The sequence below is a fragment of the Tenrec ecaudatus genome, chromosome 1 (genome assembly GCF_050624435.1).
Source record: "Tenrec ecaudatus isolate mTenEca1 chromosome 1, mTenEca1.hap1, whole genome shotgun sequence".
Classification (NCBI taxonomy): Eukaryota; Metazoa; Chordata; class Mammalia; order Afrosoricida; family Tenrecidae; genus Tenrec; species Tenrec ecaudatus.
In genome coordinates this window covers 104,860,623-105,148,980 of record NC_134530.1, presented here as the reverse complement: position 1 = coordinate 105,148,980, position 288,358 = coordinate 104,860,623, and the positions used below count along the sequence as shown (strand labels likewise).

Sequence of the window (288,358 nt, the reverse complement as noted above, 5' to 3'; positions counted from 1 at the left end):
CACAATCTTCATATGCCAATGGGAGTTCCACTTTCTCCAAAGAACTTAATAATTAAAAAAATAGAAATTTATTAGGATGGTGTGGATAGTCACTGTGTTAGTCTGGGTAGACTAGAGAAACAAATCCACAGAAACTCATGTATAAAGAATTATGTACAGGTGCCAGGTTGGCAAGGGGTGGATTGAGGTAGTTTATTGTGCCAACCTGGCCGATAAACACATGTGGGGTTAATTGAAGGGCAGAGAGATAAAAGACTCAGTGGACCTTGCCTTTCTAGTTCTGGGTTCTCTTGTTCTCTGATGGTCAGGCCAGGGTGCAGCTGCCTTAGCCAGCTTTAGCTGGCAAGACTCACTTCCTGCAAGACATCTGTGTTAGACAGGGTTATCTAGAGAGACAAAACCAGATTGCTAGTAATTATGTATATATATGTATATATATTTATAAAGATAGATATATAATGCAAGAAATGAACTGTTAAATTATAGATAGATAGATAATACAAGAAATGAACAATTAAATTATAAAGCAGTGCAAATGGCTCAGTGCAACTCACTCCCCTGAGAGAGTTGTGAGACACTGGCAGTCCTTTTAGTCTTGAGAGCCGCCAGTTAGTCCTCTGTAGAGAGAGCTAGGCTATATAAGTATAGGCAGCAAAAAGCAAGGCAGGTCACCAACTGTCAGCCAGGTCACCAACTGTCAGGCCCCAGCTCCAAAGATGTACATTCCAATCATGTGATCTTAAAGGGACCTCAAATTACAGCAACACAGTCCATAGGCTAGGCATCCCACAGGTAGTGAAGTTTGCAAATTGAGCCACAGAACAAGCAAGACAGCCGCACACTGAACCGATAATCAAAGAGTGAGCAACAAGAAAGGAGAGGCTCACTGAGCCATTTATCTCTCCCCCCTTCAATTAATCCCACTTGTGTTTATCAGCCAGGCTGGCACAATAAACTAACCATCTCAACATCCCTGAGGAGAAGCCACACAGACCTACCCTGATGCAGTCCTGGGTGCTGGAGCACCCGTGTGGAGACCCCTGACAGCACTGAGATGTTTACACATTCACTGACTCGGCTTTCCTCCTTCAGTCGGCATGTCTGTGTCTGTTTTGTGCGATGGTGGAGGACTTTGTAGATTGGTGTCAGACATATGGGTTAATGTTGGACTTGTGGACTTGGGCAGCACTGGGTTGGTATGTTTTCTTGATGCACACTTAACCTTTATATAAAACTCTCTCTTATACAGGAGTTTCTGTGGATTTGTTTCTCTAAAGTACCCAAACTAACACAATGATGTACTAACAACAACAATAAAAAGTTTTAGCTCTATTGTCTAAACTTCTATTGCTAAAATAAAAATTACTTAAAAGATTATTCAAGGGGTGAAAATGAAAATAAAAGGGGGAACCAATCACAAGGATCTACATATAACCCCCTCCCAAAGGGACAGACAACAGAAAAGTGGGTGAAGGGAAACATTGGGCAGTGTAAGACATGACAAAATAATAATAATTTATAAATTATCAAGGATTCGTGAGGCAGGGGGACTCTGGGAGGTAGGGGAAAAATGAGCTGATACCAAGGGCTCAAGTAGAAAGAAAACATTTTGAGAATGATGATGGGAACAAATGTACAAATGTACTTGACACAATGGATAGATGGTGGATTGTGATAAGAGTTGTAGGAGCTCCCAATAAAATGATTTTTTTAAAGAAAAGAATGACTCAAAATTGAGGATTAAGTAAATATAATTAGACATATGGAGAGCATTGAAATAAAAAATGTTCACATCATGTAAATGGTTGTTGAAAATTTCAGGATAGAGTATCAAAATGAAAAAGTAATGCTTTTGAGAAGGTGCATAAAATGTACCTTTTGATATGACATGGATAACTTAAAGGAGCCTTGGTGACACTGTCAGGTAAGTGGTGCACTGCTAGGAAGTTGGTTGGTCCAAATCCACCACCGAGAAATAGGAGGCTGCCTGATTCCATGAAGATTTCCAGCATCAGAAATCTTGGATCCCAATCAACTCAATAGGAGTAGTTTAATATAAGTAACATGAATATGAATCTAACGTAGTATTTTATATGACCAAAGAAGGACAGGAAGTGAGCAGACTTTTCTTTCTATATTGACCAGTAGGGAACCTAACACATTACAAAATGCAAAGACAGTGAATCGTAGTCTCAGGTAAGTGTGCAACGCATGCCTTAACTTATAAAACAATTATTCATTCAAAAATTCCAACCACTTAGAAATACCATTATAAAACAATATAGTTTGATTGTTAGGAACTTACTCATATAAATACTAATGATTCAAAGAAGAAAGTCACATCGTTGAGCTTTTTCTGGAGTAGACACACATTCTCTGGCTCAGAATAACAAAAGAGTTCCTCAGTGAAGGAAAGGTACATCACAGGAGAGCTACAGTTAGCTAGACCTATTGTAGAACTCCACCTACCTAGCCCTCCACCCGGACCTCTAATGACAAGAGTTAGAAATTATTAACTTCAAATATCTGCCTGATACTGAGCAAACTCTATGATTTAAAGGAATCTGATCTTTTGTATTATAGCAGACTTTAGATTAAAATTTTATTCCAAGATGGCCTCCTATCCATTTGGTTAAGTGGCGAATGTTCTGAGTCAAATTAAAAATGAATCGTATCAATGAAATCAGAGGAACTTGGAAGAATAGATTTAGACCCAAGGAAACTGGCTGAATACATTACCAGCACGGTCGAGACCTGTTCAGCTGATCAACATACAACAGGGGAAATCCCTCTGAGCGCCAACCAGTCATTAATATTCTCGTGTTTCTGAAAGGTAGCATATTAGGAACAGACTCACTCTGAGAGCCAAGCATTCACAAACAATCTCTGCCAAGTACCAACGCCTCTCCAGGGTGTACCAGCTCACTTGTCCTTCTGAAAGCCCATTCACCCCTGAGTTCCATGCTTCCCAAAAGCCCTTTACAAAATAAGAAGTCTGACCGATTCGGAGTGACTGTGCCTAGCCAGCATAGCTCTCTCTTGCTACAGTAAACAAGCAAGTCAGCTTCTTTTTATTCATACATTTTAGTCAGCCACTGACCAAGAGAACTTTATACTACTGTGAACTACTATGAGTAGATGCAGGCTGAATTTACTCAGCTACTAAGACAGCCCACTTCTACAGAAAAGGAAGAATTACTCCAAAGTCAGGAAGGAGAACGGACAGCGGCTCCAAGAGCTGGCAACATAGGCTCGGCTGAATTTAAGAATTACTGTGGGGCCAGTCACTTCTGTGTGCCTTCTCTTCCCCCTTTAGCTATGAATGATTGTGAAATGACTTTTCAGTGGCTGGAGGGGGGTGGTGATAACCAGTCCCTTTAATTTACAAGTGTCCAGATGGCATTTAACTGTACACAAGGAACGTTTAAAGGCTATTCCTCTGTCCTTGGACCTGATTAGGTGACAGGATCCATGATTTCAAACTGATCTGGTAATGAGAGGATACTTGGGGGAAATCTAGGGATGGGGAGACTGCTCATAATCATTCACATCAGTTTAAAGGTGGATTTCTCACTCTCACTTCTCCCTGTCTTCGTCTCCTCCAGTCGAAAGCTGGTACGTGGTGTTTAGAAGCCTGTGGATTTGTTCCGTATGAGTCTCTTCTATATAAGGGAGGAATGCGGAGTGTTGTGACTACAAAGGGGCAGAGGGGGGACCCCATGTTTCTCAGGTAAGCAAATGTGAGTTGAGAGCAAATTGTTTATCTTAATTTATCAGTTGTGTTAGGAAAAATGCATGTGTTTATGCCCAGTGTTGTAATAGAACTATTTGAAATTGATTAGCATTAAATTAGAGCGAACAAAGGGCTTATTCAGGGGCAGGATTCACCCCTTGTGAAATGTGATGGCTAGTTCCTGCCTCATGGCAGCAAGAACTTGAGCACGGCAATGCTCACAGTACTCAGGTTCAAGGCCTCTCTGTAGAAAATGTGGGCTACATGGTGCTAAAGGAGTTTTCCTGAAACCTGTTTTTTTAATATTCCAGCTTATCTGCTTGATGAAAATTTTAAAATATGTATTCATTTCACTAATTAAGCTATAATCAAATAAAGTAATTGTTCTTCAGGAGTTTAACAGATATTAAATAATATTCATAATGTGTTCATTTGACTGGTTTAATATTCAGTTTACATAAAGACCGAGCTCCCTCCCTGCCATCTACTTGATTCTGACTTAGAGCGATCCTGGATAGCGTTTCTAAGACTGTATTCCCAGGGGCAGTCAACCTTACCTTTCACCTTATCTGTTTACAGACTACAATAAGATCAAAAAGTATATTTTAAAATATAAACATTTAAAATGACAAAAAGTAATTTAAAATATAAAAATGTGTTTTGTATCTCAAGACCATTGCTGATGGCTGTGAAAGAGATCACAATAGGAGGCCCTGGAGAGAGTGGGAGAACATGTGAAACAAAATTCAAAAGAATAAAAAAGACAAGGCTAACTGGTCTGATAGCGACTAGTGGACTCCCCAGAGCTGTGGCCCTTCATCCCCCATAGGCGTGGAACTGAACTCGCCCGGGTGACTCCACTCTCAGCTAAAGGACCGTCGGGTCTATGAGGTGAGTAATAGCACTGAGGAGATAGGCATTCCTTGGGACAAGCCACCAAATGACACCCAAAGGGCAGCATTTGCCCAAGGATAGGACCCTGAGGGCAGGAAGGGATAGGAAGGAGGGCTTGAAGGATCTGGTAAACACAGGGAGAAGTGGACAGCGTCCTGGAACACTAAGCTTTGCCATCAGTGCCGCAATACAAACTGCTGAGCAGAAAACAACACGTGCTCTGTAAACTTCCACCCAAATCACCGTAAAATATTAAACGAAAACAGTCATTAAAAGAAAATTCTGCTAGAGAATATTGTCAATTCCCTTTTTATGAAATATTGAGTTAGTTTCTATATTCATTTTTTAGGGTTGCCATTAGAGTGTATACAGTAAACTATGCGGGTGAAAATAACAGGGTGTAGCCTTTCACAGTTCTCGAGGCTAGAAGTTCAAAGCCAGTGTTCAGGTCTCTAGAGACTGTGAGGGAAGATCTTCCCTTGTTTCCCACAGGTTCTGGTAGCCCAGGTGTTCCTGGATTTGTGGTCGCATCATCCCAGCCTTCCGGCTCATCTTCACAAGGTTCTTTGCCATGGTTGCCTCTGTCTGTTTCTTCTCTTTTTATAAGACACCAATCATATTGGAATAGAATCCATCATGCTCTAATATGGACTCTTGTAAACTGACAACATTTCAATGGTCACATCCAGAGATACCAGGGATTAGGTCTTAAATATATCAATAAAAGTCATGGCTCTTTGAAAAGCAGATGCCAAGACAGGACTAAGTGTAGAAGGATTTTATTAAGAAAAATGTGGTGAAGAAAGCTGAGGGTGTCCAGCTATCAAAATATACAGTGTCTGGGGTCTTAAAATCTTGAAGGTAAATAAGCGGCCTTCTAGCTTTGAAGCAACAAAACCCACATGCAAGAAGCACACCAGCCTGTGTGTTCCAGAGTTGTCGAAAGAATCAGGTATCAGGCATCACCAGAACAAAAACTCATATCACTGTGAAGGAGGGGGAGTGCGGAGTGGGGTTCGAAGACCCATCTGTAGGCAACTGGAAACCCCCTTACAGAAGGGTCACGGGGAGAAGATGAGACAGTCAGGGTGCAGTACAGCACTGATGAAACATACAGCTTTCCTCTAGTTCCTAAATGCTTCCTCCCCCACTATCATGATCCCAATTCTACCTTACAAATCCGGCTAGACCAGAGGGTGTACAGATAGGAACTGGTACAGATAGGAACTGGAAACATAGGGAATCCAGGACAGATTATCCCTTCAGGACCAGTGCTGAGAGTGGCAACACCGGGAGGGTGAAGGTAAGGTGGGGTAGAAAGGAGGAGCAGATTAAAAGGATCTACATATACCCTCCTCCCTGGGGGATGGACAACCGAAGGATGGGTGAAGGGAGACTTCAGACAGTGTAAGATATGACAAAATAATAATAACTTATAAATTATCTAGGGTTCATGAGGGAGGGGAAAGCAAGGAATGAGGGGGGAAAATGAGTTGCTGATACCAAGGGCTCAAGCAGAAAGCAAATGTGTTGAGAATGATGATGGCAACAAATGTACAAATTTTCTTGACACAATGGATGGATGGATTGTGTAAGAGTTGTATGAGCCCCCAATAAAATGATTTTTTTTAAAAAGAAAACATCTGTGAGAGGAAATATGGCAAGATCTGGAGAAGGCTGGGAGAGCCATCAGCCTTCACTGGAGAAAAGACAGGAAGGAAGGTTGGTGAGATGCATCCCAGGCTGTAACTGGAGGGCTAGAAGGCACATTCTCACAACCACCCCAAGTGTGTAAATGTTTTAACTCAAATAGTTCAACAAGCATTCTCTTTTTGGTATCATGTAGACTACTTTGCTTCAATCACATAAGTTTCTATGATTTTTCTCAATATTTCACGCCATTTAGAAATCTACAAAGCCTTCTAAATATAACTCATTTTAAAAGTTCCTTCAAGCTGAGGTTTTTTTAAGTGGAATTAGAGAATTTGAAAATCAAAGCCCAAACCCGACCTGACCTAATTTAATTTGTTCCGTACTGTCCTTGCATGTGAAGATAGAGCTCAACATATTCCGTAGTGCAGGCTTTGTTTTCAATAATTGAATTTTTTTAAGCTTCAAAGGCTGGAGGTTTTGGGCACTACATTCATTGAATAGTCTCATTAAAGATTTCAAATTGATTTGGAATAAACAGACCCAAAATTTGAATACCATAAATGGTTCATATAGGTTAATTTACAAAATATTTCCTCATTCCTAAAGTCTGTTTGGTGATGAATAACAGAAAGAAAGTGCTTACTGAAGATGTTTGTGATTCAACATGAGCTTTATCACAAGCATTTGCAAGTCAATCACCCAATGTATATATGCAGGTCTATGTTTTTATCACTGCACGTGCTATTGAGAGTAGTAGAACACTAGCACTTTGTTTAGATACAATTACACATCGTGTGTGTTCTACAACCAATTCCAACTACATTTCTGCTCTATACATATCTTAATTTAGTAAAAACATTGCTGTTACCTCAAGACTGTGCTTCATAATAAAATCTGCTTTTGCATTATAATCATGAAATCCAATAATGTTCTGTTCAATGGACGATTTTATCATGGAACTTTTAATAACATTCACGGTATCAGGTATTTTACCTTTGACTTAATAAGTTTTCAAAACCTATATTTTAATTTTACCTTGGAATTAATCTAACTGATTTTAATTTGAAGCATCTGGTGGGAACAATGTAAAACTTGCCACATATAACTCTTTACCGAGTTCTGTGAGTAGAGCCAACAAATTCTTTCATAGTTTCTTAAATTTATATCTGTGATCCCAGCTCACTAATAAACTATCGTTTCACTCTCTGGATCTGCACAATAAATCTTGGAATTAAAAAAAGAACAATAAATAACTTTAGAAGAATTTTTTTCTGAAGGAGAATATCATGTTTTCCACGTGATATATGAATGCTAATTCTGAAGCATGTGTGCTAAATCACCATCTTTGGACACAGTTTTTTTTTCAAATAACTACTAATTTTTTTAAGAAATGTTGCTGATTCTTCAGCATATTTGTGTCTTCCAGTTTGCAAGTAACTGGGCCTGGCCCCATTTGAGTTGTAAGATCCACAAAATTTGTGCAGAATGTATGCTGCTTAGCATGTATTTCTTTAAGCAATAGAATTTCCTTATTTGACTACTAGATAAAGCATGCACTTTGTTGAAATCATGGATAGGAAGAACGCATTGGAAAATATAACACTATTAATTAAATAAAAGATTTCACAGTAGAATAAATGACAAAAGAGTTATAACAGAAGCATACAATATATTATACATGCTCTAGCAGAGGTCTGATCAGCTTCTATTTTCTACACACACAAGTTACTTTCTCATATCTCCTACAGACTCTTCAGAGTAGTGGTATGGCTGCTTTGAGTTTCTTTTTTTTTAATTTAATAAATCTTTTTATTGGGGCTCATACAACAATCCATACATACATCAATTGAGTAAAGCACCCTTACACATTCGTTGACCTCGTCATTCTCAAAGTTCGCCTTCCACTTGGGTTCCTGGAATCAGCTCATTTTCCTTTTTTTTCCCTCCTCCTCCCTCCCCGCTACCCCCTTCCCCCTGCACCCTTAGTAGTTTATAAATAATTATTTTATCTTATCTTACACGTAAGCTGCATACTAAATGGCTGGAACTCCTAGACAGGGGAGAGATTGGCAAAGGCCTCGTAAGTGAATACTTGTTCTATTATCACCTGACACCAGAATGAGATCTTGATTCTAGACTACTAAGCATGTGTTATAATTAGAATGCTATTCACTGTATCTGTACATGCATCTTTATTTTACCACTACGCATAATTTTGCTGTCTTTGAAAGAGAGAGATTCCTGTGCTGTAACCAGAAAAGGCCAAGATGCAGATTCAGGTTATTTCCAGACAGCCCTCCGTTTTAACAGCATAGGGTAAAGCAAGAAACTGGTTAACCACATTTTATCTCATATACTGTGAGACCATAGCAGTTTTGGAAGGTGAACATCTACTGCCTCCTGTCAGATTCCTATGAAGTATACTTGGAGATGGAGATTAATGCACAGTAAATATATACAAGAATATTCTTGGGATCAAAGCACATGGTAGGGGTCAAAGAAGCAGGATTGGACAGAAAGAGGAGCAAAACAGCAATAGAGTCACAACAAGAACCTCACTTGATCCTGTGGGGAGTTCCGCAGCTGTGGTGGCTTTTCAGAGAGGAGAGTGGGGACCGGGCCTCTTGATTTTGATGTCTATCAGTGACTGGATAGGGCATGCAATATGACGTCACAGGTGCCTGTCATGGATATGCCAAGGCAGATCCCTTTATCTGAGGACAGATTTCAGATTTACGTAAGTTCGCTGTTTTTATTTTTTATATTTTAAGCATTTGAAGAAGGCTTCATCTGAGAGCTGGCTGTCAACTATCAACCATCCCCAGCAGCCGGAGAAAGGCGTACTTCAGTACGTAGATGCGTACTACTGCATCTACCAAACACAGCCAGCTTACTTTAATGCAACTATGAGATAATTTATCATTTTAAAAAAGAAAAATGTGGGACAATTCTAAATATTACAAGAATGGAGTTTTAAAAGATGAAATGATGGGAGAGGTGGCCAGCAAAGGGCAGTTAGGAGTGTAGAGATTATCAATTGATCTCCCTTTGGCCCACTTTAAAGCTTTCAGTTTTAAAAGGGTGGGGGGGAAACACATGGACTATGCCCCTGGTGAGTCCCTCTGTCCATGGACAGGGAATGTGCATAGCCTTGCTAATATGCAGAATGCATTAAAAAGTTTATTGTTGCAGATGCAGTTAGGCTAAAATGTAGCACCCTATCATTTGATCCCCTTTTTAATTCATTGAAGTTTATTCTAATTTTTAATATTTTCTGCTGTCTTTTCCATTGATATTTCTATCTGTTTTACTTTGTTATTCTTGTTAGTTTTTCTGTTGGTTTGTTTTTTAATGTTCTCTCTCTATGAAATTCAGGACAGGTAAATCTATAGTAATTGGATCAAGGGTTCCTTGGGGGTGTGACAGGGGAAGTTGTGGGGAACTGTGGGGCTAATAACAGTGAGTACAGGAATGACGGAAATGTTCTAAAACCGATGGTGGTCATGATTATACAACTCTTCTTGATGCGCTTAAACTATTGAATTGTATAAGATGTGAGTTATTTGCCAATGAAACCATTGAGAAATAAAGTGAAATATGAAATATTTTTAAAGGACAGAAAAATTTATCTAAAAAGCTCTGATGGTGTGTACAAACATTTTCAAGGGAATGAAAATCAGATTTCATTTTGGAAAATCAGACTAATAACAATATTGATAATGATGTGGATTGGATAAGCTGCAGAAACTGAAGAGAAAATAGGCATAATTAGGAAGACACTTTCAAGAGGTATAATGCAATGGAACAAATTAATATGAAGTGAAGGAAATAAAGGAATCAGATGACTCTGAGGTTTCACATATAGTTGATTGATTGGGTCGGAGCAGCACGCTCCAAATCAAACTTCCTGTCATCGAGTCGAGTCTGAGGCAGACTAGATGTTTTACTCCCATAAAGACTCAGCATTCTGGAAACTCACAGGGTCAGTTCTGCCCGATCCTCTTGGTCACTACAAAAGAAAATAATACAAAATTTCAGGAGGAAGAACTGATGGATTCACTATTTAACTAGTTGTGTTCTCAGTATTGTGAGATATCAAGAGTGATGTACAACACGGAGTTGCACACATAAAGTTAGAGCTCATAAAAGCAGCTTAGGCTGAAGACATACATTCTGGAGGGTCGGTACTATGTAGGTGATGGTGGGAGACATGTGAGGGATGAGGCTAACCAGGGAAAACATTCAGAGTTTGGGGAGAAAGACAAATTAATCATAGGTATCACTGAGGGAGGGAGGGAGGAAATAGGGAGGGAGGGGAAAAATGAGGAGCTGATGCCAGGGGCTTAGGTGGAGAGCAAATGTTTTGAGAATGATGAGGGCAATGAATGTACAAATGTGCTTTACACAATTGATGTATGTATGGATTGTGATGAGTTGTATGAGGCCCTAATAAAATGATTAAAATATGTAAAGTGAGTAAAGAAAGCAATGCCACCTAAGAAGGCTACTCATCCAGAGGTTTAAGACAACCCTGGGAAATGAATGTCATGGAAATTAAGGGGGGATTAGGTTGAAGATGTTTGGAGAATTAAAAAAAAATTCCAGTGAGGTATTTGATCATATGGGGTTAGGGGTCAAAAGTTGGTAGAAAATGGAATTAAACTATAATGGACATTTTCTATGAACATCTTGAAGCGCCCTCAGATAAGAGAAAAAGAAATAAGAGTCCATTAATTTGGCAACGAAGAGTATGATGAAATTTGACAAGGGAAATTTCAGTCATGGAGCAGGAAAAAGAGTGCATTTGATTGAGAAGTGGGTTGAAGAGGAAGTAGTGTAAACACAAATATAAAATACACATTTAGGGATGAAGAAAGAAGAAGGCATAGGAATATTTTTTTAATATTAGGTGGGGAGTATAGGGTTGAGGTATGTGGTAGTTACATAATCTGTTGTCAATTTGAGACTTAAAAGTGAAGGGTGGAGTTTAGCCTGTTATTCAGGTGGCAGCTTGATGACCTCATTTGGAAGCGCTAAGGAGATAAGTAGCTCACTGGAGGCAGGACACACGTTCCTCCCTGTGAGACATTCCTGCGGACAAGACACATGGATCTACGCTAGAGTCCTGGAGCTGAAAGAACCGCGTGGAGACCCCTGCCGGTACTGAAATGCGTACACCACTGGATCCACAAGACTTTCCACCCACTGGCCTGTGATCTTCCTGCAATTGGTGTCATGGCATGTGTTTTGTCAATCTGAAGAGGAATTTATGGATTGGTATCAGACATATGGGCTAATATCAGATTTATGGACTTGATCTGGACAGGGCTGGGGTGTTTTCTCAATATTCAATTGCTCTTTGGATGTAAAACTCTTTCTTATACACATGAGTGTCTATGTTATATGCTAAGGAGAAACAGCCAGAAAGAGAGATAATTCAAAGACAAGATTTTTTTTAAAGTGCTTGAAACAAGGTTACTTCAAAAAAATAAAGGGGCAAACGACATAAATAGCCTTAAATAGGAAGGTAGGAAATGGGTTTAAGTGAAAGAAAAAAAAAGGCACTGGGGAATACCAAACTAGTCAGGGGATCGCGACAAACTGACAACTTCTTCCTAACTGACTGTACTTCTCCTATGAACATCTGTGTGATAAAGAGCAGCAGGAGAGATGATTCTATAGAGGCTACCAAAAGGCACGGATTAGAAGGGAGGTCTAGAAATGTGTAGCTTCAACGATCATGTACATCTTCTCCCAAACCAATATCTCAAATATAAACCCATCTCTCAGATTTCTTTTCTGAATGCCAGGCATATCTAAATAAGGATGACCAATAGTTCACATTCTTTTTTTCCTGTCATGAAGTATTATGAAATATGCATGTAACACATTTCCATGTAAGTTTCCAAGTTTGGGTTCCATTTCCAATGAATTGACTCTTTCTTTTCTGCTCAGGAAAGTATAACATCTTCGGGATAAGAACATGCACTAACTGATTTTTTTAATCTAAAGTAAATTACCCTTTAATATTAGAAAGTCCCAAGGGATAGTGGTAGGAGAATGTGGAATAGAATTCAAAATTATAGACGAGACCAGGCTTAATGGTTGGACAGAGTCTGGGCGGACCCCCAAGACGATGGCCCTTCTTAGACAGCCTCAGGTCTGGGACAGAACCCATTACTAGGGTACACTAATCACCCCTTTAAGGTCAAAAGCATTTACTGAAAGAGAGAAGGGTAAGAAAGAAGGAGGAATAGAAACAGGAAACTTTGGGAGGAAGTAGGATTCAGGTGATTGAAATAAAATTATATAAATTATAAAACTAAGATTTGGCCTGAAGAAGGCACTGGAGTCCTGAGTGGGAGAGAACTCCAATAATCTAAGAACAAAAGTACAAAGAAAATAATACAAAGTAGAAAATAAAACCACCTGGTGGGTGAGGATTTTGATAGTGTCACCTTATGTTCACGCGTGGCAGGTCCAGAAGTGGGGCAGTCGAGGAAGAGGGCATTGGAGAGCAAAGCCAGTGAGGGGGAAGGAGGGGAAAGGGCAAGTTAAACAGGGCTACCGACTAGGGCTGCCCAAGGTGCCCCTGCAGAGGCCAACGAAGAAAGGGAAGGCTGGATGGGTTGCCTCGGGGCCAGGAAAAATCAGCTGTGCTGGGGAGGAGCTAAGAAAATGATTTAAAAATGTAGGTCTCCTATCCTTTTTTAAAAAATTTATTTTATTGGGGGCTTGTACAACTCTTTCTCTTTTTCTTTAATAATGAAATCATTTTATTGGGGGCTTGTACAACTCTTTATCTTTATGCTGACTTTTTCCCCTGCCTGGCAGAGCAGGAGATCCCTCCTGGCGGACCTTCTCTCAGGAGATTTCCCGCTCATTTCCGGGCAGCTACCTTCCAGTCGGGCACTCCCAGACTAGCTGAGATGTCCATCTGCACAGCTACCAACTGCGTGAGACTAAGCCTTAAGTCAAGTCACTTTCTTGAGTTCAAACCTTGTCCTGTATCTTGCTTGAATACTTCCTGGCAAGTGTGACAAGAACTGGGACGCCTCCAGTCCCTCCAGTCACTGTGTGAAACAACCCTTCGCTAAAGAGCATGCACACTTGGCTGAGATGGGGTAGGAGACACATTTGGTCTGCAGGATCACTTCAACCACGATGCTGACAGAATGACTGCTTGATACTGAGCCACTGGCCTCACTTCCTAAACACTTGGGTCCCAAACCAGGAAGCAATGTATTTTGGGTGTCAATTAACTAGCACTTCTCAGCACTGAACCAAAACCAAAAAGCCAAGCCCACTGCCATTGAGTAGACGCTGTATAGGGATTTCTGAGATTGTAAATATCTTCAGGAACAGACAGCCTCATTTTTCCCCCTCAGAGCGGCTGGTGGTGGGTTCCTGTCACCACCCTTGAGGTTAGCGCCTCGGCCTAACCCATGATGTGGCAGAGCGAAATTTCTTAATATGGATCTTCTACCCAAGTCCCTCAGGAGCCCTGATGGCGTAGTGGTTATGCCTTGGGGTACGATGGGATTGCTATGAGTCTTCATCCACATGATGGTGGTAAATTTGGGGGGAGGGTTGCTGGGGGGCGACCCAAGTCTGTAACTCCCACCGAGTGGGACTATGTAGACAGGGCATGTGTAACACTAACAGAGGGGACTGGTCGGCTTTTGTTACCACTCCCCTCTCTATGAGGATGAGCCATCTTGGAAGCAGCAGCAGAGGGAACACCCCCAGACACATTGGGTGAGCGCAGTCAAGATCTCCGTGAGAAGGGGCGGAGGCCAGCGAGATCAGATGCTTCACAGGCCTGGGCAGAGACACCCAGGGCCGCGGCATCGCCCAGGCTCTGGGGTACCTTTGTTAGGTAGCTCAGCCTAGGGAATTGGGAAGTCCATTTACGCATGCCCAGGAGAGCCAGCAAAGGACAAAAGCTGGATTTTCCCACAGGTGGGCCCAGATGGGCGTTACACCTGGAGCAGCCCACCTGGGCCGGGTGATTGCAATTCAGCCAATGGGATCGACCTGGGGTGGTTCACCACACCTCCCCCGGGAACCCTTGAAAAGGCAGGGACCAGAAGAGAGAGGGGCTCTTGGTCTCTTGGTCTAGTCTTTCTTGGGTGGTCTGGTCGTCTTCGTGGGAGGGGAGAGATCCTTGCCTGTCCCGGAGCAGTCTCTGCCAGGCTGCATGGTCAAAGGAATCCTATGGGTGCCGCGTAAAACCTGAAGCTTCTTTGAACCTTCATTAAATTCACTTGGTTCACGAGCCGGGCTTCGGCGTGAAATCTTTCTCGCACGGAGCCAAGGACCGAGGCTGAGATTTAGGCCGGAGAGAGAAATCTAACACTATGGAACTGTGGGACAAAGCGACAGGCAGGCTGCCTTCTTGGCCAAGGTTAAGGACTGCAAAAAGACGTGGCTACATGTGGCTGAGAGGCTGGGAACTGGAGAGAGACCTGGCTATTGGCTGAGACCAAAGACTGTGTCCTTACTACTTGCTGATCCTGACTGGTGGTAACTATTGGTTTCCCTAAGCAACCCCCTTAATTGCGAGTACTGTCTGAGAGTTCGGTGTGGCCCTTGCAGGAAATTATTGAACCGAGTATAGAAGCAGAGTGGCGTGGAAGTAACAGTTATTATCTGAACAGGTAACAAAAGATTGTTGTCGGAATGTAGGTCCTTGTGTTAGGTAGCTTAGCCTAGGGAATTGGGAAGTCCATTTACGCATGCCCAGGAGAGCCAGCAAAGGACAAAAGCTGGATTTTCCCACAGGTGGGCCCAGATGGGCGTTACACCTGGAGCAGCCCACCTGGGCCGGGTGATTGCAATTCAGCCAATGGAATCAACCTGGGGTCGTTCACCACACCTCCCCTGGGAACCCTTAAAAGGCAGGGACCAGAAGGGAGAGGCTCGCTCTTGGTCTTTTGTCTTGTCTTGCTTGGGCGGTCTGGTGGTCTTCGTGGGAGGGGAGAGATCCTTGCCTGTCCCGGAGCAGTCTCTGCCAGGCCGCATGGTCAAAGGAATCCTATGGGTGCCGCGTAAAACCTGATGCTTCTTTGAACTTTCATTAAATTCACTTGGATCACGAGCCCGGCTTCGGCGTGAAATCTTTCTTGCGTGGAGCAAAGGACCGAGGCTGAGATTTAGGCCGGAGAGAGAAACCTAACACTTGTCTTACCAAGAGAAAGATTGACTTTTGGAAGACATGGCATATTATAAGATAATTTTATTAATAAACTCCTAGAAGGAAGGAAACCTTCCCAGTCCAGCATGGCTGGTCTCGGTATTTCTTGTCTCTCCAGTGCATATCCAGAGTCTGAGGTTCTCAGGGACTTCCACTGAGGGGAGGTGGGGTAGCAAGGGGTCCCGGGAAACGTAGTCCCAAAATATTGTCATAGATAGCCTCTGTCTGAATAGCTCCCTTCGCTCCCTTGCCTTGTCTCGGGATGGAGGGTGGGGGCATATCTAACTCTTGTCTCTTGGCAATAGAGAAGTCAGAGGAGATCAGATACGGTCCACCTCCACTGCTGGTATTTATTGCCGTCCATGGCACAGAGCACAGGAAAGCACCTTTCTCAGGACTGATAGTGCTTGAAAGTATGTGCTGGCAAAGTTAAACTCTGCCTTAAAACCTTCTTGATTTCCATTGTAAATGATTTCATTCCATGGCTTTCATCTCTGCTGCGATGATGATGAGATATTCAAATCTCAATTCAAATGAATGTTTCACTCTGGCTTTTCTTTACTATCTTTTAGTGAAACACTCCTTGTTCTCTTTAAATGATTTGCAATGTAAATGAAAGAATCAGAGAAGTCACAAGTTGGACTTTGACCTTTTCAATTAACTTCATTTAAAGAGCTCCAACTACAGGGAAGAGCAGACCTGGCTTCTGGGGTGAAAGGAATCACAATCTGAAATGTCCGTTGCCTGAGGCTGCACATCACACTGAGTTGCATTTTAAGAGAGCTTAAAGCTAGCTTCACGCGGAATAATAAGGAAACTCAGTGAAGTCATCACTTTCCGTCTACATTAGAAAAGGGAAAATAATTTTAGTATTGCTTAACAGGAAAATTGATTCACACATATAAGAGTATAGTAGGTTTAACTTTATCAAATAACATTTTTTTTCCTTTGAAAAAATCTAAAAGCCTATAACATTATCTCGCCAGGGACATAATATGGTGTTTCAGTGTGCCTATAAACTAATATGATGAAAAATGGGCATACAAAATAATTAGTATGGACTAATTGAGTGGCAACAAAAATTTATATTTCATGATCTTCTACGGAGGCCCATAGGGTCATTAGGAGTCAGGAAGACAAGACAAAAGTTTTTTTAAGTATAGAAATAAAAAACCTGTAAAATCTTATCAAAATATTTTTCAAAAAGAGAATGTCCTCTCATTGGTGGATCCACTTTACATTTTCAAGTTAAAGCAGTAATATTTTCTCACCATAAATTCTTTATAACACATATATTACCTTTCCGTACTGGCTATGTGGGGTCCTGGTTTACAACTGCCAGCACCAGCACCATGACAGGCTGTATAAAACCAAAGTCTGGGGCAGGCTTAAGCTCTAATTTCAGATTCCTGGACACTGAGATAATTCTGTCAGAGAGGGCATCACCTGTCCCAGACTGACCAGTAGGAAGCAGCGACCACCCCCCCCCCCCCAATTGACCAATCAAGGGAATACGCACAAAACTACTAACCAACCACCACTGGACCACGCTGATGCCAGAAGTTTTCTCCAATAAATTTAAAGAACAGCAACACTGGACTCCCCGCGCCCCACCGCCCCCCCCCCAATCCCTGGACCCATAAAAACCCAGGGAACAAAGAACTCGGGGCTGATTCCCTTTTGGACGCTGGGTCCCGCTGCGCTGGGCAGTGCAAGGAAAAAAGCCCTAGCTCGAGCTAGCAAATAAACTCCTTTTGCCGTGTTTGCATCTCAACTGGTCGTAATTCTTCTGTGTGCCCAAGGTGAGCTCGTGTTCCCTTCCCCAATCTAACAGCTAAATAGTGTAAATTAAAAAATAAAGACTCTACATGCTGTTTAGAAAACCGCCAGTACATGTCAAATGTAAAATCATGAACATGTCAAATGTAGTCTCGGGGAAAGTTAATGGAAAGTATCTGTAACCTTTAAGTAGTTTTTATAATTAAACTGAACTAAAAGAATAACAAAGAAAAGAAAAATTATCGGTCAGCAGCCTCCTTAAAAAACAAGGAAACTAAGTAAATGCAGAAATCAAAAGATTAGTTAAAAAAAGTAGAATTTATGCTGCCTGGTGCAGCTGCTGCTTCTGATCCTGTGCCGCCAGCGCCCCCTGAAGCCAGAAGCCTGCAAACTCCAATGGCCAGGCTGGCAGGGGCCAGGCTGCAGCAGACTTAGAGGAAGGAGCTGGGCAGAGATGCACTGCAAAGGCGGAGGCTGGCTTCTTGGCTGCTGGGCAGGTGAATGAAGCCAGGAGCGGAAAGAGGAGGCCCAGGAGGAACAGGTGTGAGGGTTGGGATGCACCAGGGAAAACCGGAATCATCTAGTCATTAACCTAATAAGTCCAGCCTACTGCTATGGAGTAGATTCCGATCCAGAACAACCCATCGAGGCTTTGCAAGTCTGTAAATGTTTTTGAGACTAGATAGCCTCAACCTCCTCCCACAGAGGAACAGTTGTTTTCCTTAAAAACCAAGAGAAGCAACAACAAAAACAACCACCTTTTGGGACTGCAGACATTTGAGATGTGGTTCCACATTAAGCAATGTATCTCTTGAATATGAAAATGCTTGTGTTTATCTCTGGATGGTAGGAATACATGTAATTTACTGTTCCACTGTACTTTGATATGAGTGACTACTTTTATAATCAAAGGTTATAAATGCACAAAAATAAGCAATTATTTACATGCCTGCTTACCAAAAAGAGGCTGTGTTCATAAATACAAGTTTCAGTTAATATACAGGATAAAATAGCTTCAGGGTGTAATATAATACTATTTTCTCTATAATAAACAAGCTTAGACTTGCTATTAACTGGAGACTTGTTTACATCATCTCTGGTTTGTAAGTAGAAGGCTCCTTTGCTGTTTGCCTAGCCCCATCTACTGCCCTTTCATTTAATTTCCAATTTTTAGAACCTGGTAATCATGAAAGCTACCGGAGAACAGTTAATCACCGTGTTTGTTAAATCAACTAGCCTTAACATTATGTAAATATTAAATTAGCTATTTGAAAGTACATAGGCTTTGTAAGTTGACAGGGATTTTTGTTTCTTTGTGACTTCTTAATAATCAAAGGCTTTTTTAGTAATTGTTCTGGCTTTATGTCTATGGTCTAAAGAGATAAGACCATCACCACTTCAATAAGAAAAGTTCTTTTCTTTTCTTTTTGGAGAAGGGGGATTTTAATGAATTGTAAAAGCCAAATCGTAAACTTAATCAAAAGAAGATTGAAAATGGATTAAAAATTTTTAATCGTGACAAAATGGATTCTCAATCACCTCTTTATGATGTAATGCTCAAACTGAAGATTCATATATTACAATGGGACAGAGTGATAAAATGATGATTCAAATGGAGGTGTATAATGCTTTTAAAAGACATTTTAACACTCAAAATCAATTGTGTTGTTGACCCAGCAGCATAGAGGCTATAAAAACCTAATAATGGTCTGAGTCCCAAAGTATCTCTTGCCAACTGCCAATATCTCCAAGTTATTCAGTTTCATTGCAAAATATATACAATAGGGCTTCAAAAATGTTGTGGAGCATTTAATAAAAGAAAAATTTCTTTCAAAAAAAAAATTTCTGTGAATTTTTTGAAGCCCTTTCAAATTACCTTGGGAAATGTTTTCTCTGCTGGGTATAGGAATGCCCCCAAATGAATTACTAATAAATACCAAATCCTTTTCCTATAGGGAATATTGAATCAGAGTAATATAAAAATATATTTAAGATGGCTAGGTTTTATATAAAACTCTAGTTAAGAGCTTTGATTTGTACATTTAAGAAGAGTAAACTATTTTTTAAAACATTTTATTAGGGGCTCATACAAAAAGAGTAAACTTTTATGAGTAAATTATATCTCAATTGAAAAAATATTTTAACCACTTTGCCTATTATACTGTTCAGTGTTGACTATTAAAATGACTCAGAAACTTTGACTCCTGATAACCTTAGACTGTAGAAATGAAGTTACAATAACCTAGAGAATTATGTTCCCCTCCCTATTATATCCGCTTCTAACTGATCATTGGTTCGGTGTTAGATCCCAATCAATTCAACCTGGAAATCCCTAACATACTGGTGCCCATGCTACTGAATAAAGAAAAAAATATGTTTGGTATAAACATGGAAGTAAGGGAGGTTACCTTGTATTTGAATAGGAAAAATGATCAATGTTACTTGTATTCTTACATGAATATTATATTCTTACATAGATCCATATATGAATCCAGCACAAATAAATTCTGGTATCTTCTATGGCACAGATGAACCTTGGAAGCACTATGCTGCATGAAAGAAGTCAAATACACAAATACTGTGTGATCACACTTAGACTAAATACATAGACTAGGCAGATGCATAGATGCAAATGTTATGAGTGGCTATGGGATGAGGCAGAGTAGGAAGAAATAGTAGTACTTAGCTTCTGTTTGGGATGACAAAAAACTTGGAAATATACAGTGCTGGAGTGCACAATATGGCAAATTTAATTAATGTCACCGAATTGCATACCTATATATCGTTAAAATGACAAATATATATATACACCATAATAATTTTAAAGCATTTATATTTGGAAACTTCTAAACATAAATTGAAGAGATTAAGCATTAGTTTTTGGTCTAATGACCTTTCATGTATGAGTATATGCCTAAGTAATCTTAATGTTACTGTTATGAATTAAATTGTGTTTTCCTAAAAAGATCTGTTGAAGCCTTACTCCCTGTATCTGTGAATGTAACTGTGGGACAAAGGAGTTGATTTGGCCTTTTAGCTCTGGTTTCTTTATAGAATCAAATTGACAGGTCTTTCTCCTGCGAGGCAGTGGGTGGGTCCAATCAACTGAACACTTCCCCAGTGCACCACCAGAGCTGATTGGGTAATGTTTCAATGTGGGCTACATAGCAATCCTAGAGACTAACCTCAGAACGGGTAAGGGAAGGGGAAGGACACAATCAGCCATTCACTGATTTGATCAGTTATGCATATTCATTGTGACTAGAGACTCTGAACACAGAAGCAGTGAACATCCTGAATTGGCAAGAATACCTCATGCATGTGAACATGGGAAGTTTCATCCCAGGTCCTCTACCACATTACACCTGATGCTTCTCTTTGTCTGTGTCCTTTATGGTGATAGTAAATGGATATTTGTAAGTAGAAGTAGGTATAAGTAGAGGCCTTGGTGGGATTGTGGCTTATATGTTGGTCTACTAAATGCAAAGACAGCAGTTCAAACCCCCAAGCTGCTCCAAGGAAGAAAAATGAGGCTTTCTATTCCCATAAAGAGTTTTAATCTCAGAAACTCACAGCGTCAGTTCTGTCCTGTCCTTTAGGTCTTGATGAGTCATAACGAATTCATTGGCAGTGAATTTTTGAATGTGTTAAATATAAGTAGTCACTATGAGATCTGTCAGTCATTCTACCAAATTGCCAAACCTACCAGCAGCCATGTGAGCCAGTGGAAAGGCTGGCATTTGCCTGTTTGATATTTTAAAGGACAGAGCCCTCACCAGCTCTGGTGGCTAGTGGTCAGAGAAAAGCTGCAAGGGCAATAGATCTAAGAGAACAGTCGTGTTCTATCTCTGTGTGGCCCAGGTCCAAGAGATGTGTCACATAGTGACTGATGTCAGGATAATGAATAAGTGGGAAAGAGGGATTGAGTGTTTTTGCATGTGGGGATTCCTACTTATATCAGTTCCTATTAATGCAGTGGCCTTGTTTAGAAATAGGGCTTCTCCAAAAAGTCATATTATTGTGAATGAGGGGGAGTGCAGAGTGGAGACCTGAAGCCCATCGGTAGACAATTGGGCATCCCCTTATAGAAGGGTCACACAGAAGAGACAATCAGGGTATAGCATTGATTAAAAATACAACTTTCCTCTAGTTCTTTAATGCTCACCCCCACCCGCCACTATCGTGACCCCCATTCTACTTTACAAATCCGGCTAGCCAGAGCATGTACATGGATACAGATAAGAGCTGGAAACACAAGGACTCCAGGACAGAAAAAACCCTCATGACCAATAATCAGAGTAGTGATACCAGGAGGGTAAGGGGAAGGTGGAGGGTGGGGGAGAAAGGGGGAACCAATCACAATGATCTACATATAACCCCCCCATGGGGATGGACAAAAGAAAAGTGGGTGAAGGGAGACATTGGTCAGTGTAAGACATGAAAAATAATAATAATTTATATATTATCAAAGGTTCACAAGATAAGGAAGGTAGGGAATGGGAGGAAAAATAAATAAGGAGTTGATAACAAGGGCTCAAGTAGAAAGACAATGTTTTGAGAATGATGAGGGCAACACGTGTACAAATGTGCTTGACACAATGGATGGATGGATGGATTGTGATAAGAGTTGTATGAGCCCCCAATAAAATAATTTAAAAACAAAGAAATAGGGATTCTCTTTTAAGATATTAACAGTTAATTGAATAAGGTCTTATCAGAGTAGGGTGATTTCTGATTACTTTTGAATAGTTTTATGAAAGGAGATAATAGACACCACTGTAACAATGCATCTAAAGACCAAAGAAAGCCAAGAAATGCTTGGGGAGTTCAGAAGCTGGAAGAGACCAGGGACTCTCTCCCTCTAGAGCAGTCAGACAGAACATAGTCTGGTTGGCACCCTGACTCAGACTTCCAGGTTTGAGTAATGTGAAACAATAAATTTTTGTTCTTTAAATCCATCAATTTTTGTTCTTTAAATCCATTAATTGCCATCAATGAGCTCATTTCATACCGCAATGGCATAATTAGATATTTTGTGGTATCTGTCTCCCCTAGTTTCAGCTGTCTAGCCAGAGGGGTAGACACAATCCCAAGGACAACTCACATATACATTTATTTTCCTGGAACCTATGACTTCAACAAATAGCCTTGATTAAAATGTCGACTTAGGCCATTCACATTCCTCTTTCAAGAACAGGGACTTTGGAGAGTGAGGCTTAAAAAGTCAGGGACAGAGGAAGAAGGGATGCCGACGTAGATGCAGATTTGAGACGGAGGCAAGGCTGACAAGCCAAAATCTTGAGGAAGCAAAAATTATAAGCCTATTCCCTGAGGGTCACTTCATTAAGAGAACAGTAAAAATTCCGCATAGCCTCTTTCCAAAAGGACACTTTAAAGTGGATACAGAACGGATACATTCAAGAAATCCTGTAATCCTTATAGTCCTGACCAGGGAGAACGGTGAGACGTGGTCTCACATGCTTTGGCTCTGTTATCAGGAGAGAGCAGCCTCTGGGAAAGGACATCGTTCTTGGTAAAGGAGAGGGCCAGTGAAGAATAGGAAGGCTCTCAACCAGAATGACAGACATAGGAGCTGCACCAGCGGGACCCAACAGAACACGGTAAGGCTGGCGCAAGGCCTGGCAGTGTGTCTGTCCATTGTACGCAGGGGCTATGATTTGTAACCCACTGGATAGCACTGAGGAGCACGACTCCCCGCCAGGAGAAGCATCCTGTTCTGTGATTTCTTGCTCAGGCAGCAAGGCCACTCCCAGAAGAAACAGTTTGTTCAGTAATTTCCCACCCACCTGCGGTGACCCTGATTCCCAGAATGAGCCAAATCACACATCCCACCCACAAATGCACTGGAAGACTCCCCGCACTTGACTAGTCCCATAAAATCCCGCTGGTCTGTACAGAGAGAGTCTTTGACTTGGGTCAGAGGTCCGTCTCAGGTTTCCTCCAATAATCTCGTCTCCCGCCATTAAGTCTGTCTGTCTTTCCTACTACATCTAATCTAACAACACGTCAACAACAATGTACATGTCCTTCCCACTCCACTTTTGGAAATACACATAGCTCCTCCCTATACATAAAAAAGTAAAACTAATTCCTCTTCTTTTGATTCTGTCCTTACTCTTTATCTTTTTAACAGATAAATCAATACTACAATAGGGCAGTTTTTTGAATGTTAAAGGCTATGGGAAGGATGAATACAAACTTCACAGACTAGGCAGAACTTTTACAAATTTTTACACACACACACGAATTATTATTGACCCTATCCAAAGGTTGTTCCTTTTTTTCACTTTTTTGTTTCCTTTGGTGCTCTATTTTATTGTTTTAATTTAATTGTACAAATATTAATGACTCAAAAATAATTCCGCGTGCTTTTAAGGAAACAACTTACACGGAACACAGTACACAAACCTTTAGTGATTGGCACATGCATTTGATATACTTGAGTAACCAACACTCCGATTGCACTGTCAGTATACCAGGGGGGGGTTTAATTAGTACATCATTTTATTGGGGGCTTTTACAAGTCTTATAACAATGCATACATCAATCGTATCAAACACATTGCCATCATCATTTCCAAAACATTTTCATTCTGCTTGAGCACTTGGTGTCAGCTCCTCGTTTTTCCTGCCCTCCCACCCTTGTGAACCCCTGATAAACTATAAAGTATTATGTTATTCTTATTAACATTTGTCTTTACCATGTGCTGATGTGGACGCATACAAACACATGACTCGCTAGGACTGACCTATAGGACTGATCTCAGGCCAAGTTTGTCTTTGGTACCACCCTTTAGTCACTTCTCTTTGATCCCATGCTATTTTGTCACACCCTTCCCATTTCTTAATCCTGAAGCCTTTGTTGTAGGGCAGCAGTTCTCAACCTGTGGGTTGTGACCCCTTTGGAGTTGAGTGACGCTTTCACAGGGGTCTCCTGATTCATAACAGTAGCAAAATGACAGTTATGACGTAGCAATAGAAATGATGTTACGGTTGGGGGATCACCACAACCTGAGGAGCTGTAATAAAGGGTCACGGCATTAGGAAGGTTGAAAACCACTGGTCTAGGGCTTTTGGGATATGCTGTGTCCTTATCAAAATGTAGATGCTTTCTGAGCTAGGACTAAATATAGGATTAAGCATCTAGCCCAAATTAATTCACTTTAAGAATTAAGGACAATGGTTTAAAGTATACTCTTTCTGATAACATTTAGGCCTTCAATGCTATAACCTAAAGGAACAACTGAGAAGGAATCTCAGGCAGCAAGTCAACATAGAGAGAGGGTCTTTGGGACCTAACCAACTCTGGCTGAACCTTGGTGGAGCAGTGGCTAAACCCTGGATAGCTCATGAAATGATTGGCTGTTCAAACCCAATAGAGCCTCCAAGGGAGATAAGACCATGAGATCTCTTCCCATTTCCATAAAGATGAAACCAACTCAATTCTGATCTATAGTAACCCTAAAGGATAGAATATAACTGCCCCATAGGGTTTCCGAGGCTATAATCTTCATGGAAGCAGGTTGCCACAACGTTTACCACAGAGCTGTTTCTGGATTCAAGCTGCCAACCTCTCGGTTAGCAGCCAAGCACATAACCACGGTGACTATAAAGCTCCTCTTACAAACATTAGAGTTTAGGAAACCCTATGGGTAGCTCTACTTTGTCCTACAGGATTACGATCATTAGAATCCACTCAGATGACACACAACAACAACATAGACTTGGCCACTGTGGTAATTACGTAATCTGTTGTCAATGTGAGGCTTAAGAGTGCAGGGGTGGAGTTTAGCCTGTCATTCAGATGACAGCTTGATGACTCATTTGGAGGCACTAAGGAGACAAATAGCTCATTGGAGGCAGGACGCAGGCTCACCCCTGAGAGACTCTCCACTGACAAGACACATGGAGCAATGCTGCAGGTAGTGAGAGCCCTGGACCTAAAAAAGCCACGTGGAGACCCACACCAGCGCTCAGATACTTCCACCATCACTGGATCCACAAGATTATCCACCCACTGGCCTGTGATCTTCCTTCACTTGATGTCATTGCATGTGTTTTGTGAGTCTGAAGAGGACTTTATCAATTGGTATCGGACATATGGGCTAATATCAGACTTGTGGACTTGATCTGGACTTGTCTGGGATGTTTTCTTAATGTACAATTATTCTTTATATAAAGCTCTTTCTTTTTTTTTTTAATTTTATTTTAACAATTTATTGGGGCTCATACAATTCTTTTCACAGTTCATACATATACATACATCAATAGTATAAAGCACATCTGTACAGTCTTTGCCCTAATCATTTTTTCTCTTTTCTTCATAAAGCTCTTTCTTATACACGTATGAATGTCTATGAATTTGTTTCTCTAGTCTACCCAGACTAACACAGTTACTCACAGTACATAAAGGCCAATCTATGTGTAGATTGTTTAATATAAAGGGATGAATGATGTCTCAAAGGCCTTGGAGGGTAATGAAAGCTCAAATTCTATTTGCAAAGCTTCCACATGGACTAAGCCCCCATCAAATCTCCCCACCAATGTCCAGGAGCTGGACAGTCTGGTCCTCAGACAGAGCGCATTTGAAAGTAGATCACTTATTTCTATATTATAGTTGAGGAGACTGGGCTTTAACATAATTGGTTTTGTTTCTCTAGACAACCCAGCCTAACACAAGGGTTATTAGATTTACGGAGATTTTCTCATGAAAAGGAGATATCTAAAGTATACTTTGTGGTATAAAAGGTAAAATTATACCAAATCTGGAGGCTGTGGAGCTAGGGCAAACGACCTAGACTGTGGACTCAGCTTTGGTTTAAATCATGGCTACTTATTAGTCCTATTACCTCTGGCAAGTGACTTCCTCTCTCTAAACCTTGGGTTCCTCAGCGATAAAATAAAGATAATACTAGAGAATTAAAAGGGTCAAATAAGAAAGTACATATAACACATGCGCCTAGTGCTGTCTTCATGTCCAAGAGCTCAGTGAATGTTTGCAATTACTCCTAAGTCAATCAGTGCATTGTCTATTAAATTTGCTAGTTTTGTTAAAAAATATATAAATTTTTCAAGGCACGATTTGCATCAGAAGCCTATTTCTTGAAGAAATAAAATTAGATGGTGTTCATTTTAAAAAAATCATTTTATTGGGGGCTCATACAACTCTTATCATAATCCATACATACATCAATTATATAAAGCACATTTGTGTATTCATTACTCTCATCATTCTCAAAATATTTGCTCTCCATGTAAGCCCCTGGCATCAGCTACTCATTCCCCCCCCTCGCTCCCCACTCCCTCATGAACCCTTGATAATTCATAAATTATTATTCTGTCCTATGTCTCCCTTGGGGCTCAATTGTTCAATCTGAAAAGTTTTTATTTGATTTTTACGTTTTACATTTATGGACTAAATGTAATTTTTATGTCTAGCTATAATTAAAAACAAAACAAAAAACTTCTAACAACTAATGTGACACCGATATTCTGGTTATTACAGTCAAAGTGAAAATGGTTTTGAATAATCTTTTAAAAATGCATGCTGACCAATACACAAGGAGGACCATATGGTTGGCCCCACTATGAAACATGACATCCCTCACTAACCCATAGTCCTATGGGAGACAACACTGGAGACACAGTGGGGGAATTGTGTCCAATCTGACCCCACCACATTGAGGCAAAACATTAAGGGCGTGCAACAGAATAGCAAGGGGAGCACAGCAAGGAAATCCGGAGGGAGTAACAAAAATAGATTTTGGGGCCAGAGCGTGGCACCCCATCAGATTCAACTGGAAAACACTCCTAAAGGGCAACAAATAGACCTTGAACTATTTACAGGCATTTCTTTTTGTTGTCATTGGTTTGCTATTGTTTTGTTTTCTTTTACTCTGTTTTGTTTTTGTGCATATTATTATCCCTGCAGGTCTATCTAGATAAGATAGGAGGGATAAACAATCTGGAGAAAATAATAGGACGGACAGTTCCAGGAGGACATGGGAAAGGGGAAGGCGGGGAAAGGAAGTGGGTGTTAACAAACCCAGGGACAAGGGAACAACAAGTGATACCAAATTGATAGCAAGGAGAATGTAGGAGCCTGGGGCTTGATCAAAGGCAATGTAACCGAGAGGAATTACTGAAACTCAAATGAAGGCTGAGCATGATAGTGAGACAGAGAAAAGAAATAGAGGAAAGAACTAGGAGGCAAAGGGCATTTATAGAGGTCTAAATAAAGGAATGTACTTATGTAAATATATTTATATATGAGTATGGGGCAATAGATCTATGTGCGTATCTTTATAGGTTTAATATTAAGGTAGCAGATGGACATTGGACCTCCACTCAAGTACTCCCTCAATGCAAGAACACTTTGTTCTATTAAACTGGCATTCCATGATGCTCACTTTCCCGACACAATCGCTGTAGACAAAGCGGGTGCATAAGCAAATGTGGTGAAGAAAGCTGATGCTGCCCGGCTATCAAAATATATAGCACCTGGGGTCTTAAAAGCTTGAAGGTAAACAAGTGTCTATCTAGCTCAGAAGCAACAAAGCCCACATAGAAGAAGCACACCAGCCTGTGTGATCAGGAGGGTCAAGGGATGAGGTCTCAGGTATCAGGCATTAAAGAACAAAAAATCATATCATTGTGAATGAGGGGGAGTGAAAATTGGGGACCCAAAACCATCTGTAGGCAACTAGTTATCCCTTTATAGAAAGGTCGCGAGGAGGAGATAAGCCAGTCAGGGTGCAGCATAGCAACGATGAAACATACAACTTTCCTCTGGTTTTTAAATGCTTTCTCCCCTCCCCCCTTCCCCTTGGCCCCAGCCACCGCACTACTATTACGATTCCAATTCTACATTAAAAATCTGGCTAGACCAGAAGATGTACTCTGGTCTACAGATAGGAACTGGAAACACAAGGAATCCAGGACAGATGATACCTTCAGGACCAGTGGTGAGAGTGGCGATACCAGGAGGGTGAAGGGAAGGTGAGGTAGAAAGGGAGAACTGATTATAAGCATTTACATATAGCCTCCTCCCTGGGGAACAGACAACAGAAAAGTGGGTGAAAGGAGACACCAGACAGTGTAAGATATGACGAAATAATAATTTGTAAATTATCAAGGATTCATGTGGGGGGGAGTGGAGAGAGAGGAGGGAAAATGAGGAGGTGATGTCAGGGGCTTAAGTAGAGAGCAAATGTTTTGAGAATGATGAGGGCAATGAATGTACAAATGTGCTTTACACAATTGATGTATATATGAATTGTGAAAAGAGTTGTATGATCCCCTAATAAAATAATTTTTAAAAGATATGACAAAATGATAATTTATAAATTATTAAGGGTTCATGAGGGAGGGGCAGGGAGGGAGGGGGGAAATGAGGAGCTGATACCAAGGGCTCAAGTGGAAAGCAAATGTCTTGAGAATGATGATGGCCACAAATGTACAAATGTGCTTGACACAATGGATGGATTATGGTAAGAGTTGCACGAGCCCCCAATAAAATGATTTTTAAAAAACCTTGCTGAAGAAGATCAAGGATTGTACCCTTCAGTATAGATTATGACTCAATGTAAAAATGACTAAAATCTTCACACCTGAACATCATGGTAAATGGAGAAGTTTGATGTTGTCAAGGATTTTTCTTGCTTGGATCCACAATTAATGGCTTATGGAAGTAGCCGTTAGAGATCAAAAGAAGCATTGCACTGGGTAAGTGTGCTGAACAAGACCTCTTTAGAGTGTTGAAAAGCAAGGATGCTACTTTGAGAACTGAGATGCACCTCACCCAAGCTGTGGTATTTTCTTTCACCTCATTTGCACGTGAACGTTGGACATTGAACAATGAAGATTGAAGAAGAATCAATGCATTTGAATCATTGATGATGCAACACATCGAAAGTACCCTGAACTGTTAAAAGGACAAACTATTCTATTTTGGAAGAAGTATGACCAGAAGTGCTCTTTACAGTCAAGAATGGTGACACTGTGTCTTACATAATTTGAACATATTCTCAGGAAAAAGAGTCCCTGGCATAGGACATCCTGATTGGCCAAGTAGAGGCTCAGCAAAACGAGGAAGACTGTCAGCAGATGGATTGACACAGTGGCAGCAACAGTGGGCTCAAGCACAGGGACAATCGTCAGGGGTCGGATATGACTTCACTGTACTTAACGGCAATCCCAGCCTAACTCCAGCCCCAATCTAAGAACAATGCGTTCTTAGGACAAGGCTTTGTTCGATGCTTGCCCTCATGAAGAGACCACTAAAGACAGCATAAGGTGCCAAAGAAATGAAGTGATGCCTGGCTGTCAAAAGGAATGATGTCTGGGACCTTAAAGGCTTATCTTAAAACAATCAGCTCTCTAACTGATGTATCAAGTACGTCTACACGGCAGAAGCACAGCAGCCTGTCAGCCAGGAATTGTAAATAATAAGATTCAAATCTGAAGCAGGGAATGGTTTCAAAGCTTAAATTGTGAACATCTGTTTTGCAGACAGTATGGACAACAACAGAAGACCAAACTCCATGTGCCGGTTCCGCAGACGGATTGAGCCTTTGGTGAATCCCTTCTGATCTTTGTCCAGGGAGGTGAATAGCCATGTTATCGGACAGAGAACATTGTGAAGTCAATTATGGCAGATGTGGTTAGGTGAAAATGTAATATTTCAACAGTTGACCTCCCTTTGACTCATTTTAATGCTGTTTCAGTCTTAAAAAATTAAAGAAGGAATACATGTGGATTAAGTCTCTGGTGAAGTCTCTCTGACCTTGGGCCAAGGATGTGAGCAGCTTTGCTATCATGCAGAGGGCCCTGGGAAGTGGATTATTGCAGATGTCCTTGGATTAAAACTTAACACCTTATCACTTGATCTCCCTTTTAACCCATTATGAATTGCTTCTGGTTTTTAATGTTTTCTGTTTTCTCTTCGAGTGAGGTTTTTCTCTGTTTTACTTTATTATTTTTGTTGCTGTTGTTTTTGTATGTTTTCTGTATATGAAATCCAGGATAGCTAAATCTATAGAGACAGTCACTGGATTAATAGTTTCTTGAGGGTATGACAGGAAGATTCGGAAGAAATGACGATCCAGTAACAATTAATACAAGAGGAAAGATACTGATATAAAATGGATCAAAAGGGAGAACAAATAATGTGTTAACTTTTATAGCAACCACATTGGTATTAATTCACTCTTCAATGCACATACCTTGCAAATGGATATTTGACTTTAACTCCAATCCATAGCTTTCCATGTCAGAAATCAGCTCTAATACAGTTCCCTTTTCCAATCTTTGGATCACACAGGCTGACATGCTTCTTCCATGCAGACTTAACTGACAATTTAGATGGCCGCTTGTTTTAATACAAACCTTTAAAAGCCCAGATGCCATTCTTTCTGATAGCCAGGCACCATCTGATTTTTGCAACTCTTTGCTAAAGAAGCTTGGGACGAATTCTTGAATAGTTCAAAGTATTATATCTTAGCCCTCCCCCTGCCATTTCTGTCCAATGTGCTTCTCTCAAATGTCTCCAGTTACATATAATAATAACACAAGTTTCTGACCTATAGTGATGACAGTATCCATTGTGATGTCATCCAGTACTTCATGAATTTTTCTGGCTACAGCTTAAAGGCACTTCAGGTTTGTGGAGTTAAGCCTACTGCACTATCAAAATATGTGACCAAAGGATTACAGTCTGACTTCCTGTTACTTTCTGTCTATATCACTGCCTTAAGTAGCAATGAGTAAGCCTTCTAAAGTGTGCTGTAAGGTTTCTTGTCCAAGAAGCAATATATTCTGCAATCTCATTGACAAAATTGTTCAAAGACCCTCCTTGCAGTTTCTGGGCCAGTGGGGGTATCACTGCTACGAACCTCGGGTTTACAGAACGCTGGCGAACATCCTGAGGGACGTCGACTTGGACGGGTTCGACATACTCCTCACAGATTATATTGCATTTGTGGAAAGGTCGGGATACCGTTTCGAACTAAATTTTAATCTTGAATTTACTGAAATATGTGTGAATACAATTCTGTACTGGGTTTTTGCCAGAAAAGGTAATCCTGAATTTGTTGAATTGCTTCTGAAGAAGACAAAGGACTATGTTCAAGACAGAAGTTGTAACCTGGCATTAATATGGAGGTAATAATTTCATATCATGTTCTTCACCAAAAAAGAAAATTTTCTCTTTAGGAAATTATACTACTATTATTTTCTAAAATGAATATGCATAGTAGCTAGGAATCAACTTATTTATTCCTTCCTTTGTTGATGCTTTTATTCATTCATTTATTCCAGTGTTAATGGTTCTAGTCTATACAGTTCATATATTAATGTGAGACAACTGAAATTCTCTAACTAGACAAAATATTACTTTATGTAATACTGATCTCTTTTTCAGAATACTTATTGAATATCTATAGTATTTGTATAAATTGACTTTTGCAATGTAATTGAAAAGTACCCCTTTAAAAATGGAAAAGTCTGTAATAAAATTATTCAACAGAAAATTTCTCTAAGTAGTCAGATCTATTAAACTTAAATCTTCTCTATTTACATGCTAAATATTGAGAATTTCAGCTACAAATTCTTCAGAATTTATCAAAATAAAAGCCAAGTGCCACATTCTATATGGTATAAAGTAAAGTTTTCACATAGTCTGAACATGTCAATGTAGCTAATGAGTACTGCTGGCCGTCTAATGAAAATAAATCTCCAGTAGGGCCTCTTTGCTAAGTCCATAATTAAGATTCTAAAGTTACTTAATGTGTGCTCATTCCAATATACTCTGTTATAGGTGTCAGTCTAATTTGCACAGATTTGCATGGGTTCATTCAACAAAAGGCTTTCTGACCTCTTACCACGTGCCAGGCACTGTATTGGGCACAATAATAGACTCTAGTTGATGGAAAAGAAGACAGGAAAAATAAGCTAACGATGAAACCACTGTAAATGCTGCCTGAAGCCACGCTGTTCTCTCGGGCGAGTGGCTTTCCTCAGCGGTCACCACATACATGCACTGTTTCCGGTAATGGCCACAAGTGAAACCCCAAACAGTGCTTCTTTGGATGTTTTTAAATACCACTGTACACCTGTGTTTACTATAGCAGAAATCATCCATTTTGAACTCTGAGTATTCCTAGCTCAACTGAGTAACACCATAAAGTCACCCTGGCAGATAAAAGTAGAGCTAAACAGAGAAGAAAAAATAAAAAGAATTTAAAAGGAAGGATTGAGAAAAGTAAAGAAAGTCAACAAAAGAGAACTGCACTGTCCCAGCATATAGAGTGCCACCAACCGTCTTAGGCGGCATGCCATGCGGCACATTACACTTCCCTATCCCTGAAAGGAAGAGCTGTGTGCACTGAAGTTAGCAAGTGTTCATTCAGACGCATGTAGGAAGTGAAACTCATTATAAGTCAGTTCTACTTCCCACAACATTTTTTTTGGAACTTTCAAATCATAGTAAGTATTTCACTGTCGTGGAGATACAACAACACAACAATGGCCGGAAATCCTTAGATTTCTCTCTGAAAGCGAATCTCATATTAATTAGCATTCTCCTAGAAACACTGTGTTCCAGCCACAAAGACCGCCCTGCTTCTTGAACATCTCATCTCCAAGCTCCTTCCTGCCTTAGACGTTTTATAAGAACCATTCTCTGCCTGAGGAGTCTCTTGATTTGGATCGCTTGTGCCTCTCAACTGGATCACAGTGTCAATGTCACTTCTTCAGAGAGGCCGCCTCTAGCCACCCAGGCTAAAAAAGCTACATAATCATCACAGTATCTGTGTTAATCTTTGCACAGCACTGATCACAATTTGTTTCTTTGATGTTCACTAACTCCATTAGAAAATAATCTCTGAGACAGAAAAAAAAGTCTTGATTATTTGTTCACCATTAGATCCTTAGTGCCTAGAATTACATCGTATGTGCTCAATCTATATTTTATTAAGTGAAGAAGCAAATTCTATATAACTTTGTTAGATAGTAAGGGCTTCCAAAAGCTTGTGAAATTTCGTTATCTTTTCTGTCTTTTTTTCCACAAGCTTTCAGGAGCCCCCCTCATACTTTTTCTCATAGGGAGCTGCAATCTGTGTCCAATTCTCCAGCTCTGTCCCTTTAAGCTGTGGAGAACAATGTCTGCTTGTTGTCTGTTCTACACGTGCTACTAACATGGACTCCTGCAGTAAACACTTGGCTTCATCTTGTTCTCTATTTTTATGGCATCATCCTTTGATTACTCTCACCACACACAATCCAGTTTGATTATTTGTGCTTTTATTAGTTGTCAGCCCCACCTCATAGGCACCCCATGCACAGGGGGATCCGATTTCTATGATCCATTGGGTTTTTCTTGCCAGCCTTTCTTCCTAGTCTATTTTAGTCTGGAAGTTCTGCTGACACCTGTCCAGCCTCAAAGCAACACAGAAGCCTCGACTGACCACCGGTGGTGACTGCACATAAAGTGCAGTGGCTTGGAATCGAACCTATGATCAAGGGTAGGGAACATCGTCAACACTGTAGAAAGACGTCAGGGAGTATGGCAGGTCCAGAATTTTTTACTGCAAGTGGAAAGATGATGAAAAGAGTTGTTTGAAGCTGAATCTGCCGAGCAAGCATACTGGTTTTCAACATCTCCTCTCTAAAGCCACACCGCCACTACCCCTTTTCAATCTCTAGCCTCAGACTTCTTCAGCAGCTTCCCCCAGTCTATCAAACAAAGTCTAACCTTCTCAACTTGCATTCAAAAGCCCTTAACAATTTGATTCCTTCCCATCTTCCCTCTCATGTATCTTACACTTGTGGTAGGGTGACTTTATAGAAAGTGAAGAACTAGATTCAGACACGTCTTTATTTCACTGCTTATATTGCTTTGACAAATTATTTACAAATCTTTCTGAGGCTTAAAGTCCTCATTTTTATAATAAAAAGCAAATAAATTGCAGGGTTTTCATCAAAATTGAACAAGATAATGTGTGTTAATGACCAGCTGGGGCTATTGTTAATTTCTGTCAAGTCAGTTCCGACTCATAACAACTCTTATAGTCGTACACCAAAACAAAATACTACCAGGTCCTGGACTAGCCTCACAACTGTTGCTATGTTTCACTCCTTTGTTCCAGCCACTGTGTCATTGCATCTCACTGAGGCATGTGCCCAGGAGGCTGTAAAAATTTCCTTCTAAATAATCTAAATTTAATTATATGTAGTTCTTGAAATTACATTGTCCTGGGTCTAACTTCTATAGCCATCTTTAAAGAAACACTGCTATAACTTCTAGATAGTTATTCCATTTTCCCAGACTCTCACAATGTTGTTATCCACTAAACATTTGTATCATTATCTTGCTTCACTTTTCAAAACAAGTTACTCTTTTTTTGTCTTTCATTACATTTGGTAGTGAAAATGGGAGTACTTTATTTTCAGTGACTCTGCAATTCATTATTGACTTTCTATAAAACAGTAAAGTAAGTTAAAAAAAGTGACATTGGTACTGAACACAGAGGTGCTATGTGAGAACTGCAAGGCAAGTTTACTTAAAATTTCAAGAAAATTATTTATTGACAGAGCCTTGTCATTTTCTTCTGAGAATTGCAAACAAAACCAACCCACTAAAGTCTATAAGAATTCAGAATGCATGCATGGATTTGATTTATGGCAGGTCCGATCCCATGGGCCTCTCACAGTGTCCCAGGCCAAAGCAAACTGTAACCCCGAACCATTGCCTGGCTTTACCCCATGGGCTTCAGCACTGAAGCGGGTTGCACAGTGGAGAAAAAAAAATCAGAATGCTAAAATATCTAAAGTGCTTCGCAGCATCAGACTCATAGTGAACAATGCATTTTGTAGCTATATTTTTCATCTTCATTGCTATTGCTGTTGTTGGAAGTCAGGGAGCTGTTCCCAACTCATGGTGTCTTTCTTTCTAGCAGGACAAAGCACGGCCTGGTCCTGTGCCCTCCTCACAGTCATTGTTTTAATGATGCCCATTGGGGAAACCACTGTCTCAACCCATCTTTGGGGGCACTCTTCCTAATGACTAATCCTATACTTTATTAAGCATAATATCCTTCTCCAGAAACTGGTCCCTTCATATAACATAGCCAATGCACTAAAGCATCTTCAAAAAAGTTCATGGAAATGTGCATGGAGTTCAAAAAGCATTTGTATCAAAACAAATTTGCACTAAGTTGCTACAACATGTCTGAACAGGCTCTAATTTGACGCACTAAGAGAGATAGGGCAACAGTTCCAAAGGGGTCCCTATCAGAGCAACATCAATTGTGACAAAATTGAGGCAAGAACGACCATCAAATTTATGGTAAAACTTGGGTGTAAAAATGTTGAAATCATTGATGCTTTCTACACAGTTTATGGGGACCATACTCCTAAGAAATCAGAAGTTCATAAATGGATAACTTACGTTAAGGAGAGAAGAGACGATGTTGAAGAGAACCCATTGTAGCAGATTATCTATATCCATTTCTGAAGAAAGGATTAATCTTGGTCTTGCCCTAATTGAAGAGGACCCATGGTTAACAGAAGAACACTATCCAACACAATAGCAATCTCAACTGCTCAGCTTACACCATTCTGACTGAAAAATTAAAGTTGAGAGCAAAGTTGAACTTTCTGCTCGATGGGTGCCACACGTGTTACTCCCAGATTAGCTGCACAAAGAATACAGATTTCAGTGAAAAATGTAAACATGTGGGCCCAAGATCCTAAATAATTTCTCCAGAGATTGTAACAGATGAAATATGACTTTACCAAAATGGTCCTGAAGACGAAGCACTATCAAAGCTATGACTATCGAGAGGTGGAAGTGGTCCAGTCAAAGCAAACATAACAGATCAAGAACGAAAGTCATGTTGAAGACATTGTGCTTGCTGACTTGCTAGAGAGCCAAAGAAAAACAACATCTGCTTACTATGAAAGTGTTTTGAGAAAGTCAGTCATAGTGTTAGCAGAAAAATGCTAGAAAAGTCCTTCTCTACCACAATAATGCTCTTTCTCATTCCTCCCCTCAGACAAGGGCAATTTGGCTAGCGTTTGGTTGGAAAATTATTAGGCATCATCTTACAGTCTTGATTTGGCTCCTAGGACATCTTTTTGTTTCCTAATATTTAAAAATATATTGAAAGGGCATTCATTTTTCTACAGTTAAATTTTCTTCACATAAATATTGCACTGATAGGGTTAAGTTCCTAGGATTTGGTTCTTTAGGAATGGACTAAATGGTTGGTGCAGTTGCTTACAAAAGTACCTAGACCTTGATGGAGAAATAATCTATCAATCTATCTTTCCATAACCTTTTTGAAGTCCCCTTTCACGAGAATTGAAATCTTGCCATTCTCACTTCTAAGCATTCTAGCTGTACTTCTTCCGAGGCAGATTCATTCATTACTCTGTCAATCACACTATACTCTTCTTCACACTAAAGTTGTTTTCACTGTAGGTCCTGTCAAATTAATTGACTAACAGGTAATCTAGGCTTTTTAAACTAACAATTATCAAACATCTACTAAATGCCAAGTACCACTAAAATTCTAAGGGAGTGACAATAAAATACCCCTTAGAGATTACTTTCATACCATCAACTCTAAATTTAGGAGTTGGGATTGGCCTCAAGTCCTCTCACTTTGCAAAATTTTGTCCCTCTTAGGCAATCATCTATCTATTCCTAAGAATTTAATCTTCCTCTAAGAAGATTAGCACATATCATTGCCTGCTTGGTTTTCCACATCGCTGTAGCACAGACACTTTTGATTAGATCTGCCCCTTCCTAGACTGATAATGACTCAATGTCTCAGCTGCTCTACTCTCCTCCAGGTATTATGACCTTCAGCACTACCTGCATTGCTGATTATTCTTTCTTTCTTTTTAAAAAAAATCTGCCTACAGATCTCTTTTCCAAAGAACAGATTTATACATCTGACTACCAAGTTGATGACCTCACTCGAATGTAATCAGAGAAATCTCACGCTCAACATGAATTCCTTTGCCTCCTCCTGAAGCCTACACTACCTACCACCCCTTTCCCTGTCCCTAACACTTTGTACATGGAAAACCCATTTGTCTAGTTCTCGGGAAAATGCTTTGGTATCATTCTCGAAGTCTCTTCTCTTACATGGCACAATCAACTTATCAGGAAGTCTGTTGGTTCTTCCTTCAAACTATATGCTAAATCTAATCACTTGTACTACTACCTCTGGTTGAAGCTAAGTGGTTACCTTCCTTCTATCTTGCAACAAATTCTAAACATAGCAGCAAAAATTATTTTTAAGAGTTATATTATGTCACACTTCTCAAAATCTGTCATTGTTTCTCTACTCTATTTAGAGTAAAGGGCAACATTCCTGCACAGGATTTACAAGGCTTAATGCGATGTGTGTGTTATGCTGGGTTCCCAGGTAAGTTGACGCAAACCTTCCTATTACTTATGCCCACTCTGTCAGTCATACAAACACCTTAACTCTTCTTCATCACTTCCTGTTGCCTTACTGTTGTTGTTTGCCATCATTTTGATTGTGCCTCAGTGAACCTGTCTGTCCATAGCAGAACTGCTTCATTGTGGGATTTCAAGGCTGGAAGTTTTGGATGCAGATTACCTCTTCAGTAAGGTTCTCGTCTATCGTCCTGTTTAGAATTGGAAAACGCCCCATCCTCAACATTACTATGCCTTTTATATGGCTCTACATTTTTTAAACAGTACAGCTAATTTGCCAACACATTGTAAAATTTGCTTAGTTTCTTTGTTGATCGTGTGTTGTTTGTCATTCTTCACAATATGAACAAGATAGTACAAGAATATAAACAAGATATCAGTGCTCTCGTTTGGTTGACTGATGCACCTAAAATGGTGCATGACATACAGTACACATTCTAAAAAATATTTGTTGAATTATTGGATGAACAGTAGTTGAAGTCCAGGAAGTCAATTGTAGTGACAGCCTGGAGAAGAAAAATAATATGGAGAAGCATCTATGGAAATTAACAGCTAGAAATCAAACAGAAAAGAACAAGCATTTTCTAAATAATCATTATAGCTTCAAAACCGACTCATTGTCTGCATGTCTATATGGAAATATTATGCCCTGTTTCCATAAGCATATAAAACAGGTTCTCAGATACAGATGCTCAGTTCATTAACCTCACATTTAAAAAGTGATTCTTGCCTCACTCCATCCATATAAGTACTGTTATAATTAACTGTCAGTATAGATAAAGCAAATTTTGGTTTACAGTTACATGCTCTTTAAACATGAGGATTAATCATGTCATTTGAGTACAGATTAGACTTTCAAATCTTATTTTAAACCTATTTTAGTGTTAGTTATGTTCTGAGCATCATTTTACAAAATAGCTTTTAAAGTATTGCCAGTCTTAATATTGTAATCAACTGATTTTTCAAGGTCTTAACAATGATCACTTTTTTGTTTGTTCATTTTTATTTTTTTAACAATGACCACTTGTGGAGTATTTCATCCTATTGCTCCCCTAAATTCTGAGTCTTGTAGGACTGTTAGGCCAAATATCTTCTTAAGAGATAGTATGATGAATAAATCATTATATTTTGAAATTTTTAAATGATTTCACAAAACTGAAAATCTTCTTATGTCTGGAAATCACAGAATAAATGTCAAGTTATATCAGCACATTATTGTCAATTTAAAATGATTGAAAAAACCTGAATGAAGGAAATATTTTAATTTTCACTAAGTGGAAAGAACTTGAGGATAGAGTAGTGAACTAAACAGATAAAAATCCCTGCCTTTGTAGGATGAAAGAGGAAAAAATAAAAAATTAGTAATGTTAAGTCAATTTTCCTGAATGATAGGGTGTGAGGTTTATAACGTGTCATGAGAACAAGGGTCCAGAGTCAATGAAACATTACACAAGAGTAAAGGATCATGCAAGTTAAAGAGCACCTGATCGTAAGTGAGAAAACTTGCCCCAGAATTGGAAAGGAAAGAGAAGAAAACATTACAAGTGAAGAAATATTAAATATTCGGATGCAGTGGGATTTTGGAAATTAAATACTAATAAACAGGCAAGAAGATCAAGAAGTAATAGTTTAAAAATTCAATTTTGGATGTGTAAAAGGATTTGTGACAAACCTGAGCGTTCTGGGTACTATTGTTCTGGAAATGTCTCCGTTAAAGAGGCATACCAATATGCTCTCAGTGGCAGTTATGCATATTTTCAAATGATAGCTTTATCTAATGCGTTACTCTGCACTACAACATACCCTTTTAAAAATCACCATGCTAAGGAATGCCAAGGCTCAGTGAAGCCTCACAAATGAATTAGGTGTCCCGTCATTTGAAACTGTTCGGGGAGAACTGCTGAAAAGGAACCCGTGGCAAGTAGGTCGTTAAAAACGTGCAATCCACTTCAGAGAGGTCCTGTCTCAGCCTTTCCAAAGCCCACAAGCAGCTCTTCAAACACAGCATCTCCGCTGTACATGGCTAGTTCATCCCATTTATCTGTCAGTTTGTCACACTGTGGTGGCTTCCATGTTCTTATGATGTTAAACGCTATTCCACCAGTATTTCAAATAACAGCAAGGGCACCCATAGTGAACAGGTTTCAGCAGACTTAGATATTAAAAATAGACTCTGGAGGAAGAATAGGCAATCCGCTTCTGAGGGGTAAGTGCAGGGAACTCATCAATAGCAACAGATCCCTGTCTGATAGAGCACTGGAAGATGAGCCAGTCAGGATAAAAGCACCCAAAACATGACTGCAAAGGACAGCCTTTTTTGTTTGTTTCCAAAGTTGTGACCTTTTAGTCTTTCTTTCTTTTTTAAGCATTTTATTGGGGCTCGTACAACTCGTATCACAATCCATACATGCATCCATTGTATGTCAAGCACATTTGTACATTTGTTGCCCTCATCATTCTCAAAACATTTGCTTTCTACTTGAGCCCTTGGTGTCAGCTCCTCATTTTCCCCCTCCCTCCCTGCTCTCTTCTCCCTAATGAACCCTTGATAATTTATAAATTATTACTATTTTCTCATATCTTACACTGTCTGATGTCTCCCTTCACTCACTCTTCTGTTGTCCATCCCTCAGGGAGGGGGTTATAGGTAGATCCTTATAACCGGTTCCCCCTTTCGACCACCTTCCTGGTATCGCCACTCTTACCACTGGCCCTGAAGGGATCATCTGTCCTGGATTCCCCAGGTTTCCAGTCCCTCTCTGTACCATTGTAGATCCTCTGTTCTAGCTGGATTTGTAAGGTAGAATTGGCATCATGATAGTAGCGGGGGGCGGGGCTTTAAGAAAGAACAGCCTTTTTAAAGTAGAGTCAACCTCAATGTTGTGGATGAAACAAAGCTTTCAGGACCTACATTTATTGATGGAGCACAACTCAACATGAGAAGAAACAGCTGCAAACACCCACTAATAATCAGCATGAAATGTATGTAGTATGAGTCTAGGACAATTAGAAGTCATCAAAACTGAAATGGAACACATAAATATCAGTATCTGAGGATTTAGTGAACGGAAATGGACTGGAGATTCTTACTGTTTGCTATGCTGGCAATGACCAATTCAAAAGTTATTATTCGTCGTCTGAAGAACATTTTCAGTTCTATCTCTTGTCAAGTGTTGATCAAACATTCTATCTAGATGTATTGATAATTACTAGTGATTGACATTGAGAGTTAAAAAAACTGGCACTTGGGAAATGTGACCCTGGTGATGGAAATGAAGCTGGATATTACATGACAAAAATTTTCAGGTCCAACAAGGAGCCATTTAACTAAGCCATGTCAACTAAGTCCACATGAAAGAAGCACACCAACATCAGTCACTGAAGGATTGTAAATGAGATAATCTAAAGTCAAAGGAGAGAATAATATCAGAGCCTAAATTATGAGAATCTAGTTTGCAGAAGGCTATGGTTGACAGTGGCAGCCCAAGATACACTTGTGGGAACTACATAGGAAATAAGCCTATGGTAATTTCCCTCTATCCACAATAGAAGGATGGGGGAAGTGGTTACCATATAGAGAGCACTGGAGAGATGACAATAGAAGGTCAAAATGATAAGGTTAAAACCTTATCAGCTGATCCTGCCTCTGATGCACATTAGACCTGATCTGTTTTTCAACATTTTCTATACTTTTTTTGGTTTTTGTTAGTTCGTATTGGGGTTTATCAAATATGTGTTATGTCATTGGGGGTCACCCTCTTGAATTTTTGCTATGTATTTTTCAGTATGTGAATCCCAGGATTGATGAACAAATAGGGACACCAAGTAGAATAAGGGTTTCTGGGGGACACAGTGGTGGTGGTGGGGCGGTTGCATAAAAGGGAGCTGATGTCAAGGAGTTCAAGAAGGAAGAAAATGTTTTGAAACTGATTGTGGTAGCAGTGGTACAATACTGACTGATGTGACTGAACTATAGAATGATATGATATCTGTATTAACTCCCAATAAAATAATTTTGAAAAAGCATTTTTTCAAGACCAATGACTTCTTTATTGCAAATACTATTTGTCAACAGTATCAGTGGGAACTATATACATGATCCCCACCAGATAGAATACACAGCATTCGGAAGAAATTTGATGCATTGAACACTTATACCTGAAGACCAGACAAGTGGAGAGCTGACGTGCTGGGAATTACACATTAACAGTGATGAAAGCAAAAAGTCATTTAAAAGGCAGGAAAAAGAGGAACGAAACGGATGTCAGAAGAGACAGAGACTTAACTTGAATGTAGGGTAGCTAAATCAAATGGAAGGAATAACTCGGTATACAAGCCTAACAGAGCATTTCAAAGGGCATATTGAGAAGACAAAGTTAAGCAGTATCGGGAGCGGTGCAAAGACTGTGAAGGGTTGTTGTTGGTAGGGGCTATCAAATCAGCTCTGACCCATAGCAGCCCCACTCACAATAGCACGAAACACTGCAGAGTCCTGTGCCGTCCTCACAGTCGTTCCTATGTTTGAGTCCATTGATACAGCCGCTGTGTCAATTCATGTCATTGAGGGTCTTCTTCCTTTTCTCACGATTTCCACTCTCCCAACATGATGTCCTTCTCCAGGTCTGGTCTCTCCTGATAATATATACAAAGCATGTAAGATAAAATCTAGCCATCCTGCCTCTACAAAGCACTTCTTGCCTGACTTCTTCCAACACAGATCAGTTGTCCTTTCAGCAATCCATGGTATCTTCAATATTCTTCTCCAGCACCACAATTCAAATGCATCAATTCTTCTTCACGGTCCCACTTGAACATGCACATGCATATGATGCAGTCAGGAATATTATGGTTTGGGTCAGGTGCATCTTAGTCCTTAATTTAATATCTTTGCTGTCCAATACTCTGAAGAGGTCCTGTGCACCAGATTCTTTTTTTAAATAATTTTATTAGGAGCTCATACAACTCTTATCACAATCCATACATGCATCAATTGTGCAAAGCACATTTGTACATTCATTGCCTTCATCATTCTCATAAAATTTGCTCTCCACGTAGGCCCTGGGCAATGAATATTTCTACTTGGGTGAAAATCTGTTCTTGACTTTTATAATAATAGCTCTTAAAATATTTGACATTTCCCACTCAGCATAGAGTGAGGTTGGAATCAAGGTTGAAATTGTAGCATATCTACAGGTTACTTTGGTTGTATTGACATTTTCACAATCTTAAATCTTACTTTCTATGACCATGGTGTATTCTGTTTATGTAAGCCTCTTGGTTTCTTTTTTTTAAAATCAGTTTATTGGTGGCCCGTACAATTCTTATCACAATCCATACATACATCCATTGTGTCAAGAACATATGTACATTTGTTGCCATCATCATTCTCAAAACATTTGCCTTCTACTTGAGCCCTTAATATCTGCTGCTCATTTTCTCCCTCCCTCCCCACTCCCCCCACCCTGTGAACCCTTCCATAATTCATGTATTATTATTTTGTCATATATTACACTGTCTGACGTCTCCCCCTGCCATCTTCTCTGCTGTCCCTCCCCCTGGAAGGAGGCTATATGCAGATTCCTGTAATCAGTTTCCCCTTTCTACCCCACATTCTCTCCACCCTCCAGGCATCGCCACTCTCATCACTTGTTCTGGAGGAGTCATCTGTCCTGGATTCCCTGTGTTTCCAGTTGCTATCTGTACCAATGTACATCCTCTGGTCTAGCCAGATTTGCAAGGTAGAATTGGGATCATGATCGTGGGGGCGAGGAAGTTTTTAAGAACAAAAGGAAAATTATATGTTTCATCGTTGCTACCCTGCACCCTGCCTGGTTCATCTCCTCCCCCACAACCTCTCAGCAAGGGGTGTCCGGTTGGCTACCATTGGGCTTTGAGTCTCCACTCTGCACTCACCCACATTTTCAATGATATGATTTTTTGTTCCTTGATGCTTCATACCTGATCCCTTCGACAGCTCGTGGTCACACGAGCTGGTGTGTTTCTTCCATGTGGGCTTTGTTGCTTCTGAGCTATTTGGCCACTTGTTTATCTTTGAGCCTTTAAGACCCCAGACGCTGTATCTTCCCCCACCCCCACCCCCTCTGGTGTTTCTGCTCCTTCCACTACTTCTGGCAGGTTCTGCTACGCCTTTCACTGGGAGCTCATTTTTCTTTTTTTACTTTTTCTTTTTTATTTATTTATTTTTTAATCATTTTATTGGGGCTCATCAAAGTCTTATCACAATCCATACATACATCAATTGTGTAAAGCACATTTGTACATTCATTGGCCTCATCATTCTCAAAACATTTGCTCTCCACTTAAGCCCCTGGCATCAGGTCCTCATTTTTTCCCCTCCCTCCCTGCTTCCCCTCCCTCATGAGCCCTTGATAATTTGTAAATTATTATTTTGTCATATCTTGTACCGTCCGATGTCTCCCCTCACCCACTTTTTTGTTGTCCGTCCCCCAGGGAGGAGGTTATATGAAGATCCATGTAATCGGTTCCCCCTTTCCACCCCACCTTTGCTCCACCCTCCCGGTATTGCCACTCTCATCACTGGTCCTGAAGGGATCATCTGCCCTGGATTCCCTGTGTTCCAGTTCCTATCTGTACCAGTGTACATCTCTGGTCTAGCCAGATTTGTTTGGTTTTTTGGGCATTGGGGGAGAATCTGTCCCATTTCTTTTTTATTTTTAATTTTTTAAAACATTTTATTAGGGGCTCATACAACTCTTATCACAATCCATACATATACACACATCAATTGTATAAAGCACATCTGTACATTCTTTGTCCTAATCATTTTCAAAGCATTTGCTCTCCACTTAAGCCCTTTGCATCAGGTCCTCTTAACGCCCCCCCTCCCTATTACTCCCTCCCTCATGAACCCTTGATAATTTATAGATTGTTATTTTGTCATATCTTGCCCCATCCGGAGTCTCCCTTCACCCCCTTCTTTGCTGTTCATCTCCCAGGGAGGAGGTCACATGTAGATCCTTGTAATCGGTTCCCCCTTTCCAACCCACTCACCCTCTACTCTCCCAGTATCGCCCCTCACACCCCTGGTCCTGAAGGTATCAGCCACCCTAGATTCCCTGTGCTTCCAGCTCCTATATGCACCAGTGTACAACCTCTGCCCTATCCAGTCCTGCAAGGTAGAATTCGGATCATGGAAGTTGGGGGGAGGAAGCATCCAGGATTTGGGGGATAGCTATATTCTTCATCGGTACTACATAGCAACCTGACTGATTCATCTCCTTCCCTAAACCCCTCTGCAAGGGGATCTCCAGTGGCCGATGAATGGGCTTTGGGTATCCACTCTGCACTTCCCCCTTCATTCACTATGGTATATATATATATATATTGGATGATGCCTTATACCTGGTCCCTTTGGCACCTCGTGATCACCCAGGCTGGTGTGCTTCTTCTATGTGGGCTCTGTTGATTCTGAGTTAGATGGCCGCTGTATCTTTTGATAGCTGGGCACCATCTGCTTTCTTCACCACATTTGCTTATCACACGTTTGGCTTCATTGATCATATCAGGGAGGTGGGCACCCATTGATATGGTTTTTAGCTCTTTGATGTCTGATAACTGCTCCCTTCTGCACCTTGTGGTCAGACAGGCTCATTTGCTTCTTCCATGTGGGCTTTGAAGCTTCTCAGCTAGATGGCCACTTGTTTATATTTCAGCTTTTAAGACCCTAGGCACTATATCTTTTGATAGCCAGGCACCGTCAGCTTTCTTCACCACATTTGCTTATGCACACATTTTTCTTCAGTAATCATGTTGGGAAGGTGTGCATCCTGGCATGCCAATTTAATAGAACAACGTGTTCTTGCATTGAGTAAGTGCTTGAGTGGAGACCCAATGTCCATCTGCTGCGTTAATACTAAACCTCTAAATATATACGCATATATCTGTTTCCCCACACATATATATTTACATATGTACATTCCAGTCTTTGGACCTCTATAAATACCCTTTGTCACCTAGTTCTTTCCTCCATTTCCTTTTACTTTCCTCTTGTCCCACTATCATGCTCAGCCTTCATTTGGGTTTCAGTAATTTCTCTCCCATTTATCTTACCCTTGCTGACTCCCTACCAGGACACTCACACCTTCCTTGCTACTGATTTTGGATCACTTATTGCTTCCCTGTCCCTTGGTTGGTCAGCACCACCTCCCTGCCCCCTCATCCCCAGTCCCATGACTGCTCTTTTGACTGCTGCTTCCATCCTTGACAACTTTAAACATTTCTCCACTCATCGTAATGATACCTATTGGTCCCATTGTGAGGATGTTGGTCTTCCTTACATTGAATTATAATCCTCATTGAAGGCTACACTCCTTGATCTTCATCAGCAAGAACTTCAATTTCTTCTCACTTTCAGCAAGCAAGGTTGTGTTATCTCCATATCGCAGGTTGTTAATGAGCCTTCCTCCAATTCTGATGCCACACTCTTCATATAATCCAACTTCTCTAATGATCTGCTCAGCATAGAGATTCAACAAATATGGTGAGAATACATAGGTCTGAGTCACATCGTTCCTGATTTTAAGCCATGCCCTTGTTTGCACAACTGCCTCTTGATCCATGTCCAAAGTCCCAATGAGTATAATGAAGTGTTCTAGAACTCTCATTCTTCTCGAGGTTATCCACTGTTTATTATGGCCCACACAGTCCAACGTCTTTGCATAGTTAATGAAACACTAGTAACATCTTGCATAGTTAATGAAACACAAGTAGCATCTTTCTGGCATTCTCTGTCAAGATTCATCTGACATTATCAATGATATCCCTTGGTCCACATCCTCTTCTGAATTCTGCCTGAACTTCTGGCAGCTCCCACCACCTGTCTGTTAGTTTGTCATACTGTGATGGCTAGTGTGTTGCTATGATGCTGGAAGCTACGTCACTAGTATTTCAATTGCCAAATCGGTCACCAACAGTGAACAGTTTTCAGGTGAGCTTCCCGACTAAGAACAGACAAAAAATGACTCAGCTCCCCACTTTGGAGGAAGAAGCCCCACAAAACCTTATGCATACACTTGAAGCATTTTCAAATGTGTATATTCATCTTTTGTGTTAAAAAAAGTGTTGTCTATGAACAAGTCCTTGGTTTCGCACAATTATATCATGCCATCTACTGCTTTGTTTCTATCACTAAATCTGTATTTGCCAACTACTACTCTTTCCTCTGTGTTTCCAACTTACATTCCAATCATCAGCACCTATCAATGCATCTTGATGGCATGTTCAATCAACTTCTGACTAAAGCCTTGGTAGAATTCTTCAATCTCTTTATCACTAACTTTTGTGGTTGTTGCATGAATTTCTTCCTCAGACAATATTATTCTGTGGCTATTGAATAATAGTTGACTGATTGGATTTCCTTAAAGGTGGATTATTCCTGTACTTCATGATGGATTTAGCAGATCCTTTCTGACAATGAATGCCACACTCTTAATCTTGATTTTGTTATTCCAGGCACAGTAAACCATATGATTTTCTAATTCAAAATGGTCAATACCAGTCCATTTCAACTCCCTAATGCCTATGATATCAACCTTTATGCCTGCCGTTCCATTTTTTACCACTTCCAATTTTCTTAAATTCATACTTTGCACATTCCAAGTTACAATCAGTAGGAGATTTTTACAGCTGTTTCTCCTTAAGTTGAGTGACACCCCATCAGCAAACGAAGAGCTTGAGAGCTTCACTCCCATAGCTTTTACATGATGCCTGTCATCATGGTTAAGTGCATTCCAATAAACCAGCTCTACTTCAGTCACATTTCAAGTGCAATCTAGGGCCTGGAGGGTGGGGAGGCCCATCTTTGTTTAGGCTTTCAGTGTTTGGCAATGTTTCAAAACTATGCATAATGGATTCAGGGGCTTCTTTCTCCGAAGTGGAGAGCCTAGTCCTTCTTTGTCTCTTCTTACTCTGGAAGCTCTGCTGAATCCTGTTCACTCTGAGTGACCCTACTGGTATTTGAAATACCAGTGAAGTAGCTTCCAGCATCAAAACAGCACACGAGCCACCACAGTCTGACCAACTGACAGACCAGTGGTGGGGACTAGGAGTTAGAAAGCCAAAAACATAGATCAACATATCACCAACTGAAAAAAACTTGTTTCCAGTTGTGATATTGAAGGAATCTATGGGCAAAATATTGATCAATGAAGGAAGTAGCAAAAGAATATAGAGTCACTGTACCAAAAAGAATTTGTCAACAATCAATCATTCCAGGAGATACCTGAGGTCAAGAACCTCATGGCTGTACACTTCTGAGGAGTTAGCCAATGAAAATCTTATGAATTGCAGCAGAGTAATATTGTCTGAGGAGGAAGTCAAAGCAACACTGAAAGCATTAGTGGAAAACAAAGCTCCCAGAATTGATAAAATCACAATTTAAATGTTTCAACATACTGATGTAGCACTAGGAGCACTCACTCGTCTATAATAAGATATTCAGATATTTAGAAGACAGCTACCAAGCCACTTAACTTGAAGAGATTCATATTTGTGTTCATTTCATAGATGACCAAATGGAATGCAGAAATTATTGAACTATGTAACTATATAGAACTATATTAACTATGCAAAACACTAGACTATGAATTATAACAAACTACCAATAACATTGAGAATAGGAACTCCAAAACATTTAATTTTTCTCATGCAATTGCTGTGCATAAATTAAGAGACAGTCTATTGAACAGAACAAGAGGATACTATAGTTAATAAACAGGACAGGGTGTGTCAGGGTTGTATAATTTCACCATACTTATTCAATCTCCATGAAGACTGCAGCCTTTTGTACTGATTACAACTTTATGTAAAGAAAAAATACATAACCTCACAATTCGACCAAGGAATTCATTTTACCTGGCTCCATAATCAACACTCATGGAGCAGCAGATAAGAACTCAAAAGATGTATTTCATTAGGCACCTCTGCTGCACAGTACTTTTAAAAAAAGTATATATATATATATATGGAATAATATGTCCCTGATCCAAGTCATGGTATTTTCAATTCCATTATATGCATATTAATATTGAACTAGTAAGGAAGACTGGATGATTCATGCTTATGTCTAAAACCTTATTTTCAATCTTATTTTTGGAAAATAAGTCCAAATTTTAGATCCATGATAATCTACAGAAAATGACTGTTTAAGAAACTTAAGTGACCTTTCAGTGCTTCTATAGTAACCCAAGTACTACTAGCACAGTATATTTAACACCTTGTATTTACTGAATTATTTTATCTACTTTCCTAAATATTCTGTATGTACCTTGAAACCAAAGACTGTATCTTTTATCACTGTATATAAAATACACCAACCATTTGTCTGTCAATTTGTCATACTATAATGGCTTTTATGCTGCTGTGTTGCTGGCACTTGTGTCACCAGTATGTGAAATATTATCATGTGCACTTAAAGTGAACGTGTTTCAGCAGTGCTTTCAGGTAAGAACAGACTATGAAGAAAGAATATCTAGTTCCCTATGGAAGCAGCAGTCAAGAGATGAAAGGACATTTACATTGAGCAAATCTGCTGCACGAGACTTCTTTAAAGGGTTAAAGAGCAAGGACGTCACTTTGAGGACTAAAGCATGGCCGACCCAAGCCATCATATTCCTCTTTGCTTCATATGCATGTAAAAGTGGACAACGAACGAGGAAGACCTAAGAAGTGATATATTTTAATTATGATGTTGGTGAAGAATATTGGAAGTACCATGGATTGCCAGATGGACAAACAAATCTGTCTTAGAAAAAGTAGAGTCAGAGTGTTCCTTAGAAGTGAGGATGGTGAACTTTTCATCTTATGTATTTCCAATATGTTATCAGGAGACACCAGTCCTTGGAGAAGGCTATCATGCTTGGTAAAGCGGAGGGTCAGTAAAGGAGAGGAAGAATCTCAAGTAGGTAGATTGACACAGTGGCTGCAACAATGAGCTGAGGTATAGGAACAGTTGTGAGGATGGCATAGGATCAGACAGTGTTGGGTCTGTTGTACAGAGGGTCACTCTACGTCAGAACCTTTCAGCACATAACAACAACAACCACCACGTATGTAGGGAGCACTAAATAAGTCACTGAAGGAATGAGCAAATGATAACTATCTGAGAAAATTGTGCACTGGAGAGGTCAGCTTGCCCTAGATTACACAACTAGCTTGTTGTTCTTAGGTACCATCGAGGTGTTTTTGACTCACAGTGACTCCGCGTGACAGAGCACTACTCCTGAGGATTTTCTTGGCTGTTGGGTGGCTTTGATCCACTGATCTTTTGGTTAGAAAGCATTTAACTATTTGCACCAGCAACTTTTTCCTCAAAGCTAATACCAAGAACCAAAACTTTTGTCCTCTAATATCCATTAAAATATGCCTTTCCAGCTCCCTATCTTTATTGAAATTGGGTACCCAGTAGTGGCTGGTGTTTTCCAACTGCTGACCATAATTCGCCCATAGAATCCCTCAATATTTCATATCAAGACCTGGTTTTTCTTTGATTCTTTCAGCTTGAGATGTGCTGAGTATGTACTTTTCTTTTGGCTTTTAACTCCAGGCCTTTTTACATTTTCTTTATAATACTTTTTGTCCTTGACCTTCCCTTTGAAATGTTCTGTTCAACGTTTACTTCTTCATTTCTACCATTTGCTTGAACTAATCTATTATATTCAAGAGCAAGTTTCAGAGTCTCTTCTGGCATCCACTTGGATAAAGTGGTATTTTTCTTCTTCCTTGTCTTTTGAATGACCGTTTGCTTGCTTCCTGTGTAATCTCCTTGATTTCATTCCACAGCCCATCAGGTTTTCAGTCATTACTGTTCAGTGTGTCAAATCTGTTCTTGAGATGTTCCCGAAATTCAGGTGAGATAGATTCAAGTCATATTTTAGTTCTCATGGACTTGTTTTAATTTTCTTCAACTTTAACCTGAACTTAAATATGAGCAACTAGTGGTCTGTTTCACAGTTTGTTCTTGGCCTTGTTTCAGCTGCTGATATTAACTTTTCTATCATCTCTTCCCTGAGATATAGTAGTTTTATTTCTGTGTACTCTTGTGAGATCCAAATGTACAGTCACATTTATTTTGGTGGAAAAAGGTATTTGCTTTGAAGAAGTTGTTGGTCTTGCAAATTTTTATCATCTGATCTCCAGCTTTGTTACTATCACCAAGGCCACATTTTCCCTATCGCCCCTTGCTCTTTATAGTTTCACATTTCAATCATCAATGTTTATCAATGCATCCTGATTGCATGTTTGGTAAATTTCAGACTGAAGATGTTGGCAGAATTATTCAATTATTATAACACTAGCTTTAGTGACTGATGCATAAATTTGAATTTTTATATTTACTTCACTTCTTTGTAGGCATGTAGATATTATCCTATCACAGACATCACTGTACTTCCAGATAGGCCTTGAAATACTATTTCTTACAATTCTTGGGATAACATTACTCTTAAATTTGTAATCCCCTGCATAGTAAACCACATGGATGTCTGATTCCAAATGGTGAGTGTCAGCCCATTGCATCTCACTAATGCCTAGAATATCAACCTTATTTGTTCCATTTCCATTTTGATGACTTCAAATCTTCCTAGATTCATGTTTTATACATGTTTCAATAATTAATAGATATTTTCAGTTATTTCTTTTAATTTTGAGTCAAGCCCCATCAGCAAATGAAGATCTTTAAAGCTTTACTCCATCCACCTCATACTTTAAGAAGACTGCTCTTCTCCAACCTGCTTTCCAACCTGACACATCTTGCTACTATTCATTAGGCTTTCAGTGTCAAATTCCTCAGAATCTGACCTCTCTTGCCCTTCTGTATAGTTCTTTCATAGTCTAGGAACTCTGCTGCACACTTTGCCTTAGGTGCTCCTGCTAGTATTCAAATCCCGGAGACGTAGCTTCCAGCCTCATGGCAACACACAGTCGACACAGTTCAACAAACTGACAGATAAGTAGTGGCCATCTTAGCCAAACATGTGCAATCTTGAAGTTCTCTTTCTTGGATATGCCTTGCCTTGTCTCGTATAATTGTCCAATGCTAAAACTTATATTTTTGCTGTTCTACAAACTATTTTAGTATTTTCATAGGTCAAGAGTATTCCAGGGACAAGGATCATGAAAAAAAAGATGCATAGATTATTAGCCTGAATCAAAGGTTACTACTATTATAAAATCACATGCTCTATTTATGGACCCCAATTCAACAGCAAATGAGTGTCTATTGAGTAAAACAAATACAAGTATTCCATACAATTTAAAAAGTAAGACATTTATTTCTCTTGTCTGCAAGTTAGTCATGCATGTTGCATTTGATATTGTCCTCATGATATTTTATACTTTTTAATCCCACGAATACCAATTCCCTTCTACAAAAAAAATGAAATGCACCTATTCCTTTCATATTTCATATCCTAACTCAAAGGTCATGTTTAATATATGACAGCAAAAAAGAAAAATATCCTTCTATTTCATTTAAACATTTTCAGTTTCCATAGTTTTATAACTATGGTCCTAATTAGTATGGTTCCTCAAATTATAAAAGCAGAATTATTATTAAAACACTTTTCATACACAACTATTTTGTTTTTGAGGTAAGGCGTGTTTAGATGTATAGTAAGCATTTTCCAAACTCTTGTTCTTCAAGTTGATCTAGATTTATAGAATGGAAAAATCTATGTAAGATAAAGGTAAAACTTCACGGAAAATTATTTAAGCCACTGAATATTTAACAAAATAGTATTATTTTTATATTAGTGTTACTACAAAATGTTTACCATGTCTTTTAATCCTAATTTCAGTGACTCTGTATTTTGTTGACTCACAGAACCTTCACACCAGTGTACTGCCCAAGCCCACTAAGCGGCATCACACCTCTGCTTTATGTAGCTCAGACCAGACAATCCAACATCTTAAAAATACTCCTGCAATATGGGATCTTAGAGAGAGAAAAAAACCCTATCAACATTGTGCTAACACTACTGCTCTATCCTTCGAGAGTGAGAATAATGGTTGATCATGAATTGGTAGACATCCGGGAAGATGCCAAAACATGCTTAGTGCTATGTTCTAGAGTGCTCTCTGTCATTTCAGTCAGAGAAATAGAGGTAAGCAAAATATTTTTTGTGGGGATTTGGCTGGAATATTGATTAATTTTATGATGCAACTCTGAAGTCAAGAATGAAGTTTAATAATATCAATGAATTACATCCTAAGACAATCATGGACTGTATACGGGTATTTCAGATTTCTGAATGTTTGCCTTATGTCATTTCACTTTTACAAAAGTTCCACATTAGTACTACTTTCGGAAACTTAAAGAAGGTTTTTTTAATGTAAAAAAGTGAAAATTGAAACAAGCTTACAGCATCTGTTTTGCAGTGAGCCATTAAAGAGGCAGCACACCTGTCACACTTCAAGGAGAAAGAGTTGCATCACACAGTTCCTTCCCCAAACCAAACGTGCTTCTATTGAGTTGTTCCGACTCAGAGGCACCCTATGGAACACAGGGTCTCTGAGACTGTACATCGTGAGCGAGCAGTTTCATCTTTCTCTCACAACGCAATGTGTGGTCATGAATGGCGTATCTTGAAGTCAGCAGCCCAATGCATGTCACTGTGCCACCAGCGATCCGTGATATAGACTATGCATTTATTGTATCATTTTTGCTATGTCTTAGTGTTATTTTAGGTTTTATACATTATTTGGCATAGTTTAGTGGGTTGTGTTTTCCCACATAAATTAATAATTGCTCTTTGATTTACACCATTTTGGCTTATGAAAGGGTCATAGGAATGTTTTCCTTATAAATTGAAGCTAAAACCAGCATTTATGAATTAAAATAACAAATGATGTAAAATATTAGTTTTTAATTTTATAATTTTAGCTATTTCTAAATATGAAACATAGAAAATAAATTTATATTTTCCTTTAGGACTTATTAAATATGTGTATGCTGTTATTGCATTCAAATAACATAATCTGTGCTTAAGACTTTTAATGTCTCTTAAAAACAAAAACAAAATTTTAAATTGAACAAACTGGAATATTTAACAAAATTTATTATTTCGGAATCCGGATTCAATTTCTCATCATAAATACATACCAAGAAAAAAAATGCTTTTCTCCTTACAAATACCCATATAATTTAAGCAAATATGAAAGCCTAAATTAGGGTTTAAAATATTTGTTCAATTAAGATTTTCTCTCCATCTAAGATTTGGAGTACTTCTCCTTAATAACATTTTTAGAATAAATCAAGTTTCGTGGGTGGGGGGAAAACCCCAAATCAGACCACAATGTAGAACATGTTCTTCCTGTCAAATGTATCATGCCCAGTAGTAGCAAGAAGTAGGTCTGCTTAATTAAAACTACACACATACATAGGAATCTAAACCAAACTGGAGATTTCCAGTAAGATGGCAAACTAGGCAGACACACTACACAGACCCTCTACACTCAAGGCACCAGACACCAAAGCAAACAGATGTGGATAATAATCCAGGGACTCTGAGCTTCAGAGGAAAGGATAGCGATGTGCATTGAACACTAAATGGGCCTAAATAGGAGAAGAAGCTGAATAAGAGTGGTCAGAGAGGACACCAAAGGGCAAATTGTCAGCTAGCCTGATGCTGAGACTACTTTGAACTTTTATAAGCAGCGTTCTATCCAAACATCAGCTGGCATACCTGTGGCTGGTCACAGGATCCTTCATTGTCCCCACACCCACCGGTGACCAGAAACCATCACTCACCCAGAAGCAAGTGACACCACATTCCATGCTGCTTCTATTCTGCCTGAAGTCAGAGCCCTCTAATTATGGATCAGATCCTGGGTGCACCCCCATCCCCACGAACTACCCCTTATCAGACCAGCAGAACACACAAGGTCAGGAGCCTCACAGCTCCTGGGTGAGTGGGATGTCAGTCCATAATCAGCCACTCTGCACCCAGTTACCTTCTAGGCACAAAATAATTCCTCCTGAACAAACATCGTGACCTCAGTCACCACTGAGCCAACAAGAACTACTTCTGGAATTGGTGCCCAGACAATAGATAGGGCAACAGAAATTCCATCGAAGGGCAGTGTTCCATCCTGGTAGCTCCTTAGCTGGCAAAGAGAGTTCTAAGGCATATCAGGTGTCCTGCCACTATTTTCCTTTCCTTGTCTTATTATTATTTCTTTTCCTCCCTTTCCTTTGATTTTTACCCCATTCTGCTTTTGCTTTAGCAAAGTGTGGTGAAGAAACCAGATGGTTCTGGGTTATCAGAAAGAATAACAGCTGAGGTATTAAAGGCTTATCTTAAAACAAACAGCCATCTAAGTGAGGAGTCAGCTAAATCCACATGGAAGAAACACACAAGCCTGTGTGATCCAAGGATTGTAAATAATAAAATCCAAAACCAGAGCAAAAAGAGAGGCAAAATAAACTGGTTGTCACCAGAAGAAATAAATATTAGAGTAAAAATAACTGAAACAGAAAACAAAAACAATAGAAAATTTAAAAGGCAAGAAGTTGGTTCTTTGAAAGCACTAATAAAATTGGAAAACCTCCATAAGGGGAAGGTGTGGGGGGAGACGGGGAACCGATCACAATGATCTACACATAAACCCCTCCCAGGGGACAGACAACAGAGAAGTGGGGGAAGGGAGGCATCGGTCAGTGTAAGGCATGAAAAAATAATCATTTATAAGTTATCAAGAATTCATGGGGTGATGGGGAGGGAGGGGGAGGGAAAAATGAGCTGATACCAAGGGCTCAAATAGAAATAAAATGTTTTGAAGATGATGATGGCAACATATGTACAAATGTGTTTGACACAATGGATGGATGAATTGTGATAAGAGCTGTAAGAGCCCCCAATAAAATGGTTTTTTTTTAAAAAAGGCAAGCCTCCAGCAGGCAAATTGAATGAACACAGGAAAAGAAGATGCAAATCACATGAATAATAAATGAAATGGGTGATGTTGCAATTGAACCAACTTAAATAAAAAAAGGTTAATAGAAAACTACTGTTATACTACAACAAATTTGAAAATCTAGAAGAAAATGAAGATTTTTTTAGAAGTACACTACCTACCTAAACTAGCAGACCAAAGTAGAAAGAAAACAAAACCAAATCCTCTACCACTGAGAGGTCTCTAATTTATAGTAACCTTTTATAGGGTTTCTAAGGTTTTGTAAACCCTCAGAGGATTCTGGTGGATACAAACCACCAGTTTTGTGGCTATCAGTCCAAGGCTTACCTGACAGCTCTACCAGGACTCCGTAGGCACTGTGCTAAATCAAACCACCACCTTCACTGCTATCGAGTCGACTCTGACTCATGGTGAACCTATAGGGCAGGGTAGAACTGACCCTGTGGGTTCCTGAGACTCTACAGCTTGATGGCAGTAGAAAGCCACAGCTTCCTCCCAGAGTGACAGGTGATTTCAAACTTCTGACCTTGTGCTTAGCAACCCAAAGCATAGCCCACTACACCACTGCATTTATTATTTACTCTTCAAAAAAATCAAAAGATACATGCACAATTACTACAGAACCCATGAATTCTCCACTGATTCCATGAATGCTCTTCATAGGTACATCCATAATAAAAAAAGTATTAACATTAAATGAATTCACCACAATAATTGTCTGAGTAGCAATGAATTTATAGTTGGGTTCCATTTGATGCCAGTTTAATAAGCTAGAGTAAAATAACTTTGCACAAGAATGAGGACGGCCAAAACACTGGCTTCAAGAACACTGAAGTTGCTCCACTTCAGAGTTCCAGCAGTTTCTCCCATCATAGAACACATATATGAAAAGACTTCAAAGGGTCAAGGAAAAATGCAATGAAAAGATTAAGGAATTTTTCCATGAATTCTTTGAAACTTTCATTTGTGTGTAGATGTTTTCACCTGTATGTTTTGTTGGCACAGAGACTGAATTTTGTATACCTAAGTATTCTAAGCACCTAACACAGTGCTGAATAAATAGTAGAGATATTTCAATATATATATCATTTAGAACAAAAGTATGCATCCAGTAAAGATGTATACAGAAAAATACTTCTGTAATCCCCTAATTCTTTTCACCCCTCAACCATCGTAATCACATTTAGCATATAGAGTTAAATCTTTTAGTAAGTACCTTTAAAAAAATACTACCATTGACTCTAAGCCAACTCTTCTTGACCCTACAGGGTAGGGCAGAACTGCTCCTGAGGGGTTCAGAGACCCTCACTCTTTCTGGGGTAGGAAGCCCCATCTTTCTCCCAGGAGCAACTGGTGGTGCTGGCCTTACATTTAGCAGCCCAACGTGTGAGCACTCACCCCTTCAGGCTCCTTAACAGGACTTTAACACACTTAAAACGACATCTTTCACTAGGGGAGGCCTTCTAGTATGTCTCTTTGTGACTTCACTGTATGATGTTCTACTTTACAATAGTTGGGGAAATTTTAGGACTTAAGTTGCCATCCCATCTCCAGCCCCATGACAGTGAATGGGAATCTCTAGAATAGAACCTGGATATTGTTATTTTTAAAAAACATTTTATTGGGGGCACATACAACTCTTATCACAATCCATACATACATCCATTGTGTCAAGCACATTTGTACATTTGCTGCCATCATCATTCTCAAAATAGTTGCTTTCTACTTGAGCCCTTGGTATCAGCTCATTTCCCCCTCCCTCTCCATACACCATCCCCCCACCATGAACCCTTGATAACATAAATTACTATTTTGTCATGTCTTACACTGTCTGACGTCTCCCTTCACCCACTTTTCTGTTGTCTGTCCCTCAGGGAGGGGGTTATATGTAGATCGTTGTAATAAGTTCCCCCCTTTTACCCCTCCTTCCCTCCACCCTCCTGGTATTGCCACTCTCACCACTGGTCCTGATGGGTTCATCTGTCCTGGATTCCAGACATTGCTATTTTAAAAGTCCACTAGATAACGCTAAAATAGTCATAGCTGATAACTACTAAAGAGAATATGATAAAACCTAACTGCATAAGCCATAGAAAAATGTAAATTTACCCAGATTATAGTTATAAGAAATATTTGCTTTGCATCCTTTATGTATTTTTGTATCCTTTATGTATTATGTGTCACTGTAATATCTGGTGAAAAAGTTATAAATGTTAAACAAATTTAAGATCGATTTTCTGTATTTAAGTAAAATATGAATGTTAATTCTGACTCACTGATTAATATTATAAAAATATTTATCTTTTCTTCAGACACAGCTGAGTTTAGGAAGACGTCCAATTATTTCTAATTGGTTGGATTACATTCCTTCAACAAGATACAAAGATCCATGTGAACTAGTACATCTTTGTAGACTGACCATCAGAGCTCAACTATTAACCAACAATATGCTCCCAAATGGAATATTTTCTCTTTTAATTCCAACTTGTCTTCAGAATTATCTGAACTTAGAAAGTTAATACGTGTGTTTATGCTGAGTTCTTTAAGCCTATTTACCATTGTATGGCTTAATAATAAAGCATTACCTTTGTGAAAATTTTTATTATTGAACATTTTACTAGAAAATATATTTCCCATGGCATCCCAAATGAATAGATTTTTTTGTTTTGTTTTTTACTTTTTGTGAATTGGATGAAGATCATCACAGAATTAGAGAGCAGACCATCAATTTTACATTCAGATTTATACACATTGTCTCAGTTCATTCAATGTTTCATCATTTTATTTCGCTTCCTCTCTCTGCTTCCTGTTTCTGTTCCTTTTCTTCCTAACCCTTCTGAACCATGCCTTCCTGATCCCAAAAGGCTAATTATTCTAAGGTGTTCTTCACAAGCTCCCCCTGTCAACCAGCCCACCACTTAGCCAAAATTTGAGCCATGGGGTTGAGCTCAATTTCAGACCTGTGTTAAGCTGGGTTTTCTAGAGAAACAAAACCAGTGACAGCTGTATGTGTGTGTACATAGAAAGAGATTTATATCAAGAAATGGCTTCACAGTAAGTCCTGCGCAGTTCTAGTTCCTAGGTCAGATGTGAGCTCGAGACTTCTCTTGTGCAGTTGAAGGGGCTGATGAACAGGAAGCAGGTAGACCACAGGCTGGATGCAGAGCTGAATGAATCTGAGTTTGGCAGTCTGCTGATAGCTCCTGGGATCAGTAGAGGAAACAACATGAAAAACCAGATGCTGGATCTGGATCCTGCAGTTGGTAAAAAAGCAAGAGAAAGCTTGGTTCTGCTCATGTTCTCCTTTATAGAAAGCCACACTCCCAAGGAGATGTCAATGGGCTGCAATCTGAGTGATAGGTTGGGCTCCACTCTTGCCTTCACCTGGATGTGTCCAGTTGACATAAAATCTAAGCACAAGATCTGAAGGGTTGGGGGGAAGGGGTACAGCGGTAGAGGTGGGATAAAAGGGTGATGATGTCAAGGGTCCATTTAGAAAGGGCCTTTTTGGAAACATTGTGGTAGCAACTGTACATTCTCCTAGATGTGATTGAAATTTTGAATGATATATGCATTAAATATCAACTAATAATTTTTTAAAGCGTACCAAAAAATAAATAAATAAAAGGTCTGAACGGTGACTACGGGCCATAGTCTCAGAGGTTTCACACGTCTTTATCTGACCAGTAAGTTTGGTCTCCTTTATGATTTTGAGTTGTGCTCCCTTTTCCTTTGACTCTATCTGGAACCTTCTAATGTGATCCTTTTCGGAGCCGTTAGTAGTGACAGCCAAACACCATCTAGTTCTTCTTGTCTCAAGGTTGCAGAAACTGATATTTGCATGTAGTTACTTCCATGTGTCTCAGATTGTAATCACTTTTCTTTCCTCCAGACAGGATGAGATCCATAGTTGCACCTCAGATGGCTACTTGGGTGCTGCTAGTACTCCAGTGGTTACTCCCCGAAGGAAGATGGTGAACCGTGTCATTTTGGATGATGTTATGCTAGTTCACCTTGGTCTCCCCCAAAGACTAAGATCCTGAGGCCCCCGAGGCCTTGAAACTCTAAATGAATAAACCGTTTAATAAATAACTTTAATCAATAATGACTCTACCCATCACCTTTCTATATGTGGAACAAATTGCAATCATCTTGATACAGGAACTAAACGAAATATTTTATCCAAAATGACATGAAATTTAAAATGTTACCAGTTAAGCCTACATATTCTTTGGCTACAAAGAAATAAACTTAAAAAAAAGTTTTCAAGGCATTTTTTGTTTTCCTTTTGATTATCTAGAGTACAAGCTCCTTCTCTCCATAATGATGCATAATTATGCAACACAACTGTTTTAACACCGAGATGAGCATTGAGAGAATTCTCCATTGGTCTCACACATTTCCACACATCTATGAGTGGAGGCACCAGCTGCCTTTTATTGCGGACTAGCTATCCAAGTGTGCTTATCTGGTAAACAGACGGGAGATAACAGTGTCTCCTAGAACAGAGCACAGGTTTGCTTACAGTCTGTCTATCTGGGACAGAGACGCCATCTGGGACAAAGGTGAAAGCAGCATTTCTTTATTTGTTTGTTCTCTTTTTTGTTGTTGTTATAAATCATCTTACTGGGGGCTCTTACACCTCTTATAACAATCCATACATCAATTGTATCAAGCACATACGTTGCCATCATTAATTTCAAAATACTTTTTCTGTTTAAGCCCTTAGTATCAGCTATTTTTCTCCCTCCCTTCCCCACCCTCACACCCTCATGGATAAATTATAATTACTATTTTCATATCTTATACCGCCCGCTGTCTCCTTTTGTCTTTGTTACTGTTATTTGTCCCCGTGGGGAGGGAGGGGAGTTATATGTCATTGTGGTCAGTAAGGTAGAACTGGGGTCATGATAGTGGGAAGGGAGGGAGGGAGGAAGCATTAAGAAACTAGAGGAATGTTGTGTGTTCCATTGGTGGTTTGCTGCACCCTGGATGTCTCAGTCTTTTCTTGAGACCCTTCTGAGAGGGAATGTCCAATTATCTACAAATGGGCTTTGGGTCTCTACCCCTACCCCATCATTAATATAGATTATATTTGTGAAAGCAGTTTGCTTAAAGCTCATTCACTATAAAAGATTAAAGCTCACAAAACCCAGGTTCTTCTGCTGTGACACAAGTCTCTGGGCAACTACCTGGGCCACTGCATGTCACCCCTTTGAGAGTTGAGGTTGACACAAACAGTATTGACATAAGTCCTGACCCAAGAATCCCTTGTCTTGAACAGAAAACTGTGGCAAGCCACCACACTAATTTGGAACTTTGTGGGCATAAGTCTATCTCCCACACCCAGCAAAGATTTAAGGTCCATCTTAGTAGATTGTGGCACATGGTAGCCATTTCCACCATCCACTTGCCATCTGGAGGCTATCCGAATTTTGCCAATTCACAGTGTCCATTTGCTTCCCTAGAAACAGACTCAACAAAGCCCTCTCAGACACACACTGTGAACTTTCACATATCTGTGCTTATGCATAAGCAGCTCATTCTCTATAAAATGCTTTTTCCTTCCTGAACACCTGACACATTTTACCCTTCAAACTCTCAAATTATTTGACCCACAAAGAATTGAACATTTTCTCTCACTATCTTTCTTAACATTCCTCTGTCGTGCACATCCCATATAATATATGTCATCTTTTCTTTCTGCTACCCCTGCAGTCCTCAAAATCAAATATCTTTTCTTTTGTACTCCAGCTAGTGTGTTGCTGGATTATAGTAGAGGAATTCAGTAAATATTTATTGAATTACATTTGCTTTGTAGCAAAAGTTAAAAAATGTATTCTAAAATGTTGACTAGAGGGTTTATTTTTAAATGTACTATCAGAGAAAGTAGGTTAAAGAAGCTAAAAATAATTTAGGAAAACAGATAAATAAAACATTACTACTTGGTAAAATACTATCAGAGCAGTTTTTTTTAACTGCGTTACTCACTTTATACCCACTTCAGTGGCTTTAAAAAATGACAATACCAAATGCTAACAAAGATGTGATATAATCTGAATTCTCAAACACGGAGGGTATGAATGCAAAATGGCACAGCAACTTTGGGAAAACATTTGGAAGATTTCTTAAAAATGTAAAATATATACTTAACAAATTGCTTAGTTATGTCATTTCTATTTAATGTGCATAAATGAAAACATATTCACACAAAAATATGTATCAAAATGTTCACAGTAGTTTGCAGTAGTTCAATGCTGTAAAAAAATCACCTAAAAGCCTAAATATTCTTCAATGATGTAGTTGATAGATAAACCGTGCTACATTGTAACAATGGAATACAAGTGATCATTAAAAAGACTCAAATATTGAGTGAAAGAAGTCAATCTCAGAAGGTTATACATTATATGATTTCATTTATTTGACATTCTCAAAAAATAAAATGATAGGAAACGAAAACAGGTGCTAACTGCATTCTAAGGGATGTGGGGGAGTTTTGACTAAAAAAGTTACTGTATGTAAACTTCATAATAAACGTATCACTCATCCTTACACCCCTTGCCTGGACCCGAAGAAAAATATTGCCTGAGGTAGGATGTTATCCTAAGAGGAACTAAGTCATAGAGCACATCTTAACCAATATCAGAGTAAGTCAGTGTTGCTAGTAGGTGCTAGTTCATGCATGCTTGGGTTTCTTGAAGTGCTTAACCATGTCTCTGGGATCAGTGGCTGACTGCAAACAAATTCTCTCCATAGCACACGTGTCTGAAGTATTATTATTAAAGTGCAATTGAAATGATGGCTTGTGAAGGAATCTACTGGAGCAGTTCAAGGAAGCGAGGTCAGCTAAGAAACTTACGGACACTTTATTATTCTTCCCAGGTGATGATAATAAGGACCCAGGACCATCAGAGAGACTTTAGGAAGAAGTTTACAGAAAACTGACACTATATTGATGCGAAAACGACCAGGAAAGTTATGTCAAGGGATTCCACGTCCCCCCCCCCACCCCACACCACCACACCGGCCCCGCCATCACAATGCACCTGCTTATGATTCCAGGCTGTCCTACCTTACCTCATCCACTGTGATCTAGCCCCTCAGGCTTCTTTCCACCTCCAATCAAATGACATTTACAAGGAGCACGATTGGAGTCACTCCTGAGCGGCAAAGCTGATGTTGTGCTGGGCTGTAAAAGGAAGGGCACAGAATTCTTCAGGAGAGTGTTAGCGAGAAGGCGCTGCCGCCTACAAGAGTGTGGACACAGACGAGGATCCGTCAAGAAACGATGGCTGCTGCGTATTTTGTGGTTGGAGCCCTGGTGGTGAAGTGGGTTATGCTTTGTGGCGCTAACCACAAGATCGATTTAAATTCTCGTCACTCCTCACCGGAAAGATGGGGCTTTCTACTCACATGAAGACTGCCGGCTTTGGAAACCCACAGGGGAGTTGGTCAGCTATGAGACAGAACTGACTTAATGGCAATGAGTTTGTTTGTTTGTGTTTAGTTTAGTTTAATAAGCTTTTCTATGATCTTACAACCTCATCTTCACTTCTGTTCTTCTGTACCATGAGAGATGTTATATCTTGATTTCACTTGCTTTTTCATATTTTCATGTTTCTACTATGTGTAGCTTTATTTAAGAAAAGGTAATTCAATTTTGAGTAGATACAAGCATATCTTTATTTCAGTATTTCAATTGTATATTAAAAAGTAGTGGTACTCCGTTAGCTTGAATTTTTGTATCAAACATTCTAACGAAAAAACTCTTAAAATTTTTATAGAATCTAACATTGGGGCTAAAAAGAAGTTATTTTTTAAGGAAGTAATGCTAAATGTATTTAATCCTTCGCACCTATCTCTTCTTGCTTGCGTTTCTCCCAGTCTGCCCACTTCTCCTTGTTATTGCTTCCTACATCTTCTTTCCTGCCTTCCTACACAATTTTCCAGAGCCTTTTCCTCCTTGGAGCTTTCTAGAAATTTGCCACAAGTCTTAAGTTATCGGCCAAACATTTACACACATAATACACATTTATGTGTGTTTTGTATAGAAGACCACCCCTTGAATTAATTTCATTAAGTATTCTATACCAATATTATTTACATGTTGATGGCTTTGAACTTTTCTTTTTTTCTATACAATATATTTAATATTAAGACTTCATCTTGTTGGGTCCCAGTAATAGGTGTTCACTAGCCTACCTTTGAGTCCCTTAGGCAGGCAGCCCCTGTCCCAGCAGGAGTCCTTCCCTGCCAGCAAACCCCTTTCTCCAGTGCAGAAAGTAACCTCTTTCTCCAAAGTGATTGCTTGTTCATGGTAGAAATGGCCCTCCTGAAGGCCGGTCTCAGCCTAGGAGCTGTATGGGTTTACACACCCCAGGTCAAAGAGCTTATTCAGACAGGCAAGAATAAGACGCTGCAGCTGGGGAGGTGGGGGATGGGAGCCTGGTGCTTGGTCTTGAATCTCTGGCTGATACAGACTCAAATTGGGTGACCCCTAGCAAGAGGTGTCTCCAACCCTTGCTCAGAAGGAACTTATGTGTCCAGCCGCGGCTGCCTGGCAGAGCTGGGGCACTTCATCTCACCCACACCATCCCGTTGCCAGGCTTCACAGGACACACATGATGCCTTAACTGGGCTGCTGTGCTCAGGCTGTGGCAGCCTGCATAGAGCCCTGCTACCCATCCACTGCCTCTGTGACATAAAGTACAGATCTGCTGCAAGCCCCCACGCTGGCGAACTGCTCCGGAACACTCACGTATTCCCAGTGTGATTTTCCATCACACGCAACAACCAAACCAGATGCAGGACTTCTTGACCATGTTTTACACATTTATAATTACAATCAAAAGTAACATTTGGAGACTACAGAATGAGGGTGAATGGGGCCAAAATTCACTTTTTAAAATATCACGAAACATGCATGCTGTTTTGTGATTTCTGCCTGCTATATATGTGTGTGTGTGTGTGTGTGTGTGTGTGTGTGTGTGGTAATGTTGTGGGCATGCTAATTGCAAAAAAAATGGTAATTGTTTTTAGGAATGCAAATGAGCACATATTACCTATACTCTGCCTTGTTACCCATCTATTAAAGCCACCCAAAATATAATTCATTTCAAAGACGGAACCAAAAATGGTTAACGATTCAAATGTTTTTGACATTCTCTAAACTTAATAGGAAATATAAATTGTCTTATATTTAATATATACCAACTATAAACACCAAATTAAAATTGTACAAAGATGGATATGTCATTAAAGTTAAAACTTCAAAATATACCCAGCTAGTAATATTAACTTCAAATGCTGATGAATTTAATGAAATAAAAAATAGTAATTTTAAATGTTTTAAAGCATAATATGCAAAGATCAACAAAAATACAGTATTAAGCAGTCAAAAAATAAAAAGTTGGTCCAATTATATTAAAAACTGAAGCTTACTTAATAACATTTAGTTGCCCAAGGAAAGAATAATTTCCCTATCCTTGGCTTTTGGGCTGAGCTTATATGACTAAATCATCTACTGTGATGGAATTGTAAAAGAAATGTGTTTGAGAAGAAGCTACGCTTTCCAGTTGCTGAACAACTGATGGTCTTCCATTTTCTGTTGCCCATTTACAAAACAAGTATGACCTTTGGGTAAACTCTGAAATTGAGTTATAAGTGACATGACTGTGGAAAAACATTTCTCTAAAATGGTCCTTTGTGAACCAACAACTGAGGCAAATAAACAAATCAATATTACCTTCACACTGCCTTGGTTACCCACCTAATAAAGCCACCCCAAACTGAAAAGTGGGAGAAAGGAGGAGGTCAGTGAGTAGAAAATGGAACTCCTACATATTTAGAATCTTGAGAGTGCTTTTGATGATGACTCCTTGTTCTCTGTATTACAAACAGCCTGTGTGTCTATTTTGGAAGTATCTCATTAATGGAACCCTGGCAGTGCAGTGAGTTATACACCGGGATGCTAACATCAAGGTCAGCAATTCCACGCCACCGCACCATGGGGAAAGGCGAGGCTTTCTACTTCCATAGACTGAATCTCAGAAACACACAGGGCCGCTCTACTCTGTCCTGCAGGGGCGCTGTGAGTAGTCATCAACTCAATTACAGAGAGTGAATAATTAAGAAATGACTGAGTCATAGAGTAGTAGTACTTGAAAATAAAATATAAAGAAACCAAGATTTTTAAAAAGCCTCTTTTAATCTAAGGAATTTACAATAACATTCTAAACCATTATTCATAAATATAAACAATTTAAGATTTAATGTAAATGTTCACATATGAAAAACAAGTAGTAATATACTTTTCTAAAATGAAAAAAATATTTTTCATATATTTCTCATTTGTTGTGATAGTATTTTCTCAAGAATCATATATTTATATTTAGGGCATATGCAATGCAATTTCCAATTACAATATAAAATTTAGAAAATACCATTATTTTATTTTTCTTTTAGGGAAGAATTATTTCTAGGTTTCTCCTGCTAAGGTAAATTATTTCATTAATACAAGATGAAATTAAAAAAAATACAAGATGAAATTATTATTATTCAGTCTTTTCTGGAACTGGCTCAGTCCTGGACAAATCTGCTTCGTACTTCTTCTTGAGATTACATAAATACGTTCGTAAGCTGTCTGGATCCAATTGAGAATTTCGAGCAGTTTGAACAAGCCTAGTGGCTAGATGGTACACAGCCCTCTGTCTTTCCATCTCAGGAGTACTCTTTTGGTTTTGCTGTTATTAAAAAATAGGTTAAAATTAAAATATGAATATTAATGTTTATGTAAATCTTATTTTGGTGATGTTTAATCCTGCCCATAAAATTATAGAACTCAAAAGTTAACTAACTCATTTGGATAAATCAATCTCATCTATGAATATATCAAAAGAAATAAAACATACCAGACATCTTCAAAAATTCATGGAAAATCTCATTTTTTCCGTTCCATTTTTTTAATGCCCCTTATATCATTTTGGAGAATGAAATTCCTCATGTGTATTTACTACTTTGTGACAGGTCTTTGTATCCTTAAAAATTAACTTTTTTTCAGTAAAAAATTTCTCTGGTAAAATTCTCAGCATAATACCAAAGAGTAATAGAAAACCCATCAGAGATATGTACTATAAACTCTTTCTCATTAAAAGGGTATGAGAAAACAGAACTGATCGAATTGCTACATAGGTCATATTTTCAAATATCACCAAGAAGTGATACTCTGCTATCTCCTATTTTAGTTCCCCAATAGATAAAAAAGTGGTGGGCAGAATGGGTCATCAATAAACTGCTCCCTGAAGAGTCCAGATGTAGAAACTGCTGAGGCTCCAGTGGAAAGTACTGCTTGAGGAGTAAAGTACATTTTAAAATAAACACCAATGGGAAAGAAAATAACACAAAACTTGTTGCTATCAAGTTGATTTCAACCCATAGCTATTTGAAATTGTGCCTTAATTCTTAACAAGTTATACTTAAGGATACTCAATAAATCTTTAAAATCACAGTCTCCTAATAGTTTGAAAGGCCCTCAGACAATTAGACCTTCTGGGCCAGAAGTAATTGGAAAATTCTGGACTTACCTCTTAAACTGAGCTATCTAGCAGAATCACAGCATTTTCTATCCTATGTTTATGGAAAGTCTTTGTGAGTTTCCCAGAAATATAGTCCTTTTAACTCTTTCTGAATAGGAAGAAATACCTCTATCTTTCTACTTTTACTATTGGAAACATTAGTACAGTTCTATGAGGCAGAGTGCATGTATCATGTATTCACCCATCAAAGTTATTGAATATGCACTATAATTAATATTCCAAGCCTCTTAGCACATATGTATTTATTTATTTATGGGTGAAGAAAATGTCTAACTGACAAGATAGCAAAACTTAAGATGCTTAAAGATTTAGAGTAGAAAAGGCATGTAACAAAAAGAAACTAATTTTGGTAATTATGAAAAAGTATCATAAGAAAGATACAAAATTGGGATCATGACAGTGGGTAGGGAGGAGGAAGCATTAGAGAACTAGAGGAAAGTAGTATGTTTCATCGGTGATCCCAATGCTCCCTTACAAATCCGGCTAGACCAGAGGATATATACTGGTGCAGATAAGAGCTGGAAACACAGGGAAACCAGGACAGATAAACTCCTCAGTAGCGATACCAGGAGGGTAAGAGGAAGGTGGGGGAGAAAGAGGAACCGATCACGATGATCTACATATAACCCCCTCTCTGGGTGAATGGAGACATCGGACGGTGTAAGACATGACAAAATAATAAGTTGTAAATTATCAAGGGTTCAGGAGGGAGGGAGGGTGGGGGAAGGAGGGGAAAAAATGAGAAGTTGATATCAAAGGCTCAAGTAGAAAGAAAATGTTTTGAGAATGATGATGGCAATAAACGTATAAATGTGCTTGACACAGTGGATGTATATGTATGGATGGTGATAAGAGTTGTATGAGCCCCCAATAAAATGATAAAAAATAAATACATGTCATTAAAAATGAGATACAAAATGTAAAATCAATTCCAGCTCTGATCAAGAAAGGCTGGCTGCAGCATTTTAATGAAATCTTAATGGATAAAAGAGTCAAAGAAAGAGTATTCTGGTTGCAGCCAAAAATTTCGCAAGGCACGTGAGAAAACATGGAACACATTCGTGTCATAATGAAGAAATTATAATCGGTGTGGCAGAAATGTACGCTATGTGAAGTTGAGTAGTGTGATGTAAGGTTGAGACAGTCAACAAAGAAGATCATAGATCGCAGGAAGGAGACGAGCCAGTCAGGGTGCAGTGTAGCAACAATGAAACATACAGCTTTCCTCTAGTTCCTAAATGCTTCCTCCTCCACCATCATGAACTTAAGTCTATGCTTCCTCCCTACCACCATGAACCTAATTCTACCTTAAAAATCTGGCTAGACCCGAGGATGTACACTGGTACAGATAGGGACTGGAAACACAGGGAATCCAGGGCAGATGATCCCTTCAGAACCAGGGGTTAGAGTGAAGGTACCAGCAGGGTGGAGGGAGAGTAGGTTGGAAGGGGGAACCTATCTATTACAAGGATCTACATATCGCCTCCTCCCTGGGGGACAGACAACAGAAAAGTGGGTGAAGGAAGATATCAGACAGTGCAAGATATGACAAAATAATAACTTATAAATTATCAACGGTCCATGAGAGAGGGAGAAGATGGGAGGGGGGGGGAATGAGGAGCTGATGCCAGAGGCTTAATGTGGAGAGAAAATGTTTTGAGAATGATGAGGGCAATGAAGGTATAAATGTGCTTTACACAATTGATGTATGTATGGTTTGTGATAAGAGTTGTATGAGCCACTAATAAAATTATTTTAAAAAACAAACAAACAAAAAAAGAAGACCATAGAATGACAGTTAACAAACTCTAGTGTGTACAAAATTTATATTAAAGAGGAGATGAGCCAGTCAGGGTGCAGAGTAGCAATGATGAAACATATAACTTTCCTCTAGTTCTTAAATGCTTCCTCCCTACCATCATGATCCCAATTCTACCTTACAAACCCGGCTAGACCAGAGGATGTACCCTGGTACAGACAGGAACTGGAAACACAGGGAATCCAGGACAGATGATCCCTTCAGGACCAGTGCCGAGTGGCGATACCAGGATGGTGGAGGGAGGGTGGGTTGGAAAGGGAGAACCGATTATAAGGATCAACATATCACCTCCTCCCTGGGTGGTAGACAGCAGAGAAGAGGGCGGGGGGAGACATCGGACAGTGTAACATATGACAAAATAATAACAATTTATGAATTATGAAGGGTTCATGAGGGTGAGGGGAGTGGGGAGGGAGGGAGAAGAATGAGAAACCAATATTAAGGGCTCAAGTAGAAGGCAAATGTTTTCAGTATAATGATGGCAACAAACATACATATGTGCTTGACACAGTGGATGTATACGTATGGATTGTGATAAGAATTGTATGAGCCCCCAAATGATTTTTTTTTTTAAAAAGAAGACTTCTGAGCCATACAAGACTGTTGGAAAGCTGAGGTGGTATCTATTATTTTTAATTAAAGCTGAGGTGGTATCTATTATTTTTAATTAAAGCTGAGGTGGTATCTATTATTTTTAATTTTTAAAAAATCTATAAAAGAACAATGCCACAGCAGCTAAAATAAGAGAAAGGAAAGAAGAATTGTATCAAGTGGCACAGAGAGGCCAGTGAAAATGAAAACGAAAATGAAAACCACCGGATTTTGTTCATTTGGTATATTAGAAACTTGTTTCAAGAGCACATTAAGCTCCAGTTTACAAGTGAGAAACAGATGAGGCAAGTATCAGAGTAAGTGGAAAAAATATTGCTGCAAGGTTATAGAAACTTTTATTTAACAAAAATATTAAAATGTGAAGCTATTATTTCTCAACATATTCTCCATCTAAATCAAAACACTTCTGAAGGCAGTGCTTTTACCTAATACTAATACTTTCCTGGAGAATTCTACATTTTCTATTTATATCTCTTCAAAATAGCATTTTGGCATCAGGGAAGAATTCAAACTGTTTTCCTCTAAAATGTTCTTTGAATTTGAAGAATAAAAGGAAACCTGAAGTAGAACTCTCAAAGTAAATGAGTAAGAGCGCCCAACGATATTCTCTTGGTATAGCCGTTGCTACGCTCAAAAAATGAGCAGGTGCATTGGCATGGTAGGAGTGGGGAGGGATTCCTTGGCATTACGTTCCTAGCCTTTTCCTCACCAAATCAGTTCTCAATTTTCTTAAAGCTTCTTCATAAGAAGCCTCCATGACTTCCCTGTGTCCTTTAAGAAAATCTATCAAGATTATCCCTCTGTAGCTCAGAAGCAACAAATCCCACATGGAAGAAGCACACCAGCCTGTGTGATCATGAGGAGTCGATGGGATTGAGTAACAGCATCTAGACCCAGAATAAAATCATATCCAATGTAAATGGGTGGGGGACGGGCATGGAGTGGAGACCCAATGCCCATCTGTAGATAGGTTTACTGTGCTGACATGACCAGTGAGCACATGTGGGATTAACTGAAGGACAGAAAGAGAAAAATGGCTCAGTAAGCCTCGTCTTTCTTGTCTCTTGCTCTTTGATAATCGGACCAGTGTGCAGCTGTCTTGCTTGTTCTGTGCCTCAATTTGCAAGCTACACTACCTGTGGGACACCTAACCTGTGGACTGTGTCGCTGTAATTTGAGGTTCCATCAAGACTTGCTTCGCCACACTATTGGAATTTACATCTCTTGAGCTGGGGACTGTCGGACCCTGTCATCTTGCTGACTGTTGGTGACCTGCCTTGCTGTTTGCTGCCTCTGGCCAGATAGTCTGATTTACTCTACAGAGGACGACCGGGCAACCCTCAAGACTTGAAGGACTACCAGTGTATTAGCTGTCTCATGGAAGTGAGTTGCACTGAGCCATTTGTACTGTTTTATAGATTAACTTTTTATTTCTTATGTTATCTATCTATATAAATATATATAAAATTATTAGTGTCCTGGTTTTGTTTCTCTAGAGAACCCTAACAGAGCAGACAATTGGACATCCCCTCACAGAGGGGACACAGGGAAGAGATGAGCCAGTCAGGGTACAGTATAGCACCAATGAAACATACAACTTTCCTCTAGTTCTTTGGTGTTTCCTTCACCACACTATCATGACCTCATTTCTACCTTACAAATCAGGCTAGACCAGAGCATACACACTGCTCCAGATAGGAGCCCACAGCATAGGGAATTCAGGATAGATAAACCCCTCAGGGCCAACAATGATAGTATAGAGATGCCAGGAGATGGGGATGGTGGCGGGTAAAAAGGGGAAATCGATTACAAGGATCAATCTAGAACCCCTTCCCAGGGGGACGAATAACAGAAAAGTGGGTGAGGGGTGACAGAGGGCAACGTAAGATATAGAAATAATAATCTATAACTTATCAAGGTTACGTGGGTGGAGTGGGGAGGGGAAGAAATGGGTAGCTGATATCAGGGGCTCAAGTGGGAAGAGAATGCTTTGAAAATGATGATGGCACCGTATGTGCAAATGTGCTTGACCCACTGGATGAATGTATGGATCGTGATAAGAGATTTAAGAGCCTCCAATTCAAGCATTTTAAAAGAAAAAAAGATTATTCCTCTGAACTCCATCCCCCTCCCACTTGGATTATTCTCACCTTTCAACTATTGTGAATAGTGCTGTAATACACATCGGGGTATAGGCTTATTTGAAATTTTTCTTGAAAAGCAAAAGAAAAACAACTGATTGAAAATTTTCAAAATAAGTAAATAAAATTAAGTTTCTTACCAAAATCTGTCTGGTAATCTGAGTTGTGATTTCCCTGGCATCCAAGACAATTGATGGTGGGAGTGATGATACCTCCGCAGCTTTTAATCCTACAATTATTTTTAAATTAAGTTTCAATATAACTACTGCTGGTAATGTTTTTTTAGACAGTGCTAATATTTTCTTCATAGATTTAAAATGTCTTTCTATAGGCATTTCTGAATTACTCAAGTTAAAAAATGGCTCAATGCTCATTTCTGAATTACTCAATTACGATTCCCAAAGCTTTGGGTGACAACTTGCCAATTATTAGATTTAACAACTTCTCCAAGACATTTAAGGAAAATTAGAATGTGAATTACCACCTCTGAAGTAGCAAGAAAACATGACAGGAAAAGAGGCAATTATAGTAACGTTGAACATGTAACAAGAAATGTAGTTGGCTAATAGAAAGTCGAAAAGGAAGAGACTGTCTAGTGTCAGAGAATACCCCATAGCTGAATGTTCCTCTGTCTCGTAGCCAGATAGCAGAGGAACTCCTCATTCAAGACGCTGGGAGCCAACTACTTCTCATCCACATTCAAAAACAGCTATTACCCTGTCTCCACAGCATTTTATTAGACAAGCAGCTTATAAGCTTTTATTGTGTGTCAAAATTTTTGTATTTAGTGCTTTAGAGACAGAAGACCAAGGTGAGAGGTTACTAATTGTAAAGTATTATGTCAGGCATTTCATATTTGATTATTTAATCTTCACAAACCCACATAAATGGAAAATTACCCCCCATTTCATAGATACAGAAATTGAGGCTTATAAAATAGCTGTTGAAAATGTTATCCAATCGATTTGCCATGTCAAATTGCAAATCAAAGTGGGTTTTTGTTCTCACAAAGACCAACCACATCAATAAAAAGAATTTCGGAAATTTTAGATATACAGCATTGGAAATTTCCTGAATCCATGACATTTTACACATCTCATATAATGCTTGAAATAGAACATATCTAATTGAGTTTAAGAACATTATATGGTTTAGCAATACAATTCCTTAAGAATTTAAATGTAATTATTATCAAGTATACCTAACCTCAAGAAAAGATAGAGAACCCTGTAAGAGTATGTAGGAACTATATAATCTTTAATAGATAACATAAATATAGACTAAATTATGTTTTTAGGGATAAGACTTTCTAGGGCTTTTATATGCCATCATAATTCTGATAGTTAATCACTCATAACAATATAAAATTAAGGTTACTATGTAAAAATTGAGTTCAAAATATCATGAAAAACAAGCTTAGAGCATAGAAGCACCCCAAAGAATGACAGGAAAGATGCTTAGGCTGACACCTAAGTGGAGAAGAAAGTTTGTCTTAGCAGAAGATGTAGTGTCCAAAAGTATAAATATAATTTCTATATCTAATACCATAATTTTTTTCTTCAGTGATTCCCTTAGAAAGTTTATAGGTGTACAAGATTGCATCTTTATTTCTTGAGGTATTCTTCACATGCTGAACTTCAAAATGCATGTTTTCCACGTTAGGATACAGAATACCCATATGGCATAGTTCCAGAAAATGTGTAGCAAACAGTGTAAATGCCTGCAACATACAATAAACACTGAATATGAACATTTAAAAACTAACTCGAAAATTCCATTTTATTTCTTTAAAAATTGAACCTTGGCTTGATTTTCTAAGTCACTTGACAGAGATAGCATAATATAACTCATAACTTGGAAGCTAAATGATCAATTTATTTTTAAATATTTTGAAAATTTACACTCAAAGAAAATGTTGGCTAAGTTTTAATAAACACATGTATGCTACATTACTGAAAAATCCAAAAATCTAATATAATCTTAAAATATACATCTAAAGATATAGGAAGATTAAGCTTACCAGAAATAAAGCTATTTACTGAGGTAACTTCATTAGAAAGGCAGTCCACAAGCATGACCATATTTCTCTCGTTTTAAAAACTTTTCTTTAAAGGTAGCTTTCCCACCTTACCAAAAACCCTGTTGACCTTTGGGTTAGGCATTGGGCTATTCACAAGGTCAGCAGTTGAAACCCACCCAGCACTTGTTGGAGTGGGACAATGATGAGACTGGATGTGCTGGTAAAGATTTACATTGGGAAATTCTAAAGAAAGTCTCTCTGAGTCAGAGTCGACTTGGTGGCAGCAGATTTTAAGGTTTATTAGCAGTGGAATAAATGGGTCATCTAGATCTTAGTTTTTGGAACTGCAAAGGTCTTTATTTTCATTTATTTATTTATTTTAGAGTTTAAGATTTGTATTTAGTTTTTATATTTTTGGTCCCTGTTCTAGAGTTCCTATATCTTCATCATCATGAGATTTTTTAAAGACCATCTAATTCTTTGCCTGGCTCATACTTAGGTATCATAAATGTTAGTTTCCTTTTTTCATCCTTATATTCCACCCCGCCCCCCCACCCCCCGCCTAAAGTATTTCAAGGGAGAGCAGAGCACAAGGTGCCAGAAATCCCATACAAAAGGTAAACACTGGAGATGAACTCTATGAGCTTATGTATAATTTCTTACTTCTTCCCAGTGTGCTATTGACTCTATTGGTTTAGATTTTCACTACGTACTCTTTTTTGGGGGGCGGGGGCAACGATGAGTAATTTTTATTATCTTCCTCATAGGTATCTGCATTTGCCAATGTTCCAAAATGAGCCCGTCTCCCTATTATGGTTGGGAATAAAAATTAAAATCTGCATGTGACCTCCTCCCTGGGGGACGGACAACAGAAAAGGGGGTGAAGGGAGAAGCCGGATAGGGCAAGATATGATGAAATTTTAATTTATAAATTATCAAGGGATCATGAGGGAGGGGGGAACGGGGAGGGAGGGGAAAAAAGAGGACCTGATGCAAAGGGCTTAAGTGGAGAGCAAATGTTTCGAAATGATTAGGGCAAAGAATGTACAGATGTGCTTTATACAAATGATGTATGTATATGTATGGATTGTGATAAGAGTTGTATGAGCCCCTAATTAAAATTAATAAATAAATAATTTTTTTAAAAAATGAGATACAAGCAAAACTAACAAAAAAACCCGATGCTGGGTCGAAGTTCACCGAATGGCAAGTTACATTACTGATTGCAACCGTACTCCTTTTTATTAAAGTATAAAACTAACTTTTGTCCAAACATACACATTGGGAAGTAAAATGTGTTTTTCACGAGTAGTTGCTTTTGGGGAGTACAAATAAACAAATATTTTCTATACTGAGTTCTTGGTCCTTAACCTCCTTAGCTCTTTCAGTCAAACTACCAAATACAGGCTATTATATACATAGTCAGAACTTATGGAAACATTACAAAGGCGTTGAAGAGACGGTACAGTGCAAAGAACACCAGAGCTGCTAAGCTGGTATCAAAATGCGATCAAAATGATGCGTTTAGCCCACCAGGGGGGAGAGCATTCGCGTCAGGCTTCATCAAAGGCACTTAGAGAGTGGTGATAACATCGCTCTTGGAGTTGGGTTGCAGTCCCACTGCATTTTGTATTTTTCTCATTCCTCTCTTCACATTCCGCCCCACACGGCGGCAGTCCTGGGGGGAGCTTTTCAGGGGGCAAACGAGTGATTATGGCACATACAGGCTAAACATACGCCAACAGAATGAAGGCTGCTTTGGGTCCACAGAAACGGGTAACAGCATCCGACTGCAGTGTTTCTTTTCACTTGGAGCAAAAGGACAAACTCCCCGCCAATGGAGCCTTCAGTTCTTGGTTGGCAGCACCGACTGTGCCCTGGGTGCCCTGTGACAGGCCACGATCTCAGGCCCCCCGTCACAACGCCACAGAGCACTGGAAGTGGAAAAGCAAGACCCCCTGCAACTCGTGGCCCCATGACTCAGCCAGACAGCTGCCCAGCTGTGGGGGCCAGCACACAGTCCATTCCCGGGCGGCTACAGCTCTGTGTCTCGGTATCGGGCCGCCTGGCCGCACTACATACTCTTTTAAGAATCTTTGTGCTTTGACTCCCTTCATATCTGATTTTTCTCATCCATTTAAACTTAAAATTGCTTCAACTTTTTACCTAACTACTACTCTTTTTTTTAACACTTTATTAGGGCCTCATACAACTCATCACAATCCATACATAAACATACATCAATTGTATAAAGCACATCTGTACATTCTTTGCCCTAATCATTTTCAAAGCATTTGCTCTCCACTTAAGCCCTTTGCATCAGGTCCTCTTTTTTCCCCCCTACCTCCCCGTTCCTCACTCCCTCATGAGCCCTTGATAACTTATAGATTGTTATTTTGTCATATCTTGCCCTATCCGGAGTCTCCCTTCCCCTCTTCTCTGCCGTCCGTCTCCCAGGGAGGAAGTCACATGTAGATCCTTGTAATCAGTTCCCCCTTTCCAACCCACTCACCTGCCACTCTCCCAGCATCGCCCCTCACACCCCTGTGGTTCTGAAGGTATCGTCCACCCTGGATTCCCTGTGCCTCCAGCTCCCATATGCACCAGTGTACAACCTCTGCCCTATCCAGTCCTACAAGGTAGAATTCGGATCATGGTAGTTGGGGGGGGGGGGGGTGGAAGCTTCCAGGATCTGGGGGAAAGCTAGAGGAAAGAGCTAGGAGTTAAGGGGCATTTATGGAGGTCTAGACAAAGACATGTACATGCAAATATATATATGAGGATGAGGAAATAGATCTATGTGTCTATATTTATAGGTTTAGTATTAAGGTGGCGGAAGGACCTTGGGCCTCTACTCAAGCACTCCCTCAATGCATGAATACTTTCTTTTATTAAATTGGCACTCTACGATGCTCACCCTCCTGACACAACTGCTGAAGCCAAAGCAGGTGAACAAGTAAATGTGGTGAAGAAAGCTGATGGTGCCCAGCTATCAAAAGAGATAGTGTCTGGGGTCTTAAGGCTTGAAGATAAACAAGCGGCCATCTAGCTCAGAAGCAACAAAGCCCACATGAAAGAACACACCAGCCTGTGTGATCGAGTGGTCCTGAAGGGATCAGTTATCATGCATCAAAGAACAAAAAATCATATCATTGGCTGCACACCTCCATGATACGATCGCCGAAGACAAATGGGTGCATAAGCAAATGTGGTGAAGAAAGCTGATGGTGTCCGGCTATCGAATAAGATAGTGTCTGGGGTCTTAAAGGCTTGAAGGTGAACAAGCGGCCATCTAGCTCAGAAGCAATAAAGCCCACATGGAAGAAGCACACCAGCCTATACGATCATGAGGTGCCAAAAGCCAGGTATAAGGCATCATGTAATATGTGTGTGTGTGTGTGTGTGTATATACCATAGTGAATGAATGGGTAAGTGCAGAGTGAAGACCCAAGGCCCATTTGTCAGCCACTGGAGATCCCCTCATAGAGGGGTTTAGGGGAGTAGATGGGTCAGTCAGGGTGCGATGTAGTACCTAACTACTACTCTTACTCTCTTGTCTACCCCTTATTCCACAATGTCACCTTCCATAAGACATTGAATTTGGGTCCTGCAATATCTACTCTTCTATTGTTACTTAACATTGAGCCTGCTCTTACTCATAGCAGCATGGTGTGCAACAGAAGGGAACGCTGCCGGGCCTTCCAGCAGTCCCTTAATTATTGTTATGCTTATGTACATAGTTGCAGTTATTGTGTCAATCCATTTTATTGAAGTCTTCCTCATATTTGATGATCCCTTACTCTGCCAAGCATAATCTCCTTCTCCAGAGATCAATCTCTTCTGTAACATGTTCAAAGGATGGGAGATGCAGTCCATCCATCCTTGTTTCTAAGGAGCATTCTGGCTGTATTTTCTCCAAGAAAGATTTGTTTGTTCTTCTAGCAGACCATGGCACTTTCAACATTGTTAACTAAAACCAGAATTCACATGCATCAATTTGGTTTTCCTTATTATTTAGCTTTCATTATCTATTAGGCAATTGAAATACCATGGCGTGGGTCAGGTGCACCTTAGTTCTCGTGACATTTTTCCTCTTTAACACAGAAGTCTTTCTTGTGTAGCAGTTTTACCTAATGCAATATGCTATTTGATTTTTTGTTTTGTTTTTTATTTATGTTTAATTGTGAATTAGGTGAGGCTTTGAATTTCAGATAATCAATGTTGCATTCAATTTTATTTATAAACTGCCCCCCAAGAGTTTGCATGGAACACCCCTGCCGCATTGTTCTTCTCTCTCTTTTGGAATATTTTCTTAGCCTTCACCCAAGTTAATACCTGTGTACCCTTTAGCCTATTTCTCCCCCTTCTGTCTTTTGCCTTTGTTATGTATAACCTTTCCCTCTCTATAACAATGGTCTCATACAATATTTGTCCTGTTGTGATTAACTAAGTCCACTCAACATAATATTCTTTAAATCCATCCATACAGTGAGGTACTTTGTGCTTTCACCTTTATTCTTTAGTGACGCAAAATATTGCTTTTTGTATCTGTTCCAAAGTTTATTTCTTCATTATTCCACCGATGGGCATTTGTTTCCATCTTCTTGATACTGTGAACAGCGCAGTGATGAAAATGGATGTGCACTTATCTGTATTTGATTCCTCTTACTTCTTTAAGGTATAGACCCAGCAAAGGATCGCTGGACATATGAAATTTCTACTCCCAGTTCGTTAATATAGCACCATATCAGTTTCCTAAGTGGTTACAAATGCTCGCAGTCCAACCAGCAATGCACGAGGGTTCCAGTCTCTCCCCATCCTCTCCAACATTTGTTATTTTCCGGGTTCATGTTCATTTGTTTAATTTTGTCAGCACTGGTATACGGTGGTATGTCATATCTTGATTTGCATCCCTAAGATAGCTAGTAATCTGGAATGTTTCTTCATATGTTTGCTGGCTGCCTGGATGTCTTCTTGAGTGAAATATTCATTCATGTCCTTTGCCCATGTTTTAGTTAGATTACTTGTCTTTTTCTTGTTGAGATGTTACAGTTTTCTATAGATTTTAGAGATTAGTTCTTTGTTTTGTGCATCACTGCAAAAACCTTTCTCCCAGTCTATGGTTCTCTTTTTACTCTTTTGATGAAGTATATTGATGCAAATAAGTGTCTTAATTTTAGAAGGTTCCAGCCATCTATTTTGTCTTCTGCTGTATGCGCCTTTTTCATGGTGTTTGATAGTGTGCTTATGCCATATATTAGGACCCATAAGCTTTTCCCTATTTCTAACTGATGATTTTTTATAGTTCTAGGGTTTATATTTAGGTCTTTAGTCCATCTTGAGAACTTTTTTGTAAATGAGTGAGGTGTAGGCCTGAGTCATTCTTCTGCAAATGAAAACAAAATTGTGCCAAGACCATTTGTTGAGAAACGATCTCTTCCCTATTTAATACTTCTATCCTTTGTAAAAATTCGTTTCTGCAGCTTCTGTAAACTTACAACCTTATCGGCGGACATACCTGGAATTATGTAGGCATGTATGTCATGTATTGTTGTTTGTTTGTTTTTGCTAGTTATTATTTTTCCTATTTTTATTCAATCTTTGGTTTTCTTTTCGTTTTCTCTCCATTATCGTTGGTTTGCCCACCTATATAAGACAGGCGTGGGAAACAAGCCCAAGGAGAAAGCAACAGAACTAACAGTTCTTCAGGGGCTTGGGGGGAGGAGGTGAGGGAAAAGAACAGTGAGCAAAGAACGCCATAGGCAGGGGAACAACTAGGGAACCGAAAGCACCTACCAGGAGGACATAGAGATCCGCTGGCGTTGGAGCAACAGCAATCTAGCTGAAAGGAATTACTAAGAAGCAAAAGAAGGGTGAGAGTGATGGTGAGGAAGGTAAAAGTTGTGGATAAAAATATAAACATAGGTGTGCACTTATGTAAATGTATTAATTCATAAAAATACAGGCATTGGCCTATGTACATACATTTATATGGCAACACATGGAGGAAGTGGACAGACTTTGGGGACTCTGCTCAAGCCCTCCCTCAATGCAAGAACATTTCGTTCCAACAACCTGGCATTCTGTGATGCTCACCCTTCCTACACAATCACTGAATACAAAATGGGTGCATAAGCAAATGTGATGAAGAAAGCTGATGGTGCCTGGCTATCAAAAGATATTGCATCTGGAGTTTTAATTACTCAAAGGTAAACAAGCAGCCATCTAGCAGAGAAGCAACAGGCCCACATGGAAGAAGCACACCAGCCTGTGTGATCATGAGGTGATGATGGGATCAGGTATCAGGCATCTAAGACCCAGAACAAAACCATACCCAAGATGACTGTGGCAGGGGGGAGGGCATGGAGTGGAGACCCAATGCCCATCTGTAGACAATTGGACATCCCCTCACAGAAAGGTCTCAGGGAAGGGATGAGTCAACCAGGGTGCTGTACAGCACCAATGAAATACACAATTGCCTCTGGTTCTTTGAGGCTTCCTCACCACCACCACCACCCACTATCATAACCCCAGTCCTGCCTTTCAACTCTGGCTAGACCAGAGCATGTACACTGGTACAGTTAAGAGCTCACGACACACGGAATCCAGGTCAGATAAACCCCTCAGGCACATAAGTGGGAGTAGCAATATCAGGAGGGTAGGGGTAAGGTAGGAGAGGAAAGGAGAGGAGAAAGGGGAAACCGATCTCAATGATAGATACAAAACCAACCCCACCCCCATCAGGGAGACAATCAAATACAAAACCAACTCCACCCCCATCAGGGAGACAATCAAATGAAACGTGGGTAAGGGAGACAATGGTAAGTGTAAGATATGAAAATAATAATAATTTATAATGTATCAAAGGGTAACAAGTGGGGGAAGGAGGGAAAAGGAGGAGCTGATATGAAGGGCTCAAACAGAAAGTAAATGTTTAGAAAATGATGATGGCAACATATGTACACATTTGTTTGATACAATTGATGTTAAGCTGTAAGAGCCCCCAATAAAATTATTATTTTTTAAAATTTCCAGCCTTAGAAATCTTTGGGGTATATTCTGTCCTATAGTCACTATGATTCAGGATCAACTTAAAGACAATAGATAAATGGCAATATAAAAGGAAAAGATGAGTATGGGTGGAAAGAAAATTTTAGAAGGTCCCAGTCATATATTTTGCTTTCTGTTGTATATGTATTTTTTGTTATGTTTGGTTGTAGGATTATGCCCTGTATAAAAACCCTTAAGTTTGTCCTATTTTCTAGGGTTTACATTTAAGTCTTCAATCTGTCTTGAGTGTGTTTTCACGTACGAGTGAAGTACAGGTCCTGTTTTATTCTTCTGCAAATGGAGATCCAATTTGGCCAACATCATTTGTGGAAGACACTGTTTCCCATTTAATATATTTCAGTTGGTCTTTGGTTTTGAGATTTTCATTTGTTAAGGTCCTTGTTGGGAGGAGGGGGATTGAGAATACTGCTTAAGACAATGAGTCTCAAATATTTGTAATTCCCTGGCAAGTTGCAAATTCTTGGTGCTGATCCTCCAATATTCTCAGTAGGTATTCTAACATGAGGTCTCAAGCACCTTCATTTTCCATAAGTTCTTCATGTAATTGTTATGCAAATTATCCAAGTGATTTATGATCAACACAGATGTTACTAAACAGAAATTTGACTAATTGGTTATTTTTTAAGGCTGGGGCATCAAACTGGTATACCGCAGGCCACATGAGGCCCCCTGAGGTAATTTTTAAAAAATCATTTTATTAGGGACTCATACAACCCTTATCACAATCCATACATACATCAATTGTGTAAAGCACATTTGTACCTTCATTGCCCTCATCACCCTCAAAACATTTGCTCTCCACAATAAGCCCCTCACATCAGCTCCTCATTTTGACCCTCCCTCCCTCTCTGCTCCCCACTCCCTCATGAACTGTTCATAATTTATAAGTTATTATTTTGTCATATCTTGCACTGTCCAATGTCTCCCTTCACCTACTTCTCTGTTGTCCATCCCCCAGGGAGGAGGTGATATGTAGATCCTTGTAATAGGTTCCCCCTTTCTAACCCACCCACCTTGCCGATACCTCCACTCTCACCCCTGGTCCTGAAGGGATCATCTGTATTGGATTCCCTGTGTTTCCAGTTCCTATCTGTACCAGTGTACATCCCCCGAGGTAATATTTTGTGGCCTACAATGCTCTGAAATAAAATGTAACAAGGAAATTGTGAGTACAATATTGCCTCAATCTCCCCTAAGCGCTGCTTTCTTCATAACAATTTTTTCTATTTTCATTTTATTTCAGAGCATCATGGGCCACAAAATATTACCTCGGGGGGGGTGGTGGTCAGCATGTGGCCCGTGGGCCATGGGTTTGATACCCCTGTTTTAAGGCATATCTAGTGAGAAATGAAGTATATGTTCAGTAGAAACCTAAAAAGTAAAAATTTGACTGGCAAAATGGTTACCAACCACAAAGAGCATGTGGAAAGGGAAGGCAAGAGCTATATATATGCATACATCCCTGGGGTGAGGTCCAGGAACTATGGCAGGGACCAAACTCAATCCAGGGATACACACGGCAGCCAACTAAATAATAAGAGGGGGAAAGAAAAATAAGACATGGATAGTTGGGGAGCAGGGCACTAACCCACATAAGGGGAGGGTATTGTTTATATCTCCACAGAAGAGGGAGAGAGAGACCAGGCTTCAACCCCAATGCGCCAAGAAGTGAATACAGCACATGGGCACGTACCAGAGAACCAATAGAGAGGTCTGAGCGACTGGCCCCAAACCCAGCTATATGGATACCCCCCACCCCCTCAGAATAATGCACTTTGGAGGACAGCATTAGGGCTACAGCTTGGGGAAAGGGGTGCATCGGATTAGAGCACATGGAAGAAATGAAAAGGGATAGAAAGGTTAGGAGAGGGCATCCTGGTCCACCAAACCCCAAGGACGATGTTCCTGCTCGGAGCAGATAATGCACAGGAAGGACTATACAGCCGGCCACACCATGGGACACGGTGTCCCTCACTGAACGATGATGCTGTGTGGGACAGCACTGGAGGCACAGTGTGATAATGGTGCACAGTCTGGCCACATCACACTGCGGCAAGGCACTGTGGGCATGCAGCAGAGCAGCAGGGGAGCAGAGTGATGAAGCCCCCCAGGGAATACCAAAACTAGACTTTGGAGACAGAGTGTGGCACCTCATCAGACTCGACTGGAAAACACTCATAAAGGCCAAAAAACAGACCTTGAACTATTTACAGGCTTTTCCATGTTTGTCCATGGCTTTCTTTTTGCAATTGTTATTTTGTTTTGGGTTGTTATTGTTTTGTTGGTTTTGATTGCCTTTGCCAGGCTTTTGCACTTATTAATGTATTTGCATCTCTACCTAGATAAGACAGGCGGGCGGGATAAACAATTCTGAGATGAAAAGAATGGGGCCAATTATTCCAGGGGGATATGGGAGAAGGGGAGGTGGGAGAAAGGAAGTGGTGGGGGCACCAACATGGGACAAGGGGAACAGCAAGTGAACTATAATCAATGGAAGGAAGATCGTAGGATACCTAGTGGGGCTTAATCAAGGGCAATGAGCAGCAAGGAATTACTAAACCCGAGAGAAGGCTGAACATGATGGTAGAACTAGAGGAAAGTAAAAGAAAATAGAGGGAAAAAACAGGAGGCAAAGGACATTTATAGAGGCCTAAACACAGGCATGTACATATGTAAATACATATATAGCGAGAGGGGAATAGAACTATGTACTCATATCTGTATGTTAAGAATTAAGGTTGCTCACGAAGGAAGGGGGAGTGGGGACGGAGGGGAAAATGAGGAGCTGATGCCAGGGGTTTGAGAGGAGAGCAGATGTTTTGAGAATGATGAGGGCAATGAATGTACAAATGTGCTTTACACAATTGATGTATGTATAGATTGTGATAAGAGTTGTATGAGCCCCTAATGAAATGATTAAAAAAAAAGAAGGTTGCAGATGGATATTGGGCCTCAACTTAAGTACTCCTTTAACACAAGAACACTTTGTTCTAACAATCTGGCATTCTTTTATGCTCACCGTCCCAACACAATTGCTGAAGACAAAATGGGTGCTTAAGCAAATGTGGTGAAGAATAAACAAGCAGCCATCTAGCTGAGAAGCAACAAAGCCTACTTGGAAGAAGCACACCAGCCTGTGTGATCATGAGGTGATGATGGGATCAGGTATCAGGCATCTAAGACCCAGAACAAAACCATACCCAAGGTGAAGGGGAGGGGCATGGGGTAGAGACCCAATGCCCATCTGTAGACAATTGGACATCCCCTCACAGAGGGGTCAGGGAAAGAGATAAGCCAGTCAGGGTGCAGTATAGCACCGATGAAACAAATAACTTTCCTTTAGTTCTTTAGTGCTTTCGTCACCCCACTATCATAACCTCATCTCTACCTTACAAATCAGATTAGAGCAGAGCATGCACACTGCTACAGATAAGAGCCCAGGGAATTCAGGATATATAAACCCTTCAGATCCAACAAGGAGAGTAAAGATACCAAGAGGATTAGGGGATGGTGGGGGGGAGAAAGGAGAAATAGATCACAAGGATCAACCTAGAACCCCCTCCCCCAGGGGGAGGAATAACAGAAAAGTGGCGAGGGGCAAGAGAAGACAACATAAGATATGGCAATAATAATCTATAACTTATCAAGGGTTCATGAGGGAGGGAGGGGAAAGAAATGGGTAGCTGATATCAGGAGCTCAAGTGGGAAGAGAATGCTTTGAAAATGATGATGGCACCATATGTGCAAATGTGCTTGACCCACTGGATGAATGTATGGATTGTGATAAGAGATGTAAGAGCCCCCAATAAAAGTATTTAAAAAATAAAAATTTAAAGACCTACGTATGAAAGAAAAATGAAGAATTTCAACTCCCTACTCCACAACTCAAAAAGGGTATAAAAATTAACCAAACTTTAAAATTGACAAGAAAATATTTAGAAATCTAACAAATTATTTTTAAATCAAAGACTGTGCTCAATTTGTGAACTCCACTTCAACTCAATTCAGTCTAATAAGTAATTTTTTGGGTCTTATTTATTGCAGTACTTGCACTAGAATATTGGGCTATAAAAATAACAATTAACTGAAGGACCTTGGGCCTCTACTCAAACACTCCCTCAATGCATGAATACCTTCTTTTATTAAATTGGAACTCTATGATGCTCACTCTCCCGACACAACGGCTGGAGCCAAAGTGGGTGAACAAGTAAATGTGGTGAAGAAAGCTGATGGTGCCCAGCTATCAAAAGAGATAGTGACTGGGGTCTTAAAGGCTTGAAGATAAACAAGTGGCCATCTAGCTCAGAAGCAACAAAGTCCACATGGAAGAACACACCAGCCTGTGTGATCGAGTGGTCCCAAGGGATCAGTTACCAGGCATCAAAGAACAAAAAATCATATCATTGACTGCACACCTCCATGATAGGATCGCTGAAGACAAATGGGTGCATAAGCAAATGTGGTGAAGAAAGCTGATGATGCCCGGCTATCAAAAGAGATAGTGTCTGGGGTCTTAAAGGCTTGAAGGTGAACAAGTGGCCATCTAGCTCAGAAGCAAATAAGCCCACATGGAAGAAGCACACCGGCCAGTGCGATCACGAGGTGCCAAGGGACCAGGTATAAGGCATCATGCAAAAAAAAAAAGATATAAGTGTGTGTATGTATGTGTATATATGTGTATATGTATATATGTATATGTATACATGTATATATATACCATATTAAATGAAGGGGGAAGTGCAGAGTGGAGACCCAAGGCCCAAGTGTCGGCCAATGGAGATCCCCTCATAGAGGGGTTTAGGAGAGGAGATGGGTTAATTAGGGTGTGAGGTAGTATCGATGAAGAACACAGCTTTCCCCCAGATCCTGGATGCTTCCTCCCCCCAACTACCATGATCCGAATTCTACCTTGCAGGGCTGGATAGGACAGAGGCTGTACACTGGTACATATGAGGGCTGGAGGTACAGGGAATCCAGGGTGGATGATACCTTCAGGACCAAGGGTGTGAGGGACGATGCTGGGAGAGTGGAGGGTGAATGGGTTGGAAAGGGGGAACTGATTACAAGGATCCACATGTGACCTCTTCCCTGGGAGAGGGACAGCAGAGAAGGGGGGAAGGGAGACTCCGGATAGGGCAAGATATGACAAAATAACGATGTATAAATTACCAAGGGCATATGGAGGAGGGGGAAATGGGGAGGGAGGGGAAAAAAAAAAGAGGACCTGATGCAAGGGGCTTGAGTGGAGAGCAAATGCCTTGAGAATGATTGGGGCAGGGAATGTATGGATGTGCTTTATACAATTGATGTATGTATATGTATGGATGGTGGTAAGAGTTGTATGAGTCCCTAATAAAATGTAAAAGAAGAAAAGAGAAAAAAATGATTAGGGCAAGGACTGTGCAGATGTGCTTTATACAATTGATGTATGTATATGTATGAACTGTGAAAAGAATTGTATGAGCCCCAATAAATTTTTAAAATTTTAAAAAATGTAAAAAAATAAATAAATAACAATTAACTTTAATTTTCTTAAAGGAAATGGAAAATATTTTTATTATATTATCATATTCTAGAAGTCTATTAAAATATTACTGAAATTATTTGCTGTTATTATGGAATACCGAAGAAATAGATACTAAGTTTTATCTGTAACAATAATACATGCATCTTATTTATAAGAGACACTCTGATTGACTTACATAGATTCAGAATCACAGAGTAATGCTATCCATTAGTGATCCAGAAATCGACAGAATACCAACTGAAATGTTTCAACATGCTGATGGAGCACTGGAAGCACTATGCGGGGAAATTTGGAAGACAGCTACTTGGCCAACTGAGTGGAAGAGTTTCATATCTGCACCCAGTCCAAAGAAAGGTGATCCAACAGAATGCTCAAATTATAGAACAATATCACTGACATCACATATAAGTAAAATTCTTCTGAAGATAATCCAACAATGGTTGCAGCAGTACATTGACAAGGAGTTGTCAGATACGCAGGTTGGATTCAGAAGAAAATGTGGAACAAGGGATATCATTGCTGATGTCAGATAGTCTTGGCTCAAAGGAGAGAATACCAGGACAATGGTTACATGTGGACTCTGCAAAGGTATTCGACTTTGTGGATCATAATAAACTATTGATATCCTTGAGAAGAATGGGAATTCCAGGGTACTACATTGAGCTTCTTAGGAACTTGCGCAAGGATCAAGAGTCAGTTGTGCAATCAGACAAATGCATACTGCATGGTTTAAAATCAAGAAGATACACGTCAGGGTTGTGTGCACTCACCGTACTTATTCCATCTGTATACTGAAGAAACAATCAGAGATTTGGCTTATACAAAGAACTCAGGATCAGGACTGGAGGGAATCAGGTTGTGATATGCGGATGACACAAACTTGGTTGCTGAAATGTGAGAAGGGCTTGAAGCACTTGCTGATGAACATCAAGAATTGTAGCCTTACACCAGGCCCAGAGGATGACGTCTCCGCGGGGAGCTAATGGGACACAGAGCAGACTGGGCTTCCAACAGCTCGTGTCACATTGTCCTCTTACTGGAGGAGACTGCTACAGTCATATTGGGTCACATGGTGGGGACGTAGTGTGATCTGAACCCCCCACAGCAGAGTAAACTGAGAAGGGAGCATACAAGACCAGCAGCTAAAGCAAGGCAGAGCTACAAAGCCCCTGAGGAGACCCTAAAGGTGGGGGAAGGGATCAAAGCCATGAAGGGCAGTTCCTGGATAGTGACGAAGGTCAGTGAACAGACCCAGGATTTTTTGTATATTTTCTTCTCTCTTTTTTTCCCCTTTTTTTTCTTCTTGTTTCTTCTCCTTGTATCTTTTCAATCTTTCTTTTTTTTTTTAAATCAATTTGGGCTATGCCATAATCTGTGTGTCTACCTTTATAGGATAGATATGGGAGACATGCCCAAGGAGAGAGCAGAGGGACCAAAGATCCTAGGGAGACCTGGGGGTGAAAGGGTTGAGGAAAGAGGGAGGAGAGCAGGCAGCACCATGGACAAGGGAACAACTGGGGTGTTGGGGTCAACAACAAGGAGAGATAGGGATCCGGGGGTTGGGGATGCCAGAGCAACAGCAAACTAGCTAAGAGGAGGTACCAAGAGTTGGAAATAAGGGGAAAGTGATGGTGGGGCAGGAGGAAGATGAAAGGAAACAGAGGAAGAACCTAGGAAGCACAGCTATGGATAGATGTATAAAAGTAGCAGTGTGCATATGTAAATACCTCAATCCACAAAAATAGAGGTATTGCCTATGGCAATATACTGAGGAACGGGATGGACTTAGAGCCTCTGCTCATACCCTCCCTCAATACAAGAACACTTTGTTCTAACACAGTAGTTCTCAACCTTCCTAATGCTGCAACTCTTTAATACAGTTCCTCAAATTGTAGTGATTCCCAATCATAAAATTATTTTCATTGCTACTTCATAACTATAATTTTGCTACTGTTATGAATAGGACGACCCCTGTGAAAGGGTCATTCAACCCCTCAAAGGGGTCGTGACCCACAGGTTGAGAACCGCTGTTCTAACAAATTGGCAGTCTGAGATGTTCACCCTCCCAACACAATCGATGAAGACAAAACAGGTACATAAGCAAATGTGGTGAAGAAGGCAGATCGTGCTATTAAAAGACAAAGCATCTGGGGTCTTAAAGATCTGAAGTTACACAAGCCACCATAGCAGAGAAGCAACAAGTGCACATGGAGGAAACACACTGCTGGTGCAATCATGAGAAGTCATAGGGCCTGGGTAATAGGCATCAGCAGACACATAACAAACAGAGAAAAACATTTTTGAGAATGAGGGGGGCTGTAGCAGAGATCCAAAGCCCATCTGTAGACAATGGAATAATCTCACAGAGGGGCCACAGAGAAGGGAAGAGTCAACCAGGATGCAGTAAAGCATCAATGAAACACACTATATTCCTCTGGTTCCTTGAGGCTTCCTCACGCCCCCCCCCCCCCCGACTACCATGACCCCAGTGCTGCTTCTCAATTCAGACTAGACCGGAACATGTACACAGGTATAGATAACAGATGGGAGATCACGACATACAGAATCCAGGAACAGGGGTGGGAATAGTGATACCAGAAGGGTAGAGGGAAGAGGGGGAGAGGAAGGGAGAAAGGGGAACTGATTATAATGATAGACACATAACCATACACCCCTCTCCAGGGGGAAGAACAACAGAAATCATGGGAGAAGAGACACAGCGGTCGGTGTGAGATATGAAAATAGTAACAATGTACAATCTATCAAGCAGTTATGGGGGAGGGGGAAATGGGGGGGAGGAGCTGATACCAAAGGCTCAATAGAAAGTAAATGTCTAGGAAAAAATGAAGACAACATATGTACAAATTCACCTGATGCAAGCAATGTATGAATTGTGACAAGAGTTGTTTAAGAGTCCCCAATAAAATGAAAAAATAAATAAACAGATTCTGAGGAGGGGGGGAAGAAAGAATTGTAGCCTTCTATGTAAAATGCAAGTCAGTGTAGAAAAAAACAAAAATCCTCACAACTGGATCACTAGGTAACATAATGATAAATGGAGAAGAGATGGAAGGGATCAAAGATATTTTATGATTCATCACGTAACATTTAAAGATAGTATTTTTCTTATTGAAATAATAAATCATTATGTACTCTCACTTATGATCAAAAACTTATTAGTCATTTAAATGTTCTTTAAATATAAAAAATATTTTTAAGTTTCTTATTGGTAGATAAACTGAGTGATCATCTACTATATACATTTAACAAAATATCTGAACAGAACAAAATTTCATTTCTTTCTAGTGAAAATACAGTTAATTTGTGGGGAAAATGTCTTATTTAAAAGGACGTGATTTTAGTTAGATCATTTTGCATAAAATAATTCAAGATTCCTGGTGCTTTATTTTATGTTATGACATCATAATCAATGTTATTACACATGGAGCCTATTATTTAAATAGCTATATTGTTTGCTATTTAACTGAGCAAACTAAAGTCAACTGAACACTTTTAGATAATCTAGAATTCTGGATTTCCTCCTTTCTGTATCTACATCATGGCTATCATACGAATCATTTTTGTTTCTATCAAAAATAAAGTAACAAAATATAAAGGCTATCACATTTTTAATTCCTAAAGTCATTGAAAAAGCTAGTTGCTCTTGAGTTGCTAACCGCAGGATTGAGCAGTTTGAGACCAACTGCTCTGCGTGAGAAAGAGGAGGCTTTCTACTCTGGTAGAGGGGCAGTCCTCTATAAGGCCATATATGATATAAGGCCATATATGATAGAATTGACTTGATGGCAGTAGGTTTCTTAATTATATCAAAAAAGAGGCCTAAAAATCATACAATTAAAGAATATAGGAAATACTACCTTTAAGGTCAGCAGATATTCACAGACAGCATAACAAATTCCAATTCCTTCTTCTGTACTAGTACCTCTACCAAGTTCATCAATTAATATGAGTGATTTGTCATTAGCATTATGTAGAATATATGCTATCTGAAAAATATAATTTTAATATTATTCATTGAAATCAAACAGCTATTAGCACAGAAAATAAAATTAGGAGAAATCTAGTTAATATGAAATACATTTTATATAGAAATTCTGATGAGCAGAATATTGCATCTCTTTCTAAAAATATCATGACTCATAATGTGAATAAGCAATATAAATGAAATTAATAATATGCATGCATGTGAAAAACCACAAAGTACGTAAGTATAGCCTCTCTCACTTATTGGCATGGTAAGTAAGTTTCCAAAAACCAGGTCTCTATGTGAAAATTTGTGTGAATATCAGTATTATGTGAAAATGCAGGGTGACCACATCAGATTAGTCACATAAAAGGTAAAACAACTATGAAACTCACTGTGCGGCATAATGTAATTTTCAAAAACATTTTATTAGGGGCTCATACAACTCTTATCACAATCCATACATATACATACATCAATTGTATAAAGCACATCCGCACATTCCCTGCCCCAATCATTCTCAAAGCATTTGTTCTCCACTTAGGCCCTTTGCATCAGGTCCTCTTTTTTTCCCCCTCCCTCCCTGCTCCCCCCTCCCTCATGTGGCCTTGGTAATTTATACATTGTTATTTTGTCATATCTTGCCCTATCCGGAGTCTCCCTTCCCCTCCTTCTCAGTGATCCATCTCCCAGGGAGGAGGTCACATGTGGATCCTTGTAATCAGTTCTCCCTTTCCAACCCACTCACCCTACACTCTCCCAGCATTGCCCCTCACACTCTTGGTCCTGAAGGTATCGTCCACCCTGGATTCCCTGTGCCTCCAGCCCCCATATGCACCAGTGTACAACCTCTGCCCTATCCAGTCCTGCAAGGTAGAATTCAGATCATGGTAGTTGTGGGGAGGAAGCATCCAGGATCTGGGGGAAAGCTGTGTTCTTCATTGGTAATGTAATTTTTATGTCATGATAGAATCTTAATTCTTCAGACAGAGATCAGTGCTCTTCAGGTAAAGTAGCATTTCTGACAATGGAAATTTTAGCCTTTGTTTATCATAGATTGAAAATTTGTTTATTTAACCAAGATCGATGGACTTGGGTGCTATTTCCTGAATTTTAAAAAAATCTTTACTAGATATTGCTTTTGTTGATCAATGCAATCTAGTTGGCTCATTTCTGGATATAGAGAGATATTAAAATAAATATAAGATCAGCCAAAAATGAACAAAGAAGTTGAAAAGATATATTGGCACATGAACTAAGGCTAAACATCATTATGTTTCATCATGTTGAACATTCATTATTCTAAAACCAAATTCATGGTGTTGAGCCAATCCAACCCATGGCAACCCAACACAACTGAGTAGAACTGTTTCATAGCACTTCCAAGGGTGTATATCTTCACATCTTTCTTCTTTTGAGTGACTTATATAGCTGACCTTTTGGTTAGCAGTCCAAGGGTTAACTGACCTCCCTTGTGGGGCTCCTTTACATTAGAGACTCGGGAAATGCAAATAAAAACCCTAATGAGATATCATTCCACACCTACTAAGATAGTTAGGAGCCCTAGTGACATCATGTTATGCAGGGCTGCTATCTACAAGGTCAGCAATTCAAATCCACCAGCTATTCTGCCCGAGAAAGGCCAGGCTTTCTACTTCTGTAAAGAGTTACAGTCTCAGAAACCTAAAAGGTCAGTTCTGTCCTGCCCTATAGGGTCTTATGATTCAGGGTCAACTTGATATCAATGAGTTTGGTTTGGTTTCTCATCTAGGTGCTGCTTCTCTCTCATTGGGCACCTCCTGACAACTCCCATTGGGCAACCTCACTAGGTGGCTATTATCAGAAATAAACAAAAAATAACAAGTGTTAGAGAGGATATGGATAAACTGTAACCCTCATTTTGTAAAATACAAAGTTATGGAACTTCTGTAAAAAAAACTGTCAGGGAGTTCTTCAAAAGGTAAAAACAGAATTACTGCATATACAGTATTTTCTAGCTAAAGATAGACTTAAAACTATATTTGATTTCTTAAGTTCTTCAATCATAGTTTAAGTCTGATTAGATGGGAAATAAGTGATGATAAAAAATCTGTTGTTCGAAGAAAGAAAAATTCTATAGGGGTAAAGAAGACAATGTTCTTAAAAGCATTATATATAATCGCTTCTCGGCCTTTTGGCTAAGATCAAGTGTAAAAGCATTATATATTTTTTGAGATCTTTTCATTTAAAGTCATGCCTACTGGGAACAAAATACTCTGCAAAAGGGTATCGAAAAGGATAGTATTTCTGAAAATAAATATCTCATATATTCCATATAAGAGTATGAAAGTGTATTTTTATCATTCGATAATATTAGCTTTTTAAAACCATGCTTTTCGACAAAACATTTATATTCATTTCCACAGGAGACAGATATTGGAAAGCTGTCTTTGACTGCCCTCTGTCTGTTCAAGAGAGGTACAAGCACAGCTCCATGTTTTAGAATAGAATACTTTCTTACATGACACTTGATCATCAGTGGATGAATTTAGTAAGTTTATCAACGTAAGGAAAATATCATTCAGATACCTCTTTCATTTCCTTCATAAATGTTGATGAGTTTGTTTCAATATCATCATCAGTACTAATTCTTGTAAAAATTTGTTCAGCAATCCTAAAGGAAGAATATTCTGCTGGGACATAGGATCCTGAAAAATAAAAAAGTAAATTGGTTGTTTTTTTTTATTTTAAAAGCTTTTATTGTGGGGGTTTGCAGAGCAAACCATCAGGTTTATATTCAATAATTCACACAAATTTGCTTCAACTAAATTATTACAATACCTTCAATGTACCATCAATTATCCCACTTTCTCACTGTGTTTCTTCAACCAAACATTTACAGAAGAGCTAATACCAAGTTACTCAGATTATTTCAGAGTAGATAAAGAGAAGAGAAATTCCTGAATTCATTTATAAAGCAAGCATAACTCTACCAAACCAGGCAAAGGCATTACAAAAAATAAATTACAGACTGATATCCCTCTTATGAACATACCAAACGCTCAAACTCACTGCCATCGAGTTAATTCTGACTCAAGCAATGCTTTATAACAGAGTAGAACTGACCCTGCCCTGTGGGTTTCCAAGACAGTAAGTAACTCTTTACAGGTATAGAAATCATTGGCTTTCTCTGGAGAGTGGTTGGTGGTTTTGACTGGCTGACCTTGTGGTCAGCAGGCCAATGTGTAATCACTATGCAAACAGTGCTTACTCTCATGAACATAGATGCAAAAATTCTCAACAAAATACTTGCTAATTGAATACAATAATGTATCAAAAAGGAATCATGACCAACTGGGAGTCATACAAGGGTTCATATGCAAAAGCGTATGAAAACATTAGAAATATAAAATCCAATCACATAATAAACAAAGAACTAGATTATTGTATTAATTGATGGAGAAAAGGTATTTGGGAAATCCAAAACCCATTCCTGATTTTAAAAAAAAACACTCACGAAAATATGAATACAGGAAAATTCCTCAAATGTAATCTCAGTGAAGATCATTTTTTAATTGTTTCATTGGAAACTCTTTTTTGTAATCATTTTATTGGGGACTCTTACAACTCTTATCACAATCCACACATTCATCCATGTGTCAAGCACATTTGTACATTTGTTGCCATCAATATTTTCAAAACATTTTCTTTCTACTTGAGCCCTTGGTGTCAGCTTCTCATTTTCCTCTCCTTCCCTCCCTCCCTCCCTCATGAACCCTTGATAATTTATAAGTTATTATTATTTTCTCCTGGCTTACACTAATTGGTCTCCTTCACCCACTTTTCTGTTGTCTGTCCCCCTGAATGTGATCAGTTCCCCCTTTCTCCCCACACCTTCCCCTTCCCCTTTTGGTATGGCTACTCTCGTTGGTCCTACAGGGTTGTTTATCTCTCCTGGATTCTGTGTTTCCAGCTCTTATCTGTACCCGTGTGTACATGCTCTGGTTCGGATTTGTAAGGTAGAATTCGGGTCTTGGCAGTGGGGGCGGGGGGAGGGGAGGAAGCATTAAAGAACTAGAGGAAAGTTGTATGTTTCATTAGTGTTATACTGCACCCTGACAGGCTTGTCTCCTCCCCACCACCCTTCTGTAAAGGGATGTCCAGTTGCCTACAGATGGGCTTAGGGTCTCCACTTAACCCTCCCCCTCATTCACAATGATATGATTTTTTTGTTCTGGGTCTTTGATACCTAATACCTGATCCCTTTGACACCTCGTGATCACACAGGCTGGTGTGCTTCTTCCCTGTGGGCTTTGTTGCTTCTCAGCTAAATGGCCGCTTCTTTATCTTCAAGCCATTAAGACCCCAGAAGCTATATCTTTTGATAGCTGGGCACCATCAGCTTTCTTCACAACATTTGCTTACGCACCCTCTTTGTCTTCAGTGATTGGGTCAGGGGAAGGTGAGCAACATGGAATGCCAGTTTAATAGAACAACGTGTTCTTGAATTGAGGGAGTACTTGAGTAGAAACCCAATGTCCATCTGCTACCTTTATACTAAACCTATAAATATATACACATAGTTCTATTTACCCATCATCATATATAAATATATTTACAATGTACATGCCTGTTAGACCTCTATAAATGCCCTTTGCCTCCTAGTTCTTTCCTCTATTTCTTTTACTTTCCTCTTGTCCTACTATCATGTTCAACTTTCATTTGGGTTTCAGTTATTCCTCTCGGTTTCATTGTCCTTGATCAAGCCCAACTAGGCCTCCTACTCACCTTAGTTTTAAAAGGTAGTAGTTTGCTCTACTTATTTCTCTTTTTCTTACAACATAGCTTTGTTTCTGAATCTGAAATGATTACATAACTCAATACTAATAATTTATTCAGCATTAATATTTATAAGCATGTTTTTACTTCTATTATATGCTACATAATTGTTAGTACAGTGTGATTCAAACTGAATAGTACTTAATAAATAGCAAATAAGAAAAGTTATAACATAATAGGCATACTATTATGCTTTTACATAATATAATCTACTGCTACATGTTCTTAAAATTACATACCTAGACCTATAAAATCAGGCACAAAACAGTTTGAATTGAGAACAGTGAAGCTATAACTTACCAATTTGGGCCATAATCTGACAAAGAGCGATCTGTTTTAGATATGTAGATTTCCCGCTCATATTTGGTCCAGTTATGATCAAAAAATTACTCCCTTCTGTGATATAGGTATTGTTGGCAACAGGTTTTTCCATACTTATTTTTTCAAGAATGGGATGCCACCCCTGCTTGATTGCCAAAGTATCAGTAAATTCTGGCCGAACTAAACAATAAAATAGCAAGAGTTTTGAAATATTAATATATTTAGCTATAAAGAATTTTTGTTTTGTATGTACAATGTTTACCCTAATAGTGAGGCTAATTTCAAACAGAGAAACTATTCTTTCATTCCATTCACAATGGTACTGTTACATATCATCAATTCCAACTTATGGCTATTCTTACATTATAACTGATATATGCTCCTCACCATCATTTTTTCTTTAATTCCTGGAAGCTCTAAGATTTAGCTCCCTGATGCTTTTCTGAGTTACAAAATAGTTCATAAAATTTTCAGATTTGTGTAGGTTAAAAAAATACTAGCCACTGATAATTGATTTTAAAACTGATTACTAGGACTATAAAACTGCATATTTTATACTTAATCCTCAGCTTCAGTATTACTTCAAATTTGGCATACTTGGCTTTCAAAATGAGGTATGAATATAGAGTAAAACAAAATACAAGTATAACCTAGTGCTCAAGCCCTTGAAATATCTCAATAGAAATCTCAAAGGGTAGAGAAAAATCAGACACAAAGATACCATCAATTTATAGAACCAAACAATCATCAAGTCTCTCACTAATTTCTCAGTAGAGGGAGAAGGAAGAGCGCGTGGGAGGACAAGTGAAAACTATCTTGCCAAATGCTTCTGAAATAATAGCAACAAAGCACACGAGAAAATTATTTTAACTATTTCAAAATCATTTGAACATAAAATCATTATTGATAGGTTTGGGTTGTACGATAGTTCTTTCCAAATGAAAAAAAGTGAGGAACATCAAAAATTTTTAAATTATTTTATTGGGGGCTCTTACAACTCTTATCACAATCCAAAACTACATTCCTTGTGTCGAACACATTTGTACATAAGAGCATCAAATCTTTTAATAGTTAATGAAACTACTATAGATTAGTTGATCCCTAAGCTAAATTTCAGCTAATCTATATTAATCATGAAAAATGGAGAAAAGTGTGAAATTGTCAAGGATTTTTGTCTTGTTTGGATCCACAGGCAATGCTCATGGAAACAGCAGTTAAGAGATTAAAAGAAGAGTTGTATTTAGTAAATCTGCTGCATAAGACCTCTTCAGAGTATCAAAATGCAAGGATGTTATTTTGAGGACTAAGGTGCATCTCACCCAAAGTCATGGCATTTTCAATAGCTTCATTTGCATGTGAAAGTTGGATAAAGAATAAAGAAGACTGAAAGGTGCATTGAACTGGTGCATTTTAATTATGGTGCTGTTGAAGAATACTGAAAGTAACATGGAGTGGCAAAAGGTGGAAGAAATTTGTCTGGGAAGAATATGGCCAGAGTGCTCCTTAGAGGCAAGAATGGGGAGATTTTGTCTCATGTACTTTGGACATGTTGTAAGGAGAGACCAGTCCCTGAAGAGGACATCTTAGTTGCAAAGTAGATAGGGCAGAGAAAAATAGGAAAGTCCCCAAGGAGATGACACAATTGCGACAACAAAAATAGGCACAATTGTGAGTATGATGCAGGACCTTGCAGCTTTTCAGTCTGTTGTGTTCTGAATGAATATTCCTACTCATTCCCAAAAGTACCAATTGACATCACGGCACTTAGTGACAATAAGCTACAATCTTGACCCCACGTAGATCTAAATGGTTGTAAAAGCTTGGGCCCAACTTCTGTGCTCCAATGTTCATTGCGGCACAGTTCACAATTGCAAGGAGTTGGAAGGAACCCAAATTTCCATCAACTGATGATTGAATTAGAAAACTGTGGAATATACATACAATGGAGTACTACGCATCACTAAAAAGCAGTGATGAACGTATGAGGCACATAGCGGCATGGGAAGAACTGGAGGAAATCATGCTAAGCAAAGTAAGTCAGGCAAAAAAAGGACAAGTACAACATGAGCCCGCTGAGGTAAGAACTAAAAAAAAAATGCAAAAGGGGCATAGGGAAAAAGTTACTGTATACAAACATCTTTGGAGTGAGGGCTGTGTAGTATGGCAGAGACCAGATCAAATCCAGGGATGCACATGGTAGACAACTGGGAAGGAGGTGGGGAAGGAAAAAAAAAGATGAATATAAGGAAGAAAAGGGGAGCGGGGGCATGGGGCGCTAACCCACCCAAGGGGAGGGTATTGTTTATATCTCCACAGGGAAAGTGGGACCAGACTTCAACCCAGTGCCTGAAGGTGTGAATGCAACCCTCCAGCATGGAGTAGGGAACCAATGGAGAGGTCTGGGAGGCTGGCCCCAGAACCAAATATTAAGTGGATGCCTGCCCCACCCCGAAGAATTTGTTTCAAAAGACGACACTGAATCTGAAGCTCCGGGAGAGGGACATATCTGATCAGACCACACGGGAGTAATAAAGGGGGAGTTGGAGAGAATGGAGCACATCCTGGCCCACCAGGCTTTGAGGATGATGACCCCAATTATAGCAGCCAGTCCACAGAGAGGACCACATGGCTAGCCCTACTAAGAGATATGACGTCCCTCATTGAGCCATGGCCCTGCAGGGGACAGCACTGGAGACACAGTGTGGGAATTGCACCCGACCTGATCCCACCACACCGAGGCAAAGCATTGGGGGAGTGCAGCGGAACAGCAAGGGAATGGAGCAGAAAGGTCCCCCAGGGAATGCTGAAAGTGGACTTTGGGGCCAGGGCGTGGTGCCCCAACAGACTGGACTGGAAAACACTCCTAAAGGCCAACAAATGAACCTTGAACTAACCACAAACTTTTCTTTCTTGATGTGTTTTGTTTTGTTGTCAGTGATTTGTTGTTGCTGTTTTGTAGTATACTGTTGCTTTGTTTTGCTCCGTCTTGGTTTTGTGCATGTTATTATCTCCATAGGTCTGTCTAAATAAGATAGGCTGGATGAACTCTCTGGAGGAAAAACAATGGGACCAACAGTTGAGGGGGGTCATGGGATAGGGGGAGGTGGGGGGTAAAGAAGTGGTGTTAACAAACCCAGGGACAAGGAAACAACATGGGACCCAAATTGGTGGTGAGGTGGGTGTGGCAAGCCTGGTAGGGAATGATCAAGAGTAAGATAATGAAGTATAGCTATAATCCAGGTGGGAACGGAGTATGACAGTGGGACAGGAGTAAAGTAAAGGGAAATAGAGAAAAGAGCTAGGAGACAAAGGGTTTAGACAAAGACATGTACATAAGCAAATATATATGAGGATGGGAAAATAGATCTATGTGCCTATATTTATAGGTTTAGTATTAAGGTGGCGAAAGGACCTTGGGCCTCTACTCAAGCACTCCCTCAATGCATGAATACTTTCTTTTATTAAATTGGCATTCTATGATGCTCACCATCCCCACACAACCGCTGAAGACAAAGCAGGTGAACTAGCAAATGTGGTGAAGAAAGCTGATGGTGCCCGGCTATCAAAAGATATAACATCTCAGGTCTTAAAGGCCTAAAGATAAAAAGCAGCCATCTAGCTCAGAAGCAACAAAGCCCACATGAAAGAACACACCAGCCTGTGTGATCACATCAGGCATCAAAGAACAAAAAGTCCTATCATTGGGTGCACACCTCCATGATATGATCGCTGAGGACAAATGGGTGCATAAGCAAATGTGGTGAAGAAAGCTGATGGTGCCTAGCTATCAAAAGAGATAGTGTCTGGGGTCTTAAAGGCTTGAATGTAAACAAGCGGCCACCTAGCTCAGAAGCAACAAAGCCCACATGGAAGAAGCACACCAGCCTGTGCGATCACGAGGTGTCGAAGGGATCAGGTATAAGAAATCATCATCAGAAAAAAAAAAATCTTACCAGAGTGAATGAAGGGGGAAGTGCAGAGTGGAGACCCAAAGCCCATTTGTTGGCCACTGGAGATGCCCTCACAGAGGGGTCTAGGGGAGGAGATGAGTCAGTCAGGGTGCGATGTAGCGCAGATGAAGATTACAGCTTTCCTCCAGTTCCTAAATGCTGCCTCCGCCCCCCCCCCCACCCCAACTATCATGATCCGAATTCTACCTTGCAAGTCTGGATAGAAAAGAGGATGTACACTGGTGCAGATAGGAGCTGGAGGCACAGGGAATTCAGGGTGGATGACACCTTCAGGACCAGGGGTGTGAGGAGCGATACTGGGAGGGTAGAGGGTGAGTGGGTTGGAAAGAGGGAACCGATTACAAGGATCCACATGTGACCCCCTCCCTCGGGGACGGACAACAGAAACAGGGGTGAAGGTGACGTCGGACAGAGAAAGATATGACAAAACAATAATTTATAAATTATCAAGGGCTCATGAGGGAGGGGGGAGCAGGGAAGGAGGGGAAAAAAGAGGATCTGATGCAAAGGGCTTAAGTGGAGAGCAAATGCTTTGAAAATGATGATGGTAAAGAATGTACAGATGTGCTTTACACAATTGATGTATGTATGGATTGTGATAAGAGTTGTATGAGTCCCTAATAAAATGTTTTTTTAAAAAAAGACTTGGGCCCATAAAATAACAATTGAAAAATTTTAACATATCCATGAGACATGAAAAATACCCATCCTTGCAAGGTACTTAATGATTATAAATAATAAGGTAACAATATATTTTAGAAATGCTATTGCAGATGTTAGCTGAAAATTATAGCAAGTGCAAAATTATCCAACCATAATTATCATATACTAGTACTATAAATTTGTATCCTGGGATATTTTTATCACTGGGATATTTTTATAGTTGAAAAAGAAATTTCAGGAAGTTAACAAAGTATTCAATATTAAAAAATTATTTAATGCTAACATTCAACGTCTCTATATGGACTTCAAATTCAAAAAATCAATGACTGAATTCATGATTTTGGAATGTTTAAATCTTAGAATCTTGTTAGTCTAGAAAATGCTCACATTTAAAACTCATTTTTCTATTAACTTTAGTCCCACCATTCATCTGTCAATTTGTCACACTGTAGTGGTTTTTATGTTCCTATAACGCTGGAACTTATGCCATTGTTATTTCAAATATCAGAAAGGTCACCCATGGTGGACAAGTATCACAGGAGCTTCCAGATTAAGACAGACTAGGAAGAGGACCTGATGATCTACTTCTAAAAAAATTGGGCACACTTCTAATCGTCTTTAGATTTGAACTTACAAGTTTGGAGCATTGTTATTTTCATTAAAATGAAAGCTTTGAGAGTTTTTCTTTCACATTTCTTGCATGGAATTTTTTTCTTTCTGATTTTCCAATTTCTCGAGTAATTGTCTGGTTTTTAAAATGCATTTAAGGATAATTTTACTTTTTCTGTGGTTAGCCTAGGACCATAAGCAGGAGACTTACGTCGACTAAACAGTCTAAAACATTTATAATTGTTATATAAGAGTGCCCAAAGGAATACAGATTTCAGCACGCAATATGATTATTCTAGAGAAGATAACTTACCATAGTCAGAAAGAGTGCAGGCATGAGCAAATGACAGAAGCATATCCAGCATCGACACAGTGTCAGATAGCTTATATAAGCAATGAATATGCTCATAAATTTCACTAAGCAGTTTGCACACTATCCTGAAAGTACATGTTTGATATATATATGTAACAATGCATTTTTAAAAGGACACACAATTGTAATTGTAAGACAATATTAAGTTATCTAAGGTAAAATACATATACAACTCAGTTGTATGTCATAGCCTACTAAGGTTCTATTACCTAGTTTAAATAGGAAGAAACCAAAGTCCGTGTTTAAGGTGCCAGCTACATACCATGTTAACATCAAGCTTTTTAAATAACTCTTATATTCAATAAAAACGTTTTGCATAGTTAAAATCAAGCCATTGCTAGACTTAGACATACCCTGTTTGTGAATAACTTTGTTTTTGAAAATGTTAAGCTCCAAAAAAGGTATTAGTATTTTCTCTTTCTAATTTTTCCCCATCCCCACCCAACCCCCACAAAACAGCCTAACTACTAAAGCTTTTATGCACTAGTTACAATACTGTAATGTAACACAGAAAAAAATATCCCTATAAGAATATAAGTATGTGCTCAAAACATGGATCGATGTTCTAAATAGTTTTAAAACCAATCTTTCTCTTTGACATCATAGCCCGTCAGATCTTAATGTTCTATTTCTTCTTTCTAGCTGTATTTCTGCTTTTCGTGAACAGTATAACAACTGGCATTATTATGATCCTGCTATAGAATTATCCAGGTAGAAAAGATGCAGGCTTAGAGATCACAGAAAAAGAAGAAGTTGAATGAAGTCCAAGATAAGCCTATGATGCATGTGCCAAGTTCTTTTTCGTGGTGGAATACATACAACAAAAGTAACAATTATGGTGGCATTCCTGCAATTAAATTTGCCCTGAAATTTCTGTGAGAGTGAGTGACTCTAGTTACAATGATAGACTTTAAAATCTTGAACTGTTTCAAGGAAAGAAATATTCTTTTTCTGCTAACATTCTTAATTCTACAATTGTGTGAAATTGGGCAAAAAGTCCATGAATGAAATTTATCAAATTAAACTAATTTCATTAAATATTCAAATACTTCAAATGCTCTTACATATAAGTCATATGATAGATTTCTCTTAAAGACTCTTGGCATCTTTCATTCATCTTAATTAAATCTGCTGATGTAAAGCTGTAAGAATTTTTCATTTTAGAAATCTGTTAGGAAATTTAAGAAACAAATGTCAAAATAAGTGCATAGTCCTATAGGTATCTAGGTATTTATATTAACCACTTTAATTTCTGAGATACAATATCATAAAAACAAATTTGAATAAGTGACTGTGAAAGACAAAAGGAAGTTCACATCCAGGTATAATATACCCACTTACTGCTATCAATTCGATTCTAAGCCATAGCAACCCTTAAATTGGTTTCCAGGACTGTACATCTTTACAAGAACAGACAGCCTAGTCTTTCTCCCCTGGAGTGGATGCTGGGTTTGAATTACCAACTTTGCAGTTAGCAGTCTAGTGCCTGGCCCACATTTCCACCAGATCTCCTATCCAGGGGTAAAGTCTATCTCATATGTCATGACTATTTTGGCACACTTTAAATCTGTCATGTTAAAATACTGTATCTTTGAACAATACCATATTGTATTACCAATATGCATAATTGGGCTCATGATCCTTACTCTATCTCTGACCCTTACCCCAGAGGCTTGTCCATTCCTGAAGCCCATTCAATCTCTAACCTCATTACTGAGTCCCAACACATTCCTTATCATTTAATTAAAAATTGTACGCAGCAAACTCATTGCTATCAAGTTGATTGTGACTTATAGCAACCCAATGAGACAGGGTAGAACTGACCGTGTGGATTTATGAGATGAGACTGTAACATTTTATGGGAAGAGAAAGTCTCATTTTTCTCACTTGGATTGGCTGGTGGTTTTGAACTGCTGACTTTGTGGTTAGCAAACCAAGATATAACCACTATGACACCAGGACTCATACTCTACCCTTTAGTATTTGGTAATACAATAAAAAACGTTTTTAATCCAATGACTTCGTGGTTCTGTTCGAATCAAAACATATCCCCTAGTAGATTCAATTTAATAAGCCAGCTGTTTTCCAGCTAATTCTGACTCGAGTTGGTCCCATTGATTTCAGAATAGATTTATGACCTTTTAGAAAACCAAGAAACCTGTCCTCCAAGGTGTCTATGGGTGAAATCTTTTGTTCAGTAGACTAGTGCTTTGCATTTGCACAGCCAAAGAATTTAGTTGTAGTAAGACTTTTCCAAATGGATAGACATTGTGGAAGCATTCATATGTGTGTATCGCAAGTATTTCCATGGCCCAAGGGGTTAGAAATATTGTATTTTTAGGCATAGTTCCTTACTTTGAAACATTTAAAACTCTGTTGGGCAAACATGCCCTTCAAGCTGCAAAAAACAAGAGACAGTGCAGTATTTTCCATATTTCTTTTGGATTTTCCTTCTTCCTTTTCTTTTTATCCCCTATATCAAGTTCTCAAAATATTATATTTGCTATTTTTCATTAAGAGTTTCTAAGGTATTCCTAATTTAATGTAACTGTTAAGTGAATGGGTGGGAGTAAAAGGAAAAGTAACTTGCAAAATGTTCAAATATTTAAACGTAAAATATTGTTTTAAAAATATAAATCTACTATAAAATTATAAACAATAATTTTCTAATCACTCTACAGTGTACCTTAATAAATTCTGAAGGAAGCTGGTCACTGGGTCGGTTTGTACAATCTGTACTCATCTGGATGAAAAATCCTCTAGCGGAGCTGAAACTTGTCCTTAAAGGAAGATTGTATTTTTCTGCAAGTTGAGTGATCATTCCTAGTGACCAGACACAAGAAAAAGAAAATAATTAAGGATAAATTTATTCTTTATTTTAAAAATACATGACACGATTTTCTGTTACTCACATAAATAGGAAAATTTTATTATAGTTTTAAAATCTAGATGATTATTAATGCCTAAAAATACAGTAAACACTTTTTAAAATTAGCATTCTAGTGTAAAACAGTCATTCTGAGAAATATTTTGGAGAGAAAATAAACTACAAAATTGTCAACAAAATAAAATAAAATTAAGACCATTTTAATATTTTGTATTTTTGTACTCCACTTTAAAAATATAATCTGAGAGAACAACATGGCTGGCCCCACTATGAGAAATGATGCCAATCAGTGACTAAGGGCGATACAGGGGACAGCACCGGAGACACAGTGTGGGAATTGCACCTGACCTGATCCCACCACACCGAGGCAAATCACTGGGGGAGTGCAGCGGAACAGCAAGGGAATGGAGTGGCAAGGTCCCCAGGGAATGCTGAAAGTGGACTTTGGGGCCAGGGCATGGTGCCCCAACAGACTGGACTGGAAAATGCTCCTAAGGGCCAGCAAACAATCCCTGAACTAACTACAAGCTTTTCTCTTGTGAACTGTTTTGTTCTGTTCTTTGTCAGTGGTTTGTTTTTGTTGTTTTGTTGTCTGGTTGCATACTGTTGCTTTGTTTTCCTCTGTCTTGTTTTCCTGCATGTTAGTGTCTCCACAGGTCTGTCTGAATAGGACAGGCTGGATGAACTATCTGGAGGAAAAACAACGGAACCGACAGTTCCGGGGAGACTTGGGGTGGGGGGGTAGGGGGGTAAGGAAGTGGTGTTAAACCCAGGGACAAGGGAAAAACATGGGACCCCAAATGGTAGAGAAGGGCGAGTGGCAGGCCTGGTGTGAAATGATCAAGGGTAAGGTTGCTTAGAGAAGAGGTATACTCTAGCCCAGGTGGCGACGAAGCATGGTAGTAGGGCAGGAGGAAAGTCAAGGGAGATGGAGGAAAGAGCTAGGAGTCAAAGGGCATTCATGGAGGTCTAGACAAAGACATGTACATGCAAATACATATAGGAGGATGGGGAAATAGATCTATGTGTCTATATTTATAGGTCAAGTATTAAGGTGGCGGAAGGACCTTGGGCCTCTACTCAAACACTCCCTCAATGCATGAATACCTTCTTTTATTAAATTGGAACTCTATGATGCTCACTCTCCCGACACAACGGCTGGAGCCAAAGTGGATGAACAAGTAAATGTGGTGAAGAAAGCTGATGGTGCCCGGCTATCAAAAGAGATAGTGACGGGTCTTAAAGGCTTGAAGATAAGCAAGCGGCCATCTAGCTCAGAAGCAATAAAGTCCACATGGAAGAACACACCAGCCTGTGTGATCGAGTGGTCCCAAAGGGATCAGTTACCAGGCATCAAAGAACAAAAAATCATATCATTGACTGCACACCTCCATGATAGGATCACTGAAGACAAATGCGTGCATAAGCAAATGTGGTGAAGAAAGCTGATGATGCCCGGCTATCAAAAGAGATAGTGTCTGGGGTCTTAAAGGCTTGAAGGTGAACAAGTGGCCATCTAGCTCAGAAGCAAATAAGCCCACATGGAAGAAGCACACCGGCCAGTGCGATCACGAGGTGCCAAGGGACCAGGTATAAGGCATCATGCAAAAAAAAAAGATATAAGTGTGTGTATGTATGTGTATATATGTGTATATGTATATATGTATATGTATACATGTATATATATACCATATTAAATGAAGGGGGAAGTGCAGAGTGGAGACCCAAGGCCCAAATGTCGGCCAATGGAGATCCCCTCATAGAGGGGTTTAGGAGAGGAGATGGGTTAATTAGGGTGTGAGGTAGTATCGATGAAGAACACAGCTTTCCCCCAGATCCTGGATGCTTCCTCCCCCCAACTACCATGATCCGAATTCTACCTTGCAGGGCTGGATAGGACAGAGGCTGTACACTGGTACATATGAGGGCTGGAGGTACAGGGAATCCAGGGTGGATGATACCTTCAGGACCAAGAGTGTGAGGGACGATGGTGGGAGAGTGGAGGGTGAGTGGGTTGGAAAGGGGGAAATGATTACAAGGATCCACATGTGACCTCATCCCTGGGAGATGGACAGCAGAGAAAGGGGGGAAGGGAGACTCCGGATAGGGCAAGATATGACAAAATAACAATGTATAAATTACCAAGGGTACATGAGGGAGGGGGGAAAGGGGAGGGAGGGGGAAAAAAAGAGGACCTGATGCAAGGGGCTTAAGTGGGGAGCAAATGCCATGAGAATGATTGGGGCAGGGAATGTATGGATGTGCTTTATACAATTGATGTATGTATATGTATGGATGGTGATAAGAGTTGTATGAGTCCCTAATAAAATGTAAAAAAAGAAAAGAGGAGAAAAAAATGAATAGGGCAAAGACTGTACAAATGAGCTTTATACAATTGATGTATGTATATGTATGAACTGTGATAAGAATTGTATGAGCCCCAATGAATTGTTAAAAAAAATTAAAAATAAAAAAATATATAATCTATTGAGTTATTATAATTAATTCATAATAAGAAACCCCCTCTACATATATATTTTAAAAAATGATATATTTTAAAAGGATAAGTCATTCACCAAATGAAATTCTTATTTTTTAAATTTTTTTTCAAATGAAATTCTTAAATTCAAATATCTATTGTCAACTTCACATTCATTTCAGAGTTCTTGATAAACCATCCAAAGTTTAAACATTATCTGAAAAAAAGGTAAACATCTTCATGCCTTAAAATAGTCTGTCCACCTGATTTTTCTGCTTTTCTTGATGGTATCATCATTTTCAGGTTAGAAATATCAATTAGCACTAAAGTTACATTTCCTTTTACCTCCATCACCTATATTTAATTATTAACTCCTAATATCTCTTCCTTCTGTTCTTGAAATCCCCTTTTCTCCCATCACTTTCATGCTAAATAATGCTTTTTCAACATTCAATCATTTAGTCTTTCTGCCTCCACACATCCACTTAAATTCATTCAGCACACCAGATTACACCACTTGATCAATTTCATTCAATGAGAAAAAAGGGGGAGAGCGATTATGGGGTCTCTTCGTCCTCTGTGGGAAAAGATACAAAGAATAAATTCTGATGTTCAATGCACCTTTTGCATCTTATCTCTCACTAATCCTGAAGTGAGAGAAAATTGAAGCCTTGAGTTGCATCCTAAAAGATTCTATAGGCAAAATACTGAATGATACAGGAAAAGTCAAAAGAAGATGGGAAGAATATGGTCTCTGTACCAGAAAGAACCAGCTGACATTCTACAGTTTCAGGAAGTAGCATATGAGCAAGGATCAGTGGTGCTGAAGGAAGGAGTTCAAAGTATACTGAGGAATAGCCAAAAACAAAACGTTCAGAATGATCGATTGGAAGGTTTCAACAAGTTGATGAGCACTGGAAGCACATACTCCTTTACACCAGGAAATTTGGAAAATAGCTGCTTGGCCAACTGACTGGAAGAGATCCGTATATCTGTACCATTCCAAAGAAAGGTGATCCAGCAGCATGTTTAAAGTATAGGAAAACATCATTAATATCACGTGCAAGTAAAATTTTCCTGAATATCACCCAGCAATAGTTGCAGCAGTACACTGACAGGAGCTGTAGAGGTACAGATTGGATTCAGAAGAGGACCGAGTACAAGGGATATCATTGTTGATAGTAGATGGATTTGGGCTCAAAGCAAGAATGATGTTTATTTGTGCATTCATTAATTATGCCAAGGCATTTGACTGTGCAGACCATAACAAACTATGAATAATACTGAGAATGGGAATCCCAGAACCCTTCCTTGTCCTCATGTGGAACCTGGACACAGATCAAGAGGCAGTTGGGCAATATGAACAAGAAAATACTGCATGCTTTAAAATCAGGAAAGGTGTGCATCATGGTCATATCCTCTCACCATACTTATTCAATCTGTATATTGAGCAAATAAATCAGAGAAGCTGGATTCTATGAAGAAGATTGTGGCATCAGGATTGGGGGATGTCTTATTTACAAGCTGCAATATGTAGATGACATAATCTTGCTTGCTTACTGATGAAGATCAATGATTGCAGTCTTCAGTAGAGATTACAACTCAATGTCAAGAAAACAAAATTACATGGGAGAGGGGGATGTTGTAGAAATTAAGTGGAGTTAACAAACCCAGGGACAAGGGAAAAAGAAGTGATCAGTGTCGAGGAGGGTGTAAGAGACTTCGTAGGGCTTGATCAAGGACAATGTAACAGAGAGGAATTACTGAAACACAAGTGAAGGCTGAGCATGATAGTGGGACAAGAGGAAAAGAAAAAGGAAATAGAGGAAATAACAAGTAGACAAAGGGCATTTATAGAGGTCTAAATATAGGCATATACATATGTAAATGTATTTATATATGACAATGGGGAAATAGATCTATGTGCATATATATCTAGGTTTAGTATTAAGGTAGCAGATGGATATTGGGCCTCCACTCAAGTACTTCCTCAATGCAAAAACTTTTTCTATTAAACTGACATTCCATGATGCTCACCTTCCCCCGACATGATCACTAAAGCCAAATGGATGCATAAGCAATTGTAATGAAGAAAGCTGATGCTGTCCAGCTATCAAAAGATATAGCATCTAGGGTCTTACAGTCTTGAAGATAAACAAGCAGCCATCTAGCTCAGAAGCAACAAAGCCCACATGGAAGAAGCATACCAGCCTGTGTGATCATGAGGTATCTCTGGGATCAGGTATCAGGCATCAAAGAACAAAAAATCTTATCACTGTGAATGAGGGGGAGTGCGGAGTAGGGACCCAAAGCACATCTGTAGGCAACTGGAAAACCCCTTACACAGAAGGATCGTGGGGAGGAGAAAGTCAGGGTGCAGTGTAGCAATGATGAAACATACAACTTTCATCTAGTTTTAAATGCTTCCTTCCCCCCCCCACTATCATGATCCCAATTCTACCTTACAAATCTAGCTAGACCAAAGGATGTACACTGGTACAGTTAGGAACTGGAAACACAGGGAATCCAGGACAGATGAACCCCTCAGGACAAATGATGAGAGTGGTGATACCAGGAGGGTGGAGGGAAAGAGGGGAAGAAAGGGGGAACCAATTACAAGGATCTACATATAACCCCTTCACTGGGGGGCGGACAACAGAAAAGTGGGCGAAGGGAGACATTGGACAGTGTAAAACATGACAAAATAATAATAATTTATAAATTATCAAGGGTTAATGAGGGAGGGGGCAGGTAGGGAGGGGTAAAATGAGGAGCTGATACCAAGGGCTCAAGTAAAAAGCAAATTTTTAAAATCATTTTATTGGGGGCTTGTACAACTCTTATCACAATCCATACAAACATCCATTGTGTCAAACACCTTTGTACATTTGTTGCCCTCATCATTCTCAAATCATTTGCTTTCTACTTGAGCCCTTGGTATTAGTTCATTCCCCGCCCCCCCCCATGAACCCTTGATAATTTATCAATTGTTTTGTCATATCTTACATTGTCTGACGTCTCCTTTAACCCACTTCTCTGTTGTTCACCCCCCAAGGAGGAGGTTATATGTAGATCCTTGTAATTGGTTCCCCCTTTCTACCACACCCTCCCTCCACCCTTCCAGTATCACCACTTTCACCACTGGTCCTGAAGGGATCATCTGTCCTGGATTCTGTGTTTCCAGTTCCTATCTGTACTAGTGTACATCCTCTTGTCTACCTGGATTTGTAAGGTAGAATTGGGATCATAATAGTGGGGGTGAGGGAGAAGAACCATTTAAGAACTAGAGGACAGTTGTATGAGAAAGCAAATGTTCTGAGAACGATGATGGCAACAAATGTACTATTACTTGATACAATTGATGTATGGATTGTTATAAGAGTTTTAAAAGCCCCCAGTAAAAGGATCTTTTAATTTAAAAAAAGAAGACTAAAATTCTCACAACTGGAACAATGAGTAACATCATGATAAACAGAAAAGATTGTAGTTGTCAAGGATTTAGTCTTGCTTGGATCCACAATCAATGCTCACGAATGCAGCCATCAAGAGATCAAAGGGCACATTACATTAGGTAAATCTGCTGCACAAGACCTCTTTAGAGTATTGAAAAGCAAGAATGACACTCTGAGGATTAAGGTGCACCTGACTCAAATCATGGAATTTTCCTATGTCTTACATGCATGTGAGAATGGGACATTGAATAAAGAAGATTAAAGAAAAATCAATGCGTTTGAATTGTGCTGGAGAATACTGGAAGTACTATGGACTGCTAAAAAGACAAACTGATGTGTTTTAGGAGAAGTATAGCCAGAGGGCTCCTTAGAGTCAAGGAAGGCAAAACTTGGTCTTATATACTTTTGGATATGTCAGGAGAGACCAGTCCGTGGAGGACATCATGTTTGCTAAAGTGGGAGCAAAGAGAGGGAGCCCCCAAGGAGAAGTGACCCCGTGGCTGCAACAATGAGCTGCAGCAGAGGACCCACTGTGAGGGTGGTGCAGGACCGGGCAGTGTTTCATTTTGTTGTGTATGAGGTTGCTTCGTGCTGAAACCGACTTGATGGCACCTAACAGCTCTGTAGGGGATTCTCTATCCCATCCTAACAGGTTTCCTCACAAATCGTTGGATGATTCCTTGTGGCTCTGTACTCCATCTTATGTCATTTCCGGTGTGCTGGATCCCTTTCTAAAGTTACTCCACGCAATAAAACCTTCCATCCCGTACATAAGCTTCACATCCAGTCTATGAACTTCTGCCCTGCTCTCTTTTCTTCATATATTTTATATCCATGTAAATTATACTACAAATATTTCCTTTTTGTCTACCTCCCCTACTGTAACTTGCTTTCCACGCAGACAGGGACTTTGTCTTGCTCACTTACATATTCTCAATATCGAGAGCAGTGCCGACGTTTAGAAGGAGTTCAACAAAGAAATTATTGGATCAGCTAAATTATTACCTCTTCTAGATAAAACAATACCTACACTGAAACCTTTTATTACTGATAGCCTTACGTTTTCATATAACTCATTCGTTTTACAAAGTTAACTCTATTTATGTTTGGAAAATAGACACATTATAAATCTTCAGACATTTAAATTTTTTCCTTAGGTGGTAATATTTGAAGCGGCTTCCAAAAGTTTACAGAAAATACCATTTTCTTTTCATTCATTTTTCCCTGTAGATTTAGAAACTTCCTCATATATTAATAGGGTCTGTTTTCAGATAATCAAATACCTGCAATGTCATCTACAATTTCTGTATATGTTCTTCTAGCTATGTCGAGAAATTCATTTATGTTAGACCTCACTGCATAGCACTTCTGCGTCCTCATATTCAGACAGCCTTTCATGTATCTTGCATCATCATTAATTACTGTTTTAATCTTTTCAAGTATAATTCCAAACCTAAAAAAGAACATTAGAGATAGAAAGCCAAACAGCTATTTTTACTTAGAATTTTAGAGTCATAGTTAGTGACCGAAAATAGCACATTTTATCAGTTGGTACTAATCTAAAATAGCTTCTGACTACCACAAGAAATTCTATATCTGCTAATACAAGGATTCATCAAAAACAAAATACATTCATGAAGAATTGTTTTGAAAATTCTGATTTCACGGTCACCATTCAAAAATCATGTACTAACAACTTATCATGTGCCAAACACAGGGGTGGGTGCTTAGACTCAAAGAAGAATAATATATGGTCCCTGACCTTTGTAGGGGAAAGGATACTAAATTTATAATTACCATAGTTTCTACACTTAACCTCAATTTATTGCTTAACATAATAAAATAGTTCTTGTTCCCCCAAAATCTTTTTGTCATGAACATGGTGCCATTGCTGAAAACAGTATTATAATTAATCTGTTCTACATTTAGAGTATATTTAGTAAACATATACACTATTTTCTTGGTTATATCAACACTTTTATGATAAAAGAGAGAAATCTCTTTTATACTTGCAAATCTTTCCAGGAGAATAACTTCAAAAAGTATTTTAATTGTGCATGGATTTCAATTTTCTATACTATCCTAATTTTCCACTAACAAAACTAATTAATACTAATTAAATTAAAATTTATTAAAATTAAAAACTAACCAATAAATTATAAAATGAAACATAAATATGATTTTATGAAGTTTAAAGCTTATAGTAACCAAAGTAAAGTAATTTTCCATAGAATAAAACAATTGTGATAAGAGTTGTACAGTCCCCAATTAAACAAAAAAGAATAAGAACAATTAGAATTCTGAAAATCAGTTACCAGAAAGAAAAGTATAAGCTTATATTTTATTAATGTTTGAGTGATAAATACCGCTTGTCTTCCAAGGAACCATAGTAAGCTCTTAATAAAGGTGTACTACAGTTCTTCAGTGCAATCTATTACAGAATAAAATAAAAATAATTAGGATAATAAATTATGACAATCTAAGTGTAGTATTTTATACTTGTTTTACTTTATAATTTGTCAAGTGTTTTTTGCCTATATTTTTTCATTTAAAAACTCAGAAGAAATAGTTTTAGTATATAGGTGAGGAAAAATAATTTCTCTATTGCATGACAGATAAAGAGAACATTGGTAATAACTATTTCACTATTATCTTTAATTTCCTTCAGAATAATTGTTAATATGTACTGAATTAAAAGAAGTGGGTTCTTAAAATGCTTACAGTATGGTTCATATAACTCCAAATTTTGGGTTTTATAGAGAATATAATAAAATAGTAATTTGTGTATTTATTACTAGAGCAATTTCTCCTATCTTGAATAGCAGAAATTGGGATTTCATGTGGAAATTACAAGTGATTATTTTTGTTAGGGACTTTCAGGTTGGTTCCAACTCAGAGATGCCCTATACATGCACAACAGAACCAAACACCGCCCAGTCCTGTGCCAGCTTCACAATTGTTTTTATACCTGAGGCCATTGTTGCAGCCATTGTGTCAATCCACCTCCTTGCTGGTGTTCTTTTTCTTTGCCCCTCCACTTTACCTAGCACGTTGCCCTTGTCCAGGGACTGGTATTTCCAGATAACATGTCCAAAGTAAATGAAAGTCTAGCCATCCTTGTCTCTGAAGAATACTCTGGCCATACTTTTTCCAAGATAGATTTATTTGTCCTTTTAGCAGTCCATAATACTTAAAATATTCTTCATCAAGACCACAGTTCAAATATATCAATCTATCTTCAGTCTTCTTTATTAAATGTTCAGCTTTCCCATGTTTATGAGGTCATTGAAAAGACCAGGGTTTCTAAGGTGTAACTGAGTCTTCAAAGTAACATTTTGTCATCTCAACACTAAAAATGTCTTGTGCACCAGATCTACTCAACACAATGTGTCCTCTGATCTCTTGTCTGCTGCTACCATGAACACTGTGTGTCCAAACAAGACTAACTGCTTGACAACTTCAATCTTTCCTCTGTTTATCTTGATGTTACTCTATCAGCCCATTTTTAAGGAAGCCGTTTTTCTCTATATTGAGTTATAATCTACACTGATCTTTATCAGCAAGTACTTGGTGTCCTCCTCACTTTGTGTGTGTGTCATCTGCATATCGCAGTTTGTAATAAGAGTGACTCCATTCCTGATGCCACGCTCTTCTTCATAGAATCCAGCTTCTCTGATTATCTGCTCAACACACATATTGAGTGAGTATGGTGACAGGATGCAACCATGATGCACACCTTTACTGCTTTTGAAACATGCAGTTTTCCCTTGTTGTTCTTCTAACTGTCTTTTGATTCATGTACAAGTTCCAAAGGAGCACAATGAAGTGTTCTGGGATTCCCATTCTTCTTACAGCTATCCATAGCTTGTTAAGATACACACAGTCAGATGCTTTGGCATGGTCAATAAAACACGAGTAAACATCTTTCTAGAACTGTCTTCTTTCAGCCAAGATCCATCTAATATTAGCAATGACATCCCTTGTTCCATGTCCTCTTCTGAATTCGTCTTGAACCTCGGGCAGCTCCCCATCAACATACTGCTGTATCTATTGTTGGATGATCTTCATCAAAATTTGCTTGCATGTGATATTAATGATATTGTTAAACAATTTAAGCATTCTGCTGGCTCGCCTTTCTTTGGAATGGGTAAAATAACAAATCTCTTCCAATCAGTTGGCCAAGTAGCTGTCTTCCAATTTTCTTGTCATAAAAGAATGAGCGCCTCCAATTCCTCATTAACGTTTTGAAACATTTCTATTGGTATCCCATAGGGCTTTCTATGCCAAAATCTTTGCAAGAAGGAGTTAAGTGCTCAGTATCTAACTAAAAGCTGGTTGGTTCAAAGTCATTGACCACACAGTGGAAGAAAGACTTATTAGTCTGCTTCAGTACACATTACAACCTTGGTAACCCAATGAGACAGTTTTACTCTGTTCTTTAGGGTCGTAGTGAGTAGAAATCTATTCAACAGCAAGGAGTTTTGATTAGTGTTTATGAAAGCACGTCAACAAGTCTTTCTCCTGAGGTGCCAAGGGGGGGTACAAGTGACCCTCCTTTGGGTTAGCAGCTGAGCACTTCGCCATTGTACCAGCAAGGTTCCTTGAAAATGTCTGACAAGGAATAGAATCTTTACAGGCTTAAGGCATCTTACCATGGATATTTTTTATTACAAAATAAAATAGAGTGATTTTACAGCAAAGAAACTGACAAAATTAAAATTACCAACAATGAAGGAATAATTTCATGTCCCTCTTGATAAGATGTACTGAGAAGAATATATAGTGATATTCATAGAGTATTACTGTCAAAAATACATATAAGTAAATCTAATCATGAGAAAGAAATTCCACAAACACAAACTGAGGAATGTCCTTTAAAACAATTGACGCTGATTTTTAATGTGTCAATATCAGAGAAGACAAAGAATAGATGAGAAATGTTTCCAGTTTCATGGTATCTAAGGAAACATGGCATTAAGTGTACTGTGTGGTACTACACTGGAACCTGGATCATATGAAATAAAATGTTCTAAAAAATATTATTAGGGGGGGGGGAAAGAGGACTTGATGCAAGGGGCTTAAGTGGAGAGCAAATGCCTTGAGAATGATTGGGGCAGGGAATGTATGGATGTGCTTTATACAATTGATGTATGTATATGTATGGATTGTGGTAAGAGTTGTTTGAGTCCTTAATAAAATGTAAAAGAAGAAAAGAGAAAAAAATGATTAGGGCAAAGACTGTACAGATGTGCTTTATACAATTGATGTATGTATATGTATGAACTGTGAAAAAAATTGTATCAGCCCCAATAAATTATTAAAATAAAAAAAATTTTAAAAAAAAGAAAAAAAATATTATTAGGATAATTCGAATATTTGAACATAGGCTATACCACATGTAACAGTATTTGACCAATGTTCTAAACCCTGAATATGATCATTATACTATAATTATATAAAATAAATCCTTGTTCTTAGGAGATATATACTTCAGCATTTAGGTAATGCAACTTAATCTCAACTGATTGAGTAATAGTAATAATGATAACAATATGTGATATATGTGTGTTTTCTGAATAGAGAAAGAAGAGAGCAATGTAGCAAAATGTTAGAAATTAGTTAATCTTAGTGAAGATTATGGGGATTTATTTTACTATTCTTATCACTTTTCTGTAGATTTCAAATGTTTGTTTTTAAAAAGTACTAATGCTACACATATTTTGTATAACATATATGCATTTACCTTTAAAGGCTCCACAAGTTCCAATGTATGTTTCAGATATATTAAATTTGTTATCTTTGATTCAGCTGCATTAACCTGTAAAGAAAAAAATTCAACTGTGGATACCAAAAACATTGAATACAAGAATGCTTTTTGAACGTTCTATATTTATCATAAGAAAAAAATTCAAAAGTTCTTTGAAAGAGAAATTAAAAGATGATGGAAACTTTTCTAGAATGTTTTAGAGCTCACTTATATTCTACATATTTTTTAAGTATCAACATAGCCAAGCCTAAAGAATGATTAGAAATTACTGGTCTACCATATAAGGATAAGTAAAAAGGTACTGCTGAACAATCATAGAAATCTGTAATAATTAAAAATATCAAAAGCAATGCTGCTCGCAATATGGGGCAGCACCGAAGACAGAGTGCAGAAATTGTGCCTGGTCAACACAAACCCTCCAACCCCGCAAACCCCCCGCCCTGGCCCTCACCACCCCCTGACCACGCACACACACACCAGGAGTAACATGAAGGGATTGCAACAGAGCAGTAAAAGAAGCAACGCTACAAAATCCCTGAGGAATTCCGAAAAGACTTCGGACTTCCTCTAGTTCTTTAATGATTCCTCCTCCCCCTTATCATGACCCCAGTTCTATCTTACAAATCTGGCTAGACCAGAGCATGTACACTGGTACAGATAAGAGCTGGAAACACAGGGAATTGAGGAAACATAAACCCCTCAGAACCAATAATGAGAGTAGCGATACCATGAGAGTAGGGGGAAGGTGGAGGGAGAAAGGAGGAACCGGTCACAATGATCAATGTACAACCCCTGCCCCCTCTCCAGGGGATGAACAACAGAAACATGGAAGAAGTGAGACAGCAGATGGTGTAAAGTATGAAAATTAAAATTATTTCTAAATTATCAAGGGTTCACAAAGGTGAGAGCATGGGGGGGGGGAAGAGCAGCTGATACCAAGGGCTTAAGTAGAAAGAAAGTGTTTTGGAAATGATGATGGCAACATATGTACAAATGTGCTTGATATAACTGATGCATGGATTGTTATAAAAGGTTAAGAGGCTCCAATAAAATGCTTACTAAAAAAAAAGAGAGAGACACTGTTGTTTCTCCATATAGCCCCCATGTAGGACTGTACAATTCTAAAGGTAATATTTCTTCCACAGACATCATATCAAATCATCAGTTTTAGCTTCCCTGAGAGGCTCAAATTGTATTCCTTTTAAATGTTTCTTAGGTTTGGGAAACAAAGAGAAGTCTGAAAAGGAAAAATCAGAATTGTAAAGTGATATGGTAAGGATTCCCAATAAAATTCTCATAGAAAGCCCTCGGATAAGGAATTAAAAACAACCCAAATTTCCATCAACTGATGAGTGGATTAAAAGGCTGTGGTACAATGGAGTACTACGCATCCCTAAAAAGCGGTGATGAACGTATGAAGCACAATGCTGCAAGGGAAGAACTGGAGGAAATCATGGGAAGCCAAGTAAGCCAAACATAAAAGGGCAAGTACATGAGTCTGCTGAGGTGACCTTAAAAAAATGCAAAAGGGGCATAAGGAGAAAGCTACTGTATACAAACATTCCTGGGGTGAGGACCAGGTATTATGGCAGGGACCAGACCAAATAAGGCATACATATGGTAGCCAACTAAAAAGGAGGTGGGGAATGGAATGATAATAATATAAAGCAATGGGTAGCAGGGGCACAGGGCACTAACATACCCAAGGGAAGGGTAGTGTTTCTATCTCCACAGGGAAAGAGGGACCAGACTTCAACCCAGTGCTCCAAGATGTGAATGCCATGTGCCGGCATGGAGTAGGGAACCAGTGGAACGGTCTGACATGGGAGCCCAATCCCAACTTCGTGGACACCTGCCCCCCCTCAGAAGAATTTATTTCAGAGGACAGATCTGAATCTGCAGCTCCTGGAGAGGGACATGTCTGATCAGAGCACATGGGAGCAAATGAAGGGGGAGGAAGAGAGAGTGGAGCACATCCTGGCCCTCCAAGCCTTCAGGACGATATTCCTGCTCAGAGCAGCGAATCCATAGAGACCACCACATGGCCGGCCCACTTTAAGACATGGCATCCCTCACTGATCCATAGCCCTACAGGGAGACACAGTGTGGGAATTCGCCCTATCTGATCCCACCACACCGAGGCAAAACACTGACAGGGTACAACAGAACAGCTAGGGGAACAGAGCAACGAAGTCCTCAGAGAATACCAAAAATCAACTTTGAGGCCAGGGTTTGGTGTCCCAACGACTCTACTGTAAAACACTCATAAAGGCCAACAAACAGTCCTTCAACTAACTACAAGCTTTTATATCTTGTTGTGTTTTTTTTGTCATTAGTTTGTTGGTATTGTTTTGTATTATTTTGTTGCTTGGTTTTGCTCTGTCTTGTTTCTGTATATGTTATTGTCTCCACGGGTATGTCTAAATAAGATAGGCTGGATGAACAATCTGGAGGAGAAAACAATTGACCGGCAGTTTGGGGGGAACATGGGAGAGGGGGAGATAAGGAAAGGTAATGGTGTTAACAAACCCAGGGACGAGGGAACAACAAGTGATCCAAATCGGTGGTGAGGAGGGTGTAGGAGGCCTGGTAGGGACTGATCAAGGATAATATAACCAAGAGGAATTACTGAAATCCAAATGAAGACTGAGCATGACAGTGGGACAAGAGGAAAGTCAAAGGAAATAGAGGAAAGAGCTAGGAGGAAAGGGGCATTTATAGAGATCTAAATAAAGGCATGTACATATGTAAATACATTTATATATGACAATGGGGAAATAGATCTATGTGCAAATATTTGTAGGTTTAGTATTAAGGTAGCAGATGGATATTGGGCCTCTACTCAAGCACTCCCGCAAAAAGAAAACACTTTGTTTTATTAAACTGGCATTCTATGATGTTCACCTTCCTGACACAATCGCTAAGACAAAGCAGGTGAATAAGCAAATGTGGTGAAGAAAGCTCATGATGCCAGGCTATCAAAAGATATAGCATCTGGGGTCTTAAAGGCTCAAAGATAAACAAACAACCAACTAGCTCAGAAGCAACAAAGCCCTCATGGAAGCACACCAGCCTGCGTGATCACGAGGTCCCGAAGGGATCAGTTATCAGGCATCAAGAACAAAAAATCCTATCATTGTGTGCTCTCTGACCACTGTGCCATAGACTGGAAATCAACAAAAGGAAGACAAAGAAAATAAGGGCAAATTATTGGAGGATGAATAACTCTCTACTGCAAAAGGAGTGCAAACTGGTGCAGATCAGAGATGAAATCAGGAAATTTCTAGGAACCAACGAAAATGAGCACACGACGTACCAAAACGTATGGGACACAGCAAAGGCAGCCATCAGAGGAAGGTTCATAGCAATGCAAGCACACCTAAGAAAGGAAGAGAGACTCATGATGGATACGCTGCATGTCAGTGTCTCCACAGGTCTGTCTGAATAGGACAGGTTGGATGAACTATCTGGAGGAAAAACAATGGGACCGACAGTTCGGGGGGAATTGGGGTGGGGGGGATGTAGGGGGGTTAGGAAGTGTTGTTAACAAACACAGGGACAAGGGAACAACATGGGACCCAAAATGGTAGTGAGTGGGGAGTGGCAGGCCTGGTGGGGAATGATCAAGGGTAAGGTTGCGTAGAGAAGAGGTATAGCTGTAGCCCAGGTGGGGACGGAGCATGGTAGTAGGGCACGAGGAAAGTCAAGGGAGAGGGAGGAAAGAGCTAGGAGTCAAGGGGCATTTATGGAGGTCTGGACAAAGGCATATACATGCAAATATATATGAGGATGGGGAAATAGATCTATGTGTCTATATTTATAACTTTAGTATTAAGGTGGTGGAGGGACCTTGGGCCTCTACTCAAGCACTCCCTCAATGCATGAATACTTTCTTTTATTAAATTTGCACTCTACAATGCTCACCCTACCGACACAACTGCTGAAGCCAAAGTGGGTGAACAAGTAAATGTGGTGAAGAAAGCTAATGGTGCCCAGCTATCAAAAGAGATAGTGAATGGGATCTTAAAAGGCTTGAAGGTGAACAAGCGGCCATCTAGCTCAGAAGCAATAAAGCCCACATGGAAGAACGCACCAGCCTGTGTGATTGCGTGGTCCTGAAGGGATCAGTTATCAGGCATCAAAGAACAAAAAAATCATATCAATGGCTGCACACCTCCATGATATGATCACCGAAGACAAACGGGTGCATAAGCAAATGTGGTGAAGAAAGCTGAAGGTGCCCGGCTATCGAAAGAGATAGTGTCTGGGGTCTTAAAGGCTTGAAGGTGAACAAGCGGCCATCTAGCTCAGAAGCAATAAAGCCCACATGGAAGAAGCACACCAGCCTGTGCAATCACGAGGAGCCAAGGAGACCAGGTATAAGGCATCATGCAAAAAAAAAAAAAAGTATATATACACACACACACCATAGTGATTAAAGGGGGAAGTGCAGAGTGGAGACCCAAGTCCCATGTGTTGGCCACTGGAGATCCCCTCACAGAGGGGTTTAGGAGAGGAGATGGGTCAGCCAGGGTGTGATGTAGTATCAATGAAGAACACAGCTTTCCTCCAGATCCTGGATGTTTCTCCCCCCAACTACCATGATCCGAATTCTACCTTGCAGGACTAGATAGGGCAGAGGTTGTACACAGGTGCATATGGGAGCTGGAGGCACAGGGAATCCAGAGTGGACGATACCTTCAGGACCAGGGGTGTGAGGGGGGATGCTGGAACAGTGGAGGGTGAGTGGGTTGGAAAGGGGGAACTGATTACAAGGATCCACATGTGACCTCATCCCTGGGAGATGGACAGCAGAGAAAGGGGGGAAGGGAGGCTCCGGATAGGGCAAGATATGACAAAATAACAATCTATAAGTTATCAAGGGCTCATGAGGGAGTGAGGAACGGGGAGGCAAGGGGAAAAAAAAGAGGACCTGATGCAAAGGGTTTAAGTGGAGAGCAAATGCTTTGAAAATGATTAGGGCAAAGAATGTACATATGTGCTTTATAAAATTGATGTATGTATAGATTGTGATAACAGTTGTATGAGCCCCTAATAAAATGTAAAAAAAAGAAATTGCTGCAGTGAAAAAAAAGATACAGCGTGTGGGGTCTTAAAGGCTAAAAGGCAAAAAAGTAGCCATCTAACTCAGAAGCAACAAAGCCCACATGGAAGAAGCACACCAGTCTGCCTGATCAAATGTAAAAAAAAAAAAAAGAAATTGCTGCAGTGGAAAAAAAAAGATACAGCGTGTGGGGTCTTAAAGGCACAAAGGTAGCCATCTAACTCAGAAGCAACAAAGCCCACATGGAAGAAGCACACCAGTCTGCGTGATCACGAGGTGTCAAAGTGATCAGGTATCAGGCATCATTACAACAAAAAATCATATCGTTGTGAATAAGGCAGGGGAGTGTGTGGTGGCGACCCAAAGCCAATTTGTAGGCCACTGGACATCCCCTGACAGAAGCGTCTCAGGGAGGACACAAGCCAGTGTGGGTGCGATGTAGCAATGATGAAACATACAACTTTCCTCTAGTTCCTAAATGCTTCCTCCCCCACCCCACTATCATGATCCCAATTCTACCTTACAAATCTGGCTAGGCCAGAGGATGTACACTGGTACAGATAGGAACTGGAAGCACAGGGAATCCAGGGCAGATAAACCCTTCAGGACCATTGCTGAGAGTGACAATACCGGGAGCGTGGAGGGAGGGTGGGTTGGAAAGGGGGAACCGATTACATGCATGTACATATAATCTCCTCCCTGGGTGATGGACAACAGAAAAAACCGTGAAGGGAGACATTGGACAGTGCAAGATATCAAAAAATAATTTGGGGGGGGGGGGAGAAAAAAGAAAATGAGCTGATTCCAGGAACCCAAGTGGAAGGCGAATTTTGAGAATGATGAGTGCAATGGATGTATAAGGGTGCTTTACTCAATTGATATGTGTATTGCATGGATTGTGATAAGAGTCTTATAAGCCCCAATAAAATAATTTATAAAAAAAGAAAAAAATGATAATTTTTAAATTATCAGGGGTTCATGGGGGAGGAGCTGAGAGGGAGGGGAAAAAATGAGGAGCTGATGCCAGGGCTTAAGTGGAGAGCAAATATTTTGAGAATGATGAGGGCAATGAATGTACAAATGTGCTGTACACAATTGATGTATGTAGGGATTGTGATAAGAGTTGTATGAGCCCCTAATAACATGATTAATAAATAAATAAATAATGACACAAAGTCTCACTACAGCTTGTTTTTTCAAAGCAAGTAAGGAGAAGACTGTGGAGAACTGGTTCATTGTTTTTAGCAATTTTTTTACATATCTTATGAACAGAACAGAAACACTGTTCTTATTCTGAACAATTTTTCACAACAATTTGAAAAGATAAAGTATCTCCTCCCAAAGTAAGTGGTAAATTTGCTGACAGTGTTAGAAGATAGAGATGCTCTCTCCCTGCTGAATAGTGGAAAGGCATGCTTTGGGGTGAGGTGTCTTCAAGTCATTTCTGCTGTAGAGCCTCTACCATGCTACAATCATTGTTAAGTTTGAATCCATTGTAGTCACTATGTCAGTCCATCTCATTGAGGGTATGCCTCTTTTTTTTGCTTTCTACTTTACCAACTATGGTGTCCCTCTCCAGACACTGTCTTTCCTGAAAACATATTCAAAGACTAAAGAGCCTTGCTTCTATGAAAATGTGTTCATTCTTCTTGCAGTCCATGTTGTATTTAGCATTTTTTGACAAAAAACAAAATTCAAATACACCAATTTTTCTGCAGTCTTCTTCATTCATTTTCCAGCTCTTATATGTGTATTAGGTGACTGAAAATAACCTTTTGGGGGTCAGGTGCAACTTGGTCCTCAAAGTATTATCTTTGTTTTTTAATACTTAAAAAAAAAACCTCTTTAATGGTAAATGCCCAGTGCAATGCTTCATTTGATTTCCATGACCATTCATTGTACCTCCAAGTAATATGAAACCTTGAAAACTTCAATTTTTTTCTCTGTTTATTGTGATGCTGCTTATTGGTACTGTTGTAAGAATTTGTTTTCATTATGCTGAGATGTAATCCATACTGAAGGCCTTGATCTTCGGTAGTCTTCTATCTTCACAGTACATGCTGAAAAGTCTCTTCCCTTAGAGCAGTGGTTCTCAACCTTCTTAATGCCACGACTCTTTAACACAGTTCCTCATGCTGTGGTGACCCCTCCAACCATAAAATTATTTCCATTGCTACTTCATACCTGTAATTTTGCTACTGTTATGAATTGTAATATAAATATCTGATATGCAGGATATATTTTCATTGTTTTAAATTGAACATCATTAAAGCATAGTGATGAATCAAAAAACAATACATAATTGTATATTGTGAAATATTTATTTCTAATGACAAAAAATAAATTTTGCCTTGAAGCATGGTGTAGCAGGGGTAACAGTCTTCACACCAGCTACTTGTATGTGGGCGTATCTACATGTGGGCGGACCCACCTGGAGACAGATAGAGGAGCGGTGTCTTGATTCCTAAGACCATCATAAATGTGTTTTCCAATGGTCTGAGGCGACCCCAGTGAAAGGGTTGTTCAACCCCCAAAGGGGTTGCGAGCCACAGGTTGAGAACCGCTGCCTTAGAGTAAGTAAGGTTGTGCTATTTTCATACCTACATGAAGGATGTAAATGAATCTTCCTCCAGTATTAGTGCCATGTGCTTCTTCGTCATACAGTCCAGCTTCAGGATGATCTGTTTACCATACAGACTGACGAAGTAGTGAAAGGTTACAACCTTGACGCAAACATTACCTGATTTTCATATCTTCCAGTGTTAAAACCTGGCTCTTGGTCTATGTATAGGGTCTACATTAATACAATTAAGTGTTCTGGAATTCTCACTCTTCTTAATGTTATCCACACTTTTTATGATGCACATAGTGGAATGTCTTTGCATAGTCAATAGAACGCAGGTAATCATCTTTCTGGTATCGTTTTCGTATGCTTAGCAGCCATTATAAAAGAGTTTGGTTCTTTGAGTTGACATTCTTCTCCTGGATCTTGTAATATAACTGCACTTGTCACCTGGCCCTCTTTATACTGTCCTATGGGAAACGGAGGCTGTGAAAACAATGGTGATACGGTTACTGCTACTGCTATAAGTAATAAAGATCTTTGTCCCTGACCCAAGAACATCACTCATTCTACCAACATCCATGAAACTGTGGCATACTAGTTTTGTTACCTTGCAAGTTAGGCAAAATCTAGACCCCTCACAGTTATTGGGAATACTATGCGATCATTCCTATCCCCTTATCCAAATTTCACACTGCATTATAAATTTGAGGGGATCAGAAATTCATATCATATTATCACCTAACACTCACTGTTGTAGCTGCTAGTTGTTGTCAAACCCATTTCAACTAACAGCAGCCTTATGTGATCAAAGTAGAACTTTTCCATAAGGTTTTCAAGGCTATAACTTTTTGAAATATTAATGGTTGATAAATCAATCACTTGTTTAATGAGTGAAAGGAGGAGTCATGTATTGTATGAATTTTTATGGTAGTCTAAGATCAATTCAAAAATAATCAAAAGTTATCCAATGTGAAGAAAAAACGGTTGAAACTAGAAAAAAATGTTTAGTATCAAAAGTTCTTAAATGTTAGTAAAAGCACTTAAGACATTTATAATGGAAAGCACATTGTTAGTGCAATACCTTAAATGTTAAGTTTACAAGCATTAGCTAGAGTGAAAAACATTTGTAGGCTGATTAAAGCACAAAATCCAATTTTTATTCTCAGAGAATACTTATAATCAGTAAAGTCAAATTTTTAAAATAAAATCTTCATTTCTAAAGTCAATGATCTCAAGAGAAAATATAAGAATTCACATCCCCCAACCAAAAGTTTCATTATTAGAAACTTAAAGGGAATATTTAGAGGTCTAAGCTAATAATATAACTGTCAACATAACATGTATGCAATCCATTCATAAATTTTAGCAAATCTTGAAATGTAACCAGCACAAGCGTAACTAATTTAGTGAGTAATGTGTTTGATTAGTGAGTAATGTGCTTTCATTACAAGAAAAAAAGTCAAATTTAAAATGTATCTCTAGACAATTATTAAGAAAACAGCAACTGGCCCCCCACTATCAGGATACCAATTCTACCTTAAAAATTCGGCTAGTCCAGCCAACAATCCCGGAGGGACATGAGAGTGTGGGAGGTAGGGGGAGGAGGGGTTGGCCAACCCAGGGACAAGGGAAAAATGAGTGGCTCAAAACCAGTGGAGGGAGGAGATGGGAGGACTGGTAGGGAGTGACCAAGGGCAAGGTAACTGAGAGGAATTACTGTAACCATAATGAAGGCTGAACATGGTACTGGGACAAGAGGAAAACATAAGGAAATAGAGGAACGGAGTAGGATGCAAAGGGCATATATAGAAGCCTAAATACAAACATGTACATATGTAAATATATTTATGATTATGGGGGAAATAAACCTATGTGCATATATATATAGATTCAGTAGTAGGGTAGCAGGTGGACATTGGTCCTCCTTGCATGCATTCCCTTAATACAAGAGCACCTTGCTCAGCTAAATGGCCACTTCATGATACCCACCTTCCCGACATGATTGCTGAAGACAGACATGTGCATAAGCAAACATGGTGAAGAAAGCTGATGGTGCCCAGCTATCAAAAGATACAGCATCTGGGGTCTTAAAGGCTTGAAGGCAAACAAGCGGCCATCTAGCTCAGAAGCAACAAAGCCCACAGAGAAGAAGCACACAAGCCTAAGTGGACACATGGTATTGAGGGACCAGGTAGCAGACACCAAAGAACAAAAACCATCATTGTGTGATTACCTTCCCCACACAAACGCTGAAGACAAATGTGTGCATAAGTAAGTGTGGTGAAAAAGGCTGATGGTGCCCGGTTATTGAGAGATATAGCGTCTGGGGACTCAAAGACTTGAAAGTAAACAAGCGGCCATCTAGCTCAGAAGCAACAAAGCCCACATGGAAGCAGCACATCAACATGTGTGATCATGAAGGGCCGAGGGGACCAGGTTTCAAACAACAAAGGTGGGGGGGGGATCATATCACTGTGCGTGAGGGGAGTGTGTGATGGGGGCCCAATGCCCATCTATAGACCTATAGACAGCTGGACATCCCTTGCAGAGGGGTAGTGGGGAGGAGATGTGTCACTCAGAGTTCAGTGTAGCAACAATGAAACTCAAAACCATCCTCTAGTTCTTGAACACTTCCTCCCCTCCCAATTATCATGATCCCAATTCTACCTTGCGGACCTGGTTAGGCCAGAGGATGCACAGCGGTGCAGTAGGGATCTGGAAACACAGGGAATCTAGGACGGATAAACCCCTCAGGACCAGCAGTAAAAGTGGCGACACTGGGAGGGAAGGGGGTGTAGAAAGGGGGAACCGATCTCAGGGATCTACATGCAACCTCCTCTCTGGGGGATGGGCAACAGGAAAGTGGGTGAGGGGAGACGCCAGGCAGTGTAAGATAGGATAGAGTAATAATTTATAAGCTATTAAGGATTCATGGGGGAGGGGGGAACGGGGAGGGAGGGGAAGGGGAAAAAAGGAAAATGAGCTGATTCCAGAAACCCAAGTTGAAGGCAAATTTTGAGAATGAAGAGGGCAACGAATGTATAAGGGTGCTTTACTCAATTGATGTATGTATGGATTGTGATAAGAGTTGTATGAACCCCAATAAAATGATTTATTAAAAAAAGAATTTTAAAATAACTTTAAAAGTCATGATAAAGGCTCACTGAAATTGCATGATTCTTGCCATGAAAACTTAAGACAGATGGAAATGAAATAATTAATTTTATACAATATTCCTGAGAGATATGTCTGTATCCATAAATGAATTCATATTTAGAAATTTTAAAAATTAGCTATTCCAGAGCATATACATGGGTACAGATAAAATCTGGATACAAAGGGAATCCAGGACAAATAAACCCCTCAGCACCAACAATAAGAGTAGCAATACCAGGAGGGGAAGGGGAAGGTGAGAGGAGAAAGGGGACCAGATCACAATAATCTACATATAATCCCCTCCCTGGAGGATGGGCAACAGAAAAGTGGGTTAAGGGAGACATTGGTCAGTATAAGACATGAAAAAATAATAACAATTTATAAATTATCAAGGATTCATGAGGGAAGGAGGAGAAGGGAAGGGAGGAAGGGAAAAAATGAGGAGCCCAAAGGTTCAAGTAGAAAGAAAATGTTTTGAAAATTATGATTGCAACAAATGTACAAATTGTACACAATGGATGTATGTATTGTGATAAGCGCTATGAGCCCCCAATAAAATGATTTTTTTTAAAAAAGGAAACACAATTGAGAAACGGTTGAATGTGATAAGGAAACTCAATAAGGGATACTGAAAGTCATGAATGATGTATGAAATTCAATATATGTTTAAGGTCCCTTAGAGGTCATTATATCTCATCTAAAAAATACAAGCAACCAAAAATAAATAAATAAATAAATAAAGTGCAAGCAACAATCTCTATAAAAGACAATTGCTGGTTAGGAAAATATGTACAATGATGATCTATTCCTCCCAAATCAAGCAGAATGGAAAGTAACACTAACTATTAAAAACTTTATGTAGCTAATTGAAAATTACCTTTGCTGGGTACACACACACACACACACAAACCCAGATTCTTAGTTTACAGAAATTCTATAATCCTAGCTGAGAAGATTTCTCTAAAATGTGATCGTCAAAATCATTACAGACACTGACTTACAAGTATTTCTCAAGAGAGCTAGTTGACCAACATATTCCTTTTTTAATTTAACCAGAATGGTATAATGCAAAATATACACTACTGTCAACTCATAAAAATTGAGATGCTTAAACCCTGAAATAGTATAACCTTATGACATTTAATATCTTTATGCAATTAATGCACAGATGTTATAGTTGTTTGGGGGTGGGGAGTTTGGGCAAGCCACATAACCCTCTTTGTGTGTTAGTTTCCTACGGTGTGTGCACATTATATATTCATGGATACATTAGTTACTAAAATTATGGTACACATTATCTAGGCTGATAGAGATAGACAATTTACTCTTTCTAATAGTAAAATAGAAGCAAAGCCTTTTCTTACATACTAATTATTAGTATGAAGTGTCATTTCCTATTCAACAATATTGCATTGCATTTTTCTGTGTAACACATATGACCCATATGTAAAACCCATATTTAATAACTGTAGTTATGTAAGACATTTCCCATTTGAAAATATTATTCAAAGCAAAAGGTCATAAAGCCTAATTTCAGTGCTTCTTGTATTTATATTCATTTCTAAGGCTTTTAAAATAGTAAAGCATTTACTGGCTCTAAAATACTATTAAACAAATGTAAATTTTAAAAGGTAATGATGTAGGCTAGCAACAGTATATCCAGAAATAAACTGAAGAATTCTTCATATATATTCATGAAGCCCACCAAGCCACGATTAAACTTCGAAACTGTATTAAAGCTTAGTTTCTGAGCACTAGGTTTACGGGAGCCTACAGCTTACAGTGGGAGGCTTAAGTCTGTTTGGAGTCTCCACAGAGACTCCGCCTCCTCTCAGTTCTTTCTGACCTAGCAATGTGAAAGTTTTGCCCCCAGACAGAGAATATTTGAAAGTAGATGCTTACCACTTCCCTAGCCAGCCCTCACGGATTTACCTCAGTGTGCCTGTGATGGGAATTGGGGCACTAGGATCCCACAGTCATGAGTCCTTACCCTTACTACCTTAGTCTAAAGGTCCCGAACCAATGTTGACAAATTTTCTAATCTGTAATAGTTTTTGTATCCCAATCATGATCCCTTTTCATTTTTCACAGTCCTGCCTGCAATTGTGATCAACTGATCTGATGCTAATCATTCTTTAATGAGTTTTGTTTGTCCCCCATGCCATACCTAAAACTCAAAAACCCCAAACTCACTGCAATCACTATTCAACGCAACCCTATAGGGCAGGGTAGAACTACATCTGTGAGTTTCTGAGACTGTAACTGTTTGTGAGAGAAGAAAGCCCACTCTGAGGAGTGGCTGGTGGTTTCGAACTGCTGACCTTGCAGATCACAGTCCAACAGTTGTGAATCTTTGGACTCCACATGGCCTCATGCAGATGGCCTTCCTTATCTGAAAGGTTCGTTTGTGTCTTTGTTCCTTCTAAGACTTAATAAATGGGTATCTAGAAATTTTATGTCAATCTGGTGTCTCCTATTCACCTAAAACAAAACAACTGCGGGGAAAACAGAGGTCTTCTCACTCCCTCTAAATCATTTTGTTGACTTCCTACTGTCCAGGTTATTTTATAGAGAAATAACTCTTAGGACTGGCCTGAGCTAGGTTCATTTAGTTCTGCCTGCCAAACCTATATAGTCAGAGAAAGCTAAGGATGCCATTTTTTAATACAGAATACATGACTTCTGCATAGCATAAACACCCTAATTACACAAAAACACATAAACCCGAGTTTGCTGAATAAATGTGTAAAGTTATATAACATCTCTTGTACTCCACATATAAAAACTTAAAACTCAGCTACTGAAGGATTCAGATCTGAGGAACTGTCGTGCTGGCTCTTGCTCAGCACTTCACAATAAAGTTACTTTCTTTTTCTGCAAAGACTAATATTCAGAGACTGGATTTTTGTGTGTACCTGGTAGGGATCCTTTTGGTTCATTTAGATTCAGTAATCATTTCATTTGGAGGACAACACTGAATTAATATTGGAATATTTAATACTATATTGATTTTTCCACAGGACTTTTGTATATACATATCTACTCAGCGAGATAAAGAATATAAACAAATATGCTTATGTAAACATATAAAATCTCCAAACTATACTTCTACCCCTTAGAGCTGGAACACAGTAATTCATGAAACTTGAAATAGAATTCTAAGAAGAGACTCACTTTAATAATGGATTAGCACTAAACAAAAGGCTAATTTATTCCTGCTTAACTAAACTTCAAATGTCTGTGGGATCAAACTATTTAAGTAACTTAACTGCATCCTAAAGGAAAGCTAACAAATATTAAAAATATTACAAGAATATTCTGCATCCAAAAGAAAAATGAGTAACAAAAACAAACAAACCCACTGTCTAGTTGATTACAATACACAGTGACCATGTAGAACAGAGAACTGTATCATAGGATTCGTAAGGCTGCAGATCTTTACAGAAGCAATCTGCCACAAATTTCCTCCATAGAGTGGCTATAGGTTTTTTGTTTGCTTAGTTTTGGCGAAAAGGTTTAAACCACCAACCTGTCTGTTAACAGCCAAGCTTTTAACCACTGCACCAACAGAGCTCTACCCTATCCACCATTCAATAGGATAATATTTACAATAGCTGACATATAACACAGGAGTTCTGGAGGGTCTGTGAATTAGGCACTGGACTGCTAACCATAAGGCCAACAATTCAAAGTCACCAGCTGCTCCACAGGAGAAAAATAAGGTTATCTGGTCCCATAAAAATTTGGCCTCATAAGGCATCATGCAAAAAAAAAAGAATATGTGTGTGTGTGTGTGTATATACACACACACACACACATATATATGTATACCACATTGAATGAAGGGGGAAGTGCAGAGTGGAGACCCAAGGCCCAAGTGTCGGCCACTGGAGATCCCCTCATAGAGGGGTTTAGGAGAGGAGATGGGTCAGTCAGGGTGCAAGGTAGTACCGATGAAGAACACAGCTTTCCCCCAGATCCTGGATGCTTCCTCCCCCCAACCACCATGATCCGAATTCTACCTTGCAGGGCTGGATAGGGCAGAGGTTGTACACTGGTACATATGAGGGCTGGAGGCACAGAGAATCCAGGGTGGATGATACCTTCAGGACCAAGGATGTGAGGGGCGATGCTGGGAGAGTGTAGGGTTGGAAAGGGGGAACTGATTGCGGGGATCCACATGTGACCTCCTCCCTGGGAGAGGGACGGCAGAGAAGGGGGGGAAGGGAGACTCCGGATAGAGCAAGATATGACAAAATAACGATGTATAAATTACAAAGGGCACATGAGGGAGGGGGGAGCGGGGAGGGAGGGGAAAAAAAAAGAGGACCTGATGCAAAGGGCTTAAGTGGAGAGCAAATGCTTTGAGAATGATTGGGGCGGGCAATGTATGGATGTGCTTTATACAATTGATGTATGTATATGTATGGATTGTGATAAGAGTTGTATGAGTCCCTAATAAAATGTAAAAAAAGAAAAGGGAAAAGAAAGAAAGAAAATGATTAGGGCAAAGAATGTACAGATGATGTATGTATATGTATGGACTGTGATAAGAGTTGTATGAGCCCCTAACAAAATGTTTTAAAAAAAATTTGGCCTCAGAGGAAAGTAAAAGGAAATAGAGGAAAGAACTAGGAGGCAAAGGGCATTTATAGAGGTCTAAACACAGGCCTATACATATGTAAATATATTTATATATAACAATAGGGAAATAGATCTATGTGCATATATTTATAGGTTTAGTATTATTGAGGACATTGTGTCTCTCCTCAAGTCCTCCCTCAGGCAAGAACACTTTGTTCTATTAAAGTGGCATTCCATGATGCGGGTACATAAGCCAATGTGGTGAAGAAAGCTGATGGTGCCTGGCTATCAAAAGATACAGCATCCAGGGTCTTAAAGGCTTGAAAATAAACAAGTAGCTATCTATCGGAAAAGCAACAAAGCCCTCATGGAAGAAGCATACCAGCCTGTGTAATCACAAGGTGTCAATGGGATCAGATATCAGGCATCAAAAAACAAAAATCTTATAATTGTGAATGAGGGGGAGTGCGGAGTGGGGACCCAAAGCCCATGGGTAGGCAACTGAACAACCCCTTACAGAAGGGTTATGGGGAGGAGATATGCCAGTCACGGTACAGTGTAGCACCGATGAAACATAAAACTTTCCTCTAGTTCTTTAATGCATCCTTCTTCCCCACTATCATGATCCCAATTCTACCTTACAAATCAGGCTAGACCAGAAGATGTCCACTGGTACAGATAAGAACTGGAAACACAAAACGAAAAGAAAGAAAATGATTAGGGCAAAGAATGTACAGATGTGCTTTATACAACTGATGTATGTATATGCATGGATTGTGATAAGAGTTGTATGAGCCCCTAATAAAATGTTTTTAAAAAAAAGAACTGGAAACACAGGGAATCCAGGATAGATTAAACCCCTAGGACCAATAATGACAATAGTGATATCAGGAGAGCAAGGGGATGGACAACAGAAAAGTGAGTGAATGGAGACATTGGACAGTTTAAGATATGACAAAATAATAATAATTTATAAATTATCAAGGGTTGATACCAATGGCTCAAATATAAAGAAAATGTTTTGAGAATGATGAGGGCAACAAATGTACAAATGTGCTTGACACAATGAATGCAAGTATGGATTGTGATGAGTTGTATGAGCCCCCAATAAAATGAATTAAAAAGGAGGAAAATATTAGCCTCAGAAACCCTGTGTAGAGTCACTATAAGTCATAATCAACATGATAGAAGTGAAGTTTCAGCAAATAATTTTTAAAAATCAGGTATACAACATCAAAAAACTACAATGTATACGAAAGAAAAAACTCAATAGATCAAATTCAACACAGAAATGATGGAATTAGATAAGAATATTAAGTTTTAACTTTATTCCATATACTCTAAAACATAGAGCAAAGTTTGAGGATGTAGTACAAATATGGAATATGCTCCTGCCCCTCCCCCAAAAAGAATTTGTTCCAAAGGACGACATTGACTCTGCAGCTCCGGGAGATGAACATATCTGATCAGAGCACACGGGAGCAGATGAAGGGGCAGGAGGAGAGAGTGGAACACAGCCTGGCCCACCAGGCCGTGAGGATGATGTTCCTGAGTAGAGCAGCCAGTCCACAAAGAGAACAACATGGCTGGCCCCACTATGAGAAATGATGCCAATCAGTGACTAAGGGCGATACAGGCAAATCACTGGGGGAGTGCAGCGGAACAGCAAGGGAATGGAGTGGCAAGGTCCCCAGGGAATGCTGAAAGTGGACTTTGGGGCCAGGGCGTGGTGCCCCAACAGACTGGACTGGAAAACGCTCCTAAGGGCCAGCAAACGATCCCTGAACTAACTACAAGCTTTTCTCTTGTGAAAAAAAAAACAACAACAAATATGGAATATGCAAAAGCAATATGCAAGGTAAACAAGTCTAAATAAATTCAAAAGTATTAAAATTATACAAAATGTGCTCTCTCATATTGATCATTCTATAAACAAATCCTATTCAAAATAAGGAAAAGCCAAAGAAAATTTCAAATTCCCATAGACTGCTGGAACCATGGCGGTTGGATAAACTGAAATTATTGCCCTATGATAATCCTTAAACTAAAAATATCTTCAGAAGTCTCCTTAAAACCAAACAACAGGTTAAATTAATTAGTAAAAATATCTGTCTTGAGCAGTAGACTATTTTAAGAATGATCTACATGGGCTCAAATTGCTAACAGCAACTCAAAAGAGACTGACTGACACTGCAGCTGCCACAATAAATTCACGTACAGCAGTGATTAGGAAGACAGGGCACAACCTGGCAGTTTTTCCTTCTGTTGTACAAAGACTAGAATGGCTATCAGTAAGAACTGACTCAAAAGCACTTAAGAACAATTATGAAGACAGCTGAAGTGATTATATTAACATTAGATACTATATAGAGAGAGGAGTTGTTGTTAAATGCTGTCAAACTGGCTCTCACTCGTAGCTAGCCTATATACAACAGAATGAAACACTGCCCAATTCTGTGCCGTCTTCCTAACTGTGAAAATGTACTCATTGTTGCTGCCCATTCTGACAATGATGGCGCAATACAGGTCTATTAGGCTAAATATTGATAGGAACAGACAGCTTTGTCTTTCTCTCAGGAAGATGGAAACCGAAGAGTTCAATCCACCAAAAGACATAGCAGCCTTAAATGCTTATGTACTGCACTGAATTGAATTGTGTCCCACAAAAGATATGTTCAAGTTCTCACCTCTGTATCTGTGAATATAACTTTATTTGAAGTGACAGGTCCTAAATTAAACAAGGTAATAATCCTAGAGTGGGACGAGTCCTCATCCTAATCCCTTTTGAACAGATTCTTATAAAAGACAAATACAAGCAAAGAAACAGTCACAAGCAAAGAGATTACATCCAGATTCCTCTACAAGTCAAAGAACACTAAGGGCTACAGCAACTGAAAGAGATGAAGAAACATCTTTCCCTAGAGCCTGGAAACTCTTTAGGCCTGATGATGCCTTGAATTCAGATGTAGAGCCTGAAAATTGAGAAAATAAATTCCTGTTCTTTAAAGTCACCTATCTTGGGTAGTATTTTCTTATGTTACTCTAAGAGACTAGCAATATACCTAAGAACAGAACTTCAAAATACATGAAATAAAAAATTGTTAGAACTGCAAGGGAAAATAGCAACTCCATAATTACAGTTGAATATTTCAACATCCACTTCTCAGTAAGAGACAGAAAAAGGTATGACAAGGGAACAAAGATATTGGATACCATTAAATATACCCAAAATAATATTTTTATAAATGTCAATATCCCTTTCTTAATAATTGATGAAACAAATAAAAAACCAATAAGGTTGTAAGTAATAAATAAAAAAAAACCCGCTGTGGTCGAGTGAATTATGACTCAGAGTGACTTTTTACGGTAGAATAGAAAGCTTCACAGGCTGTCAATCTTTACCGTAGACTGCCACACCTGTCTCCCATGGAGTGGCTGATTGATTCAAACTATCTACTTGTTGGTTAGCAGTCCAACAATTAACATACTGTGTGACCAGGCCTCCTGCCAGTAAGGATACAAAATCCACTGCCACTAAACCACGTAACTGCTAACCACAAGGTCAGCTATTCAAACCCACAAGCCGCTGCTTTGGAGAAAGACGTGGCTTCTGCTCCTGTAAAGATTCACAGTCGCAGAAACACAAAGGGGCACCTCTATTCTGTTTGCTAGGGTCACTGAATTAGAATCCATTCAGCGGCAGTGAGTTTTTGTTTGTTATGCCACTGAATCACTTCCAACTAATAACAACCCTATAACGATGAGAAGCAGATAACCTCATATTTCTCCTATAGAGTGGCTTATAGGTTTGACCTGCCAACATTTTATTAAGTAGTACAATACTTAACCCACAGCACCACCACAGTTTATTATGAGTTAGAGTCAATTAACATGGCCCTTCTAGTCATAATTCCTATGTAATACATTATGATTGTGAACTTTATTCACCTGTGGCTATAGTCCCATTTGGAAAGGCATTTTCTGCTAACAAACAGCAATAGGATGAGATTAAGACCTGACCTTAGTAGGTGTGAAACACGCCACCCTTTTTGTTGCCTTAATATCTTTAAGATTGTACCTTAGAATCGGGCATGAAGCAGGCCACATTCTTTATTTCCCTGGGATATATATAATGGTTCTGCCTTGCAATTCCACACATCGATCCCCTCACCTGAAAAGCCAGAACTCTTATTTCCTGACTGAGCTTTGGTGGAAACAGGAGGACCTGCTGTGACTTTGGGGCACTCTTGACTTCTGGCTCTGGAGACTGTATTTGGCTCACCCTTGCTTGACTTTCATATTTTGGACTGGACAGCACCTAACATCATATGAAGCAATTATTTAAAGTTTTGTGAGTTTTTGTGGGACGATTCAGTGATTCTCAGAACCCAAGAAGACGAGCAAATACACTCAAGGGAGGAGTAGGGGAGAAATGGAACTGAATAACATCAAGAGTTGGACATATGGAGCATCATTCATCTCCAACTCCTTGGTTCTAGTCTGGTATTCTTCTAAAAGAGATCATACCACACCTAATAAAGATATAGATGACTTTAAAAACCCTATCAACTAAGCTGAACTTATATTTATGGAATATTCCACTCAACAACTGCAGAATTCTCTTCGTGCACACAAAACATTCACAAATACAGACCATACTCTGGGCAATAAAAATAAATGTCAACAAAATTAAAATGATTCAAATTATACAATATATTCTCAGATCACTATAGAATTAAATTAGAAAGTATAAAAAGTTATCCAGAAACTCCATAAGTAATGCAAACTAAAGAAGATATTTCTCTATAATGCATGCATCAAAGAATTCAAAAACACATTCTAAACTGAATGGAAAAGAAAACTCAGCATATCAAAATCTGTGTATTACTCAGAGAGAAGTGTCTAAGTCTAAATACCTATTTATTAAAGAAAAATTCCTAAAGGAATGACCTCAGCTTCTACTTTCAGAAACTAGAAAAAGAACAAAGTAAGTGCAAAGTCAACAGAAGAATATAAAGTCAATAAAGGCAAAAATCAATGAAGTAGAAAACAAGAAGAAAAGAAAATCAATAACACCAAGAGATGTTTCCGTGAAAAGATCAATAAAATTGATAAACCTCTGGGCAAACTGATTTTATAAAGAAAGAAAGGATCCAAGTTACTAATATCAGAAATGAGAGAGAGGCACAGAACTAAAAACAATTATAAAAATAATAAGGGAATATTATGGATAATTTTATACCCATAGATTTGACAAGCTGAGAGAAATTTTTTTCTTAAAAGATATAAACTACCAAGATTCATTTTTAAAAAGAAACATATTATACAATACCCTCATATCTATTTAAGATATTGAATTTACAGTTTCAAACTTTCTTTGAAAGAAAACTGAAAACTCTGCTGGCTGAACTTATAAATTTACCCAACAACTGAGGTAGGAAATAATGCTTACACTATAAAACTCTCCCAGAAAACGGAGGGAGAAATGATTTAAACTCACTGTATGAAGCCAGGTAATTTAGGTAAGTTTTTCATTTGTATAGGAGGGTAAGTCAAAGCCTACTGCTACCTGAGTTCCATTCCATTCTATGTGTGGATGTAATCCACAGGCTGAAACGTGTCCCTACCACCAGCAAATGGCTACAGACAAGAGCTCTCATTAATACACTTGTCCTAGTCTCTCAGAGTACCTAAAAAAAAAGGAGATTCCAATCAAACAGTGGCTTCCAGGGGATCTGCTATGCCAGTTAAATTCAAGACAGCAAGACATGCTTGGAAGAGTACGGTGACTATGTATACAGTTATTCTTCAAAGGTAGTAAAGGCTATCCTACAAGAATTTCATTGGCAAATTCTTATCTCATCTACCCTGTAGTCTTCCCTGATCTTGCCCCTTCAGACTTTATTTCTGTCTAAATAGAAATACAGAAAAAGACCATGATTTGAGTACCTTGAGGATGCCAAAACTGTCATCTTGATATGTATAAATGGCAGAGCACAGAATTCTTAGGGGAAGAACTGAGAGATGGAAGTTCTGCCTTTAAAAGTGTATAGACTAGACAAAAGTTGAATCAAAATAGCTTCATATTTTAATATTTTGTTTAACAAATGTTTATATGATTTCACAGAAAGACTTTTTTCCTTGCCCTCGCATATTGAATTATAAAGTATTTCAATTATTTAAGGAAATACTTGGTTCTATGCCCATATCCAAAAGCCAAAGCTTCTGTATTTTATAAATAAATTTTAAGATTATATCTTCACAATTCTTAAACATTTATCATATAGAATAGCCTATTTTACTGATGGGAAAGTATATAGTCCTTTTTAAATATATGGGCAAAAGTATATTAAACAAAATATTGTTCAGTTTTCTTTAAATAGTAGAATTAAAACTATTATTTTCTTATAAGATGTGCATAAAGTACTTAAATTTGACACATTCAAAGAAGTTGCTTTATTTTTCAAAGTACATTTGATGAATAAACAAAATTCACATAACGTTTACTCCTAAGAATGCATAATCTTTGGTGCATAAGCAAATGTAATGAAGAAAGCTGATGGTGCCCAGCTATTAAAAATATAGCACTGGGGATCTTAAAGGCTTGAAGTTTTAAAAACAGCTATCTAGCAGAGAAGCAACAAAGCCCATATGGAAGAAGCACACGAGCCTGCATGATCATGAGGCATCAACAGGACCAGGTATCAGGAGATCAAAAACAAACAATTATAATGACGTGAAGGACAAAAGTTGGAGTGAAGACCCAAAACCTATCCTAGGCAACTGGACATCTCCTCACGGAAGAGTCACACGGAAGGCACGGTTCAGCCAAGGTGCAGTTTAGCACTGACGAACCACACGACATTCCTCTAGTTCTTTAATGCTTCCTCCCCTTACACTATTATGAACCCAGTTCTACCTCACAAATCCTGCTAGATCAGAGTATGTACATTGGTACAGATAAGAACTTCCGACACACAGAAGCCAGGACAGATAAACCCCTCAGAAACAGTAATGAGAATCATGCCACCATGAGGGGAAAGGGAGGTGGGGAAAGGGGGAACTGATGGCACATGATGGATGACACTCACTCCCCACCTCAGGACAGAAACATGGGTGAAGGCCACTGCAGATGGTATTAGATCTGAAATAATAATAATAATAATATATAATTTATCAAGGCTTCACAAAGGTGGGAGAGTGATGAAGGGAGGGGAAAACAGAGGAGCTCATAAAAGGGCTCAAGTAGAAAGATAATGTTCGGAAAATTACAATGGCAACATATGTACAAGTTTGCTCAATATAATTGATTTATAGATTTTAAGAGGCCCCCAATAAAATGATTTAAATTTAAAAAACAATGTATAATCTTTCACTCTAATATAATTTTAACTAGTTATTTAATAAGCAGTTATTATTGCACGCAAGTTTTTTAAACCATACATCAACCCATGAAGTAAACATCCAGTTAATGAAAATAAAGCAACTTCTCAACTTTCTAAGTACTGGTTTTTATTTTACTAGAGGGTACCCACTGCAATCAAGTCAATTCTGATGCACAGTGACCCTCCATAACAGGACAGCACTATCCCTGTGGGTTTCTGACACTGTAATTCTTCATGGGAGGAAAGCCTGGTCTTTCTCTTGAGGAGCAGCTGCTGGTTTCTAACTACTTACCTTTTAATGAGCAGCATAACCACTACACCACATAGGATACTATATAAGGGAAAATAGTTTTGTTTCCTTTAAAATAAAAGCATACAAATGCTCAAGATGCTAATAATGAAATTATTTTCTAAAACATTTTATTTTCCAGTTAGTGCATCACCGTAAGAAAATTATATCACATTAAGACAATGTATACATAAACCATACCGTGTCTTGCTTTGGAATTTGGACTAAAACAGAAAGAAGTTGTTCTGTATCAAGAAATCTTGATATAACTGAAACAAAAAAAGAACAAATGAAAACTTAAAACTTTATGATACAATTGATAATATAAACTATGCAAAATATTATCTTAGAAAAATACAAATCTGCATGTAAATATTAATACTTCCTTTTCATTTTTCCTCTTATATGTTCAGTAATAAAATCATGGTGTATAATGGTCCTTTCTTGGTTTTGATTACTCACAAAATCTCCTCAAAATTGAACAGTTAGACTATCCCCTTCCTTCTGAAAACTACATCTGTGACTTTTTTTTTGGATGTTATGTTTCATCTTTTTGCTGATTACTTCTCTCCCATCAATTTCCAAACGACAGACCAAGTCATCCACTAACCATGTAAACTCCAAACATTTCCTGACTATACATTTTAATTCTCTTATGCATGAATAAGATCTATATATTTCCTGACTATATATTTTAATTCTCTTATGCATAAATAATAGTATCTAATCTCGAGGATTATAGCGTGGATGATCCAGCCATACATGTAAAGTGCCTTCAACAAACCTGGCTCAAAAGTTTACTTTTCACGTCTTAATTTTCCAGATAGATAGAAGTGTTTTGATATATTTGATTTTAGATCATTCTAATTCTTATTAAATAACCTGAAACTTTTTTTGTCATTTGGTTTTCTTGTACTTGTCTGTTGTTTTACTTTAACTATTTAACATAAAGATATTTTAAGAATGCATCACTCAAAAAATCATAGAATTGTGAATGAGGGGGAGTACGGAGTGGAGATCCAAAGCCCATCTGTAGGCAATTAGACATCCCCTTATGGAAGGGTCACGGGGAGGAGATGAGCCAGTCAGGATGCAGTGTAGCAACGAGGAAACATACAACTTTCCTCTAAATGCTTCCTCTCCCACCCCCCCACGCCCACTATCATGATGCCAATTCTACCTTACAAATCTGGCTAGACCAGAGGATGTACACAGATAGGAACTGGAAACACAGGGAATCCAGGACGGATGATCCCTTCCGGACAAGTACTGAGAGTGGGGATACCGGTGGGTCGAGGGAAGGTGGGGTAGATAGGGGGAACCGATTACAACCGATAACCTCCTCTCTGGGGGACAGACAACAGAAAAGTGGGTGAAAGGAGACGTCAGACAGTGTAAGACATGACAAAATAATAATTTATAAATTATAAAGGGTTCACGAGAGAGAGGGGAGTGGGGAGGGTGGGTAAAAAATGAGGACCTGATGCCAGGGGCTTAAGTGGAGAGCAAATGTTTTGAGAATGATAAGGGCAATGAATGTACAAATGTGCTTTACACAATTGATGTATGTATGGATTGTGATAACAGTTGTATGAGCCCCTAATAAAATGATTTTTTAAATACAATAGTAAAATAAGCATTTGATATTTTTAAAAAAGAATGCATGACTCATCTGGGATCTTAAAAGTTTGCAAGCAGCATCTAAAATACAACTACTGCAAATGAAGAGAGAAAGAGAAAGAGTGGAACACATCCTGGCCCCCCAAGCTCCAAGGACAATATTCTTGCTCAGAGCAACCAATGCAGAGAGGACCACAGGAACGGCCCACCACAAGACATGATGTCCCTCACTGACCCATAGTGCTACAAGGGTCAACACTGGACAAACAGTGCAGGAATTGTGGCCTATTTGACCCCACCACACCACACTGCCACACTGGAGTGAAACACTAAGGGCATGCAACAGGGCAGCAAGGGGAGCAAAGCAAATTAGTTCCCGGGGAATACCACAAATAGACTTAGGAGCTAGGGCGTGGCACCCCATCAGACTCAACCAGAAACACTCCGAAAGGTCAAAAAGACCTAGAAATATTTACACACTTTTCTTTTTTGGTCATTTTTTTATTGTTTTGAGTTTTTTGTTTTCTTTTGTCATTTTGTTTTGTTCTGTCTTGTTTTTGTGCTTATTATTGTCTCTGCATGTCTATCTAGATAAGATATGCAGGATAAACAATCTACAGACAAAAACAATGGACCCATGGTTCTGGGGGTGACAGGGGAGAGGGGAAGGCAGGGGAAAAGGAAGAGAGGTGTCAACAAATTCAAGGACAAGGGAACAATAGTGATCTAAAATCAATGGCAAGGAGGGCACAGGATGCCTGGTGGGGTTGGATCAAAGGCAATGTTGATGAGAGGAAGTACTGAAACCCAAATGAAAGCCGAACATGATAGTGGGACAAGAGGAAAGTAAAAGGAAATAGAGGAAAGAACTAGGAGGCAAAGGGCTTCTAAATACATGCATGAACATGTGAAAATATATTTATACATAATGATAGGGAAATAGATCTATGTGCATATATTTATAGGTTAAGTATTAAGGTAGCAGACGGACACTGAGCCTCTACTTAAGTACTCCCTCAATGCAAGAGCACTTTGTTCTAATAACTTGGCATTCTGTGATGCTTACCTTCCAGATGCGATTGCTGAAGGCAAAATGGGCGAACTTACGTTCGCTGGTGGTATGTCATTATCAAAAGAGATAGCATCTGGGATCTTACTTTTTTTTGTATTCTTTTTTTTTAATCATTTTATTAGGGGCTCATACAACTCTTATCACAATCCACACATACATCAATTGTGTAAAGTACATTTGTACATTCATTGCCCTCAGCATTCTCAAAACATTTGCTCTCCACTTAAGCCCCTGGCATCAGCTCCTCATTTTTTGCCTCCTTCCTCCCTCCTCCCTTATGAACCCTTGATAATTTATAAATTATTATCTACTCATATCTTACACTGTTCAATGTCTCCCTTTACCCACTTTTCTGTTGTCCGTTCCCCAGGGAGGAGGTTGTGTAGATCCTTGTAATCGGTTCCCCCTATCTACCCCACCTTCCCTCAGCCCTCCCGATATCCCCACTCTCACCACTGGTCCTGAAGGGATCATCCGACCTGGATTACTTGTGCTTCCAGTTCCTATCTGTACCAGTGTACATCCTCTGGTCTAGCCAGATTTGTAAGGTAGAATTGGAATCATGATGGGGGGGAGGGTTCGGGGGAAGCATTTAGGATCTAGAAATTATATGTTTCATCGTTGCTACACTGCACCTGACTGACTGGTCTCCTCCATGAGACCCTTCTGTAAGGGATGTCTAATTGCCTACAGATGGGCTTTGGGTCTCTATTCCACACTCCTCCTTATTCACAGTGATATGATTTTTTGTTCTGATGATGCCTGATACCTGATCAGCTTCAACAACTCGTGTTCGCACAGGCTGGTATGCTTCTTCCATTTGGCTTTGTTGCTTCTTCCATTTGGCTTTGTTGCTTCTGAATTAGATGGCCACTTGTTTACTCCTCTAGTAAAGCATATGTTCTTCACCTCCCCACAGCTCCAACAGGCTCCAGCACGTTTTGGTTCACCCTGGACATTGAGCCCAGGGACATTGCTTTCTACCACCCACAGAGTAGATGGCTGTGCTTCAGAGACCAAGATGGAAGCAAGAGCGCCTGTGAAGGATTGGGAGGGAAGGTTTCCCATTCCTGTGTCTCAGGGTTCATAGCTTGAGTTTGTGCTCTGAAATAAAGTACAGCTACACTCCACAGCTCAGGTTTCCTTGTTTGCGAGGTGGAAGGGAAGTTCTGCCTTCTATAAGGTATGAACTGTTACAAGGATTGAACATCAGCGCCTGGAACTTGGTAAGTTGTCGTTTGGTCTGCCTTGCATCCATCCTCACTTTGGAGGGTGCCAGCACCCTCGTTTCCCTTTAGGGCAGTGGTTCTCAACCTGCCTAATGCCACGACCCCACCATACAGTTCCTCATGTTCTGGTGACACCCCCCCCCTCCCAGCCACAACGTCACCTTCATTGCTACCACATCACTGTCATTTTGCTACTGTTATGAATTGGGCGATCCCTGTGATATAGTCGTTAGACCCCCAAAGAGGTTGTGATCCACAGGGTGAGAACCGCTGCCTTAGGGAATACCCTTTCCATTTTCATTCCACATGGTTGGGTGGTATTGAGTCCACTTTCAATCTCGGTGGTGCTCATTGGGACAGGCTGGGCAGTCAGAGTGATGCACTCTTACGGAGACAATGCTTGGTTTAGAGATAGGCATTGAGCCAATGGGGGACAATAGACTTTGATGAAAGCTCTTGGGGAAAGAAAGCTCTCAGGTGGTTATTCGTTAAGTGGGGAAAACATCAGTTATCTAACTTTCTTCCTGTTGGTTTTCTAACTAACTGCCTTCCTTTAACCCTGTGTCTCTTTTCTAGTTTTTTTTAGTCATTTATAGTTCTGAAATTAGGCAATATCAATTTACCTGACTGAAGTCCAAAAAAGAGTTCCTCATCTTGAAGTAGTTCTTGAACACAATCTAATCTCATGTTAATGGTTTCAATATCCACTAAAGGTTCTAATATATTAGAACGAAGTCTTCTACTTCCTCCAGGAGTCTTAGTATAATTTAGAACACCAAAGAGCGTGTGATTATTCCTTTGAAAACATAAGTTAGAATATTTTAATTAAACATACAAAAGAAAATCCAAAATAATTACATTTCAACTTTCTAATTATATAATCCTATAATCTATACAAAGATGCTTAAACTTTAGATCATCTGAGAACTTGTTAAAATTCAGGTTCAGATTCAGGTCTGAGATCAAACCTGAGAATCTCTACTTCTACCAATATCCCAAGTATCTAGCTTTGAATACCAAGGATTCCATTTCTCCTTGCACTGAATTACTTTTCCATAAGCTAATTACAATTTAAAAAACTGATATAACATTTTAACCCATGATATTCCATCAATCAAAGTAATATATTAATAGTATATTCTTAGAAGAAAAAATGTATACATTGATAAAATAAATGACTAGTAAAAATCATTTTGGTATAATTTAAGTAGGGAAAAATTGCAATTAAAAGAAAATTTCATAATTTCTAAATGATCATTAGAAATGATGTGTTATAAGAATTCACCTCATTGGACTATTTATTAAGTTATGGTGTATACAAAAATGTTAGTTCATTCTAACACTTAAAAAATATTTATAGAGCCCATATGGTATGTGACAATAAAAGCTTATGTTTTATTGATTATGCAAAGGCATTCAATTGTGTGCATCACAACAAACTAATGATAACATTGCAAAGAATGGAAATTCTAGAGAGCTTATTTGTGCTCATGTGGAACCAAAAGGCTGTCATTCAAGCAGAATAAGGAAATATTACATAGCTTAAAATGAAGAAATATGTGTGTTATAGTTGTATCCTTCCACCATAAGGTTCAATCTGTATGCTGAGCAAATAAATCCAGAAGCTGGACTATGTGAAGGACAATATAATTTCAGAAATGTTAATGAGGAAAGCTCATTAACAACTTGCAATCCACAATGACACCACCTTAAGTGCTGAATGGCAAGAAGGCTTGAGGCACTCGCTGATTTAGATAAAAGGCTTCAGCCTTCAGTATTACTTACAGAAACTTAAAGTTTTCTCTCAACTGGACCAATAAACAACATCATGATAAACAGAAAACACTGATGTTGGCAAGAATTTCACTTTGCTTGGAACCACAATCAACACTCACGGAAGCAGCATTCCATAAACTTACTGCCAATCTGCTGTGCAAAAGACCTCTTTAAAGTGTTTTAGAGTATTAAAAAAAAAAGAAAAAGAAAATGATTAGGGCAAAGAATGTAAAAAAAAAGTGTTTTAGAGATATGTTCAATCATCTCATATGCATGTGAAAGTTGGATAAGGAATAGGAAGCCTGGAGAAGAACTGATGCATCTGAATTATGGTATTGGTAAAAAAAATATTGAAAGTATCATGGACTCCCTGAAGAACAAACAAATCTGTCGTGGAAGAAATACAACCAAAATGCTCCTTGAAGTTGAACCTAGCAAGACTTCTTTTCAGATACTTTGGACATGTTGTTAGGAGGTGTCACTCCCTGGATAAAGCACAGTCTCAGTGAAAAAGAGGAAGATCCTCAAAAATATGAACTGACATCATAGCAACAACAAGGGTGTCAAATACAACAAGTATGAGGATGGTGCGGAACTGGTGCAGAATGCGTGTAATTCTGTTGTACATGGATTGTCTATGAGTTGGAACTAATTAAACAGCACTAACAACAAACATGGTATGCCAAGTTTTATGGTAAGTGCTGAACATATAACATAAACATGATTCTTACCCTCATAGCTCTTATATTCTCAATTCATTACCAACAGTGCATTTCTATAAATATGACAGAAAATGAGGAGAGATAGACAACTGACAGACAACCATATAAAGAAAGAAAATAATTTCAGGAGCAGAAACGCAAAACAGAACAGGAATAGATAGTGCGGCAAGAATGCTCTAGTTAAACTGGTTGAGAAAGACCTGGCTATGTATTAGACAGATGATCTGAAAGTTGAATGATAAGAGGCAGCTATGCAAAAGTGACAGCATAAGGATGATGAGGATAAAGACAGCTAGCATATACTGAATATTTAATATATACCAGGCATTGTTCTAAGCATTTTACATTAAATTCTAATCATCTATAGTATGAAGTGGGCATATTATACATATTAGATACATATTATAACCAAAGGAACTGAAAAACAGAAATTAAGTTACTTTTCCAGGTTTTCTAGTAAATAACAAGGAAGTCAAGCTCAGGAAGTCTGACTCTAAAACCAGAAAATCAAGGTTGATGAACGAATATAAGAACGATATAAGAATAAAGGGAGATACAGCTGAAGATGTCAGAGAAGTCCTTGTAGGTCACAGTAAAAAGTTTGAATCCAATTCTAAATTAAATGGGAAAGACTGGACAATTTAAGTCAGAAGACTAACAAACTCTGATTTCTAGATTAAAAGGATCATTAACTTCTATGAAGAGAAGGCTAATTGTAGGCAAGATGGTAAGAAAAAGCCAGATAAGAGACTAGTGAGGTAGTCAAGGCTACAGAGAATGTCTTTGGAATAGGGTTGTAACCTTCAAAATGGTAAGAAGGGATCCAGATTTGGTACTGTTTAAACCTTGTAAGCTTTGTTCATGTTATTCAGTCAGGACACCTTTTCCTACTTTTTCATCTGAATAATTTTTATTGATAGTTAAAAACTCAGCCCAGGTATCATCTCCCTTAAAGGTCCTTTCCTAATTAATCCCCCTTACCTCTTACCTAAGATGAATTAACTACCTCTTTGCTTTGAGCCTACTTTTTATGCACCTTTTGGTATGAATACACTTACTATATGATAATAATACTGCCTCTGCGCAAGTTATAAAACAATAGCATTGATATCACATGCAAGTCAAATTTTACTGATGATCATCCAACAAAGCTGCAGCAGTACATTGACAGGGAGCTGCCAGATGGTCAGGTCAGATTCCAGAGAGGATGTGAACAAAGAAGATATCATTGTCAAAATCAGTGGGATCTTGACTGAAGGCAGAAAATACTAGAAAGATGTTTACTTGTATTTTATTTACTATGGAAAGGCATTCAACTGTGGGACCCATAACAAAGTATGGATAGCCTTGAGAAGAATGGGAATTCTAGAACACTTCATTGTGCTCCAGCAGAACTTGCAGATGGATCAAGAGGCTGCTGTGGTTGTATTCTCTCACCACACTTATTCAATCTGTATGCTATACCAATAATCAGAAAAGCTGGATTATATGAAGAATCTATCATTAGCCTTGGAGGAAGGCTTATTAACAATCAGCAATATGAAAATTACATTGAAAGTGATGAAGACTTGAAGCACTTGCTAATGAAGATCAACAATTGCAGTCTGCAGTATGGATTACAATTCAATATAAAGAAGACCAGGATCCTCACAAGTGGACCAATAGGTAACATCATGATAAACAGAGAAAAGATTGAAGTTGGCAAGGATTTCATTTTGTTTGGATCCACAATCAATGCACATGGAAGCAGGAGTCAATAGATCAAAGAATGCATTTCATTGGGTAAATCTTGCCCCATAAGACCTCTTTAAAATGTTAAAACACGGGGGTAGGGGGAAGGGAGGGGAAAAAAAGAGGACCTGATGCCAAGGGCTTAAGTGGAGAGCAAATGCTTTGAGAATGATTGGGGCAGGGAATGTGCAGACGTGGTTTATACAATTGATGTATGTTTATGCATAGATTGTGATAAGAGTTGTACGAGCCCCTAATAAAATGTTTTTTAAAAATTTAAAAAATAAAAAGCAACTAGTTTAGGTTGGAGCAGGAGTGTAAAAAAAAAAAGAAGTTAAAATACAAGGATGTTACTTTTAGGACTAAGGCAAGACTAATCCAAGCCATGGTATTTTGAATTGTCTCATATGCACGTGAAAGTTGCATATTGGATAACAAATACTGAAGAAGAGTCAACACATTTGAACGCTGGTGTTGCTGAAGAATATTGAAAGTATCATCGACTTCCAGAAGAAAAACAGATGTTCCTTGGAAGAAGTATAGTCAGCATGCTCCTTAGAGGTAAGGATGGCACGACTGTCTTATATACTCTGGACATGCTGTCAGGAGAGACCAGGCCCTGGAGAAGGACATCACGCTTGGAAAAGTGGAGGGGCATGAAAAAGAGGAAGGCCCTCAGGCAGATGGACTGACACAGTGGGCTAACAACAGACTCAAACACAAGAACCATTGTGAGGATGGTACATGACCTTGCGGTGTTTCCTTCTGCTGTGTGTAGGGGTTGCTATGAAGCAGGATAGACTAGATGGCACCTAACAACAACAGCACTTGTACAGCACAGACCAAGTTAACCAGCTATTTTTATCTTCTCAAATAATTAAAGGACCCCTGGTGGAGTTGTTGGGTTAAGTTCTGGACTGTTAACCACAAGGTCAGTGGTGAAAATCCACCAGCTACTCCATGGGAGAAAGTAAAAGTATCTGCACAGTCACTATGAGTCAGAATCAGCTTGATGACTGAGCTTTTGTTGGTTTTAATTTAAATAATTACAGAGCCCCTTAAGTTCCTTGTGTTTGAAGCTTTTAAGCTGGTTATTTTAATTTAATCATTATTCTGGACAAAAAAATATTTTAAAAACCTAATATTGGTAATTCAATCAACCAGTGTAACAGTAGTACAATGATTCAAATTGTTTGATCAATATTTTCCATCAAAAAATTTTAAAACTTAAAGCAACTATTAATAGAAAAAATTGACACAAAAGTATACACTGCATTATTTTGTAAGAAAAAATACAGAATGGTCTTACCTACAGTCCTGATTATTAATTAGCAATTCAAGATTCTGGGCTGATGAAGAATCTATCATAGCTGTCTGTTCACTACCCTGGAAACAAATCTTTAGCGATTTGGGTGCATAAACTGAATTTTGAATAAATTCAATATATTTTAACAAAGCTGCAACAGCTGCAAGGCAGTAATACCTGTAAGGTGACCAATGATAAATCATTACTGTAAGTCTGTAGAATAAAGAAATTATTGCTATAAAAGGAAACACATGTCTTATAAGAAGTTATATATATATTAGCTTAACACATGAAAAAAGCACCTATTCTTTAAAACTAGATAACCTCTTAAATATAAAAATAAACATTAATTTTCTGAAAATGTGTACTTATTAGTGAAGCTTAGATATATTGTATAATGTATTATACAATGTATAATATAATGTACATTAAACTCCAATAAATCATAGATTAGAGGGAGGATTTAAGGAGCGGATTCCAAGGGCTCAAATAGAAAGCAAATGTTTAGAAAATGATGATGGCAACATCATATGTTAAAAAATCGTATGTTAGAGGACAATATTCAATGCCATTCTAAGTATTCTAATACTGCCAAAAGAGCTGGACATTTTTAAAGTAGAATCAAGAGGTTCCAATGCACCAGAAAGCATCCTACAGTCTTGTTGAGTAATAGCCACTGTGAGTAAGTGAGACACCAGGGCAGTTCAATCAGGTTCAAAAACAGTATGCATGCAGCATGTTTCAAGATATATCTCTTCCAAAAATATCATTACCTGTCTTACACTATTGTAATGGAAAAGATATAAAGTAATATGAACACAGCTTTAACTCCATTTGAGTTCTATGGCCTCACATTGCTAGTTTCTGATAGCTATTTGAGATTTTTCTCTCCAAAATCAAGAGAGCAACATACAATAAATAGATTACAACAAACCTGGGAAAGTCCAGCATGCCTTAGAGATATTGTAGGTTCAATTTCAGACCACCACATTAGAGCAAATACCACAATACGTGAGTCAGGCAAAATTTTGCTTTCTTGGTACACGTAAGAGTTATGTATACAGTATGGATTGTGATAAGAGTTGTACGAGCCCCCAATAAAATTATTTTTTAAGTTATGTATACATTGGAAAGTGGGTTGTTGCAGATGCAGTTATAATTTTTAGTGTCATAATTTAGGTTATAATTTAGTGTCATATCCCTTATGACCCATTTAAATTTGTTCTAGTTGTTAATGTTTCCTGCTTTCTTTTTTTTTTTTTTCAGTTTTTTCCAGGTTTATTATAATGGTATTTATTGGCTTTCTTTTTTTCTTTAAAAAATCATTTTATTGGGGGCTCTTACAGCTCTTATATCAATCCATACCTGCTTTCTTTTCAACTGAAGTGTTTATCTGTTTCACTTTGTTATTTTTGTTAACTTTGGGATTTTTAATGTTGTTCTTTATATGAAATCCAGGATAGGAATATGTATAGAAACAGTAACTGGGGTATGGCAGGGAAGTTGAGGGTAAATAAGAAGCAGATAATGATAAGTACAAGAATGAAGAAAATGTTCTAAAGCTGATGGTGGTGATAACTGTATAACCCTTCTTGATGTGATTAAACTATTGAATTGAATGATGTGAATTATATGCCAACAAAACTATTGAAAATAGTTAGATTTATACTATACTGTAATCCACTAAGCATTGAACAGCATAATGAAAGTGTTTGAAAAATTAGGAGAACTACAAAAATGTGCCACAGAGACATAAAGTGAACACATGGTGTTGGGAAAATGGCTGACTCATTCGAAGCATGGTTGCCACAAACCTTCCATTGGTAGAACATGCATTATCTGTGAAGAGTTATAAAGGGATTTTTATGTTTAATTATTTGTTTTACTATATCAATAATTGCTGGGCATATATTATGATGCAAGCATTTTAGTAAGGATACAACCAAGAACAAAAGATAAAAGATCTTGTCTTCATGGAACTCGTACCAGAGATTTATTACTTTGTGTAAGCCAAAACTTACTTGGACTGAACCTCCATTAAGACAGTACTGAATTCTGCTATGCATAACTGCTCAATGTACTCTAATCCTTTTGTTTCGTTGAAGTATTTCCTTTGGATAGTAGTGAAGTGAACATTCTGAAAAGAGATTTCTATTTAAAAACCACAATTTAAAATTGCATACACTTGACCAAAATTTCATTCTTAAACACATTTCAACATGCAGCTAGGCCATTTAAGTATAATTTAAATTTTATTTTAATGGTTTCTATAGTTAACAGGATTTCTCAATTACTTACCAAAATAATATTCTCTCAAAACAATGCAGTCTGTAGCTCTTATGAGACTATTGTTACATGAGCATTTTTAAAGTTTTTAACTTTTAGAATTCTTCTCAAATTTCCACTCCTCTAGAAAGTTTTTCCTGACATCACCCTCTCCTCCCTCATCACTTCATCACTCAGCAATCTAAACTACTTTTATGCACACCTATATTACTGCACATATCACAGTGAATTATAAATATGTATTTAGGCAAGAGGGCTTCAAAAGTACAGGGGAAAATCCATGATCTTTTCAATCCATTTCCCATAAACTTTTGAAGCCTGTCATGTGTTTATCCAATTAAACTGTGAGCTCTATCAAGGAAAAATAGCGTATTATTAAATTTTTAATTTCCAGTACATGGTTCAGTTATTTGGCACACAAGAGAGAGCCAATAAGTTTTTCATTAAATGAGCTGAACATATTAGATACAATCATAACAAACAAATATGAGATTTCTGCTGTCTAGAAACTTCATTCTACGGTTACTCAGTCTACAGTCTATCATGACTGAAAAACAGTATGTCCCTATGTGATAGTTAGGAAGATGAAAAGATTAATTCCACCTATGGGACCTGTAAAATCTATCTTGATATAACTTTTTTAGAACAGGGAGAAGGAAATAATAGAATGGTTTTTAAAGAGGAAAGAAAGAAGTATGCAGTAGTAAACAAAAGGTATATGTACTTTAAAATAATGAACAGAAAAGGTAATGAGAAAACAATGGACTTTGAAAAAAGTTGTGATGCCAAAACAAAACAAAAAATCATGCATGGGTAATTTTTACAGGTCCCTGGATTAAAGACAAAGGGTAGTTGTCTTCCTGAATGCCTACCTAGGAAAAAGCAATTGCTAGTCGGGCTACATAAAGGGGTTGCAGGGAAGTCAGGCACCCATCAGACACTGATAGGAAAATTCAACCTGGGCCCACACACAATGTCAGGCACCAGTGACATGCTATCACACAGGTAGCAGCACTAAATGCAGTCAATGATATTAGCCAATACTCTCAACCATGCCTGCCCAGCCAGTAGGGATGGGAGTGGTTAAAGAAGGCCGCCCACTCCTCTCTTGTTCAGGTACATGCTGCAAGCAGAGGGTGAGATTCCTCATGAGGGTGTGGGCCTGCATGCCCACTTGGGGCACTAGGTCTCTTGGCCTCCTGGGATTTCCTGCTCCTGGTTCTGTATGCTGATTCTGTGTCCCCATTCCAGTATTCCTTCCACATGTTTTTCCATGATCTCCTGAAACAGCCATTTCCAGTAAAGAATTACTCACTGCCCTGCCATGCAGCCATGTACACTTCCAGAGATATCCTGTACTTCTGAGACTGTGATACCTGAAATTTCCCTTTCCCTCATAAGACACTTGGATTACAAAAATGCTTCTGCCATGTTGATTCTTTCAGTGTTGAGAAGTAAGAACTGAAGTAAACCACCCCAGAAACCTAAAATTTGTTACATACCAATATATTTTTACGTTAACTCATCTAAACTTCACAGCCATATAAATAACCCCAATTTCAGATTAAGTAAATTCTGAAAATTGAGGTAAATTTTCTATTATCATGCAGTTGAAAATGATAAGTACCACACCAAGGTGAAAGACTAAGGGTGTGCAACAGAACAGCAAAGGGAACAGAGCAACAAAGTCCCCAGGGAATACCAAAAATAGACTTTTGGGCCAGGGTTTGGCACCCTATCAGACTTGACTGGAAAACACTCCTACATCAGGACACAGTGTAGCAACGATTAAACGTACAACTTTCCTCTAGCTCTTTAATGCTTCCTCAACACCCACTATCATGATCCCAATTCTAGCCCTTACAAATCTGGCTAGACCAGAGGATGTACACTGGTACAGATAGGACTGGAAACACAGGGAATCCAGGGCAGATGAACCCCTCAGGACCACCGATGAGAATAGCAATACTGGGAGGGTGGAGCAAAGGTGAGGTAGAAAAGGAGAAGCAATCACAAAGATCTACATATAATCCCTCCTTGGGGGATGGACAACAGAAAAGTGGGTGAAGGGAGACACCAGACAGTGTGAGATATGAGAAAATAATAATAATTTATAAATTATCAAGGGCTCATAAGGGAGGGAGGTGGGGAGGGGAAAATGAGTAACTGATACCAAGGGCTCAAGGGCGGGGGGAAAGGAAGTGGGTGTTAACAACCCCAGGGACAAGAGAACAAGTGATCTAAAATTGATGGCGAGGAGGTAGTAGGAGGCCTGGTGGGACTGGATCAAGGGCAATGCAACCAAGAGGAATTACTGAAACCCAAATGAAGGCTGAGCATGACAGTGGGACAAGAAAGTAAAAGAAAATAGAGAAAAGAACTAGGAGGCAAAGGGTATTTTATAGAGGTCTAAATACAGCTGTGTACATATGTAAATATATTTATATATGACCATGGGAAAATACATCTATGTGCATATATTTAAAGGTTCAGCATTAAGGTAACAGATGGACATTGGGCCTCTACTCAAGTACTCCCTTAATGCAAGAACACTTTGCTCTATTAAACTGGCATTCCATGATTCTCACCTTCCCGACACAATCACTGGAGACAAAAGAGGTGTTTAAGCAAATGTTGTGAAGAAAGCTGATGGTGCCCAGCTATCAAAAGATATAGCATCTGGGGTCTTCAAGGCTTGAAGAAAAACAAGCGGCTATCTAGCTCAGAAGTAACAAAGCCCACATGGAAGAAGCACACCAGTCTATGTGATCACGAGGTGTCAATAGGATCAGGTATCAGGCATTAAAGAACAAAAAGTCATATTGTGATTGAGGGAGTGTGGAATGGAGATCTAAAGCCCATCTGTAGGCAACTGGACATCCCCTTACAGAAGGGTCATGGGGAGGAGATAAGCCAGTCAGGGTGCAGTATAGCACCAATGAAACATACAACTTTCCTCTAATGTTTTAATACTTCCCCCCGCACACTATCATGATCCCAATTTTACCTTACAAATTTGGCTAGAACAGAACATGTACATGGGCACAGATAAGAACTGGAAACTCAGGGAACCCATGACAGATAAACCCCTCAGGACCAATATTGAAAGTAACCATACCAAGAGGGGAAGGGGAAGGTAGGGGGATATAGGGGAAACCTATCATAATGATTTACCTATAACCCTCTCCCAGGGGAATGGACAAAAGAAAAGTGGATGAAGAGAGACATGGTCAGTGTAAAATATGAAAAAAAAAATGAATTATCAAGGGTTCATGAGGGAGGGAGTGTCGAGGAGTGAGGGAAAAATGAGTAGCTGATATAAAAGGCTCAAGTAGAAAGAAGATGTTTTGAAAATGATGATAACAAATGTACAAATGTGCTTGACACAATGGATGTACGTATGGATTGTGATAAGTTATACGAGCCCCCAATAAAATAATTTTTTAAAAAGAGTGAAAGGATGGAGTTTAGACTATTAATCAATCACAACTTGATGATCTCATTTGGAGACAGTAGGAGATAAACAACTCACTGGAGGCAGGACACAGGCTCACTCCTTGAGACATTACTGATGAGCCTGATGGAACTATGCTGACACAGCCAGAGCCCTGGAGCTGGAGGAGCCAGGTGGAGACCCACACCAGCGCTGAGATGCTTCCACTACTGCTAGATCCACAAGACTTTCCACCCATGGGCCTATGATCTTTCTGAATTCAGCATCATTGCTTGTGTTGTGTGAGTCTGGAGAGGAACTTATAGATTGGTATTGGACATATGGGCTAATATCAGACATATGGAATTGATCTGGACTGGGCTGGGATGTTTTCTCAATATTGGATTGCTCTTGTGTATAAAGCTCTTTTTTATATACATGAGTGTCTATGAATTTGTTTCTCTAGTCCACCCAGACTAACACAGTCCTATTATGGTAATGTCAGGTCACTGTCTACTGTTGTTGGTGATCCATTCAGAGAATTCTCCTTAGTATTTCTCATTAGGTTGGGCTGGTTTTACAAATTCTTTTAACTTCTATTTATCTGGAAATGTCCTAATTTCATCACCATAATTAAGGGGAAATTTTTCTGGTTATATGATTATTGGGTGGCATTTTCTTTGTTTTATATATATCTCATCCTATTGCCTTCTTGCCTATATAGTTTCTCTTGATGAATCTGAGCTAATTATACTGGTTATCCATTGTAGATAGATTTTCAATTTTTTTTTTCTGGAAAGACTTTATTTTGGGGGTGGGGAGAGGGGGGCACGGCACTCAGTCCTTCCTGGCAGCGGCCTTCCTCATGGTGGCCAGCACGTTGCTCAGCTCTTCTCTCTTCCTCTTGGCCCGGATATGTGTACCCACCCACTTCTAGATGAACTTCAGTGCCCGCTTGTCCTTGGAGACCTTGAGCAGCTCCATGGCCCTTCGCTCATAGGGTGCGAAGCCGCACACCTCCCGGATCATGTCCCGCACGAACTTGGTGTGCTTAGTGAGGCGCCCGCGGTGGCGGCTGTGCCTCCGCTTGCTCACGTTCTTGGTCACCTTGTGGCCCTTGTCAAGGCCCACGGCCAAAGGGTAGCGCACAGCCATGGCTGCAACTCTTCGATGCAGATTTTCAGTTTTTGCAAGTCTCAGTCGTTTCTTTGGAAAGTTTGATTCTGAAATGTCATGGTGATTTTCTTAAGAAGGCCTATCCTATTTGGGGTTCATTTAGTTCCTTGAATGCTTATCTTCACATCTTTCATGAGGTTAAGGAAATTTTATTCCTATAATTTTTCAACAATTTTTTTCTATGATTTTTTTTTGTTTCTTCCTGTTCTGGAATTGTGATTGCGTGTAAGTTATTCTTTGCAATTCTTAGGTTTTCTTAGTATTTTTTCTATTGGTCTTTTAAATTTTTTAAAATTATTTTTCCTCAGTCTTCCATTGGTTAAATTCTGCCACTTTGAATTTTCATTGCAATATCTATTTCTGAAATCTTAGTATTAATCATTTGGATTCTTATTACATTTTTATGGTTTATAAGTTTTCATTTATTTTGTCAGGTTGTTCTTATAGTGTTTTCCTGAATTTTACTATTTTTCCCCTATTTTCCCTATGTTTTTCTTTATTTCATCTGCAGATTTCTCAATCTTTCTTTCAATCAAGTGAAGGAATCCACATATCATTCTTTTGAATTCCTAATCAGATAGTTCCTATGTCTTTTTGTTCCTTAGAAATATCGTATGACTGTGTATCGATCATTTGTTTGAGCTTTTCTGTCCTTTTTCTTCTAGTGAACTGAAGTTGTTGTCTCCAAGATAACTATGATGCTGCTCTATTTGCATTTAATTGGTTATTTACATTGGTGAGATCTTAGCCTCTTACCACTTGTCTCCTGGTGGGCGTTATATAAAATGTGTGTGTGTGCAGTTCTCTGCTGTTTGTATAACACAGTTAGGGACACTTTGAAATGATGTTTTCAACTACCTATGAGCCTGCATGGCCTAGTGGGCTACATGTTGGGCTGCTAACCAAAAAGCCAGGAGTTCAAAACTAAGAGGTGGCTCATAAAGAATTACAACTTCAGAAATTCACAGGGTCAGTTCTACCCTTTTCCATAGGCTTGTTAGGAGTCATAATCAACTTAATGGCGGTGGGTTTGAGGCATCCCTGGAGGCAGTGGTGGGATCCAGCTGGTTTGCACCAGTTCAACAGAAAAGACACCTGCTTTTTTGTTTAGTTTGACAAATTTTTTAAGATGGCACTTGTAATCAGGTTTCTCTTAGTGCAGGAATCACAAATTTACATTTCTTACTCTTTCTGATACTCATCTTCATGCAACAGCGTATTCTAAGTACCTATGGTAACGTTCATTCAATCCATTTATGTAATAAAATAGGAGCTATGTTTGTAATAACTATTTATTCATGTCATCATGTTATACTTTTGATTAAATACTACATTTTGATGTCCTTACATTTGTAACTTCCATAAATAAATATATAGTGTAGAGAGAAAAAGTGTCAAACAACCAGTAGGTGACATGCTTTCTGTTATCATTTCAGCTTTCACTTATGCCCCAAATTCTCGTGAGATATTATGAGTGAATTATACAATTCCTAAAGGTGTTCAAAGAGCTAAAATATCATCAGAACTGCTGTAAGTTAGGGAAGGGGGTTTTCAAAGATAAAGATAATATGTTCTGAGAAAATAAGTCACCTCTTTCTAATATAGCAAGCATGATGACTATTGTCCTACTCAAAGAATGGGATCTTACCCGTATGGTTAAAAGATGATTAAGAATAAATCTAACAGCCCATGATGCTCAATAAACATGAAGAACATTGCAAGTGAGGGCGCCAAGCAAGAAACACTATGGGAATATCTTCAATGACAGTTTTATTGCTTTTGTCAGGTTATTATTTAATATTTTTCATTAGTATTTTACAACTCTTTCTTAAAACATAATCTAGTTTTGTGTACTTATTGTTCTTAAGGGAACATTGGTTACCTAGTGATAACGAATTGGACTGTGATACCCAAGGCCAGCAATTCAAAACCACAAGTTGCTCCTCAGGAGAAAGATAGAGCTTTCTACTCCTGTAAAGAGTTAAACTCTCAGAAACACACAGTGGAAGTTCTAGCCTGTCCTTTGTGGTCACTGTGAGTCAGCATTGACTAGATGGCAGTGAGTTTGGCTTGATTTTTGGTTAATTGTTCTTATTTTAAGTAATAACTTATAGTGGCCATCTAGCTCAGAAACAACACATTGTGACCACAAGGTGTCAAAGGGATCAGGTATCTGGCATCAAAGAACAAAAAATCATATCAGTGGGTACCCACCTTCCCAATAAGATTGCTGAAGACAAATGTATCCATAAGCATATGTGGTCAAGAAAGCTGATAGTGCTCGGCTATCAAAAGATATAGAGTCTTAAAGACTTGAAGGTAAACAAGCGGTCATCTAGCTGAGAAGCAACAAAGCCCACATGGAAGAGGCACACCAGCCTGTGTGACCTCGAGGTGTTGATGGGATCCGGTATCAGACATCAACGAACAAAATATCTTATTGTTGTGAATGACGGGGAGTGCACATTGGGGACCCAAAGCCCATCTGTAGGCAACTGGCCATCCCCTTACAGAAGGGACATGGGGAGGGAACGAGAGACAGTCTCAGGGTGCAGTGTAGCAACGATGAAACATACAACTTTCCTCTAGTTCTTAAGTGCTTCCTTCCCCTCACTATCATGATCCCAATTCTACCTTACAAATTCAGCTAGACCAGAGGATGTACACTGGTACAGACAGGAACTGAAAACACAGGGAATCCAGGACAGATGATCCCTTCAGGACCAGTGGTAAGAGTGGTGATACTGGAGGGTGGAGGGGGGTTGGGGTGGAATCGGTTGCAAGGATCTACATATAACCTCCTCCCTGGGGGATGGACAACAGGGAAGTGGGTTAAGTGAGACATTCCAATGTACAAATGTGTTTGACACAATGGATGGATGTATGGGTTGTGATGAGTTGTATAAGCCCCAATAAAATGATTCTTTTAAAAGTAATAACTTATCAAATAAACTAGATTTTGATATATCATTGTTTTACACTTAAAATGGTTGTTAGGACAGCCAACTGGTTGTTAATTTATTTGAATGCCACAACTACCTGGAGACATAGCTGAGAAGAGGTTGTCTGGAGTGCAGAACTTTATACTGAGTGTTCCTAATCCTACATTGCAACCTATTAACTTCTCTAATAAACCCTATTATTTTTAGCATTGTGAGTTTGGGGGGGGGCTACTGCAATGAATTAGTGAACCCATAGAGATGCAGAGTACCATGGGATACATAGTTGATATCAAAACTGGTCCAATGGATTCGAGGGTGGAGGTTTGCCTGCCCTGAACCACATGGGAATCAGCCTTGGCTGATGCTAATATGACTCTCCCCTCCTCCATCTCTGTGAAAGTTAGAAGTCAGATACCATCTCCATGGCATTTTTACATCTGGAATTGAGTGAAAGAGAGCTCAGTTAGGCTATCTAAGACCACCGCATCAACTCTTCGATGATTTCAGGTACAGACTACATTAAAAATAGTAAGAAAACTCATTTAATCCCAAATCTTAGTTTTGTTCCAAATATATAAAAGATAAATATGAGGGGGTGCCCTCTCAAAAACATAGTTTTTTTCCAGAGCTATGTATTTAATTTTTTTTTTTTTTTTTACAAAACAACCTTATTACCTTCAAAGTTCTCTTCATTACACTTAGGCATTTGCCAAATTTGTGATTCCATTCTTGGAAACATTTTTCAAACTCGCTTGTTTGGATGGCTAACAGCACCTTGCTCATTTTTTTCTTCACCACTTCTACCATCATCACATTGCTATCCTTTCATGTCCCTCTTCATTCAAGGAAATAAAAAGATGTCACATCGAGCGAGGTCAGGTGAGTAAGGTGTATGGGGCAAGCGAGGCATTCTGTTTTTTTGCCAAAAGCTGGCACACTAAGATGGCTGCATGAGCAGGTGAATTGTAGTGGTGGCAAAAGCAGCCCCTGTCTTCCACAAATCAGGCCATTTTTGTCACGCATTTTTATGTAATCTTTTCAGAACCTCCAAATAAAAAGCTTGCTTAACAGTCTGGCCTGGTGGAACAAACTCCAAATGCACTGCAAGTCAACATTTCATCCTTGTGAAACCGAACATCCAGAATAAGGTTTGTCATCAATCAACATTTTGCCTTTTTTGAAATGAGAAAACCACTAGTACACTTGAGTTTTCCCCATAACTCTGTCCTTGTATGCTGTGTTCACTATCACAACAGTTCCTGCGGTATTTTCATGAGCAGGAAACAAAATTTCACAGCTGCACGCTGTTCTCTTAAATCAGCCATCACAAAAAAACGAGGTTCAAGCACAACTGCTTTTACGAAAAAGTTCACTGTAATCAGAGAGAACCTTCCCATGTGGCAGTCACTAGGTACACTAACTCAGAACAAGGTGCTTGATGGTCACCTAGCAGGAAAAATGCGTACTACAAAGGCTCCGCCCAGCAGAGTTTTATTCTGGTTTGGGGGGTTACTGTCTCATATACAAATATAATAAAATATAACATTCTGGAAATAATTTGCCCTTCTCAGACATTATTATAATAGTAATCCTACCTACTTGATTTGTAATCATAGGACCCATTCTAAAAACCAAAGAGCTTTGCTAGAGAGAAGAGATAAACTACATGATAGAAAAGCCTTTACAGAGAGCCAAAAATTTGCTGGGCAAGATTCTACCACACTTTCTTGTCATAGTCCAGAGGTGAAGGCTACAGTAGTAGCTAATTTTGAAATAATACATACTACCAATGAAAGCTGAACCACTACTGATCAAATTCCCTGAAGAAAAAGTTCTTGCTGATAAGTGGTTTTGTGCCTTGAAGATCTGATTCCAACAATAAGCCAATGAAAATCCTATGAATAGCAATGCAGTTGTGCACATCACAACTCAAGCGGCCAAATGAAGGTCGGCTTACAACAACCAACAATATACCAAAGGAAAGAGTCTATATGTGGTACAAATAATTAGCACATTTGACTGCTAACGTAAATGATTAAAGCTTGACTCAACTCCAGGAACCTTGGAAGAGAGCATGGTGATCTACTTCTAATAAATCAGTCATTGAAATATGAAGTACAGTTCTACTCTGATACCTATGGATTCTCCATGAGATAGATTTGACTAAATAGCAGGTGGTTTTAATACCTAAGGAGACTTATGTATGCTGTCTTTGAAGATCTGCCTCTTGTATATTCTGTGAAACTCTCCCAACTTCTTAGAGTATTTTTCTTTTATGTAAAGTAAATCAAGAGTGTAAACTTAGGTAATATTTGCTGTCATTTTTATTGTCTGTAATAGTATATAGTTCCTTTGATTAGGATTTATACTTAGTAATAACTTTAGGTTACTAAATACAAAGTTAAGAAAATTGTTGTTCGTATGCTATTATAAAATAGGTTTTAAATAAAGAAGATCTTGAATGTAACTATTAAGAATAAAAATCAATTACCTTGAAATTTTCTGTAATCAGAGTAAACAACTTGGTCGAATTCCCCACAACACAAGCAGTATTTGACATTATTATTTCCAAAGGTGATAAAATTTTGAGCTTAGTAATCACCTGAAATAATTTAAGTAAGCAACTCCTTAAATGTAAGCAATGAAAGTATTCTAAAACAAAGTTTCATGTTTTTCACAAAAAATTTAATGGATATGTACTTTAAAATAATATATAACTATAAAATTACAACTGTTTTAATTATCTGAGTATATTTCATTTAAACACAGTTCTAATGGTGATATATTAAACATATATCCTACAAATTAAAATATAAGATATTATCATAAACATAAGCAGTATTTTATTCACAACAGTTTGAAATAGCTTTAAGTCCAAAAATTTGTTTAAAATTTTCAAGATTATACAAGTTTGTGGAAAAATTGAACTAAAATATAATGGAATTTTTCCAGAAACCGTTTGGACTCTTTCATATAACTTCTATATACTTCCATGTAAGATTTTTTAATACATTAAAAGAATGTATTTTAATATATATTCTTCAACTCAGAATTGTATCAATTTTTATGAAAAATATAAAGATGCCCACGAGCATAACTCTGCTGATGCCATCAGCATAGCAAGACTAGCTATACTTGAAAACTGAGAGCACAGATAAACAAATGAGAAACATCAGCCTTACGCCTTAAAATTCTCACCTATAAAGCACATTTCCTAGAACTACTCTAGGTACAAAAATACTTACATTTATACTTTTAAGAACCATTCTTTTTTATTCTTTTAATAGTACATGAAAATATGAAATAGGCAGAAATGAAGCTAATATATACTACTGTTATCAGTTAAATTATTAATGAATTAGTTATTTTTTAAAATTAGTAACTAGATAGAAAAAGAAGACCTAGGAACTTACCAAGAGGATTTGGGGACTAAATGAAGAGCATTAAAAATATAAGTATTTAAAAATCAGTCTTATTGTTAAATAACTTGTTAAAATTGAAATAGTAGATTTCTACCAGGTAGAGCACACAAATTCACAGGATGATAGGACAGTGCCCCTAACTAATGATGAGTGACATAAAAGGAAAGCAAGATAAGATGTGAAAACATTAAGTAATGAGATTACAATATGACTGATCTAAGATGTCAGCTTCTCTTAATGCTATAAAACAAAATTCTAATAGTTCTTTGGAGACTTAACTGTTTGGAGTTAAATCATCATATATATTAGCTATGGAACAAGACTTGGTATTACTAATTTGAAGACAGACATTTCGGAAACTAACATTGTAAGGGGCCCTGGTGGCATAGTGGTTACACGATGGGCTGCGATCCAAAGGCCAGCAGCTGGAAAGCCACCAGCTGCTCTGAGGGAAAGGATGGACAGGGCTTTCCCTTCCACTCTGTAAAGAATTGCAGTCTCAGAAAGCACAAAAGGACAAGGGAACTTCTTTCTACCCTGTCCTACAGGTCTCTATGAGTCTCATCGACTTGACGGTAGTGAGGTGGAGATTGAGTGACAGGGTAGAACTGCTCCTGTGGATTTCCAAAACTGTAACTGTCTATGGAGTAGAAAGAAAGCCTCATCTTTTTCTGCAGAGCAGCCAGTAAATTCAAACTGCTGACCTTGAAGTAAGCAACCCAAAGCATGACCCACTATGCCACCAGGACTCGCAGTGGACTGCAATAGCTACTCCTCAGTAGACATCTTTACTCCTTTAAAGATTTACAGCTTTAAAGAGGACCAGATGCAAAGGGCTTAAGTGGAGAGCAAATGCTTTGAAAATGATTAGGACAGAGAATGTACGGATATGCTTTATACAATTGATGTATGTATATGTATGGATTGTGATAAGAGTTGTATGAGCCCCTAATAAAATGTAAAAAAAAAAAAAAAGATTTACAGCTTCAGAAATCCGCAGGGGCAGTCTTACTCCATACTACAAAGTGACCACGAGTTAGCATCAACTCGATAGCAGTGCAAATAGTTAACTTTAAGACGGTTAAAATAATAGCCAAAGATAGTTTTAGGACAAAATATACCTTAAAAATTAAAAATCAGATATAAAACCACTTTGTTTTACTTTAAAATAACCTACAGTGGAGCAATGGTGAATAACCTTTATTCTACCAGAAAGTGCACTAATTAGGAAAGCACTGATTTAAAAATACACATACTGCACACTAGAACTATTTTCCATTCTCTTGGAATATAAACATTTACCTTTGCATATGTCGTGTTGTCTGCAAACTGGGATAATATAATTTGTGGGTTTTTTAAATCAATGCTTGCCATTCCTATTTCCCCTCTGGCAAGTCCTCTCCCTTCTACAACAGTCACAATAACTGAAGGAGAGTGTGCAGAAACTGCAGATGAGGATGTAGCTGTTAAAAATGTAAAAAAAAAAAGTGAAACATAATACTTTCTAGTCCTTTCTCATAAAATCTCAAAATATCACTTATCTAGAACATATCAATTAATAACCACAGGAATAACTTGTTCTCCTCAAAAATGAAAATTTTAATTCTCTAAGTATTGCACTGAAACTTAAATTTAAAATTAATAAATCCACACTATATTATTTTAATGAAATAAAATCATAAGAACACTAAACTTTGGGGCATATAACGTAAGTTATCTATCTTATATTGCCACTTTAAAATTATTTGAATTTAGGAATTTTTTCATAATATAATAAATTTTAAAATGCATTAAAATACTATGTCAAACTGAAAAGTAGCCGAAAGAATCAAACAGGATAATATAGATGAATGTATCTTTAAATATATCATTATAAACTCCAAGATATTTGTGGTAAAATATAAACAGAAATTATAACAAAGTAACCAATTTATTAAATTTTTCCTATGGACCAAGAATGTTCTAAATTCTTCACTTGGATTAATTCAGTTGATCAGCACAATAATTTTATAAAAATAAGTCTATTTTCCCTTCTTTATTAATAAGATGACTAAGGCAAGAATGGACCTTGTAGAGCCAGAATTTACACACAAACAGCCAAGTTCCAAGTCAGTATTCTTAAGCAGTGCATCATTGCTGATTTTGAGATCAATATCTGACAAACTGTAAATGTTCAGATAAGTTGTTTAACCTTTCTTCTAGTTCTTCATTTTAAATTGAAAATACCAAAACCTGTTTCATAAGGTTATTAGGAGAATGAAGTATAAAAATATACAAGTGGTCTACAAATAATATAGTTGTTTATATATAAAATATGGTTCTTGGTTAAAAAGAAAAGGTCAGACAAAATATGTTAAATTTTACTTTCAAAGGAACACAATTATCTTTGGGCCCTTGTCAGCCACAAAATTAATCTCTTCCCCACTCTTCTCTCCCTCCCTGACCTAGATTCTTTTTTTTCTCTTATATTCTTTTATTGTAATGCCTAGACAGATACTTACCAATTAATACTGCATCAGTAGACAACTTATAAACCCATTTAAAAACCAATTGTGGTCTAGATCTCAAAACTTTACCCAGGTGTTATAAATGGTAATTACATTTTCACTGGGTCAGAATCTAAATTTGTTTAGATTCTAGTAAACTGCAATTTAGTATGACATTCCTAGTTTTAGTTAGAAAATAAACATCAGCTTCCAATGAACATCAAATACACTCAGATTTCTAAAAAGTTTTGTTCTGTAATCTGTCATAATTAATATTGCAATGAGTATCTCACTATAGAGCAAAAACTGTTAATTATCATGTCTTACTAGTTCCTTAAAATGATCCTTTAGAGTCAAATTACTAAAACAGAAGGGAATCACTACTTTTTTAAGGAACTTAATACATATTTTCAAATTTCTCTTAGAAATTTTATTCATTTTTTCCATCAGTAGCATGAGAAAAGCCAATCTTATTTTTTTTAATCACTTTATTGGGAGCTCACACAAAAGTCAATCTTACTATAATCTCATCATGATGCCCTTCTAAAACATACTTTTTTTATTATTGCTGCCAATTGAAGAGACTGATGCACAAATATGTATTTGTTAAATTACTATTGAAATCAAACATCGTTTTATATATCAATTTTCTATCTATACTGCTCTTGTGACAGTTGTCTGTTTATATCCTATTATATCATTTTTATTGGGTCTCAATGTTTTTTAATATGCATCTATGTTAACTTTTTAAATCAATTACAATAATTTATATTCGCTGACCTTTATTTTTTGCTGTCCTAGGAAGTTCTACTTTTTGAGTTCTACTTTTATATAAACAATCCTTTCCTTTATAATTTTTTCTATTGTTTTATTTTTTGTCTTTTATTGAAATATTTGATAGCATTACTGTTTTCTACTAATCGCTCTAGTTAAATTGTTCATTTTTATCTTTCATCTGGGAAAAACTTGCCACCGTAAATTCGGTTGCCCACCATGTCTGAAGTAAAAGATTTTCAGAGTATAATCTTATACTTGTTCGTGGATATTTACTAAGGGTTTAGCTGAATAGTCAGAAGCTTGGAAAAAACAAGAGTGGAAAGCTGATGAAATAGAATTTCAGGGAAAGATATGTGGATGGACCTCTCAGAAGAGACCTACCAAAACTTCTAAAACATTTGTGTTCCATGTCAAGGCCTATCAAAGGGTATCCACTATAGAAGAGACTTTATAATCATGTGGACAAAATAATGTGTTCTGTGAATATCAATCAATTTCTCTCCCCAGTGTTTCTTTTAATGGACCCATGAAAGAAAATGTCCATGTTGCTGAATGGGAAGCTATGGCTTGGATTAACAACTTGGAATTCCCCTTACTGAGGCAGAGCTGGCTAACACCACTGATAAGTACCCAAGCTAATAGGTAAGACCAACATTGTGTTCCCAATATGGCACCATTTCATAGGCAGAACAGCCTGCCTCCTGCTGGTAAATGGAGTACATTGATAAACCATGGAGTGGGTAGTCCTGGTGACGTAATGGTTATGCTTTGGGCTGCTAACTACAAGATCAGTAGTTCTAAACCATCAGTGGCTCCGCGGGTGAAAGGTAAGGCTTTCTACACCTGTAAAGCATTATAGTCTTGGAAACTCACAAGGGCAGTTCTACTATGTCTATTATACAGGGTTGCTATGAGTTGGCACTGACTGAGTGGCAGTGCGTTTTTGAGAAACTTGCTTTTTAATCCTTTCTCAAAGATGAGGAAGTAGGGCATGTGTTGGGCTGCTAACTGCAAGGACGAAATTACCAGCACCCTGAAGGAAAAAAAGAAGCTTTCTATTCCAGTAAAGATTACACAATCTCAGATATGCATAGGGGGCATTCTACTCTATACTATAGGGTCACAGTTAGAATCAACTCGATAGCAGAGTGAGAAATATATATATTCTAGATAGGGACCTACCTGTGTCCATAAAGATTCTGCCAGAATTACTGTCTGTGAACTCAGAATGCCTTTCTAACCATCACGACATTTTCATAGTCTCTCTTGTGTCCCACCATGGAACTCATTTCACAACAAAGGAAGTGTATCAATGGGCTCACATCCATGGAATCAACTGGTTTTACCTTGTACTCCATCATCTACAAGTAGCTGGCTTAAGCAAAATGTCTTACTAAACACCCAGTTACAAAACTAAGTGGGAGACAAGACCCGAAAACACGGGGCTCTATCTTACAGGGTGTACGTATACTTTAAATGAGAGGCCATTGAACGATGCTAGTCAAATGAATACTGTCAGAATGGAGGAGCGAAATGGGAGTAGCTCCTCTTATGACCACTACTTATCCACCTGAAGAATTTTTGTTTCCTATCCTGGTAGCTTTGAGCTCTGTTGGTTGGGAGATCTTTGTCCCCAAGAGGGTATAGTGATAGTTCCACGACTGACACAAAAATGTTCTCACTGCATGAGACGATGAGACAGCCACCTGGCCATTTTAATCTTCTTATTTATGCTACTGAACCAACCAGGGGAAAAAAGAGGAGTAGTTTTCTTTTAATTTTTAATCATTTTTGGGGGGAGGGGCTCTTTCAGCTCTTATAACATTCCATACATCAATTATATCAAGCATATTTGTACATATGCTGCCATATCATTTCCAAAACATTTTCTACTTGAGCCCTTGGTATAAGGTCCTCTTCCCCCACCCCTTCCCCACCTTATCCCCTCCTTGATTGATTATATATTATTATTATTTCTTATCTTATACTGTCTGTTGTTTCCCATCACCCATATTTCTGTTATTTTTGGGGGTGGGGGTAATATATCCAACCTTGTGATGGGTTCCTCGCTTCTTCCTCTTTCTACCACCCCCAACCATCCCCCTACCAGCCTACCCTCATGACACTGCTACCCCCACTACTGTTCCTGAGGGGTTTATTTGTACTGAACTCCATGTGTCAAGAGCTCTTATCTGTACCAATGTGTGTTCTCTGGTCTAGCAAGATATTTAAGGTGGTACTATGTCATGGTAGTCAGGGAAGAAAACATTCATGTACTAAAAGAATGATGTGTGATTCGTTGGTGCTATACTTCACCTTGGTTGAATCATCCCTTCCTTATAACCCTTCTGCAGGGGAATAGCCAATTGTCTACAGATTGGCTCTGGGTCTCCACTCTTAAGCCCCCTCATTTGCATTGATATAATTGTTTGTTTTGGACCTTTTGATACCTGATCCTGTCTGTACAAGGCTGTAACTCTTGTAAGAGTAGAAAGCCCATCTTTCTCCCGATGCTGGTGGTTTTGAATTGCTGGCCCTGCAGTTAGCAGCCCCATGCATAACCACTACGCCACCAGGGCTCCCCCAGCTCCTAGGAGCCATTAATAAACTTGGTCTCTCTTCATTTGCCTTTTCTGGATAGTTTATATAAATGAGATAATTCATATTTGCCTATTTTATCTAGCAAAACATTCTCAAGGTTCATCCTTGTGGTTGCGTGTATGGAGCTGCAAAGGGGTAGGGAGGGGATTGTGGCAGGACAGGGACACCGTTGTCAACGTTACAAGCATAGGCAAACCTTCAATTATTCAGTGAACACTTTGGGGGCATTTCCTCTGCAGTAGGCACCAGTCTGCCCCTGGGGTACAGTGGTGAATCAAAAGTAATGTAAAAGCTCCTGCCCACATGGAGCTTACATTCTAGTAGAGAAAGCAGACTACATCAAGGTAAGCTGCAGCCATGCCAGGGAGTGAGTGATGTGTACTATGGGGAAAATGAAGCATGGTGAGAAGGGTGCTACTTTGTCCTGAGTGTAAGCTCGTACCCAAAAACCAAGAAGGCATGACCATGCTGAAAGTCTGTGAGGAGAGAAGGCGAGTCCAAGTGAATAACATGCATCAGGGCCTGAAAAGAGGAGAGAATTTAGCAAATAAAAGGAGCAGGGGAAAAGACCAGTGTGGCAGCAATTATGAACAAGATACGGGGTATTTTAAAATGTGTTGAAAGGCAATGAAACTGTAAAGCACTTCATGGCAAGGATAAATTTGGAGGACATTATGCTCCGTAAAGTTAATCAATCACAAAGGCAAAAGAAATAATGTAAAGACCATCATTATTCATTTCCAGCTAACATTATAGGCCTCACCAGAGAGAGAGAATTCCAGCCATCACATTCATTCGCTGCTTGACAGGAATGATGTTATAAATAGCCAAATGGTTCTTGACAGGAAAAAAATATGTTCCCCAGCCCTCTTATTAAAAAAAATCAAGCTGAAAGTTTCTTAGACCAAAAGAACCAGATATTGATGATCATCAGGGATTGGAAAGGAAAGGAGGTAAGGAAAAGCAATAGGCTAGAAGATAAGATAGGCGTTAACCAGGGCGAAGGGAAAGATATTATTCTACAAGGAGGGAAAGAGTAAAAACTGAGGAGACAGAGAAAGTAATTGGGATGTTTGAGACTTTTTAAAATCGTGATGGTCCAAAATGGAAACCCCTACCTAATCTACAATAAAAAGTTAAAAAAAGAAGTTAAGATACAAAAAGAGATGTGTTCAAGAGGTGGGCAAGATCAATCCATGGACCCTCCATAGCAAGCATGTGGGGTTTTGTGTGATGGGAGGCCACGGAAAAGTTATAGACACACGTCAGGTTTAAGCAAAATGTGGCTGTTTTAGAATAATGAGGTCCCTTTGGGGTATGCTCCTGGGGTGAAGGCAGTTTGGGAAGTAGGTTTAAGCTTAGATTGTTATGATCTCACAATGTGCACCTCAAATGTCAGGCGGGGAGGGAAGCAGGAAGAGATGTGGAACGTGGGTTGAATGCAGAACTGGCTTCAAAGCCAAGATGGATGGGAGGCAGAGGTGGCAGGAGGTAAGGGCAGGGCCTCACTGGTACCCTCCGCTTAAAAGGTCAAGAAGCAAGGGAATTTTACCTCTTACCCAGGGGAGGAGTTTTCTAAGGAGCTCTGATGACATCATGGGTTATGCTCTGGGCTGCAAATCACAAGAAGTTCAAAACTACCAGTCACTCCACAGGGGAAAGATGAGGTTGTCTATTCCCATAAAGGTTTACAACCTCAGAAACCCAAGGAGGCAGTTCTACTCTGTCCTGTAAGGTTGATATGAGTCAAAATTGACTCCATGGCACTGAGTTTGGTTTGGGGGCCTTCCCTTGGCTTGAGTTATTGGTCCCAATAAGCAAAAAGAAATCATGCTGCTAGATACAATAGTACAAAGCGGCCTTCTTCTTGACCCAGGGAGTTTCTACAGCCCTTCTTCCTACTTTCTTGTTAAAAATAACGAAAAATTAAAGCACCCCATCCCCCCAAAAATGCAGGATGACTGAGTACTTAGACCCTTTAGAAATGCCTTAGGTCACTCCACCAGGTTAAAAAACAAAACAAAAAAACCCATAGCAGCTACACATAGGGCTGAGGGTAGAGAAGGAATAGATACTTAAAGGAAGCCTTAGATATAAACTACGATATGTCCTCATGACCTAGTCCTGAAACAAAGAATACAGCAGCTTCACATATTTCCTCTATATACATGTGTTTATTTGTATATACTAATGGGGCCCCAGTAGCCTAGTGACAGCTGAATTCACCAGTCACACTGAGACAGATCAGTGTTTTCTGTTGGAGAGGAAACAGAAAGGCTTTCTGTTCCCATAAAGATTAACAGACTCAGAAAACCAAAGGGGCAGTTCTAGGCTGTCCTGTAGAGTCAGAATGAGCCCTGGCAGTGGGTTTAAACAGCAACGCCCAACTAGTAGTCAAGAGGCCTTTGCTTCTTAACAAACTGCTTCTCAAAGATCACTCCCTATAGAGTAGTTCTATAAGATATTTCAGGTTAATTTTACAATTTATTCTTGAGACAACACAATATTTAGTGGGCTTATGATTGAATTTGAGATGATCCAGCTTATGTTAGATAAATATTGGAACTGAGTCTTCTCATTTTGGGGATGAGTATAGAATTCTTTGTTGTGAAAAATATATATAATTAGTCAGATACAAATCTAAAGTTGCTTTAATAAGACTAAATATATACCAAAAACTGCCATTGAGTTGATTCCAACTCATAGCACGCCCCCTGTGGTTTTCTGAAACTATAACTGCTTACAGGAGTAGAAAGCCCAGTCTTTCTCCCTCAGAGCTGCTGGTGATTTCGAACTGCCATGTGGCTCGCCGTCTAGCACATAACCACTACACCATCAGGGGTCTTCCAAATATATATAGGATATATATGGAAAATAAGTAGTCAGGAGGGTAGTCTATGCCAATTAATAATTTATTATCCCTCAGCTCTGAATTTATCCTTCAATATAAACTCTGAAACAATAAATAAAATTCTTTTAAGCATTTTTATGGGGGAAGCTGAGAATGGGAAGAGAGTGTATATGGATGAATCCTTTATTTTCATATTAAGAAACCTGAAGAAAAAAGAAAGAAAAAGCCTGGCAGGCTAGGTTTCTGGGGTAGAGGAAAGCCTTCACCCTTGTGAGTTGGATGAGAGCCAATCGCATTCTCATCATTAATATTGTTCCCTACTATATCCTCCATAATAGTGCTACCTTAAGGTTACCTCTTACAAATACATGGCTGACGGCCATCTAGCTAGCAACTTTAACTTTAGAGGTAGACATGTGCTATTGCTCTCTAGGCTCTGAAGATAGTCACTCCCTTTTTACCTGCCCCGGCACTGGTGTCAGGTTACTCCCCCAATGTACTCAGGGACCATTAGGTTTAGGATACAGCCCACTGTTATATATACGGTTACCTGTAATTAGGGAGGCTAGCGCGCCCCTAGTGTTTATAAGCCTTGGTTGGAAATATATTCTCTTTCTCTGCACAGCCCTGGCTCCTGAAGTCATGGCAGTCATGCAGGTGTACCCATGCATGCCTTATCTTGTCAGATGTCTCTTTTAATTTACTCAATTACATAATCGCCCCTTGGGCTCATTCGACTGTGGGGGCTGGTACCCCACATTAAGTGAGCATGATGCTAAGCTTTCTCAATAGAATACTGAAATGGCAGAGGCCACATCGGACCTCCTCTCGGTACAAAGGAGAAGAATCCAGTTTCTCACCAATCCATGGCCTATGCCAGGAGGCAGGGGTACGACATACCTCTTTCCTCTATCTACTTATTCTGACAAGAACCATTTCTCCATGACATTCTTCTTTTCTACTGGGTTCCATAATTCATTGCAATTGATCACACAGAACTCACAAACAAAATCACAACTATGAGAGTTTATTAGGGAAGTTAACAGTTCTCCCCAAGTCAAGATCAGTAAACAGTACAGATATAGTTATTGTCCCAGAGCAACACTTCTTTTCTGCCAACAGCCAAGGCGCTCTCTGGTCCTCAGCCTCTCAACCACCCTTGGTGTCTACCTCTGTGGGCTATGAGGCCCACTCACTCCTCTGACTCACAGTCTCATAGTCTCCATGATGTAACTGTTCTTTCTCATGGTCTCTTTGCCTTGGCCTCTGACCTCAGCCTGGCTCCATGCCACAGCTTCTGATGCCTCTGGTCTACCAGATGCCTACCTGGTACTTCAGATAGGGATATTGAACATATGCCATTGGTAGCCCTTCTTGATGGTCCCAGGAGATGTCTCATTCTTACACATAGAGGAATGATTTTGAAGGAGGTGTGGTTTTGTCTTTCTGTAAACCACATCCCCAAAGAAACAAAGGGTGATGACTTGGTTCACAACTTCTAGTAAGGTGACACTCAGCATCTATCACATCGAATCCTGAGAATGCTTTACAAAATAGGATTATAACCATAGGCATAAAAAACTAGTACTTATATCACATAAAGAATTATGCCCAGAAAGTTCATATGAACTACCTGACAAGGACACTTGGGAGAATAACCTTACAGGATGATGCTCTGTACTGCATTTTCCAGCTACAAAATTGTGAGTCAGCAATGTGCATGCGATGGCATCAACTGTGCTCTGTGTCAGTTACCGCCCCAAAATGTGATATCCCTCGTCAATCTCAAAGTGCCAACGTGGCACAGTGATCACCTTCCCACCATATTCTCAATACAAACACCCTACACACTAGTCCTCCTGCCTGCACAGCTGTCCAAGTCCCTCTGCTCTTTCATCTTCTTCCAACAGGATTGTCTCCCACAATCCTCTTGATGCCACCATCCTCCTGACAAGGAGATATGCAGACACTGACACCACCATCCCCACTGCACACTCAACTGTCAGCTACCGCCTGCTCCTCATCCACACTGCTTGTTTTTCTGTTTGCACTAGAACTGCAGCCCAGCACTGATTTGGTGCAGGGACAGTGAATTATTTAGTGGGTCTCCTCTAACCAAAGTATCTGGAACTACAATCAAAAGATCTTTTGCTGAATAGATCTGGGTTAATAGATTGAGGACATTGATTGGGTTCATCAGTGAGTAATCATTAACATTGTGATGGCCATCATGCTAGGTATAAAATGAGCCATCTGAGAATTATGGGGGAAGAATCTTACTAACAGCAAGAGCGAGGGGTGAAATGTGTCCTTGGTATCCAGAGATTCCTGTGCAGTGAACTTCTTTGCTACAGAGACAGCTGTGATAGCAGAGGAGCAACAGCAGAACCAGGATTCAGAACATGAGACAGAGTGGTGGACTTCCTACCCCATAGAGCCAGGAAAAGCTGGGTGCTTTGGGGCAGGAGGCTTACTTGCGGAGTGGGGTGCTTTGGCACTCTATTTGGACTTGCTGGCCCACAGAGGTGGAACTGAATGACTTCAAGTTGAAATTTATTGTAGTTCAGTGCTTCCGGACACTTAATTCAGGGATGTGAGTTCACTGACCCATAAAACTTATGCTAAATGTCTTTGTGTTGAGTCAAGCAGTTGAAGTGGCTTACCCTTTGGGCATTGATTAACAATTCTGAAAGAACTGTATAACAAGCACTTACGGAGCAACTGTATCCTGAGCATTTCTCACCTGCCCTACAGCCTTAATAAACCCTTTAATCATCAATACTATCTCTGAGTTCTATATGGCCACTGCATCTCAGTAGCTGGAAAAGTAAACAGTGTTATAAATGACACGACATCTAGGAACCAGCCTGCTTTGCCATTCAATAGTAATTCACTAACAACTCTCTAATGTGATATAAACCCCAGCCTTGGGGACAGAACCCATGGGGAGTTTGGGGGAAGAGCCTAAATCAGTCCTTCCTTGGTATTTTCTCTCAGTCCTAAGGTGTCATAAACAGTTGTCTTATATTCTTAGTGCACTCTCCAATAATAATAGTTTAACAATTCTTTATGTGATAGTGCCTCTGTTTTATTTACCATGTGGTTTCATCTTTTGATTGGGTTGAGATGCTAAGCTCTGCCTTCAGAGAGTTTATAGTCCAGCAGAGAAATGAGAAACTAAAATAGAAATTTCAGTAAAAATCAGAGAAAAATGGGAGCACATAACACATTAACTCAGATTTACATGGGTCAAATGAGATTTTCCAAGAGTTACAGCTAAGCTTATCTATTGACATCAAATCAATCCCAGCTCAGAGCAGTGCTGCAGAAGAGGATAACTGCTCCAAGGGGTTTTCAAGGCTGTACATCATCACGGAAGCAGACCACGACATCTCTCTCCCACAGAGGAGCTGGTACAATCAAATTCAGTGGCTGAGTAATATTTAACTATTTAGCTACTACTACTTTTTCTAAGCTTATATTTGAAGACAAAATAATAGTTAAACTTATCAATCAGAGAGAGAGTTTTCTAAAGCAGAGGAAATACCACAGACAAAAGCCTGAGAGTGAGGTACCATGTTTAAGGTCCTGGAAAAAGTTCAGAATGGTTGAAACACAGATTACAAATAAGGAAGTAGCATGAGATGATCTAAGATATACTAACTAGAGAGATATTATACAGTTGCTTATTATTATTATTATTATTATTATTATTAGATATTTGAGCCTAATCTTAACAGAAACTGGGATCAAAAAAAACAAAAATAATATTATGACAAAGTGACCAAAAACCAATCAGTAAAAGTCTATTGCATTTATATATACCAGATATAAGCATTTGAGAAATATAGTATTTTAAAACACTAATAGTCACAAAAGTTATAAGGTACCACAACAATAAACTAATCTAAATGTATGAAATGTCCATATAGAGAACTATAAAACTTTATGGAAAAACACTAAACAAGACTTAAGTAAATGTAGAGCTATTGTTCACAGTAGAATGCCTCAATATTTCAAACATTCTTAGAGTAATCGATTGATTCATTCCAAGTACAATTCCATTCAATCTCAATGTATTTTTTTATCTGTGTGTGCATATGTGCGTGTGTGTAAAAGCGAGAGAGAGAGAAACTTAATGAGATACTCAGTACTCAACATGGAAAGGCAACACACAAGAAGATCAAGACTGTTTTAAAATAGAACAAGGTGACAACAGATATAATAATATTAAAAGGAGAGCTTTCTCTTTCTTGTGCTTTAATGTCTCAATAGATAAGAGAGACACTTTTAACAAATAGTACAAACTACACAGGTTCATTAACTTAGCCCCAAATTATGAATGAGTAAATTGATATATTTATCTTTCTATAACCCAGATTATCAGTTACAAGTAACTTCATATAAATCTAAACACATAATTTATACTTTAAAAAAACCTTAAGTTACAAAATACCACCTAAGTCAATCTTCTGGTACATTTACCTGAATATCCTACTTGAGGTGTCCAATTTCTATGACCTGATCTTTGAGCATTTCCAGAAGTCAGTGGAGTTTTTATTATTTGAAGATGATTAGGGTCTCGGGTAGAAGATGAGCTTGTAACAAAAGTAAAATTTGATGCAAATGTGCTTTCTGCATGAGCTCTTCTATTTCCAAAGGATGAATCTAAATTAGAAATTTAAGTGTCAATTCTTAAAGATTTAATGTTAAGTAATTAATGATGTATTAATACCTATAATTTGTTATCTTTATTTTTAATAAAACTTCATTCTTTTTAAAAATATAGCAAATTGTGATACATTTAGTATTATTGATAAATAACCTTATACTAAAATACAAAGAAAGCTTTCTATTGGACAAAGAGTAGCGACAGTGAACAGTAGAAATGATTAAGTAAAAGTACTGAACAGAAGTTTTCAAAGGTGGCTTGACAAACTAAAGTATTATGATGAAAGGTACAAAGGCCTAGGGTAAGAAAACAGGGAAGAACAGATTCGGTATTTCTCAAACTCAAAGAATTGAAGGAAAAAATTCAAGCTTTGAGTTGTTATACTGAATGATTCTAAGGATAAACACTGAACAACTTTCTCACTGAAATTATCTCCTGCCAAGAAAATTAATAGTAAAGAGTTTTAAATTAGATTCACTTTGAATCATTCCTTATCTATGTGCTTACCTATTGATATAAGATATTTATTTTATAGGTTTATTATAATAATTGAAAGACTGTATCTAAGTAGTGGGAGTATATAGATGAATATATATATATAATTTGACAAAGGATATTTGTATGGTATATATGCATATATATAATTTGCCAAAGGGTATTTGCATGGTATATTTACCTTTGCTGCAAATATAACCATCAATATGGTTGAGCATACAGAGAGAAAAATGATATAAGCTTCTTAGCCATAAACAAATACCTTGAGGGAATGAGTCACTGGTTCTAGTCTCAAGCCATAATCTCAAAAGATACCTAGCTCAACAACTGGCATAACACAGTTCACAAAGATCAAGTTCTACATTGAGTAATCAGCATGGGGGCCGCCATGCCATACCTGACCTCCTCTACTTTCCCTATTGTCCTGAGACATGGGGAAGACATGCCCCTGCCCTCTATCCTTCTTTACATTACTCTGATACCAACCGTTTTTCTCAGTATCAGTCTTAGCACTGTTCCTCTGTTCTATTTCATAGTTCCCTTGTCTCAGGCTCTGATCTCAGCCTGGCTCCTCTGCTATACCATGGTCTGTGTTACAGTCTCTGATACCTGTAGTCTCAGCCTCCACCGTTTGAGAGAGAGATCAGAAAATCCTATTTTTCTCATGGGCTGGATTTCTCTCTGCTTCTATGTTGACTTACACACAGAGGTATGAATTTGAGGTGTGATGTTTGCCTTTCAGAAGCCTATATCCCCAAGAAATCAGAAAGTGATGGGGGATAGCATGTTCCCACCCTCTAACTACTAAAATTGTAACCTAATCCTAGCTTAATCAAATCTATTAGCATAGTGGGAGAAATATGGGGCTTTCTAATTCTGTAAAGAGTTACACTCTCAGAAACTCACAGGGGGCAGTCCTATGCTGTCCTATAGGGTCTCTATGAGTTGGCATCAACTCAATGGTATTGAGTTTGCCTTTGGTTTTATTATCACCACAGCGTCCAGAATTGATAATACATCAAATAAGGAATTATGACTAGAATCGCCATGGTAATTGACTACATCTAGTACATCCTACTCTATTTGAGTAGCAGCTGCAGTCTTAAAAGCACAGTCAAAATCCAAACTCACTGCCATCTAAAATTTCCCTTATTATTATATATTCATTCAACAAAGTCAGAGAGCTGGTAATGGCATGCCAGAGAAAAAACCTATTTGCCATCTATGGTGAAGTAAAATTACTGGAATGGCTCTTTAATCCCTGTCTTTATAACTCCCACCAAATGACTGGATGGGACCATGCAAACAAGATGTGTACACTAGTAGAGGAGGTTGATCAGTTTTGTCACACCACTAAGTGTGTAAGTGAGCAATCTTAGAAGGAGGATGACAGAGAATCTCACGACTATCAAGAAGAGCCACCAGTGGAGTACATGTGAGATCGATCAGTGTCTGAAATGGTGGAGACAGCAGAGGCACCAGAGCACTCACCCCCCAAATCATGATACAAAACAGAGGAGCCACATAAAGGACATCAGGCAGGGGGCAGAGGAGCAGCATGAAGCCATGAGACAGAGCAGAGTTGTACCATCCAGACCCTGAGGCAGGTTTCCTGACTCTTTCAGAGCAAGGCAAAGCAAGATATTGCAAGGCTGAGAGGCCAAGTACAAAGAAAAGGATGCTTGCTAGCCTGGCTAAGAGGCACTGGAGAGACAGAGACGGAGAGAAATCAAACTATCAGTAACAGTTTGTACCTTACCAACTTTCCCAATAAACCCACTAATTGTGAGTGTTGTCTGAGTCGTTTAGGCTTTGCAACCAATTATCAAACCCAGCCAAGAAGTGTGTCATAGGAGAGATGGTTGGTGTCAGAATGGGGTAAAAAATGGAGGGTAAAGGTTATGTACAACCTCTGCCTTGTGACAATCGTTGCATTTTTTTCCCCTTTGTACTGTCAGAGGTTAAATGTGGCCCTACACCACTACCTTATCATCCTAGATATTTCTTCGGTACGCCACTTATTCCCAACAGACCACTCTCCTACTGCAGCCATGGAAAATGTGTGTAGTTCTCTGAACACAACATGCTATAGCTTTTCTTAAGGATGCTCTGCAGCCTTCCTTATAACTGACATTCTTTGGTTTAGTTTTTGACACAAACTCAACTTGGAGCTCCCCTGTGGGTTTTTTTTACCATTCCCCTACTTTACTTAAAGATATATCACATTCTCATCCCCAGCTCCAGCCAGTCCTGGGGCTTTGGAGCTCTGCTCAAGAGGAGTCTCTCTGGGACATGGGGGTACAGTGAATGGTGTGGCGCTTTGCCTGGGCAGGCTTACACAATAGGGTAGGCTGGGCACCTCTAAGGTTTCCTGTATGGGCTCCAATACATTTCTTCCCTTTTGATTAAAAAATATATATGTATATCAAATTTTGTAAAGACTCAGAATATAGTTATCATTCGAAGCTTATTTGTTGAGGTTTAAGTCCATGCTCAACTCTGAAACATACAAAGGGGTGTCCCCCCAAAACAGGGAAAAAGCTCTGCTGGGCAATCTTAACTCTACAAAGGAACGTACACATGTCTAATAAGACTAATGAGGCAAAACAAAGACCATAATAGTAAGAGGAGGAAATACTAAAGAATTAAAGGATAGTTATGCGTTTCATCAGTGCTATATGACATCCTAGAATTACCATCCCTTCTATGTGGTCCTTCTGTGAAGGACTGCCCAATTATCTTATTGGTGAGTTTGGGGTCTTCACTTATCCTCGCTCCTTCATGTTAATTTGATTGTTTTTTCATTTCTAATATCTCTTCCCGACACCTCAAGATCACACAGGCTGATGTGCTTCTTCCATGTGGGCTTTGTTGCTTCCCTGCTAGATGGCCACTTGTTTAACTGCAAGCCCTTAAGACCCCAAGCGCTCTATCCTTTAATAGCCTCACACCATCAGCTTTCTTCACATTTGTCTATGTACCCATTTTGTTTTCAGCGATTGAGTCTGCAAGATGAGTATTGCACAGAGCCATTTGTGCTTAGGTAAGATTTAAAAGATGGCCCAAAGTCCATCTGCTTCCTTGTTGTATTTACATACAAGGGGATACCCTCCCAAAACATAATTGTACTGGGAAGAGCACAAGTGCACCCAGTGATGTCATCTACGAAGGTTTTCTCTGATCACAGTGAATTTTTCTCATAAAAGCAGTTTTGCTCAAACCTTGCTATTTGTGATGGACAATTTAAGACAAGAATGTGCAGATATGAGATTTTGTTTCCTGCTGCACAGGAAAAATGCCGCTGAAAACTGTTGTGATGTCAATCACAGCTTACAAGGACAACACCATGGGAAAACTCAAAATGGTTTCCTCGCTTCAAAGAACATCAATGTTCCTCAATGGTTTCCTCAAATGGTTTCCTCACTTCAAAGAACATCAATGAACAAGATTGATGTAAAGCATCGTCCTAGACGTCCATAAACCTTGTGGATGGACGAAAATGTTAACTTGTAATGCATTTGGAGTTCATTCCACCAGGTCAGACTGTTAGTCAAGCTTTGTATTGAGAGGCTCTGAAAAGATTGTACAACAGTGTGCGACAAAAAAAAAATGTAATCTGTGGCAGATGGAGCAGTGGTTTTCCCACCATGACAATGCACCTGCTCACACAGTCATCTCAGTGTGCCAGTTTTTGGCAAAATACAGCATGCTTCTCTTGCCCCAAGGTCCTTACTCACCTGATCTTGTTCCATGGACTTCCTGTTTCTGTGAATGCAGAGGGGCATGAAAGGACAGCAATTTTACAGCACAGAAGAGGTGAAGGAAAAAAAATATTGATGGATGTGCTGTCATCCAAAAAGATGAGTATGACAAATGTTTCCAAGAATGGAATTGCAGATTTAACAAATGTATCAAGTGTCATGGCGAGTACTGTGAAGGTGATAAGGTGTTTTGTAAAAAAAAATTTAGTTACCTATCTTTGAAATTTTTTCCTTTTGGGGGGGAACCCCCTCATATGTTGTAGTCATCTGTTGGAATCAATTGACAGCAATTGGTAACTGCTTAGTCTGTCTTCCATACTGAATAACAATATGTTCCTTGACGACACAGGTTATTATTGCCAACTCCCAACAAAACTATGTCACTTTATATGGCTCTTTGTTCCCTTTAAAATGGATATGAAATCTACTTTGCATAATTTTTGTGAGTCTCAGAGCTACTCTATGCATAGTATGCAAAATGTAAGAGTAGATTCTCATTAAATTAGCATTTTTTAAATTATGAAAATAAGTAGATGAAAAGGCATTTCATCAAAAGAGAGATGATATTTCTGCTATAAAGGAACAAAAGTCGTGGTGGCTAGTACTGCTGAGTTGGGCTGCTAACTGCAAGGTCAGTTCAAAACCACAAGCTGCTCACAAGGGATAAACAATGAGGCTTTCTACTCTGGTAGTCAGTCTTGGAAGCCCACAGGGCAGTTCTACCCTGTCCTATAGATTCGCCATGAGTCAGAACTGACTGCATGGCAATGAGCTTGTTTTTTAAATAGAGGAACAAGATTATATTTTGTAGAGAACAAGATTATGCATGCTACTGTAGAGAAATAAGCAGTTCAGTGAGTAGAAAATAGGGTGGATATTAAAAAGTGATGGGAAATTAGGCTGTAAAATTACAAACAGATCCCACACAGCCATGGCTATCCAGCTAGTTTGCTGGTAACCACTAGCGTTTTTTAGCTCCTATAGGCCTACTGATTACAAAGCCACTGATTCAGTTTAAGTATCACAGGGCACATTCAATAAGATTTGTATCTTACATACTACTCTGGTGCCATGGTAAATAACCTTGGAGAAGGAAAACAGGAATTTGATACAACTTAGATGCTAAATATTAGATGTTAAATATTGATGGTCTGATATAGAACAGATAGAAAGGGGTGCAAGAACAAAAGCAACAAAAACAACGGGAAATGGGGGTGTGGGGTAAGGAATGAATGCCAGTTCTCTAGAAGGTAGGAGAAAAACAAGGGAGTCCAAGAGTGTTCAAGATTAGTCAAAAACACTAACTACTGGAGGTAAGGCCAAATGAGATGGAAATAACCCAGATTTGGCATTTGCTGTGTAACCACTGGGTTTCAACCCTGTGATATAATGGTAATGATTTTGCCATGGGAGAGTGACAGAAAAAAGAGCTGATAAAATTTACATTTTAATACTAAATTTATGCCAATTATTCACCTCAATAGATGACATGTTCAACTTGATCTGTTCTCAAACTCCTCTAGAAGGGACTTGGTGGCTTCAGTTCAGCAGTCAAGAGGCTCACTTTTCTTAAGTCATTTTATTGGGGGCTCGTACAACTCTTATCACAACCCATGCATCCATCGTGTCAAACACATTTGTACATGTGTTGTCATCATTCACAAAACATTTTTCTACTTGAGCCCTTGGTATCAGCTCATTTTCCCTCCCTCCCCCACCTTCCCTCCTTCATTAACCCTTGATAATTTATAAATTATTTTGTCCTATCTTACACGTCCATTGTCTCCCTTCATCCACTTTTCTGTTGTCCGTCCCCCAGGGAGGGGATTCTATGTAGATCCTTGTGATCGGTTCCCTCCTTGCACCCTCCTGGCATGGCTACTCATTACTTGTCCTGAGGGGTTTAATCTGTCCTGGAATCCGTGTGTCGAGAGCTCCTATCTGTAGCAGTGTACGTGCTCAGGGCTAGCGGATTTGTGAGGTAGAATTGGGGTCACGATGGGGAGAGGAGGCACTAAAGAACTAGAGGAAAGCTGTGTGCTTCATTGTTTCGCTGCACCCTGCCTGGCTCGTCTCTTCCTTGTGACCCTGCTGTAAGGGGATGTCCAGTTGAGGCTCACTATTCTAACCGCATGAACCAATTCTGTCATTTGTCATGGCCTTCTGGGGAAACACTTGGGAAGTTCTACCCAGTTCGGTTGTTAGGGTTTTCTGGCATGCGGCCGGAGGGAAGGTTTCCCGGATGTAACTCCCTCCCTTCTTCAAACGCAGCCATTCCTCACAGCCCTGTCATGGAACCAACTGGAGGGGCGAAGCCTTGCCCCCAGCCAGGCCACCAGGGCACTTTCGGGGGTAGCCTCACCACCCCGAACCTGCGGCCCGCCCGCCCGCTCCGCTCCTTGCCTGCCGGCGGCCGGGAACCAGGCTGCGTGCTGCTGCTGCTCCTGTCGCCGGCGCCGCCGCCGGACGTGGCGGCCGGGGAGCGCGTGGGGCCGGCCTGCGCCGACGGGCTGCTCTCCAGAGCTTCCTGGAGTCCGAAATTGTAGCGGGGACCCCGTGGCCACGTCTCTACTGAAGAGGGAGAAGCCACCGGCACAGGTGAGGCGGACACCCCAGGTCTCATCATCTTCCTCAGTCTCCACAGCCCCAGGGCTTCCGGCCGTCCCCTCTCGCAGCCCCGGGGGAAATGAAGAAGGCGGGCGAGCGAGGAGGCGCGCAGGCGCAGAGCGCAGGCGCACAGAAACCTGCCCTTCCCTAGGTGCATGCTCTGCTCAAGCCCCCGCTGCAGGAGGGCTGCCCGTTCCTTGAATTCACCAACCGTAACCATCAAGATTTGGAAATGCCTACATAGAACCTCTCCGCCACCAGGCTTCCCTCTTAAACCTATAGTGGCCTTAATTTCTCAGGGTTCAGTAATGAATACCCCACTATTCTCAGCGCCCTATTTTCTTAAATATTTCATTAAATCCCACAATACACTAGCTTCTTACGTGTAGCCATTGGTCAATCCGTACCAAATGCCTTCAAAAGAAAAACAGTTGTCAATAACATTCATGGCTCAACGACGCAGGCTGCTTCCAGAGTAATTTCTCAGAAAACCCTATGTAGACTGACATAGAATCCACTAGATGTCAGTCTATAGGCCAAAAAGAAAACAGCCCTATAGGGCAGTGGCACTGCCTCTTTGGATTTCCAAGACTTCAAAAATCTAGGGAAGCAATCTCATCTTTCTCCAGGGGAATGACAGGTGGGCTCTAACCACTGACCTTGGGGTTAGCAGCTGACCTCATACCAACAGTAGGATGTTAGGTGCTGTTGAGTCAATTTTGACTATTACATTGGACTAATTGGAAAATCAGCAGTTACAAACCACCAGTCACTTCAAAGGAGTCTGGTCCCATGTATTTGCAGTCTCAAACCCACAGGGGCAGTTCTCAACCTTCATAAGGCCACTACCCTTTAATACAGCTCATGTTGTAGTGACCCCCCCCCAACCATAAAATTATTTCCATTAATTCCTAACTGTAATTAATGTTGCTGCTGGGAATCTGGTGACCCCTGTGAAAAGGTCCTTCGACCCCCAGGTTGAGAATCGTCAATTTGTTAGCAGTGACAGTAACATAGTGCCCCAACCCTACATTCAGGAGACAAGCTAACCAACAAGCACAGTACCTATATAAGTGCTTGTTTTTACTATCTGTAGTACTTAATTCCCTGATGGTGTAGTAGTTGCATATTAGGCAGTAACTGCATGTTCAGCAGTTTGAAACCCACTGCTCTGATGGAGAAAGACTAGGCATTCTACTCCCCTAGTTAAAGACTCAGTTGGCAGTGTTTTGTGTGGACAAACAGGGTACAAGTGAACCCATGTGTGATTGAATACTCAATCCTTGCTATATACAAAACTGTAACACAAAGGAAATAGCTTCTTCAACTGTTAGAATCATTTTCATACACAAATTAACTTAGTTTTAAGAACATTAGCAGGGCTTTACTAAATAGTAATCCTTGAGAAGTTTAATTCTGTGCCACATATAAGCAGTACTCAATACAGTGGGTTACAAATTGGGATATCAGGTCATACCAAACCCCCCAGCTGGCTCCTTGGGATAATGAGGATGTCTACTCCTAGAGAAATCCTATGTATCAAGTAATTCCAAGGTCAAGTGGAAATCAATTTACTCAAGGTGGTGATTTTGGTACCCCAAGTCAGCATTACCAACACCTTAGGGATGATGAGAATGAAAAGTACTCCAAATATTGTAGCTATACAGACTCAGTACACAAAATGGGTAAATATTTTGCTGTACAACAAAATCTGTTAACTAGAACTTAATAGAAATCACTTGTCCAGATCTCACAAGTTTTATACTTTTGACGGGGCGCTGTTGCAATTGATGATAAATGTTTTCCTGGACCCACCTTAGCTTTAAGTTTACATTTTTTACTATTAAAAACACTATTAAATTTACCCAACTGTTTAGTCTCAGTCAGCTAAGAACAGCACATTTACTCATCGGTAGAACTCATGCCAATGATAATACCTCAAACTAACCAGTTGCCAATCAATGGCTAATTTGGGAGATGGAGGAATAGGACTAGCCTTCTGGGTCTGATCAAACACTTTCAGCTAGTTAAATCAAGATTATCCTAACGACTTAGTTTGGTGTTATGCTGAGTCATCACCAATCCTTAAAATTAAAAAATGCATTAGAGTAAATATTTGACAATACATTTAATTACTAGCAAACAATGTACCCAATCAGACTTAAATTGCCAATTACCAATATTTCTGTCAAAAGATTTCCTCTTATTGGGTGAGGTAAGTCAAAATTTCCTTGGATAAATAGTGGACATTTTGACGAAACATTAAAAAGCCACTGGCTAAGTACAGTTCACATTACAATCCATAAAATGTCATTCACCTATTTTGTGACCAATTCAGAAGTAACCACCACTACACATCAAAATCTTTAAAGTATTTCCAAATTACTTTTGGAAACTTAAATAATTCACTCCAACAACCATTTAATAGCGTGCAACTTTTAATAATTCACTGGAGTCATTGTTAACAGGCAACATTCATAACACAAACCAGTGTATGCAGTACATGGAAGGAACACATTAAGAATCAGACACTCAAAAGTGCTTTAAGCTCTTAAAATTGTTCACTATTAGATTTACAAGAAAATACTACAAAATAAAAATTCAATCTCTAATGATTAATGTTGGCAGAACTTAAAGCGAATTCTACTCAGAACAGTGCTTCAGCAAACAAGAGTTAAATATAAGATAAAAGATCTGTATTTTACAGTAATTACATAATTAAATACATATATAAAATATTAACAAATGACATACATTTTTAAAGTCTGATGATCACTCAAATAACAAATGCGAAATGGCCAATGTATACTGACAATCTTTGCCATTAATGACTCTAGCTCACTAGTTCAGGCTGAACATTCATCCTCCGAAGAACTTCTTCAGGCATACAAAAAACGGGATTAACGGGCTTAATCTGTTCGTCCCCCAAAAGTGATAGTCCAGCAATTCCAAATAATGTGTGAAAAGGATCAACCTATTTTTAAAAAAGGAAAGCCGTTTATATACACTAGCAGAAAATGGTAACATCCTTACTACTGACTGGTAAATGCCATTGTTGCCTGTATGATCTATTTTAGGCATCCCCAATAAGCTAATTCCCATTACAGCATTAATTACAGTAATGAAACTGATCCACCAGAAAGACAATGACTATGAATATACCTAGCCATGCCTGGCCCACTATTTTTTTTAAACCTTGGTGTAAAATTTTACTGAAATGTGCAAGTCATTGTTCCAATTGACCAAGTCCACCCCCTCAACTGACTTTAATGAGATTGCCTCCAGTCTCCTCACAATTTATGTTCATGCTTCAACCATTTCCAACATAAGCAAAAGAAATGCTTAGAAAGTAAGCCATGTTTAAATCTAGACATGTCTAAACGCTAATACAAAAATTATGACATGCATGAATATTCCTGTACTTACCATATCTCCTGGTCTGTCTGCAAATCCCCCCGTTTCCTCATCTTGACATGCTAAAATGAAACTACGCAGCTTCTCTCTGTCAATCCAATGAAGCCTTCCGATGATCTTCAGGGAAGCCAACACCCACCAGGAGTAGCAGACATCTGGTAACTAAGAAAAGACATGAGTCGTCGCAATTTTTGTTCTCTCCATGTTTACATTCTTATCATTGTGAGGAACATTTTTTCAAGTGAATTCCCTCAAAAGAAATGTTCAGGTAAGCTTGCAATGCTAAAATCTATTAATTGTTAAAATTAAAGATGACCACGAAAGTATATTCAACCACAATCCTATAAATACAGTCTCTATAAAAATATGACTAAATGGCATTTGGGGTTTTGATACTGTGCACAAGTACAAAGAATTTAAGGATTGCTTGAATGGGTCAGTATGGCAACATCCACTGCATTGTTTGTTTTTACATTTGCTGTGTGCTTTTCTAAGCACTCCTTGACTATGTTTGTAATTATTACTGAAGTACTTTTCATGAATGAAACTGATTTACTGGGATCAATACTCAAATTAGTACATATCGAAACTAGCGCATGTCCAGAGAGGTAGACTGCACTGTGAATTTCTAGGTAAGAAAACATTTGGATACTGGTCTCATTAAATGGGTAAGTCAGCATAAATGATAGGAGGAAAATGTAAACAGTTTTTGTAGTAGTCAAAACGCCATGTCCCTAAACCCAGTTAATATTACAGGAAGTCAAAAGCAGCATGCACACATCTCTAAGTGCTTCTTAAACAGAAGTCTGGTTTAACAAATTATTTTAGCTTAGATGCTCTATACTTTTACGAAGACAATCTTAGATTAAAAAATGATTTAAGCTTTAATTTTAAATACACAGGGCAAGGAATGTTATTCAAGTCCATAAGGTTATTAGAACATAGCTTATCTTATAACAAACAATACCTTCTCTGGCCTTCCATTGAGTCCACCTGATGGCAACTGCCGTTCACAAAGCCACCAACCAAGTAAGTCAGAGTTTACTTGATGCAACTGACTAGTAATAGCAAGGAATCCTGTGCAACAATAGATCTAAAATTACAGACATAAAGTATACAGGTATAAACTCAATTTTTCACCATTAAAATCCCACTATTTTTTATTTTAGTAATTAAACATGTAAAATTTGATGATCTCACACCACCTAGCTGCTTAAACAGTATGGGTTAGGCATTGGGCTTGCTAACCTAAAGGTTGGCAATTCAAAGCCACTAGCAGCTAGAAAGGAGAAAGATACAAAAACCAGAGCAGCTCTACCCTTCTTATAGCATCTTGACTCGAGTGGAAATCCCACCTAGGTTTTAATTTTACTTATGTTAATTTTGGGCCTAAATTCTTGAACATAGCTGTTATTTCACAGGTTCAAATTCTGCTCCTTAACTCAATTGTTCACGCTGTTTCATTTCTCTAGCACATCAAGAAAACAGGTGCTATTTACTAGCTTAGATAGCAGAGACCTGTTTCTCATGTTCGCCTGGCCAGAAAATTCCACTAAGAGGGGCAAGTTTCTAAGAGAAACTATTATTTTAATTTGTATTAGTAATTACCTGTCCGGCGTGAGATTCAGACCCTGGTCTGCAACCAAATCCACCATCAAAGTTCATACATGACAAAACAAATTCTATTGCCTTTTCCATATTAATAGCATCCAGCTTCCCCTACAAACAGAAAAGAGATCCATTAAAGTCCACCACACTCACCCATATTTAAACACCACAGTATAAGATTGGGAACTTACCAATAAAGCCAAGGTTGCCACCGCACAGAACGAAAATCTTGTGTCAATTTCTCCTAAAAGGATCAAATCAAAGTAAAGCTCATATTATATTCAGTCACCTTAACTAAAACTTCATTTAAGATTCAGGTATTTTTAGGTCTCAGAGTAACTCTAGAGCTAAAATAGTAATAATCAAGTTTGATTTCAGAATACATGCCAACTCATCATAGACCCAAAAAACCCAAACACAGCAGCTTCTGATCTAAGTAAAATACCAAAATCTGTACAATTACTGATTATCCTATTGTTTTTTCAATTGCTCCAGATTAATTATTTCATGAGAAAAGCCAAATGATCTAATATCTAGACAATGGATTTGTCACCAACAGAGCATACTAATTTAAGTTACATCAGAACTACCGTCTAGTGAAGTTTGTCATTAAACTTACCCTATTTTATAAAAGTAGATTTTTCACATCCCATGAAGCAGCTGGTCTCTCCGGCCTGTACCATGACAGCCCCTAAAGCAGCGATTATCTACATTTATCAAGTAAAATTGTACTCCCTCCCTCCAATGAAATATTCAGCGAGTTTGTAAAGTTTTTCAATTCCAGTATCCTTAAAAAAAAAAACTTCACAAAGCCACCAAAATATTGGGACTAAAACTTCACCTACCTTATCTTTTAGACTGGCCCCCTCTGTTCCAGTGTTCCTGATGCTGATATAACTACCACAGTGCATGCTGGAACTTCCAGCAGACCTGTTAGTTCCCATGAGACCAGCTGCTTAGTGGGACCTGAAAAGATGAAAAACTTAAAAATTACCCCAAATGTCTCCAGCAAAAGAACCATCATCTTTCTGTAGACTCTGAACATATTCCACAACTTTATTTACATCAATAGCGTTAATGCTATCATACAGAGTAAGAATCTGCAACAAAACAGTACACATTAAAGTTATTCTCTTCACAACAGTTAAACCTGTCCTGCTGATCTGGCTCAACTACCTTTTAAGTGCATACAAACTAAATTATCTCAAACACGAATACTTTCTACAATGCAACTTGAAAAGCATTTGCTTTCTATAGCTAATTTAAAATCTTAAATTCCAAGATATCAAACTTTTTAAGCATCGAACGCCACCTAGTAATTTTTATAGATTGAGATAACATCCAAGGTCTCAGTGTAATTCTAGAGCTTGATGATACACATCAACTTTAGATTCAGTTAATACATGCCATGACATCATTGACCTTGTAAGTTTTAAGCTTCATTTGGAAATATTAATCTGACTTTTTATTCCCAATACCTAGTTAAGAATCCCCCACTTTCAGGTCAGAGCACACTAGATTCAAGACTGACATTTAATTTACCTGAACAGCACTAAGAGTATACAAAAGATGTGGGTCATGTCCAATACTAGCACTTATTCCACCAGATTCATGTTGACATGACTTAATAAACTTTAGTATTTCTTCTCTGTTCATGCGATGGAGTTGTCCCATGAGATCCATTACCGTCAGACCCCAATAGATGCCACTCATTCTTAAGTATTCAGACATACAGTACTCCTAAAATACACAATTAAATTTATTAAAAGCAAAGTATGTTACCATATTGTCAAACCTATTTCTATGATACGAACAGTGAAGTTGCAGCTGAAATTTAGCTATCAATTTCAAACGCTTCAGAATATATAAATTAGCTGAGCTTGTGCGCTGATGTCTAACATTTCGTGCAGCTGTTTTATACTCAAAGCCAAAAGTAAAATAAAAAACGAATGTCATATTTAACAGATGCCATGCTTGTTTTAATCTGTACTTGGTACATAACTTATTACCTGTTAGTCAATTACATACCTCCCACCTGGAAACCAAAATGACTAAAGCTTTCAGCACAAGTGTTATGAAAAACTCTAACTAAGGAGACATGAAAATCTCTAGAAATTCTTGCCAATTAACAATGTATCCCATTATAAAGGTCTCAATCAGGCAAGTTTCTTGGCCCCAAAATGAGAGTTTAAATAGGCTAAGTGAGCGTGAATAAAATTTAGGAGAATGTCAAGGCTTGCCTCTTTAATCATCCAGTGGGTTTGGGGGAACCCCCATGGCCACCCTTTGCTCCATGAACTGTGCTACTGTGGACAATTAACTATAAAGGTGAAGGCTATACCCTAAAGACTTAAGCCTGGAACTTCAATAAATTCTCCCTAGGATGCTAAGTCAATTGTTAGCATGGCTGGTTACTCACTGCCATTAAGTTGATACCAACTCAAATAGGACATTGCTTTTTATTTGTGCAAAGAACAATTCTTTACAGTAGAGAGCCTTTTCCCATGGTAGTGATGAAGGGACCCAGTATAGGTTAGGCAAAAATACTTCTCAGCATGAATTTTTCTGTTTTCAGAGAAAACCGCTTTTAGTCTCCTGGTAACTTTAAGGTCTCAGTGTAATTCTAGAGCTAAGTGTTATTCACACATCAGCAGAAAATTCAGATAATACATGCCAACACATCATTGACCTTAAAAGTATTTCCTTAACTACCAAAATAGCCAGGGGAGAACCAAGGCGAATCCTCTACAGAGCCTCAGTCTTAGCTATCCAATGTCATGTACTTCTTTTTGAAACCCTGAGAACGTATGTCTTAAGTAAACAGTTTAGGAAACTTTAGGTATAATACTAGTTATCTATACAATATAGCCCACTTTTTTGAAAAATACAGTAAATTAATACATACATAATCATCTTTCTTTGAGCCATAGGACACTATGTAATCTGCATGTTTCTCCAGCAACAGAGTATTCGGTGCATCTGACTTGATAACAACATCCTTTTGTGGTGTGCCCTTTCAAAATATATAACAAAACATTATCTCATAAGCGTCCATCTTCTCCAGTTCTTCTCCAGAGTATCTACTTACACCTTTTTTGCGTGGCAAATAGTGTCAATAGAAACCCTAAAGCACTTTAGTCCCATTTAAGTCAAGATTTATCATCCAGGTCTCAGAGTAATTCTAGAGCTAAAGAAGCAATAATCAACTTTAGATTCAGAATACATGCCAACTCATCATTGACCAAGAAAATTACTAATCTGTATCTGCGTTTCTCCTATCTTTTACTGCCCTCTTAATTCACCTCACAAAGTTTTAGACGTACTTCCAAGCATGTTCTCTGCAGCACCAAAGCTTCCCTCTTCAACCTAGTCTTCCCTGCGTTTTAAAAGGCAAGCGGGCACTGCACATGTTGCTCTACTCGTTTCCATTTAACATCTACATCGTGGTGATTAGATGCACGGAAAAACACCGAGCCGACTGCATCGTAGATTTCCTGAAAACCATTAAAATTGTATACCAGAACCTTAACAGAATCGAGTGATTTCAGTAGTCTTTTTAGCTTTAAAGAATTAAGAAATCGGCTGCTCGATCCTTCAAGGGCCGCTCTACCAAGAAAACATGAAATAAAATAGGAAACTGGGCCCGCGCGGCCAGCCGGAAACGCTGAGCAATACTCCCACAGCCAAGCCTCACGCAATCTCCAAGGGCAAGCCTATGTTTTAGCCCAGCTATTGTCCGAAACTTAATAAACAGCCCTATGGCGGCTGAACGGCCCGACGTTACCTCCACGGCCTCCCTCAAACGCAGAGCTCACACGCACAACCGCACTCACCATGTCCGAAAAGGGAAAGAGAGAGCCTGGGTAATTTCCGGGGAGACTTAAACGCCGCGCGCCTGCGCACAAGCGCACATCAGGCCCCCTCCACGCCCTTGCTTAGCTGACCACACTGTTGCCTGAAGGACAACTAATTCCATTGCAACTGTAGGACCCCACAGGCTGCTCATAGGTGCCCTCGCTGCCTGTGCCCAAGTCGGTGACGCCCACTGCTGGAGAGTTGGTCCCGACGCAGTGAGCCAATGAGAGACTGTAGAACCGCGGTTCTCAACCTGTGGGTCGCGACCCCTTTGAGGGTTGAAGGATTTTCATAGGCGTTGCCTAAGACCATCGGAAAACACATAAGTATTTCCCCATATATAATTGCATATTGTTTCGTGATTAATCACTGCTTTATGTTTAATTATGCTCAACTTGTAACAATGAAAATCCATCCTGCATATCAAATATTTGCATTGCAATTCATAACAGTAGCAACATTAAAGTTATGTAGCAACAAAAATAAATTTATGGCTGGCTGTCACCACAACCTGAGGAACTGGATTAAAGGGTGGAGGCATTAGAAGGCTGAGAAGCACTGCGGTAGCACTAACAGATCCCCCGGGTTTCAGAGGCAAGGAATCTTTTAGGGACAGCAACATCCCATTCATTCCTTCTACAAAGTGGCTGGAGGTTTCAAATGCCTTTTGATTAGCACCCCAATGCTGGAGAGCACCTTGACTTTACCAACAGAATCCAATAGATCCTGAGTTGCCTGGACTGTGAAGTTTTACTCTCACTTGTGGGGTCGGTTGCTCTGAGTCAGAATTGGCTTGATAGTGAATTTGCATGGTTGGTTTGGGGGTTTCTTTAGACTATAAAAATGAGCAACTGGTGGGTTTAAACTGAAAACCTGTATTTAGCAGCCCAATCCCTAACTCACAGGGACACCAGGAGCCTTTCACCTATCGCCAACAAAGATAACCACACATTCACTGCCGTGGAGTCAATTCTGGTAACCCACCATGCCACCAGAGCTTTTTTGATATATCACAATATTTTCTAAAATGATGTATCACCTCCAATTTTCTAAAATGTCTTAAAAATAATTTTTAAACATATCTTAAGCTCTTTGAACTCGAGAGATCTGAAATGACCAGTAATTAATATAGCAGCAGTGTCACGTAGTGTTCAATAAGTACGTTTGGATTTCCTTTCTTTTGTTCATTTTCAAATCCAGTTCCTTCTCCTGACTGGTCTTAAAAGGTCTATATGAGACAAAAACACTACTATTTGTAATCTATCCCATGGCAATGACTTCCATGGGTAATAGTTAGCCAGGTATGGCTTTGGGTTTGTTTTGTCAGTTACTTGCAACATTTATGAAGCTATGTTTTAAGTTTGTCTTGCAAACAGCAGATGAGTGATTTTATGACACTCTTTGTCATGTAACCTCAGCCCATTTACATGTCTGTGTTGTGGCTATTTATTTAGACTTCTTTGTATTACAATTTACTGTCTATTTTTTAATTCTTTTAGACTTTCTTGTCTTCAAAATAGTATGTATGTTTTAATTACTTGTTTCCTAATTCTGTAATTTTCACTTTGGGTTTAAGTTGCAAATTCTTTTATTTTTCTGAGTACTTATGAATTCTAGGAAAGACAGAGCATCAATCGCAAGAGACGGGTTTATTGGAGGAAGCCTGAGAAGGACCTCAGACCTGAGTCCAAAGGAGCTCTCTGTGCAGGTTAGCAAGGTTTCATAGCACTAGTCACGGGGTAGTCTTCAGGCACATTTGTAGGCAGGGGACTGGGGACTGGGGTAATTCCAGGAGTCAGGGTCATCTGCAGGCAGGTGGGAGATTTTGAACATGATGTTTGTTCGGGGAGTGTTTCTGTTGTTTATACTAGAAGATTGAGGTGGGAGTGCATTTCTGTGAGTCATTAACCTCTCATTCCCAGTTAACAGGGAGCATAAAAGGAAAAGGTACATTATCCATGTCTATCTGCCAACTTCCTACCAACTGAGTTAGGGTGTCATGGGGCTACTTGCTACCTGTGCTTCTAGGTCTGAAGTAGGAGAGTGTATTGGGTTTCATCTTGAATTATGAGCTGGAATTGTGGCGTCACCAGCTTTGTGACTAGACCTAAAATACCAAGGGCAAAAGCAGGTAAAAAACAGCATTGCTACTACAGGGCCTCAGAAGGGTGGTCCTCTGCCGCAGTCCAGCTGCAGCAAGGTCTGGGGGTCCCTCAAGGTGGGCCATGGCATCAGCGAGTGGGAGACAGATACCACATGACTCAAAGGTTGCGGGTGACTGTTCCAATTTCATTCATGCAAAGCTTCAATTTATATATTCTTTTTCTTGGCTTAAAGCTTATGGCCTGAGATCATGCATCAGAAAATTCTCAGGCCACAAGACCGTAACAAGTTACATCAATCACATAATTCTTGGTTAAAATTTACTACATCTTGAAACTAAAACTTTCTCAACTACAAAGGTGATAGACATAAACCTTCTAACAATAACTGAGCACACTTCATCTAACTAGGGTGCATTGTTCTAACTATGAAATCAATAAAGCATTAATACATTTCATTATCAATATTTACTTCACAGGCTTTGGCTGTTCTTTCTTAGACTGTTCCTCTAGGGTTTTCATTTATTGTTCTTTCTTTACCACTAAGTTCCCATAAATTAAACTCCCAAAAGTCTTTCTGTACCAAGGCATGAGTTGCCTCACAATAGGTAGCTTTGCTTCAGTGGACTTCAAGTTGCCTCACAATAGGTAGCTTTGCATCAGTGGACTTCAGACATCACGGAGGCCCTCTTCTTGCTAACCGTTCCATAAAACTTAAACTACTAAAAGGAACTTGTACACCTTCTTTGTTAACTATTCTTATGCCATTTTCATTACAAGCCCCTGTATAAGGTAAATCAGGGCCAGGAACTCTATTTCTCTTTGGGTTATTTCCTGCAGGGGGATGCCGTATTTTACCCCCTATGCAGTAACCAATATAAGGAGGGGAAAAACCATGGGAAGAGGATGATAAACTTTTTTAGAGTCTTGCACAAACAAGCCTCTGAGATTTCCGTGGGTTTCGGTTGCAATAGCTCGGCCTGCTCAAGATCTAACATAAATTCCTTAAGGGGGTTTCTGGTTTCCAGTTTCTAGTTTTATTATACAATACACTTTGCATGTAGTCAGAACATGGATCTTTCAAAGCCACAGGAAGGAGAGTAACCTCAACTACTGGGGAATATTCCTCAGTTGACATTAGTTGTTTCCTAAAAGGGAAAGTGATCAAAATTATCAAGAACCAGAGAGCAGCTACAATTATCAATAATGATATCAGGCCAATAATTTCAAAGGGTAACCGAAAGAGACCTTCCTTGGTGGAGCCTTCTTTGAATGCTCCTCCTCCATGTGCTGACTTTGTCAAGGCCCGTGGGTAGAAGTGGTCTTGGCAGTACCCATTTTTGAGAGCCCAAGAGAAAACCCTATGTGCTGTTGACCTGTTGCAGTTTTATGGCTCTGTTTTTCAGTTTTGTGATTAATTCTTGAACAAATCCTGGCTTGATATAAAAGCAGCAATAGTAAAGCTAAGCAAATGCCTCCTTTTTCTGCTCTTCAGAGGTCTAATCCTCTCCTGTTTACAGGACTGCTGCTGCGAGGGTGTCCATCTGGGTTTACAGCGTTTGGATTCCTTCTCAGATTCCGGGTAGGGTTTCTGCTAATTCTCTTGATAAGGTTCACATGACATACAGGAGGTTCTTATGCCTCGTATCCCCAGCCCAATGCGTGCAGTTAGGCCTAAGCCTACCAGGAGGGGAATCACACTGTGCTTGATAGCTGGTAATGGTGTTTCAAGTGGGACGGGCACACTAGATTCTACTGGAAGGAGTGCTATATCAGGTGCCTGATATACTACTCTACATAGGCCAGTCCAATTCACTGGGAGACAAACATAGGTACCGGCATCACATAGAAAGAAGATTTATTCTTTGTCAAGACAGACACAGATATCTAGTGTGACCTACCAAGGGAGATGACCTCTATACTTCTCTGTAGATGAAGGCTGTGGCTACCGTGAGGCTGTTAAATAATTGAAATGGTGCTTGGGTTGAGAGAGATGAGTTTCTAGCCAATTCAGTTTTTCACACAGAGAAAGAGTCCTTTCAGGTCTACCCGGGCTGCCAGTTTTGCTGGCATTTTTTGATACCGTTTACCTAGTCAGTGTTTTTCACACACGTGGTCCAAGGGGGATAGCCGTGCCGCTTGAACGAGGCAGACCTTAGCCAAACCCCATCAATTCTGTCAAGTAGAGTACGTGGCTGAGTAGAATTTTGGGCTAGCCAGTATATCGTAATGTTTTAAGAGTGGCTAATCCTCTGGGGTTATGATAGACATGGTTTTTGTTTTTGTGATGAGATCAGCAGACAGAATGAGGTAAATGGTGGCTTTTCCCACCTACATACGTGCCCTGGGCTTCAGTGAGGTTGATGTCCAAGGAAGCTTGAGACAATAAGTTGGTTTGATCAGTCAGTGGCCCATATGGTAGAGCATTTTCTTTTTTGGAAACAGTTTTGGTGATTGGCTAAGATTTCAGGTGGGATTGTGTTTACAGTCTGTAAGTTTTAGAAGGGAGATGCTGGGCACATGATCCACTCAGGTAAAGGAATTGGGGCTACTGTGATTTAGGCCAGAAATAACAAAGAAAAGTGTAGGAGGCCATTGGCTGGTCCAGGTGTTTATGGTGGGTGACTAATGAGTCCCCTGTGCCTCTGTTGTCTTTGCAGCTGAAAGCATTGCGAGAGAACTTAGTTCTGTAAGATCTCTTTAAGATTCTTTTGGACCCTGCATGCCATTGTGCTTATCTTAGAATATAGTGCTTTAATTATTCAAGTGTGTAGACAGTGTGCCTCGTTAAGTAATGTTTGCATAGATAAGAAGTTCAGAATGTTTTTTTTTAAAACAAATGCTTTAATGTTTGCTTTGTAACCATTCCCTTGTAAGAAGAGTTTAAAAACAAAGCTTTGAATACACTCGGTACTTCAGTCCATCAGACTGTTGTCCTCCCAATCCCATGTTTTGTACATGTCTCTTTCTTTTCCTTTCATCCACATGCCTCGTTCAGATGCAGCTTGATGCGGGACAGCTGGTCTATCTCCCGCAGAAAAGTTTTTTAAGGGATGAACTGCTCTGAAGTGTAGTTCCAAAGGACCCTTGAAGTCACAGTTTATTTAGTTTTTCTAGGGGAGTGGTCACATCTACTGTCATCAATGGATATTGCAGGTCTTCTGTGGAGTATTCTACAAATCTAATGAACTGTATAGCACCATGTTATTTCTGGAGAAATAACATTTTGGCACTATCAATGTTGTAACAATTTTGGAAGTACCGTATATACTCGAATATAAGCCGACCCGAGTATAAGCCAAGGTACCTAATTATTACCTGGGAAACCAGAAAAATTAATTGACGAGTATAAGCCTAGGGTGGAAAATGCAGAAGCTATTGGTGAGTTTCAATAATCAAAAGAAATGAAAATAAAATTACTGAAAATTGAGACATCAGTGGGGTAATGTATTTAAATATTTATTTTAAATAAAAAACATAAATAAAAGGACAAGTCATTTAACATTAGTAAACCAGAACAGTAAGTGGAAAATAGGTTCAACAAAAACAATAAGGTATCAGCAATGATACCTTAAGAGTACTACTCCCTGAGCTCAATCAGCAACCAAGCTAAAATGTACAGAGTTTAAATCCTTCAAAACTGGATTCCTCATCATCATCCGTATTCCAATACAGAGCTTCAGCTGGTGTGAGGTCATCATAGACGCTGTCCTCACTGAGATCGCCGTCATCGCCATCACTGCTGTCATTTTCTTTTTTTTTTTTTTTTAATTTTAACAATATATTGGGGCTCATACAATTCTTTTCACAGTTCATATATATACATACATCAATTGTATAAAGCACATCTGTACAGTCTTTGCCCTAATCATTTTTTTCTCTTTTCTTCTTTTACATTTTATTAGGGACTCATACAACTCTTACCACAATCCATACATATACATACATCAATTGTATAAAGCACATCCATACATTCCCTGCCCCAATCATTCTCAAGGCATTTGCTCTCCACTTAAGCCCCTTGCATCAGGTCCTCTTTTTTTTCCCCTCCTCCCTCCCCCTTCCCCCCTCCCTCATATGCCCTTGGTAATTTATACATCGTTGTTTTGTCATATCTTGCCCTATCCGGAATCTCCCTTCCCCCCTTCTCTGCTGTCCCTCTCCCAGGGAAGAGGTCACATGTGGATCCTTGTAATCACTGCTGTCATTTTCATGCAAAGTGCAGTCTTCACTGCCTTCCATAGCATTACTAATACTACATTTCTGGAAGGCACGTGGCACCATGTCTTCTGGAATGTCTTCCCATGCATCTCGAACCCACTTTGCTATTAACTCTATGTCAGGCTTCATGAGATTTCCTCCTTTTGTTAGTTGGGCTTGACCAGATGACATCCATTCATGCCACTGACCCATGTATAAACTGAACACCAGTTTTTCAGCGCAAAAACCCAGTTTTTCAGCCAGCACATTTTTTGTGCTGAAAAACTTGGCTTATACACGAGTATATATGGTAAGTATTACTGTGAAAGGAGATACAGTAGAACCCCAGTACTGGACCGCGTCAGTACTTGGCATAATCGGATTTCAACACAAAATGCAGCGACAATTTTGCATCAGAGCTCAAACAAAACATCGGAATCCAACCTGACACAGGTGATTTTTTTTTGACACAGGTGATTTTTGTAAACAAAAGCAGTTAGTGTTTGGGTCACTCAGCGTTAGCTGGCATTGTTAGTATGCATTCTTTAAACCATTTGTGGCTGTGTTCCAAACGTTTTGCTATAATTTTCTGAGTTTTTGTGGCTTTTTGTAATGTTATTATTAAATAAAAAACATGGGTCCTAAGAAAGAGTTTTTTTTTAAAAGAGTCATCATGATAAGGAACTGGTTGACCATGTTATCAATATTGTTGATTATAATTTAGTAAACCCTTGTAGACACCAGTTAAGCAAATGTCAACAGCAGACCACAGAGAAAGCCAGCCAGGTCCTAGTGAAAAAGGCAAAGAAGGGGGAAAACAACTCTTGAAAAGCAGCCACCAGTTAATTTGATGGAAGGGGATTCCCCTTCCAAACAATGACTCTCTCTCCATCCCTCCTCTCCACATCCCTGTCCACAGATCCAGATCCTCAGCAATCTCAAGGCATGGGCCATCTGTAGTTGTTAAAAACTTTTTAAATGTTGTGTTTATTACTTAAATTATATTATTTAACTCTGAATTTATTTAATTTGAAATTTGTGTGCAATGTTTTGTATAAAAAGGCAAAGTTAGGGTAAAAACTTGGTGGTTGAGAATGGATTAATCTGTTTTTAGTTTTTTCTTTGGGAAAACTTGATTCAGAACTCAACTGCTTTGCATCTCAACGCTCCTTCTAGACTGGATCAGCATCTAGGTCCAGGGTTCCACTGTAACACAGGAAAAAGCGAGGCTAAGAATGGAGATCCAAGCAAATAAAATTAATAGACCACACATAAGCACCCAGGAGACGTTGGCTAGACATCTTATGACAGTTCTCCAGAAAAGCAAGCAAGACAGTAAAGTCAGTCATTTTTGGGTTAATTTTAACTTAAGAGAGTTTGTGGGGTCTTCAATGCAACTGAAGGGAGAGAGGAACTAGGTATTTGCTTTAAGAAGCTGAAGTGGAACCAGCATGTCTTTCTTTTTAATGTTGCAGCCGTGGGTGTGGAAAGGGTGACTTCAAAGGGGCCTATCCACCTATGTTTGGGATTTTTTAAAAGAGAGTATTTAATAGGCCCTGATCTCTGGGCAGTAGGGCATACGGTGGATTCTGTGTAGGCGCTGGGAGGGTGGGGTGTAGTTGGCTATCTTTCCCAGCAGGTTTCAGACTATTTGAAATACAGGGTGGACTAAAGTCATGGGTAGAGACAGGTTATGCTGGGTTGGTGCTCTAAAAGGTGCCAAGGGCCTTGTGCGCATCAATTCAAATGGACTAATCATGAAAGGGTTTCCAGGAAGGGCTCTGAGTTTCAGAAGGCAATAAAACGGCGTGGTCCGTGTCTGCTGTGCTTCTGAAACTGGCTTTGTGGGGGTGTTTCTTAGTATGTCATTCAAGTTTTTCAACTTCTCTGGAGGTTTGTGGACTGTATGGGATGTGAAAGTGGCAGGAAATGCATAGGAGTTTGGCTTTGGTTGGGTGATTTTAGATATAGATTCTTTGCTAGCATTTACATTACAAGCTAAGCAATCACTGAATGTGGAAATACTATCACTTTTCACTAAGCATCAGCTAGGGGTTGCTTCTAAAGAGAATTCCTTCCTATAGAGAGGCAGATGTCTCCTCCTCCAGCTAGAGTGGTTACATCCATTCAGCCTTTCTACTCATGTTTTTTCTTTTTAAGGAGGAGTGTGATAACTCATCTCAGTCAGGTCTCTTAACGCCTGTATGGATTGTGGGCTTGCTATACCTGTACTCAAATGGTGATACTTTTCTGACCAAATGAGAGGAGACATTAATTCTTTTTTTTTTTTAGATCATTTTACTGGGGGCTCTTACAGCTCGTATCACAATCCATACATCCATTGTGTCAAGCACATTTGTACAATCATTGCCATCATCTGTTTCAAAACATTCCACTTGAACCCTTGGTATCAGCTCATTTTCCCACCCTTTCATCCTCATGAACCCTTGATAAATTACAAATTATTATTATTTTCATATCTGACACCATCTGCTATCTCCCTTCACCCATGTTTCTGTTGTTCGTCACCCTGGGTGGATGGGGGCCAGTTTTCATCAATCATTGCGATTGGTTCCCCCTTTCACCCCCACCTTCGCCCTACACTCATGGTAATGCTCCTTCCATTATTGTGCCTAAGGGGTATAGCTTATAAGAGCTATAATATCTTATAAGGCTTTAATTCTTACAAGAGCTATAGAAACAGGCGAAAAGGTCATTTATGCTCTGAATTTGAATAAGAAATCCCTTCTGAAAATTGAAGCAGGGAATTCACGAACCATTAAAATAGGATGTGAAAATAGAAACCCTTCCCAGGGGCAGGACAGAGGAGGTGTGAGAAGCTGGCAGCCTGTTGACGCCAACAACATGGAGTTAGGAGGAAGTCAAAAGGCCTCCAAAAGATTATAGTATTGAATGCACAGCCCGCGTGTCTAACAGGAAGTTCATGGGCTACTGACAATGGCCACATGCGGCCACAGCTCTTGGAGTTTAGTGTCAGTGTTGTTGCCAGAAGGCACTAGGGAGTCTGGGTCCCATCAGTCGAGAGAACCTGTTGCCAGCAAAACCAACTTGGGGCACTGTCAGCTCGGTGTCCTGAAGTCCTACACGGGAAACTGGTGAAGGGAGGCTTCCCTAATCCCGCCCCTTGCTTCTGGGGGGGCCTCCTCTACAACCTTCATGCTGAACATGGTCAGCTTCCCATGCTGTAACAGACCCCTCATGGTTTGGGGCCTTGCAGGGGGGGCAGAGGCCTCCCACTGTGAAGACTTAGAACTGCTGTTAGCCACAATAACAGCCCTAGTAATTGTAGCTTTTTGGTTCTCTTTCTTTTCCGTCTCTAAATCTTGGTCATTGCGCACCAAGGTTGCTGCTGTTAGCTCACTTGGGTCAATTGGAGTTCCCATAGCTTTACATTGAATTTTTCTGTGAATGTCTGCAGTAGAGTGATTATAAAATGGGTATTTAGAAAAACTTTCTTTCAGATGTTTCTAGATCTATATTGGTAAATCTCTCCATTGCCTCTACTAGGAGCCCTGGTGGCATAGTGGTCACGTGTTGAGCTGCAAACTTTGAGGCTGCCTTTCAAAACCACTGGCTGCTCCTTGGAAGAAAGACTCAGCCCTCCACTCCTGCCAAGAGCCATGGTCTCCAAACTTCATAGGGCAATCCCTTCCCATCCCATGGTGCTGCTATCAGTTGGCATCACCTCGATGGCAGTGAGATGAGATGAGACAGATTTTTATATAACTCATCAGTTTAATCCGAAAGGCTTTCATTCCTCCTATAAGGCAGGTTTGCATGTAATCTTGAGTAGCCCACCCAATAGGTGGAATTTCACTTGAATTTTTACTTATGCTGACCAGTAACAGTACTTGTTTACTAATTCTAAATAGTACTTGTTTCTCCAAAGCTGGCTCGTGGTTGCGCATTGGGGATAAGGTGTTCTTTTGTGGTCAGTTCCGGCACTAAGCCTCGAAGGGGAGGAGTAGTCCAGGGAAAGAGGTTTGTCAGGGGATTTAGCAGAAACTTGTGCAACAAGTTTCCCTTATGACTAGTGGAGACTGAAAAATGAATTGGAGCTGGTTGACGCAGCTGTGGCCTGCTTTTCTGTCTGAGATAAATGGACACTTTGCCCTGATAGGTGCTAGAGAAAGCAGCACCTGCAAAGATATTGCTTCATTTTTCCAAGCCTTACCCTCCCCTCTATTTTGCAGTCTGCTTAATGAGCTGATACTTTTCTGTATGCCTCAACAATTGTAAATTGCCTTTTGTGTAGTGCTGGCATGGGCGTGCTGGTTATGTGACCTAAAGACTATATAAGTCTGTCCCTTAAAAGCTCTGGGCTCTGGAGTATCTGTGCTTCAGAGACCCCTGTGCCCTAAATTTTGTCTCTCTTCTGTACATAAGTTTTCTCGTGGCAGATTGTGCCCCTTCGCGAACATGTGGGAATGTAGACTTCCCTGTAGCCGATGCCTTCTTCCTTCTCTCAGATAAAGTTTGCAGCTGCTGAAGATACCCTTGTAAGATAAATTTTATGGTTATAATTGAACAAGCTATCTTCATTCCTTTCAGACGATAAAAATAAGCCTGTCCTTAAAAGTGGAAAGTGTAGCTGTGCCCATTCGCTTTTTCAGACACATTTGGAGCAAGCAGCTATGTAGGAGTGCTGACGCTGCTCCTTTCGTTTGTCTCCTCGTCCGCTGTGGCTGACGTGGTTGGGCACTGCCCCAGGCACAACCACCCACACACTTGAGCAACATGTTCAAAAGTGTAGGTTGGCCACTGTTTGTTTTCCTCTAACCTGGAAAGGTATTATTTAGTGGAGAAGATGGCTGTCGGTCTAATAGTGACTTTACAGTCCAGTCGTTTTTTTCTCTTAGACGGCTCTTTAGATCTTTTCTTAATCTTCAGCTTTGTTCAGTTTCATGATGATGTGTCTAATAATTAATAGATACTTATTGCATTTCTCATACTTATGGATTTCTTTTACCAATCCTGAATCTTTATCTCTTTCAATATTAATCCCAGGTACAATGCCCTTAGAAAGGTTTCAACAGACTGAGGAAACGCTCGCTCATTTGTGCTGAGGAATTTAGAAGACAGCTACCTGGCCAACAACTAGAAAAGACCCATATTTGTAACCCATGCTAGGCCGCGTTCCCTAGAAAAGCCAAACCACAGATACGTGTATGTGTTGTAGACTGAAAGAGATTTATATCAACAAGTGTCTTACACAGTTGTTGAAATTGTTAAGTCCAGTCTGGTTCAAGTTAGGCTTCTCCTGACTGTGAAGGCCAATGAACATGATGCAGGATGATGAAGTAAGACAGCAGGGGGCACAGGCTGGAGGATGCAGAGGTCCAAAGTTAGTCAAAGGAATTCACGGTCAGTTGTCCACTGATAGCCGTTGGGATTCGCAAGAGATACAACAGGAGCCAGAGGAACCAGGTGCAAGATCCAGCTCTCGAGGATGGCAAAGGGACGAAGAAGATTCGACTCTGCTTGACTTCTCTGTCTTATACAAAAAGGCTTATGATACCAAGGAGGTGTCATCCGGCAGTGACACAATTGATAGGTTGAGCTCCGCCCCTGCCTTTACCCAGGAGTGCCTATTGACATAATCCCTAACCACATAATTTTTCCAAAGAAAGCTGACCCCTTTCCCTCCAAAAGTCAAACTCACTATCACCAAATCAGTTCCAATTCATGGCAGCCCTGTAGGATATGGTAGAACTTCCTCTGTGGGTTTCTGAGACGGACTATTTACAGGAGTAGAAAGCTTCATCTTTCTCCCGTGGAATCACTTGTGGTTTCAAACTGCTGACCTTGTGGTTAGCAGCCCAACTCGTAGCCCATTATGCCATCAGGTGACCCAAAAGAACGCAAAAATTAATTTAACTAATGTCACATACAAGTAAAATTTTGTTGAAGATTATTCAACAACAGTTACAGAAGTACATTGATAGGGAGCTGCCAGAAATTCCAAAGGGGTTCAGAAGAGAATGTGGCACAGAGATATTGCTAATGTCAGATGGACCTTGGATGTTGCCATAGTATAATAGAAAGATGTTTACTTGCGTTTTATTGACTATGCAAAGGCATTTGATTATATGGATCAAAATAGTTAGGTAGAGATTTCACATGCTGGGGTATAAAGCCCATCATGATTCAAGAGTCATAAATAGGATTAAAAGGGAGACAGACCAGACTGCTCATTCTGAATGTTGGTAGCACAGAACTCTAAGTTTAAATATGCACCTGAATTTCTGGCTTGCCATGAAGGTGTCGTTGCCCAAGTAGAAGAACAGATATATTTCATCATTTATTAGCTTGTTTTTTTAGCACTAAACTCTGAAATGTTAAGGCATGTGCTAGGTGTACCTATGTATTTTACTCTTGCTCCAGATTCTGAAACTATAAGCAGTAGGCTTACTCTCTTATTTTCTTTTTCTGCATATTTTTGACACATTAGACTTTCTTATTTTTTAAATGTTTTATACAACTTTATTTTTTAATCTTGTTAATGTACAGGCATTGGCACATTTAAAAAAAACTACTTAACAGAGCTTTCCTATAACCGAGGAAAGTGGAATGTCAGAAGTCAACAAAATGTGAAAAACTTAAAGTGCTAAAACAGAAGGCACTTCACAAAATCTGTGCACTGGAACAGTGACATGTCTGAGCTGAGATCCTTCCCTTTCTCAGCGGCAGTGAAGGTCGGGGAGGGTGGAAGGATACAGAGAAACGCAGTTTGTGGCAGTAAAGAGTTAAGACACACACGTGGCAAGCCCTTGACAAACACGTTTGTTTTTCCGTGACCTGAAGTCTCCTTTTAACTTCCCTCTCTCTCATAAGAGGAAAAGAGATGGATTTGGAAGGAGGAGGAAAAAAAAGTTGAAATCCCAGAAACGATCCAGGGGTTCATTGGGGTGGCTTTGGTTGATCATTTCCCCCGGAAGCAAACGGCCCTTTGGCCTCATGGGCTGAGTTTTGTGAAGTAACAAAGAAAGTATTAGGGAAGAACAATTCAGAATCAGTGAAGAGAACAGGTGTTACATTCATTATTTTAAATATTTTTGAGAAGCCTAACATGTTACACAGTTAGAGGTAGATAACAGTCCCAAGTTTCCGTGGAATCTAATAATTTAGTATCTGCACATCAAACAGATCACAGACACCTTCATTATCATCTAATTTAAAGTTGTACTCATCAGCTGGGGTCGGGGAGAGCCGGAGGAGGGGGAACAACACATCAGAAGACATTAATTCATCAATGATATCTCCACTAATAGATCCGGAAGTTAAGTCTGTGTCTGCCATCTGCTGAAGACCAGGGCTTCTTTCTGAGACTGACAGCTCGGGCAGTTCCTGAGCTGTGATGTCCAGTTTCTGTGGAGTCACGGGAGTTGAGGGCTGAGAAGAAAGTTGTGTGAGGTTATCCGGTGGAGGAACAGGAAAAACCACAGGCTTGGAGGAACTGGACTCTGTTGATAAGCAGCACGTGGATGGATCCCGAAAGGCTCTTTAGATTGATCGGGTATTTCTTCTGTCCGTTCTGGCCCATTTCTGGAATAGGTACCTCTAGCTGAGTCCCAGAAGGTGCTTGAATGGCCAACAACGTACCACCTTAAAGCAGTTACAGATATCTTCATGAGTTACATAGGAAAATCTGTTATTCACGGAGTCGTCCATCACGTTTTTGGTGCTTTGCTGTAGCCACGACGTCTGCTGATCAAGTTCCCTTTCCTTCAGTTCTAGATCTTCAATTTCAGCTTTAAGATATCTTAATCTATCTATGACTTCTTTCGTATTACAGCCAGCACCTATACCCTTCCATTGGATGCTGTTTTTTGACTTCTTTTCAATCAGGTCAATTCCTCCCAAGACATTGGTGATGTTATAAATTCTTTTTTTGCCTCACAGCCAAAGTGTCTGCAGCCACTTTGAGATCCAGGACGCCGTCCTGGCCTCCTGCAGCAGCGACACGAACTTGGTGGTGAGCAGCCCCAGGCTCTTCTCGTGCCGGCTGCTGCCGCCGCGGGGCTGCACGGGCGGCGGCGGGCTCTGCCCCTGCCCCTGCGCCGGCGGAGCCTGCTGGCCCGAGCTCGCCGGCTCCGCGGCCGCCATGGCGACTGCGCGCCGCAGCAGGCCCGGCCCGCTCAGCGTCCCGCCCGCCGCCACCTGCCGCGTGGGCTCCCGCAGAGCCAGGTGCTCGGCGCCCAGGGACTCCCGGCCGCGGGGCGCGTCGGGCCTGCACAGCCTCCCCGAGCCCGCGCCGCGTGAAGGAAGCCCTTATTTTGTTATTCCTACAGTTTAACATTTTTTAAAAGCAGTGTTCTCCCTAGAAATTGGACCAATAGGAGTGTCCCACACTGAGAGAATGAACGTTTGACATCAAGAAATTAGTGAATGCAATTGTGGGGTCTGGCAAGTTTGCAATTTGTGGGGTAGGCTGGCATCTGGGAACTCTTGCAGGATTTCTCTTTTATAGTCTAGAGTCAGAATCCTTCTTCTCCAAGAAATCTGGTTTTGCTCTAAAGAACTTCAGTTGATTCGACATTCTGGAGGGTACTATTTTTTACTTATAGATAACTGAATGTAAATGTTAATCATATACACAAATTACCTTCCCAGCACCTTACATTGTTTAACCAAACAACTGGTACGGCAGGCTAGCCAAGTTGACACATAAAAACACTTCTCTTTTGTATTTGCTATCTTTGTGTTTCTGTGATAGATCCAAGGCACTTCAAATCTATCAGAAATATCCTGTTAGAAATTTGTGGTCTACTAGCACCAGAATCACCTAGGAACTTACAAGAAATGTAGAATCTAGTCCCAACCTTAGACCTATCAAATAATATTATGCATTTTAAAGACTTTCCCATGTGATCCAAATGCACATTAAAATTTGAGGACTATTTTAGTTCTTTAATATTCTCTTTATTTGAGCCTAATTTGCTGTATACCAATCCACACACCAGTGACCAGCTGTCTTCAAATCGATTCCAACTCATGGTAGCTCTATGCATGTTAGAGTAGACTTTTGCTATATACAGTTTTCAGTGGCCTATTTTCAGAAGTGGATTGCTAGGCCTTTCTTCTGAGGTACATCTAGATGAACTCGAATGTCCAATTTTTAAGTTAGCAGTGGAGCATGTTAACTGTTTACCACTCAGCACCGGACAACACTCAGGTGCTGTCAAGTCAGTTCCAAATGCATAGCAACCGTGTACAGCAGAATGAAACACTGCCAGATCCTGTTCCCCGCCCCCCCGCCCCCCAACAGCTGTTGGAATATTTGAGCTCATTGTGGTAGTCACTGTGTCAACTCATTCGTTGAGGGTCATCTTCTGTTTCTCTGCCTCTCTGTTTACCGAGCATGATGTCCTCCTCTAGGGACTGGTCTCTCCTGAAAACATGTCTAAAGCACATGAGATGAAATATGGCCTCTAAGGAGCATTCTGGCTGTACTGCTTCCAAGACAGATTTGTTGGTTCTTTTGGCAGCTCCTGGTACTTTCAATATTTTTTTTGCCAGCACCTTGATTCAAATGCATGGATTCTTCTTTATCAATGCCCAATTTTCATATGTATATGAAGCAATGAACAATTCCATGGCTTTTGAAGCATACTCACCTTAGGCCTTAAAGTAAATTTGTATAGGGAGCATATATTTGAGAAATCCTGGTAATCACATTCAAGTAAATACAACACACATGTACATATACATAGAGAAGAGTCGCACCATACAGTAATCTTTTTTTTATTATGAATCATTTTCATACAGTAATCTTGAGAGATGAAATAAATAGGGAAATAAGATAGAAAGTGACTTGGTGGGAAGGATGGGAGGACCCCTTCAGGTAGGTTGGTCAATACTTGTGCCTCTCTGAGACCTGTAGAATTTGAGCTAATCTGAAGTCTAATGTTCTCTGTCAATTTAACTAAATGAGATTTTCAGTGCTTTGGCATGTGCTCTTCCATAATATAATTAACTTTCATCTTGTGATCTGATGCAAGCAACCAATCAGTTAAAAGGAATTTCCTTGTGGATATAGACTACCTCCAGTATATAAATGTATGTTCTGGCAAAGTTTATTCTCTCTCTCTTGATCCTACCTTCTTCTTGTCACCTGACCATCAGTTCTTGGGACAGAAGTCTGCAGAAATATCTGGCTTGCTACTTGACCTACAGATTTTGGATTTCTCAATCCTTGCAATCCCATGAGCCAGCAGGGGCCTCCATCATACCACCTGACCCAGGGATTTTGGACTTGTCATCCCCCACAAATAGAGTCATTTATGCATAATTGTGTAGGCCATCTCCTTGAAGTAAACCTCTCTCTCTCTCTCTCTCTCTCTCTCTCTCTCTCTCTCTCTCTCTCTCTCTCTCTCTCTCTCTCTCTCTTTTTGTTTTTACTCCTCTAAAGAACCCAGAATAAGAGCGTTGAGATCTGAAAGATGAGGAGTCAGCCAGGAAAAATAGAATTCCAGATGAAAGGAACAAGGAATGTAAACATTTTAACACAGAAAAAAAAACAACCTTAAAAGAGTTTAGTACTCTGGCTTACTCAAGCACAAAACAGCTGCTGTGGTACCCAGTGCACTAGTGAGTTAGTCAGGTGTTGTGAGTGGGAAGCTCTGAACCAGGTGACATAGGAATATTCAGGTCATGGGAAGGGGCGAGGATTTATTCTTGGTGCAATAGAAAGTTATATTCGCCCATAATCACTAGATATTTTCAAACAGACCCTTTGCTTGAACCACTTCTTCATTTTTCAGGTGCATTTCGATTCACTGAAATCTGCCCTTGCTCCTAACAAAATAATAAAAAGCATTCTGGCAATATTTCCAGTGGATTCTCTGTAGTGCTCTGTTACACACTGTCTAACATTAGTTTTTTTTTAGTACCAGTGTAAGACAATCTGTTAAAACATAACACACATAGTGTCAAACACAGACCTAAAAAGTAAGACTACAATATAAGAAATAAAGACTTAAATTTAGCAGGACAAAAGGGTTCTTTAAAACAAAACAAAATGTTCATGAATATGTGAAACCATTTAAATTCTCATACATGGTATAGTCACTTTAGGAAAAAAATGTAGTAGCTTCCTATAAAGTTAAACATGTCAACTTACCTAACATAAATAAAAACATATGCAAGGAATTCAAAATGTTTATGGGGGGAATTCCATTAGCTTTTAATTCAAAATTTTCCATGAGATTTTGAATGTCTTCCCCCTTGTATGGCTGCAAATATAAGTCAGAGAGCATTGCTGTGGGGTTCCAGTCCATCCAGGTATGGGATTATTCCACACAAACCATGTGGTTGGCAACAGACAAGTTCTTTCAGAAGCACACTTGTTTCGTCTCATTAGGGTACTTTCAAAGAAAAGGTTCAATCAAAACAATGGCTTACTACTGGGCCAGTTACATTTGAGGTAGAGAGTTTTGCTCAGAAAACTATGACAACTTAGCTCAGAAAATTTTGGCAATAATGTTTTAGGATTCCAGAGATGTAATTTTAGTAGATCTTCTCAAAGTAACAACAAGATCACTTATCAGGAAGAAGTTTTAAAAAAACTGAAAACTGCTTTTATTGAAAAAAAAAAGGGGGCAAGTAAGTTGCCTTGAGAAATTGTTCCATCATGACAATGCTTCTGCTCATTCTTCTAGGGTAGCAAGTACTATTCTACGAGAATGTCTTTAGGACACTTTACCCCTCTTTAGCCATTACAGTTCTGATCTTGACTCTCAGATCATATTTATGCCCCAAACTCAAAGAACATTGAAAAGTAATATGAATTGAGCCCAAGGACTTTAAAACTGCTCTTTTGATGTCAATTGAAGGATGTAGACTTTGGGGCAGAAGAATTACCAAAAACAAAGTACAACAAACCAATCAAGAAACCTCACTGCTATTGGGTTGATACCAACTGAAACCATCCCTACAGGACATAGTAGAACTGCTCGTGTGGGTTCTCTCCTTACAGGGATAGGAAGCTTCAGCTTCATCCTTTCGAGTGTATGGAAGTTTTGACCTGCTGATCTTACGTAACCCACTAAGCTTCTAGGGGTCCTGGGGAAGGGTTATAGAAATATAAATACAAAAACAAAAAAGAGAGAGGGGAAAAAAAGAAATATAAATACCACCTTAACAAGTACATAGATCTAGATGGAAGATGTGGTCAGAAATAATAGCATCAGATTTTGATGTTTATTCATGGTTTCCATGATTTCTTAGCATTGTTTGATTTATCCTCATATAGAAAGGCTCTAGCCCTTGTTTTTAAAACACTTTCTCTCTTTCTAGAAATAGAATTTTTCTGGTTTTTACTTTCTAAAAAATATTTATGTATTTAAAAAATGAATATGGCATTTATTATGTGCCAGGTATTCTTCTGAGGGTTTAATAAATATTAATTTAATCTTCATAACAATCCTAGTATTTTGCTAAGTTTGTTTCTCTATTTCTATTTGGTCTCTATCAGGGTCAGCTAGAGTCCTGGATGTGCTATGAGGCCAAACTTACCTATCCTGAATTATCTCACCTGATTATTCAAGGACAACTAGAAGTATGGATGACCCATACCAAATTGCCTCACATTATCCATTCCAGAAAGCATGGCCAGGTAGCCTACTGACTAACACCATCCCATGTGATAAGTTAAACAAGATGTGGATTACAAGAGCAACCATTATACTGCAATAAGGACCAATCAAAATGAAAGAATAAAGGCCAATGGGAAAGTAGGATAGGGGATGAGGCATGCAAATGGAGTACTGCCACCTGACCGCTATACAATCCAGTGCTATACCCATAATGTCAGCTTCCTCAAATCATGGGGTGACTGTTTGATCATAAAAAACTATGGATAGCTTTGAGAAAATGAGAATTCCAAACTTTATTGTGCTTATGCAGAACTTGTACTTGAATCAACAGGCAGTTGTGTGAACAGAACAGGTGACTACTGCATGGTTTAAAATCAGGAAAAAGGTGTCAGGGTTGTAGCCTTTTACTATATTCATTCAATCTATATGCTAAGTGAACAATTAGTGAAACTGGCTTATATGAAGATTAATATGATATTAGGATTGGAGGGAGGCTTATTAAAAACCTACTATATGCAGATCACAACCTTACTTGCTGACAGTAAGGAGTACTTGAAATATGCAGAAAGGTTATCCCCCAGGTTGTCTCCCCTCATATTATATGCCAAACCTAAGACATTGCTTGCTACACATGGTCAATTGAATATACCAGTGGTTCTCAACTGTGGATCGTGACCATTGTGGGGGTTGAATGACACTTTCACAGGGGTCTCCTAAGACCATCGGAAAACACATATTACTGATGGTCTTAGGAACCGAAACACTGCTCCTCTGTCTCCAGGTGGGTCCTCCCACATGCAGATACACCCACATATGAGTAGCTGGTGTGAAGACTGTTACCCATGCCACACCATGCTTCAAGACAAAATTTCATTTATTTGTCACTAGAAGTACGTATTTCACAATATATAATTACATATTGGTTTTGTGTTAATCAGTTTTAATTATGTTCAAGTTGTAACAATGAAAATACATCCTGCATATCAGATATTTACATTAAGATTCATAACAGTAGCAAAATTAATTATGAAATAATAAAAATAATTTTATGGTCACCATACATGAGGAACTGTATTAAAGGGTCTCGGCATTAGGAAGGTTGAGAACCAGTGAAACAGCGGCACTTAATGCAATTTGAGGTTCTTTATGAAACATCGCCCTGTCCCATGCCATGTACAAAATTAGTATGTTTGAGCTTATTGTTGCAGCCACTGTGTCATTCTATCCAGCCTTCCTCATTTTGCTGACCTTCTAGTTTAGCAAGCGTGATGCCTGCTTCCAGATTGGTCTCTTCCATCATGTGCATCCTCATTTCTAAGGAGCATTCTGCCCGCACTTCTAAGGTTTGCTTGTTCTTCTGACAGCTCACTTTATATTCGGTATTCTTTGCCAGCACCACAGTTCAAACGGACCAATTCTTCTGCAGGTTTCCGTATTCGTTGTTCAACTTTCACATGAAGTTGAGGCAACTGACAATATTGTGGCTTGGGCCAGGTGTACCTTCATCTTCAAAGTGCTCTCTCTTTCTTTAACACTTTAAAAGCAGTCTTGGGCAGATTTGCCCAATGCCATATGCCTTTTGATCTCTTTTCTGCTACTTCCACCAGAAGTTATTAGGTTAATACTTAATTAAATAATTCCTTTGTATCGAGGGGTGTGCACTGTGCTTGTAATCTATTGATGCTGCTGCATGGCACTGTACTGGTAGAAGTGTAGCAACAGACGATCATTGCAAATGCACTGTGAAGTACCTCTACTGTTGGTACCTCGGTTTTTGCACTCCATTCCTTCCAAAATCATGTTGGAACACTGAAGTTTGGGAACTGAATATATTTTTCTCATAAGAAATAATAGAAAACCAAATAATTGGTTCTGAGGACCAAAAAATGTACTTATATGTGGGGGTAGCCAGCCCCCCACAACTAATCACTGGTTTGGTAGGCGCAATTGTTCAGATATATAAAGATTATAGTAAAGTCATAGAGAAATGGGAGAGAGTAAAATAAAGGAATCAGACACATTTCATGGTAGCATGCTCACCTTAGCTCCTCTTGGTGGAACACATGGAGGTGGGGGATGAGAGGGCAGGAAAGAGAGCATGAGGTTTTATTTCTAACCAAAGCTTATTAATCTTTGGGGGGTATGCAAGCCCTGATTACATATAATAATCTACATCACAGGAAGGGGTTGTGGCATAGGCAACATGAGCAATAGGAGGGGGATGACCTAGAGGTGTACACGCAATAGTAAAGGGAGGGAATAGGGGTACATGTGGTAAGATGAGGGGACCCTAGACTCATAGTAGTGTAACCTTGGCTACCCTTGGGTGGCTTGACCTCCCTGGGCTCTCCTTCAGAGAAAGAATCTACTATCCTTATCAAAAGGGAGTAGGCCCTGCTTAGGGTGGGACAGACTATAGTGTGATTGCTCTAGATGGTTCATAACCCTTAGGGAGGATAACCTCAGACCTACTTTTGTTGACCTCCAAGTGCTTACCATGTGTAGCAAGCAGCTAATTCTGGCATATTTTGTGGGGGACACTTTCAGTATCCCACACTTATACATCATTTTCCAGGACTTAAAAAATCATTTTATTAGGGGCTTATACAACTCATCACAATCCATCCATATATCAATTGTGTAAAACACATTTGTACATTCATTGCCCTCATCATTCTCAAAACATTTGCTTTCCACTTAAGCCCCTGGCATCAGCTCATTTTTCCCTTCCCTCCCCCTGCCCCCTAAATAATTTATATTTTGTTATATCTTACACTGTCCAACGTCTCCCTGCACCCACTTTTCTGTTGTCTGTCCCCCAGGGAGGTTATATATAGATCCTTGTCATCGGTCTCCCCTTTCCACCCCACCTTCCCTCCACCCTCCCGGTATCGCCACTCTCACCACTGGTCTTGAAGGGATCATCTGCCCTAGATTCCCTGTGTTTCCAGTTCTTTTCTGTACCAGTGTATATTCTCTGGTCTAGCCAGATTTGTAAGGTGGAATTGGGATCATGATAGTGGTGGTGGGAACTAGAGGAAAGTTGTATATTTCATCGTTGCTACACTGCACCCTGACTGGCTCATTTCCTCCCCGGGACCCTTCCGTAAGGAGAGTCCAATTGCCTACAGATGGGCTTTGGGTCTCCACTCAGTACTCCCCCTAATGCACAATGATATGGTTTTTTGTTCTGATGATGCCTAATACCTGATCCATTTGACACCTTGTGATCACACAGGCTGGTGTGCTTCTTCCACGTGGGGTCTGTTGCTTCTGAGCTAGATGCCCGCTTGTTTACCTCAAGCCTTTAAGCCCCCAGATGCTACATCTTTTGATAGCTGGCCACCATCAGCTTTCTTTGCCACATTTGCTTATGCACTCATTTGTCTTCAGTGATTATGTCAGGGATGTGAGCACACAATGATGATTTTTTGTTCTTTGATGCCTGATAACTGATCCCTTCGGCACCTCGTGATCACACAGGCTGGTGTATTTCTTCCATGTGGGCTTTGCTGCTTCTGAGCTAGATGGCCACTTGTTTACCTTCAAGCCTTTAAGACCCCAGATGCTATATCTTTTGATAGCCGGGCACCATCAGCTTTCTTCACATTTGGTTATGCACCCATTTGTCTTCAGCGAGTGTCAAAGGTGAACATCATGGAATGTCAGTTTAATAGAACAAAGTATTCTTGCACTGAGGGAGTACTCGAGTGGAGGTATTTTCCGGGACTTTAACACAAAGTGAACAGGTCTAGGTTGTGGAAATACCCCCTTAAACATCTTAAAATAAAGAGATACATTAAATGTCAAAACATAATACAGTAAATAAAATTTTAAAATATTTTACACACAAAGCATAATAAAGAATGTTTAATGCAGGAACACAAATATATGTTGTTTGATTGACAGCTGTGCATAGATGGAAGGGGTCACCCTTTTGTCTGAGGTTAATGCAATGCATTAAATTACTCTCAGCCAGTACAGATTTTTTTCAATTAGGATTTTCCGTTTGACTATCAAAAAAAGTTAAGAACACCAAGCATACATTTTTCAAAACTTTGCTGTTAATAGTAGTGGAAAGTCCAAGCTTGGACCCATTTGATAACCAAGATATTACTGTTTATCTAGTTTCTACGTAGAAAAGATTATTTGTTCTATTTTATGGCCCTGTTGAACATTAACCTTTTTTTACCCCCTTTATTTTTAGCAATCAAGTCTTTTGAACACTTTGACCCTGTGAGTGCACATGCACATCTATGCTTAGATGCCTTGGTCAATTCTGAGTGGTGGCACTGGGCTGCTAACCACAAGGTTGGCAGTTCAACTCTACCAGTCTCCTGTGCAAAAGAGAAAGGTTATTCCCCAGGTTATCCCCCCATATCATATGCCAAACCTAAGTTACTGCTTGCTTCAACACATGGTCAGTGACCATGCACTTGGAGGGCAATTGCTTAAAGGTTATCTCCCTGAGGATTATCAGCCATCTAGAGCAATCAGATCCTATAGTCTGTCCCACCCTAAGTAATGCCCACTGACTTCTGATATGGAAAATGGATGGTCTCCCTGCAGAAAAGCCCCAAGACTGTCAATCCAACTCATGGAGGACCCAGGTTAGGCTGCCATCTTGATTCTTGCATTTGCCCATCTTGTCACATGTATACCCCTACTGCCTCCCCTTCCTATTGCGGGCACACCCCTAGCTTGTCCCCCTCCTATTGCACATATGCCTATTGTGCAACCCCTTCCTGTTGTGATGTAATTAGGGGAGCTTGCATGTCCCCTAGTATAATAAGCCTTGATTAGATATATATGCGCTCTGAGTGAACCCGGCTGCTGCGATCATGGCCGTGTGGGAGGTGAGCAGTTGCATGCTTTATTTTGTCCGATGTCTCTTTAATTTTACCTCACAATTCCACAACCACCCCTTGTTCAATTATGGGGGCTGGTACCCCAGTCTCCTCCATGAAAGATGAAATTGTTTATACCTGTAAAGATTTATCACCTCAGAAACACAAAGAAGCAAATCTACTTTCTGTTGTTTCACGGGTGGCTCTGAGTTGGATGTCCAATGTACATGAGAATACATTTTGCCATCCTTGCCTCTGAGAAGCATTCTGGCTGTACTTCTTCCAAGACAGTCTTATTTGTTTTACTGACAGTTCATGATAATTTCACCACTCTTTGCCAAAACCTTAATTCAAATATCAATTTTTCTAGTCTTCCTTTATTGTGCAGCTTTCAGATATATACAACATGAATGCAAGAAGAAAACATGGCTTGGCTCAGGTGCATCTTAGACATCAAGGTGACATCTTTGCTTTTTAACTAACACTTCAGAGTTCATGTGCAGTAGATTTGCCCAATGTTTCTTGACTGCTGCTTCCATGAGGGTTTATCATGGACATAAGTAACGTGAGATCTTGAAAACTTCAATCTTTTCTTCATTTATCATGATGCAGTCTATTAGTCCAGTTGTAGAATTTTGGTTAACATTTGAGTTGTAATGCATACTGCAGACTATACTCTTTCATCTCCAGTAGTAAGTGTGAGGAGCAGAGTTGGAGTATACCCACAAATATTTATGTATATATAGATTTGACAGATTATATTTGTGAATAAATACATTTGCAGCAAATATATTCATGAATGTGGTAGAAGAGACTGGGGAAAAGCCATGGAAACTTCTTAGGTGTGACCAAATACCTTGAGGGAATGAGTGGTTATGCCTAGGTTCTTAGGGTGCAGTCTCGGGTGATACCAAGGTTAGTACTGTTAACATGGTGCACAAATACTATATTCTACTTTGGTGCATAGCAACTGGGATCTTAAAAGTGAGTGATGGGATCATGAGTGATGATTTCAGGTGCAGCTATTAGCCTCTCTCTTTCAGTAGGAAAGACGAGTGATGGAAATCAAACAGATGGGAAACAATTAGTTCAATGGACCCCACAGATATCAGTCACCTTTACTACAGACAAGGACGAGAGCTAGTGCCTGGCTACCACTACCAACTACTTAGAAGATCCTGGATCTAGGGGAAGGAAAATACGAAGAAAAATTCAGAATCATAAAAAAAGACCAGGCTTATTGGTTGGATAGAGACTAGTGGAATCCCTGAGACTATGGCCCTTAGTCACTCTTATAGATCAATTTTTTAAGGTAGGCTCATCTATAAAGGGAAACTATAACTCTCATGAGGTACTCTTACATTAAAATAAATAACCATTTGAGACCTAAAAGGCAGTATTCATCCAAGGAAAAAGTTCAGAAGGTTAGGGAAAGAGGATGGAAACAGTCAACACTGGGAAGAAGTGGAATAAGTGAAGTTACATCGAAGGGGATTGCAAGAATGAAATAAAATATATGAATACAAAAGTTAATAAGATAAAATCAAAACAATTTAACTACTGAACATGAATAAATTCATTTTTTGGGTACAGGGTTTTACTTTTAATAACTTAATTTAAAAGATTATGAATAGATTTGATGCTTAGAATTACAATGAGATATCAATTTAAGTTTTGGTTCTTAATTTATATTTATATTTTGAGCATCTTTAATAATAAAAATGAATGGGTAATTTATGCATATCAACATAAAATTCCTTCCTAGTAACCCCACCCAATCAAAATAAGTACTAAACCTTCATGAATGTATAGATGTGCTTTACACAATTGATGTATGCATGGATTGTGATAAGAGTTGTATGAGCTCCTCATAAAATGTTAAAAAAAGAATATAGACTGATAAGTATTCAACAGACAATTTTATCTTAGTTTCTTTTCATAACATGCACATGAAATGAGACATGTACAAGGCTGATCAAAGGCTCCCTGTATATTATTAGTCATATAAAAATCACTTAAGGCAAGCTTTATTATTTTATTTTAAATAAGGAATATAAAATGTGGCCTCACAATCAAACAAGATTTTTAGGCAATTCTTGGTAGTTGTATAATGGGAAATTATGACTATAAAATTTTTAACTTTTACTGTTTAAGACTGAAAACAAATGCTATTCATATTGCAGGAAAGCAAGCAACTCTTACGCAAGCAACATCATTACATTTACAATGTCACTGGCAAGTAATTTGGTAGCAATAAATCGAATGTAAAATTTCCCCAATGGAGAATTTTGAACATTTTCATTACTTGTATGTCACTTTTCTGTCACTGGAAAAATATTCTAACAACAGGAATTTCTTGAAACTTCAAGTTTGAAATATCAAAATAACAAAACAATGTTTTGCGGTGTTTTTTTTTTTGTTCAAGTACTACTTTAAGTATATTGGTACTGAGGCAAATGAATACTTTATAGGAAACAAATCTTTTTGAGAAAAAGTTTTAAGCTAAATCATAGTACAAAAGTAATATTAAAAGCTAGAATTACATAGGTTTGCATAAAAACACTGATTTTCAAATTTTCATTGGAAAAAAAATCTTAAAGGCTTTTTTCCCCCTGGAGCTTAAATAGTGAATGATGTTCTAGTACTCAAAAATGAACACCATTTTCTATGGAGATTTCCTTAATTGTTAAACTTGCCAATATGCTCACGGGCTATAATAAGCCTTTGAATTTGTGCAGTGCCTTCATAAATCTGTAAGACAAAAACATAAATGTATGTAAAATGCATGCAGAAGATTAAGCAACTTACATAGATTTACTCAATATCTTTGAATATACTATCAGCCCACTGCATTTTCGAACTCCCTATACTCTCTGTAGTGTACAGTGAATCCAATTCCTGGTTTCCTTATAGATTAAACTATTACAGAAAGTCTTATCAAAGTATTTATCCAACTTCTCTGAACTGTTCTTTGCTGGTTGTCACTTCTATCCATTTTCTATTCTTATCTTTAGGTCTGAGGTATGAGTTATTAATTCTTGCCACCTGAAGAAGAGAACTGCTAAAGATTCAGGATGTATTAGTTTTGGGTCCTTTAGATATTCTCAGTAGCTAGCCCACATCCCCAGTTTCTACTTCTAGCCTTAACTATGTGTAAATGGTTAAAGAGCTGATAATAATAGTGCTATTATAATGTTTAATATTAGACACTTCAGAAAGAGGGCATCATCAGAAAAACTTCTAACTTTGCAAGAGACACAGATTCTGGTCCTCCGTGTTCTTGTGCTTAAATCGAGGGGGCTGCACACGGAACTGCCCAGATGTGTAAGCATGGCCCAGCAGGGAAGCGGCACTGGGGAGTGTGGCCTTTCTGGAAGGTTCTGCAAGCCAGCAACAGACTTTAGAAGAGACATCCGTACCACTGCCCTCTCACTGGTTTCCGGCTCCCAGGAGAGTTTATTGACATGAAGATGATTTGGCTAATTTAAAGTTTCATTTTAAACAGCATAGTTTTAGTAGAGCAAAGGATGTGTTGCAATGAATTCGGACATGGAAACAAAATGGCTCATCCAGAAACACTGGATATGACAGCACCCTTTAGTTTGGCTATTTTACTTTAAGTCATCTACTGAAAAAGTTAAGGTCTATGTTAAAAAAGTAATATTCTTGTTAGTACTTATTATTTTAAAAAATTTATCACACACAGCCATCTATGTTATATATTTTTACGAGTAGTAAAAAATCTCCAATAACCAGAAATTCACTTTTGTTTATGAATGTATTTTTAAATGATTTATTTCTTCACTTTTGTTGTGAACTGACTGGTTTACAGAGCAAATCTGTTTTCTATTCAATAATGCAGGCCCACTGTGTCATGTTATTGACTGTGATGCCCACAATGCAGTGTCACTTCTTTTACTTCCCCTGCTTCCTCTTTCCATTCTTCCTGCTTCCCTACCCTTGTTGAGATAGCTAAGATTTATTGTGCCAACTTGGCTGATAAACACATGTGAGATTAATTGAAGGGCAGTTTAATTAAAGTGTGAGAGATAAATGGCTTGGGGAGCCTCACCTTTCTTGTTGTCTGTTCTCTTGCTTTCTGATGGTCGGATTAGTGGCAAGGCTCACTTGCTGTGAGACATCCCTGAGGAGAAGCCACATGGACTTCCCCGGATACAGTCCTGGGGACTGGAGAAGCTGCCTGGAGAGCCCTGCCAGCGCTGAGATGCTTACACCACCACTGGATTCAAAGACTTTTTACCCACTGGCCTGTGATTGTTCTGCATTTGGCGTCATTGCATGTGTTCTGTGATTTTCAGGACTTTGTAGATTGGTGTAGGACATATGGGATAATGTCGGACTTAAGGGTTTGGACTGGACTGGGTTGGGATACTTTCTTTCTTCATGTACAGTTAACCTTTATATAAAACTCACTCTGATACACATGAGTGTGTCTGTGGATCTGTTTCTCTAGTCTACCCAGACTAACACACTTGTCAACTTTGTCCTTGGGTAAATGCTGCCCTTTCAATCTCACATGCTTGATTATTCTAAGGAGTGTATCTCTCCCTTGGATCATTGTTCCCTTAGAAACATGTCTATACTGCTTAGCTAAAAACTAAGCCACTGGGGTGAGTTCATTTACAGAATTTCCAAGTTTGAAAGGTGGCTATGAGGTTACAAATATCTTCTCTCTTAAAAATAAACTAAAAACATTTTTCAACCTTACCTGGTAGATCTTGGCATCTCTCATTAGTTTTTCTACAGGATACTCAGTATTAAATCCATTGCCTCCAAAAATCTGTACAGCATCAGAAGCCAACTGATTTGCAATATCACCAGCAAATGCCTTTGCAATAGAAGCAAAGTAGGTGTTTCTACGGCCGTTATCAACCTCCCACGCTGCTCTTTGGTAACTCAGTCTAGCTAGTTCAACTTTCATTGCCATTTCAGCCAGCATAAAAGATATTGCTTGGTGCTAGAATTAAAAGGAAAAAAAGAGAATGGGTAAGGAAGGCATCCTGGTGGTACAATGATTAAGCATTCAACTGGTAACTATAAGGTTGGCAGTCAGGACCCACCCAGTGGGTCCAAAGGAGAAAGACCTGCATCTACAAAGAACACAGCAAAGTCCATGATATGAGGCACCTCTATTCTGAGGGCATCTAGCTGCAGTAAGATTATACAGTCAGTTAAATGCTCAGCTACTGACCAAAGGGCTGGTGGTTAGAATCCACTCCGAGGTACCTTAGAAGAAAGGCCAGCCGAGCTCTTTCACTGCGAAAACCCTAGGGACCATATTTCTATGACGACACATGGAATCACCAAGAATTTGAACTGAACTGGATGATGGCAACTGACAACAATATACAGTAAGGGGCAGCTTGGGGGGAGGAGGGAGCTTTAAAAAGTTTCTGGGAAAATTCCATTACCTTCTAATTCATTTTTTCCAGAATTTTTGAAGTTCTTTCATAGTCATAGCAAAAAGAATATAGAGCAAAATGTTCACTTTGGTTGTCTTTAGGTAGTAAGATTATGGATGAAGATTACTGGCCCTTGCAAAACACAGGTTTGAACTACATAGGCCCACTTACCTGTGGATCTGATTCCCCTGGTATTAGTGTGGTGAGCTCAAGTGTTCCAAGTACTCACTTACAGTGCCGTGAGATGCTAACCATCTCTAGGAGCAGTTCACCTTTCCAGGTAGACAGAGGAGGTTAGCAGCTACTGGACAAACTGCTCACTCGAAACGATGGCAAAGCAGAGCATTTTAAGCCGACATTCACAACACTTGAGCTTGCTGCAAAAGCAGTGGATCCACATAGCTCAAAGGTGAAGTGTATTTATTTATATTCTTTACATCATCTAAATTACCTTACAATTATCATGGTACAGTGGCACTTCTACATTACAGTAATAGAATAATGTACTGATAAAGGTGAATAACTGCTATAGGAATAGCTGCTAGGAGAGCAATTTCCACTTTTACTTCTACTTATATGAATTGTGCCTATTTTCCCAAGCCAAGATTATTTCAATTTTTTTTCACTTAATTTTTTGAATATAAGGGCAAGTAAAATTGTATTTCCACTACAGCTCCAGTTCAAACATATCTGGTTACATTCTAAACAAATGTGTTTAAACAGGTCACTGTCATCAGTGGGAGGCTGTTGACTTGTTCTTTCATGAAAACATTTTATCTTGCTTTCATAAGTGTCTTAAAAAAAAGTGGCCCAAAGAAAACGGTAGCTTCCGAGGGGATCTGCCAGGCTAGTTAAATTCAACTTTGGGGGCTGGGGTGCGGGGAGAAGCGAGATTTCCTCATAGGACACTGCATGATCACAAGAACTTAACATGAAATTTGAAACTGCATAGGTGAGAAAAAGGTCAGGAAAGTCGTGTTGAGGAATTTTTTCCCCCTATCATGACAACGAACCTATTGATTTGTGGAAGGTAAAAGGGTTATACTCAGTTGATGCTGTTGGAAACTCTTACCCCATCCACGCTACAACTCTGATTTTGCAAATTCAGACTTACATTGTTCCTAAACCTCAAAGAACATTATAAGGAACTCTATCTAATCCCTCAAGGAAGCCAAGACTACATTTTGACATGGTATAGATCATAGACCACAGAATTCTTCATGGAAGGGCTAGAGAAAGAAATATCAACTTCAGAAGTGGATGTACTTAGATGGTCACATGTCAAGAAACAATAGCTTCACATTCTGATGGTTTTGCTTATTACAGGTTTCTATGATTTGGTACCAATACTTTTTACTTAACCCTGTATTTTCCAATAGTTTTACTGGCACATGTTCCACATATCATACATCAAGAAGAGTTGTACAATCATCACCACAATCAATTTTAGAATATTTTCTTTTTCTTGCACTCAGTTTTCTTAGCTTCTCATTTCTTCCCAACCTGCCTTGTCACGCTTCTAAGAAACCATTAATCCAGTTACTGTCTCTATGGACAAAACCAAAGAAAACAAAAACAAAATCTAACAACAAAAGCAAAGTGAAACAGAAAAGCCTCAACAGAAAAAAAGTACAAACATTAAAAACTAGAATGTCAAAAAACTAAAATATGTCAAAAGGGAGATCAAATGATAAGGTGTTTAATTTTGAGAGTGAATGAGAGTGAGTGAGAGACAGTGAAGGAGTGAGAGGGTGAGGGAGTGAGTGAGAGAGTGAGAAGGTGAGAGGGTGAATGAGAGAGTGAGAGGAAGAGAGTGACTAAGTGAGAGAGTGAAAGAGTGAGTGAGAAGGTGAGAGAGTGAGTGAGAGAAAGTGAGAGTGAGTGAGAGTAAGAGAGTGAGAGAGTAAGAGAGTGAGAGGGTGAGAGGGTAAGTGAGAGAGTGAGAATGAATTAGTGAGAGAGAGTGAGAGAGTGAGAGTGAGTCAAGGTGGTTAATTTTAACCTAATTGTATCTGCAATAATCCACTTTCCAATGCATTCTGCACATTCCTAGTCTATAATCAGACAAGATTCACCAGAGGTTTAATCAACATTTCATTTAAACTGAAACAACTTTTAAATGGGTCAACAGGGAGCGCAAATAAGACATTACACTTTAACCTAACTACATCTATCATGACTTTCCATTCCATGGTTTTCTGTCTGATAACAAAGCCCTTCCCACCCCTTGACTATGGGTCAGAGGTTAACCCTGTATTTTAACAGAATTGCTGTAGATTGGGTATAAATGAGCTATGAAAGTAAATGAAATGGCTAAGGAAGAAAATAGTAATCAATAAAGAGGTTATGTTTGCAAGACTTATTGGAAATTAAGTGAAGATTTTAAAGAGGCATTCAAATATCCAAATATGTAACTCAGGGAAGAAACAGGTCAAGGGTGGGAGATATACTCTGATAGTCACCAACATGTATTTTGTGTAGTTAAGGCCATAGAATCAGCTAGTCACTTAGAGAGTGATCTTTCACAATTCCCACTTTACAGAAATAGCAGGGTTTGGGGGTATATGGAATCCTGTCAATAAATTAATTTTTTAAATGTAGGCAGTCAGTTTTTTTTTAGTAATCAGGAGGGAAACAAATCATTAATATCAATCAAATGCTAAAAAAATATTCTAAGTTTTACACAAAGACTACAGTTTTTTTATCCTAAAAAAAGAGTATTAAAAAAAAAAAGAGAGAGAGTCTCGTTAACACGTGTCATCACTGGCTATGATCCCTATGGGACAAGGTTCCCCTGATGGGGAGTTAAAAGTTAAAAAACAGCCTCTGGAAGGTTAAGCTGCTGTAGAAGTTGATAAGTAAACCAAAAGCTAACCTCTAACGATGATAAAATACATGGAACTTTAAAATAACATTCACTCCATTACCAGGGTCTTGCACGAAAATAAAGCAAAATAACAATCATACACACCAGTTCTGACTGGCTTAAAATTTGACTTATAAACACACTTAGAAATTAATTAGATCCTGGTGATTGCCTGTACTACAGAAAATGGGTGGTTTGGAGAATTAGATAATATATTCTAAATGATTACTGAAGTGTCAGGTACACAACAGTCACTTAGTAAAACCTAGATGTTCTTTGCTTCATCATAATTAAGAATGTTATTGAGGGATCAGTAGTTTGTGGGAGAGTTTAAAGAAAATCTATACTTGAATCCCATCCAGATATACCACATTGTTTTCTTGTTAACAGGGCAGACATTTAATTTGTAGTTAAAATAATTTCCAAGAACAGGAGTGTTACTTAACATTTCTGTGAAATGGGATACTGTGTGACTTGGATTTTATGTAATCATCATAAGATTGACAGAGGTTCAAAAATCTGTAGAAAAAAAAACCAAGATCTTTTTTAAAATCTGTTTTTCCACTAACTTTTTTAATAAGAAAGAGATGCACATGGTGGTCACTGAGACCCAAGCTGCCATCACCTGCACTTGTCTGAGGGACTGTTCGAAACTGGCTCCTTCACTGCTTGTTCTATGTCGTCAATGCCCCACTCCCACTTGCCCTACTTTGCTTACACTCTCTCTAAAGCCAGCCAGTGTGCTTGTTCTTGCCACACCACAGCCTGGATTGCCTGGGCCACCACTGTGGGAGAAGCCATGTTCTTGAGCCCAGGTACCATGGGCATGGCTCCAGAGGCACACCTTTCAGCAACTCTGGCAGTACCCATGCAGTTCCTGCCTGACAGCAGGACTGGAAGGCACAGAGAGGCCGGGGAACTCGTCCTCTGCCACAGTCATCATTGTACAATCCCATTTCCCAGGGACTTTTGCAAGCATCCTTATGCAGGCATACCTCAGAGATATTGTGAATTTGGTTCCAAATCACTACAATAAAGTGAATAAAGCCTGTCATAATTTTTGTTTGTTTCCCAGTGTATACAATAGTTATGCTTATAATAGACTGTAGTCTATTAATTATGCAATAGTATTTTAAAAACTTTGACAGAGACATTTAGTGATCACATGCTGTTGAAACACTGTCACAAAGCTTCAATTTGTAAAAAACATTGTCTGTGAAGCACAATCACATGAGGTATGCCTGCACTTAGCAGAGTGTGTCCTCTGTAGTCCCATCTCCACCACAATTTCTGAATTCTAGTTTAACCGTATGGGCCACAGATAGATGTCTATGCAGTCAGATCTTGCTTGAACAGACATTAAATGACACACACCTATATTTGGATGAAAAAAAGTGTCTTTATAATTGAACAAAGCAAGTGCAGTATTTAAATTACCTCCACAAGCTGCTTTCCAAAGGTTTTCCTCTCCAGGGCATACTTAGTAGCTTCATCCAACGCTCTCTGTGCTAGTCCAACAGCACCAGCTGCCACCTGCATTTGAACAATTCATAAGCCATACATGTTTCAAACCACATCTAGTGTTATCCTTAGAGCATTGAGTACATGGCTACAAAGACAGCCAATAACTTAAAAGGCAATGAGAAAATGTGTGGGTACAAGTAAACATTTAAATTTATATTATTTATGAATTAAAAGCTAATGGAAAACATTTGTGCATAAGCTCAAATCTTTTTAAAAATAAATCATTATATTGGGGGCTCTTACAGCTCTTATAGCAATCTATTCATCAATGGTATCAAGTACATTTGTACATATGTTGCCATCACTATTTTCAAAACATTTTCTTTCTACTTGAGCCCTTGGTATCAGCTCATTTTTCCCTCCCTCCCCCACCTTCCAATCTTCGTGAACCCTTGATAAATTATAAATTATTATTATTTCTATATGTTACACCATCCGCTGTCTCTCTTTACCCACGTTTCTGTTGTTCATCCGCAGAGTAGGGTGGGGAGGATTATATGTCAATCACTGTAATCAGTTTCCTTTATCTCCCCCCCACCCTCATGAATCACTATTCCCATTATTGTTACTGAGGGGTGTATCTGTATTGGCTTCGATGTGTGGAGAGCTCTTATCTATACCAGTGTACATTCTGGGATTACAAATTATAGGCTCAAATCTTAAAGATGGTTTTATTCTCTGTTAACATGGAAAAGTTTACTAGGAAAATTAGTCTTGATGCATGTGGGAAAAAGAAACAAATACATGTCAACAAAAATGATTAAATTTACTAGAAATTAATAATAAATTCCTGTCTGTTTAAATGGTTCACAAAAACATGGTCAACATAGAGAGCTGAAGAAGTCTAAAACACCCAGAAAGGTAATATCTATTTTTAACAAATGCAGCAAACATTTAGAAAGAAATTGACAAAAATATAACCATAGCAAGCACATAATAGTATAATTGTTATGTAATAAATAAAAGACCTTATAAAGATTATCAGCTCAGATTACTTACTGGTGGTCTGGTTTTATCAAAAGCTCCCATTGCAATTTTGAAACCAGCGCCTTCACCAATTAAAACATTTTCTTTAGGCACTCTCACGTCTTCAAAGACAATTCCTCTTGTATCTGAACATCGTTGTCCCATATTTAATTCCTAACAAGAAAAGCATTTGTTTTAAGGAACCTTTTCTGAGCTAGCCACCATTTTTACCTTTAAACATTTTGTTCTATGTATGTGATTTCTGTAACTGTCTAAAACAGGAGCTGACAAGCCGTAATAAAACATGTTTTTGTTTTTAAAAATTGTTTTTAAAATTTTAATGGAACGCAGCTATACATATTTATTTAAATTTTATAACATTCCTACTAACATTGCAACATTCTTAATTGGATAGTTGTGACAGAGACCATATGTTTAGCAAAGCCTAAAATATTTATCATTTGGACACTTACAGGTTTGTCTACCCTGGTCTAAAATAATGTTTTATAAACTTTGAAACTAAAAGTAACCTAAAAGTCTACATACATAAATATTTATAAAGACAAACATCCTTATGTTTTAAGGCTGGCTTTTTTTAGGAACAACATTTAGCAAAACAGTCTGATCACTATGGTTTAGCTTGAAGTACCGTGCTGTCTGTAATAAGATATCTATATACCTATAAGGAAGTCCAGTTAATAAAACTATTATTCAAATATACCAATCACTAAAGCTTATGATGAAGGAAATAAAGAATTCTACCAACTTATTCACTCTAAAACTGATCATATATGATAAATACTGGACACTGGAATGTGAAGTTTGGAAATAAACATGAAAGACCAGTAGTTGGGAAATATGACTTGGGTGATAGAAACAGACTCATGGAAAAAATTAGCCCCGCATGCCACAGCCTAAGACCAGAAGAACTAAGGGTACTTGGTTACAAGCATCAACCATTCCCATCAAGAATGTAACAGAAGGACCCAGTTAGAATGAGAGAAAAATGGGAAAGGGGGAACCGATTACAAGGATCCACATGGAACCTCCTCCCTGGGAGATGGACGGCAGAGAAGGGGGGGAAGGGAGACTCCGGATAGGGCAAGATATGACAAAATAACAATCTATAAATTATCAAGGGCTCATGAGGGAGGGGGGAGCGGGGAGGGAGGGGGAAAAAAAGAGGACCTGATGTAAAGGCCTTAAAGTAGAGGGGAAATGCTTTGAAAATGATTAGGGCAAAGAATGTACAGATGTGCTTTATACAACTGATGTATGTATATGTATGCATTGTGATAAGAGTTGTATGAGCCCCTAATAAAATGTAAAAAGAGAAAAAAAAGAATGAGAGAAAAATGTACAACAAAATTCCAATTCATAAAAACAAACCAATCCCCGCACCCAAGACTTAATGAACTGATAGAGGCCAGAGCAACTCCCAAGACAATTGCCCTAAAATACTGTTTTGACTTGGAATTGAAGCCACTCCAACAGGTCTCTGCTCAGCCAAATAGATTGATCTCTAAGATAAGCCATAACAACCCTGAGAAATGTGTCCTTTAAACACTGACTACAGATTTAACTATTAACATTTAAACAAAAGCAAAACTTAAAAGGCAAGGGCAGGCAGGGAAACTGGATGGATGGCAAGGATAAAAGAAATGAAGCATTAGAGATGGTAATCAATGTCACAGAATAATATATATATGGATTGTGAATAGGAAACTAATTTGCTGTGCAAACTTTGACCTAAGAAAAGAATAAACAGAAGAAGAAAATAAGAAAGATTAGTGGTAGCAACATGGAGTCCCTGCGTGGTACAAAGGGTTAAGTGCTTAGTTGCTAGCCAAAATGTTAAAGATACAAGTCCACTCTTGTCTCAAAAGCAAGTTTACACCCTTGAAAACCCAACACTCATCCAAGTTACAAGAAATGGTTTCTATTCAACTGAAGCAGCACAGGAAGATGAAAAGGGAAAGAAATGAAATCGCTAGTTGCCTCCTTGAACAACAGCCTCCATCGCCAGACCAGAAAAACTGGATGGTGCCTGGCTACCATGACTGCAGGTTTTGATTAAAAATTCATAAATGATCAAAAAGGAGGATACACAGAGGAGAAATAAAAATTCTCACAGATCCTAAACATTTAGGAGGTACAGAGGTAGAATAAACCCTTCAACTTTATTGCTCTGAGAACAACTTAAAAGTGCTTAAACCTTAAAACTAAGCCACAGATATCCCCTGAAGTCATTTTTAAAACTGAAGACTTGGGGTAGAGGGGCACCCCCCCAAAAAAACCCCAAAGAATAGTTTAAGTCATAAATGTCTACCTCTTTTAATAGCTATCTCTCGCATAAAATCAAGAAGAGCAATTCAAGATTAGATAGCAAGCTTAGGGGCAGTGATTTTAGGCTAGTGGGAAATACTCTGGGAAAGAGTGACTGTGCAATCTGAAGAATACTATCGGTGTCACTGAGTTAACAGTAGATACAGAAATGGTTATGTTGGTCAATATTCTTTATAAATTCTCAATAACATTAATATAGTACATTAAAATTTAATAGTATATATGAACGTTCATAAAGGGGTATGTCTTATGCTTTTTTCTATCTTTATAACCATAGATTTTTAAAATGTTACTAATAAATACACATGTTCATGAACAAACACAAAATAATGGGCATATTATCTCTTCCAGTTGGTGACCAGATTTCTAATTTTCTTGGCCTAGATGACTAAGCACTTTCAAGCGCTACAATCATTTGCTGAATCATCTCAACAGGAAACATCCAGCACCTCTCTCAGAATTCCTCCCTTGCTTTAGACACAGGTATCATTTAGCTATTAATAAGCTTTCTTTTAAAAAAGACACCCAAAACAAGCTTTCTTTTTTAACAAAATCTTTGTTTCAAAACAGATTTTTACAGTGCTAAAATTGAGTATCCTCTTTCTATTCTCAAGAGTTAAAATCTTAAATCATTCTTTGTTAACTCTCAATAAGACTATTTTATGACTTCATTTTTCTGTTGTAGTTGTCAAGTTTTAAACTCTTTTGCCTTGGGCATACATAGAAGCCTAAATATAGACATGTACATATGTAAATATATTTATGATTATGGGGGAAATAGACCTATGTGCATATATTTATAGGTTTAGTAATAGGGTAGCAGGTGGACATTGGTCCTCCTTGCATGCATTCCCTTAATACAAGAGCACCTTGCTCAGCTAAACGGCCATTTCATGATACCCACCTTCCCGACATGATCGCTGAAGACAGACATGTGCATAAGCAAACATGGTGAAGAAAGCTGATGGTGCCCAGCTATCAAAAGATACAGCATCTGGGGTCTTAAAGGCTTGAAGGCAAACAAGCGGCCATCTAGCTCAGAAGCAACAAAGCCCACAGAGAAGAAGCACACAAGCCTGTGTGAACATGAGGTGTTGAAGGGATCAGGTAGCAGACACTAAAGATCAAAAATCATCATTGTGTGATCACCTTTCCCACACAAACGTGTGGGGGGGGGCGAGGAGAAGGCTGATGGTGCCTGGCTATTGAGAGATACAGCATCTGGGGACGTAAAGGTAAACATGTGGCCATCTAGCCCAGAAAAAACAAAGCCCACATGGAAGCAGCACACCAACATGGGTGATCAAGAAGGGCAGAGGGGGTCCAGGTTTCAAGCACCAAAGGCCAGGGGGGGGCGAATCATATCATTGTGACTGAGGGGAGCACGTGATAGGTACCCAATGCCCATCTGTAGACAACTGGACATCCCTTGCTTAAGGGTAGTGGGGAGGAGATGAGTCACTCAGTTCAGTGTAGCAACAATGAAACTCACAACCTTCCTTTAGTTCTTAAATGCTTCCTCCCACCAGCTATCATGATCCCAATTCTACCTTGCAAACCTGGTTAGACCAGAGGATGCACAGCGGTACAGATGGGAACTGGAAACACAGGGAATCTAGGACAGATGAACCCCTCAGAACCAGCGGTGAGAGTGGCTACACCAGGAGGGAAGGGGGGACTAGAAAGGGGGAACCGATCACAAGGATTTACATATATCCTCCTCTCTGGGGGATGGGTAATAGAAAAGTGGGCGAAGGGAGAGTCGGGCAGTGTAAGATAAGATAAAATAAATTATTAAGGGTTCATGAGGGAGGAGGGAGCAGGGAGAGGGTAAAAAGGAAAAAGAGGAGCTGATCCCAGGAACCCAAGCGGAATGCAAATTTTGCAAATGATGAGGGCAACGAATGTCTAAGTGTGCTTTACACAATTGATGTATGTGTGGATTGTGATAAGAGTTGTATGAGCCCCAATAAAATATACTATAAAAACCCAAAAAAACTCTTTTGCCTTTTCGTTTACTCTAAATGCAATAGTTAAACACAGAAAAATGCATTTAGCTATAATTCTTTTGAAATATGTGAAATGAATTTTTCGTAAACAAAATTTTCTTGACTTTCCACATCCCAGTGAGGTTCTTTGCCTCTCTAGCACAGTACGTGCACAGGTGAATGTGCACAGGTTTTTGTGTGAGTGTTGTGTTGTATGTCTTTGGATAGCCAATTTACTTTGTAATGTTTTAATGCATAAAATGGATGAAATGCCACTTAATCTACATAAAAGGTGGCTGTGAGGATCTGAAAAGTATAAAACAAACTATTAACAACAAAAATCGTGGAAAAGCCCTTTGAAATACTTAGGATCTATTATTGGGCCGGTCATAAAAATATGAGCTTGATTATAGCTTCAACTTAACTGTGTTATAAGAATTCTCCATAGAATGATTTTCTTAAAGGCTACCTTTGAAATAATGACCTGAAATAATTATTCTCAAAACCTTCAGCAAATATGGCTTTATTTTCATTCCAACTTAATACAATCAAAATACTTTTAATAAAGGAAACAAGAATAGCAATTTTCAAATTTAAGAGTAAAATTATAATTGAACACTTATTTACTAAAACACACACACACACACACACACACACACACACGTACACACAAACATAAAGTTTACCTTTCTTCCAATATGGATTCCTGGAGTATCAGCTTCCACAATAAATCCAGTAAAGGCTTTACTAGCAGGAGTCTTAGGATTTGGATCAGAACGGGCCAATAAAAAATACCTAATATGCACAACATAAAAGGATTATGATAATAGTGTCAGCAGATAACATATGGTGACTGCATTCTTAGTTAATAAATTCAACAACCCCAAATTATTATTACCCCCTCTTTTAGAGATGAGGAAGTAGCTAATCAGAGAGGCTTAGAAACTTGCCCAAGTTTTATACCTAGGATATGGCACAGCAAGTAGTCCAACCTACTAGGTATACTTGTGAATTACTCTGGTATTCAACTTTTTGGTAGAAAGAGTGTAAGTGTAAGTCAAAATTCCTTATGTCAAGATAATGTAATAAAAGAATGTGCATGTTGGAACCAGTTATTTTTTCCCCCAAACTAGTTTTAATCAAGAGACAAAGTTATCTGGTACAGGAGAACAAAGAAAGCTGCTTATAAAAATGATATTTGCTAGTTTTCCTCCAGAAACATTCTGAAATGAAAAAATGGAGGAAAAACTGTGAAGCATTTTTGTAATTCTAACCCAAGCTTTATCTAGCCAGGTACAGCCAGAATGCACCTTAGAAATGAGGATAGTGAGCCTTTATCTCATGTTCTTCAGATGTGTTATTAGAAGAGACCAGTCCCTGGAAAAGGGCATCACAGTCGGTCAGAGAAAAAAGAAGACTCACGATGAGACGGACTGTCAGTGACTGCCACTGTGGACTCGGCCTATAACTGAGGATGGCACAGAACCAGGTAGCGTTTTGCTCTGTTGTACATAGGGTCTCTGTGGATTGGAACCAACTTGATGGCAGATAACACAGTTTACCTAAGTAAAATTCTGTCTTCATCTAGGAGTTAAGGTCACTTCTGTTCACTGCTTACAATACAAAAGAGTGCACTTACAAGTGGCTTTCTTTGTCCCTCAGACTCAGACCAAGAGTTTCAATGAAGTGCGAGTGTACGTGGTGGCAAGTTACAGATACTAGGGCAGGTAGCTAGGGCTGCCATCAACCAAATTCAATCAGCAGGTACTTGGATTTTACATATAAAATTTCTAAGAATTATTTTGAAGTAGTTCAGAGCTTTTAAAGGCTTTTAAAAATTCACTTAATCTTTTCCCCACATAATTTCTTATGGATCTTCCAGTTCTACAAACATATTGGTGGTCAGGTGCAATTACATCAGTTCTGATTCAAAGACGCTTTGTACAACAGGACAAAACATGTCCAAAGTTAAGTGAGATGACCATCTCACTTTTTAAAAATAATTTTATTGGGGACTCTTACAACTCTTAACACAATCCACACATCCATTGTGTCAAGTGTATTTGTTGCCATTGTCATTTTCAAAACTTTTTCTTTCTACTTGAGTCCTTGGTATCAATCTCATCCCCCACCCCTACCTCCCTCATGAACCCTTGATAATTTATAATTATTGCTTTTTCATGTCTTACACTGACCGATGTCTTCCTTCACCCACTTTTCTGTTGTCCATGACCCTGGGAGGGGGTTATATGTAAATCATTGTGATCGGTTCCCCTTTTCTCCCCATCACCTTTCCCTTACCCTCCTGGTTTCTCTAATTTCAATAGTGGTCCTGAAGGGTTTATCTGTCCTGGATTCCCTGTGTTTCCAGTTCTTATTTGTACCCATGTACATGCTCTGGTCTAACCAGATTTGTAAGATAGAACTGGGGTTAAGATAGACGGGGAGGAGGAAGCATTAAAGAACTAGAGGAAAGTTGTAAGTTTCAACAGTACTGTACTGCGACTGGCTTGTCTCTTGCCTGCAATTCTTCTGTAAGGAGATGTCCAATTGCCTACAGAAGGGCTGTGGGTCTCCACTCTGCACTCCCTATCATTCACAATGGTATTTTTTTCTTCTGGGTCTTTGATGTCTGTGTCCTATTGACACCTCATGATCACACAGGCCAGTGTGCTTCTTCCATGTGGACGTTGTTGCTTCTGAGCTAGATGGCCGCTTGTTTATCATCAAGCCTTTAAGACCCCACATGCTATATCTTTTGATAGTCGGACAACATCAGCTTTCTTCACCTTCAGCGATTGTGTCGGGAAGGTGAGCATCATGGAATACCAGGTTAATAAAGTGTTCTTGCATTGAGGGAGTACTTGAATACAGGCCCAATCTCTGTAAGCTATATTAATACTAAACCCATAAATATATGTACATAGATCTATTTCCCTATCGTTATATATAAATATATTTACGTATGTACATGTCTATATTTAGACCTCTATAAATGCCCTTTGCCTCCTAGTTATTTCCTCTATTTCCTTTTACTTTCTTCTTGTCCCACTATCCTTCTTAGCCTTCATTTGGGTTTCAGTAATTCCTTTCAGTTACATTGCTATTGATCAAGCCCCACCAGGCATCCTACACTTTCCTTGCCATCAATTTTAGATCACTTGTTGTTCCTCTGTCCCTGGGTTTGTTAACACTCACTTCCTTTCCCCCACCTCACCCTCTCCCTTGTCCCCCAGAACTGTGGGTCCTGGTCCTGTTGTTTTCTTCTCTGGATTGTTTATCCTACCTATCTTATCTAGATAGACATGCAGAGACAATGATAAGCACAAAAACAAGATAGAGCAAAACAAAGCAACAAAAGAAAACAACAACAAAAACCAATAACAAAAAAAGGAAAACCTGTAAATAGTTTCAGGCCTGTTTGTTGACCTTTAGGAGTGTTTTCTGGTCGAGTCTGGACCATTTCATTTCTAAGGAACATTCTGGCAGTACTTCTTCCATCACAGATTTATTTGTTCTCTTGGCAGTCAATGGTTTTTTCAATATTCTGCACTACCAGCAAAATTCAAATGCATCAATATATTACACAATCAATGTCCAGCTTTCACATGCATATGAGGCAACTGAAAATTGGATTAGGTGCACTTCAGTCTTCAAAGTGGTATCCTTACTCTTCAAGACTTCAAAGACACACATTTCTTGATAGCTTCCTCCATGCTTAGTGACTTTGGATTCAAGCAAGATGAAATCCTTGACAACTTCAATCTTTTCTGTTTGTTATCATGATGTTTTCTATCTGCCCTGCTGTGAGGATTCTGGTGCTTTCCCACTGAGCTCTAATGCGTACTAAGGACACAGTCCTTGATCTCCATCAGCAAATGTTTCAAGTTCTTCTCGCTTGCATCAAGCAAGTTTGTCATCTGAATAAAGCAGCTTGTTACTATGTCTTCCTGCAACACTGAAATTTTCATGTAGTCCTGCTTTGAAGATTATTACTCAATATACAGATCGATTAAGTACTACAATTGCAACTATCTAAAAATAAAGAGCAATGAAACCCTGAATATAAGATAATTAAAAAGGTAATACAGAGAAGTGGTAAACAACATACCAATTAGCTTTTCCTCCATTAGTTATCCACATCTTCTGACCATTAATAATATACTCATCTCCTTTCCTTTCTGCTTTGGTACTTAAACCAGCTACATCAGAGCCTGCTCCAGGTTCTGTTACACAATAGGCCTTAAAATATAGACACAAGAGAAAATATTACATGCTAGTTGTTAAATTACAAAGTTTTGAAAAAAGTATTCTATTTTTTAAAACAGTATTTAAAGAATTTTAAACTACCTAAAAATATTATTACAGAACCAAATAACCTGGTAAAATGTAATATAGTTAAGACTATGAAATTAGATGCAGGCTCTCAAAAAGCCAAGTCAAAAATTAAAATGTTAGATAAACCCAACCAAATTAAATGTAACTTTACATATACTCATTCATTAAAGCACTTACTGTCTGCTAGGTACCTGATTATGACCCATTAGACAGAGAAACAGTGATGACAGATCTTGTGTCCCCCAGATCTTCACAATGCAACAATGGATACAAGCATTTTATTACATATCTGTGTGAAAGGGATGCATACAAAAGGGGCTTACAAATTCAGTTTAGCTTCAGAGGGACAGGAAAAGTTTCCCAGAGAGAATGAGGATTAAATTAAGTCTCAAAATGGATGAGAGGTTCTTTGGGGAGATGAGAGAGGGATGTGTATTCTAGGTGGAAGTAATAGCACAGACAATGACACCAATCAAAGAGGAGAAAGTTCCTTAGCATATAAATTCTGTGTCTATATAAACAAGAATGGTTGAAAATGAGCTTGGAAATAAAAGAGAAGAGATGTTAAAGATATCTTTGTATCACAATAACCAAACTCATTACCATGGAGTCAATGCTGACTCATAGAGACCCCCCTGTGATTTTCCTAGACTATAACTGTTTATAGGAGTAGAAAGCCCAGTCTTTCTCCCTCGGAGCTGCTGGTGGTTTCAAACTGCATACCATGCCAATTGCAGTCCAATATGCAACCACTACACTACCAGGACTCCTTCTTATAACACAGTAAGAAGTGAAAACTTATCTAGAAGAAATAGAAGAGCTGCATTAAAGTTCTTCAACAGGAATGACAAGATACAAGCAGTAAGGACTGGTAGTTTGACTGTGAATATTTAAAATAAATTTCCTTGACTTCAAGGTACTTAATAGTCCAAATGAAAAAGAAACCTTAGCAATGAATCTTAATTCATAATAAGGGTAACATTAAAATGATGGTTTGTGAGAGGAGTCAAGATGGCGTCCAGGTAGAATCTGCTGACCAGAAAATTAAGAGGTAAGGAGGCCAATACTGGGAGGCTGGGTGCTAAAACTAGATCCAGTATACTAAAGTTTGTTTCAGATCCCCCTGTGATCTTCACACACGAAGCAACTCGAAAACACACCAAAATGCTCTAAGTTCACTGCATTTGTCAGTGGGCTCAGCTAACCCCTTGCCAGATACAGCAGTATGGCATTCACCATCCTTCCTGCACCCAAAATAGGCGCTGTAGCGAGCAGTAATTTCCCCAGGCTGCTGTATAAATGTGGTCTTAATCACAGGCTTGCAGAGAGCCTCGAGAGCTAGCCACAAGACCTCACATCTGAGATCCCCTCGGCTATCCTCCCTGCTCCAGTAGTCCAGGACCAGATTGACTACATTGGCCACCCCTTTCCCCGCTCCCCAGCTCCACACCTGCCAGTGTGGGTGATGATAGATAATTAGATAATAATTTATAGCAATTGAAGAGCCACTGGGATATTTATGACAGAACAGTGTTCCCCAAAGCACAACCGGCAGTGCTGTGCAGGATAAAGACTGGAGTGCCATAGGAATGCAGCCAGGGGAGAATTCAGTTCCAGACAGTCCCAAATCCACCCCATTAATACAGTCCCCTTCTCCAGTGGATAGCACAGCACAGCCTGATAACAGAGCACCCCAGAAGCCCATTATATAAAGGGGAAATTTTTTTTTTAAAACAAAGTGAAAAAAAAAACTTTCGGTTCCAGGACACATGGGTGAATATTGGACTAATAGACTTGGACTGGACTTGGTTGGGATTCTTTCTTAATGTACAAATACCCTTTATACAAAATTCTCTCATACACATGAGTTTCTATGGATTTGTTTCTCTAGTCTACCTGGACACCCTCAAATACCAATAGAAAATAAATAATAAAAATCAGGGCAGAGTTAAATGAGCCATGAGAACAATGCAAAAAAAAATCAATGCAGCAAAAAGCTGGTTCTTTTCTGATGGATTCAACAACATGGAAGATATGGACAAACACTTGGAAAACAATCCTTCCCTAGACTATCACAGAAAGAAAGAGGTCAAGGACCTCAACAGACCCTTAGCAAAAGAAGAACTAGACATGGTTACCATAAAATGACCAACGTAAAAAGCTCCCAGGCCAGATGGCTTCACAGGAGAATTCTACCAAACATTCAGGGAAGAACTGGCACCGATCCTCCACAAAGTATTCCAGAGCATAGAAAAAGAGGGCAAACTCCCAAACTCATTCTATGAAGCCAGTATAATTGATACCCAAACAGGACAATGATCCCACAGGAATAGAGACGCACAGACCGATATCTTTAACGAATACAGATGCAAAAATCCGTAACAAAATATTGATCAATAGAATATGAAAGTATATAAAGACATTATCATACATCATGATCAGGTGGGATTCATTTAGGGAAAGTCCAGCATCTGAAATTCCATCAATATTATTCACCACGTTGGTAAAAGGATTAAGAATCATGAGAATTGATAGACCCAGAAAATGCACTTGTAAACATTCAACACAACTTCCTACTTAAGACACTTCAAAAGATAGGAATGGAAGGAAAATTCCTAAAGTTAATACAAGGTATTTATGAAAAGCCAACAGCCAACATCACACAGTCAATGGAGAAAAGACAAAAACAATCCCAGTGAATTAGGGGACCAGACAAGGATGCCCCTTCTCCCTGAGGTCCTAGATAACAACACAAGGCAGCAGAAGGACATTAAAGGTATCCAATTGGGAGAGGAGGAAGTGAAACTATAGCTATTTGCAGACATGATGCTATACATTGAAAATCTCAAAAGCTCCACAAGAGTACTGGCAGCAATAGAGGAATATGGAAGAGTGCTAGAATACAAGATCGACAAACAGAAGTCTACTGGTTTGCTATATACATCGGATAAGACCATGGAAGAGGAGTAGGAAGGCAGGTATCCTTCACAATAGCCAAAACAAATGAAATATCTAGGGATATATTTAACCAAAAAAAGAAAAGACTTATACAAGAAAAACTACAGTACTCTACTACAGGAAGCCAAAAGTGACCTCCACAAATGGAAAAATATCTCATGCTCATGGATCAGAAGGCTCAATATAATAAAGATGTCAATCTTACCCAAGGCACTATGTAAGTTTAATGCTATCGGAATTCAAATACCAACAATCTTCTTCAGAGAGTGAAGAAGCCCAGAATTAGCAGAGAACTACTTAAGAAAATGGACAAATTTGGAGGGCTAACCTTACCTAACTTTAACACCTACTACACAGCCACAGTGGTCAAAACAGCATGGTACTGGGATAATGACAGACACTCAGACCAATGAAAAAGAACAGAAAACTCATCATAAAACCCTCAAACATATAGACAACAGATCTCCAACAAGGTCACGGTATTATCTGTATGTTCACGTTCTAGGAACATCCTCGTACTAAGTATATTCCTTCTTGTACTATATTCTCAGCAACTTTTAACTTTTTTTTCATCTTATTAGAACAAAACCTTGGGCATAATTTTTTTTTAACAATTTATTGGGGCTGATACAATTCTTTTCACAGTTCATACATATACATACATCAATTGTATAAAGCACATCTGTACAGTCTTTGCCCTAATCATTTTTTTCTCTTTTCTTCTTTTACATTTTATTAGGGACTCAAACAACTCACCTTGGGCATAATTTTTAAAAATAATTTTAACTAATATTATCAGTTGCTAAAATTTGTCTTAACCTGTTATGACACAGTATATACAGATAGAATAAAATAGAAAAATAACATTCCTGCTTCCATCTTTAAACGTGAACTAAAACAGCAGTTACAGATACTCACAGATATTAGTGGCTCCTCAGTCATCCTCCCCAAATATTTCTTTTGTTGCTCATTATTCCCCGCAATAATTACAGGCATTTGCTACCAAAGAAAGTTAAAGAAAAGCAAGATACTTCAGTAAGTATATAAGTTCAGAGATACTATAATTCAACACAAAAGAAGAAATATTTTCTTCCCAATGGGTCCAAAGCATTGACTTTTATTCTGCCTTTAAGATCCAGGGCTAAGCGTATGGAAATAAATGTGTTCATTTAAGTACATTTATAACATTTCTAATTTTATGTAGGTCTTATTGGTAATAACATGTATAACAATTTACCATACTAAAATGTTCCAATAAAGAATTAAATTTAAGGTGAGTGACATGGTATATAAAAATAGTAGGCCTCATAAATTGCTAGCTAATTTCATCACTGCCACAGCGGCCACAAATCATCCCGATCTTTCTCCTGAACTGTGGCTTTGGGCCATGCCCTAATCTAAGAATTCACACTGAAACAGCAGCCAAAGTATCTGCTCAAGGTCAGAGAGGACTCGAAGTACTGGAGACAACAGGACCAGAATGACAGGGCTTTGGAGTCAGCACTCCAGGCGTCACTGAATAATCTTGTGCTGCTTTTAAAAGAAAATGGGTTTACCAATTGTTATATCATTTGCATATAAAATTTGCAATATTATATATTTGCTACCAATTTATTAGCAAATAGAAAAAATAAATATATGAATGTTGAGCATGACTGACAATAAATCACGAAGATACTTAAAAAATGGGAAAAGACAAAATTTCACAGAGGAAAAGATAATTATCTGGTAATAAAGATTACAAGGCCAAAACATTATAGAATATTATAAATAAAAATGTAGAAAGCTTTTAAAAATATTTTTTAATTGATCTCTTTAAATTCCAAAAGGTCAGAAGGATCGTGAGGCCCCACTTTCACAGTCTGTATTCGTACTGAAATCAAGATCAAGTGAGCTTTTACCCTTCTGCTCCATGGGAGGTTTCTGTCCTCCCTGAGCTCACCTGAGTTTCGAAAAAGCTTTTATACATAAGGCTGAGTGGAGGAAAAAACATTTTCATTATACCATGTATTTTTCTATAAAGATCTTTAACTTCTATATAAGGTAACAAGATTTTTAAAAAAAGGTCCCATAGTGAGACACAATAAATTTTCATAAACATTCATATCAATATATTCCCTTCCAACCTAATCTAGTAGTAACTATATTTGGTTAACAGTTGTTAGGTAGTACTTTTTCTAAGTTAACTTACCCCTAAAGAATTTGCTTCAATGGCCGTCTGAATCCCAGTACATCCATACGCCAGTTCTTCAGTAATTAAACAAGCATCAAAAGTCCCAAGGCCAAGGCCTCCTACAACGTTAAAATGCTTTACAAGAGTCTACTACAACATACACAACTTTACTGAAATACAGGTGCACCGTTTTGATTACTGTCAATATTCAACCCAGGCAAATTTGTAAAAAGACTATCAACACAAGAAACTACAAAAGTGTTATGGCTAGCACAATAGCAAAATATGCGTGTCTAAAATAAATGTTAAACATTAAAAAGAATTATCTATGCTTACTACTTTTTAACTATATTTCTGTTTTAAACTTGATTTTGTAAAACTTTAACTCTGCTCTAAAGCTTTGACCCTCTGACCTAAGGAATGAAATGACAGGATCAAGAGGAAACAGTCACCAACAAAGTATGTTTGTTTTGTTTTGTTTGTTCATCTTACAGTGTATCTCAGAGGTGGTATGCCATTGGAGGTTATGCTCATGAAGTTGTGTTATGTTTTTCTGTGTTTCTGTATATGAAACTCAGGACTGATGAACCTATAGGGACAAGTAGAATAAAAAGGTGGGTTTTTATTGGGGGGAGGGGAGCGTGCCAGGGAAAGTGGGAGGCAGGAGGACATGATGTCAAGGAGTCCAGGAAGGAAAAGAAATTTTGGAAACTGTGGTAACAATTGCACAATTCTGCTTGATGTGATTGAACATGGAATGATAAAATGTATTAATTCCCAAATAGTAATAAATTTTAAAAAATGCAAAACATCATCTTTATCTTAGGGAGTGACATTACCAAAGCTAAGGTTTATGTTACAGTCAGTAAACAGTGATAAATAAGGAAACACATCTCTAAGTCTCAGTACAAAACTTCTAAAAGGGGGTAAATACTAATGTTTGAACAGGGAGACAAAGAGCAGAAAGCCATCTATTTATTTATTAATATCATTTTATTGGGGGCTCTTACAACTCTTATCACAATTCACCCATCCATCCTGTCAAGCACATTTCTACATATGTTGCCATCATCATTTTCAAAACATTTTCTTTCTACTTGAGCCCTTGGTATCAGCTCTTTAAACCCCTCCCCCACTCACTCCCTCATGAACCCTTGATAATTTAAAAATTATTATTATTTTCATGTCTCCCATCATCCATTTTTCTGTTGTTCGTCCCCCCTGGGAGGGGGTTCTATGTCAATCATTGTGATTGGTTTCCCCTTTCTCCCCCTACCTTCCCTTTTACCCTTCTGGTATCGCTACTTTCATTATTTGTCCTGAAGGGTTTATCTGTCCTGGATTGCCTGTGTTGCAAGCTCTTATCTGTACCAGCATGGGCAGAACTGAAAAAGGCAGGACTGGGGTTATGATAGTGGGGGGTGAGGAATCAGAGGCATAATGTGTTTCACTGGTGCTATACTGCACCCTGACTGGCTCATCTTCTTCCTTGGGACCCTTCTGTGAGGGGGATGTCTAATTGTCTACAGATGGGTTTGGGTCTCCACTCTGCACTCCCCTAGAAAGCCACTTAATATTTGAAAAACAAAATAGAAAATTCACAATTACCCCTGTTCATTTGTATTCTAAAATTAAAACTGTGAGACAGCTTACCACAACTCTCTGGAATGTGTGTATTAATCAAGCCAAGTTCCCAGGCTCTTTTAATCAAGGGGAAAGGGTACTAAAAGAAAGAGGGGGGGAAAAAGCCAGTTACGCAACATTTAAATCTAGATAGCTGAATTCTCTGACCTTGTAAAAACTCCAAAAGATTTTACTCTCCCAAGAAATGTATCAACCTACCTCCCCAGTTTTATCATATTCTGGAGCAACAGGGATGATTTCCTCTCTGGCAAATTTACGAGCAGTAGCTTGAAATTCTTTTTGCTGCTCAGTGAGTTCTAAGGAAAAATTATTTTGAGAACATTAAATAGGACGACAACAAAAAGGTTATATTTGCAATAATTATTGAAGCAGAATGCCAAAGACTACGTCATCAGATATGCCAAAATTTTACTATACTAGTGCAATATAAATGAATGTGTGTCAGCAGAGCCCTGGTAGCATAGTGGTTACATTTTGGGCTACTAACGACAAGGTCAGCAGTTTGAAATCACCAGCTACTCCCTGGGAGAAAGACAAAGCTTTCTACTCCCATAAGGAAATTATGGGCCAGTTCTACTTTGTCCTATAGGGTCACTATGAGTCAGAACTGACTGAATGGCAGTGAGTTTGGTTTTAAGTTTTATGTCAAAGGAGGTAGATAACATTTCTAGTTTTTAAAAACAGGCAACACATATAAATCTACAAGTCTCAAGTTTGTTTTTTTCCTCTCTGAGTTTGTCTTTTTCAATCACCAAGAGTAAAAAGAAGTCTTTACTTATTGCTAGTTATTAATTTTATCAAATATTTACTAATACTGAAGTCGAACATACAAGGTATGTCTCTGAACTAGGGTGGTTAGGACACATTCAGTTATCAAAAGCAACAAAATTTGTTTGGAAACATAAGAATATTAATATAGCTAACATGAAATTTTATCCTGCCTTTAAATTCAGATAATTTGAGTCTTTATTAAGGCATTTGATAAAAGTGGCTACGGAGTGTCTCAAAAAATAGTGACTAAATTTTCAGCTATAATGCTTAGAAGTGGCATCCAAATGATTCAATCACATAAAATATGGGGTTGTGGTATAATAAAATTAACAAAATAAGTATAATAGGCTAGACTGAGGGCAGGAGTTGATCATAGATTCCCCCCCGCCCCTTTCTCCAAATACTTGAGATAGTTGCTTCCAACACCAGGGGACAGATAACATTTAAAAGAAGAACAGACAGTTTCAGCAAGAATAATAAGAGCAAGAGCAGAAGTGAGAACAAACAAGATAGCTTCAAGGATGTCATAATCACTTGTATGGAGGTATGAGAGAGAGAATGGAAAAGACATTAGAAATTTGATGTTGCAGAATGGAAAAAAGATACCAAAGATAGGGATTATTATTTTTAAAAATTGGGGGGTGGCCTTCACTGTTCAGATAAAAGGGAAGAAAAATCTTGCTCCTTTTCTCTGATACCACATGGCTCACTAGGACTGAGAAATCTGGCAGAATTTCAGATATATTTAAGTCAAAGTACGAGGGGGTACCCCCCAAAACTCAGATTTTTTCAGAGCTATGTATTTAAAGTTTTTTACAAAACAACCTTATTACCTTCAAAGAACTCTCCATTACACTTAATACATTTGCCAAATTTGCAATTCCATTCTTCGAAACATTTTCCAAACCCATCTGTTTGGATGGCTGACACCACCTGATTTTTTTTTCCTTCACTTCTTCTACATCTTCAACTTGCAGTCCTTTCATAGCCTTTTCCATTCACAGAAACAAACAGAAGTCACACAGAGTGAGGTCAGGTGAATGAGGCAGGAGAGGCATGCTGCTTTTTGCCCTAACTGGCACACTAGAATGTCTGCGTGAGCAGGTGCATGGTCATGGTGGCAAAACCAGTCACCCATCTGCCACAATTCAGGCCTTTTTTTTTTTTGTCGCACACTGTTATACAATCTTTTCAGAACCTCTAAATAGAAAACTTGATTAACAGTCTGACCTGGTGGAATGAACTCCAAATGCACTCCCCCTCACATCAAGAAAAGAAATGAGCATCATCTTGATCTTTGATTTCACTTGCCAAGTTTTTGTTAAGTGACCATGGCATCTTCCACTGGTTTGATTAATGTTTACTTTCAAGGTTGTAAGAATAGCACCATGTCTCATCACTAGTAATGGCAACAGAGTCTGGATGGCGTCAGAGGTGTTCTTTCAAAGCATGTTTCCACTTGATGTTCTTTGTCCTGGTCAGTCAGAACCTGAAGAACAAATTTCGCCGTGACCCTTCTCATTCCCAAATCATCCACTGAAATTTGCTGAACCAAGCTCCAAGATAGTCCAGGTAACTCCTGCATCTCTTCAGTGGTCTGTCGTCTGTCTTCCAGTACACATGCACTAATTTTGTTGACATTTCGTCCATTTGGGAAGTTGATAGACTGCATTTGTCATCAATCGACATTTTTTGAACTGAGAAAACTACTAGTGCACTTGAGTTTTCCCCATAGCACTGTCATTATAATCTGTGTTCAACATCAACAGTTTCTGTGGCATTTTTCCAGAGGAAACAAAATTTCACAGCTGCACACTATTCTCTTAAATCACCTGACACACACACAAAAAGAGTTTCCAGCCAAGCTGCTTTTACAAAAAAATTCACCGTGGCCAGAGAGAACCTTCTGAGCGACACCACTGGCTGCACAAACTCAGAACAAGTTGCTAGAGGCTCACATAGCGGGAAATGTGTACTAGGAAAGCTCTGCCTAGAGGAGCTTTTTTCTGGGTTTTTGGGGGGCACCCCCTCGTAAACATTAGCCTTTTACCAGATACCCAAATTGTTGAATTCAGTTGTCTAAGTTAAAGGCTGTCCATTTATATAAGTAAGTTGTCATGCATTTTGGGTTACATACTTAAGAAAATGGGAAGGAACATCCATGGACATGCTATGACTAAGAAGAGGATGTCACCGGAAGAATGCATGTGATTAACTAACTGTGAATAATTTGTGGAAGGTTATCAGTCCTGTTTATGGACAGACATTACTAAGTGTGTTTAGCAAACACATTGCAGAAAAACAATATATAAAAGTGCAAAGACATCATACATATAAGTTTATAATGAAAGGACAGAATGTAGCATATACCAAAATTATATCCTAATCCTGGTTCACGCTTTGGAGCAGGCTTTGTATGTTGTGATCTCCAGTCAAAACGAGAAACACTTCTCAGAACCTGTAGAGAATAGTTTGATTAAACACATTTGATAAATAAAACACGAATCAAAGAAGATACTTTGGCAATTCATTGGACCAGACTTGAGAATAATTTGGAAAGTTATCATTACTTAAAAACCTTACTTTGATTTCTTTATTAAAGAACTATTTAACAAGTATGGAACATCTATCAGCAAAGAAATATTAACAAGAGAAAAATGCAGTTAAAATAAAACAAAGCTGATTAGTGGGTAACTGCACACTACAGAGATGAGGATTCCCAGGATAAAAATGCCAGGAACCACAGGGCACCCATTTCTGCAATCTCAACTACAAGCTCCGAGGACAATGATAACTGTAGATCTGAGACAAATACAACAGTGGGATGAAACTACACTACGTTCAAGAGTTTGTAAGTTGGAGGATATCAAGGTCAATTGGCACAAAATACTTCACAAGGAAAATGTTCTACATTCTACTTTGGTGAGTAGTGAAAGTTTGTGAATGGCCATCACCTGAAACCAAGAGTGAAGAAAACCAAAGCTTCATGAAAACCATTGGTCCAAAGGACTAATGGGCCACAGGAACCTCAGCACCCATGACCTTGACACTAAATGAAGTAGATGGCACCCAACTTTCACTACCAACCAAAGTGGGAGGAAAATATGGAATAAAACTCAAAATTGAAAAAAAAATCCAAAAGACCCAAAGATATTCTGTTTGGATAAGGGATTGGTGGAACCCCTGAGATTATGGCCCTTAGATCTAGAAATGAACTCAGTACCGTGGATCAAGTTTCAGGCCAACAGCAGATGTGTCCATAAGGTGATAGTAACTCTAAAAAGATAGCACTCGGGTGTGGTACAGTGATTTACTTAATATTGCTCTTCTAGCCATTGTCATTGCAACTCCTAACAGCTTTTCGCTAATGGGTTCGGGGTAAGAGAAGGTAGAAGTTTAAACTTTGAGTGACTGTTAACAAGATCAATTATAATTATAAAAATATGGAACTCTAAGAAGGGGTTAGGTCGGTTTAGCCCTACTGCTGGGTATAAAATGAGCCATCTCAGAAGCAGGAAGGTAGGCTCTCACTACCATCAGGGAAGAAGAAATAGGATTGTGTCCTTTGGGACCTAAGAGCCTTGTGCATTGAACCTCCTCAATCCATGGACTGACAGAAGCAACAGACCAGTCAGAGCATGAGAGAGGGGTGTGGGATGGGGGCACACTTCCTGGTTCATGGGGTAAAACTGAATGCTTCTAGGTAGGCACTCGCAGAATGGGGTACCCTCTAGGCATATGGCTGGGGAGCTAGGTTTGCTGACCCATGAAGCTAAAGCTGAGATCCTTCAGATGAGACTTATCAAGGAGTGGAGTACTCTTTGGACATGTATCAGCATCATTAAAGGACTTTTTAATATTGTCCATCCAAGTAGAACAGAAGCCAGAACAAGGAAGGGGCTGAGGCCCAGAGAGAGGCCTGTAGGGAGTCACAGCAGAGAAGAGGCTGTCTGCTGTCCTGACCAAAAATCTATATCCTGGAAGATTTCTGCTCCTGAATTATAGCCTGTTAACTTCCCTAACAAATCACATGATTTTAAATATGATCTTTGAGTTCCATGTGGCCACTGCAATGAATTAATGAACCCAAGTAAGAAGTAAGGAGTGCCGGGGAGGGCTGGTGTTAGAACTGGCAAAGGAGAAAAGAGGGCACAGGCATGTCTGACCCCTGCCATAGAAAATGACCGTGGGCTAATGTGGCTTCATTCTGCTTCCCAATTGTGAAATCAGAGGTCAGATTCTGCCCCAAATAATGTTGTACAAAATCAAAAGGGTAACATTTGCCCAAGAGCAAAGTTCAGACGGTAGGGTTAGGAAAGGAGTGACGGAAATAGGACACATGGAGCCAAAGTGCGGTGAGTGATGCTACATTGTGGGGATCGCAATCAATGGCATGAAACAAGTTTGCTGTAAACCGTTACCAAGTCACAATAAGTTAAAAACAGGTGACAGATCTATCGGCTTTGATACCTTGTCTCTTTGGGCACACTAGATATGCCTCTGGGAATCTTTTCTTTGGAGGATCTTATTTCTAAAATATTTCACTCTAACAAAGAAAGGTAATATGAAATTATGTTTTATATTTTCTGCTTTTATCTATAAATACTCTTAGGATCTTTTAAACCAAAGGTCAGCAAGCTATAGTAGCCAGCAGTATTTGTTTGTTTTTCAAATCATTTTATTGAGGGCTCATACAACTCTCCTTTTCTTTGAGTAATAATATTTTAATGTGTTTAAGAAACGTTTACACGGCAAATTAGGTTCCCATGTTAACAATTTCTACATAAATTGTGTTATTGTTCTCGTTCATTCTGTCCTAGTTGCACCATTTTCAGTACACATTACAGTTTCCATGTTCTCTTATCTTCAGAGTAAGTTTTGACCAGTTGGTTTTCTATTTAAAAAAAAAAAAATTTTACTGGGGGCTCGTAAAACTCTTATCACAATCCATACATACATCCACTGTGTCAAGCACATTTGTTGCCAGCATTCTCAAAACATTTTCTTTCTACCTGAGCCCTTGGTATCAGCTCCTCATTTTCCCTCCTCCCTTCCCAACTTGATAATTTATAAATTGTAATTTATAAATTATTATTTTGTCATGTCTTACACTGTCCAACATCTCCCTCCACCCACTTTTCTGTTCAGTAAGGGGGTTTATATGTAGGCCCTTGTGATTGCTTCCCCCTTTTTACCCCACCTTACCCTCCTGACATCGCTTCTTTCATTCTTGGTCCTGAGGGGTTTATCTGTCCTGGATCCCCTGTGTTTTCAGTTCTTATCTGTACCTCTAGCCAGAGGATTACTACAGTAAAATTGGGATCATGATAGTGGGGGGGGGGGAGCATTAGAAGAAAGTTGTATGTTGTATGTTTTATGGTTGTTACACTGCACCCTGACTAGTAGCCACCAGTTTTTATACATAAAATGAAAAACCAAAAAAACGCCAACCAAGACTGTTGCTTTTGAGCCGACCTCTTGGGCTCCATAGTAAAACTACTCCAAGGGATTTCTTTAAGGAAGCAAACTGGCAGGCCTTTCTTCTGTGGCACCACTGGGGACGAGGGTTTTCAAGCCACCAATCTTTAAATTAGCAGCAGAGTACAAATAGTTTACACCCCCCATTGTAATAGTTATGCCACATAATCTATGACTATTTTCAGAGTCCTTACCACAGAAGCCATCTGGTTCACAAAGCCCCCCCAAAAGTTTTTCAACCCTGTTCTAAACTAATATACTACTTATCTTGTTATGCTTAAATATACTAAAATCTTCATATTTTCCAAAGGGATATACAAAGCAATACAATTAGATACATATGAAGGGACTTTGAAAAGTTCACGGAAAAAAATACAACAACAAAAAAGGAATTTTCCCACAAACTTGAAGCGCTTTTGTACATATTGTTCACATTTGTAATCCATTTCTATGTTTGGGACAGTTTAATGAACACCACAGCAGCCACGGCATTTGTTAAAATCACCGAATTAAAAATCACAATGGTCCTGCTAGAACAAGGTTGACACAAAAAGTTTGAACAATTCAAGCCTCTAGGGATTTTGGTGGAACTATGGTTATGCAAGGAGTCCTGGTTGTGCAGTGACTAGGCATTAGGATGCAGTTCGTAACCAGCTGCAGCTCCAAGGAAAAGAGATGGGCTTTCCACTTCCGTAAAGAGTTAGTCTTGGAAACTCACAGAGGAAGTTCTGTCTGGTCCTATAGGGTCACTAGGAGTTGACATCAGTTCTGTGGCAGTGAGTTGTGAATTTGTGGTTAAGCAATGAGTGGCTAACCACAAAGTCAGCAGTTCAAAACGACCAGCTGCTTCAAAGACAAACGATGAGACTTTCTATTCCTTTAGAGAGTTACAATCTCAGAAACCCACAAGGAAAGTTCTACCCTGTCCTGTAGTCAAAATATGAGTCAAAATCAACTCAATGGCAGTGAGTTTGAGTTTTTGAGTTTGAATTTGCTAGGCAACTCTGAGAAGCTAGATACTAAATCTGTCATTCAATAATATACTAAAAGATAAAGAACTGAACATGTTTTTCAGAATCTGTGAAAAGAAACTGTCCACTTTGTAAGAACCACCACACTTCAACTGAGTATAATTAGATTGTTAAATGTCCTTTCAAAATAAAATGCCATACTGTGATTTTAGAAAAAATAAGAGAGAGATTATAAACTCCCATTGTCTTTACGATTTTCACTACTGACATAGCTCCGAGATACTGCAGGTTCAGTTTCAGACCACCAAAATATAGCAAATCTCATTAAATTGAGTCACACAGATTTTTTGTTTTTGTTTCCCAGTATAGGTAACAGTTCTATTTACCCTATTCTATCAACTAAAAGGAGCCCTCGTGGTGCAGCTGGAAGGATATGTACTGGTCCGTTGACCCAAGAGGTGCAGTTCAAAAGCCCAGCAACTCTGCAGAAGAGAGTTGAGACTATTTGCTCCCATAATGAGTTGCAAACTTAGAAATACTTTATATCAATGTTCCTCAATGCGGGTGATAATGCTTTCTTGGAGGGTGCTGGAGCGATTCAGGGACTACAAAAACAGATGCCCATACTTTATCCTGGATTATGATATTCACTACAAAAGTTTTTAATTGCCTGGGTATGCTGCATAAATTTTTTTTCTGAAAAGGAGATTAAATAGGTTTGAGATTCAGTTGATGGTAGTAGGTTTTGGTAGACTATAAGGTGTGGGGCATGGAAAACAGAATTACCATAATGTGACATGCATGTTGCTGAAAACATGGGACCAATACAGTGTTGTCACAAATCTTCAAATTGTAAAAAATGCAGTATTTGTGAAGTGTAACTAGACAGGTGACACCAGCACTTCTTCAAAAGTCATTTATAGAGGTATAGCTATAGGTAAGTATATATGTAAATATATTAATTTATAATGAAAGGGATAGAGGACAATGTACATATATTTATATGTTAAGTATTAAGATAGCAGATGAACTTTGGGCCTCTACTCAAGGCCTCCCTTAACAAAAGAACATTTTGTTCTGATAATTTGGCCCTCTTTTGATACTCACTTTCCCAACACCATCAGTGAAGACAAAATTGGTGCATAAGCAAAGATGGTGAAGAGAGCAGATGGTGCCGGGCTATCAAAAGATATAGTGCCTGGGGTCTTGTAGGCTTGAAGTTAAACATGCAGCTATCTAGTTGGGAAGCAAATAGCCCACATGGAGGAAGCACACCAGCCTGTGTGATCAAGAGGTGTGGATGGTATCAGATATCAAAAGATCCAAAACAAACAACTATATCTATGAGAACAAGGGGGGGGGGTTGAAGTGGAGACCCAAAGTCCATATGTAGACAGTTGGATACCCCCCCCCCCCCACACACACAAGGGTTTTAAGAAAGGGATGATTCAACCAAGGTGTAGTACAGCACCAATCACACACCATTCCTCCAGTTCCTGAATGCTTCCTCCCCCAACTACCATGACCCACTTCCACCTGACAAACCTGGCTAGACCTGAGAATACACATTGGTACAGATAAGAGCTTTGGACACATGGAATTCAGGACAGATAAACCCCTCATGAAAAGTAGTGGGAATAGCGATATCATGGGGGATAGGGGAATGGCTGGGGAAGGGGAAGAGGGAGAAAGGGGAAACCTATTACAAGGTTGGTTATTTAATACCCTCCCCCACTGCCAAGGGGAGGAATAACACATGTGGGTGATGGGAGACAATGGACAGTGTAAGATGCAGAATAATAATAATAATAATATATAATCCATCAAGGATTCACTAGGGTGGAAGGATGGGGAGGGAGGGGAAATAAGAGGAGCTTATACCAAGGGCTCAAGTAGAAAATATTTTGGAAATGATGGCAACATGTACAAATAAATATGCTTGATACAATTGATGTATGGAATGTTATAAGAGCTCTAAGAGACTCCTGTAAAATGATTTTTAAAAAACCCCAAACAAGCTAAGCCTATACTTCTTATTTTGGAAGTTAATGTGTTTTCTGGTTTGAATTGCCTACTGATCACAGATAATAAGCCTGAACTCTTTACAACAAAATCTATGTAATAATTCACTGAATATGCACGACAAGCCTAGGATTAAGATACTATTCTGTCATCTTATTTTGCACACAAAGAAACAGAAACTCAGAAAGGTCACGTAAAATTTCTTTAAGACCACAGGTTTCCTAGATATTGAGCTAAGGGTTCTAAGTCTCACATTGGCCATCAAGAACCAGTATATCGACCACCTTGCCACAATGTTCTTTCAATTTCGCTTCCTAGTTGGGTAACAGAATCTATAAAGGTGGGGTGGGGAACCCACTAAAATCAGATTTTAAAAACCTTCACTACTATGAATGTACATTTACACAAAATCAAACCTTACAAAGCGGGTAAAACAGTCTGCTGGGCGATTTTAATCAGGAAATTATTTAGTGGCTTTAAAATAATTCATAAAAAATCAGTTTACACAAATTACACAAGATTTTAGGAAAATATCTACCACATACACCAAAAATACAATACAAAGGTGACTATAGCCATGGAACAATGCACATCAAAGTGCTAATTACACTATAACATTATCCATTTAAATAAGGTGTTCACTTAATAGAAATGGCACAGAAATATTCATTTGAGCCTAGGCTCCATATTATATTTGTGATCTTAGATTACATTTCTGGAAGCTTTATAAACCTTAACTATAGGGCTAATCTCACTGGGTAACTTGCTATAATCAAAATTACATTGCTGAATACGGTGCATATTTTCTAGGAGATTGCCAGTCTTAGTTTTATAGGCGTGTCAAAGGAGAGACGAAGGGCTAAGTTTTCTCTATGTGGTCTTTTGAGTTTGGTTTTCCCCTGGGTGATTGAGAATTCTCTCAGCAGTTCTTTTTCCAGGCGCCAGAGTTAAAGTAATAATAATAAAAGCAAATTCTTCCTTCCGAACTTTATATAACAATGAAAGCAATCCGGCAACAATTCAGCAGAATTATTCGAAATTCTAAAACTGCAACTTTGGGGGTAAGGATAGAGAACTTTCTTAAAACCTCCCTGGCGGTCTAATTATGTCATTAATTTTGTACCCTAAGCGGTACATTGTTTTGCATAAAATTTGTTGTTTTATATTGTAGGCCTGTAATTCTTACAGTTAACATTTACCCCAAGCCACACTTGGGATCACCTCCAGGGAGGTACTCATTGTTAAGTAACAGTTAAATGGCAGGCTGGTCGTGAAGCCTGAGTCAATGAGCTATTAATACAACTTGTAAGATGCAAAACTAAGAATATATATAGCTTCTGGGAAAGCCCTGCGGCGTTCTTTCTGTTTTGATTTTAATATACGCAGCGTGAAAACTTCCTCCCCATAACACAAAACCAAATGCGTATCAAGGATACGAAATAGCCCACAAGGCCTGCGGCTTCACTTTCCTCCACCCTGTGATTCGGCAGGCACCCAAGTTCAAGACGTTCTCAATTCTACTTTCTGGAAGGCTGCAGGATGACCTCTACTGAACGCCTCCTTCCAGGGGGGACGAAGACTTCGCAGGGTGGTGAGCCCCACGCACTGCCCAGGCGTTCGCCACGGGAAAGGAGTTGGACGCTGGGTGCAGCGTCGGGCAACTCCAGGGCCAAGAGAGAAAAAGGAGGCACCGCCAACATAGTGGGGCGGCGGCGGGGGAATACAGGAAAGTGAAGACCTGGGATGAATCAAGAGGGCTTCAAAATGTTCAGTGGGGGTGGTGGAGGAATTAAAAGATTATAGCATTTTCGCTTCTTTTGGAGCCTCCCCGACTTTGCCTCTCAGAGGAGGGTGGGAGTAAGGCGGGCCTAGGGGCTCGGAGGCGGGCTTTTTCCTTCCCACGGCTTCCTGCGCCTTTATTTTCAGCCCAGCACCCGCCTCCCCTCCCCGAACACCGCCACGGCGCCGCTTTGAGCCTCACCCCGCAGCTTCGCCTAAGCAAGAGTGCCATGTCGCCTCCCGCTCCAAGCACTCAGACCGCAGCTCCCTCAGGAAACCTGAGAAACTGTCGGGCTGCGCCAGCGAGCCGGTGCCTTTCGCAGCTGGCCCCGCCCACCGGGGGGGGCGGAGCCGGGGTCACGCCCTCCCGCGACGTTGCGGCGGGGGTGGGGCCGTCACGTTGCCGTGCGTGGGATGCTGTTGGCGCGACGTTGGGAGGAGTCTCGCGGCTCTTTGGGGGACCTGGCTGGTCCCGCCTGGCTGGCTGTGACTGACAGCTTTCCTCTCCCTGCGGAGAGGGCGGGCCGCGGCGGCAGGGCGCCCGGGGCGGTGTCTGCTGGGAGGCGCCCTGGAAGCACTGGGTGGGGCGGAGGGCGGGAAGCTGGGTGAGAGGGCGCTGCTGGGGACTCGGGTTAAACTGCCCTTGACCCAGCTGTCCGTGGCCTGGTAATGGAGCCATCTGCTGGCCACAGCCCCTCACCTTTACCCTACTAACCTGTCAAGTCCAAGTGTTACTATTTTAAGAATCCAAAGTAGACTTTGTTTTCAAACCAAAGTACTGTACGTTCTATGTTCCGGAAAATTTAAACATTTGGCAAGAAAAATACCCAAACGCAAACAAAGATAGATGTGAGCTTTCTGAATATTTCCAGGGCGGGTTTATTACTCCCCCGTGTGGAGGTGGAGAAGAGCCCTTGAAAATCGCGTGAAGGTGACCCTGTCCAAAGGTGCGGGCTCATCAAACGAATGTTGGGAATACATGCATGCCTGCAAAGGCCTATGTGAAACAACCTGGTCAAATTGACCTGGATTCTGAGATTGTTGCTGTGATGTTACAAAGTTACACTGGAGCGGGGTTGTTTTTCAAAAGCAGTCCCGTTTTCCAATCCTTTTTGTGAAAGCAAAGGCCCCTTGGTGTCTAGTGGTTACACGTTGGGCTACTAACTACCAATTCAGCAATTTAAACCCACCAGCCAATTTTGGGACAAAGACCTGGCTTTCTGCTTCTCTAAAATGCTACAGATTCGGAAACCCACATGGTCAGTTCTGCTTTGTCCTATAAGGCCACTATAAACCAGAATTAACTCAATGGCAATGAGTTTGGGTTTTTCGTGAAAGTAAAGAACAGCTGGATAGAAGGCAAGAATGTAAATGTTTTCCATATTTTCCAGGACTCTTCATTTCTTTGCTACCAACCTAGTCCAAGATCTTTCATCTTGTTCCTAAATCATGCTAGGACTTGTTTAAGGAATTCCAGAAAGCTGTAAACAGTTAAGCTATTTGGTAGCTAACCCTGAGGTTGGAGGCTCTGGGCTACGCAGAAGGACATCAGAAGAAAGGCATCTTTCTTTAAGATCTTTCAGAAAGGAAGGGAGGGATGAGGGAGCTATGATTAAAATGCTGTGGATCGCACAATGTTACACTGGCGTACATGTACATGAGGTTGACCTGCGTGATGGTTAATTGGTAAGGTGAGGTAAGTTGCTTTAGAAACGTTCCCCTTGTAGAGGCCACTTGTGATCTACTTCCAATATAGCTGTTTAACTTTCACTTTCTATAATTGCTCTCCCCTTGAAGAAACTTCTACTAAGTCGTTTGGGAATTTGTTATCTATCCAGACTGGGTCCAAGGCAGAATGCTAATTAGATGCTAAATTCAAAATCTAAGTACTAATGAAATTCAGAGAAGGGAGATCTCCATTTGTTTTGGAATCCCCCAAGCCTTCCAAGAGTTTGGACACAATCTGTACTCAAAGGATGAGTAGCATGTCTCCATGTCTCCTTTGTTTCCACTGTTTTATTCGGTATCGTTTAAAACAAAATTACAAAAAGTCACAACAATCAGCCATTTTCCCATCACTTAGATAATTGTTAATGTTTTCCATATTTGTTGTATTTAAATATGTGTACAGCCATTCCTTGGGCATAAGATAAGACTATCTGCTCTCATAATGATTTATAGCCTTTAAAACATTGTATAGCATCAATGTGAGTTGGAATCCAGTTAATGACAGGTTTGGTTTGGTTTATGTGCACAATATGTATATATTTCATTGTTGCTTTTGGCAGACGTATTTAAAATCAAATTGAAAACAAAACACTTCCACATGCAGTTCCTATAAGGATACTTTTCTATAAGACCATAATGCTTTTACTACACCTAAGAAAATTAGCAATTATTCTTACATTCAATATCCAATCAATGTTTAGATTATGCTACTTGTCCTAGAATGCTTTTTGTATGTAGTGTTTTTATGTGTAGATTAATCTCTTAATCTAAATCAGTTTCTTCAGAGAAACCAATTTCTAAATCAATTTCTACAGATAAACCAGTTCCTTCAGAGAAACAATCTACTACTATCCTTATTAGAAGGGAGTGGCCCTGCTTAGGCTGGGACAGACTATATGGTCTGATTGCTCTAGATGACTGGTAACCCTTAGGGAGAATAACTTCTGACCCACTTTTGTTGACCTCAGAGTGTAGACTCATTTACCATGTGTAGCAAGCAGCTAGGTTTGGCATATATTTGGGGAAACAACTTGGGAGAAATATTCTTATATCCCACATGAAGCTGTCAGTACAGCTATACCAGCAGTTGAGCAAGCCTTGTGCTTTTTATGAAATTACTTTTTATATATAAATGCAGCTTTTATGTGGCTGCAGATTGCTATGAGAAAGGCATACATATAGATGCTAATGTGATCTAAGAAAAAGCAAAAGCAACACGAACTATATAAAGCTAGGGAATTTAATACCAGCTACTGATGAATTTAGAAAGACACATTTTAGAAAGTGGTTTGGCTTAAAATATGTTAAGAAAGAGAAGCAGCTTCTACTAACCAAGAGACAGCAGATGCATTCCCAGATGCCATTAAGAAAATCATCGAGGAGGAAACTTATCTGTCTGAGCAGGTTTTTAATGCAGGGGAAAGTACTTCCAAATCAGGGCCAGACAATGAGAAAATGTGGAAGCAGCGATGCCACAAAACAAATTGACGTTAGACCAGCTGGGAGGATGCAGAGTCTTCTACACTGCTTTTGACAACTTTGTATATAAACTAGGACCTTTGTAGCAGTAATTTTGACTTAATTCTTGTGTGTGAGAACAAATCAAACACACATACATACAGCTATGAAAGGCTTCGAAGAAAATTATATTTTAATTCACTTTTCACGGACTTTTTTTTGCACTCCCCATCTGTAGGTCTTAGTTGCCACTGAGCGGGTTTTCAACTCACTGTACCTTGGGAATAACAGCACAAAGTGCAACCCAGTCCTTTACCATCTCCTTGATAACTGGTATGTTTGAGTTTGTTATTACAGCTTTCACATCAGAACATCTCATTAAGGGTGTCTCTCATTTCCCTTGATCTTCCAATTTACCAAATAGCTCATCTTTTTCTAGTAAAGGATCTCTCCTGATAATGTGTCCAAAATAAGTGACCTGAAGTCTTGCCATCTCAGTGTTAGAATGTGATTGTGTTTCTTCTGAGGCTAATTTGTTCATTTTCTTTCCTTCTTTTGATTGAGGGCTCTTATAGCTCTTATAACATTCCATACATGAATTATATCAAGCATATTTGTTCATTTGTTAACATCTTTTCCAAAACATTCTCTACTTGAGCCCTTGGTATAAACTTCTCCTCTTTCTCCTCCTTCCCCTTGTGAATTCTTGATCAGTTATATATTATTATTATTATTTCACATCTTACACTGTCCATTGTCTCCCTTCACCCACAATTCTGTTATTCATCTCCTTTGGGGTGGAGATTATATAGCCAACCTTGCGATGGGTTCCCCCTCTCTCCCCATTCCCCCACCCCATCCTTTCTATCCCCCTACCCTCATGATACCACTATTCCCACTACTGTTCCTGAGGGTTTTATCAGTCCTGGATTCTATGTGTCCAGAGCTCTTATCTGTACCAATGTGTGTTCTCTGGTCTAGCCAGATTTGTAAGGTACAACTGGGTCATGGTAGTCAGGTGGTGATGGAGATGGCGGGGAAGCATTCAGGAGCTAGAGGAATGATGTGTGTTTTGATTTTCGTCTTTTTATTAGGGTTCAGGAGAAAATTTATGGAGCAAACTACTTATGTATTCAACAATTTATACCATTTTGTTTTGTGACTATGATTGTCATCACCACAATGTAACAGCACACTTCCGCCCTGCATTCCCCATTTCTTGTCCTTCTTCCTGCCCTTTTCTGTCCTCTGAGCTTTGTTTTGAGGCAAATTCTGCCCTTATGATCTCATATAATTATTTATTCTAAGGAGTGTGATCCCTGGTATTATTGTTTACTTTGTAGGCATATTTATTATTTGGCTGAAAGTTGATTAATGGGAGTTCGGCTCTAGGGTATCTATGGCCCACAGTCTTAGGGGTTTCACCAGTCTATACGACTAGCAGGGCTTCTGTATGTTTAAAATTTTTTATGATTTTGAGTTTGGGGGATCAGTTCTATGGTAGCTTTACACATCTAGGAAGCCTGGATTTTAAAATTTTATGATTTTGTGTTTTGTTTAATATGTTTCACCATTCCAACAGGACCTCCTATTGTCATCCCATTCATTACAGTTGTCAGTGGTCATCAGACACCATCAAGTTCTAGACTCGGGCTAGTGGAGGCTGATTTTCACTTGTGTTCCATTTGTTTTTTGTTTTGTTTCATTTCGTTTTTGATTTTTACCACTCATCTTTGCTCTGGACGGAAGAGACCTGGAGTTGCATCTCAGATGGCCACTTACTTTTAAGACCCTGGTTGATATGTTGTGCCAATTGACTTAGATGTTTGCCGAGACTGTGGTCCTAAATGTCCAAGTCCAGTGACTCATTCCCTCTACTTGGTTGTTTATTGTTAAGAAGTTTTCATAGCTTTTCACTCTATTATACATGGATAAATGTGCTGCACATATAAATACATATGTAGAAATAACTTTGTCAAACCTGTACATAATTGTGCACATGGTCCCATTTGCCACCTCATATCTGTTCAGCTTGCATGTCTGTCTATGTATCCACTTGCAGATGATTACTATTATTGCAGGATTTAAAAAATGTGTTTATTATTTAAAAAGCTCACTTCTGTTTGGTTAGTTTTCTGACTGTGCTTGTGCCTTCTACACCTGTACAATGATTTTCTGTTCCTCAATAAGGAAAGCGCGCTGGAGCCTCTCTTGGGCACATGTAACACACCCAGAACCCCCAGAGGCCCCCGCTGACATGGGTTTTCTGGACAGCCTCGTGAGAACGTTAGGTTTCACAGCATGAACCCCTCAAAGCTGGCCTGTGTACACACCACAGGCAGAGTTTAGTGCTTTAGGTAAATAATTGTATGAAGGTAAATAATTCTATATTTCCAGGGGTTTGGAACAGCCTAGTTTTGTTAGAGGTCAGACACTGAACCACTTTGAATGCTTCTACACAGGGTCCCTGGAAGCACAGGATTGTTTTTATGACAGTACTTATCTTTGTTACCTTTAATTCTTGTGTACCTCCTAGTATCTACCTTTGCCATGACATATTGTGCTTACTTCCCCTGTATATTTCTTTTACCCAAGGTAATAAATGTCTTCTTTCTTGATGTTTATTCCTCTTGAAACCAACAGCATAGACAATATTTTTGACAACACTACAATTTGTTTATTTTTATTTACTTTTTAAATGAAATACTTTTATTGGGGGCTCTTACATATCTTATCACAATCCACACAATCATGTTGTGTCAAGCACATTTGTACATAAGCTACTATCATTTTCAAAGCATCTTCTTTTTACTTGAGCCCTTGATACCAGCTCCTCATTTTTCCCCCTTCATCCCTTCACCCACTATTCTGTTGTTTGTACCCTTGGAAGGGGGTCAAATGTTGATCCTTGTGATTGAGTTCCCCTTTCTTCCCCCCCTCCCCCCCGCTTTCCTCCCCTGCTTCTGGTATCTCTACTCTCATGGTTGACTCTGTGGGGTTTATTTATTCTGGATTCCCTGTCTTTGGGGGCTCTTATCTGGAGCAGTGTGTATGATCTGGTCTAATCTGATTTGTAAGAGGGAATTGAGGTCATGATAGTGGGGGAAGGAAGCATTAAGGAATTAAAGGAAAGTTGTATGTTTCATTGGTGTTATACTGCACCCTGACTGGCTCATATCTTCCTTGTGACTCTTCTGTGAGGGGATGTCCAATTGTCTGCAGATGAGCTTTGGGTTTTTACTCCATGCCCTCCCCCATTCACATTGGGTGTGATTTTGTTCTGTGTCTTAGATGCCCCATACCTGGTCCCATTGACACCTCATGATCACACGGCTGGTGTGCTTCTTCCATGTAGGCTTTATTGCTTCTCAGCTAGATGGCTGCTTATTTATCTACAAGCCTTCAAGACCCTGGACTCTATATCTTTTGATAGCTAGGCACCATCAGCTTTCTTCATCACATTTGCTTATACAATGTGTTGTCTTCAAAGATCGTGTCGGGAAGGTGAGCAAAACAGTATGCCGATTGTTAGAACAAAGTGTTCTTGTCTTGAGGGAGTACTTGAGTCAGGCTCCAACGTTCCAACTGCAACCTTAATTCTTATCATATAGATATAAGTACATAGATCTGTTCCCATCTCCTTATATAAAAATATATTTACATGTGTACATGCCTTTATTTAGACCTCTATACCTGTCCTTTGCCTCCTGGTTCTTTCCTCGATTTCCTTTTACTTTCCTCTTGTCACACCATCATGTTTGGCCTTCATTCAGGTTTAGTAATTCCTCACTGCTACCTTGTCTTTTGCCCTTAATTAAGCCCCACTACACATTCTACACCCTTCTCTTCAATGAATTTAGTTCACTTTTTGTTCCCTTGACAACACTACAACTTAAATTCATTGACTCTTGTTTTCCTTTTTCATAATCTAATATCTGCATGCATATTACACCATTGAAATGACTATGGCACAGGTCAGGTACACTTTAATAATCAATGTAATATCTTTGCTTTTTAAAACTTCAATGGTGATTTCTTTTTATGATTCCTTTTTATTATTTAAAATAGTTGTAGCAGTATATTGGCAGGGCACTGTCAGAAATTAAATTAAATTTATTTTGGATATGTGCAAGAATTTAAGCTGCTTTATGGCTGGCCAAATGATAAGCTCAGGTCCTATTAAAATCATTATAACAATATATGTTGGATATGTACATTTTGTATTCTTGGCGATAGAAAGTCTTGATTATTTTTCAGCTGTGGAGAGAAATTTTCAAATTTTATATGTATTTTCTGAAAAGGTACCCCAAAATTTCACTTTATTATTACTTTTTATACAGTGTATAAATTTGATTGATCTCCACTCAGCAAATTGCAACTGTCATTTCATGTGAAATTCTGACAAATTTGCCTTTAGTCTCCTGTTGCTTGTCAGCCCAGTGATCACATTAACATATGCATCCCTGTTTCAGTCTACATTCCAACATTCGGCTACATAGAATAGAGAATACATTAATATGTAGATTTCCAAGCTGCAAAATAATGTAATAACGATAAGTAGCTCAGTTTACTTGCCAATTGTAATTTACAGAGATATCACCATACCTTGGGTTTTCTGCGGAAAAAATGTATAAGTAGCACATTACAATGATACAGTTGTACATAAAGAAATTCATTGGAACTAAATAAATACCACAGAATCACTGCACCCAAAAGAACTAGCTGAGATTCATCTATTTCAGGGGCTAGAAGATGATTAGGAATGGATGATATTGAAAGGAAGACTGGAGCATTTGGAATGCCTCTACACGTTTCAGCACACGGAGCCATGCTGCAGGGGCTCACGTGTCTGCGCCAAGCAATGGGAAGAGATTCATGCATACTACAAAGAGAGGCGATTTAATAGAAAGCAAAGAATATCTCGCAGTATCACTAATACCACAAAACATTTGTCGATAATTTAATTAAAAAAAATTGGGGGGGGCAAATATTTTACTGTAAATCTTGATAATAATTGAATTCAATGCTCTTTCATTATTAGTGCTCTCCAGGTTTCTCAGAAAGTTACACTCAGTGAACATTAATTTTCAATAGGTGACATTTTCTTTCTTTTTTTAAAGATCATTTTACTGGGGGCTTACAGCTCTTATTGCAATCCATACATCAATTGTATCAATCATATTTGTACATATGTTTCGATCATCATTTTCTCAATATTTACTGTCTGAGCCCTTGGTTTCAGCCCCTCTTCTCCCCCCCCCCGCCATTCCTCCACCCTCCTACGCTCATGACCCCTTCATAAATTATAAATTATTATTTTAATATTTTACGCCTACCGCTGTCTCCATTCACTCATGTTTTTGTTGTTTGTCCTCTTGGGGGTTGAGGGGTAGGGGCAGTTGATGCATCGATTATTGTGATTGGTTCCTCCTTCCTTCCCTCCTCCCCCTATCTTCCTCCTACCTCCCTGGTATCACTACTCCCATTTCTGTTCCTGAAGGGCTTATCTGACCTGGATTCCATATGTCATGTGCTCTTATCTGTACCAGTGTACATTCTCTAGTCTAGCCAGAGCTAAAAAGCAGGACTGGGTCATGATAAAAAGGGGTGAGGTAACCTCAAGGAACCAGAGGAATATTGTGTGTTTCATCAGTGCTATACTGAACCCTGATTGACTCATCCCTTCCTTGTGACCCTTCTGTGGGGACATGTCCTATCATCCAGATATGAGTTTGGGGGTCTCTGTTCCACCACCCTCATTCTCAACAATATGTTTTATTTGTTTTGGGTCTTCTGATGCCTGTTACCTGCTTATGTTGACACCTCATGATCACAGTCTGGTGTGCTTCTTCCATGTAGGCTTGTTGCTTCTATGCTAGATGACTGCTTGTTTAACTTCCAGTCTTTAAGACACCAGACACAATATCTTTTGATAGGTGGGCACCATGAGCTTTCATCACCACATTTGCTGGTGCACCCATTTTGTCTTCAGTGATCGTGTCTGGAGGGTGAGCGTCACAGAATGCCAGGTTGTTACAATAAAGTGTTCTTACATTGAGGGAGGGCTTGAGCAGAGGCCCAAAGTCTGGCCACTTCCTCAATGTATTGCCATATATATATGTGTCTAGGCCAATACCTCTATTTTTATGAATTAATATAAAATGGTTCTAGCAGTACGTCAGCTGGGCATTGTCAGAAACTCAAACTCGATTCCACAGAGGTCATGGAACCAGCGATCTTATTGCTGACATCAGATGGATCTTAGCTTGAAGTAAAGAATATTTGAAAGTTGTTTATCTGTATTTTATTGACTATGAAAAGGTGCCCAATGTTATATATCACAGTAAATTATGGATTAAATTGTGAAAAATAAGAATTCTTGAACATTTAAATTGGGCTAATGCAGAACCTGAGTATAGAACAGGAGGTAGGAGTACAAATAGAATGAGGGGATAGTGCATGGTTTCCTATCAGAAAAGGGGGGTTTCAGGGTCATATCCTTTCATTATACTTGTTAAATGTATATACTAAACAAGTAATGCATATTGCTGGATTATATGAGGAAGATTGAAGGAAGATTCATTAATATCCTATGAAATGTGACACAACCTTACTCACTGAAAGTCAAGAGGACTTGAAGCACTTAGTGATGAAGAGCACAAACTACAGCTTTCAGCATGGTTTATATCTTATCACTAAGAAAATAAAACCCTCACAATTGGACCAATAAGCAACATCACAATAGAGAAAATATTGAAGTTGTTAAGGATTTATTTTAATCGAAATCACAATCAATGCCCACAGAAGCAGCTGTCAAGGAATCATACAACATTGGGAAAATCTGCTGCAAAATATCTCTTTAATGTGTTAAAGGAGCCCCGGTGATATAGTGGGTTAAGCATTGGGCTCCTAACCGCAAGGTCAGCAGTTTGAACCCATTAGCCACTCTGCAGGCAGAAAGATGAGGATTTCTTTTCTGGTAAAGATTTACAGACTGTGCAGGGCCAGTAACGTGGGGTCTCTATGCGTTGGAATAGATTCTGTGGCATTGCGTTTTTTCAGAATGTGTTAAAAAGCAGAGGTATCACTTGGAAGATTAAGGTGTGCCTGCCCAAGTTTATTTTCAACCCCCTCGTGTGCCTGGGAAAGCTATACAATGAATAAGGAAGGCCAAAGAACTGATGCCTTGAATTATGGTTTTTGAGAAGAATATAAATATATCATGAGCAGCCAGAGAACAAATAAGTCTACATTGGAGGAAGTAGAACCGGAATGCTCTTCAGAAGAGAGGATGGCAAAATAACTAAGATACTTTGGGCATATTATGAGGTGGGACCAATTCCTGGAGAAGGGCATCATGCTTGGTGTTTTAGGCTGAGTTCTCTAGAGAACCAAAGTCCATGACACTTGTATGCTTACAGAAAGAGTTTTATTTCAAGAAGTGGCTCAGATGGCTATAAAAGTGGGTAAGTCCCGTGCAGTTCAAGTCCATGGGATAGATGTAAGCTGGAGGCTTCTCCTGACATGTGTAGCTACAAGGGCTGATTAAAAGGAAGCAGGTAGACCACAGACCGGAGGATGCAGAGCTGAACAGATGTGAAATTGGCCAAATGAGCCCAAGGTCAGCAGTCTGCTGATGGCACCTAGGATTGGCAAATGAGTAATAGAAGTTTCAGGAATCAGATACCAAATCCAGATCCAGCAGAATTGCCCTAGCTCCTGCATACTGTTAATCCATACCTGGAATCAGCCATACCCCGAAGAAACCTCCCTCGGTTGTTGAGAAAGTAGGACCCCATTCAACTGAGATTTGATGAATGAGTTTGTGGTGAATCTCCTGAAGTCCTTTCTCTACTGTCCCAGTAGACCTGTGCTTTCTGCTTTTGTTCTTTTGTTCCTCTTGCCTGGTGTAATTTTTATTTTACTTTTATCTTCTCTTATTCCCTATTTTCACTTAGGGAAATTTTGTCTTTTCTATGAGTTGGAATCGATCCAACTTACATTGATCCAGGAAATATTCTTTTGTTTTTTTTTATTTTAACAATTTATTGGGGCTGATACAATTCTTTTCACAGTTCATACATATACATACATCAATTGTATAAAGCACATCTGTACAGTCTTTGCCCTAATCATTTTTTTCTCTTTTCTTCTTTCACATTTTATTAGGGACTCAAACAACTCTTACCACAATCCATACATATACATACATCAATTGTATAAAGCACATCCATACATTCCCCGCCCCAATCATTCTCAAGGCATCTGCTCTCCACTTAAGCCCCTTGCATCAGGTCCTCTTTTTTTTTTCCCCTCCCTCCCCTTTTCCCCCTCCCTCATGTGCCCTTGGTAATTTATACCTCGTTATTTTGTCATATCTGGAAATATTATTTTATTGGTCCAACCTACATTGATATCTTGCATGCCTAAACTTTCAAAACATTGAACTTCATTATTTCTATGACATTTATCATAGATTATAGTTAAATGTATATATATGTGTATCATTAACTTCTCACTTATATTTTGAATTCCTTAGCAGCACAGATATTAATAATAAAAAAGTATATCTACAAAACAAACTAACAATTCATTTAAATGGTTACTCTGTCTCAGATACAGTATTAATCATTTTACACTATTTCATTCATACTTATTCTTCACTTATCAACAGTTAGTTTCCCCAAACCAAGGCATTATATAAACATCAGCAGTATTTGAAAATGGAGGATAATCCCATAAGATCACAAACAGAAGAAAACTACACTAAGTCACAACTGTTAGATTGCATCATAACATTATGTGCCAAATTATATTCTTATATAAGTGCTATTGACTGAGAATCACGGCCAGCCAAGTTGACACATAACCTTAGCCATCACAGTCAGTGCTAGTCTACTCTCACAATTTGGCCTTCATTACGGACAGATATATATCACTGATGACACATTAGTCAGATAGTAGGTTTTCAATGATTGTCATAAATATGAAATGTCAGATAAAGACCATAAATGAGGACTAAGGGTAATTCTTACAACAGACCCGGAAAAGGAAGAGGTGTTTACTGCACTCTACACCAAGAATTCGGTCTCTGTGGCTAAACACCATGTTTAAATTCATGGACAGGGTAAATACTGCAGTCCAGAATCAAACTCAGATCTATCAGTTGAATTTGAATGTCTACTTGTATTATTTTATAAACAGTAATTTGGGAAACACTTACAAATAACACCATTTCATAGCTACTGATTATTTACTGTGTGCCACATCTTATTCTAAGTGCTTCTCATGTATCCAATAATTTAATTCTTAGAACAGCCAGTGAAGTAGAAGCTGTCATTACCTTCATGTATATAAAAATGGTACAAAAAGATTAAGTCTCGTAGCTAGGAAATGACAGAACTAGATTAGAATTCAAGTGTGAGTCTAGAACATGTCTTCTTACTCGTTATATTACAAATGCATTTAACAAACATCTGAGTAATTACCATGTCCCAGGCATTTAACAAATGAGAGTATGTGCATCTTTTAGGAATGTCTACTCCACCCATCACCCTCTCCAGTCAAGTGGATTCCAATTCCTAGGGACGGTGGAGGACAGAATAGAATTACTCCGTAGGGTTTCTTAGACTGCAACACTTTATTGGAGTAGGCAGCCTCATCTCATATTTTTTTAAAGTTGTGTAAACATATAATTCACATATCATATAACTCAGTAGTTCAATCACATCAATAAGACTTATACAATCACCACCACCATCTACTTTAGCTCCATCTTTTTCCTGGAGAAACTGCTGGTGGGTTTTAAACACCAACCTTGCAGTTAGACGTGCAATGCTTAACCCACTGTACCATCAGGGTCCCTTGGGAAGTGGACTACGATATGAGCAAATAAGAGTTTTTTGGGGGGCCATTGGTGTAAAAATTACACCAATGAGAGTTTACTGTCTTTGAAACACTATTCTAAGTTCTTTTCAAGTATAGGGTATTAGTTAATTTAGCTCATGATAATCTTGTGGGACCCTATTAATCATTAATTATTAATATTATTCCTATTCTCAGGTCAGAAAACTGAATATGTATGGGGTGCTAGGATGTTTACTAGGTTGCCCAAGATCACACAGCTAAAAAGTAGGAAGAACTGACTTGTGAACAGAGACAATATAGCTCCAGAGCCCAAATGCCTAGATAAATATTGCCGAGGGCACAGTGGTGATGCATTGAGCTGCTAATCTCAAAGCCAGCAGTTCAAAACCACCACTCACTCCTCAGGAGACAGATGAGGCTTCCTACTCCATAAAGTTACAGTCTGGGAAATCAATAGAGACAGTTCTTCTCTGTTCTCGAGGGCCTCGATCAGTTGGAATTGACTCAATGGCAATGGTTTTGGGGATTTTTGTAATAAAATTTTTAATTTTTCTGGAGTAGAAAGAATAGTATATACATATCATGTTAAAAGTGTATCTATATATCATGTTAAAAAGTACTGATGAGGTGATTTCAGGATCTTTTTTTTTTTTGAATATTTTATTAAACCATTTTCCCATCAGCACAGTAAAATAACACATGGAGGATTATATTGGCCATTTCCACTGATTGGCAGGGGGCTCTTCCACTAAAGGCTCCCACGGTTTCCACTGGATCATTTTCCTTGCCAGACTTAGTTCCTTTTCCACCTGTAAAATCATTTCCTCAATTTGTCCACCCTGAAGTTGGGCTTCTAATCTTTTAACATCAGATTCCATTTTAACCATATTTAGCTTCTCATTTGTAATCTCTTCTGTATACTTTCTATAGGCCGCATTTTTAGGGATGTGTTCAAGAACATCAAGGATCTTTGTGTATAATATTCTTAGTCTCTCTTGGGGGGTCTCACATACCGCCAATCCCACCAGGCCAGGGGTCTTCTTCAGCAGCCCCGCCATGACAGCGCCGACGAGCGGCCGGCGCGCGGCCGATTTCAGGATCTTGGAGGAAACAGAAATCAGAGTCTTTAGAAACAAGATTAAATAAAGCAGGTGCATTTACTAGAATGGTCAGCAGAGGGTGAAGGGAAGCAGCATTTGTATTGTGCTGCAAAATTAAAACAAGGTAAACTCTGTGGAATTGAGAGCCATCTCAAAAGTCCCCTCTTGTTCTAACATTCTTTGATTATCCTTATCCATATTCATTATTTCAGCTCACTATAAAGCACAAGCTTAAAAAATGCCACCCCTCCTCAAATAACATAGATAGAATGATTTTGAAAATCTGATCAAACATGATATTCATTTCAATATTTGTTGAATGTTTATTAAGAACATATCTAAAGAAATAAGTGTAATATCTATAAAGACGATGCCTCTCCACGGAAGAGACAAGATAAAAGTGTGAATGCCACTGCTCATGGACTCATAGAAACCCTATCTCGGGTTCCCCAGGCTTAGAAAATCCTTCCAGGGGCAGACAGCCTCGTTTTTCTCCAAGTATCATGTCAGCCATGGTTTAGCGATGTTCATAGCAATGGAGTGATTAATAGGAAAGGACGAGAAGTGAAGTAAGAAAAAGGTAGACCTTGCTCTATACTGAAGGGGAGTTAATATGTGCATGGACAGAAATGAAGGGAAATGTTGCTCTGTTCTTAAAACTAAAATTTTAAACTATTCAGTGCACAAGGAGAACCTATTGAGCAAGGCAGGATTCTTTATACAGTCTGTTTTAAGGAAGTCATATCGCCTCAGCGGGAATAAAACATGGCAGATTATAGTAGATAAATATCCAGGTGACCCAGTGAAACCCCTGAAAACTGATGCAAAACAATTGGTGCCAGTCCTTGTAAAGAGCGCTCCTAGATCATTCATGCAGGACTCTTAATTACAGACCACGGTTCACAACTAGTACTGGCAGCGTTAGCTGTTCACTTCTGCTAGTCTATGTAAGAAAATGAGATGAAGAGAGACTTCTTTGGAGAGGCATTAACAGAGTTCTTTGAATCTCACCCACTTCACTACCTGTTACCAAAGGGGAAGGAGAGGGGACATCGTGTTTGTTTATGGTAGAAATTTCCTAAATGTTCACCAATGGAAAGTGAATAGGCATATCCCTCAGAGAAGACTCAGACAAGGACATGACCCTGGTGCTGGTACAGCAAGAATGTCAAGGCTCAGATGACATGGCTTGTTGCATAGCAGAATGATTGTCTTTTCCTAAGTTGCTTCTTTGTGTTGATACAGCTAAGGGAATGGAAGGCCGTGGACTTACTTTCTCCTCTGACCTGGACAATTGACAGGCTGCCAATTCCACTGAACTTCTTTGGGATATAAGTAGAGTGTGAGGAATTGCATCCATTGACCTCTTCTTTATTATTATTTTTCTTTTTTTAAATTGTTTTATTAGGGCTCATACAACTTATCACAATCCATTCATAGATCAATTGTGTAAAGCACATTTGTATATTCTTTTTTTCTTTTTTTACATTTTATTAGGGACTCACGCAACTCTTATCACAATCCATACATACACATACATCAATTGTATAAAGCACATCCATACATTCCCTGCCCCAATCATTCTCAAAGCATTCGCTCTCCACTTAAGCCCCTTGCATCAGGTCCTCTTTTTCTTTTCCCCCTCCCTCCCCGCTCCCCCCTCCCAATGTGCCCTTGGTAATTTATACATCGTTATTTTGTCATATCTTGCCCTATCTGGAGTCTCCCTCCCCCCCTTCTCTGCCGTCCCTCTCCCAGTGAGGAGGTCACACGTGGACCCCTGTAATCAGTTCCCCCTTTCCAACAACCTCTTCTTTATTATTGTCTTCCAATCAGAAGCATGATTTTATTTAATACTTCAGGAGCAAATGGAAATTAGAAGAACCTTGCAGAGAGGCCAACTGGTCTTTTCACTTATCCTCAAATTTGGACCAGAAATACTCCAGTAATAATAATATTTCGAAAGAGGTAATGTATGGGAGCTGCACATCCCTCGCTTCTCAAATCAAGTCTGAGTCCTTTCAAGAAGGCCACTCAACTAGTTGGTTTTTGTCTCCAAGATAGTTAGGATCTTACCAGTGAATATTCTCCAGGTAAGATGCTGTGTCTGGAAGTGCCCTGAGAGGCAGCAAAGCACTCAGAAGGCTACTTTGAGAGTGGACGGCAGGGCCTAGGATTGTTGGAAGATTTGATAGGAACTTGAAGTTCTTGCTGTTAGAAGATTTAATAGGAACTTTGGAGAAGTGATCTTAATCAAAAGGACAAAGGGTTCACAACGTGAGGGTGAGCCTCAGAATTCCAGTAGCCAGACATAAAAGAGAGAGACAGCTGTTAGTGCAATCTGTGCGGAGCCCAGAAAAGTGCCCTGTGGAAGTCAGATGGTTTACAACTGTACCACATGACACTGTGCCCCAATACCTTCCCTCCCAGCCCCTAGCCATCACAAACAGTAACTGAAAAATGGGGAAGATGGAACTAGGGAAAAAAATGCAATTCTGACTTCTTATTCCACATAGTTAACAGGGAAGAGAGGAAATGTTAAATTTGAATGAGTTCAGAATTTGAAATCATATCTTACAGAGATGTTCATTGTGGCTCTACATTGATTTAGAGTTCTGTATTGTGGTGGCGTAAAGTGTTCTCTTAGTTTCATAGTCTCCTTTTTCACTGCACTATTGCTTTATCACCTTACCTTTTCTAAAATTGATCTGAAGTTCTCATTCACTTGGATAGCATGAAATGTTTACAGATTTTTTCTTTGTGGAACTCCGCTTATTTCCAGAATGGATTTCAAAATTTGTATCCTTCTTTTATTTATTCATTTTGCTCATATGGTATGCTTCTTTAATTTTTGTTGTACAGAATATGAGGAACTGCTCGGATCTTCTAGCTGCTGTGTAATGTGAGTGAATTCTATTAGTCTTCCTCACGCCTCAGGGTTCAAAGAGGAGAGAACTCAACCGTGACTGTTTATTGCCTTGGTTGGAAGACCAGAACTCTACTCTCCCCTGGGACTTTATTAAATGCTTCTGTGGTGAATCCTGTCTACTTCCTGTTAGTTATCTTAATCACAATGAGAAAAATCCTCAGGCTTTGCATTGTTTCCTCAAAGTATCATGTAGTCTAGACTGTATCAAGAAATCTAGAATTTTTCTAGGTTTTATTTTTTATTTGTTGGAGTTTCTACTTCAGTTTTACTATGTTTTCCTTATATTTCCCTTTCAACATTCCCTATTTCTATCCAGCAGCAATTTCCCTTCTTCTTTCTCTCACTGTCCACTTTTTCCTCTTCCTTAAGGGAAAAAAGATAAAGCACAATGCAGGGGTTTGCCCTGGTGTCAGATATACTTGTATGTGTGGGTTATTTCCCTGCAGGCAGCCGGTATGGCTCTTCCGAGTCTCCGTTCCCTCGGAGCCTCTTGTCCCAATTATTTTCTCTTTTCTTCTTCTTTTCTAATGAATCACTATATATTGTTGGAGATAATTAACTCCAAGCGTTTATGATTATTCTGCTGTCCTCCTCATTTTTCCCCAGATGGAAGATAACAAAATGGAATCTCAATCGTTTCTTTCTTTTTTAATATAGGACATGAAGGTAGTTGGGATGAGACTTTTCTTCCCTTGGAGAATTATTTTTCTTCTCTAAGGACACTTTCAATATTTTCTCTTTCCTTTTCTGGGTTGAGGAGTATTCAATTTTTAGAATTTTGTTCACTTGTCTCTGGATAATGCTCATTTGAAGGATGATGTTGGAAGGCTCTCAGATCAGTTCAGCTCTTCGGTGGCCCCACATATTTAAAAGTTGTAGCATAACCTTTCCCCTTGTTTGAATGCTACTGACATGTACCTGTTGCTTTATAATTTTATGCACATTTGCAAAATATGTAATTAAGGTTCATGGCAGAGAGATCTTTAGGTTTGGCTTAATACTAATATCTAAACTTTGAACTCTCTTATTTTCATTTTTCAATTATAGAAATGAAAGGGCATGTGTTGAAGTTATTTGCTAGAAAGTTTTTGTTTTTTTAAGAAAGTGGTAGGATAGCTGTGATTTGAATCTAGACCTGCCTTTTATCCTATAATCAATATCTATTCTATAATCAATAGGGAGCAGAGGAGAGTTTTAAGTAGGTGACTGATAAAATGAAGCGTTCATTTGGGTTTGGAAGCTGGCATGTGCTCTGGTAGATTTGCGAGATGATTTTCAAAAGGAAGACTCAGAGTGCAATGAAACAAGTTAGGAAGATTTTGTAGATTCAGAGATAACGAATGAGGGTCTGAAGTAGACAGGAAACTTTTCATATATTAAAGTTTTGAATTTGTTACTCAGGGTCTTTTGTCACATTTGTTTTTAAGGTGCCATTAGTCTGTTTGTCAGACACTCAAATTGGTCAGAGTTTTCCATTAAAACTCAGAAATTTTAAATTAGGAGGCAAGGCAAGGACTGACTTCTCATGCTTTCTTTTGCCATGGACCAGCTGTTAGATATGTACCCAAATATTTCAACTTTCTGAGCCTCAGTTTTTGTGTGTTCAAACCGAGCGAGTTGAATTATATAGACGATATGTTCCCTCACAAGTAATCATAGACACTCAAGAAAATTTAATGGAATGAATTTCCTGAAGATTAAAGGAAGACTTTCATTCTCGATGCAATGGAAAACCTGTCAGAGCTATAAAATGAAAAATATTTAAGTTTATTCTAAACAGTGATTTTAGAAATATTTATAAAATATGTGGCAAGTACTCATTTCCTTTCTTCTTTGTAATTTAACATTGAGGGGATCCTCTTTCAACCTATTCCCACCCCCACCCCTACTTCTTTTTTATTTTTATTATTATTATTTTTAATCATTTTTATTAGGGGCTCATATAACTCTTATCACAATCCACACATACATCAGTTGTGTAAAGCACATTTGTGCATTCATTGCCCTCAATATTCACAAAACATTTGCTCTCCACCTAAGCCGCTGGCATCAGGTCCTCGTTTTTTCCCCTTCTTCCCTGCTCCCCACTCCCTCATGAACATTTGATAATTTATTATTTTCTCATATCTTGCCCTGTCCAACGTCTCCCTTCACCCACTATTCTGTTGTCTGTCCCCCATGGAGAAGGTCACATGTAGATCCTTGTAATCGGGTCCCCCTTTCCAACCCACCCTCCCTCTATGTTCCCAGTATCGCCACTCATACCACTGGTCCTGAGGGGATCATCCGCCCTGCATTCCCTGTGTTTCCGGTTCCTATCTGTACCAGTGTACATCCTCTGGTCTAGCCAGACTTGCAAGATAGAATTGCCCACCCCTACTTCTTGTCACTGAATGACCATTATAATGACAAGAAAAAATATCAGCCCTAATGGATATCCTAATCTTATGGAGAAACCTAGGTACCCATATCTTACAAAGAGATAAAGTAAAATAAATATGAACAATAATGGTATAAATAATGTGTCATGCTTCAGTAATGCATAAAAGGAATAATTAATTCTGAGCAGGAAAACGGGTTTTATGGAGAGTACAATTTGTGTCATACTTTAAGGAATCAATAGGGTATTAAAAGGTGAAGATAGGAAGTCAAATGGAGCATTTAATGCGGAAGAAAAATGTGAAAAGCAAAGGTATGAACATATATGACATGTTTCTGGAATTGTGACGAGCCTACTGTGGCTTCAGGCATTCAGCTCCTTGGATTAAACACCCCGGGGCACTCTGCTTCACAAACAGCCCTCTGCCCCAAAGCACTCCGTTTTACTGCTTGGTGGCTGGAGAAGCCCACCACGCTGTCTCATGCTTTGGCTCCTGCTTCTGTGCCCTGGCGTCACTGCTGCTTTCTAGATCGTGGAGGTTCACTGCAAGGGACCTCAGGCTCCAGAAGCTGTACTCCACTCTTGGTTCTTGCTAGTAGAGAAAACCCCCATCTCCTTCCTGCTGAGGGCTCGCTTTCCACCCAGCAAGGTGTTAACAATTACTCACAGGTGAATCCATCCACCTTCTTACCCAGACCTGTGAAGGAACAGGTTTGTTGAGCGATACAGAGACTGACTAAAAGAAACCTGGTAAATCATTCACTGCCCGGTGTCGAGAGAAAGGAGGAAGGAGGCACAAGAGAAAGCTGGAAATAGTCATGGATCAGATCATGCAGGTATGTTAAAGATTTGGAAGATCTTTTATTATTATTATTAAATATTTTTATTGGGGGTTCTTACATCTCTCATCACAACCCATACATTCCTCCATTGTGTCAAGCATATTTGCACATATGTTGCCATCATCATTTTCAAAGGATTTTCTTTCTACTCGAGCCCTTGATACTAGTTCCTCATTTCCCCTCCCTCCCCCGCCTACCTCCCCCATGAACCCTTGATAAATTATAGATTATTATTTTTATATCTTACATCATCTTCTGTCACCCTTCACCCGCTTTTCTTTGTTCATCCCCCTGGGAGGGGGTTATATATGTGGATCCTTATGATCAGTTCCCTCTTTCCATCCCACCTGGAAGATCTTCTGTAACCATTGCAGGGATTTTGACCAAAGAGTGAGATGATCAGTTTTCTCTTTTTACCACTTTCTTCTGGTTAGATTGAGTAGTAAGAACTTCATCTTGTTTCTTGTCAACCTCAACTCCTAAACCTTGTTACTCTTCTCTCAATTTTTCCCGGCAAAACAAACAACTAGATCAACCCAAGTAATTACTTCTGTAGTCCTCTACATTGAAAGAATGAAATAAAATAATTTCCAACTGGAGTATATTATAAATCCATTGTCTTCAACATCCTCTGGGCCTCAATAGTAATGAGGATTCTTTCAACATTTCCTTAGTTTTCCATTTCTCCTTTTCCCCACAATGGGCATGCCAAATAATTTCTATTTTTCTCAGATGCTCTTTCCTATAACCTGTTCCCCAGATTAAGTAGATAGAATCATCTCTTCGAAAAGAAAGCACAATCGATTAAACAGAACCTTCTCCACTTTATGCCTAAAATATCTACAAGTTATCTGCACTGGTACTCTCATGTATCAGTTAGTAAAGTCACTGCAACTATCAGAAAGTATAGCAGCAGTTTAAAGAACAGGGGTCTGTGTTTCTCATACAAGGAACTAGACAGAATTTTAAATAGTATTTGGGGAACTGAGACAGGAGGAAAAAAATCTCCACTGTTGTTGATGGTTTAGCATCATTGTCATATAATAGTTGTTGAATACTCTGTGTTGCGATTACTCCTTACTGTACAATTGCCCAAAGTCACAACGAATATAGTAGAGAACAGGGGATTACAACTCAGATATTCTGATTCGATGAAGATAGTATTTATGGACCATGGAACAGTGACTATTTACTCCATCGTAAAAGCTTTATCCTAAGCATGCTGTGGCATGCAAGGAAGGAAGACTCTACCTCAAGAAAAGGAATCTTTGTTCAATACTGAATGTTGAAGACAGCTTTCTTGGGTCTTTGGTGAGATAATAAGCTTGAAATCAGGGTTTTGTGTTTTTTTTTTTTATTTTTGATGAGAAAAGAAGCTTTTGGCTTTTAAAATTTTCCTCAAATTTCCCCTTTAAAAATAGAGTTTTACAATGATCAATAACATAGACATGATGCAGGTAGGAAGTGAAGAGAAATACCACCATATGAGCAATGGGAAATGTTGGGGAAGGAATTAAGGTATGTGTATGAGAAACAAGCGAGAGATGAATAAATGTCCTTTATGTCACAAGACAACCACAATGGATTGAGAGGGGGAATTTGGGAGTAACAGGTTGGAAGCCCTCTGAGAGAAGCTTTGTACCCTAACAGGTGTCCACAGGAGCATAAAATGGTGATGTACCATGTTAGGAATAATGTAGCTGCTTCCCTATGACTGGTGTATGGTATTGAAGAGGTATAGCGAGTTCTGAATGATCCTAAGGCAGATGAGTATCAATGTATTTGCTAGGAGGTCACAACAGAGGGTGTCTGCTCAGAGGCTTCTGCTCAAAGCAACATCAAAGTGGTGGCTGTATTTGGACAACTCAAAGCAGGGGTTGGTGGAGAGGATATGTCTACATCTCACAGAGTTGACACAGTGTCATTGAGCATCAGTGCAGGCACCCAGGCCAACAGGAGGTGATGGCTGGACTTCTTCAGAGGAATCACAATGCATTGCCTACACCAAGAGCAGAAACTCAGCAATCTCAGGGTTACCGGTGGGTTCGAGTAAGCATAGAGATGAATGCTCTGAGGCCACCGAAGTAAGTTATACACTGAAAGTGGGTAGTTTGAAGGTGCCAGGACAGAAGGAAACCTGCAGATTAGATACCCCCCTACTGGGCTGCACCCAACAGTGCCCCTCCCTCAAAAGATGGGAAGGGAAGGTAAAGAATGAAGGAGAGAAATCCCAAGAGATGAAGGATTACGCCCTCAAGAGACCAAGTTTGTCTTAAATACACTGTTTTAATTCAGCGTGATTAAGATTTTTACTTTTTAATGATTTTTCTCAACATTCTATTTTGAATTAAAAAAATCATTTTATTGAGGGCTCGTACACTCTCATCACAATCCATTCATAGATCCATTGTGTCAAGCACTGTATTTTGAATTTTTTCAGGGCAACAAAAATTTGAAATGATTTTATAATGAACATCTGGTCCATGTGCTTTTCACCAGGATTCATCTGTTTATTGTTTTATTTTTTATCTATCATCTGCATCTATCCATCCATATATTGATCTATCCACTCACATATACATACATACACTCTTCATTTCTTTTAGTAATTTTTGTTTAACTATTTGAAAGTATACTGCAGACATTGTAGCATTTAATTCTAAGCATTGAGTTGAACTATATGAAATTGCTGATGTATATATATTTTAATGCCTAATAATTCTCATAGAGAACTTACAGGACCAGGTAAAACGGCCTCTGTGAATTTCTAAAACTGGACCTCTTAGCACGGTCTTTCTCTCTCTTAGAGCAACTGTTGGCTCTGAACTGCTGATGATAGGCCAGCACATAACCCACAATGCCACTAGGGCATCTTCAGTGAGTTTGGATTTTGGAATCTAATACTTCAGTAGTCATATCCTAAGAATAAGGACAGTGTACTACACAGCCACAATATTGTTGCTTGGTGCTGTTGAAACAATTCTGACTCTTGGGGACCCCATGGGTATCATTGTGTGAGAGGGTTTTCTAGACTGTAATCTTTAAGGGAGCAGATGCTAGGGGGTTTTCCCTTAGAACCACTGGGTGGATTTGCCTCACTAACCTTTCCATTAACAGCTGAGAACTTACCATTGTGCACAGGACTCCTTCAAATATTCCTAATACTACCAATAAAATCTAAAGAAATCCACATTACTTGAATTATATCTAATATCAATTTAATATTTAACCTTTTCCAGTGATATAAAAATGTCTTTAACTTTTGGTTCATCCTCCCTTACTCTAACCCAGGATCCTATTAAGGTTGGTGCCTTGCATTTGCATTGGTGCCTGTTTAGTCTTGATTTTCCTTTTAAAAATAATATTTAATTGTCTTTAAAGTAAACATTTACACAGAAAATTTTTTCCAACTTAACAATTACTATACAAATTACCTGATGATATTGATCACATTTTCCACAATTTGTCATGATTCTTATTCATTATGCTCTGTTATACTATTTCCAGTACCCTAGTTCTCCTGTTCCTTTGGCTTCTCATCTTTGCTTCCGAGTAATTTTTGACCATTTGGTCTCACACAGATGATTTTTAAATGAGCTCATTACTCACAGGGGATATTTTTAATTTATAAATCAACCTGTTATTTATTTAGAAGGTGTCAACAAGGGTTAATTTTGGGTTGAGATTTAAAGAATACCTCAGGGAGTAGCCCCATTTCAACTGATCCAATAAATCTGAACTTTTAAAGGATTTGTATTCTGTATAATATTGGTCTCCCATTCTATTAGGGTACTTTTATTGTGACTCTGACCAGCATAGGACATACTGGTGGTTGGGCACCATCTAGTACTTTTGGTTTAAGGGTAGATGAGGTTATAGTGCATGTAGACTCTTAGTTCTGTCTGCTTTTGTATTTAAAACAAGCCCCTGGACCCTTTTCTTGATACTTAAAAAAATCCATGTCAGTTCTTAGAGAATTTTATATTGAGGCTTATTTGATTGTTTTCTAGTTGCTGGATTTAGGTTCAATATTGTGACAAGAATACTAGATAGATGCTATTATTGTTAGGTGCCATCAAGTTGGCTCTGACCCATCGCAACTTTACGTACAACACAAAACACTGCCCGGCCCCACACCATCCTCACAATTGTTCCCATGCCTGAGCCCATTGTCGCAGCCACTGTGTCCGTCCATCCCCTTGAGGGCCTTCAAGCTTTCTGCTGTTCCTCTACTTTACCAAACATGATGTCCTTCTCCAGGTCTGGTCTCTCCTGACAACATGTCCAAACTGTGTAGGCTGAAGGCTCACCATCCTTGCCTCTAAGGAGCACTTTGCCATACTTCCTCCAGAAACACATGTGTTTTTCCTTTTGGCACTCCAAGGTACTTTCAACGTCCTTTTCTAGCACCACAATTCAAATGTATCAATTCTTCTGTCATTCTTATTCTTTGTCCAATTTTCACACGCATATGAAGCAATGGAAGATACCATGAGTTGGGTCAGGCATGCCTTAGTCCTCATGACAACATTATTGGTTTTCAATACTCTAAAGAGCTCTTATGGACTATTAACTGGACATATGGACTTGTGCTGTACTAGGCAGGGATCCTTTCTTAATACACAATTACTCCTTAGTATAGAGCACTTCTTTACACATATATGAATGTCACTGGATTTGTTTCTCTAGTCAATCTGGCCCAACACAAAAACCTTATTGGTTTGAGCACATCCTTGCTTTCAAGTACAACCACATATTTCAGGTGACTTAGTACCTTTCCTGCCCCAAACTTGGAGTCATTTTCCCAAGAACTCTTTATTTTATGGAAAATGAAACCACCACCAACTAGGTACCAGTTGTATTGGTGCTAGTGTATGTGCCTTGTTTCCAGGTTTTTGCATAAGTTGTAATTGGAAAGTTTCAGTATTTGTCCCTAACCCTTTCAGACGTACGTCTGAAATACCTGTAATCTGAGGGCAAGCACGCCCCCAAAGATATATAAGCCTGGTTAGTAATAAATCACTCTCATTCTCTCCTGCCCTCTGTGCATGGACCTGGCTGTTGAGATAAGTCATCCATGAGGATAGCATGTTACCACAAAATGTGTCTGACTTCTTTATTTTATTCTATCTCTCCCATTTCTCTATGACTTTACTATAATTTTTTTTCTTTTTTTACATTTTATTAGGGAATCATACAACTCTTATCACAATCCATACATATACATACATCAATTGTATAAAGCACATCCATACATTCCCTGCCCCAATCATTCTCAAAGCATTTGCTCTCCACTTAAGCCCTTTGCATCAGGTCCTCTTTTTTTTTCCCCTCCCTCCCCTCTCCCCCCTCCCTCATGTGCCCTTGGTAATTTATACATCGTTATTTTGTCATATCTTGCCCTATCCGGAGTCTCCCCTCCCCCCTTCTCTGCTGTCCCTCTCCCAGGGAAGAGGTCACATGTGGATCCTTGTAATCAGTTCCCCCTTTCCAACCCACTCACCCTCCACTCTCCCAGCATCGCCCCTCACACCCTTGGTCCTGAAGGTATCATCCACCCTGGATTCCCTGTGTCTCCAGCCCTCATATGTACCAGTGTACAGCCTCTGTCCTATCCAGCCCTGCAAGGTAGAATTTGGATCATGGTAGTTGAGGAGAGGAAGCATCAAGGATCTGGGGGAAAGCTGTGTTCTTCATCAGTACTACCTCACACCCTAATTAACCCATCTCCTCTCCTACACCCCTCTATGAGGGGATCTCCATTGGCCGACACTTGGGCCTTGGGTCTCCACTCTGCACTTCCCCCTTCATTTAATATGATATATATATACACACACATATATATACATATATACATATACACATATATAAACATACATACTATAATCTTTATATATCTATCTTAACCATACAATTGTGCCTACCGAACCCGTGATTAGTTGTGGGGACTGGGTACCCACACATACTTGGTTTGCAGAAGGCTGCCAATGATTATGGAAGTGCCAAATCCATTTGCTGTGTCCACACCTGGATTAAAGTTCAGGTGAATCCCCTTTGACCATTGTCCAGGGATGGGAATAGCTTTGTTATCAGACAGAGAACATTGTAAAGACATGTAGTTAAAATATAATATCTTATAATCTGATCTCCCTTTGATCCATTTTAAAGTTGTTTCATTTTTTTAAGTGCAGAGGAAAATACATGTGGATTAAGCCTCTGGTGAATCCCCTCTGACCCCAGAGCGGGGATGTGAACAGCCGTGCTCACAAGTAGAGTGCATTGGAAAGTGGATTACTGCAGATACAGCTAGGTTAACATTTAACGCCTTATCATTTGATCTCCCTTCTACCCATTTAAGATTTGTTCCACTTTGTGATATATTCTGCTGTCCATTTGACTGAGTTTTTTCTCTGTTACTTTGTTATGTTTGTTAGTATGTGGGATATGTTTTTTGTATATGAGATGCAGAGTAGGTAAATCTATAGAGACAGTAGCTGAGGGTGAGGCAGGGGTTTGGAGGGAAGTGGGGGAACTAATACAGTGAATACAAGAAAGAAGAAACTGTTTTGAAATTGATTGTGGGGATGATTGTTCAACTTTTTGATATGGTTAAACTATTTAATTGTATGATATGTGAATTATATGCCAATAAAACTTTTAAAAAGTGAGTTTTAAAAGCCCTATGAAGTAGTTCTACTCTGTCCTATAGGGTTGCTAGAATGAATGAAATAGAATCCACTTTCCAGCAAATTTTATTATATATACATATACAAAGTAATAGTATACAAATATTAATAATTGGAGGTGTGTGAGAAAAATTATTTTTATTGCTTAGGTGCCAGGTCAATTTTGAGTTTGGAAACCACTGTTCAGGTTGAATTTCCTTCAGGAGGGTCTGTGCCTGGTGCTCTTTGTCCGGAGCAGCCTCCACCTCACTTTTTACCTGAATCACTACCTAGTCTTCAGTTCTTTGTTTACACATCACTTCCACAGAGGAATCCTGCTTGAAACTTTGTTTAAATTATGATCTGTACTACTCTGTCCTATAGCACCATGCTATTTTCCTATAGAACTCTTAACAATTTATAATAGCCTATTTACTTGGCTAATTCTGTCTCCCTTGTAAAACTATAAATACCACAAAAGCATGGACCATATCATCTTATTTCTTTAATGTATAACCAGTCATCTATAGCAGTGACTGGCATTTAGTATTACTTAATAAATACTTGTTGAACAAGTGGTGAATAACTGATGAGTAAGTAGACATGGTCAGGAAAGGGAAATGGAAGGAAAATGGAATTGTGTCCATTGTCAAAAGTATTTAGAAAACATTTAGTTAATTATTTCGTTTGCTATTTATTTTGCATGAAAATTGCTCACTTACCGCATATAATAGAATTAGTTGGTGGAATGAATCAAGAAACAGAGTTATAGATGGGAATTACAATAGTGGGAGCAGGGGGGGTTTATGGCAGACAGCTTGGGAACATTTTTGGACTCAGCCTTCGAAGCTAGAAAGGGGTCAGATTGCACACTTTGTATTTGAGCATACCAAGGAGGATATCAGAGAGAATAATTTCAGTTGTTTATATATGAGGGGGCTTCAAAATTTTGGGAAAATGCATTATCTTTTAATACCTACACCCTCTTCTTCATTGATTTCAGATCACTTGTTGTTCCCCCTTTCCTGGGTTTGTTAATACCCACTTCCTTTCCCCTGCTTCCCCCTCTCCAATGCCCCCCCCCAGAAGTGTCCATCCGGGTGTTTTCTTCTCCAGATTGTTTATCCTGCCTATCTTATTTAGATAGACCTGCAGAGATAATAATATGCATAAAACAAGACAGAAGAAAACAAAGCAACAAAAGAAAACAAAACAACAATGACAAAAAAGAGAGAGAAGCTTATAAATAATTCAAGTTCTTTTTGTTGAACTTTAGGAATGTTTTCTGGTCTAGTCTGATGGGATGCCATGTCCTGGCCCCCAAAGTCTATTTTTGCTATTCCCTGGGGACTTTGTTGCTCTGCTCCCCTTGCTGTTGTTGTACACCCTTCTGTATCTTCCTTTCTCTAGTCATAGAACTGGAGGGTCTCATGAAACTCCAGCTGAGGTGAATGTAATGATTCTTTTATTTAAACAGGTAATAGTGAAAAGTACTAACATTTTTCAAAAATAGTGGTGCACATTTAGATTCTCCTGATGTTATTTCATATTAACATGCTTAAAATCAGAGTGACTTTTGTTTTTCTTCTTTCCTACAGTACAGTATTTAATTTATGGATAGCTAATATAAAATACTTCAGTCAAAAATATTCTTCTGAAGGCTATATTTTTCAATCTTTTAACTTCAATTGAAGTAACATACAATTAATGACCATCATGCTTTATATAATATGTATTATATTTTCACTTTGGTCTTTAGGATAATCTGTTTGATAAGTTCATTTCCTCTGTTGAGTTCATTTGATACTTCCACATAAACAACATGTAGTTCTTTCTTTCATTGTATCTCTTACTCTATAGGTACTCATGACAGGACTAGAATAAGCCAAGAAGGATTATTATGTGATGTATAACTAAGCTTCCAATTTTAGTTCCGTGGATTTTTTTGAAAGGCTCATTCACAACCTTCATATAAGAGAAATAGACTTAGGTTTTTTTTGTGCTTGTCATCATCATCTCTGTCTATCCTTTATCAAAGGGCTAGCCATCATCACGGTCGTCATCATCTCTGTCTATCCTTTATCAACGGGATAGCCATCATCACGGTCATCATCATCTCTGTCTATCCTTTATCAAAGGGATAGCCATCATCATGGTCATCATCAGGTGAAATGTCTAAATGTCCTAGGAACCAGCAGCTACTAAGCACACGGGGTTTAAAAAAATCATTTTATGACTGTAGTCATACTCACTGATGGCTATAAGAATAGCTGGAATTTAGAAACACTTATAAAGATATTTGTAAATCATGATCCAGTAGACACAAACCAAACCCAACCCAACCCACTGTCATTGAGTTGATAAAGACTCTCAGGGGCCCGATAGGACAGGGTGGAACTTCCCCGGTGGGATTCAGACACAGTAACTCCTCATAGGAGTAGAAAGTCCCATCTCTCTCCTAGTTGACACAAATTGTTTATAATTTCTAATTCTAAGGGTATGTAAGGAATTCAATTCAGTCTTTATTTTCTGGGACCATATAAAAACAGATAAACAGACTCAGGACCAAAATGTTATGTGTCTCACTGGCAGACGCATAACACTATTGTTTCTTTTTAAAGTGGAATGCAATATAGAAAGGCTATTTCACCTGAAAATCTGGTTTTCTGACTTTTTATTTTTAATCTAAACTGAGGTTTCTATCCAACAGGCAGTCAGTGACTCTCAGTGCCCCTGAGTCCTTCCTTTTATACAAATATGTCAGATATGTTTATGATGCTCCTGTCATTGATTTTGCCTAACAGATCCTTATATGCATTCTATTTACATTCTATGAACAGGTCCATTAGTTAGAGTGGGCTATCTAGAATAAAATTGGCCTGGAAGCTCAGAGCCTGGTGGCTTGTGATCTTAACATGTCTACAGTTTCTTTGTTTCCTCAGTGGGTTCTTCATCTGGTTTCTGTGACCTTCAAATGATGCTATGTAAAAATACATTAAAATGTTATCAGTATAAAATATGCTAATAATATCCATGTGCAGAACACACATATTTGTTATAGAGTAATATTGTGTGTATTTTAATAGACACTAGGGTCATTTTTGTCCTTGTCGTCATCAGCATTGTCCATCCTTATCATGATGATTATAATCATCAAATGAAGAGCCTAAATGCCCTTGTTGCCAGGAGGACAATGTACTAATTGGCTAGAGAGTAGACGTGTGCTAACTCAGGTGAAGCACAAGGCAATAGACACTCAGATGAAGGTTAATACAATACGATGGTGACAGGGGAAGACACTGGTGGGAGTGTAAGAGACAAAATCAACAGAGGTGAATACTATTACATATGTAATCCTGCAATACTAGTGACCTATGAGTAGTTGCATGGAGAGACACACAGGCTGAACAGATATAGAAAGGAGAGTGGAACCATATCCATGAATATATATAAGTTTGACAAAAGATAGTTATACACGTATATTTCCTTTGTAGCAAATATGTTTATGAAGGTACTGTAGTTGGCTTGCAGGTTGCTCTGATCCTAGAAGGTAGAAACCATGACAATGGTGTTTCAAAAACAAAAGGGTCACCCAAGGTAAATAGGTTTCAACAGAGCTTCCATACCAAAAACAGATTACAACAAAGAAGCAGGCTGTCCACTTTGGAGGAAGTAGCTCCTGAAAACTTCATGACCCAAACGACATGGATGGAGTAAAGCTTTCAGGACCTCTAGTCAATAAACCAACTTGACTCAAAGTGAGAGGAGCAAAAAGCTGAAAACATCTATTAGTAATTGTAAGTTGGAATGCTTGAAGTATGATTGTAGGCAAATTGGAAGTCATCAAAAATGAAATTGACCATAAAGAGATTGATATACTAGGTATCAGGGAGCTGAAATGGACTAGTCTTGGACATTTTGAATCAGACAATCATGTGGTTTCCTTTGCTGGGAATGACAAATTCAAGGGAATGGCTTCACATTCATTGTCAGAAAGTACATTTCAAGATCTAACTTGAAGCATAATGCTGTCTGTGATAATATCTATGTATACACAAAGAAATCCTGTGAATACAATTATTATTCAAATGTATGCACTAATCACTAAAGCCAGCGACACAGAAATGGAATAATTTTATGAATATTCTTGGTCTAAAATTGATCAAACATGCAATCAAGGTGCATTGATAATTATTGATAATTAGAATGCAACAAACAGGAAGGAACTCGGCTCAAAAAGCTCACTGCCATCAGTCACTTATTACTTCTGGCGGCCCTATACACAATGGTTGGACACTTTCTACCCTTTCCTTGGTCATAGAAAGGAAACTGAAAATAACATGCTAGATTTGCAGCATCAATGATTTCTTCAAAATACCCTTTCTTCAGCAACAAAAATGGTGACTATACATGTGGACTTCTGCAGATGGAATACAAAGAAATCAAATTTACTACATCTGTGGGAAGAGGCAATGTAGAACTTCTAAATCATTGGCGAAAATGAGGCCAGGAGCCGACTGTGGAACAGATCATCCATTGCTCATATGTAAGTTCCAGGTTGAATTTAAGGAACATTGGTGGCTTTGAACTGTTGACCTTTCAGATCACAGTCCAGTGTGTAAGTACTACACCATCAGGGCTCCCAAGAATGGAAAGGTCACTCAAAAGACAGAAATGATCAACGTGAATGTCAGAAGAACTCTGAAACTTGCTTTTGATTGTAGAGTGTCTAAGGTAAATGAAAGAACTGATGAAGTCGAGTTGAACAGAAAATTTCAATGGACAGCTCAAGAAGACAAAGTGAAGTATTATAATGAAATCTGAAAAAAGCATAGAGTTAGAAAACCAAAAAGGAAGAAAAACCCTCAGTATATCTTAAACTGAAAGAACTCAAGAAGAAAATTCAAGCCTCAAGTTGCAATCCTGCAAGAGTCTATGGGCAAAATATTGAATGATGCATGAAGCATCAAAAGAATAAGGAAAGAACACACAGAGTAATAGTACCGAAAAGAATTCGCCAGCATTGAAACACTTCAAGAGGTAGTATAGGATCAAGAACCAATGGTGCTGAAGGCATAAACCCAACCTGAATTGAAGACAATTGCCCACAAAAGGATTCAGGAGAAGACAAAATACCAATGCTTCAACATGCCAAGGAAGCACAGGAAGCACTCACTCACCTATGTCCAGAAATTTGGAAGACAGCTACTTGACCAATTGACTAGAAGAAAGTCATATCTCTACCCATTCCAAAGCAATACAACCCACAGAATGAAGATATTTCTGAACAATATAATTAATATCACATGCAAGAAAAAATTTTCTGAAGATCATTCAACAACAGTTCCAGTAGTATATCAACAGGAAGATGCCAAAAAATCAAACAAAATTCAAAAGAGGATGTGGAACCAAGGGATATATCATTGTTGACTTCAGATAGATCGTCACTGAAATAAAGGAATGCCAGGAAAAACATCTCCTTGTGCTTTATTGACTCTGCCAAGGCATTTGACTCTGAGGATCATACAAACTATAGATAGACTTGAGAAGACTGGGACTTCTAGGACACTTCCGTGTGTTCATGTGGAATCTGTACATGGATCCAGGAGTAGTTGCTCAAAGAGAACAAGAGAATAATACTGCACGGGTTAGAATCAGGAAAGGTGTAAATCAGGGTTGTATCCTGCTGCCATACTTATTCAATCTGTATAAGCAAATCATGAGAAAAGCTGGAATATGTAAAAGAAGCTTGCAGTATCAGGATTAGAGGAAGGCTTATGAACAACATTTGGTATGGGGATAACACAACTTTGTTTACTAGAAATGAGGGAGAACTTAAAACACTTGCTGATATAGTCCAAGGACTACAGCCTTCAGTATGGATTACAACTCAATGTAATAAAAGCAAAACCTCCAGATTGGAACAATCGGTAACATCATGATAAATGGAGAAAAGATTGAATTTGTCAAGAATTTCTTTCTGCTTGAATCCACAATCAATGCTCATGGAAGCATAAGTCAAGAAGTCAAATGATGAATTACATTGGATACATTTACTGCACTATTGTTGTTACATGCCATCTAGTCAGGTCTGACCCTTATGCACAACAGAATGAAACACCACCCAGTTTGCGCCATCCTCAAAATTGTTCCCAAGTTTGAGCCCATTGTTGTAGCCACTGCATCGATCCATCTCCTGGAGGGCCTTCCTCTTTTTCGCTAACTCTCGACTTGACCAAACAAGATGTCCTTCTACAGGGACTGATCTCTCTTGACAGTATGTCCAAACTATGTAAGACAAAGTCTTGCCATCCTTGTCTCTAAGGAACACTCTGGCCGTATTCTTTCAATACAGATCTGTCTGTCCTTTTAGCAGTCCATGGTACTTTCAGTATTCTTCTCTTGCACCAACCACAATTCAGTGCATCTGTTCTTTTATCAGCCCTCCTTATTCAATGGCCAACTGGAGGGCTTTCCTCTTTTTCAAATGCATATGAGGCAATTGAAAATGCCATGGCGTGGGTCCAACAGACTACTTCCACATAGTAGATTCTGACTCATAGTGACCCTTTGACTATAGGACAGAGTAAAACTGCCATTTGTGGAGTTCCAACACGAAATCTTCACAGGAATAGAAAGCCTCTCCCTCAGAACAGCTGGTGATTTGAACCAACTGATCTTGTGGTGAGCAACCCAGCATGGAACATACTGGCACCCCTTAGATAAAGCTAAATTTAGGAAGGTTGGGGGTGGGCAGTGACAACCTTGTTAGTACTTATCTCAACACTCATTACTATTGGAAGGAACTCTGAGATGGTATTTTATAGACCAGTAAACAGAAGCACGGAGGGGTTTAATTATTTGCCCACATTTTCACAGCTGTGGAGCGGAAGTGGCAGCGCCGGAACTTGAAGCTCGGATTCCTTTTCCCATTCCCTGTTGGCTCTGGGGCAACTTCTGGCTAGTAAGCTTTGGAATACAACCACTGGGTGTGAGATCATCAGATTGGGTTTAGAAAACTGTACTTGATGTAGAAAGGGGAAAGGAGAAGGGCTAAAGTCGCTGTGATTTAGGAATTGGATTTTGGGGAAGCGTCAATCCCAATAAAGGGGAAAAAACAAAAACAAACGATTTTGCATGGCTCCTCTGAGGTGACACACAGTGGTCACGCCCTTCCCGTGTCTACTCCTCGCCATCCTTTTAAAATGCAGTTGTGCCTTAGAATCTCAGTCAGGCCATAAACGTTCACCTGTTCTTGCAGTTGTCTGGTGGTAACGGGATTTCCGTATCCTATATCAGCACTCCAGAGAGGGACAGCTCCTCCACGGGAAAAACCAAACCAAACCAAACACCGGGGCCCTTTTCAAAGGCAAAATCTTCCATCAAAGCAAGAATGAATGGGGCTACTTAAAGTTTCTACTGCAGATTTAGAAACCGCCCCTCCTCCCTTTCTAATCATTCCTACACCTGATAATGTAAACTTTCCCCCTTTCCTATAGCTCCCGGGAACTGCTCTGAGGCCAGGTCTCTATAGAACTAGTCATTCTTCCAGGTGTCTGGAGGTGGGCTGCCTCTGGAATTCGATGTCTCTAACTCCCGGCAGCCTCCACTTTCCCTTGCCCCTCTTCTCTTTTCAGTTCGGGAGGGGCCGAGGCATCCACGCTCCCGAGCGAGGCTCGGAATGCAGGCTAGCTGGCCACCGGAGGCTGAGGCGAAGGACACGCGGCGGGCACCGGGCGCGAGGGCCCATGACCGGGCTCCAGCTGCTTGTCAGAGTTTCTGTTGCCTTATGGACAAGGGTGCCCTTCGCGAGCCCCCGGCCCCCGCCCCCCGCCCCCTCATTTCGTCCTGCGGCGGGGAGGAGGCGCTGGAGGCCCAGGAGCAGGCTGGCAGAGAGAGGATTTCACAAAACTCAGGCTCTCTCCTCTCGGGCATCAGACGGCCGCCGTCTCCCGGCGTCGCCGCAACCACGACCACCTGCTCCGGCGGCGGCGGCCCGAGGACTGCGCCGTCACCGGCGATTCCGACGGGACCCTGGGGGTGGGGGAGTGCGCGGCAGGGGGGAGGTCAGCGCGGGGCGGGCGCTCCGGGGACCCAGCGCTGCCCCCTCCAGCAGCAGGAGCGGCGGCGGCAGCTGCACCCGCAGCTTCCGCAGCCACTGTGGCACCGCCGCGCCAGCAAGAGCCCCGCAGCGCCCGCGGCCGACAGCAGCCGGGCGGCGGCGCCCGCCGGAGTCGAGCCGAGCGGAGCCGAGCTCGCAGCCTGGCCGCCGCCTCGCAGATGCCCGCGCAGTAACAAAGAGCTCGCTGCGCGCACCGCGCCGAGCGGCCGCCGGAGCGAGCCTGCCAGCCGCCTCGCCGGAGCGGGGAGCTGGGCTGCAGCCGGAGGCGGCTCGCGGGGCGCCTGGGGGAGGGAAGCGGGCGGAAGATGGCCAGGAAGCGAACGCCCCTCAGCGTCCAGGGTGAGTCCGTCTCCATCCCGCCTGCTCCCCGTCCCCCGCCCGCCCGCGGTCCCGCGCTCCGGCTGGCCTGTTTACATCCAGGCTTGGCCAAGTGGAAGGCTGCCTCCCGGGAAGAGTTTGCCTTCTCCGGGCGGGGGGAAGACTTCACCACGGCTGCTCCAGAGACACTCTGAGGGGAGTTTGTCTTCTTTGGGGAACCCAGGGACGCCCGCAGAGGTCCTCTTTTCCATCCTTCTGCGCGGAGAGCTGGGGTAGCTATCTATCTGTTGCACCCTGTGCCCGACTCCAGGCAGAAGGGAGACGAGCGACTCTTGGCTCCCGCTCACTCTGGGCAATCTAGAACTCATCCTTCTCGCAACCAGGCCGTGTGTGTGTGTGTGTGTGTGTGTGTGTGTGTGTGTGTGTGTGTGTGTGTGTAAAAGAGTGTGAGTTTCACCCATCCCCACCCCCACCCCGTCCATTCATTCCTGGGATGACAAGTTCTGCATCCATTTTTCCAGCCTCCATCCTCAGGAGGAGATGGGAGCAGCCTGCCTCGGCTTTTCTCCGATGGCCACAGAGACTCACTACTGGCCGGGTCCCAGCGGGCTGCCGTTTCTTTGGGGTCATTGAGGGGCCAGTGACTGGCTGAGCCGCCCCCCTGTTGCTCCTTTGGAACTAGGGCTTCCGAAGTTGGAAAGTTCAGAGGAGGGAAACGAAGGCACGGAGTAGGGAGAGCTTGTCGCGGAGGTGACCAGCGGCTTCGCGGCGTAGTCTGAGCTAGACCCCGGAGGGACCCTCCTGGACAACGTCCTGTCGGGGGCGTCCCCAGGACTGGAAAGGGCGCCGCGCGCTGGTCGCCAGCTCCCGCGGCTGCAACTCTCCGAGGTCGCCGCTTGCAGGTTCCCGGGGCTCGGGCGCTCCCCCCGGGGGACCTGCAGAGCCCAAGGGGCTGGTTATCCGCAGCACTGCAGAGGGGGAAGCGGGCGAGACCCCAGTAAGGGCAAGGGAGGCTCCGAGCCGGGAAATTGGACCCTGGGTGAAGGCGAGGGGAGAAGGAGCGGTGTTTGAACTTGGATTTCAACCCAATGAAGGGAATGGCCCCGGAGGCGGAGACTTCCTGCGGGGCGTGGTTACAGTAAAATCCGAGATGGGGACCCAGGGAGTCTAGAATATTTCAAATAGATCTCCAGTAGCGCGCTTGGCTTTGGCGTCCTTCTTGCTCCCTACCACCCAAGCCTTG

The 288,358-nt window shown here is 39.3% G+C and overlaps 4 protein-coding genes, 5 non-coding genes and 2 pseudogenes across 9 annotated transcripts; 2 read left to right on the top strand and 9 right to left on the bottom strand.

Annotated features, from left to right (window-relative positions):
- The first annotated feature begins 31,034 nt into the window (after positions 1–31,034).
- Positions 31,035–58,216, top strand: ASB17 (ankyrin repeat and SOCS box containing 17). The gene is made up of 3 exons (XM_075540111.1): positions 31,035–31,435; positions 52,606–52,885; positions 58,010–58,216. The coding sequence occupies exons 1-3, from the start codon at positions 31,035–31,037 to the stop codon at positions 58,214–58,216; spliced, it is 888 nt and encodes a 295-aa protein (XP_075396226.1).
- Positions 34,937–35,068, top strand: LOC142437733 (small nucleolar RNA SNORA42/SNORA80 family). Its single transcript, XR_012782258.1, has one exon. It is a non-coding gene; the product is annotated as a small nucleolar RNA SNORA42/SNORA80 family (small nucleolar RNA).
- Positions 58,217–66,250: 8,034 nt separating the features above from the next.
- Positions 66,251–181,835, bottom strand: MSH4 (mutS homolog 4). The gene is made up of 20 exons (XM_075540106.1): positions 181,613–181,835; positions 174,767–174,949; positions 162,869–163,029; positions 160,636–160,746; positions 150,329–150,444; positions 148,311–148,484; positions 143,396–143,568; positions 139,053–139,120; positions 115,783–115,857; positions 112,406–112,470; positions 111,323–111,492; positions 103,908–104,044; positions 102,286–102,389; positions 101,162–101,286; positions 95,585–95,785; positions 93,035–93,153; positions 90,360–90,488; positions 73,409–73,583; positions 72,004–72,092; positions 66,251–66,439 (listed from the first exon to the last, which is right to left on the bottom strand). Exons 1-20 carry the CDS (start codon positions 181,833–181,835, stop codon positions 66,251–66,253), a joined length of 2,787 nt encoding a protein of 928 aa, XP_075396221.1.
- A 2,401-nt stretch (positions 181,836–184,236) lies between these two features.
- On the bottom strand, positions 184,237–190,780 carry RABGGTB (Rab geranylgeranyltransferase subunit beta). Its single transcript, XM_075557361.1, has 9 exons — positions 190,672–190,780; positions 189,744–189,851; positions 188,381–188,578; positions 187,833–187,938; positions 187,030–187,082; positions 186,839–186,949; positions 186,198–186,323; positions 185,243–185,392; positions 184,237–184,790 (listed from the first exon to the last, which is right to left on the bottom strand). Exons 1-9 carry the CDS (start codon positions 190,672–190,674, stop codon positions 184,650–184,652), a joined length of 996 nt encoding a protein of 331 aa, XP_075413476.1. The 5' UTR covers positions 190,675–190,780; the 3' UTR covers positions 184,237–184,649.
- LOC142438427 (small nucleolar RNA SNORD45) lies at positions 187,163–187,241 on the bottom strand. The gene has a single exon (XR_012782801.1). It is a non-coding gene; the product is annotated as a small nucleolar RNA SNORD45 (small nucleolar RNA).
- Positions 188,182–188,261, bottom strand: LOC142438424 (small nucleolar RNA SNORD45). Its single transcript, XR_012782798.1, has one exon. It is a non-coding gene; the product is annotated as a small nucleolar RNA SNORD45 (small nucleolar RNA).
- On the bottom strand, positions 189,445–189,528 carry LOC142438426 (small nucleolar RNA SNORD45). The gene has a single exon (XR_012782800.1). It is a non-coding gene; the product is annotated as a small nucleolar RNA SNORD45 (small nucleolar RNA).
- Positions 190,003–190,081, bottom strand: LOC142438425 (small nucleolar RNA SNORD45). Its single transcript, XR_012782799.1, has one exon. It is a non-coding gene; the product is annotated as a small nucleolar RNA SNORD45 (small nucleolar RNA).
- Positions 190,781–203,947: 13,167 nt separating the features above from the next.
- On the bottom strand, positions 203,948–205,122 carry LOC142436472 (transcription factor E2F5 pseudogene; annotated as a pseudogene).
- Positions 205,123–216,470: 11,348 nt separating this feature from the next.
- Positions 216,471–252,060, bottom strand: ACADM (acyl-CoA dehydrogenase medium chain). Its single transcript, XM_075557359.1, has 12 exons — positions 251,909–252,060; positions 243,827–243,914; positions 240,884–240,981; positions 240,695–240,764; positions 239,060–239,160; positions 237,787–237,867; positions 233,684–233,814; positions 230,259–230,367; positions 225,272–225,412; positions 224,186–224,281; positions 219,189–219,437; positions 216,471–217,210 (listed from the first exon to the last, which is right to left on the bottom strand). Exons 1-12 carry the CDS (start codon positions 251,936–251,938, stop codon positions 217,139–217,141), a joined length of 1,266 nt encoding a protein of 421 aa, XP_075413474.1. The 5' UTR covers positions 251,939–252,060; the 3' UTR covers positions 216,471–217,138.
- A 13,362-nt stretch (positions 252,061–265,422) lies between these two features.
- LOC142436461 (NADH dehydrogenase [ubiquinone] 1 alpha subcomplex subunit 5 pseudogene) lies at positions 265,423–265,842 on the bottom strand (annotated as a pseudogene).
- Between the last annotated feature and the right edge of the window lie 22,516 nt (positions 265,843–288,358).

What these genes read in the sequence shown, in the direction of transcription:
- ASB17 (XM_075540111.1), top strand. Translation starts at nt 31,035, where the DNA reads ATGAGTAAGCCTTCTAAAGTGTGCTGTAAGGTTTCTTGTCCAAGAAGC. An exon ending in AACCTGGCATTAATATGGAG is followed by an intron (nt 31,436 to 52,605) that starts GTAATAATTTCA and finishes GTTGACTCACAG; the next exon opens with AACCTTCACACCAGTGTACT. An exon ending in TTTCAGTCAGAGAAATAGAG is followed by an intron (nt 52,886 to 58,009) that starts GTAAGCAAAATA and finishes TCTTTTCTTCAG; the next exon opens with ACACAGCTGAGTTTAGGAAG.
- MSH4 (XM_075540106.1), bottom strand. Translation starts at nt 181,835, where the DNA reads ATGATGAGACCTGGGGTGTCCGCCTCACCTGTGCCGGTGGCTTCTCCC. An exon ending in ACAACACGACATATGCAAAG is followed by an intron (nt 160,747 to 162,868) that starts GTAAATGTTTAT and finishes AAATTATTTCAG; the next exon opens with GTGATTACTAAGCTCAAAAT. An exon ending in CTTTTTTGGACTTCAGTCAG is followed by an intron (nt 139,121 to 143,395) that starts GTAAATTGATAT and finishes TTTTTGTTTCAG; the next exon opens with TTATATCAAGATTTCTTGAT.
- RABGGTB (XM_075557361.1), bottom strand. An exon ending in TGGCAACCTTGGCTTTATTG is followed by an intron (nt 186,950 to 187,029) that starts GTAAGTTCCCAA and finishes TTCTGTTTGTAG; the next exon opens with GGGAAGCTGGATGCTATTAA. An exon ending in CAGACAGACCAGGAGATATG is followed by an intron (nt 184,791 to 185,242) that starts GTAAGTACAGGA and finishes TTTTAAAAATAG; the next exon opens with GTTGATCCTTTTCACACATT.
- ACADM (XM_075557359.1), bottom strand. Translation starts at nt 251,938, where the DNA reads ATGGCACTCTTGCTTAGGCGAAGCTGCGGG. An exon ending in GAATCCATATTGGAAGAAAG is followed by an intron (nt 225,413 to 230,258) that starts GTAAACTTTATG and finishes TTTTCTTGTTAG; the next exon opens with GAATTAAATATGGGACAACG. An exon ending in TTGGAAAGCAGCTTGTGGAG is followed by an intron (nt 219,438 to 224,185) that starts GTAATTTAAATA and finishes TTTTAATTCTAG; the next exon opens with CACCAAGCAATATCTTTTAT.